Source organism: Psittacula echo (genome assembly GCF_963264785.1).
Source record: "Psittacula echo genome assembly, chromosome: 7".
Lineage (NCBI taxonomy): Eukaryota > Metazoa > Chordata > Aves > Psittaciformes > Psittacidae > Psittacula > Psittacula echo.
The window spans coordinates 45,819,555-46,106,748 of record NC_137740.1 but is presented as its reverse complement, the minus strand read 5'-3'; the positions used below and the strand labels follow the sequence as shown (position 1 = coordinate 46,106,748).

At 40.0% G+C, this 287,194-nt stretch overlaps 1 protein-coding gene across 1 annotated transcript; it reads left to right on the top strand.

Moving 5' to 3' along the window:
* Positions 1-44,187: 44,187 nt before the first annotated feature.
* NYAP2 (neuronal tyrosine-phosphorylated phosphoinositide-3-kinase adaptor 2) lies at positions 44,188-179,848 on the top strand (the record flags this gene model as incomplete). The annotated part of the gene is made up of 6 exons (XM_080623395.1): positions 44,188-44,399; positions 104,964-105,262; positions 126,227-127,321; positions 144,799-145,011; positions 153,623-153,726; positions 179,621-179,848. The coding sequence occupies exons 1-6, from the start codon at positions 44,194-44,196 to the stop codon at positions 179,846-179,848; spliced, it is 2,145 nt and encodes a 714-aa protein (XP_080479521.1). The 5' UTR covers positions 44,188-44,193.
* Between the last annotated feature and the right edge of the window lie 107,346 nt (positions 179,849-287,194).

Sequence of the window (287,194 nt, the reverse complement as noted above, 5' to 3'; positions counted from 1 at the left end):
TCAATACATAAAGCAAGTTGGTGGTATCACAGTGGTAATATTTCAGAAATCAAAGGGCATTTAATAATACTTGCTTCTTAAAAGTAGACCTCACAAGTTTTTACAATGGCACTTTTGCTCTTTTGCAGAGCAGGAAACAGAGCTAAAGGTGTAAAGTGGATTCCTGAAAGTATTTGACCAGGCCTGTAGTCAAACAAAGATGCACTATGCACAAACTGTGCTCCTACTGTTAACCACAGAAAAAAAGCCAGAGAAGAAGGGAATGAAAATTATCGTTATCAATTGTAAGGAAAGCATACAGGGAGAAAGTATGGTTAAGTTGCTGCAGACTAGAGCAGGTCAGAACACATTGTTCTTTTCAAGCCATGCTGTTCAGAAGGCTGTTGTGAAAGAGAAAAATTTTCACATATGACAGCCTTTTGGAGACTAGACGTAGGTTTTTAAGTTGCTTTTTGGCCTGATTCATTATGAAACACACAGTGTTCAATCTTCTATGTACCTACAAGTCAAAAAAGGTCTTGGCTAAACAGATTTTTTGAAACCATACCATTCAAAACAATATTTGACAGTTTCTGTTCTCATTTCAAAGAAAAAGAAATTGACTTTGAAAAAAGTGTAAAGTACTCTAAAGAAAACATAATTGTTATCCTTAGTCCTTTAGAAAACTAAGATCTTCAGACCTCTCTTCATGATTTTTTGGGTGCTTGATTCCCCCCAAGCGGCTTGAAAATACTACTCTGTTTACAACTATAAATCTGTCACCTTTCATAAGCACTAAATTCACTTTAAAAATAAATAATTATAAAGAATGCTGTCACAAGACAGGCAGCAATATGTCCCACATGTCATAAAATCTGATCAGCCAACTTTTAAGCAGCATGGACAAGCATGAGCCAAAATGCCTGATTAAAATATTCTACTGAAGTTCCACATCTCTTTCAGATACAAATTCCTCATCCCCAAGACCATTTCACAAAGAAAAAAGTATTTTTCTGAGAACCTGCCTTACAGCAAGAACACTGAATAGGATTCAGAGGAAGATATCTTGCACATTATGATGACCATGATATTTTTGTCCTTTTTTTTCTTTTCTTCAATAAAGTTACAGTTTAAGAAAATTAATTCCAAGTCTAATACAACAATTTATTCTGTCTGTATGGAACATGAGGGGATTCATTTTAGTCATATTTCCTCTAACAGGCCTTGCTGTATAAATAAATAACAACTTGAAACATTCCCCTTAAGTGCTTTATGATTATATGCTTGTAAAAGAAAGTTACATGAATATCCAGAATCTTCAGGTAACTTACTATGTGTCAAATGCTTTGACAAGCCTATTGCTCTTGTTGTCAGAGGAACAGTAAATTTACACTCTTTATAACTCCATTCAGAGAAACTCACACTTTATCAATAGCAAGGAAATAGACTTCCCCATTTCAAACCTCAAGTGAGAGCCGTGACCATTGCATCTCAGGCTGTCCAAAGTCCTTTGGATCAGCTATAACTCCTGTTGTCCACAGCAATAGGTTGGGAGGGGTCTGTTGTTGGGGGGGGGGGTTGGGCTGGTTTTTTGTTTGCTTGTTTGGTTTTGTTTTTGTTCTTGTTTTTGGTTTTTTTTGTGGGTGTTTTTGTTTGTTTCGTTTTTGGTTGGGTTTTTTTTTTGTTGATTGGTTGGGTTTGGTTTTTTTTTTGGGGGGGGGTATCACATAAACAACATACTATTCTTGGGGTTGCTGTTATGCTATAGTTGTCATTTATACCTAACCACTTCTGTTACAGCTGCCTAAAAAAAATAAATATGTGCTACAGAGCCAAAAAAACACCCCCAAATTTAAGATTAAATTAGTGTTCCACATTTTCAATTTCCCCAAGGAAGCAGGAAAAAGTAACAAGCTTGTTCCCTTTCATCCATGATTACCAAACCTTTCAATAGCATTTATTGCAGCTTCTGCATTTTTAAACACATTGAAATACTGAGTCCACAGTCCAGCCCACAATTACTTACAGAAAGCAGAGTTATATCTGAAGCAGAAAACAAGGCTAATTGCCATCTTAACCTCTGTGGAGAGGCCAGAGGCAAGTAGAAGTCTCAAAAAGAAGGTCAGAATCACCCATTATGCCACCAAAAAACCACAGTATAAAAATACAAAAAAGAACAGTTACTGTAACACCAGGCAGAGGGAACCATGAAAACAATTGCACAGCCCTAGCCTGTGTTCTTTTGTCAATGACTATCCTCAAATGGTCCCAAAAATTGAAACAGGAAAAATCCTTACGGGAATATAACACTCATTAAGCAACTCCACTTTCATTAGTGAGTGAAGGGCTGTCACAAGCGAAGTGTTCTTTGTATTCACTCTTGCAACACTCACCACCTGTTCATTTCCTCCTCCTTTAAGCCAGCTGAAAGCTTGGAGTCACTATAAAAACAGCAGCCTACTGGTATCACAGCCTGCAGCCATGCAACCTTGAGCTGTGACCCCACAAGCTGCAGAAGGATGAGGTTGAGTCACTACATGGGCAGGCCACAGAAAGGGGAGTGTCCCCACCACGCTACGCAGCACTCGATGCGCATCCTGCTGTCAATTCAGGCACCACAGAAGAGGTGCACAACAGCCAGGCCTTGGGTCTGGGTACCCATGAATGCTCCCAACTGCACCAACAGCAGACATTACCACCCCGTACCAAGGTATCACTGTTATCTGTCTAGTGCAGCCATTTCCAAGTGTGCATGCGAAGTCATGGCTAATGGGCACACACCAATGCACAGACTCCTCACAAACAGGACTTGGGTATTCCATAGTGTTCCCAGAGGGAAAACAACACAATGACTCGGCTGCCTAAGAACCCAGCTAGCTGCACACTGCTGAAGAACTGATTCTATGTGTCTTCCACCAATTGCTTTCCTGATTTCCCAGGACCTGCTCTGCACTGGCAAATACCTCTGCTTCCACATCCCATGTTTCCATGCTACTCCTCACACACAACACAGCCGTAGGCACACTGAATTGGGAAGAACTGTGTACGTGCCTGAAAGCTTCTCTATTTCCTTCAAATCATTTAGTTCAATGATAGACACAACTTCTCTGCAAAGCTTGTCTCCCTGATTCCCACACACACTTCCCGCTTCCTAGTGATGGCTCCGGCTGGATGTGGACCTGCTTGCAAACAAACACACAGCGACACTTACCAGGCCACACAGGGTCCCTTCCCTGCCAACTGTGCCCCGCAAACTACGCTAGCTACACCCTCTCGCCAGCCAAGGCTCTCGGCAGGAGCGGGATCACCAGGCCAAGGCAGGGCTTGGTGCATACCTGACTAGTGTTCCCGCAGACGGCAGCGGCTCCTTATCCAGTTTCTCCTAGATGAGGATCCACCCAAGAGGATGCCTGGGGAGGTGTCGAGCCCCCTCCCGGGGAAGGGCCGTGGCACTGCCACCTCGAGTCCTGCTATCGCGTATGCATCCGTCGCTGGTGGAGCGGTTCTGACTACCTCGGACCTGCCCGGCGTAGCTGCACCTCGCAGGGCGGGAGGGGCAAAGGCGCCTCCTGCTGGGATCACAGCTGCCGCACGGCGTTGAGCTCTGGTAGCTGAGAAGATGGTGACTGGACAGGAGCGGTGGGTAGCTGGTCGGTTGAGGCGCCGGGCTGGGGTACCGGTAGGGCCTAGGGGTGGTTGGAAAGGCTTGTTCGGCTCAAAACCCGAGGAGGTATGGTGGAAGAGGGACGGCCTGCGAGCACAGAGCAGGGCTGTTCAGCGTTACTTGGAGGTGCCAGGGGCAGATCCGGCGCGGAGTGGGCGCTGAGGGGACGTGGGTGTGTAGTTGGGTGTTCTTCAGTCTGTGTTAGAGTTGGCACGCTGTGTGATAGCTTTGCTGCATGGTAGCTTAGCTTGTGCTTCTCAGCGTACTCTGCTCTGTTTGATGTGTTGAGGAAAGCAGTATGTTTAGGGGAGGGGAGCGGGAGAGCCTCACAATTAAAAATCCCTGTGCCCAGCATAGCAGAACAGCCCTGGTGCTGAGAGAGCTTCATGCATGGAAGTGCCAGTGGTTGCTCCACTACAGGAAACACTTGCTGGTCCAAACTCCAACCTGCTTTTCTGGAATGTGGTTTTGATAGCTTTTAGGATCAAAAAAATGGGTTTAGACATCAGTAATTTCCTTGGGAGGAACTCCATCTTCTTTCAAGAGAAAAGATTTTGTGCTATATGAGCATTTAGGGATGTGCTGTCTTTATACTATCAACATTATCAGCTCTTTTGACTGTGTGCTGCTCTGCCCTTTACCTTTTTTTGCCATAGCACATTGTTGTTTCCTCTGCCTTTCAGTATGTCCCCTGACTGGCAAGCGGAAGTGCTGGAGGGTGGGCAGAAGGTGAAGGCTGAAGCATGGTACCCAGAGCTGAAGCTTTGCTCTGAGGAGTAGCCACTTCTCCTTGTCCAGCAGCAGGGCCTGGAATAAGGTGTTAGCAGCTTTGTGAAAGAGCTTCTCCGAAGGCTTTAGCTGTGGCTTTTGCAATTTGCTAGCTTCCAATTTGTGAACTTTCCTTGTGAGATTGCAGAAGAGGGGCCTGGACAACCTCACTATTTAGTGTTCTCCCTCCAGTGTCTTGAGTACAAGTGGAAAGCCTGTGATATTATTGCCCTTTCAGCTTGTTCTTGATACACACATCTCTGTTTTTGCCAGGAAACACATGATACCTGAAAAAAATAAAAAAAATCTTGTAAGGGTTATGTCTAGGGTTTTGGGGGCTTTTCCTCCTCTTCTTCTATTGTGATAGGTAGGAAAATGGTCTTCTATTGTCTACAAGTGGAATTTGCTTCATCCTGGCGATGAAACCAGATAATCAAGCTTAAAGGTGAGTTTGGACTAGAATTAGGGATTTGACCTTCTTTGAGAAAACCTGAGGGAAAATCACAGCACTACATTTCCTGCAGTGGAAGTAATTTCTCTATGTAAAGGTTTGTACAAGGGAGCATGTCTCCCAAGACTCTTACAAGCCAAACTTTTGCACTGTGTCCATATCTCTGACCATGGCTTGCCTGGGTAGGATCCAGGATAGCTATTCCTCTGCTCTAAATCAGCTAAGCACTTAAACAAACTGTTTCTAATATTGTATTTATCATATTGACTTGAGGCCTTCATGGGGATGCTTAGTGAAAACACTGCCAGTTTTCTACACTGTGCTTCTTTTTCAGTATTTCTGAACATCATGTTGTGTGTCTCTTGCCTCAGGTCTGTGAAGGACTCATTGTAAACACTGATTTTATGTCAATCTTTTTCTCTCTTTGATGCCCTGCCCTCCTTCTTTCCAATATTTCTTAAAGACTGTGCTGCTGTGTGCTATTGCATGTCTGCTGGCTGAAATATCAGGTAAACATTCATGAAAAGGGACCAGAAGTCCAGACTGGAGTAAAACACTGAATCAGTTTGATGTAGTTCATGCAGGTTTAATGAGAAAATTGTCCCTTCAATGCAAAAAGATAGAGCAGAAGTGTACCATCTGGAGGGTGACATGCTGGTGAGCATGCATTTGTGCATTACATTTAAATAAGAGCAGGAGGGAAATGCCAAAATGAACTATCCTAGGAGCAGCAGGGGGCTCAGTCCTCCCACCTCTCTAGATGTGGAGATCCCACTGGAATTTGATGAGGGAGCATCTTGGGGAGCAGAGCCTGACTCTGTGAATTCCTTTTTCCTGCCTTTTCTCTGATTTTACTACTTGGAAATGTCTGTTAGTGCTTTTCATGCTGTGTCATAGACTTAGTGTCTGATGTTTCATGTCAAGGCCAAATGCTCAGTCTTGGAAGGCTACCATAAAAAAACAGGTGTGAAAAGAAGGTGAAAACCCAGGGAAGGTGAGAATATAAGACGTGCTTTCTGTGTTTCAGCTGTGTTGTCTTTGTATTTCTGAATGCACCCATGCTGTTTCTTTAAATCTGTAGCAGGAGGTGGGCAATTTTAGTGTGGAAGCCAAAGGGACTTATATTTTGCAGTGAAAAAGAGGTAATCTGACTTCCCAGAGGAGGCAGTTTCAAAACTTTTGCTGTGAAAACTTAATGTCTATGATATACTTTCTGGAGCCAAGCACCAGGAACCTTCTCAATTGTTGTTGCTCTTGAATCAGTTGTAATTATGCCTCAAAAATAATGTAACATGGATAAGCCGGGAACTTTTCATTAGTGGAAGAATATAATGAGAAAAAGAGACTGGTTGGCAGTATTGTTCCATGGCTTTCCTGAATATTGAGTGACATGGTTTTGTCTGAGGTGTCCCTGCCCATGGCAGGGGGATTGGAACTAGATGATCCTAAGGTCCTTTCCAACCTTAACTATTCTATGATTCTATGATTAAATTTCATTAAAGAAGATATATGGATTTGTGCTTTCAGGGTCCAGTCCATGCCATCAGGGGAAAATTCTCCAGAATTAGTTTAAGATGGGGTTTTTTAATTACCTTTTTTTTTCCCCTGGCTCAGGAGGAATGCGGACAGGAATTAGGGAAGGACAGGGTCAGATGTGTGAGGTCTCAAATGAAAAGTGTAAACTGGCTGTATACGTCATAAATAGAAAAAATGGAAATGTATGCACTGAAACTGGAGTTACAAAGATGCGAATGGTGAGTTTGAATGGGCTCTGAAGAGAGCCTGAAATTCAGGTTGGAGTCTCAAGGACAGTCTTGGTAGTCAGAGTTCAACTTCTTTTTTTATTGAGGAGCTCCAACACAGTGGCTTAGGAGCAAACCTTTACTTTGTTAGGCTGCAGTCTGTTTCTGTCATTTTTCGTGTGGTGCTCTTACCATTGCCATAATTTCCTTGTTCCACAGCTCAGGTTGAGATGCATTAAAGATAAAGATGAAGAGCTGGAGTTAAGAATTGAAAACACCTTTGTTTCCTCAGAGACCACCCTTTAGAGGCTGATGAGGTTGGAGATGAAGGCAGGACATGGGCAGGACCTGTGAAACCAATACAGCTGTCAAGTGAAGTAGTAACAGTTAAGAGAATTAATTCCACTAGGTGAAATTGGTGGTTGTTCTTTCCAGTAAATTGCAAGTCATTCAAATGTTTTGGTAGTACAGCCAATTTTATTTTCAGCATATGTTGCATATTTCTTCTTCAGTTTGTATTTTCCCTTCATGTTTGTACTGAATGCAAATGAGAAAACTAGTGTTCATTCTGTAGGAACAAAATCATTCAACATATCTTCTAATTAATAAATGAATATTAACCTTAAATTATACGTTATGTGGATGTCATACTAATGCAGTGTGCTGTAAATTGGTAATATATAGATTTATCAGACTACACTGACCCTTACAAGCTATCTAGCCATGTCTATCAGTAGAAAATGAATAACAAATCATGTAAAAGGAACCCATTCTCAGAGTTCAAGTGCAGAATATACTATAAAGATATATAGTTGTGCCAGGAGAGGTTTAGATTAGGTATTAGGAAAAATTTCTTCACGGAAAGGGATATCAAGCATTGGACCAGGCTGCCCAGGGAAGTGGTTGAGTCACCATCCCTGGAGGCATTTAAGAGATGTGTCGATTTGGTGCTTAAGGACACAGTTCAGTGGTGGCCTTGGCAGTGTTAGGTTAGCAGTTGCACTTTATGCTCTTAAGGGTCTTTTCCAACCTAAATGATTCTATATATTTATAAAAATGCCTTGTATTGATTGTTTTTTTCTTTGTTTATATAATACTTCCTTTTAAACAAGTTTCAGGAATACAGGAATATAATATCATTAACACAGGCAATGTAAATGTTTTCTGTTGGACTCTTGTAGCTCTCTGAGTTTGTCAAATACTTGACCTTTGTAGTTGCACACTTATGCTTTTCCAACTGGCAGATAAACAGTGAAATGAAACTCAGGAATCCCTTGGTCACTGGAGTTTCTTCCTGGCTTTTTAAAGCCTGGAGGGGTGGAATGAATCTTTGCCCTGTGCTATTTTCATTCTTTGACTCTGCTTGTGAGTGAGCATCCTCAATGTTTTCATCTTTTCTTGTTTGAAGAGCTTGCCCGTCTTTTTCCTTCATCCATTGTGAGTTATCCTCCCTAAAGTCCGATGACTGGAAAGTTGGAAATTGCTAACAGACACCTAGCAGCTCACAGTAAAAAGTGCTGCATTCCAGATCTGCATTTTGAACTTTTTCATTTTTAGACAGATGTCATGGACTGACATATTTAGTTTTAGAACAGCCAAATATTCATTTCCCACTTCATTTACTCTGATGCTTCACTGGAACCTTTTCAAGCTTATACAATCTTCCCTGGTTTTTTGCTTCCCAGTTAGCCTCTTTGTTACCAGCTGTAGTTCCAGAACTCTGCTTTGGGACTTCTGAGGAAACATACAAGATGTTGTATCCTTGAAGGCTGCATGAACTGATAGGAAACAGGGTGGTGGTGTGAGCTCTATAAGCACTGGTTTTCCTCCAGAGATGTAAGAGACCCCTGTGTACTAGTTAACTTCTAAGAGCACAGGAAATAGCATTGTGTAATGTCTTTTTGTGTTTCCAAGTTACAGTACTGAGAGTTTGCTTGGCAGGTATAATTTTCTTAAATCTGGCACTGGAAATTACAGTTTCTTACAATGGAACAGATATAGCAAGAATAGCAAGTCAGTACGTTTCTACATACCTGTGTATGTTACTTTAAATTACATCTTGTTCAAAAGCCCTGTTTAAAGTAATATCAATGTGGTTTTGTTTTGGTCTTTTTTTGTTTGTTTGTTTGGTTTGTTTTGTTAGGTTTTCTTTTTGTTTGGTTGGATTTTTGTTAGGTGTGCACTGTTTTGCATTACACAGCTGGTAAGTTTAGGGAGGAAGCATTTTTGTCCTCATCAGAGACATCAGGTAGGTGTGGGAAGACAGCAGTCGTATTCTGCATAACATAGATGTATCACTTTTGAAATCATGTATGCAGGCATCCTACTTGCAGTGTGAAGGGAATATGCTCATTTCTAATGAATATGGCTTTAAGGCTGCAATTAAAACTGTGACTTGTGTTCATTTCTATTAACCGCTTCAGCTGTGCTGTTGTTCCTAATAGGCAATAATACTTAAAATGGCATTAGGAAATCTGCATTTGCAATTGTTTGCTTTAAAGTAAATTTTGCTTCATTGTAAGTGTCCAACGTGATTATTTGGGAGTCACTGGTGATAATAGAATGCTTAGAGCAGTTATGAAATATGAGCTACTCAGCTTTAAGGAACAGATGCATGGTGAGATAGTCAAATATTTTCCTGTTCTGACTAACTAAAGAAGTTCCATTTGGCAATACTAATCAAAGCAATTTAAAAGGATTTTAAAACCAAATGAACTTGGAAAAAAGCTGCTGAGAGAAGTTCATGTAAATTCTTTCATCTGTAAGGTTCAGAGTAACCTCTAGGTCAGTCACTTTGCAGTAATTTGCAGAAATATAAATGCCTTAATTAAGCAAGCTTTAAATAAAAAGAGAAGCTAGAAATCATTAGCTTTAATGTATTTATACTTCTGTGCTTTGCAGCAAGGGAAGAAAGTGTGTTAATCTCAAGTGTCCAAATCAGATTGCCACTATATCCTCAACATTCCTGTAGAAATCTTCACAAACTCATCTGCTTCATAACTGCTGCCACATGGTGTTAGCATGACTAGCTAACCTGATGGAGCAGATACTCTTATCTCAGGCAATTTAATCAATCCTTATCATTGTTATCAAATATAATGTTTTCAAGGGGCCAAATATTAGCCCGGATTATACACTGATAGGCAAGCAATTGCCTAATGGAATATATTGCATACATTTGGTAAGTGAAGGCAGTGATCCCAGCTGGGACCAAGATGTAACTCTTAGATTTTTCAGGTGAGTGCTTTGCCTGTTAAATGAAGCCACTATAAAATAGCACTACAAAGTATACAACTAGTTGCTATTTGCAACTTTTTTTACTTTACATGATAAATACTCAAGTACTGTTCTGCCTGATTTTTTGATGGCTAGATTATCTGAAATACCCTCCTTCCACTCGGTTTGCCTACCCCACAAAGTGGCAAATGTCTTGGGATAACTGTGGAGGATGTTTGAATCTATAGTATGAGCATAAATCTCGATATAAAAGTTCACAGGGCAGCAAGGCTCTGTGAACCAGATAACCAGGCTGCTATTCTCATGCTGCTTGTGAGAATATAAATGAACAGAGGTGTTGTGGGTAAATATGTTCTTGTAAAATAATCCTGCTCCCCGCCCCAAAGTTCGGAAACAGCATTTGCTACAGATAAAGGGATATATAACCAGCATGAGCTATTGGACACAAATGTCCACGGCCAACTGTGCTACATACTTTCAGTTGTTCATTGAAGTGCCATATTACAGGCAGCAAAGCAAATATTTGGACCTCTACTGTGCCCTTTCTGCAGTGAGGAGCCAGATCATCCTGGTTTATGGTCCTATTTGACTCCATGTAAGCTAACAATATCATCAGAAATGTGATAGACTGGGTCTTCTCCAAATCTGTAATGATGCTGCAGGGATGTATAACTCAGTAGCTACAGTGAAGCGTAAAATACATCCTTTCCTATTCTGCTCATATATGTCTAAATCACATTCCCTGATTTGAATATGCTTGAGATCCCTCCCAGTGTCCTTTTTTAAAAAAGACTCCTCAATCTTCCAAATTTCAACACCTGTGTCAGCAGTCAGGCTCAATTTGCTTGAGACCTAAATGTGACTCCAGGACAGTGACATATTTTTCTGTACTTAGGGAGGGAAAGCAGGAGGAGAAAGCTGGACTGCTTTGTGGCTTTGGTCAAAAGAAGCTGATGTTGTGTGCCAGCCAGGTGAGGTCCTGCGCCTTTTCTTGGTTAAATCTGTCACTTTTGATTTTCTATCTTGAAAGACCTCTCGCAACCGAGTTGAAAGAAGGTTTTCAGTGTAAGGTTTGAGCTCGCATCTCCCTTCTATGATACTTTCACCCCACTGCAGTTCATGTTCTTCCAGCCTCCACAGCAGCAGTATCAAGTGACTAGGTAGTGTGAGTGAGCCAAGTTTGTTCTCTTGATCTTGTACAATGATTCTGCTTCTCAATGAACAGAAAAAGCAAAGCCTGTTTTATGTTTGAGGCTTCTGAATTCAAACAGTATGTATCCAGAGTTGCGCCCTTCTGAAGACTAGAAAATAAATGCAGCATTTCCTTTCTGTGATTATCCAAGAATATGGTTTATATTCTGGATATAAAGTTGTGGCCTTATCATTTCATGTGTCCTCTCCGCTTAAGGTTCTGTTGGTAAAGAACTGAGACTAATTGATGCTTAATATCAATCGAATAGTAATAATGAAGGAAAAGTCATTACTAAGGCTGATGTGAATTAGTAGTAAAGCTATTGTGGCAACAGCTATTATTGTTGTTTACTCGGTTATCTGGACCACTGGCTTCTCATGTAAAGTGGGCTATTTGTATAAAAGATCTATTTACAAGAATGGTCATTTCCCACACAACATTAAAAGGAAAACAGTGAGCAATCATGACACATCTGCTAGAATCACCCAAGCTCACCCAGGTGATGGTGCATATAGGAAGAAAAAGGCAGATTAACGATCAAATACAGAATGAGGGAAAATTGGTGCTACTAAAAATACTCATTAGCAGACCACAAGCTGAACATAAAGCTTCGGTACCACGCCGCTGCTTGAAAAAGGCAAACATATTGCTCGTGAGTGAATGAATAGGACGGTCATATGCAAGACATTGTTATGGTCCTGGAAGTTAGTTCTCTTTTGGGAGGGGTGTTTTGAGAAAGATACAGACAAAAAAACTCCAGTCCTCTGTTTCATTGTTGTTCTGTTTTGGGTAACACAAGCTATGAGGAGAAGTTGAGGTGATTAATTTACAGCATGTGAAAGCTTGTTTTAAACAGAAAGATGACCTCTGTTATTCTGTGTCTCCCACTGTTAGCTGAATAAGAAGTTAGTTGTATTTTCAATCTGGAGTAGGCTTCACAAGGAGATGGTCTGTTCTCCATCATTTGAAACCCTGTAATAATACTTTAAAAGCACCTGCATGGGTTGGATTATGTATCCCTCTCTTGACCTGGAGAGGTCAAGGATGGCAATGGATGACATGGCTTTTCTAGACTTATTTTGTGTGACTTCTGTAGCATGTAGGATCTTTTAAAGGGATCTCAATGTTTAGCTGAATTGTTGGTGCAGGTTATTAAATCTTAGCTATAACTTTATTGAAATAGATTTCAAGATTAAGAACTGCCCTGGGATTTGTCTCTAAGAGTTGATCTTTTTTGACAAAAGTAGAAAGAACACAGTCCAGATTTTGCATTATCTCAACTTTGATTTCTGGCTTCATTGACTGAGCAGATGGGATCAGTCCCATCTCAGCATGCTGCAAGGAGAATAATGATGATTGTGACTCTCTGTTGAGGCACTCAGAATATTTCTCATTCAGAGCTTAAATTAGTTTCAAATTGTTTGTAAAGTTAGTGCATGTTATGCTTATGTGCAGCTGCAGGCATGTTGTTTGAATGAGCAAGAAGATTTGATCCTACATGTTTGTTGTTGTTACGGGTTTGGATTTTTTTTTTTCTCAATGTAGCAAATATGAACAGAATAAATCCTGTCCTGTTAAAATCTGGGAAGTACACGCACTGACTTCAGATGTACCAGGATTCCAAAGTTCCTTCCTCCCTTACTTGAATGCTAAAATCTTGAGAGTTTAATTTAGCCCAAGACATTGTTGATATGGTCTTCTCTGGTTTGTGGTTTTTGGGTTTGTTTTTGTTTGGTTGGTTGGGGTTTGTTTTTTTTTAAGCTGGGACAAATAAATAAATTAGCAGCATTTTTGGTACTGATGCCACAGTAGTTGCACTAATATTGTTGCTGTGAAGTATAAGATTTATTTATTAGGAGAAAAGCTACAGAAAGTAAAAATAAATTCTAGGAAGTGCTTTAACAGAAATAAGAGTTTGCTGATTTCAGCTTGATAACTGACATATAGAACTTTTGTTCTCTTTCTAAACAAAATTCTGCCATAATATCCAGAAACAATTTTCAGTAATAATTTTAGTTAAGGCTTTGCCAGCATGTAAACCTTGCCACAACTGGAAAAAATCAGTACCCAAAATGAAATGGAAATCAGAAGCACTGCAATAGCAAGAGATGATGTGTTGAGCATTCAAAATGCTGAGCTATTGTCAAAGTTCTAAAAAGCAGGTTGCCAGCAAATGAGCTGGTGTGCCAGGCTGCCGCCTAAGAGCACTGACAAAAGTAGCCTGCTGCTTGATTCAATTGGTGCAGCACAAAACTGGGTGGAGTACAGAAAGAGCAGGTTTTTGTCTGTCTGCAGAGCCTGGATGCTCACATCCTTTGTTGCATGGGGCTGTTAGCATGCTTTTGTACAGGATGGCGATGGAACTGGGGAAGGCCATGTGAGAGAATAGGAAGTGCCTGAGAGAAGTGATGCAGCTTCTGCTGCTCCATGGAGTAGAAGGAGGTGCTATGCATCCTTTGCAAGCATGTCTGAGTTGGATATTTTTACTCCTTGGAAATACAGTGCACTTCACAACCTTGTGAGTCAATAATTCAGTCTTTTACGAACCAGGGATCCAACTGAGCAAAATACTGGAGATTTTCCCTTGCCCCCCAATCCCTTGTAAATCATTAGAGCCTTAAAGGTTTTCTGAAACTCACATTAAACTAGACAAAAATAGTATTCATCTGGTTTTGCTTTGCTGCACTGTAGCTAATTTCAGTCCTTCCTAAACAATCTGTGTAAGGTGTGACTGTCTCTTTGCTTTGGGTTTCTGCAGCATCAAGCACAGTGCAGGCACTGTATGCAGTATCACACCTGGGATGGGATTGGAAAGCAAGTACTATGCATGTTTGTAAGCAGTGGTTTTCATTTCTTCATCCTAAATTTCATACACGCTTTGATATCTTATTAGTAACCTCTTTGCAAAGTTCTACATGGAAGAACTTACTGAAAGAATATTTCTATTTGTCTCTCACCTGATACCTTTTTGAGAGAAGAAGTACAGTCCTAGGGCTTAGATTGGTATGGGAGATCAGGTGCTAACAAGCCTTCCAGGTTCTTACAGTGGTGGAATTTGTAAGAGTTCATGAAATCTCTAGGTTTTGACAGTTCCACTTACACACTTCCTATGCATTTTTTCTATGGTGGTGTTTCCTACGCATTTCTAGGGTGGTGGCTAGTAAAATAGTAAGAAAGAACAATCTGCAGAGACAAAAAAAAAAAAAAAAAAAAAAAGACAACCCCCAAACCACCACCTCGTATCTGGTTTTCTAGTAAATGCAAAAACTGCCCAGAGCTTCTGTTGCTCTTGACCAGGACTGAATTTGAAGTAACAGCTTGGTTTTGAAAGCATTTCTATCTTATTACTTGTCCCTTGAGCTGTGCAGTTCTTCTGCCATCAGGGTTTCACAGAAGCAAACCTTCCAAAGCAAATAAATAAAATCCCAGCTGACAGGCTAATATAAATGGTATGAAACAGAAGGGTAAATGGGGAAGAGGAAAAAAAAAAAGAAAAAAGAAAAGGCTGATTTGACATAAACAAATTAGAGCTGTTGACAGTGTGGGTGATTTTGAGAAGTGCAGTTCCATTAAATTCACAGATACAAATCCTGACAAATAACAAGCCATGGTAATTTATATAAACAAGGAAAAGAAATAATGAGTGGATATGGAAATCTAACAGGAGTTTGGTTGCAATGCAGCACAAAACATGGTGGCAATACACGGAGGGAAAATTGAGAGCCCCTGCCAGGATGAGGCAGTGCTAATGTGCAGTGCCCTACTGGAGGTGGTCACAACACTGCCAGTGTGAGAAAAGCGGATGAATTACTGCACTTCTCTGCCTTTCACACTTACATAAAAAATAGAAAGCACATTTAATCAGCATGGTTAGATTGTAAAGTCACATGAAAACTGAGATCTCTTGGTGCTATGCTGTAGACTAATGTTTAGGTAGAGATCTCTCCAAAGCTAATTCAAGCTAGCAGATCCCCAGCACCTACAAGCAGTAGGTCTGTGGTTTGTTCATTGCCTGGGACTCCTTTTAATTCATCTGGCATTTTATCTGCTTTACACTGAAGTTTCCATGCAGATATGCATTGCTTGTTCAGTGTGAATGGTCAGTATTACATGCAACCTACTGTGTCCTGCCTGCAGGCACCTCACGAAGTTCATATCCCTCTGTTCTTATTTTAGAAGAAGCTTTTTTTCACATTTCATTGAAGGTTCTTAATGGGCAAACCTATTAAAAATTCAAAGCAGTGTATTTATTTAGATAAAAGCTGTTAATTATAAATGTCCAGCCATATGGCCATTAAGACTAACATTTAGGAGGATAAAGAGAAAATGAGTATTTTAGATAATAAAGAGCTGTTGTACAAAATAGAAACTTGCTTGATGTTACGTTTCATGTAGGTTTAATAATGGTGGTTGGTAGCTTGCAGTGGTTACACTAAAGAACTTGGTTTCCTTTTTTATTTTTAATGCCTTGCTATTGAAGAATGTCTATTTAGAAAAAAAAAAAGAAGTAAAAAAAGCCACAAAAGAAATGCCTCAAGGAAAGCCAGATGGCTGAATATTGGCATCTGAAATGAAAATAAAATATTCAGCCATACATATGTGCCTTAAATACACTTAGCTGTAGTCCTTTGTTTGTAAGCCAGACTCTCTTCTCTATTGCTTTTGCATTGGTAACTTTGAACTTGTTTTGCATATGTTCTAGTAGATCAAAGTTGAACAGAAATGCAGTCAAGGAAGTTTTAGTGCTTATTGGTTCTAGCCCCAAATCAACGATACAGGGTCAGGTTTTGGCCAGAATTGTACCCTGAAGTAGTGGAGGTTATTTTGGTCAGGAGAAGAAATGAATTTGTTTCTGTATTGGTACCTCAGTCTGGCAGCTGTGAATGTGGACAAGGATATTGTTAGCAACTTTTTGATCATGTTGCAGCATTTCCTGATAACACTGCTGTTGCTATATACTTTTGCTCACAATGAAAATCCATCAGTATGATGGACTACACTTCAGCTGTAGTGATGGTGTCCTTATTGCCTGAAACCATGTTATGCAAAATGAGCAGCAGTTCATGAAAGCATGCATGTAGATAAGTAGACACCACCAACAACTGAAAAACACATTGGAGACGTGAAAACTCAGTTTTTCTACATGAGCGCAGCCAACTCCTGGAGCAATCTACAGAATTCCCTGCAGGTATCTAGCATTTTTCATCTGATATATAAAAGGACAACTGATGTATTCTTACTGCATTGCCAACCTCCTGCTTTGGTGGAAAATTTTCCTCTTACTGTTTCTCTTACTTTCTTGTTTTAATAGTCAGGACACACGTTGAAGGCAGTGATTGGAGATGAGGGTCGCATCAATTACTGCCACCAAAAATGCCATTTTTGAAAATGTGTTCATCAGATATCCAATGTTGTGAATGGTGCCAAAACAGAGCCTGTCATTTTCTTTGTACTGTCTTGGTTCAGAAGGCCTTTGTTGGGAATGTGCATGGTGTATGTTTCTCCAAGTTGGGTGGGAAAGCTGAAAAGATTACAGTTTGTCCCAGTCAGACCTGTCTACTTTTTTCCTCTCCCTGTCTCAGTTTGGAGAGGAAGTTGAGAGCTCTATTCTTTGTGTCATCCTAGCCTGGACTTGATTTCTGAGTCAGTTTGCTACTGTCAGAAACTTGTTGCTCCTTCATGTCTTGAGATTAATAAGTGAGTTAAAGTACCAAACTCTTGGCATTTGAGATTCAAAATTTGGGAAGAAAACTATACAGTGTAAATTCAAACTGGCATGGGTTGCTGTTGTATGTCCCTCTGCAGTCTCTTTCAGGCTTTCTTACCATCCTCATCTTTTGGCCCATATGCTCAAGGCTGCTGTGAACTTTTGTGGCATGTGAGACATGTAAATAGCATTTTGGCAAGTCACTGTGTATCTAAGGAAGGCTGTGAGTGGGTGTAGCTCTATATACCTTGTTCCTGTTGGTGCAGAGAGCAAAGGAGGCATGAACAGAAATGAGATGTGGCGGGGGCTGGACTGGTGACTTCCATCAGGTCTTCACTGTCAGAGTTACTGCCTACAGCACTGTATTTTTAGAGCAGTTATATATTACAGCAATGCCAGATGCTGCTTTGGGTCTGAAGGAAGATTGGGAGAGTGAAAAACAGATTAAGGTTTATTGTAGAATTGCTAAATCTGTGTGAAGACATGCAAGATCTGGTTCTTGTTCTTCAGTAAAGGGATGATTCACAACTCTGAGAAAATATTACGAAAGAGGCCCATCTAACAGCTTTAAATATATGCTTCAAATAAAGGGTTATTAAAAATTGTTCTATTTTGAAATTAATTTTAAATCAGCAAAAAAGGAGTTTTCTCTAGCTCTTAGTTTTTAACCTGCTACTAGTTGTCTCATCCAGCAGTAGTAGCCAGCAGAGATTTCCTGAAGTATTCTGTAGTCACAAATACCACTTGCCCAGGAAATGGATGGGAAGGTCAGTGTTTAAGTTTATATCTGACACCTGAGTGACAGAAACACCTAGCACAAAGTCAAACAGCAGACCTAAGTCAAGTTGAAATATTAATAGCAGAATTCTACATGAATAGACACAAAATATTTAAGGAGAGTTCAAAGATTAGTATCCTTAATAACTGTGACTTAATTCAGCCACTGGTCATTTTGATCTATACAAGTTACTCAAAACCTGCAGCTGCAGAAGCTATGTACATATAAAAAATAAAATTAAAAGGACTGGATTCTGCTTCTTGGATGACAAAAGAAAACCTAAGCAAAAGATATTGCTAGAGATGTTACTACAGGTTAGGGAAACTACTATACATACTTGAAGTTCTGTAGATAATTAGAGTAGGTGCCCTCTAAGCAACACTACTCCAAATAATAACTCTTGTTTGTCCAAATAATTTGAAGCCCTTTGGGTGAAGGCAGTTATTTGCAGTTTTCTGCCCCACGGCTAAGGTCATTGTTCTGGGATGGCAAGTTACAGTTCTGAAGAGCTTCTCTTGAATCCAATAAAAGCAGCTGTCTGATCTGAGACAAACTTGAGGAAAGATGGACTCAGAGTAGATTAATTTCTGTAGGAATCTTTGTAGTCCAGATGTTAACAGTGATCATACTGCCCTTCATCATGAGTGCTTGTACTCTGCATGACTTGGAGCACAGTGTCTGTGCTAGTAGTCTCATGCTTTAATCTATCCCTTTTGATGTAACTGTTTCCCCAAGAGATCTTCTGGAAGAGTAGTTCTTCTTACCTAGTGGGTCACAAAAAAACCTGACCAAAACCAGCAGACAGACCTCACAGTATCACACAGTATCACAGTATGTTAGAGATTGGAAGGGACCTCAAAAGATCATCTAGTCCAATCCCCCTGCCAGAGCAGGAACACCTAGATAAGGTTACACAGGAATGTGTCCAGGCGGGTTTTGAATGTCTCCAGAGAAGGAGACTCCACAACCTCCCTGGGCAGCCTGTTCCAGTGTTCTGTCACCCTTACTGAGAAGAAGTTTCTTCTCAAGTTTAAGTGGAACCTCTTGTGTTCCAGTTTATACCCATTACCCCTTGTCTTATCATTGTTAGCCATTGAGAAGAGCCTGGCTCCATCCTCATGACACTCCCCCTTTATATATTTATATACACTAACAAGGTCCCCCCGCAGTCTCCTCTTCTCCAAACTATAGAGACCCAGCTCCCTCAGCCTTTCCTCATAAGGGAGATGCTCCACTCCCTTCATCATCTTAGTTGCCCTGCGCTGGACTCTCTCCAGCAGGTCCCTGTCCTTCTTGAACTGAGGGGCCCAGAACTGGACACAATATTCCAGATGCGGTCTCACCAGGGCAGAGTAGAGGGGAAGGAGGACCTCTCTCGACCTACTGACCACCCCCCTTCTAATACACCCCAGGATGCCATTGGCTTTCTTGGCCACAAGGGCACAGTGTTGGCTCATGGTCATCCTGCCATCCACTAGGACCCCCAGGTCCCTCTCCCCTACACTGCTCTCTAACAGGTCGTTCCCCAACCTATATTGGAACCTGGGGTTGTTCCTGCCCAGATGCAGGACTCTACACTTTCCCTTGTTATATTTCATCAAGTTTCTCCCTGCCCAACTCTCCAGCCTGTCCAGGTCCCGCTGGATGGCAGCACAGCCTTCTGGCGTGTCAGCCACTCCTCCCAGCTTAGTGTCATCAGCAAACTTGCTGACAGTACACTCAATTCCCTCATCTAAATCATTGATGAATATATTAAATAATACTGGTCCCAATACTGACCCTTGAGGCACTCCACTAGATACAGGCCTCCAACTGGACTCCGCCCCATAGACTACAACTCTCTGGCTTCTGTCCTTCAGCCAGTTCGCAGTCCATCTCACTACCTGATCATCCAGACCACACTTCCTCAATTTAGCTATGAGGATGCTGTGGGAGACTGTGTCAAATGCTTTGCTGAAGTCAAGGTAGACCACATCCACCGCTCTGCCATCATCCATCCACAATGTTATTTCCTCATAAAAGGCTAGGAGGTTGGTCAAGCACGACTTCCCCTTGGTAAAGCCATGTTGACTGCCTCTCATAACCCTCTTATCCTTGACATGCCTTAAGATGGCATCAAGGATAAGGTGTTCCATCACTTTCCCAGGGATGGAGGTGAGGCTGACCGGTCTATAGTTACCCGGGTCCTCCTTCTTGCCCTTTTTGAAGACTGGAATGACATTTGCTTTCCTCCAGTCCTCAGGCACCTCTCCCGTTTCCCAAGACTTGGTAAAGATGATGGAGAGTGGTCTAGCAATGACTTCCGACAGTTCCCTCAGCACCCGCGGGTGCATCCCATCTGGACCCATGGATTTATGGATGTCCAGATTGCTCAACTGGTCCCTAACCCATTCCTCATGGACTAAGGCAAACTGCTCCAGTGACCTGACTTCATCTGAGGTCTCAGGAGTACAGGGCTCTTCAGGACTGCCTCCGGCAGAGTAGACTGAGACAAAGAAGGCATTCAATAACTCTGCCATCTCAGTATCTTCTGTCACCAGGGCACCCATCCCATTCACCAGTGGGCCAACCTTGCCTCTGGTGTTAGTTTTATCAGCTATGTATTTGAAAAAGCTCTTTCTGTTGTCCTTGACCCCTCTGGCCAGATTTAATTCTAAGGAGGCCTTAGCCATCCTAGCTGCCTTCCTACATCTTCTAGCAGCAGCCTTATATTCCTCCCGAGTGGCCAGCCCCTCCTTCCATGACCTATAAACTCTCCTCTTCCACTTGAGCATACCCAGCAGTTCCTTATTCAGCCACGCAGGTCTCCTGGCCCTCTTCCTTGACTTCCTACATGTCGGGATGCTCAGCTCTTGAGCTTGGAATAAGCAATCCTTGAATGTCAACCAACTATCTTGGGCCCCTTTACCTTCAAGCAGCCTTGCCCATGGGATTTCCCCTAGCAATTGCTTGAAAAGGCCAAAGTTTGCCCTGCTAAAGTCCAGGGTTGCAATTCTACTTGCTATTGTACTGGTCCTACCACACAAGATCCTGAATTCCACCATCTCGTGGTCGCTGCAACCAAGGCAGCCCTCAACCTTTACTGCTTCGACCAGACCCTCCTTGTTAGTGAGGATGAGATCCAGCAGTGCTCCTCTCCTGGTTGGCTGATCCACCATTTGGATGAGGAAGTTATCATCCATACACTGGAGGAACCTCCTCACTTTCTTATTGGTAGCCTTTCTTTCTTACAAGCCTCTGTAATTTGTTCCACAGCAAGAGTGAGAAATCTCCAGGAAATTGGTGGCTGTTAGGATGTTGCCTCATTGCTCCTTCTGTTTTGGTTTACTGTACAGGTGAAGGAGAACCTCAAGAGGTTATCTACAAAATCAGCATTGGAGAGTCACATAGTTGTACTCCAATCCACACACTTTTGCTCCTCATGGAATATGCACTTAAGGCAATGGGTGGATCTCTGATGCCTGGGCAAGGTGATCAAAGCTAATCAGGAACAAAACTCTTAAGATGGAGCCCCCAGGATTTTGCACGAGACAAAATACTTTGCTTCATGCGAGAGTGCAGAGGGACATGTGTCTCACTCCTACTAGGATGCTTGCAAGCTGATTTTCATATGCCTGAATGCCTACAAGGGAGTCAAACATGTTATAATGGATGTTCAAATCATACATTACTGTGCAGAGGGAAGCAAGCTTAGTGGGAAATCCATAGCAGGGAAAGGATTTCTGTGCTCTTCAGGAAAGTCAACGCTATCATGATCCATACAAGTTGATTTGGGCCAGTGACTTTACACTGCTTACTGCACTTACAGGGCAGGTATGGTGGTAATTCCACATCAAATGCCCATGTCTGTATATCATCCCATGTATTGCTTTTTAGCTGGCTAATAGTACTACTTGAGTACACTGTAGTAATCAGTAGTAGAAAAAAAGAGTCTTTCTTGAGTTGACTGTTAGTATTTCTACATGAGTCCATCATGTAATTTTCAGTTAATTCCCACTGCTCATGTTTAATCTAGATGCAGAGGACTGGGGGTTATTGCTGTATTCCTCCATTTTTTCAGATCACTGTTGAGGAATCCTCTTATATTCTCATTTGTATTTGTAAAACCCTTCTACTTTAGCAGATGGAAATGTATTCGGTGACTCTATCTTATTAAATGTGAAAGTCAGTCTATTTCAAAGCATGTATCCCTTATTATTTGGAATGAGATCTTTGGAACCATAAAAATTCAGAGCCACACACAAAATCTGCGCTGGTTATGTTAACCTTTGTCATGCTGACCTTCATCAACTAGAGATCAGGAAATAGTCAAGTCTGTTTTCAGTCCTTTGTGTCACCTTCCCCATTAATTTGTTTTTACTTGTACAGCTTCAACATGTACTGTTTAAACAGGAAGCCCTTAGCTCATGTCTGTCTTTATTGCCTTTTTTTCTCCTCCCTTGAAGCTATTTGCAATTAAACCTCTGTAAAATATGAAGCATTGGAACAACTATCTTGGCAATGAAGAGGCATGAAACATGAATAATGAGAAGCCAAACTTAAGAAGCAGTAATGCCACTTTGATTCTGGAATGCCTATTCTGGCAGAGTTCACATCACCTTTTACTATTTCATATCCTATCTGTGAGACACAGGAATGAGTAAGAAAAAAAAATCAACTGAAGAACAGTCTTCAGATTTGTTTAAATTATGGAAATGAGGAACTTCAAAGCCTCTTTTGCTAAAGATGAAGTATCTATCAGATTGCTAGTGCACTTTAACTTAGAGATGTGTGGGGGTAAAGGAAGGAGAGGAGGACTCTTATGTATTTTTCTTGGATATGCACATTTTGAGCTGTGTATGAGTGTAGCTGACACGACATCATAAGCTGCTTTTTTTTAGGACTTCCCAGATATTGGCCTGGGACGATTCTGTGTTCATGAATAATGTACATTTGTGATAAATATAAAAGCAAAGTTCAGCGAGCAATAAGCATGAGATCACAGACATCTGAAGACTTCCCATGCAGCTTTCTTAGCTCTTGTATTATTTTTCTATGTGAGAAAAACATGTTAGAGCTATAAAACTTAGTGTACCTGTTTCTCTTCCTGTTCACATGAATTTTATAGGCATGTTTCTCCTTTGCTTTCAGTGAAATTTGCTGATAATTCTATCTACTAGGAGAAATTTGAGTCCTGTGTTGTTTGCCAACTTATAAAGGCTTACAAATTTTCCTCTGTTTTGTCTGGACAGCAATGATCCTAATTGCTATTTTGGGGGTGCTTCTATACATGGATATGTGGTGTTATTAGTTTTGTGCTATTTATTTACCCTTGTTTTTAACAATCTGGAAAGCAGGAATAAAAATCCTATTAAATATTGCGGAACGAGCAGGTTTGAATAGGTCAGTGTGAGCAGAGAAGCTTCAAGAGAGAAATGTGAAGGCATTAGGTCTAACGTTTCTACACTATGGCCAGTTGGGATATTCAGCAAAACTTTCTAGAGGAAAAAGTATCTACGGGTAGAATGTGAAGGACCAAATGGGAGAGGGTTGTATTATGCAGAGAAGAATGTGATTGATTGAAAAGTCCTCAGGGTGTTTGGAAGTTCCTCAGGATGTAGCACAGTGCTGATCAAGTGCACAAAGTGCTGCAACTCAATGTCATCCTCTTGTCTACCAGTTAAGCATGGCACGGGGACTTTATTTTTGACAGCATGCTGTGGGATTGAGGAGATAATCAGCACATAGTTTGATCCAAATGCTGTGTTTGCTCTGTATGGCTATATAGCAGTGAAGTTTTCTGATGGTCTGTGTAATAGAAGAGATGGGAGCTCTGAAACAGTCCCTTAAATTGTGTGGTAGTATGCATGGTAATTTGTTATGCACTCTAAATCTAGGTTTTCAGGGATCTGAGTTCCCTATAGCTTGCAACTATCCTGACAGGTTTCTACTGCAGTTTCCTATTGCCTCAAAAACTCTTCTGCTTATCAAACTGGTATTTTCCGGTTAAAAGAATACTTTGTCAGAAAAAGAGGTGTTCTGACATCTCTAAGCAACTCCTCAGAAGTATTCACAACAGCAGCCTGCCAAAGGACTTGTAGTGAGCTAAGTAAAGGACTAAGGTATTCAAAATTGAAAAGGAATTTAGATAATAAAATGAATCTGTGGTTGCTTTTCATTGAGTCTTTCTTTTTTTGGTGTGTGTAATCAATTTCTATGCTATGGAGCCTTTAAACAATACCAGCTCTTCACATTTCTGTATACTCCACTAGGGAAAGCTGGCTCCCTCTGTGTTATGTTATGTTATGTTGGAGACCTACAAGTAACTAGAAAAAAAAAAAAGAAAATACATCTACAAGCCTACTCTAGAGGGACTACAGCAGACCTCACGGAAACAGCCTTAATTCCTTGTAGTAGCACCTTGGGAAATGGGTTTGTAGTGGCAACTTTATTCTTGAAAAGCATGTAGTGTTGGTTTCCTGGAGAGATCTGCCCATTTGAATGAATGATGTAGATAGTGTTAGGTAATATAGATCTTTCTGCTGAGCCATGACTTTAACTGCCTTCAGTAATATACTGTGAAGACGTAAAGGAAAACTGCTCGCAGTGCTGCCCCTCTCACACACCTAGATAAAACTGTTTAATCCAGTTCTCAGTAAAGCTATGTCAGTGACAGTACTTCAAATTCAGTATACCCTGGACCAAGTTCTATTTGTCCAGATTACTCATTTTTCTAATAACTCTAAAGAAGATCATTTCCCCTTCCCTAAAGAGAGAGGCAAATGGTGAATATCTGAGAACAGATATGCAAGGTAGGGAGGAATGACATTGCCCAAGGAGGTTGTGAAAGAGAGAGGGGTTGTGCTGTTAACATTTTCCACTTTTATAAATAAAGCCAAAGGAAAATATCAAGTTCAGCACCCACTGCCCCCTTGTTTGCATAGCTTACAGTACAGCAGTGGCTTTTGAATTTTCTGTACTCAGGAAGGCTTTTTCTATTCTGGCTGCATGTTATAGTCTGAGTATAGTTTGAATATAGGAGACCTGTATAATGGAATGTTTTTAACAGCTATGCCATTGCTGCTTTTCTTGGGTTAGAATAGAGATAAAATCTACAGCATAAACCTTTTTTTTTTTCTTCGGAAGAGAACTCTAGCAAAACATAGCTTTGTTTAAATTTCTCTTTGTTCACTAGAAAGCCTTGAAATAGTACTGAGATTCTTCTGATAATGGAGGAAAAACTAGTCATTATATTCCTGCAAAATGTGCAAGGCTGAAATTTCCATTATGTAAAGCATGGTCTGAGTGCTGAACCAGAACTGATCTGTGTAGATCTGTAGGTAGAGGCCTGCAATGCCATCTGTTTTGAAAGGATTTGAATGTTTAGATAATAAAAGGACTAAATATTGCTAATTTTGGGGCTGTGCTGCGTATTTAATCATTGCTTTTAATCTCTTATTAGGCAAATATGGTTAATGGTACCTGAGAAAAGAAAAAAGCTCAGAAATGCGTGTAATTTCTGCCACTGCTCCACTGTCACCATCTTTATTTTAAGTGAAAGCTGTTCCTCGGACGTGGCTTTCCGCTGCTCAGGAGATTTTCCTGGCTTCCTGTGCATCGTGTAAGTTGGATCTGATTGCAATTTTAATTAAATGCTTTTTAATTTGGAAAATGTTGATTCATGGAAGCCAAAACACTTTGGGAAAATGTGCTGATCTGTAGTTTCTTTCATGAGGGTGACTGTCTGGCTTTCAAAAAAGATTCTATTTTGGATCTTAGAAACCAGAAATAAGTTTAGACAAACCACAAGTGTGCTTCATACGACTCCTTTTGATCCTCTTCCCCACGGATTACAGAAAGGATTAATTATTTAAGGTTAATATTTAGTCTTTGAAATGTCTTGTTGCTGTCTTTAGATGACAGGATCTATTTTGCCGTGGGGTCATCTGTTCTGTCTCAAGTCAATAAATACTCCAAATTGTGTTTTCCCAGACTCCTCTCCTTCTGAATCTATTAATTTCTTTTACAAGTTGCATATCAAAAAAAGTGGGAAAACTGAGTCAAGCATGCATTATAAACTCTGCATTCCATTTCCTGCCTCTTAGCATGCTCCTTCTGGGAATGCTGGCTGCCATGGTCAGGGTCACTTTCCACTAGTCTAGGCTGCTCAAAGCCCTGTTTATTGTCCTTTGACTTGTTCTCATAATAAGGTTGTGTTGCAGTTTCTTCATAGCTGGATATGTAACAGCAGTTGCATCAAATTTTTACTTTTAATGCCACTTGTGTTTTACGCATCCCACACTTGCAACAAAATGCCCTGATAGCAGAGGGAGAAAAGGCTCTATCTCATTCAGAGTTTATTGTTGGGTCTGTGCACTTCTTTTTACTTTTCTATTTTTCCTGCCCAGCTGTCCTCCTTCCCCAGCCTGTGTCTTAATTTTTTAGTCATTTTTTACTTTGAAATATTTACAGAAAATAGAAGTAACTGACCTTTAATGTGTAAACTCAAGGCAGAGAAGATTGTTCAGTGTATTTCTCACACTTACCCTGAAACATTAATTATTGAGATTATGTGTAATGTTGAGTATTTATGATTTTTAATTTTTTTTTCTTTTATTCCTATAGCTGGGAAAAAGGTAGTTGGTGTTTCAAGGCCGTTCACAGGCAGATAATTGTTTTATGCAAAGATGTAACTCTGGTTGTCCTTCAGTGGTGTCACATCTATTTTCCAGGAAACTGAGGGTATTCAGTTTTACAGGAGTTTCATATTGGAAAAAGTGAACTGTAACTTCCATTGCACTGTCGCTTATAAATTCCTGGATGGGATTAGTTTACTACATATTTGGAGCGGTTCAGATGATACAGAAAAACACTTTAATGTTGAAGATATGCCACAGATAATGGAAGTCTTAAATACAGATTGAGCAAAATTGATATTACAATGTACAAAAGGCCTGATCTTATAAGCTGTTCTGTCTGTTTCTGACTTAATGAACTGGAGTAGCCTCATGAATTCAGGGTACTGTAAATTCAACCAGTCTCCAAAACTAAAGACATGCTTGCAGGGCTGCCAAAAAGCAGTATTTCTAGCACTTATGTATGTGGGGGCATTGGTTTGTATGACTATAGATGAAGTATAAAAAGCATGTTTTTTCCAACCAGTATTTTATCAGCTGTAATATGTAATATGTGAGTCATTTTCAGTTGGTCTAACTAGAGTTCAGAAACAGTAATTGCAAACAAAAGCCAGTCATACTGTATTAAACACCTCTGGTAAGCAGAGTGCAGGTTTTGTTTCTAAAGGGTAGTCTGTGTAGAAGATGTATTTAATTAGTTTTCATTAGAGCAACAGATCCTCTGAGGGTTATAAACAAGCCAGGTAAACCTGGCGTAGCTGAATTGCTGTGTGCAAGCTCAGTGTTCAAAATGGTGCCCAGGTGCATGTATATACCCAACAATATAATTGTAAGTTTACTGAGAAATCTTGTGGTGAAAATAAGGGTTAAACTATAGTTTAGGATTCTGCCTGGAGAAGAAAAGGCTGAGTAGAGACCTCAGAGCAGCCTTTGAGTATCTGAAGGGGACCTACAAGGATGCTGGAGAGGGTCTCTTCATCAGGAACTGTAGTGATAGGACAAAGGGTAATGGGTTTCAACTTAAACAGAAGAAGTTAAGTTAGGTATAAGGAAGAAGTTCTTTACTGTGAGAGTGGTGAGGCACTGGAACAGGTTGCCCAAAGAAGTTGTGGATGCTTCATTTCTGGCATGTTCAACACCAGGCTGGATATGGCCTTGAGCAACCTGGTCTAGTGGGAGGTGTCCCTGCCATGGCAGGGGGTTGGGACTAGATGATCTTATGTTCCTTTCCGACACCAACCATTCTGTCATTCTATGTTGTACACCTTTCCCTTTTTCCGTCTGGGTATCGGTTGCAGACTTGTTATGCAACTCTCTGATATGCCAGCACTTTAACTAAGACTGGTTGGTGATGAACATACTATAAAATGCTTAAGTGTATTTTGAGAGTTGAAAGGACCAACATATGCAATATATATGAAGGTGGTATATTTGCAATGAATTTGACATACAGAAAAGAACATTACAGTAGTGTGGAGAATGTGGTTTGACCATAAGGAAGCCAGGGGATCATAAGCTATTAAGGCTGAAGCTTTGTCCTTACTTCACCCTGTCATTTCTAGATATTACAGTACATGGCACCAAATGTAATCCACTGTCTCATGTCTAGTGTGAAAAAAGAGGGTGGTATTATGTGTAGTGTATTGGGCAAGAGGAATCTGCTGTGAACTAAGCTTTACTCTACAATTTTCACAGTGTATATTCAGGACAGGTCTTTGCAATTACTTGGGGGGTTTTGGTACATGAAGTATTTGTAACACTGGAAAAAAAAAATAGCCTGAAAAATTATTCAGCATATTTGGAGTACAGAGTAATTAGAATGATACATTAGAAAACAGGTACTTAGGTGAATGTAATGGTTCCAGATTACAGAGAAATCTATATTTTGCCTCATTTGAGCTGTGTATATATATTGTGTAAATCCATAGAGGTATATTCAAGGTGATTAGCTAGGATTTAGTTCTGTGTGGGAGCAGGGGGAAAAGGTCTAATGGAAATGTTGACAGACCATTAACTAGAGTCTCACTAATGGGTGCTATAATAGATAGAGATATTTTTAATTGTAAAGGGGTTAATTGGTATTCCTCATTTGCATTCTTTTCTTCCTGAGTGGTGGCAATTTGGGCTCATCCACTGATAGGAAAGACTATTATATTGAAAGAATATAAAAGATCACAATATTTTCTCCAAGACAATAAGCAGGAGGGAAAGGCAGAAATATATTAACTGACATATGATGATTAGCCAGCTACAGCTGTGGGGAAAACAGGTTTTTCTGAGAGTTTATTTAGGGGAGTGCCTGCAGGAAATTATTGTTTCCATAGTAATTACAAGAATTTCTTTTTTTTTAATTGCTTTATAGCTGAGCATGGGAAAAATAGCTCACATTGGTCAAGGTGTTTACCATAACTCAAATGTTGCTGCAAGTGTCAACTCTTCTCTGCAGAGATGAGGATTTTCTGAATGTAAGACAGAAGCTACTGCTCTTTCTTTTTTTGCCTATACCCACGTACCTAAAATGTGTCCCTAAATTGATGGGAACAAATTTGACTTTTGTTCCCTGTCATCCTCATGGGAGCCTAGATAGTGTATGACCAGAGGAACTGGTTAGCTGATGTGAACCAAAGCTACCATATTACCTCTTGCCTTGTCACCAGCCTGTCAATAAGGTCTTCCCCTCATGCTTTTTAACCTTGTGTCATTGCATATGGTTTAAGCCAAGAGCAGCTAATGAGGGCTGGGAGAGCCTGGCCACATGCTGCCATGGCAAGCTGCTGGCAGTGACTTTGACTGCATGACAGCTAGTCTCCATTGTCTCTGCCCACAGCTATCCACGCTTGGATTGATCTCAGGGGCTGATGACCTCCTAATGCTGGCTTCCTATGGACCATAAGGAAGCTTAGAGTGTAGCCAGTACCTTACATAGTTACTGCCTCCCTAAGCATGACTTGCTGATTTAGATGATATGAACAGGACAAGATAACTAGCCTCCCTCACCGCTTAAAATCTCCCATATGAAGCCTTCCTCTTCCACCAAAGGTCACTGTTTCTTCAACTCTAGAGTTAATGATACAATCCTTGTTTCATTAAGAACAGCAAATGAAGAAATAAATACACATCCATGCCCTTATTTTCTTCTTTTCTGCTGTGGCCATCTATTCTTTGGCTTGAGGTAGTCTTCCTTGCATTTTTTTTCCATTGCCTACACTGTGCTGTGCATTCTTTCTCTAGGGGTCTAAGAGCTTTTTTGTCCAAACTTCAGTTGCCCTTCTGTCCTGAAGTGTGTAGCAACAAATACATCATGTAGATTTTTATTAAGTATTGAAAGCAAGCATATTTGAAAAATACATTATATAGTTGTGTTGTTTATAAAGCTCAAGTACATTTTACTGAACAAAGAGCATCCTTTAGTTTCTTTATAAGTTAATGTCTTAAAGAATTTAGACAACAACCACAGTTTATTCTTAAATGCCATCTGAATGTACACACAACCACATTATTTAATAGAGGAATTTTTTAGTCCTTAGTACAAATTACAATTTCTTCTTTGAGTCTTCTTAGTCTGTCCATATTTCCCATGCCTTTTAGTGGTCTAGATGCTTTTCTGGGTGAAAGTGAGCAACTCTGACTTTTGCCTTCTTTGCCCATTTCCTGACTAGATGGGACTGACTGACCTGTAGTGCTGGGAAAAAAAAAAAGAAATGCAGATTATATTAATGAGTGCAGATAGGACACTTCAAGTTTCAAGAAAGTTTCTCAACTCCCATTCCCACACCTCTTGCTCTAGACCTCATCATGGTCTGCTTTCATAGATCTTGTGCTCTTGGGGGCTTCCAGGCAATTTTTTGCAGAGGTCAGAAATGCCGTGGGGCTCACTGGAGGTCCTTGTTCACAGCTGAGTCTGCGTAGCTCAGATGAAAGCAAGAACTTGGCTGCTCCTGAATGAGACCCAACTGGCCTGCCTTCCATCTCCTGGGCTGTGCTGGGTCTCTGCTGCCCACTGATTGCATAGGCAGGGTGGTCCTCTCACAAATAATAACATCCATGTGGTGCCAAAATCCCAGGCTACTTCTCAGCTTGACCGGTTTCCCAATCTGTTTCACCACATGTCCAAGAGGCATTTGTGCCAGCACAGGGCCAGAGGAATAGCTGAGGGTGGGAAGAAAGCAGAGCTGCATTCTTGATTCTGTGTTTTTTTAGCTGCAGTGCTGGCTTACACAATTTGAAATGCTTGGAGGTCATCAAGTACTCTGGTAAAGCGCTTTGCAACTTACATACTTGGTCACATTTGCATACTGTGTACATACACTTCTCTGCCTGCCTTCAAGTACTGGAGTGGTTGCATGTGCTTGCCAGAGTAGTTGTGGAGTTTCTAGGGCAGGAAGGACTGCCTGTCAGCTTCCAACTGCCTGCGGGATTTTTGTTGCTCCTGCAGGCTTCAGCAGGCCAAGTCTCAGTGCAACAGCTTTGGCATGTGTGCTGCTTGGGCACTGAAGTCATTCAGATAGAAGCTTAAAGCACACCAGTAGTGTCTGTAGCATAAGGACTTTTCACTGTAGAAGTCACTGACCACTTTGGCAGGGGTACTATTCTCACGCTGTGAAGTGCCCTCTGCATTGTCTAGTGCAAGGAAGTGATTTGGGTGAAAAGAACACCCTCTTCTTTGTTTTTGTTGGATTCTCCCTCATTCCCACCCAAAATTGTTTCTGTTCTGGATCATTTCCATGACCCAGTTCCCTGCAAGGCCACACAAATGGAAATGAGAGCAGCGCAGGGGGGGTGACAAGCAAGCTTAAACTGGACTTGCCTTTATGCTCCATATGACAAAGCATGCTGCTTTCGGGCTAGAAAATTGAGGCTACTATAGCATAAACAGAGCATAGTATGAGATCAACCATACTGACACAGCTGGGTTTATCCTGGAATAATAAACCTACCTGCTGCTGCTGTATGAGCTAAACAGTAAAACACAGTTTTACTCATACAACTGCATCTGTGTTGGAGGATTTTGCCAGCATCCACTATGCTATTAATACAGATGTCTATATTTGGGACCTGACCATAGAAATGTATCTTTACCAGCTTTAATTGATTTTAGCTAGGAGCTAACTGGCTCCAGAAGAACTACATATAGCTTAACATTTCTGTTGAAAATGTACCATTTAGTAATTAATGGCTTTGGAAAGCAGCCAGAATCTTTCAATTTAATCCAGTTTAGGAAAAGAGAATCAATTGACTCTTTTTTGAATGGTAAATATTAAGAAATATTATGCAACAAATCATGGTTAAAAATAGCCCACTTGCACCAGCTGTCATGTAGAATAAATCACTTGCATCAGGACATGATCTTTGTGATTTGTGGTCTATGCAAATAAATGCAGGGTTTAGCTCCACGTTTTGTATTCAGGCAAAGTTCCCTGTGGACTTCAATGGGAATTTTGCCTAAGCAATAACAGCAAAATTGGTCCCATGTGAAAAAAATTGATCACTGGGGAAAATGAAAAGATTTTTCTTAAAAGGCACAGGTGGCAGTTAAACATTTAACTTTAACTGGCTTTTTACGTGATTGGGGACCCCTCTACTGTTGTACCTTTAGAAGAATCCTCCTCAGCCCTCTGAGGAGTGTGTGTGACGGCTGTGGATAGTCAGTTGCTGGGAGGGATAGAGACTGTGTACTGCAGGGAAGTGAAAGGGTGCTACAGAGGGATGTGAAATAACAGAAAGAAATGCCAAGGTGAAGCTATGAGAGCTTTCTTTACTTTTCCTGTAATAGGAGGAGTAAAGTTTTACTTCTCATGGTAGCACTGTGTGTGTGAGGAGGGAGAGGTGGGGGGCAAAAGGACCCAAATGTGGCTGAGAGGAGGAGTGACTGCACAACTTCCATGGTTTTAACAACACTTAAGCTTTAATATGGGTGTCTTTTCCCCTTATCTGGGGCATGGAAGGAAATAATTTAGGAAAATGGCCTCTAAGGCTCAATTTAGTACTTCAGCATATCATGTTGAAATAGATCCTTAGGTTTTCACTTTACTTACCATAATCATAAGTGGATAGTAAGAGCATGAAGAAACCAAATCTGAAAAAAGTTGCTTAAGGTCAAGGTTATGGTGATTATTGTGCTTGGTTTTGGATGTAATCTGCTTTCTATCCATTTAAGTTAACCTACTGCTGTTTTAAAATATTTATTAAGTCAGATTTAAATACAAATAAAAACCTAAGTAGCTTCTTTCACACATGAACAATTCGGTACTAAAGGCATGGCACAGTGATTGCTAAGACTTCGGATGCAGCGTAGGTAAGACTGACATAGAAAATTTCACTTGCCTTGCTTGTATGAGAATGATAGTGTCTATGAAGAAACGATTGATTTATCCTGAAATTAAGACAGTTAGCTTGGTCCTAACAATTGGGACTGATTATAACCAGATACCAGGTTTTGGAGTGAGAAAAAGCCAAATGTAGCTGCTGGAAAGGTCAAGGGATAGTAGCAAAGCCTAGGCTGATGAGACATGGGGCTAGAGATCAGACTGAGCACACAGGAGGCAGAAAAAAAGTAACTGAAGCTAAGGAGGCACGGTAAAGGAGAAATAAGCAAACCAAGTTTAACTTAGCTTAGCCAATGAACATGCTAATGAGCCAAAATCAGCATCTTGATGGCCTTGTATTTGGAAGTGGAAGTAAACTGCCAACCCCTAGCTTTTCCCCTATGATGAATCTGGCTTGGTAAGACTTTGGTTTTGGCAAAATCTGACTGACAGGTCTTACTCAGCATCTTCTCTCTTCCTATTCACTGGGAGGCAGAGTTTGAGTACAGCTGTGTAGGTTCATGCCACACTCCCCTTGGTTAGGTGTTAGGACTTTCCAGGTTTAAGTCCTCTGTTTCTGGTTTTAATTTCAGGAAGTTTAGCTCTTATGGAGTCTCCATTCATGGAACTCTTCATCTATGGCCTGAAGGTCAGATATAAAATTTGCCTTGGGACTTCCTTCTCAGGAGGAGCTGATGGGTGGTACATTTAAAGTTGTCATGGTTTAACCCCAGCTTGCAGTGAAGCCCCATGCAGCTGCTCACTCATTTCCCTCACAGGGGATGGTGGAGAAAATTAGAAGAGTAAAAGAAAACTCCTAGTTGAGACAAAGACAGTTTAATAAGTAAAGCAAAAGCCATGCACACAAGCAACACAAAACAAGGAATTCATGTACTACTTCCCATTGGCAGGCAGGCATTCAGCCATCTCCAGGAAAACAGGAGACAGTAACAGTAACTTGGGAAGACAAAATGTCGTAACTCCCAACATTGCCCTTCCTTCTTCTGCCTGCTTTTATTGCTGAACATGACATCAGCTGTCCCAGCTGTATCCCCTCCCAACTTACTGTGCACCTCAGGTCTTCTCACTGGTGGGACAGTACGAGAAGCAGAAAAGGCTGTTCTGCAATAACTAAAACATTCCCTGTATTATCAACAGTTTCTAGTACAAATCCAAAACACAGCCCCTGCTAGCTACTATGAAAAAAAGTTACACTATCCCAGCCAAAACCAGGACAAAAGTGAAGAAACCTGTCCTTTTTGACCCTCATAAATGTAAATAATTACATTAAGGTCCCTGCACCAAGTCAGGTGTTACCAGTTTCAGATCTGGAAACAGTAGATTTTGTTTTCTTGGAAAGCTTTCTGCTGTTCACCAAGGAAGCAGAAACTAAGTCAACAGCACTGAACTCTAATCCATTTGTCCTCAAGCTTCCCTTACTTAAGGGACTGGCAGACAGTCTTCGTGAATCACTAAGTGCTCAGTTAGCATCTTAAATGAATATTCCCTTCCTCTTGAAAGCCCTATGTCTCTCTGCTGCCTGCAGTCTTCAGGCTTTGCAAATCCACTTGTCTCTGAGCCTGAAAGGGCTTGACATTCCCTTGGCAAAGCAGCCTCCTGCAGAAGTCTGCCTTCTCCCCATTATATAGTGTATGCTTCCAGCCTATTTACAGCATGGCCAGGCAGAGGTTGTGGTATCCCACAACTATTCTAAGACTGAGTAGTTGCCAGTGTGCCTTTCCACAGCAGATTGTTCATCTTCTCTTTTCCCATTGTGCAAATGTCAACCACAGGTCAAGTGACATCTCTTCCTGTCTTTATGTGTATTTATATTATATATGTATGTGTAGGTGTGTACATACACATAAATAAAATGGCTTTATCTGTGTGCTGTGTAATGAAGCCTAGCACAAGTACATCTGCCAGACTTCTGTGTGGTTGTAACCTCTGGGAAGGATGTGGAGCAAAGGAGATGGGGACTGGAGATTGGCAGCTACTGTAAGAAATGAATGTTTCTCCATTACTAGCTGTCTGGAAACCAGGAAGCCAAATCTAGACCTCTGCCACAGCAGAACATAGGTAGTAAATTTGTGGAGGTGCATGTATTTGTTCCAATTAGGTCTCGTAAAATTAAGGAGTGAAAGCCAGTCATGGCTTTGTTATGGTTGTCATTAAACATGTTTAAAGATGATCATAGCCCTGTTCTGTAAGAAACTAGGAGGGGGGGGGAGAACCACAGCGCAGGTTTTCTGAGTTTTCATCCAGGTCTTCTGCCATCCATGCAGAAAGTCCCATGATTTATTCTGCAGGTGCTTTTTCCTGGGTTGCTGATATCTGCTGTGGAGGCAGATGAGAGATGTGTGTGCTTTAACCAGGAATTGAACTGCTAGCCTTGTAGAGGTTCTGATATTCCCACACGCCCTTCCCACAGTGCTACTGGAAGAAAAAATGGACATTTCTTTCCAGAGCTGATGGAGATAGGGATAGGTCCCTAGGAACATTGGTGCAAGAATGGTAAGATGTGGAATCTGCCAAAAGGTACAATAACATAAGTAGTCTGGAAGATGATTGCATTGGAGTGAGCTCAATTACGGGGATAAACCATGTGGTGAAGACATAGCCAAGTATTTCACACTCATGGATTTAAAATTAGTAGTCCTTTGAGTTACTCTGTAATGACTTTACAATGATACCTTTTGAAAGTAACACAGAAAGAAATCTGACTTGGCAATTTGTCTGGTTCTGGTGCATGGCTTGGGGCAGAGATAAGGAAGGTCTTTAATTCTGGAAGAGTATTGAAAAGAAGAGGGTGTTATGTGACAGGAATCTCCAGCTGATGAAAATCTAATTCCTCAATTACTGCACAGTCACAGCTGCTCTTAAGGTATCCTTCAAGAAAGTTAATCAGAAGCAGAGCTGTGGGCTAGCCTCTGGGCTGTCTTTGTAGCTCTTAAAGCATCCTTTTGAAATGGTCTCTTGGAGATGTTCTGTGCAAGATTAACTGCCCTTCACAAACCTTCACAGGCTTGCAAGAAGTGTGCTGGGATGTGCACTACTAGAGTAAGTGAGTGAGTTACTAGTGAATTTGAGAGAGACTTTTAGGAGCAGGTTTTTTTCAGGCTACGGTTCCAATGTTAGTATTGGTCACCATTGGAGGTCACCATGGTTTCCAGTGTGTCTAGGTGGCTATCCTGAGTGCTCTTGAATGGAAGGTAATTGGGATATTACAGTCAGGGGTAATAAATCTGCAGGAAGTTCTCCTGCATTATATAGGTGAGGTCTTGTTTCTGCACTAGCACTGCTTTGCATGTGTACTTGCATTACTTTGGAAGCATTTTATTCTAATTTCTGTTATTACTTTTAGAAATAAATTCAACTCTTACTGTAACATCAAAACCAGTATTTTATGCAAGAGAATAATATACCTGTAAGTTAAGAGGAAGAATGAAATGGCACTGAACAATGGGGTAACGCATTCTGTGCACACTCGGACCTCTCCCTGCTGACTGGCTTCTGCACAGGGAGCGAATGCTTTTGCTTTTTGTGTCCAGACTGCAGGTTTGGGGGAGAGAAAGCAAAACTGCACATGTTCTGTGAGGACAAACAACAATGCAGATTGATCCAGTTCAGAAAGAAAGGAATATTTTCTCCCAAACCATTACATTCACAAATCTGGATCAGCACAAGACTGCAGAGTTGCACCCTGAATGTTTTTCAGCCAAATGCTTCTTTCCAGGGTGTGGGTATCGATCTAAGTAAACCAGCATAAATGCTGCTCTGTCCAAGTAGCAGAGTTTTGTTCCCGAGCACTGGGAGCAGGTGGTGGGAGGTTGTTTTGATGAGGTTAGGAAGCTCCTCCCCTCTTTCCCCAAGCAGCAGCTCCCCTGCGTCAGCAGTAATTGTGTGCTTTGCACTGCTTTCAGTGAGGGTGAGTGCAAAAGATACATCAACATGAGGTATCAAACAGAGCTTTAGATGTTCCTTTTAAGTGGCCGCTCATTTCCTTGAGCCATAACATAGGCTAAAGATTAACTTACACATTCTTCGTGGAAGAACAGTTTCTTTTTGGGGAAGGGAGAAAGAGGGGGAAGGGCGTTGTTTCATATTCTTTCCTACCTATAGACTAAATGTGATGTACAGTGCTGTTCATGCAGATTTATTTATTTTTCTCCCCCCACTGGATTACGTGCTAATCAGTCTTCAGTGCAGTGGAGCTAAAAGAGAGATTGTTGCCTAGCTCTAGCTGGGCGGCTCTGCGAGCGCCCAAGTCCCCGGAGCCGAGGACCGACGCCACTGCCGCGCTCCGACTCCCGGCGCGGCCCCGCCGCCGCCCCGCCCGCCCTATGGGCCTGGCGCGGGGGAGCGGCCGCTGTCCGAGGTGCTAGGATGCTGGCTGCGCGGGGGGCCGGGGCAGCCCGACTGTTGCGGCGGGAGAAGAGCCCCACAGCCCTGCTGGCACGCGAAGGTAGGCTTGCTCTTTGTTTGAGAATCCCTGATTAATCAAAAGCAGCGTCAACTGACTAAGGCAGCTGGAGAGAGCAAGCCTGCCTGTAGTCACGGGGAGGGGGGGGGGAGAGAGACGATGCCACGAGCTAGACTGCCTCAGACCTTCTGTATCTAAGTGGCAATGAGAGAGCGTCTTTCCTGCTGCAAGAAGCCATTTGGATAGGATGCTTTCCATTCCTTATATTCCTTTCTTTTTGTCTCCACAGAACATATTCAAATGAGGCACCTTAGAAATCTCAGTGTTAGTGCATATGATGGTGCTGTAATCTTCTATGTTGTAAAGTGGGTAAAAATCATCCCGTTTCTCCTCTGCTGGACCTCAAAGCAGGGTGTTGTTTATACCCTCCCATTATCTGTACCCTCTCTTCTCTGAATGTGGATTTAAAGAAGCAAGCACCTGTCTTCTCTTGCCACTGCATTTTTTTAAAAAGCCAAACTTTCCATGCCATTTTAATCATATGTTAAGAAGATCTATAATGTAACACACTGACTTATAGTGATGTCGAATTCTACGATCTGGGCAATTTTACCAACAAGATTTAATGCACTTTAACTGAAGACAAAACTGAGCCTAACTGCAAATCTGTTTCTTATGGTGCTGAAATATCCCTTCCGACTGCACTGAGATAACCACAGGAAAGGGCTTTTACAGGCAAAAGTCACCTTTGATTATTGCACTTAGCAGTCCCCGTGGACTTAAATTTTGGTACGTACATATTTTAATACGTTATATAAGCATGCTAATTAGAATGAGAAAAAAATTACAAAATTAAATAATGAGTAGTCAGAATAGGTAATGATGAAGTTGCATGTATTTTTAGGAGGTATTAATCAAGCCATTGCTAAACTAAAAGCTGAAGTCCATTTGACTGGTTTTGTGTACTTCACAGGTTGATTGTGCGTGTAATAGAGACATTTTGCAGCTGAATTTTTTTGTTCGTAAAAAGCACGGTTAAATAATTAAAAACATTCTTTGCTATTTTCTGATGAATTAATTGCCCTAATTTCTAGCATCTATGTTAGTTACTTAGACACACTGCACAATTAATATTTTACAGCATCTTAATGTGATGCTGGTGGTAGTGAAATCTCCATTTCATTTTCTTAAGGAGGAGGAAGAAAAATACATCAGCAAGAAGCTTGTTCTTTCTTCCGAGTTCAAATGCACTCCTGTTTGCATACAGAATGTGTCTGTATATGTCTGTGTGTGGTTTTATTCTTGTTCATAAGTCTTCTGTGTAATATTGGGGTGATAAAATGTCATAATTGCACTTTAGGGCTGGCCATTCAGAATCTAGATTTGTTCTTGTCCAGCATTGTGTAGTTAGGAAGAAGCATTATTTTCCTCAGGGGATAGAAGTGATAAAAGTGTTGCTGTGTTGCAAAGTAAACAATGTCTCTTTACATTCTGGAGTCATAGAGGAGTCATTGTTAGCAAAGACCTTTCCCTTTTCAGAAGGCACTAGCAAGGGAGCCAAAATTTAAGGCTCAGGGTATTTTTTTTGCAGTTCTTAAAACTACATTGAGCATAACTGTCCCCTACGAAGGGTGAGACATCTGTAGAAATGAACTATTTCTTTAAACCCATGCAGTAGTATTCTCCTTCTTGAAGGAGCCACTTTTAACCTCTTTAAGTAAAGGGCTTAGCACTACTTAGCTTCAGTGATTTCACCCAGGTGCCAGAGCTCATGCTGTTCAGTATAATGAGGGCAAGGTATACAATCTGTAATCCCAGTCAAAATGCAAAGTATATTTTGTACTTCCAGATGAGTGTAGTGGTTAATTTTCTTTAAATATCTGAATAAAAAGTTGCCAAATGATATATAGTAGGAAACTTGCAGGCTATTTCAGAAGGTCTTTCCTCTTTGACATTAGAATTGAATGCATCACTGTGTGTGAATGCAGTAATGCCAGCTCATTGTTAAGAATGAGCAGGGAATGCAACTCTAAAAAGCATGTCCTAGAAATTTGTCTCATCACACTCAACTGTTCTGGTATTTCAAAGCTCAGTTGGTATAAAGCACAGTTATGATAAGAGACAGAGTTCTGACAAGTAGTCTGTAGTATATTTTTCCATCACTGATTTTTTTTTTTTTTTTTTTTTTTTTTTTGGTTGCAGTGAAAGTATTCTTTGTACACTCAGTACCATTAGATCCTTATTAGTGCTGCTGTGGGCAGCAGTTTGTGAAAACTGGATATGGCTGATCTGTCTACTTTGCTGTTATTGCCTTACAAGCAACTAAAATGCAACAGCTCAAACTCGAGGGTTGTGCAGAATCCACTGAATTTAGTGGAGGGAGTTGACAGGTAATGTGAAAGCAGATGTGCCTCAAAGAGAGGAAGCAGTATTTGGAAAGGAGATAGGCAGGACTGGAGAGGTGTGTAGACCTTTATAAATTAGGAATTGGACTCAAGACTTTGGGCAACCCCACTTGTGTGTTTCCAGGCTCCATTCTCCTATGTTAAAATTTAAAAAGGAAAAATAATATCCCTCTCTTTGGAAGAAGGCAATCAGTGCCTTTGTCATTACTTCAAAAAGCTCCTTCAGTTTAACGTCAGCATTGCCAATTTTCAATGCAGCACAGCTGCAGCTTATGGCTGTCAAGCATGCTGTAAAGCAACTGATATTTTGGGGATCCTCTTGTGAATAAGAGGGGGAACTGCATGTCTGAATATTAATGTATAGCACTGCTTTGATACTGTGATACTGGGTCGATTGCGCCTCATATTCTGAATTCAATATTTTTGCACGCTGATCGTATGAAAAGGAGGTGGGTTTGGGTTTGACCGAGAATGCTGTATGTTTGACATCAGAGCAAACAGTTGAATTAGAAGTAAGGTGTGCAACAGTCTTGTGAAGCACAGCGCATCACTCCCCATAGAAATTGTGTCTGAATTGATACAAAGATCTTGTATTTAGTTACGTAAATATTTCTAGGCAAACCAGTAAGGGGACTGCTTGTCCTTGCCAGTAAACCAGATGCATTGGCAGGGAAGAAAAGAAAAATCTTACTTTACTCCTCCCTTGCTGACAGCTGACTGCATGGCCACAACAGTGCGAGCTGTTCTGTGCTCCTTTGCCAGTGCCCCTCTGATCTGGGGGTACCTGGAGGGGGCCAGTGAGCAGGATTGGTTGTTTTGTGTTGTGTTTTTTCCTCTTCTCTGTGAGGTTTAACACAGTGTGAGTTTGACCTTTAAACAGCAACCTGAACATGTTGGAGAACTCCTTTGTGTCCTTGTACTCAGGTGAATTTCCAAAAACGTTCGCATTCAGTGAACACTTGCAACAAAGTTCCTCCCATCAGTTTCTGGTGATTTCTCAGTGTGTTGGCTTCAGTAGCTGAAATCCAGGGCTTTTCCTGCTCCCTGCTGTCTCCTACTGTTCCTTCATGATGAGGAGGGAAAGAGAAAGGAGTTGTCAGAATTTCCCAAACAGAGCAACTCCCAGCTCCAGTTTTCTAGGACAGCTTGGTTTCAGAGAACAAAATGCACTGAAAACAATGTGATTGCAAATACACTGGTGACTCTGTATGGCCTTGTTACCAGCTAACAAAATACCTGGCGGCAGCGTGCATGTTAGGGGGCCCAAAATGGTGGTGCCTCACCTACACTTTATATTACTTATTGCATTTGCATATTTTAAATCAAATATAAATGTGCTCAAACAGAAGCTTGTGCTTGTATCTGCCCTGGCAGATGGTTAGGAATTGCTCACTGCCTGATTTTACCAGTCAGCAGAACCTTTGATCAAAAGTTGGTCAGTGCTGTCCACACATTTTCCAAGGAGGGTGGCCAGCAAGGAATGCATGCGGCTCAATGGAGCACATGGATTGGTTATGGCCTATTGCAATCACAAAGTGCATTTAGTAAGGTGACATAGTATCTCTGAAGTGATGTTAATACCTTTAAATAAAATAGGTCATAGTGTGCTGTACAAGGAATACTAATACTGGAAAAATGTTTACAGTAATTAGGCTTTTTGACCCAGGTGTTTGCATTTTTATTCCCTATTTAAGCGTAGCATCCACAACTGTACAATATTAGTAAATGCAATGAGGCTGTAAAATACTATGCAGGCAAGAAATACAGGAGGTTTTAACTAGAAAATGCTTACTACTGGTATAGAGGCTTTTCAAAGTTAGTGCCATAAATGCTGATTCAAGGTTTTGAAATATCTGACAGTCCTTCAACCCCCTCTGGGAGTACTCCAAACTGAATTTGGTGTCACGAGCATCAGTCGTCACAGGAGCTAAGTAGCTACAGTTGCTCAGTTCTATTGCAGGATTGGACCCCTGTTAGGACAAAGAATATATCTTGATCTATTTACTGAATGTTGTGTAAATTGTTGTCATTCTGCATGACTTCAGTAAGAGAAAACATCAGTGATAAACCAGCATATAAAGTATCTTGTCAGTGCATGCAGCAGAATAAAGGCTATTATTATTCAATTATTATTCAATTTTTTGCAATTAGAATGACTTTATCCTCTCATATGAGAAATAACTATCGTAATGAAAGGAGATGCAGCATATCCGTAAGTGTCAGCTTATTTTTGACCTCAGAAAGGGAAAAAATGAGAAAAAAATATGAAGTATTGTCATCAAAGAGAGTGTGCAGCAGATCAAGTTCTATGTCTTGGGGAAAAATGAATCTGAACTGCATTTATTGAAACCCTGCTGAAGTTTTCTTCAGTATAAAATTTCATATTATATTTCAGAAGTAAAATATGGTCCTTGGAGAAATAATGGCAAAACTGCCATGAAGGTTGCTAGGGTGGGGTATCTCTGTTGTCCAGGTTTATCTGAATTTAATTCAACATGCAGAAACTAGGCTTTACTAGAAGTCAAAAATTGAAAATATAGTGAAATAGCCATCTACTGGGGAAATGTCCCAGACTTTAACATCAAAAAGCATATATAAATACCGTATGAAGAGTTTGGAGACAGTGAAGTTAGAGCTGTCGATGCTATTAGCATTGGTTTTAATCAGGTAGGCTTCGTGCTGTAGACAGAGACTCCCAGGAAAGGATTATGGTATCTGGACTTAACCTTTCTTAATCAGAGAAGTTAGGAATTATGTCTGCTGAAATATCAGTAACATTGATAGTGCCTGTTTAGCTCATTTTCAGCTTCACAATTCACTTTTTTTAGCTCATTTTCAGCTTCACAATTCACTCCTTTGCAGATATGGTGCCACTTATGGTAAATATATAGAATGGCTCAATACATATTGCAAACCAGTGGAGTTTCAGCTACTTCCATCATGAAAGCTGTATGAAATTGCATGCATGCACGCACATTGGACTGCTCTAAGACCTCATTCACTGGTTTTGCCCTTCAGGGATTATTAGGAAATACCTATACCCGTGCCTGAAAATACTTTTTAGATCAATTTAGTGACCCTGGTCATCAGCCTTACACTCATATTCAGGCTTAGTTGACAGAAAAGGATGTCTTCGAAGGTAGAAGAGGTGATAGGAGCAGACCTTTTGCATCCTCTGAATCTTCATTATTTTAACAGTCAGGTTACCACTGTACAGAAATAAATTTGATATGGAGAGCAAGGTAAAAAATATTGATGTGCTTTCTAAGTGTTAACTGCCTGAAACCACCTGCTTGCTGCCATTGTTGGTTCAGGTAATCAAGGGGGAAGAAAAATTTAAAAGGTGGAAAAATATTTATCTCCTTTTCCTCCTTGCGGATGGATGTAAAAGCATTTTGTTCTCATGTTCAGGGCTGTGTCTGAAGGGCCAGGGTGGATTGATAGAGTCTATAAGAGACTTTAATTTTTTTATTTTAATCATTGCCTGGCCTGATCAGAATTTTGCTTGTCTAACAGTGTAATAAAGATTAGAAATGTGGCAGTATACTAGGAAATAGAGGAAAAAATTTTCTCTCTGATTACACAGGGACTGTGCCCTAAAATCTGTGTGCAGACAGGATATTTATTGCCTATTCAGTAAGATCACTTCTAGTTGCAGTGCTGGCATGGTTCTCGGGCAGATTCCAAGAAGTCACATCATCCTTCTTCAGGGAAAGGAAGGATGCTCTAGTAGTGAAGAAGCTAAACCTACCTTTGAGAGTTGAGCTCAGCTGCCAGGTCACTCTGTTACGCTCTGCATTGACTCTTCATTTGTAAGATGAGGACCCCGCTCACAGGCCTGTGTGAGGATAATGTCACTTAGGATCGTATGTCTCAGGACCTTACAGTAATCAGTATTTAAAATAAGAAAATGGTACAATTCTGTTTTCTTAAAGTTCTATTTTACTTGTTTAATGAGTAGTCAGTGCAGTTGTACAGAATTTTGCTAGCTATGTTTCTTGAAATTATACCTCACATTTGGTCACCTGTCATATTTACCCATGTCTAGACACCAGAGTTCAATTCTCAGGGTGTCTGCTGCTGAGTGGAAAACCTTTGGGGCCTTTCTGAGAGCTTTTAGGCTGCCTGCCATGGAGCCAGGAGTGACCAAGGGATCTAAGTGTGTCTGTGCCCAAGCATCTGTCATACCTGTGGAAGAAATATAGAAGGCTGGAGAATTCAGGGCCGCTAGAGTTCTGAAGATCCCAGCTTAGCTGGAAATTCTCATCTGTTCTTTGAGCTTCAACAACTGTGTCGGGCAACAGATGACCAGTACATATGGGTTCCTATCTATATTACTAAGAAACACAGGGAACTGTTTCACAATATTTCTTTCTGGATTTTGAACCTGAAAAGATTTTTGCACTTTTCTGTTCCAAACCATGGAACAGTATTTTCCACCTGAACTTTAGAACATCCTGGATAATAGGGGTTTTGTCTAGTGATGTGCTCTGGTGCAGCTTTATCTAAACTGCAAAAAGGACTTGCTATCCTGGGATGTAAGCCTTTTTAGTCCATTTCAAACTGAGATCCAGGGAGACTGGTGTTGTTGTAACTGAAGGGTATTAAGAAAAGGCAAAGGGTGAGAGAAAACCTTTTTGTTTGGAATTTGAGCGATGTATATGGATGGATCTGCATCACTTGCAAAAAGGGACTTTCGGGTCTTATCTCTTTTGCCTCAAGTAATGTTGTTCTGTGTTCTGAATTGCTTTGCTTATTATCTTTAGCCAGGAGAAAGTCTAAAAAATTGTCTCTTACAGAGATGTTAATTGCAATTGACACAATTTCACCGTCATAAACCATAAGCTATTTTCCTACTGATTAAGGTATTCTGTGTTTTTCAACCTGCAGGAAACGTTGCATTCCTTTGTTCATTATCTCCTGCAAGATGATGAGTTCTAATCAGGAGGAGGTCACTTTGGGAGCTTTTCTCCAGTATATTGAAGATATGGGGATGAAGGCCTATGATGGCTTGGTTATACAGAATGCATCAGACATTGCTCGAGAGAATGATCGCATGAGGAATGAAACAAACCTGGCTTACTTGAAAGAAAAGAGTGAAAAACGCCGAAAACAAGAAGAAGCAATAAAACGGTAAATATTTTGATAAAAAGATGAGTGGTCTGGCAGAGTGAATGCACGGTGAAGGGCTTGCTCTCAGATATGGTAAATATGTGTAAACCTGTTGATTTCAAATCAGCTTGCTGGTAAAAGCAGCACAGAGCGTTGGCTCATGTTAGGCTACTAATTGTGCGTGCTTTACATGATACTGAATGGTTCTGCCTTCCTTAGTGGAAGGGAGTGTTCCCATCCAAATATATTCAGTTAGAGCATGTATGACATCCTCAGGAGCTGTGGTTCAAACAAACAAAAAGTTCTGGTGTTTGGAACAGGATATGTAAATCTAGTGGAAAACAGGTCCTCATCCACTTGGCGCTTCTAGAAGCTTTCAGCTGGACAGTTGTGTACTGTATGCCAAGATGAGCTCTTGCAAGGCAGGAACAGCCTCATAAGTCAAAATAGACTCTCCTTGAGTTGATGCTTCGAATTTAATAATTTTTCAAATTGCTGTCTGATGTTTAAAAAACAAACAAATAAATATCTGTTATTTATGCTTTCCTCGCCATTCTGCCTGCTCTGCAGTCAGTAAAAATACTGCAATCATTTAAAGGAAAATGGATCAAGCCCCTGATGGGCAGAACCCTATATATAATGGCTCTTCTTGAACAATTCCATTGATTTTAATTGACAGTTAATGAGAAGAGCACTCACATGACCTGGCTTCTTGTGCCAATGGATAGCAATGAAATCTCTGCAGCCTCTCAGAGAAGAAAAGAAGGTTGAATGGGATAGATATAAATATTTATTCTACACACATTTGCATATGTTAAAATTCATTTTCTTGAGGAGAGGTACAAATTGTGTAATACAGGTTAATCTTCCACCTGAATGCTAAACTTTTGTATGTTTATACATGGCTGGCTTGAGCACAAACTGATAAGAGGTCCTTTGATTTGTTTGACCCCAGCATGAATCTTCTGTATTTCAGTTTAAGGGATTAAATTTAATGCCTTGTCCGGGCTGCTGTAGATCCAGGTATAACAGACATGTTGTGCTGTAAATGTTCCAGCAACAGCTCTGTACTCTGGTAATTTTGATGGAATGTGAAAAGGAAAAAGAGCAGAACATAGTTTGTCACAGGAGGGAGAAGCAGCAACATAAAACAAAATTATGGCTGCTTTATGTTGCAGGAAGTAGATCTTTTTGGATTGTCACTAATTGGGCTGTGTGTGTAAGAATAATGTGAAATGCAGGTGACTAGTGAGAATGCAGTGTGTATTGTGGTACCTTCTGGCTATTTATTCTCTTGCCAGCTGAGCTTTTGGGTGATCTTTAGGGGGATTCAAACTATTGCAGTGTCAAAGGCATAGGTTGCTTGTAGCAGAAGCTATACTATGCATAGCTTCATGAGAGAAAATGTTTTTCCTTGCAGTAGATTAATGCAAGAGGGTTTGGGATTTCCTTTTTATTTGTGTTGGATACACATTAGGTTTCATTCTTGCCATCTTTATTTAGTGGTCATCTCTTTCTTTTGATTACTGATTAGCAACATAAACTGCAACATTTCCAAGAAGAAAAAGGTAGGGAGACCTACCTCAAAATATTTCTTAATATGAGAGAAAGGGAAGTTAAGTTCTAGTTGTATTAAGCAGAGCAAGTATGTGAATCTGTGTCATGTGTTAAGTGAGAGCATACAAAAGTGCTAGTCAACAAATTGCTGTTTTAAAGTAGTGAGATGAAGAGTACTTTCTCATCTTACATTGGTGGCTCTTAGTGAGGAAAAAAAATATATTTGCAAATACTTTGTATTTATTGAAACTTAACTATTTCATTAATTTACAACTGGATGAAAAATTACATTCCCCAGTCCTTGTGGTAATTTCCTCCTTTGATGATAAGCTGTGTTAAACTGTCAACGTATACAGATGTATTTGGAATACAGCCTTCAGAGTTGACAGCTAATTAGGCTGTGCTCTGGTTGACTTGTTTGCATGCACTTTTCTACGTGTGACCATAAAGGTCAGTAAGTGGCAGAACAGGTTTCTTGGGCATGAGAGAGTAAGTTGTGTGCCTATCTGGTTCCTGAAGCTTCTCTACCTAATCTGAATGGCAGTAACAGTATTTCCTTCCTTGTGGTTGGTTTGTATGGTTTTATTTATTGATCTTGGTAAAATGATTTGATGAAAAGCTCTGAATAAATGCAGATGATTTAGGGCTGAGCCAAACTGTGTAATTCTTGCTCATGCTAAACTGAGATCACTGAAAACAGAACTCTGGTGCTCACATTCAGTCAGAAGACACAAGGAAGATTACCAGCAATATAGTGAGTCTATCAGAGAAACAGCATGCTATGTGTGTGGATTGGAGGCATCAACATTTCTTGAATATAGTGCTCTGCTGTGGGAAACCGTGTTTATGGTGGTCCCCTCTACTCTCTCCCCACTTGGCTTTATCTCAGTAACATTGAGGAAGTAAATCATATCTGTTTGATAAAACAAAGTGGGAAAACCACCTTAGGAAATCCTGGAAAATGCTGTCTTCAAGTTTCTTTTTCCATCTGTTTGCTGTGTAAACTTGGAGAGGGAAAATGAGCTATTTGTGATCCGTACTTCATAAGGGAAACTAAAAGCAGTGGCAGACCAAGGGAGAGCATTGATTCAACTAAAGGAACCATGATGTCTGAAGTCACTTAGGCTAATGGCAGTTGTGTCTGCTCCCTGTAGTAACCTCCAGAGATTCATCCAATACCATGGTGTCTATTGAAACATAGCAGTCAGGAAAGGTAAAGTAGGATTATTGATTCCTTCTTTGTTCTGTACTATATTCCTTACATCTTTACCTTATTTTGGTGGGTATTTGTAGGATGCCTGATTCCTGATAGCGTGGCCTAGATAGCAAGTGGTGCACATGTGCAGTAGTAACAGTGCTACCAGTCTGGAGAATACTGACAGCTGAAAACAATCTCCTTAGCAACAAGGGAGTCATCCCCTGTGATTAACTGCAGGTAGATTTTGAGCAGGATAGGGGGTTTCAGCAAACACTCTCCTTTTGCTTATGGGAATCAAAATAAGACAGCTATAAGTCTTTGGCACCTACCGAAAATTACCTAATAGTCTGTTTATTTAATTTTTCAAGAAGCTATTCAATTTCAGTGTTCAGATGGTCTCTTTTATAAAAAGGCTGATCATGTATATTAACAACATAATAATGAGTAATTTATTATCTAATAAAGTGATGGTATTCACACACAACACTATTTGGAAGCAGCTGTTATTTACCTAAATCATCTCATAACCATGCTGAATGACTTGAAAGTTCATTGAAATGCATTAGTCTGAGCAGTTTGGAAACAAGATCTGACAAATGACCTAAAAAGAAAAGCTGTTTGATTGTACATTTTGCCTTCCTAAGGATAAGTTGCGTGTGTTCCTTCAGCAGCACTGATGTACCTTTCATGTGATTGCTGCCTCATCATGTGTGGTTCTGATAGGTTAATTGTGGGGAAAAAATGTATGGATCTATTGTGCATTGCAGGGGATAAACACATCATATTGGATTGAGGGGAGGAAAAAAGGCAACTAGTCTTTGTCTGATCTTGCTGGGCTGAGTCAGCTGATCTGATCTGAATTTCTGACCTAATTTTAGTGTGGTACTTAGCGATCATGCAGAGAAAATAAGGTTAATGTGCTGATCAGTAGCTGAGAGTAAGCCACAAAAAGTATGTTAGTATATATATTTTGGACCTAATTTTTAGACCTTTTTACTTCCATCTTTTATTTGTCTGGTCTCACTACTTGATCATTGTCTGTTTAGGGGGCTGTGTCCAGACCAAGAGAACATACTGGCATATTGCCCACAGAGCTTATAAATTGCAAATGCAGTTATGAAGCAGTATCATTTTCACTGGCAATAGAGTTGCAGTACTGTGAGATGTACATTTGCTATGATACAGTGTCTGCTGTAGGCAGCGTTTCTGGGAACAGAAGGTAGATTTGCCTCAGCTGTTACAGGTGCCAAGGAAAAGGTGAGTATTTTGAGTTTATGTCAGGCAGCTGTTAGAATGAGCAGTTGCTTTCTGACTCATCCTTAATTGAAATGTATATATTTAGATACTTTTTATCTGTTACACACAGTCTTGTGTGGATACTTCACCAGTGCTTTTTTTAATTGTATAAATACAAAATCTTGGTAAGAAACAACTAATGAACCCTACACCTCCTCTGAAGGCTGAGATGTTGCATTAATAGGGAGTGGCTGGGATTGTACACTTTGGTTAAGAGGTGTATGCTTTCAGAGTTCTGGCTTCTAGTCTTTGGATGTCATTCAAGCTGCTGTTTCTGTCAGGGAAGTTGTCATTTTGATTTGTAACTCTATGAAGATGTGACTGCTCTGGTGTAAAGTCAATGGTGTTAGTGGGCATGAATTTTTTTTTCTGCCAGATCGTGGACTTGGCCATCAAAATATTTATTTCTAGTTCTAATGATTTCCCTTACTTGTAGCTCATTCCCAGTACCTAAATGGCTCTGTGGAAAGCCTTGTTTCTACTTGTTGAAGGAAGTATCCAGACAGATGCTGTCAAGAGGAGGAGCTTTTAGGAGCATTCTCCTGAGCTAAAGCTAGCAGAAATGGGCCAGCCAGCCAGTGGGAGAGTTAAGCTCTTGTAATAAAGAAGGAATTGTAATGAACAGCTGTCATCCTAACCTCTCTTTTCTTTGGCAAATCAAATATTGAAGACTAACCCATCGGCAAATGTAAGATCCTATTTTTCTCTTTCCCTTTTGTTTATTTATTTAATTTTTAAGGTTGTGAAGGTAATCTAAATCAGATTTTATCTGTCTGTAGTTTTCTGTAATTCCTGTCCTTAGGTTCCTTCATGAACAAGACAAAAGTTGTATGTCCATCAGCTAACAGTTAAGTGTTATCAAGTTTGGGTGACAGCAAGCAAATAGAAAAAGATTTCTAGGCAGGGGATTGTTCACTGCTAAAATCTCTGTTTAGCTGAGAAAATGTGTCTAATGTTAGAGTATGTGGACATGCTGAGGAGTTTCTACCAAGAGATTTCAGCCAGAATAAAAAATAACCTAAGTAGAATAATTTCATTATGAACTTACTGTTTATAATAATGTCTCTAGATCAGAAAAATAGGTGAAAGAATGTTTCAAGTACTGTTTCTTCTTTTTCTGAACATTTGTCTGTAGTTGAGATTTTGCGTAGTGAACTACAGATTTCTAAATTTGCAGGAATATTTGTGCTTGCGAGATTATAATATGCTTACAGCCAGACCTCAAGAAAAAGGTGAAGGAAGTGCAATAAGTATTTTGGATCATGGCAAGGGGCTCAGTTGAAATACCTGCAAGCACAGTATTGAGATGTTACAAGATACAAGCTTGTGAACCTATTGTTACTGGCTCAGTGTGTCACTCTGGGCTTTTTGTTGGGGTGTTTTTGTGATTTTGTTTTTTTGCTTTTTGTCAAATCTGAGTTCACTCAGTGAATGTGATTTTTGGATATGAGGTCAGTGGTATGTGCTCCTTTAATCAAAGGGTATTTGTTACAAGGAAGTTTAACTGTGACACTGGTTGTTTTCTTTATCTTTCTCCTGGACGTGTTGCATACCCATTTCATCCTAGGTAAAATTAGTGCTGTGATACAGTCTTTTTAGTAGAAGTGGCTGGTGAGGTATGATAGAGACTAATCTTAGTATGATTTCAAAACCTTTTTCTCATGAAAATATCATAGGGTCTCTTCTAAAGTTGTGTTGATGTAGAAAGAGTAGCGTTGATGGCTTTTTTTCATCAAGAGTGAGTAAAATGGTTGTGCAGTCAATGACCTCCAAATGTATTTTTGTTGCATTTATAAGTAAACAGATGTGATGATCTAGCCAACAAATCCTCCCTTCCAAATGCTCATATCCATATGGCCGCCTGTATTATTGCCACACAAAGTAAACAACAGACACAATGCAAACTATATTATATTGCTGTTGCTGTTATTCTGAGAAGTTTTATTTCTGGACAGTCATGCAACAAATGTCATTTAAAATTTAACCATAGAGGTTGATAGCCTGCTTGGTAATCCTGGAATCCAAAGAAATAAAGCAGAAATCATTATCAGTTTGTTATTCTGGCATCTAAATCTTGATGTTATTTTCAGTAAGTTTTCCAGGTTCTTAAGGCTCCTGACTACAATTTCTACTTTTTTGGGGGGGAAATTATATGATCCCTTCCTTTTCATCATTCCACATATTTCTCAGATGTATACTAGCCCACTATGAAAGTGGGTGCATTTTTTCTCAGGATTCATTTGCCATATTTAAAAGCATAATCAGAGGTGTGGGATCACAGAGAGGCTGGAGGACTTCTGAAGGGGTTACAGACCCATTTTCTTCTACTTGTTAAAATCCAATGTGAGTGGCTCCATGCTATTGGTATTCACAGGCTGTGTGGCCACCTATGTAAATGGAACTGGCCTTGTGTCAATTCCATTCCTACAGGCTGGTGCCTCCTCGGCAGACTGAGTCCATTCCAGAGGAGGTCTGTTGTGCCACTGGGAGACAGTCCGTGGCATACCATTGCTGAAAGATGCTAGGGGGTGTATGGATCTTGACATCCGACTTTTAATCATTCGTTCCCAGAGGGGAGATTTAGATTAAACATTAGGAAAATCATATCATTCTTCAATATGTGGGTGGTGAGACACTGGAATGGGTTGTCCAGAGAATTTTTGGATGTCCCATCACCCTAGAAGTGTTCAAGGTCAGGTTGGATGAGGCCTTGAGCAACCTGGTCTAGTGGAAGGTGTCCCTGCCTGTGGCAGAGGAGTTGGAACTGGATGATCTTTAAGGTCCCTTCCAGCCCAAACCATTCTGTGATTCTACTTGTATTTCTATATTTTTTCTATTTTTTTTTCTCACTATATCTTTATTACTCTTTAACTATAGAATGTGGGATTGTAACCAGAAAGCCCCTCTTGTGAAGACAGAGATGCATATATTGCTGTGGGGAAGTAGATATTTTGCACAACCCTCTAGGGTTCTGGTGGTGCTGCTATCTCTAGTTAAAGGTTTGTATTTGTTTGGAAAGTATATTATGAGATTGCATAGAGGAGAGCAGAAATAAATAAACTGTTATTGTGAGGACTGAATAAAAATTAAAAAAGGACTGTGTAAAAAAAAGGAAGACTGTTTTTTCAAGCATGCCCAGATTGAGTATTTATAACTCATCTAGGATGGACTTCATTAATGGAGAAATACATTCATTAAAACAGCACAATTAATATGCCATGTAATGTTAATGTAAGGTCTAGCCCAGGACTGCTGGCAAAACTGATCTGTTCTGGTTCAAGGCTTCCAGTAACCAAAAAGCACTCCATGCTGAAGTTCACTGGCACCTGACAAATGTGGTAACTGCCTGTGACCTGAATGAAGAATTCATGTTACAACCTGAAGGACAGATACCTGTACAGAAGGCATGCTGAAAGTGGTCTCATCGCCCACAAGTAGCAAAATTGCAGCTAGTCACACTCCTATATGTGCACACATGCATGTTCTGCCACTTGCACTTTGGAAATTCTGCTCAAGTAATAAACACTGGGAACAAGCAGCACCAGTCTGAGAAGCCAGCAGAGCTAAAGGCCTGTGCTGGCGTTAGAATAGTACGAGTGAATCTTTCTGAGCCTTCAGGAAAACCCATTGTTTAACAATACCTGTTCATAAAGCTGAAGAAAAACAAATGTGTTCTTTGAGCGAAACAGCTCGGTGCGTTGATTTTTCTGGGGGCATAAATCATATCTGCTTTGGCTGATTTTAATAATAGTAAAGATTACTTTATGCCCCACCCAGCTGGCAGGCATTTGTTCCCTTTGCATGTTCTCCTTCTCAGCATCTTTCTGGCAGGCTGCGCATGCTCCTCTTTTTTGATTTATTTTCCTCCACAGGAAAGCATAAATATAGTATGGTGCTTGATTATTTAATTGGGATGTTTATTTTCTTAAAGAAGAGAGTCTGCTCCTGGCTATATCCCTGAAATCAGAGAGCTTCAGTACAGACCACCTCTGCAGCAGAAGCATCTGGTGATGGGCATCTTGTTGCCGAGTTACGCTACATCAGTGGCTAAAATTTGCATGGAAACAGGAATGTGCATGTGCACTGATTAGATTTTTATGCGATTGGATTAAGACGGGGAGTAAGGAGAGATTAGAAAAGAAATGGATTGCAGAGACGTTACTAGCTGTAGGTTTTATAGTTAATTTGAGATTCCTTTTATTTTTGCTCCTGGCTTTCCACTCTAATTTGATTTGTAATCCTAAGTGAAGTCAGTTTAAAAAAATATATATATAAAACCAAACAACCTCCCAACAAAACAAACAAAAAAGCCCCCACCGTGTGGTGTGTGTTCTCTGCAAAGGGGCCGTCATCAACAACACAGAGCCAGCAGCCATCTACTGTGTTGGAGCTGGTGTGGGGGTGACACAGCTCAGGCCCCAGGGAGCACTGCACTGCTGGGGGTTGGCAGTGTCGATGCTGCAGCTCCCCATAGGAGCTGATGGGAGTCTGTGAATGAGCAAAGGGAGCTGGTTTGGTCCCACAGAAAGCAGTCATTAGTGGAATTGCTTTTTATTTTATTTTTTATTGCACAGTACCCAAGGACCCTAAATGGAAATTAGATTCCTGCGAAACACTAACCCAGTGCGCGCACACAGCACAAAGGCAGCTCACAGTGTGAGTTGAAATTGTACCCAACAGGTGATTAAAGGGACAGCTGAAGAGTTAGGGGACTGCTCATTTCCTTCCCTATATTAGTATGGCAAAGAGTAAGCTGAAGTGTATCCCCACTGGTTGAGATGAATTACATCCAGCAGTACTCTCTGAAAGCTAGAGAGAAACAAACGCTTCCAATAGACTCTGGCGGATGCTTCTGGAACGTGTCAAGATTGAGAAGGCCACAGCCAGCTAAATCCCTGCCAACAAGCATGTTACTTGACAAAACTGTAACATTTTAAAAGATCAAAAATGAGAGTAACTGTAGGGTTTACCATAAATTAATAAGATTTATTGGAGTTTAATCTATTTCTCCTTTTGGTGGATTATATAGGGCGTATCTCACCAGTAGATCCTCTGCTAGCTGAGGGCACTTTAGTTATTAGTTGAGACCACATGTTAGGAGCCATTAAGTGAATTGCTTTGTACAGCCTTTCCCTGAATGCCAGGGCAAATGCAGTATTTCATACCCTTAGCTAATTTCATGCTGTAATTTAATTTCTGAAACATATTTTTAATTGAATCTTTAAAGACAAAAGGAAACTGCTGAGTCCTTTAGTATTGCAAAAGAGATTGTTTAAAAATGTAGCCCATCTAGAGAATAATCTCCCATAATTAAACATAAAGTTTGTTTTTCTTCTCTGCATGCAGCTATGGAGAAGCAAATGCCTGCTGTCTGCAGAAAGCTCAGGGCTGAAAGAGAGGTATTGAGGCACATGAGAAGTTATTTATCTTATGCTCAGCCTTGTAACTCTGACATGAGGCAGTACTGCAGCCCTCCATATCGTGCAAATCTGAATGAGTAAACAAAGAAAGGCTAATTAAAAAATTAGTCTGCTAACACCAAAATCACATTAGTAGGAGCTCTTGAGTAGTGACCTCATTTTTCTAATTTTTGGTAATGAGATGAACTTGAGAGAGATGTCAGCAATTTTGTCATAAATAAAACCAAGTAGCACAACAAAATCGGTTATTTGCATCTTGAAGCTGCAGCCAAGATTTTCGTGGTTTGATTTTGATATTCATCTTCTATAAGGAGAGAGATTCAAGGCAGTTTCACTAAAAAATCCATATAATCCATTATGCAATTTTGTTATGGGAGAAACATCTTGATTGGATCAGTAGCAATGCAGGTCTTCAATTTTATGGGCATCCGATTAAAAATAATAACAATCAACATTAAATGCACTCTCTAATGGAGAGGAAATCATGGAGCATCACTTTGTGTTTTAGTATTCTGATTCCTTTAAATCAGCAAGAGATTTGCAATGGAGATTTTTCCCTTTTATTGCTATTGGAGAAAAACCTATGATACACAGTAGAAGTGAAACGTGTATGGGGACATGAAGAATTTAAGTGGAATAAGAAGCATAAGGTTAAAAAAGAGAAGGATCTAAAATTAACCCATGAAGCCCCAGCACAGTATATTCTAATAAAGGGAAAGAACAAAAGCAACCTCTTGTTCTTTACGTGCTGGGAGAGCTCCACACTTCCAGATGCCCGGAGTTGGTAGTAATTACAGGCATGAATGGTGCCATAGGTTTTAATACCAGTGCCTTGTAAGTGATTAAAGAGTTTGGAAGTGGGAGTAGTGGTAGGGAAATCCATTTCGCTTTAGCTCAAATTTCATTTTTATTTGGTTTTCTTGCTGAAAGGAAGCACTGAGAGAATCAATTGTCTTTTCAGTGCAGGTTACCCCTTTTCAAGCACTTGTGCGAAACTCATGGAGACAAAGATCTAACTTTTAATAAAAGTTCCAGGTGTGTTGAATTGAATGAAACTGCCTGCATTTAGGTAACTGCTCAGAGGCTCGCGTGCTCACTTTGCATGGTTAGGAGCCTGGTAAATTTTTGCTCAAAGGTTGCTTGTTCAACAGTATCTGAAATTATTTCAGGGCTTGGATGTCTTTTCACTTACAGCGGTAGCACACGTGAAAATCACCTGAATGTGTAGTAAATGCTAAAGGTCAAGGTATGCTAAAGGTCTTTAGGCATTTAATGTTAGATCCTAGCACCACGGGGAGGTTCCTGAAAGCACAGGAGCGTTGGTGCCTTGCTGGAACTGACCTCAGCCAGGTAAAACGGTCCTATGGCTGTCTTTACAGAAACAGAATCATCTCCATAAACCTGGCTTTGGGTTGCAAGTAGGTCCAGCCATATTCCATCACTGAGTTAGGAATGACAACCCATATGATGCAGGTTTTCATCAGCTTGTTAAATTAGCACGCCACTTCATTTTGGTACCAGACGTTAGAACTCTGATGGTGGGTTTTCTACCTCAGTGTCAAGGACATCTTTCACAGGAATTTCACATGTTGACTATCAGCCTGTGGATTAGCACGTTAAAAAAAGCAATTAAGGAATTTTAGAGTTGGTTTGATATGGGTTTTGTTATTTCACTGAAACAGTTGTCCTCTTTCTGCCAGTTATACCTGTGTTTAGAGAGCTGAAGCAGAAATACGATTTTGTGTGTATTTAAATGGAAAAGATTACTGAAATTCATGTGCTGAAACATATGCCAAGTATGCAGCTGCTTTCAAAGGCTGAACTGATCATGTTTGTGTTGTGTGGCTATTGTTTTGAGATTAAAAAAATTTAGTCGGCATATCACAAATACCATTTGAGAGATAATTTAGAATATTTCAGCTTTACATCCAAACTGTTAGGCTAAGCAAAGTGCAGCTTCTTTTCCTAGGCAGTCATATTCCTGCGCATTGTTAATCTGAATTTGGCTATGTCTATGATGAAGCAGATCAAGAACTGCATATGTACTTGCCATGGCAACCTGTGTATCACATGACACACACGCTAGTTGAGCCAAGGAGCTTCATGGCTTATTAAACAGGCCCGCACAGACCCAGACACACACCATTTTGCCATGTGACTGCTCTGACCCTGGCAGCTTTTTAAAGGGGAACTGTATATGAGCATTGTAGCGTTTTCATCAGCATCAGCTTGCCTGAGTTCCTTCCTCTCCTCTTAGATGCTGTGCTGAGATTTTAAAAAATCATAGAATCATGGATTAATGTTGACAAAACTCTGCTTATAAGTGTTTGGGGTTTTTTTTTTTTTTTTTTTTTTTTTTCTGTCTGTCATTTTAGAAAACTCCATGTGGAAAGAAAAAGTAGTGGGTTTGGGGTTTTTGGGGTTTTTTTAATTAGACATTAAGGGGTTCTTTAGTGCAGTTGAGTGAATGATATTCTGCTTTTCTGGGCACAGTTTCTGCTCTCACCTCCTGTGGGCTTTTACTAGATCTTGGGAGAGAAAAAAAAAAAAAAAACCCAAACAAAAAACCAAACACAACCCTGGTTCATTCCAGTATCAACAAAGCATTCCCAAAACATTTGCCTGAAAACACCTTCGCTCCTTGCTGCTTAACACACTTCCTCTTAGACCTGATGATGATGATGACAATGATCTCTAGCTCCTCACCCAGCAAAATGTAGCCTGATACAAGCTTTTCCTAACTTGGTTTGTTTAAGAGAGGTTATTTATGGCACTTGATTGGCAAATCTGAGGGGCTGCAACCTGGACAGAATGAGTAGTGATGACTGAAGAGAAGTTAAGAGGTAGGTCTGGAGTTGAGCAAGTATGTCTGTCTGCACCTTACTGCCCCCAGAGGGAAGGGGAAAAGCAGAAATGCACTTTCGCCCCAATTCCATTTCTGAAGGGCAGGTGCAGTGTATGTTGCTCCTGTTGTCATCTCTGCTGCCCGCTGCCGCTGTTCTGTGCTCAGAGAGGAGCTGCTGGAAAACTGATTCCTTACTGAATCTTTTTCCCATTCTGTTTGCATTTCCTCTGTCGAATGCTTGACTGAAGTGGCATGGGTTTTCTTTATTATCTAGTTAGAACCTGAGGTTTTTGCAGCAAGAACATCATTTCAGCCCAGATATATCGCCAGGCGCCAGACTGAAATGGAGAAAAACACTCTGCACAGCAACAATATATTTTGGAAAGACTGCATTAGTCTTAATTAGTAAGTGCCCCAAAAAGCCCAGAAGTTATTTAGTCTCCTATGTCTGCTGTGTAGATACAATATACCAAGAGTTACAGAGAAACCAAATCCCAGATCCCTGTGTTGAAATGAATAGGGATTTATAGTGTTGCTTTTGAACTTAAGGAAAGCCTGTTTTCAATGTCCGTTTCCAGCCTGTCATTTTTATCTTCATTTCTGAAGTAATCAGTCAAGGTGTGAATACTTAAAATTAACACTATTCAGCTAACAGACTGCTGGTTCCTTGTGTTCTGTTTCAAATGAGTTTATTGTTTGGTTACCATTTTGGAGATGATCCACAGTAAGGGAACAATAACCTGCTTTGGGATTTAATTTGGAGAGGTACTTGTAGGTAAATTGACCATTAAACAGAGTAGCAGAATTATGTTTATTAGAGGCACAGATAAAAAATGTGCTCTCTTCTGAAGTGTGCATCCATGCTGCTCTGGTAGAGATTGTACAAAGATTCTAATGCAAAATCAGCATTTGAGTAAGAGACATTTTAAGATGGTGTGTACTAAAAAAATCTTTTGGCAGAATAAGGTATTTTAAGTTCCTGTTTTAGTTGTATTTTATGACAGTACTGATTGTTCAGCGTATTTAACTACTTTGTTCTTAATACCTTCTTTGATACTATTAAGAGGGAAAGAGAACTTAGACATAATTTCTTTCCTAGGAAGGCACTGAACAAAGACCCTGCCCACTCCACTGAAATGTGGTGAAGATTTTGACAACTGCTCCTGACAGTCTGCTGCTGCTGCCTTGTGCTCAGTCTGCAGGACTGGAGCAGTGGCAGCAATATTTCCCTTTTCATATAGAGGCAAAGAACCAGCTTTTCAGAATTCCTTCATGCCTACAAGTGGGATTACATTTTCAAAAATTATTACCAAAATTAAATATTTTTTGAAAATCCCTGGCCCAAACCTCTCTTATATTCCAGAATTTAAATTTTCGTTTCTTCACTTAAATATTGGGAGTTTTCCTGTCTAAAAGTTTGTATTTAAACCACAGGCTTCTATATTGTATTTATTTGTCGTTGTGGCTGTGGAAAAGGCTATTTAGGCTTATGACAAAATATTTTGACTAGCCTCTTCCTACTTGGTCATTTGTTTGTCCTCAGTATATGTTTATTGTGAATTGTCTTCCCAAGAGATTATAAACAAGATGGTAGCTTTCACTAGTTGATCTTTGCTGTCATTTAATGATGGGCCGATCCAAGAAGTTCTGCACAAACGGGGTTTGTCTAAAATTTGTGGAAAAAATGCCATTACCAGAATACATCAGAAAAAAAAAGCCCAATAACTTCATTGCAAGACAGTTAAGGTTGCTAAGAGACAGAATATAATTATCTGCCAATTTGTTTACCATTCCCAAACACTCAGAAGGGCAAGAGGTGTGGACTGCCCTGAATTCTATGCTATGTGCAAAATAAACTGAATGCATTTTGTTGTCACATGCAGTTTTAAGAAGGGCATATGAAAATGACACAAGACCTGTAAGTCTGACCTGTGTTTTTTTTCTAAATGTATAATGTCAATTATTTTCATTTCCCTCTCACTCCTGAAACCTACATGTATCACGTGTATTTCAACTGATAACACAGAAAATGTGAAAAAATTGAATGTATAAACATCCAATTTTTTAGGAAAAGACAGTTACACTTCCCTGAAAATGATACATTCTTACTTGAATAGTAGCAGTGTTCAGTGCTCCTGTATCATGATTCCGTTACTGATGTATGCTGATGTTAATTTAAACTTGACTGGCATGAATCACTGAATCATTTTATGTTTCTTTTTCTCAAAAGTTTTGCATTGTGCTTGCACTTTGAGATAAGTACTGCAATTTATTTTGGTGTAAACTAAGTTTGTGCCACAATGAAGTTTACATTTCTTTGTGTCACCGTAGCTATTATGTAGACAGTATAAGATTTATGCCATACTAAGCTATCTGTTTTCTTAGTTTTAAGGGTAGGCATCTAGTAAGTTTAGAACAGGCAGTAAAAAGAATGCTAACACCTTCCACTGCTTTTTCTTTAACAAAGATTCACTTTTAGGTAACGTGAAACACTGCCTGTAAAATTGAAGAACTCACCACAATACTGAAGGAATATGCACTTCTGACTAACCTAATAATAAGCTCAAATCTGCATTGGTGTTCAATTAGTAGCTCTGATGTGGTAGTGTTAAAGTATGTCCATACAGGTGTGTTACTCTTTTGTGGGATATGCTTTGGGAAGGCTGGGGTGGAGAGTTGTCCTGGAGTGTGATCTTTGGCCTCTGCACTTTGCCCCAGTGAGGGCTGTGAACCTTCCATTCACTGAAGTTCAGCAGGACAGACAAATGTAGATGTTTCCACCAAGCTTCAGCATAGCCAGACTGCAGGCCACTTCCCTAGAAAAATTGCTCTGGAACAACAACTGCCAAGCCCTGTTCTTGTAGATGCAGGTAAACTCTTGCCTCCTAGCTACATCTTTAGGGAAACATGACTGAGTTTTAGGGAGATGGTATCAGCCCCTCAGCATCACTGTAGCTCGTTCTCTGATCCTTGTGGCTAGAAAAGGAGTCTTGGTTAAGTTTTAATGAAACACATTGCTTGAAGACTTTATCAGAAACAAGCTAGCTGCAGGCACATTGGCCTCTCACAGATGATCATTCTTTTAACTTGCATCGGCAGCAATTGAACAGTGGAAGCTCGCCTTGGGTAGCAAAGGATTAAGTTCCAGATGTCCTCTTGATATGTGCTGATCACTCTGGAAAGCTGTCTCCTAGGCCACAGGAGCTCAACAAGGGCTTTCTGGTGGCTGCTTCTTTTCTTTTCAGGGTCTCAGTGATCCACTGTCTCCCATGTGTCACGTAGACAAAATTGCATGCTGCCTTAAGAAAAGGAGCTGAGTCTCCACCAGTAAAGTCTAGGAGGGCAAAGCTTTGTTGCTGGGTGATCTGTTTTAACTGCAATACCACTACCCATTGAGACACTACATGCTGTGTCTCAATGCAGAAAGCATATTTTTTGCATGTGTGATGAATGAATGATGTGTGTGATGAATTGTTTTCTACTCCACCCCAAACAGGTAGTCAGGGAAAAAATTGTCATTTAAATAGTATTTATTGACACATTTGAGCTTCTAGGTGCGCAATCGTCAAGATGAAAAAGAATCAAATCTGAAGCTTTACCCCTTTGTGCAGCAGTCTGACTTTCCTAGCTTTTTGTCTCTTTTTCATTTTTCAGAATCATTTTGGGCTGTTCTTTGAGAGCAAATGAAATGCAGTGACAGAAAGCAGAAAGGCAGGTTGGCTATTTTCAACCTTTTTTGCCCTTTCATGGAAATAAGAGGGAGGAAAAAGCTTTTTTTTTGAGTCCTTTTCCTTAATGGCAAGGTCATCAGAACTGCAGATTTATTGTAGACTTCATTTTATGAAGTGCTTTATAAAAGACTGAGATAAATACTGCAGCTGTGATGTTGATGCTCTGAATAAGGTGATGCTATGTGTACCTTGCTGTTTCTTTGGCATACAGCTTTTCCTACACAATTTCCAATTTTGCTGTGTGTAATCGCCAGCTCTCCACCTTCATGTTTCAATATGGAGATAATATAAGTCAAATCTAAAAAAGGAGCTAAATGTCTTTGATACTGAAATTCTTGGAATCACTGTTGCAGAAAGGTCTTTCCCTTGCATGTTTTCTGTTTCGAGATACTGGTGATAATCCTGCCTGTTCTAACTTTATTACGAAGTCATAGAATCATAGAACAGTTAGGGTTGGAAAGGACCTTAAGATCATCTAGTTCCAACCCCCCTGCCATGGGCACGGACACCTCACACTAAATCATGTCACCCAAGGCCTCATCCAACCTGGCCTTGAACACCGCCAAGGATGGAGCATTCACAACCTCCCTGGGCAACCCATTCCAGTGCCTCACCACCCTCTCAGTAAAGAATTTCTTCCTTATATCCAATCTAAACTTCCCCTGTTTAAGTTTGAACCCGTTACCCCTTGTCCTGGCACTACAGTCCCTAACAAAGAGTCCATCCCCAGCATCCTTGTAGGCCCCCTTCAGATACTGGAAGGCTGCTCTGAGGTCTCCACGCAGCCTTCTCTTCTCCAGGCTGAACAGCCCCAACTTTCTCAGCCTGTCTCCATATGGGAGGTGCTCCAGCCCCCTGATCATCCTCGTGGCCCTCCTCTGAACTTGTTCCAACAGTTCCATGTCCTTTTTATGTTGAGGACACCAGAACTGCACACAATACTCCAAGTGAGGTCTCACGAGAGCAGAGGGGCAGGATCACCTCCTTCGACCTGCTGGTCACGCTCCTCTTGATGCAGCCCAGGATACGGTTGGCTTTCTGGGCTGTGAGCGCACACTGAAGAAGCCGGCTCACGTTCATTTTCTCATCAACCAACACCCCCAAGTCCTTCTCTGCAGGGCTGCTCTGAATCTCTTCCCTGCCCAACCTGTAGCTGTGCCTGGGATTGCTCCGACCCAGGTGTAGGACCTTGTACTTGGCATGGTTAAACTTCATAAGGTTGGCATCAGCCCACCTCACAAGCGTGTCAAGGTCCCTCTGGATGGCATCCCTTCCCTCCGGCATATCAACCGAACCACACAGCTTGGTGTCATTGGCAAACTTGCTGAGGGCGCACTCAATCCCACTGTCCATGTCACCGACAAAGATGTTGAACAAGATCGGTCCCAACATCGATCCCTGAGGGACACCACTCGTTACCGGTCTCCAGCCGGACATCGAAGTCCAGCCATTTTAGTTCATACTTATTTGCAAAAGAGACCTTAACTACTTTATGGAATATATAGCTGGTTTTATTTATTTAAAGAATGTAAATAATTGTTCCATGCACATTAACAGTTAGTTTACAGATATTTGCGTTAACTGCAGTAGTCTGGTTTATGAGTTAATGCATAATATAAGTAGTGTTTTCTTCTAGCATGTACCCTAGTGCTGTACACAGTCATGCTGGAACTCCTACTTCAACATCAGTTCCATGTTTAAATGGCATATAGTACATCTGGCTTAGTTAAACAGTATTTTGCTATTACTCGTTGGTATAATTTAAACAAAAAAATCTTTCATCCTTCCATGTATTCATTCATACCATGGTATTTTGTATTAAGGCAATGGTGGGAAATTGGTGGAAAAAGCTGCCAGCATACCTGATGGCCTTTAACATGCTCAGCACATTTATTGTACTTTTTTGGTACTTAATTGTATGTGATTTCACAAAGTTGCACTAACCTGCCTTGAGCATTCCTATGGCTTGTGGAATAGCAACCAATGCACCTCTGCAGAGGTGCTTTCCTGAGCTCAAGCCTTCATGCACACTGAATCTGACACTCATTCTTGTAAGTACATGAAGTTCTGCTGGGCAAAGCAGCCACTGGCAGCTCAGTACTTGGATTTGCTGCTTATGCTGTAGCTGGTTTGTATATAGATAGTGTTGTGGTGCCTCCTGCTCCCGGAGCCAGCAAGGAGGGAGGCCGGGGGACTGCAGGAGGCTGAGGGGAAGCATTACAGGGGGGTGGCTTAGGTGGCAAGCTCTACAGCTCTCTCCTCTGTGCCAGCTGCAAGTCCTATCTGAGCACAAACCCAATGCACAAGATAGAGCTGTTTTTTTCAGTGCTATATAGTCAACCTTTTGCACCTCCATGCAACTGCTTGTAGCTCCAGAAGAGAGCTGCTGTCACCTGGCATTGGTCTGCAGCCCTTGAGGAAGGGGATTTGTACAAATAGGAACATAACTTCAGGAGCTTTTTTTGAATGCTTGTTAACTGTGTTCAGAACAAGCATTGTGAATAAGTTCAGATGTCTGTTGGAGGCTACTAGGTTCTACTTTATTTAACTAAGTAAAAATATTAGCTATAGGAGTTGTTTGGGGGTTTTGGGTTTTCTTTTGGGGTCTTTTTTGGTGGTTGGAACATAGCTCTGAGCACTTACATTAGTGTTGGTACACAGGCTGTACACAGTCATCTTCACTTTGTTTAACATGATGGCTCTCAGTGTATTAGCTTTTGAATACACTGAAGAATTCAGCTATCCAGGAAAAGAAACTCAGATGTGCTTATTGTCCTTATAAAGGACTGGTATTCAAAGAACGTTACTTTTGTTCAGATTCTGCTTTTTTATGCTTTGATGCCTGATTGAATGCTGAACATGAGAACATTAGTGAATCCAACTGGGGGCAGGTAAATACCTCATATGCTCACCTAATGGAGTGCTCACCTAGTAGTGGTGATGAGCAAAAATGCAAGTGCTGCTTTCTTTCCATCAGATCCATTTGGATTTTCTGGCTGGTGTAGATTTCAAAGTAATGGATTCGTGCCTTGATTTTTACAGTAACAATAGTGTTTCCCAAAAGTAATCAGAGAACTTGGGGAAGGTGGTTATGTTTCCCACTACTACAGTACAAGAAGGACACAGTATTTTAGTTCTTCAAAACACTTGAAACACTTATTATAGCATCTGAATTAGTCTACTGACTTCACAAGTCATAAGCTGAGCCAAATCCTGGAGCAGGAAATTGCAGGTGAAGGCAATTCCATTTTAATGCCAATACCTAAAAAAAGCCCCAGGCTGAACAAAATAGCAGATTCTCAGATTGAGCTCTGCTGCTTTGTCACAGTCCCTGCTGAAGACAATTTCAGGAAGCATTCCTATTAACATACCCACCCTGCTTCACTAACAGGCCTTAAAACTTGCCCAAACTCACCAGCTGCATGCCTGCATTGTTACTGATGGCTAGACCAGCCCTTTGCCCAAGTTTGGATTTGAAGACCATTTGCTATCCTCCTGTTGATAGAGGAGGAAAGATCAGGTTAGCGGTAACTGATGTACGCCTGTATATTGCAGTGCAAACGCAAGGTTGTGAAGACTGGCCTAATTTTTCTCTTCCTCTTAGTTTCTTTTTTGCCTGAAAAATCATTTCCATCAGAAGCTTCTGTTAGTGTATCTGCTGCTTGTTTATTAGGCCTGAAAAGTGGATTAGGCCCATGCATGTTCTTGTCAACTATGGTAGAAATATTGCATAATGGTGCTTTTTCCATTTCTAATTTGAACAGCACAGCAAGAACATGCTGATAGGAGCTGCATGCTTTGAAAGCTGCAGGTGGAGATTCCCACAACTTTCCCTTCTTATTGAACAGAGCTCAAGAATGCTGAAAAAAGGCTGGTTTGAAGAAGATGAGATCAAAGCAAGGCAAAGAAACACATAAGATAAATCATGCAGAAGTAAAATTTTTTCAAGTGTTCAGAATTCTTCTGGTCTAATATCAGGAAATGTAGGAAATAATCCAGGATCTATTGTTTTTCTGTGGTTTCCCACTCTAAAAATCATTAAGTAATAATTAAGTCTTCCATGAGAAATCTTTTCTGAACTCCACAGTCATCTTTTCCTCCTACAGAAGAATTGTGATCAATTGAAAAAGCGTTATGTACACTTTAAAAAATCTGTTTTGTAGGAAATTCTACATCTTACAAATCTTTTCTTTTCAACTGAAACCAAAATCAGAGTTGCTTGGTTTTGTTTTGGTTTTCCCTGTGAAATGAATTTAAAAAGCAAGGTCCATGCCTTTTTCTTTTGTTATATGTAATTTTAAAATACTGGAATTAAAGGTCACTTCATGTTGAAACGTCTACATGTTAAAAACTTCAAATGTCACCGCTGAATACTGATTCAGTGGATATGCTCACTTTTAAGTTGTTTTTCAACATAAAACACCATCAAAATTGGCATAGGCTGCAGAAAGTCTGCTTGCAGCAAAATACTTCATAATTTTCTCACATAAAATATCCTGTCAGAAGATCCCAGATAAGCTCTGGTATAAATGTGAGTTATACTTAGGAGATAAAAAATAAATCGAAAAGTACTGAAAACATTCATTCTGCCTGCTTAAAACAATCACCTGTATCTGTTCTCCCTGCAAGGTGGCACAGTTGTCAATCTGTCAGGTCCCTTTGATGCTTGTTTTGTCCAGTGGCTTTGCTGTGGTTCCTACACTGGTGACAGGAAGAAAATGTGACTGTAGGCTTTCAGTGAAGTGCATAAGTGGCCAGCGAGCAGTATTTTTTAGATTAACCCAGTACAAAAGTCTAGGGGCAGTAAAAGGGGTCCTGAATTAGTATACACCTATTAGACTAAGGTCACAGTCATGTGAAGGCCAGCAGTGGTTGATCCATGTTTATTTCAATATGTGGTTTATGAACTGTCAGCAATCCCAAGATGCCACTTGTTTCACAGCACTTGTTGTCAGCCTTGTGGAAGAACCTCCACTACCAGAGTCAGTGAAGCAGAAACAGGAGAACAAAGAAAGCCAGCAGAGAAACTGGAATTCTCAGCTGTTTTCCACTGAAAACAGAAGGAACAGGGTGGTCCGATATAAATGTGCTGTTGGTGATTTGCAGTCCCACAACCCGCCCTTTCCGTTTCCTGGTTTAGGAATTGGAAGTCCTTTCTCCCATACTCTGTAGCATATGGAAACCTTCTGTCAGCTTTCAGCAAAGATGAGAAGGTAAGGGCTCTACAAAATGACCACAGAAGGGTTATGTGTAAAGATTAATTTAAGTGTATTCTTCAATGTAATCTTTCTCTAGCAAATTGCAGTGCTAGCCTGTGCATTGAAGAGGTCCTTTCAATTTCATCTGGAGAACAGATTGAACTTTGTTTCACTTGAAACATAGAATTTTCTGTGATTTGCCTTTTTTCCTCACTGAAGACCAAGACTGGTAATATTACAGTTATTATTTGCATACTTGACTGTTTATTTTTCACATTTTTTTGGTCATGTAGATCAAACCAGGAGAGCAGGTATACCACACGAAGAAAATTGAGGTGCTTGTTTGCTAATCATAGCCATGTATAAGGTTTTACAGTACACAAGTCACTTTTTCATTTGTGAAGTTGGGTATCTCTTGGCTTTGCAAACCACAGCTGTGCTCATGAGCAGTCAGTGCTTGGATTCAGCCATTTTCAGTCTTAATTTTGCACTATATCCCAATGTAAATGCCTCCATCTATATGACCCAGGTGTTTCAAGTTGTAACAGAAGGTGTCTGGATGAGCAGAATTGCATGAATGTTTACTTATGGCTGTAACATACTGTTGGAATTTGCACATGCATGCCAGTCTCAGTGCAGTGCAGGCTTGCAAGAGCTTTTGGTTTAAAAGGTTGCAGTAGCTTTATGATAGCTAAGGTGAATGGAACTTGTTCAGAAGGGTGAGCATGAAATGACAGCTTGAGAAAGAAATACACTGCCTGCTATTTTTCTTTCCGTCTTCATGAAGTCAAAACCATTAATCATCAGTTTGAACTAGAACAAATTTTAGGTCATTTGCCTCCTCTGTGGTGTCTCCAATATGCAAAAATTCTCAGCTTCTTCACTGTGGTTAGGAGACCACAGGATATAAAGATACCTAATCTTGCCATTTTACCAGTGTGGTTTTTTAAACCTTGAGATATTTATCAGAACCAGTCAAGGACCAGTAGAAGCAATTTGATGAATAATTTGTTTGACAAGCAGTGGCAGAGTTCATTCAATGATTCATACTCTCAGATTGCCTCACCTAAAGCTTTGAAGTTGCTTTGCTTTCACTGCTATGGCCTCATTTGTCTCTCTGCAATAGTCCCTGCTGAAAGTGTTGCTAATCACTTTTTTCCACTCCTTCTTTCTCTGTGTGCATGGGAAACAGTGAAACATATTCTAATCTGAGCCTTTTTGAGCCTGTGGTGGCTATGGGTTTTACAGTAGGCACTCAGGCCTCACTCTCAGCCCACTCATTGAACACAGAAAGGGAAAATGAGATCCAGTTATGCATTCTTTCCAGAAAATATCTCTTGTAAGCTGATGAAGCGTTCAGGAGCAGATTGACATTAACCTTAAAAGTAGCCAGTTTTCTCCCACTGGAGTTTTAGAACCTCATTGCATAGATGACTAAAAATTTAGTTTTCACCTTAAAGCAAGTAGGTTTCTGGAGTAGAGATGTCTAGTCTCTGGCATATCTTTTTTTATGTGCATGTGTTTTTATGAAGTGCCTTAAAGCAAAGGAAAGAAAGTTGTCTGCTCAACGAGGTATGATCTGTGACCATTTTTCATAAGATGGAGTTTCCACTTCTTGTAACAGCTGTGTTGCTATTCATTTAGGTCCTTTATGCCTACTCATGGAGGAAACAGTTAAAACAGTTTAGTCCTTATCCTCTTCCTTGCAGACTGATGCTTTTGATATGCTTTTTGTTGCTTTTTAATGTGAATGTGTGATGGCTCTGTGGTCAGGTCATACAATACCCACACTGGAAAAAAACCCTGGGTGGTCAAAAACCCGCACAACTTTGTAATTATAATGAAAGCTTGTATGTCTGTTCTCCTAATAGCCTGAAGTGAACCATTTCCTGACCATGCTAATAATACATCCTATTACAATAACCATGCTTTAACCATGTGAGAATACTTGTTGACTTAGGATGGTAGTTGTAAACAAAGAGAACGAAGCACCTTTGCAGAATATGTTAGGTTTGCTTCCACTTCGAATTCATTGTATTTGTCCAGATGAGAAGCCAGAAATCAATTCCAATTGTTTCCAAAAATCTTTAATTGATACCTTCTCTGACTTTTCCCAAACCCACAATTTGTCTTGAAGCAGTAAGGGCTAACGTCAGATGTAATGCAGCTGCCTTTATTGACTGGACTAGCATTTGGGATTAACTCATTCCTGAACTTTATTTGAAATAAATCGTTGGGAAAATGCTATTTTTTTTTTCACCTCTGTATGGATTATTTGTAAGCCTGTTGCGTTTTGATGCTATTAGAGTAACAATGCTGATGTAGGGGTCCTGATTCAGCTCCTATTCATTATTCATTTGTACTTCAAATAAATAGTTCAGTACTTGCTGCTTACTATGAGCCATCAGGCTGCTGAGACTGTCAGAGACTGCAGTAAGCAAAACAAAAGGTCACGAGCACTCCAGGTCTTTTAGTAATACTGCAGCAATCCTTCCTTACAATTGCATAAGCAAGCAACAAACACAGTACAACCAAGTTGTCTTTCTCATCTTAGCAGTGCGTGATCATTAGTGGTTTTCCACTCCATGTGGAGTTGTTCCACCCCAAGGGAGATGAAATCCCACCTGAGAAGTTGTTTCTTCTTAAACTGATGCATATGCCAGCTGTTTCACGTCTCCTTTCTTTGATGGCGTGACAGGCTGTGAAGGAGCAACCAAGGTGGCTGCTGACATTGTGTGCAATGGCTAGCAGGCTCTCTGCATCCTGGCATTCACTCAGCAGATCCAGAGCATTAAATTAAGGCTGTAGGCCCTGCATACAATTTGACAGTAATGGTGTGTTAAACCCGCTGCTGTCTGTACATTAGAGAGTTTGCTCATAAGATCACAATGCTTTTTGAAAGGATGTTCCCTGATTCACCCTCAGCCAAGCTTTTCCTGGCTCTGTGGGGATGCTTGGGAAGAGAGGACACAGAGGAGTCTCATTCTGCCTGGTACTGCTATGAAAGGGCCAGAAATAAGCAGCACCTGAGATCTGGAGGGATTCAGTAATAGCACCTTCCATGTACCTCTGGCACCCAGGAGGAGTTGGGTCAAGAGGAGCAGCTTGTTTTTCTGATGTTTATGAACATGATGAAGATCTTGCTTCTTATAGCAGGAGTTTTACAGCTTTGTATAAACCTTTTGTGCCATCAAAGAGAACAGGCTAACTGGACTTTGGATCCAATCCAGTAGGACAGTTTCTGTGTACCAGTGCTACCTACCATGTGGAAGTCTTTTGTATTTTGTAAAATCACTTTCAGATTCCTCGGTTACACTGACTGTAAAGCAAAATCTTCAAGAAATGAGGCTATGTTGTAAACTGTCAACTTTGAGTTAATTTCCAAAGCATTTAAAAATACTTCAGAATTAAATATTTTAAATTTCTGGTCATGTTAATTCACTTGCTGTGGTGGTTTTAGTTATTCTTTCTCTCCCAGACTTGCAGAAAACTCACTCAAAAATAATTTTAAAGGCACTGTGATTGACAGGACTATTCCTAGTCGATAAAGTATCATGTGATAGGTAATTTCCACCCATATTCTCTTTGCAGACTGGGGATTAATAGGGTAGGTGCCAAACTGTCATGTTATAGCCTTTAGTAATTAAAATATAGGATGGCATTAGTACTGGTTCTGGATAATTACTTGGGTTTTGAGCAAAGTTTTGACAGACAATATTATGGAAGATCTCCAGGAATTTTGTTCAAAAAGCTCTTCTGCCACAGAAAGCAGAGATTATATTTTGCAGGTAGAGCTATTTGGAAACCAGTTGGTACCATTTAATGTAAGAGATGGTTGAGTGATTTGTGGAAAATAAGGTTATCTGACAAATTCAGCCCATATTTCAGTTCATAAATCATTCATAAGCTGATCATGACTTCCACAATGCATTCATTATTCATAAGTGCTCACTGAATAATTTGTGCAAACAAATTTCAGCCTATAGAGTACCCATGAGTTGTTTTGTTTTTCTTGGTGTGTGATCATGGTGTTCGGTTTTCTTTTCTTCCTGTGAAAACTTTTAAGTCAGAGGCTGGTAGATAACATTCCCAAAGCAAATGAAATACCTTTTCTGTATGAAACAAATGATATTTATGTTATGCTTTGCCATTGCTGCTTTTAACACACAAGCATTGGTGGGTCTGTAGCTGCTTATATTGTCAAGCAGAAACCCAAAAAATCATGGTTCAGTTGTGTCTATTCTGCTGAAGAATTGTAAGTCCGAACTCCCAGTGTCACCCAGTTCTGCACAGATTTTTCTCAGGAAATGTTTTATGCCAAACTGGCCGTCTCCTGTTCCGCTACCACTCCCAACAGAATTTTTTGCAGGGAAGTAGGGTACTGGGGAAGGGCGAAGAGATGAGAAGTAGGAGATGGTAACAGGGAGATAAATAATAATAAAAAAGATCTCCTGGAAATTATTATAGAATCATAGAGTGGTTTGTGGTGGAAGAGGCCTTAAAAATCATCTAGTTGCATCCCCCTGGGGCAGGGACACCTTCTACTACATCAGGCTGCTGAAAGCCCCATCAGACCTCTCCAGTAAGAGGGCTTGAGCTGATGTATAGGAATCCTCAGCTTCTTTTAAATAAGACAAGAGGTTAAAGTGGGGGGAGTGTCCTGTTGGAGAGACTCTTGTTTGATCTCCTCTGCTGTAAGCAGCATTCTATCAGGCAAAGCAGGGCTTTGAAGAGAATGGTTTTCTTCTGTCTCTGCCACTGTTAAGAAATACAACCTTAAAAAAAGTCATTAAACCTGTTTTCCTTTATTTCTCCCTCCTTTGCTTGCTTCCTATATTCAGATTATGAACTACTTACAGAGGGACTAGTGTCTAATTGTGGCCATGCTGTACATATGATGGGTGCATGGTGGCATGTGAGGGATTCTGGAGTCAGCAGCATTGGAATGCCCTGCCTATTTTCAGATCCTTTCAACATCTTCAGCAGTGGTGTGGTGTGTCCTCTGTACCTTCTGAGTAACGCTCCTTTAGGCTTTTTTCTTCATCTTAAGCTGAAAGCTGCTGGCTCAGAGGCCATTGATCATTTTAGGAGTCTTTGTTTTCTTCCCTTTATGTCTTGCCATGCTTGTTTTTAATAATGGAAAACCTCAAAATAAAATGGAGATACCATTCCTTAATTGAGGAATCTGAGACAGACTGAAGTTCAGAAGCCATTTAATTCCACTAGCCTGCAGGAAAAGAACTGGAAAGAAGTTTTCAGTTTTTCGTTAGGGAAAGTAGAAGACTTACAAAAAGGATTTCATAAAGTACTCCTTAAGCAGCCATTGAGATGCAAGTTTTGAGGCAACAGACCTTTTTATCAGTAGTTCAGGTTAACAGTCTGGTATATTTCAAAGTGAGCTGTTTCAGCTCTTTTATTGACAGAGGAAGTACAATGTGGTATAAAACTGCTAGTTACATCTGTATGTTTAATGTCCCAGGTTTTTTGTTATTGTGGGCATTAGATGTCTTGTGCAATGCTAAGTGATAAAGCAAACCCCATCTTTTTTGTATATACATATAGGTACACATGGTAGAATCCAGGAGTTTCTAGTATACATCATCTTTATTAAAAAAGTCACACACATCCTAATTATTCCTGTTTGGAAAGCTGTAAGTATTAAGGTTGTCTGATATTTGTACAACTATACCATCCAGAAGGGCTAAGGAAGATTAAAACCAGCCTCATACATCATACAAAAATGGCATTTCTGAAGGCCTGGGCACTGAGTACAGCTTGTGAGAAAATCTGAGGTGCTGACTATTTGAGATTGTATTTGAACACTAGAATTAAATCAGAGAGAAAGGATACAGCCCAGAATTCCCATGAGATGTGTGATGTTGTTCAAGTTGCATTCCTCAGCCAGTGTCTCTGTTTCTAGGTAGTATTTGTAATGTCGAGAGGAGAGTCTGGATAACTAGTTCAGGAGTTATCTGACCTATGGATGCCTTTGACCTATTAGGATGGAGTTTGGAGACTTTCAGCTACCCTGTGAAGGTGTAATTTTGTGATGATAATGCCTACTTGGTGTCAGACAGCATGTTGACCTGTTATCATTGCATCAAACAGCAAGTTTTGGAGGTTTGTTTAGAAATAGTTTCCTTATTTACACCCACTTCACTGGGAGGGAGAGTGGAAATGAGCATCCCCATTGCCATCATTGGACATTAGCCCAGTTTCCAAATTAAAAACATAATCCAATATGTGAGTTTAGTCACTAAATCCTGGTGTTTGGCCATTATTCGTAATTCCCTGGATCCAGACAGCTCTCAAAATTTGGGAAAATTTAACTGAAGATCTAGTTCTGGATTCAAATGTCACTGCCTATTAGGTGCTCTCTTAAGCTTTGCTAGTCTCTGAACCACAGAAACAAAGCTGTTTTCCAAATATGATGCAACCAGTTGTTCTGCTGGAGTTGGGTCAGATAGTTACAAGTAAAATTTCCTCACATCTAAAATTAAGCCTTCCAAGGTAGGGACAGAGCACGCTTGGAGCAGTATGTTTACTGAGAAGAAATTTGTGTCATGCTTACAAATAAAAGAGTTGTATTTAACCCAAACTGAATTAGTGTGGCTGAAGGACTTCTGAGCTGTGAAAGAAAAGGGGAGGCAGAACTTCTCAGGCCAGATTTGCTGCACCCTCACTGTAAGATGATGAATAAGGTACCATCTTTTGTAGTACTCATGTGCTTGAAACAAACAAAAAAACCCAAAACCAAGCATCTGTATTAAAAGGCTTATCTTTTACAAGCCCTTAGTTCACTTTCAGTACTTTTAATATGTACCACTAATAATGATTACAGTTGAAGAGATACCATTATGCCATAAGCCCTTTTATTGGTATCTAGGGAGCATTTGCAAGTACACAGAGATAGATGTAAGTTATTGCTGTGATAATCAAACCATATGTGTCATATGGCACATAGAAATGATATACTATTTAATAAAAAATATTGGTTTCTTTAATTAAGTAACATTTCATTTAAAAACACGTATAGGCATTTATTTTGTATATAAAATTAAATAAATATTTAAGATATAAATGTATAAGAAGGGAGAAAAAATCTGTAAGCAATAGCTAAAGATTACTTGATCAGATCCGGAGACCTCAAGAAAAGGTATCGCTTTTTATGTCCTGTCACATATTGTGCTTTAATGGTCATCTTTCCCTTCTCCCTCTGCTTTGCTGGGTACTAATCAGCTGTGTAATTTGATTTGTAACACTTTCATTGCTTTTACTCAATTTAGCCATCCTTATGTCCAAAAAATGAATTTTTTAATTGAGAAATTCATAGCTGGAGATTTATGATCCCTAATAAATAACAGAGACAATGGAATTAACTTCTTCTTCATGTTCTTGCTCTAGATTTTCTTTCTTTCCTAAAAGTTTGTTTTAAAGTTTATAGCTTGTTTTAATGTTTTTATTGTTTGCTTATTCAGAATACACATTTCTAAACGATTTAATGCCATCAGTGCACTCTGCTTTCCCTGTTCAAGAAGTTATCCTTCTAAAATGTATCCTTTTTTGTTTTGCCAGATTTGATCAGTTCGAGACACTTGCAGAATTTTCCTCCCCCCGACTACTAAGTATTTCCATAGCTGAAAACATAATTGTTCTGTAGCTAGCAGAAGGGTGTACCTACCTGTCCCAGGCCAGAATATCCTCTGTAAAACAAGAAATCCCTTGGGTCCTAATCCTGGAGATGGAACAAGGAATCACCGTGGGGCTAAATAGCAGATTCTAATTGTGCATAAGCTGAATAAAGTAAGAATTGGTTAATTGACACTGACGCAAAGAACTGCAGAAAACAACCTAGGGCTAGCTCCTGCTGCATCCAGTTGATGGAAGGATTCTCACCTGCTCAGAAACAGCATCAAGCTCCAACTAACTCTAGCATTTTAGCGGCTGTTTGTTTGGGGGTTTGTGATCTTCCTTTCTTTTCTCTACTCCTGAGAACCTAGCTGTCAAGAGACTAACCTGCTATTTAACCTAATGATGTATTTACATTTATTAATCAATTTTAATATATATCCTTCTCAATGCAACATTCTTCCCCCTTGTCTCCTCCCCCAGATGTAAAATGGCAGCATTCAAAGTGATGAGTATCTTTCTTCCTTTTTCACTTGAGAAAGTGGCACAGAAGTTAAAGCACTTCAAAGAGATTGTTATCTCTCCATAGCTGTTGTATAATTAAACAACGATCTCACCATACTGATGTACGTTCTTCTTGATCTTTAAGTAGGAAAACAAAAAGAAAAGGCATCTCTTAATGTTTGTCTCATCTAACAGATGAGCATTAGCTTTTCGCCTTTCTGCTGTAAACTGCCTTGGCTTTGCTGGAAAGAAACTGAATTAGGGCAAAAAGATTTTGCATGCTGCTGTAGGAAGCTACTAAATATAATCTCTCTACCAATTGATTAAATTGTGCAGATGTGTGATTAATGATAGCTTGGTCAAATGTGACCTTTTAAATATAGGACAGGTTGCGTGCAATGATTTGCAAGATTTAATGTGGAGTTTTAAGCTACAGACAAGTGGTATTCTTTGCTTGTCCCTTTTGCTCAGCATGTCTCAAATAGGTTTTAGCTGTAGCAAATTAGGTAGAGCTAGATGAAATGAGAGCCACCTCCAGCTGAATTATCCAACTTAAAACAGCTTTAGCATGCTATTTTTAGATTTAAATATTCCTGCTTCATGGCGGGAGATGCCAAAGTTAATCTGCTTATGAAGATTCAGACTTCTAATGTTTCCACATGGGGTCTGTTCAAGAAGAAAATAGATTTCCTGTTTTACTGTTTTAAACACATTTAACTTTGGATTTTTAATTTAGCTGGAGGAATCAAATTGCTATCTAGGACCACATTTTGGTATGGTAGATAAACCTTTACTGAGCCAAATTTTCAAGCATGCAAACTTGCGTAGTGCCACATACTTTGAAGCTACAGGATTTCTGCCATCAGCAGAGGAATTTGCTTCTCTGGAATCAGTTAGTGCGAATGGTAGGAGAGGGGACAAGATAACATTGCATCAGACACTCCTTATTTTCAGCTGTTTCCATAAAGAAAGCCTGATCAAAGGTGTTTAAAAATATCTTTCCTGTTGCTGCAAATGATGGTAGACTGACAGTATAGAACTATAAAAGGCAACTCAAATGAGACAGGTTGACAGCATTTTACTTGGTTTCAGACTCACTGCAGTATTGTTTAATGAAAGCATCTTGTAAAAGCTAGTTTACGTTTGAGCTCTAATTCATTTTTATATATAACATAATGATAACTATTAGTGTTGCTGATCTAAGGTAGAGGGCTGAATGTGCAAATAGCTTTTCTTCTAGTCTGGAACTAAATGTTACTGGCCTGGCTGAAATCCCAGCTGGCTGGTTAAAGAAATGTGTCAAGGGATCACAGAAATACAGACATCAGTGGTGCATTTGGAATTAAAACTTGCCTGCTTGATACCTTTGCTCTCCTTGAAGATTTTCAACACAGTGCAATCTGGATAACTTTTTTTAGCACAAAGAACCTGTCCAAGCAAGTGTCTGAAGCGTGGTTTTAGAGCATGAGTTTTCTCTAAGGAAAATACTTGTCTTTAAATGTTTTCAGGTCTAGTTAAGCCCACATACCTACGTTTCATGTCTGTGTGAGATGTAATTGCTAATGTTCACAAATGAGGAGCTGCCATGGCTGCTTTGTAAAACTGCAAGCAAGCAGAATCTGGAGGTCAGGCCCAGTCAGTTTTAATGACTGACTGCCTGACTGGTTCTTGTGAAAAAGGATGAAGCTCTGCTGCATTTGGAGCCTGCTTCAAATAAATATGTCTTCTCTTCAGAACTGGGGCTTGCAAGCTCTACTTCCCTTCAGGGATTAGACTGCTTTGTGGCAGCACTGCCAGGGGAGAAGGCTGCTGTAGGCCAGGAGAAGCTTGGGGAAAGGCTTTGCTTGAGGGAGGAACTACAGCCACAGGGCAGAGTTGCCTTTCCTTCACTCCCAGCCCATGATGTAGTTACCAAAAGCACAAGGCAGGGCTAGCAGCTTAGGGTAACAGCTACAGAAATAAGGAAGGAAGGGAGGGAGGAGAAGTAGTTGTAGCTGGCTGGGTAGCGGAGAACCAGTTCATTTCTTGGCTCCAGTCCTGCTGTGCCCCAGCCCTTCCCATTCTGCTGTTGTGCAGCAGATAGGTGTGGGTGTGATATAGTTGTCTTATCCCCCCTTTCCTTCTTCCCTCGAGGCAGTAGGACCTGCTCACTAATATGCCTGTGGCAGGAAGGATGGATCTTAGCTCATTATACTGTGGATCCAAGCACAAAGGAGAATGCTTCATTTCTTCTATTTGTGGGTTTGCTTGTTCTGGATGAATGGACTGAAATGATTCTTCCCGTGGAGAATGAGTGTATGGGAGGGACGTGTTTCTGTCTCCAGGCAATAGCTGCCTTGCTTCTGGAGTTGCTCTTTTGGCCTGATATTTCACCTTGTCCAGCTATCAGTGTAAGTCAGGGCATAGTTTCAGAGATTGAATTATACTACTGAAATGTTACTGATGTGTTAAACTGGTGTGAAATCAGTCTCGCTACTCATGTCAGCTCCCTGGGAGTAAGAAAGGTGCTGAATGCTTCCAGGAGTAAGGAAGGTGCTGAATGCTTCCATTCAACAGTATCCATCACTGCGTGCAAATCCAGTGCTTTAAGACTTCAGCAAGGACTTCACTGTTCTCAGATGGGGTACAGGGTGAGGTACATGAATCTCTGCTAGTGAACCAAAACCACAAGTCTCTTGCATCAGGTTTTGTCTACCACAGTTAAAATGGAGTTTATTCTCTGGGGTTATTACTGTCACTCGTTATTAAAGGTCTAATTAATGGTGTTGATTCTTTATTATTGATTTAGAATTAATTTCTTATTTCCCACTTCATGAATATTAGCTACGTAAAAATAAAGGCTTTAATTAATTGACTGAGTTAACTTTTCCAATACACATCAGTCCCACTCCTTCCCACACATGTATCTGGAAGGGCAGAATAAAAGTGACATATGGTAAAAGGAAGCAGAATATCTAAGCTCAGGTCATCAAAGTGGTAATAATAAAGGCTTCACCAAATGGAAAATGCCACAAGTCTACTCCAGACTGTCTTCAGCACTCAATTCATTTTTGTTATTTATAAATAAATAATCAACACTCAATTCATTTTTATTATTTATAGCATTATTTTTGGGGAAAAAGATTGGTATAAATTTAATTCATGGCATGGTTGATAAAATGTAAATAACTGAAACTGCTGAAGCTTTTCCTCTAATAAAATTATAGTTATCCCTGAAAGTAACTACACTAATAAATTTTCCTTTTCCCTCCTCATCATACTTAACAAAGCAGAGATCCTTAGTTGCCATAAGTCAGAGTCATTCCTTTAGTCTTGTGAAGTTTTGCTACCTGACTCCAGCTGAGAACCTGGCTCAAAGCAGGGCTGAGCCAAGGGAAGAGAAACATTGTCTACAACGTATGTGTGTATAGGATTGTCATGGGCTGAAATCAATGCTTTGTCTGTTACAGAGGAGCAAAATAGCACATTAAAATTATTTATACTCATTGAGATGTTTTATACACAGTAATAGAAATTTGGAGTAAAAAATATGGTTCTGTTTTGCAGTTGCTGCTAGTTACATATTAAACTGATTTTTATTAACATACTGAATACATGAAAGCTGTAATGCACCACTTCCCCTCAGTGTGTCTTAAGTACCTATCTGTTGCTTGTTGCTGTATCATCTCTTCACCTTCTGATCCACAGTGTACCCGATATCAACAGTGTGGTTGTAAAATGCAGCTAAAACCTAGATTTATCCCGTTTTAGTCCCGTCGCTTGAATCACCAGAGCTACGTTTGAACTGTCTGGACACTTGCTGTGGGATGACAAGAGCCTCCAAAAGGAGAAGGCTTTTGTAAATGATAATATAAATGATAGAGCCAGGCTGTTCAGGCATTGTGTGATGAAGCACACAGATGAATGGAAGTTTTCCAAATTTTGAATGGCCTGTGACTTCATGAGTGTACTCTCCTTCGCAGCCACCTTAGACTGGATGTTCTGTTCTTATTCTCTATGCATTTCTGATAGCATTTGTACCTATGGATCATTTCTTTCTTAAAATCACCTTGGGTAAAGTAATTGTTTTGTGCACAAGACTCATAAAAGTGCTTCAGGTTTCTCTGCTTACTACTGTCAATATATTTCTGGGTTTTGGATGTGAAGCCTCTCTCTCTTGGTTAATGTATTTCCAGGTCACTTCATCTACAGATTCTGCATTAAATATTGAGGCTTCTGCGTGCAACCTTTTCAGTTTTGCATGTGTACAGATTTTATACATGGCAATGCGTATTTTCAAGTGCAGTGATCCCATTTTTTTGGGTTAGTACGTGCAGATTTGGTGTACGTTTGCATTCATGCAGCAGGGATGTGATATTCTGATAGCTATTTACCCTGTACAGGAGCGTGGCAGGAGCCCTGGAGTGGAGCACAGTCCTGGAATTTGGCTCTGGTTTTGGATGCTGGGTTTTGCGAGTGCATAGCCATGCTCCCCCACAGGATATAGGGAGGGGCTCTCCCCTTTACTCACAGCAGCCACCCAGCCTCTGTAGTCCCTTTAAGGTCTAGAGAAAGGAAGCCACACAAGATATCACGTAATGATGCTCTTGTAGCTGCAGTCTCCCAGGTGTACATGGACAGCCATCCCTCTTCTTACCATTGTGGGAATGTATAGGCAAACTAGAAATTGGCCCTTGCATGTCCGATTGCAAGAAACCTGCTCTGGAGACTAATTACCCTGAGTCTGCCGGGTGGCTTGCTGATTCCCTGTAAATAGCACTTAGTCCAGTCTCAACCTGCTAAAATTGTATGACGGTTAACTTTTTTCCTCAAGTATTTCTTTTGACAGCACTATAAACAAAAGGACTTCTCTGCATCTTTCTTTGCTGAATTATTTATTTGAATGTAGATATGAATCATTCTTTATTGCGGAATACAGTGCAGTCAGGTCCTAGTACTAAAACATCAGTGCTAATAAGCTGGAAATAAAATTGTCAAAAATACTTGATTCTAATTAGGATCTTCTTAATGTTTATACACTGTGGATTTGATCTTCCTCCCAGTGACTGCATAAATCTGGGATGCTTTCATTGACTGTAGTAGAGTATTCAAGCAAATAAGATGATAACTTTATGGCTTGTTCTTAATGGTTATTATATGCTATTAGCTAAATAAGAAAGCTGTTCAAACTTTCAATTGTTTGATTAAGTAAAAACAGTCCACATGTTTCCTACTGCATATCTAAAGCATAGAAATTTTAGCAGTATGGAATTCAAAAAGTATAGGTCTGAAAAATAACTACATATGCTTATCTATTTTACATACAAACATGTGCAGATAATTTACTGATTCCTTTTCATATTGACTGGAATTGTTCAATTCATATGGCTAAAGCATTAGAGCTGATCTGCACAATGAGTGATACTGAGTCACACCTGTTAAAAGTTATTCAGATCCCCTGAGGTTTCCCCACATAGTTCATTTTACCATTCTTTTTCCCTTTGAAATCAATTATCTGTCTATCTTTTTAAGTGAAGCTCAGCTACTTCTTGATGTAATTCCTCAGCTGTTCCCCATCCATTTTCCCAATCTCCATGTTCATCAAAACACTCAATCCTGTAATATTGTGTCAGCTTCGTACTTCTGTCCCAGGAGTTTTGATGGTTAGGCCCAAATTCTACATTTAACCAGATGTGAAATGAGTTTGGATTATTGTTTTACTCTGTGTCTTCACAATTGAGATGAAGTTTAGATTTGTATCAAATCCTCATTGAACTTTGAAATAGGTCACATTTAGTGAACTTGTAGGATGTCATCCTCTGTAAGCAGGAACTTTTGAATCCTGAGTTGTCTCTTACTGGCTCCTGGCGATCTGACTGGGACTCCAGAGGCACTTGTGCAATTCCCTCAGTCCAGATTTTATATGCTGTATGCTAGTCTCTCTAAGGCCCATGCTCTGTGCTTTGTAAACATAAAGACAAAAAAAATACATATTCTTAATTTTTCTGAAATGAATGTGTACTTCAAAAATCATAACTGCTTTTTGTTAAGAGTTAAATTCAAATAGAATTATGTCAAAACAGCATGGTTACAAACTGTTTATTTTTGCAGCTACTCACTCAAGTAGAAGCTAGAGTAGAAGACTATTTTACAGCAAATAATTGACTTGTTATTTTTCTCCTTTATAAATTGCTTAAGAGAGCTTATGATTTCGTTCATATTTTATAAATTTGTTATAACTGGATAATTCTGTAGCTAATTCTTGAGCTGTTAAATAGTTCATAAACAATTTATTTTGAGGATTTTTTTTTATTCAGAATTTGGAGTTATCAGTAGCTGCTTTCCTTGGTTCATTACTAACTCTGGGTTCTCGCATTTTCATGGTCTATTGGATGAGTGTTGGATCCCCATCTGGGACCTTTAAAGGGCAATTCCAGTGGAACAGAAATAATAGTGACTTTAACTGGGCTAATTTAGCACTGTAGCATATAAGGTTTCTGGTATGAGCATGCCGCTTAGTATCTTGCTGTCTGGGAGTATTCTCTAATGTTTAGCTCTAAATTGAGCCAGGTCTCAACTGACCCCAGATCGGGGTGAACTACCTAAGACATTTACATAGGGATTTGCTTGCCCCAGGATCTCTTAGGTCAGGTAAGAATAGAAACTGCTTTGCTGTTTAGCTGAAGATTAAATTAGAAGGGTCTTCTGCTGAAATGGATAGTTTCTTTTCCATATAAGTTGTGAATGAATACGTAGATGAAACTGTTTTCTTGTGATGCCAGCCTCCTTTGCTGTCCTGAGGGAGCTTTATGGGGACGTAAGCCTGGTTCTGTCCTGCTGCAGCCCCATTAGCACAATCTGGAGAGGCCATCTAGGAAGTACATAGATGTATAGTGACACATACATTGGTGTTTGATGAAATATGATCCAATAAATGGAGAGATTGCACTTATCACCTGTCTGAGGAGGTTGAGCAGGAAACAGAGGAGATGCCTAGGAAACGGCTGTTCAGTGTGCTTTGGGTTGTACCTTATCTCATTCCAGAAACTCCAACTCACTCAATTCTGCTGCATTTAAGATACTGTCTCTGTGAATTACCTGAAAATCTCTTAAAGGCTCTGTCACTGTTCTTTCCCTTGAGATTAAAGACTAATCTTGGGTATTTGCCATCTAGGAATCTACCTAATTACCTGAGGTTATACGTTGGTCAGTAAGAGATACTTTATGAAGAACAGCGGAATTGTTCTAGTGTTTGAAAAGTCAGTAATTAGGCACATCATTCCCCACAAGACTGGTTTGAGGAGAAGTCCTGATCTCCTAGCAGGAAACTCCTATTTCATGAGATGAATTATCCCTTAAAGTGAATCATCTCTCCACCCCTGGGACTTCCCCACAAAGCAGATGGGCTTCATGAGGACTTTAGACTGGGCGGAAGACAAGCTCAAAGCATATATTGCTGTATCCAAGAAAAATGGTGGCTGTTCATAGATCTAAAGGTACAGTACAGACTTGCGAAAGGACAGTAGTCTTAATTTCTTCTCACATGATGTAAGTTTAAATTGGGTTTCTGGGTGTAGTTCAGTTATAAACATGTAATAAACTACTGAACTTTCCAAAAGTTTTTCCTGTAAAGTTATAAAATATGTAAAATGGTTCTTCACAATAATTTTTATCCAGTAGATCATACATGTTCAGTAAGAATTGTAAATCCTTCATTAGTGATAAAAAGAGTTATTTTGCTCCAGCAATTAAATCAATATTTAGGCAGGTTTAAGCTACTTACAGTTTTTCCAAGGCACTGGAATGGCTTGTTGTGCTTTAATCTATCCAAAAAAAATAAAACATCTAGAAAGTATCTTTAAGTACGTTGAAGAAATATTATAACACTTTGTTGACAAGGTAACCAGCTAAACAACATGAGGAAAAACTGAAAAGATGAGGATTACCTGACTTAGAAAAAAGAGTGAAGAACATTCTTCTAACATATTTCCATGACTCTTCTCTGAGATGAAACTGATGAATAAAAGGTTATAAGGGCTGTTGATTTTGATACTTTTTACACCATAACCTAGGACTGTTAATTCTACCATTGCACAATGTTAATACTAAGTGCTTTTTTTAATGTATTGTGCACAAAAGTATTTTATAAAAGGTTGGGAAAATAGACAGTTGCTTGATGGTTTCTGCTAAGTAATATTTTATATCATGTTTCTAGAAAGTAGTTTTCTCTTTAGAAGTTACTGAAACACAGCTTATCAAGCCTTAGTTCTATTTTTAAGCTATAGAAAGCTATGTTTAAAACATGGTTGTTATCCAAAAACTTTCCCTCTCAACACGGCGAGTATGTATAGCAAAAATGAATTGCTTTTAAGACTGAATTTCCTGAACCATCTTTCACACATTATAGAGGCATAAACACATACTAGTAGAAGTCTTGGCTTTGCAAATAATCTGTTTATGCATATAGGAATCTACAGGGTAAGATTCTTCATTTATTACATACGATGACCTACACAGAATTAGAGAAATTTCTTTATAGTGATTAAACAAATTACTTGGGAGAGAATGCAGATGTTAATTTTAACGTTTTGTTTAATACTTCTCTGAGCCTTCTATATTTACGTAAACTGGAACCTCGATTTTTGTTTGTATCATTGAAATACTCCCACTTCGTATTTATTCTCAGTAGTAATATCACACTCCTGTCCCATGTTTTTAGAGTGAAATAGAACATCCATTTCAATGATCAGACTTTTATTCCTACCACAGAAAACAATTATTTGTTTGACTTTGGCCACCTTGTAAACATCCTAGTGCGTAGGAATCAAGCAGACAAATGCCTAAGACATCTTCATTGATTTATGCACACAATGACATTTACAGTGTGTGGTTGCCCAAAGTAGCAACATACTACTTGATCTAAGCATGGGTATAAGTTCTCAGGCTCAGCCTCAAGAATAAACAAAATTGCAAAACTGAAATTCAAGGAAATGATTGTCGTGGTTTAAACCCTGTCATCAAGTTAGCCACGCAGTCCACTCCCCCCTCCACCCATTCTTCCCCCCCTCCCCCTGCTCCTGAAGGGACGGGGAGGAGAATAGAAAGAATGTAACTCCCATGGGTTGAGATAAGAACAGTTTAATAACTAAGGTATAACACAAATCACTACTGCTACCACCAATAATAATAATGATAAAGGAAATAACAAGGCAAGAGAATACAACACCTCACAACCCGTCGACCGATACCTCGCCCCCACCCAGCAGTGAGCCAGCCCTTCCGGGTAGCTCCCAGTTACATCCCAGGCATGACGTGCTGTGGTATGCAATACCTCTTTGGCTAGTTTGGGTCAGGTGTCCTGTCCCTGCTTCCTCCCGGCTTCCCCTCCTCCCTGGCAGAGCGTGAGACTCACAAAGTCTTTGGTCAGGCTAAATATTTGAGCAGTAACTAAAAACATCGGTGTTATCAGCACTTTTCCCAGGCCGAAAGTCAAAACCAGGGCGCTGGACCAGCTACTAAGAAGGAGAAAAATGATTGCTACTGCTGAACCCAGGACATGATCACAGACTGAGTCTTCTGAAGTAGTTTCAACTCATTTTATATGTTGTTCAACTTAAATAATCAGGTCATCTTTCTGTGTCAGACTGGCAGGTTTTGTTTTGGAAAGCTCCTTGCTGTAGATGAGAGTTTTGTGAGGGAATGAAAGTCACCACAAGAAAGTCAGCAGTTGAATGATAAGGTATCTAGCACACTGGCATGATTTCCCTACTCCAAACAAAGGGAAATTTTGACATATGCCATTGCTGTGGCAGCAATGAGAACCACATGAGAAGATCTAGATCCAAATTTTGGGTCTGTTTGTGAACTCAAGACTTTAATCAAGTTATGTGCAAAGGTGAGCCTATATCAAAATGCAGTAGGTAATTATATCTGATCCTGGCGTAAATGAAATGTGTTGCATGCTCCTGTACCATCAGTAGGCTTTACAAAATTCTTATATCTGAGTTGGACCTGAGCATCTACCCATATAGTGTCATTGGAATTTGGTTGTACTTACAGTCATTTTGGTGATGCTGGAGATACACAGAAGGCAAATGTGGCTTTATGCCTTTATTCAGAAGTGGAGTTAAGAGTAGAAGAGAGTTTGCTGTCTTCAGCAGATAGGTTTTATATCCAGTCCAGAGAGAGAACAAATGTCCTCCTATATGGACTATTGCCAGTTTGAATCCTGATGAAAGCATTAGTACCTTTGGATCTGGGCCCTGGAAATGGCTGATTTAATACAGTCTTTAACCATTTATCTTGGCAGCTGATGTTTTACCAGTGACACCATGTGTTTGTATACAGGGTTATCCAAAGAGAAGAGTAAATGGGATGAGGGGATGCCCATGACTTGTATAGGTCATGTTGTTATAGTAACGTATTCCCAGTGCCAAACTGGACAGCTACTTCCCCTAAAACCTATCTGTCATCAGCTTTTATTTCTATTTCCCTGCAGTGTATTTGGACTGTGGTTTAGGCTACACATTTTGTAAGTAGCAATTGGTAATTTCAAAACTTTTTACTGTCTCCACCAGACTTTAATTCCAAGGCTGGTGTGTTATAAGAGCTGAAAGCCATATCCAGTAGCACTTCTATGGACAACATCTTCCACAGGGAACATGTTGCCTTTTAAAAGACTACTTGGTTAACCTCTTAAGACTGTTATTTTGTGAAAGATAGAAGAGAACTGAATATGACTGTCACGTCTTGAGGTCTGACTTTTGACAGCTCTGCTTATCATTTCCAACCAAGGAATTACTGTTGCTTCTTTCTTTCTCAAAGAGATTCAAGTGAACTGGAAACAGGCTGAGGATGGACACTGCAGTGTCTTTCTTTGTATGGCTTTTCTTCACTGGCTATCATGAGGTTAAATGTGCTCTTGCTACCTATCTTGCTATCTCTATGTTTTAAGTCCTTCATGAATGACACCTATAACATGTTAGGCTGCTGGGAAGATATTGCAACCAAAGTACAGTCCCAAGAGTTCCCTCTGAGTTTACCAGATAAACCGTGCTAAATTTAATGGGCAACTGAAATCTTACTCGTGACTTTCACTGTAGCATATTTTCAGTTAAAGGGATCCCGTTGCAGGATATGCATCACAGCAAAGCATAGATTTTGCATTGCATTATTAGAAAGGATTGGACTAGCCCTATTTAAATATACTGTACTAGGGATGTTATTGTTAACTGTGCATTGACACAGTATATTGTGTGAGTGATGCAAGTTTTAATGGCTTTATACTCTCCGTCAACATGATGTATCATAATTGCTTTTTTGGACCAGTTACAAGCTGAGCATAAATATTTGGTATTAATGAATTCAGGTTTATTATGTGTAAGTGTATCTGCAGTGCAGCAAATATGCATCCATTCATGAAGCATCTTAGCATGCTCAGGGCAGGACTTCCGCCTTTCTTTCTCATCTTCCTCTTTTTCCTGCTTATCTGCTTCTGAAAGTCAAAATAACTTGCCTCTATTTTTCTCCAGTTGTTACTGGTCCCCTCAGCCTTGGCACTTCACCATGTATACTGGACCCACTCTGGCATTTCTGCCTGTCATTTCTTTTGTTATAAGCAAATTGCTCCAATAGCCAAATCCATTCACAAGTTGCTGGCCGAGGACTGTATCATATCGATAACATGAGGTATTTTATTCTATCCTTTTTGTATATATCTTGTATTTTACATATCATCGGACTTTTGTTTCTCCTGCCAGTGTGCTGGAGAACCTTGGAAACCAAGGTGGGAAAGAATGAGATGACACCTGTAGATGAGGTAAAAGCACATTCTGTCCCTGCTTCCCAAGTCTGAAGCCACACTGGAAAGCCTTTCTTGTGCTCTCAAGCCAAGGGGTTGGCCGCCTTCTGAGAGGATGGCCTTGTGGATTGTGTCAGAAGAGAGTGAGTTGGGGGATCTTCGTAGTACCAAAAGCTTCTTCCTGAATTAGTGATCCATGGTGGCTTGTGATGCACTCCTCTCTGAAGCCTCTGGAGATGCCTTATGGCATGCTGCACTACATTCAGACCAGTATTTGTGTGTAATTCAGAGATGAAATTCTAACCACATAGAGAAAAGGAGAAGCGTGACCCAGTGGTAGTTCTGGGTTTGAAACTGCAGTGTGGGAATTATGGGACATGGATTTGTGTTTTGCTCAGCTGTATGTTCTGCGTCATCTGCCAACCTTTGAAATGGGGCAATAGCAGTTATCCCACAGAGACAGATAAATGATTAGGAGATGCTCAAGCACTGTAAGCCTTTATAAAAGCCTATATAAAAGACAGCCTATATAAAAGCCTATATAAAAGACAGCTGTACAGATTGGACCCCACTTTCTTAGTGGGTCTTCTGAAGTCCTTGCCATCCTCCTGCCATGCAGCTCCATCTGTAGGCCTAGCACCATTTCGTCAAACTAAACTGATTATAGGTGTTTAGAGTCAAGGATAGCCCCTGCTTTCCTCAGTGCTCCTCATGCTCTCCTTTCCCCTTGTTCTTAGATTAGATCTACTGTCGTAAAATGTCAGAACAGGCATGCAGTTGTGGTGCTGCTGGACACTGGCACAGAAGTTCCCTCAGTGTATAACATGGAGTGCACAGGGTGATTGATGATCCTGCAGTACAGGGGGTATACGAAAAGGAAGAGAAAGGACTGAAAAGATGAGACTAAAATCAAAGGCTGAAGGAAATGAGAAAGAGAGCAGTGGATGTTTCTCTCCAGGAAGTCCTCATGAATCTTCAGGTTTCCTGCTGCCTTCCCACATTTTATAAATGGACTGAACAGATGACAGTTTATATTCCTAAACCTAACAAGATGCTGCTAGTCTTCTGTGAAATTGGTTTAATACCTAGTGATAAGCTAATGCTTAGCAGCAGTTTTCTTTCTCAAGACAGTATGACTCCTAAACACCTGGTTTTATTTGGTGGTTTCTGTAATAAGGCAGATGATCTTCTCATTAAGGCATCACTAGGGTGGAGACAAGCTCCCTCTGTACAGGCTTGCTGGTCTGACAAGATGCTTCTGAGCTGTTATGGCTTTTGAGGAGACAAGAACCTCCTGGGGGCCAAGGCTGACTGTAATGGTACTGCCTGCTGGACACCAACTCACTATTCCTGCCTCAGGAGACAGTGTAGGTAAAATAAATGCAGGAGAAGGAAGGAGTTGAGGCTACCTTGCTATGATGGGGGTAGATGGCCAGCACCTTAGTCTGTTTCTCTAAATCCTGAGGCTCTGTTGGCCTGTGGCTTTAAAGTTTGGTACCCAAAGAGAGCACATGGTTCTGCAACAGTCTGTTAATTGCTCTGTGTCTGAGGTGACCTGTCCTGTAGTTAATAATGTGCACATATTTCACAGAACTGCCCGGAAAGTGGTAGGCATTTTTGAAGATCAGGATGACTACAGTTCTAATGCCAGTAATAAAATTGCCATTTATATTAAAAGCCCCAGAGTGCTTAAAATTTAATTGGAAGTCGTAGATGAGACATTGCTTAATTTTCTGTTGTTTTTAATAATAGATTGGGGAAAACGTGCATGCTGTAAACCTTTTAGCTAGGATTATCTAAACTCTGAGGTTTATTTCTTTATTCTTTTTCTTTTTTTTTTTTCTTAAGTGTTAGTAAATAACTTTAATATGACTTTTAAAGAAAGTGGAGACAAGTAATAAGGCCTGTTTTGGATAGCTTGGAGGCTCAGCTGTTAACTGATCTTTGTCATGTAATCTCTTGTCATTTACTTAACATTGCTATCTTATATTAACTGCAATGGATAAGAACTCCACAATGATTCTGTAGGGAGCTCAGCCCCCAAATTGCACATAAAAACTCTTGTGTTGCTGAAACTTGCTGTAGGTTTAACTCACTGAGCTACTCAGTAGATTTTACTAGCAATATTAACTAAGAGCACATGTAAGCCTACTCTTGGAAAATTTTAACGTTGCTTTGGAGAATTCTGAAGTGGGTTTCCATTGCAAAAGAGTCGTCAGAACAAGCTTGTATTGCTAGTTGCCATATATCCCTGCTGTATGACTACAAAAGAAACTCTCCGAGTTGTTTTGCCCATTGACCTGCTAGGCACTTCAAACCCCAGTGGAGGCAAGCTTCTTTGAGGATCTAGAATTGCTTATTTTTTATTCAGCTTTCCAAGTATAAAGTTGAAACTGTACAGATGAATTTCCCTTTGCCTTAATAGAACAAGATTCAGAGTCTATTGAACACATCACTGCAAGCTCATCTTAATAATAATCTGAGTTTATAGACTCACTCAGCCTGAAAATAAATTGAAAGGTACTAGAATTAGTTTCTTGCAGAAATATTTTCTGCCACAGAAGTTCTAATGAGCAGGTAATGGACAGACTTGGCAAAGAGCAGAATACTAATAAAACACATTAGAAATGGAAGCTAACAAAAAAAAATTAAAAAAAGAGAAAATGCAGCCAAACAAGAAGGCTCAATAGTGGTAATTATTCCCAAAGAATACCAATGGAATTATTAAATTACATATTGGAGCATTGTCATTGGAAAGCGACACTCGTCAAGACTAAATCTTTCTGCATAAGGCGTAAATTGTATGTATGGGAGATATAAGAGTGTGTACAACTCTGTCTCCAAATAAAATTTTGGGGAGCTTGAACTTTGTTTTGTGGATGATTTAGTCCCAGTTTCATCTTGCACTTTGCAGTTAAAAGGCAGGACAGAGGAACAGCCCTCAGGTGACCAAGTGACAGGGGAGACTGGTCTGATTCGCACTCTTCTGATGAGCCACAACAAGCACAAGGTGCCACGGAGCATGGACTGCTCCTCTCCAGAGATAACCTTAGCCATTTGTCCAGCCATTCATAGAATCATAGAATCATAGAATAGTTAGGGTTGGAAAGAACCTTAAGATCATCTAGTTCCAACCCCCCTGCCATGGGCAGGGACACCCCACACTAAACCATGTCACCCAAGGCCTCATCCAACCTGGCCTTGAACACCGCCAAGGATGGAGCATTCACAACTTCCTTGGGCAACCCATTCCAGTGCCTCACCACCCTCACAGTAAAGAATTTCTTCCTTATATCCAATCTAAACTTCCCCTGTTTAAGTTTTAACCCATTACCCCTCATCCTGTTACTACAGTCCCTAACAAAGAGTCCATCCCCAGCATCCTTGTAGGCCCCCTTCAGATACTGGAAGGCTGCTCTGAGGTCTCCACGCAGCCTTCTCTTCTCCAGGCTGAACAGCCCCAACTTTCTCAGCCTGTCTCCATACGGGAGGTGCTCCAGCCCCCTGATCATCCTCGTGGCCCTCCTCTGGACTTGTTCCAACAGTTCCATGTCCTTTTTATGTTGAGGACACCAGAACTGCACACAATACTCCAAGTGAGGTCTCACGAGAGCAGAGGGGCAGGATCACCTCCTTCAACCTGCTGGTCACGCTCCTCTTGATGCAGCCCAGGATACGGTTGGCTTTCTGGGCTGCGAGTGCACACTGAAGAAGCCGGCTCACATTCATTTTCTCATCGACCAACACCCCCAAGTCCTTCTCTGCAGGGCTGCTCTGAATCTCTTCTCTGCCCAACCTGTAGCTGTGCCTGGGATTGCTCCGACCCAGGTGTAGGACCTTGCACTTGGCATGGTTAAACTTCATAAGGTTGGCATCAGCCCACCTCACAAGCGTGTCAAGGTCCCTCTGGATGGCGTCCCTTCCCTCTGGTGTATCAACCGAACCACACAGCTTGGTGTCATTGGCAAACTTGCTGAGGGCGCACTCAATCCCACTGTCCATGTCACCAACAAAGATGTTGAACAAGATCGGTCCCAACACCAATCCCTGAGGGACACCACTCGTTACTGGTCTCCAGCCGGACATCGAGCCATTGACCACAACTCTTTGTGTGCAGCCATCCAGCCAGTTCTTTATCCACCGAGTGGTCCACCCATCAAATTGATGTCTCTCCAATTTAGAGACAAGGATGTCATGTGGGACAGTGTCGAAGGCTTTGCACAAGTCCAGGTAGATGACGTCAACTGCTCTGCCCCTGTCCATCAGTTTCGTAGCCCCATCATAGAAGGCCACCAAATTGGTCAGGCAGGATTTCCCCTTAGTGAAGCCATGCTGGCTGTCACCAACCACCTCCTTGTTTTTCATGTGCCTTAGCATGCCTTCTAGGAGAATCTGCTCCAAGATTTTGCCAGGCACAGAGGTGAGACTGACTGGTCTGTAATTCCCCGGGTCATCTATTTTCCCCTTCTTGAAAATGGGGGTTATAGTTCCGTTTTTCCAGTTGTTGGGAACTTTACCTGACTGCCATGATTTTTCAAATACGATGGACAGTGGCTTAGCAACTTCATTCACCAGCTCCTTCAGGACCCGCGGATGGATTTTGTCAGGTCCCATGGGCTTGTGCACGTTCAGGTTTTTAAGATGGTCTCAAACCAGATCCTCTCCTACAGTGCGCCTAGGGTCTTCATTCTCACACTCCCTGCGTTCGCCTTCCAAGACTTGGGTGGTGCGGTCAGAGACTTTGCCAGTGAAGACTGAGGCAAAGAAGTCATTAAGAAGCTCAGCCTTCTCCAAATCCAGGGTAGCCAGTTCTCCTGATATCTTCTGAAGGGGGCCTACGTTGTCCCTAGTCTATCTTTTACTCGCTACATACCTATAGAATCCCTTCCTGTTATCCTTAACATCCCTAGCCAAGTTCAATTCTAACTGGGCCTTAGCTTTCCTCACCTGGTCCCTAGCTTCCCGGACAGCATCCCTGTATTCTTCCCAGGCCGCCTGTCCCTGCTTCCACCTTCTATAAGCCTCTTTTTTCCTTTGAATTTTCCTGAGCAGCTCCTTATCCATCCAAGGAGGTCTCCTGACCCTCCTGCTGCACTTCCTTCTAGTCGGGATGCAACACTCCTGAGCTTGGAGCAGGTGATCCTTGAATAACAACCAAGAGTCTTGGGCCCCCCTGCCCTCTAGGGCTGTATCCCACGGAACCTTACTAAGCAGGCTCCTGAAGAGGACAAAGTCTGCTCTCTTAAAGTCCAGGGCAGTGAGCTTGCTGCATGCTCTTCTCACTGTCCTGAGGATCTCGAATTCGACCATCTTGTGATCGCTGCATCCAAGGCTGCCCTGGAGCGTCACATTTCCAGCCAGCCCTTCCCTGTTGGTGAGCACGAGGTCAAGCATGGCACCTCTCCTTGTCGGCTCCTCTATTACTTGCAGAAGGAAGTTGTCTTCCACACAATTGAGGAACCTCCTGGATTGCTTGTGCTGGGCCGTACCTTCACTCCAACAGATGTTAGGGTGGTTGAAGTCTCCCATGAGAACAAGGGCCTGTGAGTGTGAGGCTGTTCCTATCTGCCTATAGAGCACTTCATCCACAGATTCCTCTTGATCAGGTGGTCTGTAACAGATCCCCACAGTAATGTCCCCCCTTGCTGTTCTCCCTTTAACCTTGACCCACAAACTCTCTGTTGACTGCTCACCCATCCCCAGACAGAGTTCCATACTCTCCAGCCTATCCCTAACATAAATAGCAACTTCCCTTCCCCGCCTGCCAGGCCTGTCTTTTCTAAAGAGCCTGTAACCTTCCATTCCAACACTCCAGTCGTAGGAGCCATCCCACCATGCTTCTGTGATGTCTACTATATCATACCCCCGTAGACGTGCACACATCCCTAATTCCTCTTGTTTGTTTCCCATGCTACGGGCGTTTGTATAGAGGCATCTGAGCCGAGCTCCAAATGAAGCCGGCTCATTGGCTGGAGCGGCTGGAATATCTCTGCATCGCTCCGAGCATTTATTGTAGGTGCTGGCAACTGACTGGGTGTGTTGGGGTGGAACGATGCCCCCCTCCCCCAACACATCTAGTTTAAAGCTTCCTTGATGAGCCTGGCAAGCCTCCTACCAAAACCACTCTTCCTCTTCTTTGCCAGATCAGCTCCACCAGCCCCCAGTAGACCTGGCCTACTAACTTGGGCCCCATGTTCAAGACACCCAAACCCCTATGACACCACCCTTTTAACCATTTATTAACCTGGCCAATCCTCCTAGCTTTTTTAAGGTCTCCCCCTGTATCCTGGAGAATTGACGAAAAGACAATCTGAGCTCCAGAGCCCCTAACCACCTCTCCCAGGGCTCTGTAGTCCTTCTTTATGTTCACCAGGCTACTGCTATCAACATCACTAGCACCCACATGGATCACCAGAAGTGGGTAATAGTCCGTGGGTCTCACTAGACCAGGCAGCCTCTCTGCAATATCCCTGATCCGTGCCTCAGGTAGGCAACACAGCTCCCTCGAGACCGGGTCAGGCCAACAGATGAGTGCCTCTGTCCCTTTCAAAGTAGAGTCCCCTACCACTATGACCCGTCTCGTTTTCCTGGCAGCACCAGTAGTGATCTTCCTTACCAGTGCAACTGCTGGTTGTTTCTGGTGCAAGTGCCCTTCCTTCTTAGCCCCCTGCAGGACAGCAAAGCAGTTCTGAGTGGGGACAACAGCCTTAGGAGGAAGCCCCTTGCTTTTAATTGTCCTCTTCCTCTTTTTTTTGTTGTTTTTTGTTGTTACTATTTCCCAGCTTCCTGGATTGACAGCCTCCTCCACTCCTCCATGAGCTTCAGGGAATGCCTGAGGCCCCTGCACAGTTTGGGCCTGGAGGAGGCAGTCCTGTTTCCTCTCAGCTTCCCTGATACCTTGCAACCTATTAACAGCATCCCGCAGCTCAGCCACCTGCTGCAGGAGGAATTCATATGCGCTGTAGTCGCACTGAGAGACTTGACTTGTAGGAAAAAAAGCTAACATATGTCAATTTCCATAGAAAGCTGAACTGTTTGTTGATACCCAGCTCTAACCTGACTAGGTCTTTGTCTAGTCCTGACAAAGCCTATAAAGGATTAGTGGGAAGGATCCAAGCCTTACTTTGACAAAGGGTGTGATGAGACTGTCTGCAATAATGGTACAGAGGGCACTGTGGAGTGTAGTCCTGCTCAGGTTTCTCAGTTTTGCAGTGGGTTTTCAAACTTGAGACATTATATTGAATTTGACCCTCTGGTTTCAAAAGCAAGATGCTATGGATTTGATCGGCTTGGATGTTTTCTTCATGCAAGCTGGCTTTTTTGATAGCTTCATGATTTACAATCAGACTCTTCCTAGCTGAAATAGGTAGTTGGTTCATATTCTGACAACCAATGTAAACCTTTTGTGAAGGTAATACTAATGTCTTTAAAATGGGATCTTTAACTGCTCTCATTGTACATTACTATTAATACAGGAATTCAGTCTTTCATTTCCTGGCTGTATTCTTATTTTGTTTAAGAAAAAAAATCATAGACTTTCTTTTTTCTTTTCAGTTCATCAGCCAAATTTAATGTTTATGTTATAAAAGTGAAAAATATAGGGAAACAATTGATTTCTAACTCTCATTCCTGTATTACTTGTGTGCGCAAGTGGAACGGTCTAGTAACAGACTTAGGGATATGTCTGGCTTTGGTTTTTCTAGTATACACCACTCAATTCTGCTCAAAGTGAGGAATAAAATTAGGGCTGTTCATTTTTCTATAATTTGAAGCAATCCTTTTTTCTCTTAGTCTGAAATTCAGGTTGTTTCCCAGTCCCATTGTGTTCACAATGTGAAGAAAACGTTCATCTGTTCAGTCCTAAAAAAAGAAAATTCAAATGCAGCTTTAACATGTCTCTTTGCTGATGTGGGCTTTCTCTGACGTGCACTGATTGCCTGTCATACTCTGTAAATCAAAGTTATACATCTACATGCCTCATGTTACAACTGCTAAAAGGATCTAGTTGTTTCTTTATTCAGCTTGGAGGGCGATAAACACAGATTAATAAGCATATGCAGAAATAACTCATATGTATTATGAAGATTATAATTTGCATTCATTTTTATCTGCATTTCAAGAATTATAGATGCTAGTGTTTATTAGACAAGCCAGTTTTGTCACTTTCATGGTAGGGACTCTCTCCCTGGTAGATGCTTAATTTTCCTTGACACCATTCTTTTGTGAGCCCTCTTGAAGTGGATCTGGGTCTTGAATAAAAGCTACCCTAAAGATTTTACTGGATATTACTGTGAAACATAAACTCCCTTTTAATATCTGAGGGTGGATTAAAAACTTCACCTTGGATCACTCAGAAGCATCTGCAAAACTCCATAGTTTTGATTCCCCAAGTTTTTTCTCTAGCGTCTCACAATCAGTCAGCAGGATTACAGAAGAGCCTTGGCTCTCATTTTAAGAGTATGTTGTTACTCATGGATATAAAGCAGAACTTGAAAACGTGACTGTGGGTAGCCATATAACTCAAAACCCCCAATGGAAAATATGCTGGTTTTACCCTTTACCTTCACATTTCTATAAAGCACTTGTTAGAGCTGCAGTAATGTAATTGGGCTGCTTCTATCTTTTCTTACCTCTAATCATCTGCTTTTGTTGTAAAGCAATGCATTCACAGGCTAAATAACTAGGTGCTGATAGGCTTTATTTAACAATTGTTATTTTTTACTTCTTACTGAGTAAAAAATAAGATACAAAGAGATTCTAGAGACCAGAATAATGAGTTAGTCATCACCAGAAACGTTAACATTTCTACATGCTATTCTAGGGAGCCTAGAAAACCATTTCCCAAGCAAATTCACAGAAGTGTGTGTGTGAAGTCCAGCGTGGTTCATCCTTCATAGAACTCCATAGCCCTTTACTGCATTTAGTGAGTGAGTGACAGTGCTTATTTAAAGGTAATGTTGCCGTGAGTTCTCTGTAGAAAGCCTGCCTGATCCAGTTCTATACATAATGGCCCCAAATGTTTGAGTCAAGGCTGCTTTGGTTTAAGGTTTTTATCATGAGACTATCTTGAAGGAATCTTTATTTTGGTTTAGCACTACAAAACTTGTAAGACTGGCATAAGCACTCCAATGAGCACACAGCAGCAGGCTTCTGTGTCCTGTGTGGGCACTGGGCAGCAGGGCAGGGAAAGGAGTATCATGTATTCTGGAGCAGAAACAACAGTATATCAAATTAAAAAAAAAGCGAAGTTGAATAGCCCTTGCTAAAGACACACGGGTATCCCTTTGTGCTGCATAGTTTGCAAAACAGCTGATTGGGGCTGAAATCCTTGGTGCATACATGCATACATACATGCAAGGTGTCTCTGCTGGCTTAAGTTGTTTTAAAGTAGACTGCTGCCTGCAATGTAGCATTGAGAGATGGAACCAGTTCATATTATGTTAGGATTATGGTTTCTGGATAGAAGACTTTTCAAAGGGGCTTTTCCCTCTCATGGAGGGAACTGAATCAGTATGTTCCCCACTTAATTTACCTTTATACCATTGAATGCAGGTTACAGGAATGCTTGCTCTTTGTTTCAGTGTTTTGAGTCCCTAAAATAATCCTCACACAGATTTTCACAGCTTGGAATACATACTGTTGCTTTAGAAAAATTTCGTTTCACTGCAGCTTCATAGCCTAGTAGTGATAATCCTTTGGACAGTGTAAGTGTATGTCACTAGAGGAGCATTTAAGTACTACCTTCTTTCAGTATCAGAGCTTGTTGGATATATTTTTTGTTCAACTATTTGGCAAAAAGCTACCCTTGCAAGAAAAAAAAAGAAAAATCTCAACACAGCAGTGACCAAAAAATAATAATTAGCTGCACATCCCATTTTTGCAAAAGTAATTCTGAAAGTGATGAAAATCAGCATGTGCTGATTTTAGGCAGCTTTGGCAGTTTATTGGCAACTCTTACTGCAGCCTGTTGTCTCTGGTGTTAAATTCCCATATACATAGAGACCTTTTAGCGGACTGCAAGAGTTGGTGTATCTGGTCCATTAGCTCTGTGCATGGATACACAGGAGAAAAGAAATTCTGTACTTTGCATTCAGATAATTCACCTCAATTTCGAAAGAGAACACTTGGGCATGCACTGAAATATATTGGAAGACACTAAGGATGGAGTTGGTTCGGAGCACTCTTGAGTGCATGTATGCATGAGACAAGCTATACGGTTGCTGGTAGCTTCTTTTAGTGTCCTAACTGAAATCACTAAGTCTTAACCACCTATATGCCCATTACACTTGCTTTTCACACACTCTGACAGGCAATATTAAATCAACTGTGTTTCTGAAAACTTAATGTCTTTTTTTATTTATTTCTCTGAACAAATAAGAAGCTTCTGACAGCCCTGGCTAAGAAACTGCCATCCATCAAGACAGGAAAGAGTTGGTTTATATCATTATTTCTAAATTTAGGTGTGAAGCTCATTAATATTCTGATGTGGCAATAACGGTCACTTTGCTATGGATAAAAAAGTGATATAAGCAGAGAGATTTTCCAAGCGACTTTGTATCTTAGTGAACAGGCCTCTCCAGGCTTTGACGCTGAGAGCTGTGATACTGATGTACAGGATTTCATGTAGTTTTATTTACCAGATTGAGACTGTTCAGAGAAGAAGGAAAGAGAGAGACCATTGCATACGTCCATATGGAGTGATTCTCTTTCCTGTTTCTGGGTTAATCACACCTGTGAAAAATGTTTCACTTAGTTTTTGGAGTCTTTGTTCATGTTGCAAGGCACAGACAGATATTCACGCTGTCCCATTAAATCACCAAGTGGCGATTGACAAATGAGCTGAAACTTTCTCTTCAGAAATCAGAAAAACCAGAGATGGTAACATGGATACTTACTAGCAGAAGGTTGGTAATGCTAGCTGTAAAGTTGAGGCAATGGACTTGAGCAGGGCTCTTCCAGTGCAAAAAAGGATCCTCTCATGAAGCTTTCTATGGGTTTCAACACCTGTAACAGCAAGGTGATGTATCCAGCAGAGTATTTATGTAGTTAGGGTGGGTAAGCTGCACTAAGTTAAATGTTTTTGTTTCCTGTGCAAAGACCAGTTCAGCACACAGAGACATTATAAGTGGGGAAAAATACCCAAGTCAGCCTTGTGCTGTTCTTTAGGAACTTGGCTGTACATTCCCCCGACTAGATGACCTTTGAAGGTTCCTTCCAACACAAACTATTCTGTGATTCTGTGAGTGATTCTGTGAGTTTTGTCTTGTGCTGAGATGTCTGGAAGCAAAATTGCCCTGTATGAACATGACAGATCTGGATGTTGAGCTTCCAAAAGACAAATCTTTGCACAACACTGTCCTGTCAGTGGAGCCTGTGTCCATATCACATCCCTACTGTGACTATGGTATGGAGACCTCCTCCCAGGCTCTGTACACCAGACGGTGCCTCTCCCTTTCTTACCAACTCACATAGCATTTATAAAAGAAAACAGAGAGCCAAGGCAGCCTAGGGACTATATTTTGAATGGAGAGTTATGAATGACAGTGGTATCAGAAGAATTATGTCAATGTCTGAAGCTTCAGGGCTAGTTGAACAAAAGAAATCTCTATGTTTTGCCATGCCAAAGTGAAATTTATAAGTTTTCCTCCCAGACAAAATGTTTTTCCTGTTCACTGCCAGGTCAGGATCAAACTCCTTTCTAGAACTGGAGGCCATAGGAAGCACTTATTTAAAACCTTAATTTCCTTATATTTGAGCTTGGATTTTAAATGGAAACTAGAGTCATGTTTGCTCAAGGGACTCAGAGGAGCATCTGTACAATCACTGTTTGAAATAAGCCTGAATCTGGAAAGGTTAGACACTGTAATATCTCGGCAGGCTCAGTGTACTTGGTTTACAAATCACTGTTCTTAGAGTGTTGGCACATTTCATTAATTTGTCCAGGTTTAAAATTTTCCCAGCATCTGATCCACAGAAAGGGTTTTTTACGTTTTGCGTATTTTCCTTCCATTACAACTCCTCGACTCAAAGCCAAAGAAACATTTTCTTACAAAATCCCACCAAACTGATTTTATATGTTAATTTATTCCCATACCTCATTGAAATATTTACTTAGCCACAGCTGCTCAGGCAGAGTGGAGTCTGCGCCATGTGGCTTTCTGCTGAATGTGACAAAAACACAGCCTTGTTCTTGCTCCTCCCATTTTTGACAGGATGCAAACCCCCACTCCATTAACATGAACATGCATTTGCACTCAGTTTAAACTTTGCATATGGCTGACGTCTAATTCTAGGTGACTCTGAACATATGAGCTTTCATTTACTGGATTTTAGCTGTGTATTTCCCATGCAAAATTAAAAATATCTGTAGTCATATAAAACCAGAGCACTTTTCACTCCTGCCTGTTAAGCGTCTTCTCTATTCACAACTTACAAACCTTTCCATATGCATCAGTTAGCCACCAGTCACACACAGGGCTGGAGCACTGGAGACCCGCTGCCCCATATACAGTAGCAACGGTTGGTCCTCTGAGGAAAGCAACATCAGGCCATTGTGGCTGTTCAGCCCAACATGCCCATTCTAAGTCCCTGGTTAAGGAGGCAGCCTACTAAAGGCAGAAGGATTGACACTGGAGATAAGAAATAGCACCTGCACTTCTGTTCAGATTCATGAAATACAGCTTTGTTCAACTCTCAGTGGATCAGAAGGTCCTTACTCCTCCATTACTCCTAACAAGCTGTCTAGGTTTGTTAGATTTGTTATAAAACAAGCGTACATAGTTTTTATTTGTTGGTGTTTCTCATAAAGTTTCAGGTTTGGTTTGATTTTGATTTCCGCCCCCCCCCCCCAAGCCCCAGCTACTGTTAGCATTTTCAATCTTTTGCATTATGAAAATGGTTGGCTGTGAAGCATCACAGATCATAATTTGAGGTTAGGCTATCTGGCATCTTATGGAAAACCTGCTGTGGACAGTCTTGGTTAGTTTTGCTTTCATCATGCATTGTGTACTGCATAGGAATTACAGCTGTGTTTTTGGTTGCTTACCAGGGACTCATTCTTACAGTGCAGCCATAGCACTTGGTGGTTCAGTTTGATCTGGAAAATCATCAGCACACAAGATTCAGTCCTTTCGTGGATGGCAGAGCCAGACTCTTGACAGCAGCACAGTGCTGTTAGGGGTCTATTCCACATGCAGGTTGGCTTGAAGAAATGATTTCCTAGAAATAATCTAGTGTCAGACTATGTGGGCACACCCGATCAAGTGGTATTGCTTAGAACACAGGCACAACCGACAGCCAAATTCTGCAAGGCTTCCTAGTTATTCCAGTGTAACAATGCAGGTACACAAAGAAGGAGTGTCAGCTCATTGCGTGTTTGCAGGATCAAACCCTGGGCCTGGGGGTTTGACAGGGGTGGTAAAAGAATAAGTATTATTTTATAGCACTGATGTTATTCTGTGTCCTGAGAGGCCTGGGTGACTTAAGCAGCACCTGATCTCCTACGTCAAAAGCAGAGACATATTACAGATGTAAGATGTTTGATGTGCACAGGCATGTCAGTTGCTCACTTTAGATAGTCCTCCAGGTGCACAAAATGACTCTAAATTTAACCTTTGTCATGATTCGTTTACACTTGAGCCTGTATCTAAAAGGATGGTAGTATGATCCTCTGGATCTTGATGTAAGATTGTGAGTCATTTGGAGTCTGTCAGAATACAGAGAGGGACCTCTGAAGTGTGATTGAAAAAAAGAAAAAGAAAGAATTGGGTTTTATGTTTAATTTCTATAATGAAAATGGCATGGATTTTTGTAAAACCATACTTACAGTGCAGTTTCTGAATCCATGATTGTGATCCTGCCTTTCTTTCTTCAGTATTACATTTCATGGTCTGCTGTAATCATGTTTAGGGGGATAAAAATAGTGTATCTTCTGTTTTTTGGCATCCAACCTCTAATTTACAAATATAATTTATGTTAATCTTGAAAGTGCTTCTCAGATACAAAGTAAAATGTGTCATCCTTAGTATATGTGTGTATAATTTATTCTGATGGGGAATAGACATTTCAAAGCCATTTCAGCGCTTTATACTCAGAACATTTGATATGAGCGGAAGAGTGGGGTGTTCATTGCTGTATGAGTAAGGAAGTGGTTAAAATAACAGTAGCTATTCTTGTAACCCAAAAAAGGTAGATGCACCAAGGGATGCACTGCTGTTTGCTCAGTCAAGCCAGCTCATAGACAATCCCTGAGCAAAGTATTTTTATTCCTTTTGTATTTTTGAGGATGATTAGTCATTTTTATGATGGGCTTATAAAAATCTTGCTACAGCATTACAATTAATTTTTTGTGACTTATCTTCAGTCTCTGACTCAGACAGCTTCCCTGATGGATTAGATGCTTGTCATGGTAGGGTAGCACTGCATGGGCTTGCAGCTCCCCAGAGGGAAGAGGCCTGGACATTCATATGCATTGTTTGCCTTGTAACTCAGTTCTCCCCTGTTCTGCAGAGGAGCTTGAAGAGACTCTCAGCTCAGTTTCTGCCAGCTAACAAATCAGTATCTGTGACTGAGTCTTCCTCACAAGAAGAGTGAGCGTCTGCTATTGAAATGGCTTCTCTTGATTGTCTTTAGCATCACCCCTGAGAGTACATTTGTCACCAGCAGGGTACATCCCCTTTTCTCCTGCTTAGGAGATCAAGTCTTATAATCAGGTGTAGTTCCCCTTTGGAACTTGTGGATAAAAAGTCAAAAAATCTCATGTAGAGGAACACTGGAAGAAAAATAGAAACTATACAAAGATGAGGAGAACTAACAAGTGGTTCTTGGTGCCTGAGGCATGAAACTAATCCTTTTTAAGTCTGAACTGATAAGAGAATTTCTGGATGAATATCAAGAACCAAGGGTGGATAGATAGCTGGGAAGAAAATGTAGCTCTGGGGTATTCTGACTTTATGGGGCTTAGATATTCCTAAGAATTCTCCTACTCCTTAGAACTACAATGAGGGATTTAATATTCCACATTGTCTGCAGTTAAAGCAGTAACACCAAGTAAAACAAAAGTTTTCACACAACTATGATTTCTTTTTTTTTTTTTCCCCAGGAATTACTTCAGTTTCTCCCTGGTCCAAGTAATGAAACTTCACAGAAAATTAAAACTGTACTTGCAGTGCAAAGTAGTAACAGTGCAAACAAAAAAGACCACACTGATTGAGGCAGGCAGTCTCTAGATACTTTTTCTTCACCATGTGTTCTTCAGCAGTGTGATGAGAACTTCTTGTTCTTAATTTTCTAACTTGACAACTTGAAAATATATTCCTAGTCAATAAGAACATTATGAGTTATGGCAAAGCAATGTGAAAATGACCTGGCCCGTGCTTTGTCCATTTACAGTATTTTGTGAGTGTATTTTTAGTGGTCTGTCTTCTCCTATAACTTCCTTTCTTGTGATGAGTAATAAAATGAATAATATACAAACATTGCCCTTTGTAGTTCTTCAAACACATAAAAATTTCAGTTATTCCATGCTGTAGTTTGGTCAGTGCTCCAGTGTCTACTTGCTAGAACAGAGCAGGCAGAGCACAATAAACTGAGCTGTAATGTGTCCAGGACCATGATGATGGCAGCTTATTTGCAGGTAGTCTGATTCCACAGTATGGAACAGCAAGGTTGGAATGGTTTAGTTAGCCAAATTCTGACCTCAGAAATCTCAACTGACAGATAATACCTGTATAGGAGGTATAACAAGACTTGTCAGGTCCATCATTTGAAGCTCTTCTACCTATTTTAGAAATGAAAACTGAAATCTGCTATTACTGTTTTGAGGCAGATCCAAATGCTTTGGTATTTGCTATAATGATTCAGTTCCAGTACTGTGTGGAGGAGGGAGAGGGATGAGAACAGTGCACCCTAGGAGGGATAATGTAATCTGGCAGCACTCAATGATCTCCATCAAACTTGTTAAGTAGGCTTTGGAGAAGTCCCATAACTTGTTCTTGAAAGAAGAGCTGCTTCAGAACACTCTTCTTAAGGGTGTCTGGAGCTAGCCTCACTGCACTGCACTTTCTTCTACCCACTGCAGCATCAGTCACTAGACCTAGGTAAATGCCAAAATGCATTTTCAGCATAAAGTCGGGTTTGCTGTAAGTGTGTAACGCAAGTGATTGTATGTTTAATTTTTTTATTATATAATTCATGTCTCTTGTTGCAGACAAATGACTTGCCTTTTTAACGGTTATTTGAACGCTGTACATAATTCTTTGTCAGAGAAGCAGTTGAACCTGGCCAAGTTCAAATTGAAACTTCCCAGAGGAATAATCCAAATCTGAATTTCCATATATATTAATAAACTGTGTAATACTTGCAGCAACTCACATAATACAGTTTTGAAATGAGATAGAACTCATTATCAGTACAATGAGAAGCACAGGCTCTTTGCTGTCAGAAATAATGGAGTGAGAGCTACACAATTATTTGCCCTCGCTGCTTCTGGAGTCATTTATGCAGCAAGGTGTGTGTAAATCTTTCTCTGCCTGTTGTGCTGTAGTGGGCCATATACCAGCCTCAGCCAACTCCTGTAGTTGCAAGCAGGAAGATTATATAAACAAATCATTTCTGTCTAGTTTCATGGTGTAACATCAGCAGTACTGTGCATTGCAAAGCTGTGTTCCACAGGTCTGAATGGAGCATTGGCATGCTGCTGCCTGAGAGTAGGGGATGCCATGTTTGAAATCTGCCATCCAGCTTTTGTATTTGTTCTCTGGGTATGAGCCTGGAATGACTTCTTTCTCTGTGCGCCACGGTGGATTTCAGTCTCTGTTACCGAGATGTGAACTTGGCACTGCACCTGATGTTGCACTTGCACTTGCTAGTCAAGCTCTGCTAGGTAACACCCACTGCCCAATGCTCAAGAATCACTACCAGCATAAGTCCCAAACATAAGCTTTTTTGTGATCCTGACTGATGACCTTGGCCCAGGACCAAGAATTAGAGGTTAGGCTTCTTCACCTTGTGTTTTACAGTGCCTAACCATCAGCTGAAGGTTGGCTCCTACACTCAAAGAGAAATGCACTGTCTTTTACACATGGCTGAAAAGAGGGAAATGGTGCCCTGCTGGTTTTATCTAGTAGCTGAGCAGAGAATATAGAAAAGCAAGACCAGATCTACTTCAGCATGAAGCAGAATAGCAAGTTCTGTTCCCATATATACCTGCAACCTCTCTTTGACCTGGATATAGGCTGTTTATTCTGGAGTATGCATAGGAAGCAGGTGAGATAGGGTTTCATCTGTGATGTTGAAAGGAGTTCAGTAAAGAATGAGAAAAATATGGGAAGGGAAGGAAAAAGGACACAGTTCTGTTGTTTAATGAGATATGTGTGTTAGACACTGAACTTATATTTTGAAAGTTCTTATTTCTGGAATACAGGATGCAGCAGTTTGGCAAAAAAACACACTTCATATAAATGCAGCTCTATATTCTTAGGAACAGGGTGAAACCTATCATCTCAGTGGATTTTGTGCGAGTCCATCCATAATGGAATCTGCCTTACAGTGTGTGGTTTCAACACCTTCATGCAGTAGTGAAGTAAATGCACTAATTAAATAGTATAACTCGATGAGAACTTTAATGTCAGAGACATGGCAAACTGAAATTCTGCTTGCTAAATGTGACTTGTCCTATGGACTTAAGGAAGGAAGCAGACTCCCCACCTGCATTCTTCAGCATGTTTGGATAGTAATCTTCTCTAAATAAGGTGACAGGCCCTTTTTGTAGTCCAGCATCAAAGGATTATATTATTTTCAGAACAATTTATGCAAGATTAGTGGAGACATAGTTAATCATTTAAATTAGCTACAGGTTTTTTATTAATCTTCAAAATAATGAGTTCTACCTTTTGATCTTTATGTCTGCAAATCCCTCTGGAATTGATGCCAATTAGAATTCAGTAATAACTTGGTTATGAACATGGACCAGTATGGGCGTATGTGTGACATGTGTGTGCGCAGGTGTGTGGTGTGTACATGTGCAAGGGTGGCACATGTTCAGTTAGACCTGTTCACTTGTTACTGTTTTGGAAAGTGGATCTATCCACTCATGGAAAATAAATAAAAATGCAAGGACAGTAGTAAGCAAAAAAGATTCTGCTTTATTATGCAGTTGTGCATTGCATGGTGCTTTTAGGGCAATTAGATACAGCTTGTGTATTACCTACAGTGAAGATAGGGGACAGTATCAGGGCATGAAGTGACCTTACTTTTCACATGAACCATTGAGGAATGTTTATGTCTTTTAAAGAAGGAAATGTGTTCCAGAAGCAAATAAACTGCACGAGCCCAAGGCAACACTGAATAGGAAACTTACAGATGAGCAGACTGACCCTGCTTAGAGCTTCACTCTATGTGAAGGAGAAACAGGAGGTAATTAGGGCTTTCCAGGACTTTACAGTTCTCATACTGACATTTCTACATGCTCACAGCGGCACATACCATTTCAAACCTCCATGCAAACAGGCCTGTGTTGAGTTGTGTGTGTTGCCTAGGTTTTTTGTGTAGTCAGTGAATTGCGTTAATTGAACTGTGCTATGGGTTTGCAGTAAAAGCATCAGTAAAAGCTGTGATTCAGAACAACTGATAAGCATGCATGACTATAGCAGGGATAATACCTTATCCTCAGTCCTGCCATCCATGGTACAATGTAGTACTTGGTATGATAGCACTTTTTTCAGCTGAGCTTTCCTTCTTCTCTGTGTTCCTGAATGTTTAGGGGTTATTTTCTTCGTGGCGTCCCGCAGCCCATTGCCTCTGCATCTCCTATACTTGCATCTTACTAGTCTCATGCTGCTCATGTTGCAGCTTCAAGTGGATTTGATGAGATGTAAATACTCAGTTTCCTATATACAGATAATTTTTTGAGCATTTCTTTCTCTTATCATTCTTTAACCTGAAGGGAAAAGATTGACTGGGCCCCAAGAGCCTTGTTTCCAAGGTACATGAATGTCTGTAGTTAAAGATGAGTGCAAGGGAGTGTGGATCAATACACTATGTTGCATTTCTAAAGCAGTATTATTCTTTGCCCTACTTGTGGTCTCTTGTCTTCCTGAAAACTGAATTCTGACTTCTGATGTTTGAATATTTTTCTGTAGACAATTTCTAGTCATAAAGCTATGAAACCTGAACAAAAGCTTTTCTCAATTTTTTCTTGTAAAACTCTGAGTGAGTGCATAGCGGTGTATGTACATTTCAATTCTTGCCAACCTACGCTGAGAAATAGAGTGCTTTATTCTAGTAGCCATCTTCTTTCAAGAAAAAAAAAGAGCATTGCTGGTTTCCAAACTCAAAAGTACAATCTCAGAAGCTGAACTGAGACTGTGGTTCCAGGTACAGTTCAGGCAAAGGTGGATCATTTACTTATGTGTGTATTTTTTCTTACAGCATAGGTGGAGAAGTAGCAAGAGGAAATGAAGGAAGCTACGTGGGGAAACATTTCCGCATGGGATTTATGACAATGCCTGCTCCTCAGGACAGACTGCCACATCCTTGCTCCAGTGGCTTTACAGTGAGATCCCAGTCTCTTCATTCTGTTGGAGGAACTGATGATGAAAGTAGCAGCTCTCGTAAGCAGCCGCCTCCAAAACCTAAGCGAGACCCCAACACCAAACTGAGCACCTCATCTGAAACAGTCAACACCGGAACAACAAGTAAAAGTGGGAAACTACCGGACAGGACTGAAGGTAAATGCTATAATTCTTTGGAAAAAAGGTTTATGGTGACACGGTGTTAAGATTATCCAGTTGATAATCTTGTATTTTAAGGATTAACTGTAGTTTCCCTCTCTGCGTAACAATTCCAGCACAGATATCCCAGATCACTATGCTCTACATTTTGGACCCGTGGGTAATTCCCAACCATTGACATTTCTCACAGAACTGTACCACTTATATTTCCTGGTTATATACTGGAGAATGAGTTGAATTTTTTCAAAATGAAAGGCAAAAGAGATTGCTATCAGGTAGCAATGTTACCTGCACACCAGCTAAAGGACCACTCACTATGTCACTAGCACTGTGCAAACCACAGTCCTGGACAGGGTCCTCCTCAGCAAAGAACTGAAGAACACAAATGATAAAATACTGAAAGTTGCATGGCCCTGAAACTCTACAGCAAGTAGATATTACCCGACAGTAAAAATTGTACCTGAGATGATATAATGTATTGCCTAAGCTTCTGTTTGCATGTGGGCCTACATTTTCTCTTCACAGCTACACTGCAGCCCAGTTACATTCTCATTCCTCCTAGTTCCATTGCAGCCAATGCAACATTCAGAAGAAAATAAAAAAATGTGTTGAACAAGGGTATAACTTCCTTACTCTGAACTACTAAAGAAGAGCTAACACTGTAGGGATCTTCTTCTTCCTTTCTTCCATGCTGGAAGTCCATTTTGTGCAGCAGTAGGACCCGCTGTACTCCCTGCTAGGAGAGATCAGGATGACTGTGATTCACAGTGTGAACTGTAAGAAGGAACCCTTATGGACAAATGGTTTTGATCAGTGCTGGTCTTTCCTACTGCTGTGTTACATATCAGTTTTGACATCCCATGCACTATGTTGTGCTCCTAGTGTGTGTCCCTTTTGCTTCTTCTTGTGGCCAGAAATACTTGTTAGCTGCATTCAAGTTACAACCCCTTTTAAGCAAATCTGATTTTGAAAAGTCATCGGTGATAACAAAGATGCAAAGCAAAGTGTAATTCAACTGATGGCGCATATGTCTATGACTGCAAGCTTGAGCACAAACGCTGAACAAACTGTAGATATATTTATGCTGTTGGTGGTGGTTATTTTGCATATGACATTTACCCTTACTTCCACAGCTTGTCCTCCACCGTGACCATTACATCAACTCCACTGAACAGACTAACATGACAAAAGAATTGAGTAACTGCCCTTAATAAAAGCAGTTTACCACAATTTTACTGGACCAAAGGCTTCACAGCAACCATTCAGATTTGTGCCACAGACAGATTTAAAAGCTCATATCAGAAAGTTTCAAGTCCTTTATTTAATATAGAAGGAGAATTACATGGCACAGACTTCTTGGTCTGATGTGCTCTGAGGTGAAAGATAGGAGCTTTTAAGTTTCTTAAAAGTTCTTTTGAAAAATATTATTTAAAAATGTTTTTATAATTCTTTAATATATTAGCACTCTTTCTTCCTGAGTCTGCACAACCAGAATTATGAAGGTTAAATGAAGTTTGTATTGCAGACAGGGCAGTAAAATAGGCTCTAACATTTTCTGACTTGTGTAATGAATATTTCTACAAGTGTGCATTGAGTCGCAGAGTATATTTTGCTCCTTGGTATAGCTGACCTTCACATTATCTCTAGGATAATTAGGAATGAGGTTTGTTTTATATCCACCCCCCTAGCCCTTTTCCTCATTTATTGAGAAGCAAGAGTCTTTGAAAGCCTTAAAGTAGCAATAATAATAATGATAGCGATAACTGAAATACATTCAAATATTCCACAGATCTCACAGAAATTATGGCAGACTCCTTAAGTAGTCATGTAGTTAGGTAGAGCCATGTTCTTAAGAAACTGGATCTTCTTCACCATTATTATTATGGAAGATTGTGAAGATTTTGCTTCCTTTCCCTCGTTTTCTCCTGCCATCTGAAATTTGACACTAAGGACATAGTATGTAGTCATGTCCCTTCTGACAGATTCCAAAATCTGTAATTGATTGACATTTCTGTTTCCAAGGCCTGCTTTCTGTTTTTCTGCTTCCAGTCTGTACAGGTTGAGCTTGATCTATTGCATCACATGATGGTTACAAGTGGCATGCGTGGTGCTGTAGCAGGTTCACTTTGTATAATCTCTATGACGATAGCATTACTACACCATAATACTAAGTATTGCAGAGCACCTCATCTTTGTTACTGTAATCAGGGTCTGAATATTCATAGCAAGATCTCTGGAAAGAACTGGTTAATGGTTAATACTCCACTAGCAGAAAAGGTAGTACCTAAGTGTTGCCTTCAAGTGTGACTAAATGCCTTCATGGAATATTGAGAATCACTATGATACTTAATATATGCCATGTATTATATTCATTCTGCAGGTTTACATGTAGTACTGCAATGGGTACTTTTAAACTATCATGAAGAAGTTCCTGGAGATTTTGAAGTGACATAACCCATTAACTATTATTTTCATGTGTTCAGAATGCCTGCCCTGTTTGTATGTGTCTGGTTTTATACATGCCAGACTTACAGGAGTTTCTCCAGAGTATGGTACATAGAAAGTAAGATCAGATTGTAGGGGGGTAAACTAAGCAGTCACATTTTAAAGTCTGAGGTATACTCAAGGTGGTGTTTGAATGAACAAACTAAAATGCTTTGCTGTCACCAGGAAAGGCTTTGTTATTGCCTGTGCCCTCCAAGGTAACAAGTTTGTTGTGATGAGAGTTTTCAGTCATCATCTGGCTAGCATAGGAAAGTTTGTATAAAACCTGTGGTCATACATTGATGAGGGCATCTAAAGATGAGCAGAACCAGATGAAAGTTAATTATCTGCAGTATTTATTTCATACAAATATTAAACCAGCTTTGTCCCAGAATAGGAAATTATTACTGTTGCTCTACAGTTAATTCCCAGCAAATAAAGTATCTGAAATTGTGTGTAGCTCGAAGAAACCTGTGAAGGTCTGATTCTGCAAATCATTTTTTTTTATCTGTGCAAGTAGTAAAGTTTTCCCATATCTAGTAGTTCTCATTCTAGTAGCAGTCTTTGAATTCAAGAGGCTGTAAACCTGTATCTTGCCAATTTCAGGTAAGATAGTCCATAGGATACAATACTCATGTTCTCCTAGGAAGGTCTTTGGAATGTCAAGTCCAAGAACACAGAGTCTTAACTTGGTCATTATTGTTGATACTGTACCCAAATATTTGTATATGCATGCATCTCATACATTTGTATGTATTTGTGGTATTTGCAGGCTGAATGGCTACAGCTTTTTCCAGGAGCTGTGGAAAACAATGATAAAACCCCCTATTGTTTCTCTACCAACTATTGTGGAATAGCGACAAAGGAGTTGTCACAAAATTGTTCCTAGCTCGTTTTTTTATGGCAATGCAGAATAATTCAGACTATGATTTCTATTGTCTGACCCTGTGGCTACTTTGAAAAGGAATTTGCTACATTTCCTAGGCAACCAGGGACAGCCTCACCACTCATTTTTATTAAACATGTTTACTTTTTGCTTTTTGATAACTATCCAGTTTATACAAACAAAACCAATTACTGATGGTAACTTTCATTCTTTTTCTGATCATGGTGAAGTCCAAATATTGAATCCATCTCATCTTCTTTCAAGTCACGATGACATGCATTAACCCTGTCACATTGTGCAGCAGTGTGGTAACACTTTGGTTAGTGTATTCCACCCCAGTCTACCTTGGCTTTGCCTGAAAGAACACTCTTCAGCCTGGAGGAGCTCTCCTTAACTTGAGTTTAATTTCATTGCTGTATTTTCACACTTTCATGTCCCTTCTTATGCTTCGGTATTCTTTTTGACTCTTCTGGCTACCTCTCATATGCACCCACTGAACACCTTCCCTCCAGTGCATTTCTCCCCAGTGACAGATTTCTAGAAAGTTGTTTTTACAAAGGTGGGTTGTCTTTTCTGCAGAGTTTTCAAACTGTGATAGGAATAGCAAACAAATGGAGCTGTGCCCCATATATCACACATTGAAAGTGAGAAGTGAACTGAAAGGGTCAGTTTAAATAACATTTCACCATGGAAGGCCTGTCTAATCTTGATCCCAAAATGGGTTTTATTGAGAAAATGCAGGAGTTTAATCTATGTGCTTTCAGTGCCCAATCTTACAGAAAAAAGAATTAATAAAACAGGGTAATTGGTGAATGTAACCAGCCTCAAGCAGTGGTTTTTGTATGAACTCTGCTGATCCACCAGAAAGGTTTACTGATCCACTGCAGTGCAATCATAAATGAATAGGTATCAGTGAATTGCATTGTGAAAGTTAACTTTTTGTTAAAATTCTGCTTAGTAAAATGGGTGATGACTACATTATACAAGCATATAATGCATATAAATAATGAAAATGCAAGTTTTATGTGCATGCAAGTACGTGCAAATATGTGCATACAAATGCAAATTAAGACTCAGAGTAGCATTTTCAAGATGTTGCACAGGGTTGTTGCTCTGCTCCTGCCAGAGCTCACAGGAAGTTTAGGTCTAAGGCATGAAAATGCTTGCAGGGATCCCCACCTCTTGAAACCCACTGAGTTTGTTCAGTGTTTTCTTCCAAGTTTCATGTGTGGAAAAAGCTACCCTTCTTGTCTCTTTCTAAGCCCATGCAGTGGAAGCCTTTCTGTCTTGCTCAGCAGTCTCTAAAGGAGGGAAACTTGTAAGGAAAATATTCCTCTGGAAAAGAGCAATTACAATAAATATAACTGGGGTTGCAGTCCAGCTGGTGTCATAAATCTATTTTTCTGTCAGCTAAACTGGAGACTGCATTGTAAACTTGAACTTCAATACTGTCATTGAACAGAACTTGCTGGTTTTGCATGATGCTGGTTTCCTTTTATTTCCTGCCTTACTGAATAGTGTATTTAACCTGAACTTTAAAATAGTGTCCTCTGCAGTAACTATGTCATGTCCTTCCTTGTAGCCAGATCTGATTCCCGTGTCTTTTCATCCATGCCTGCTAAAGGAAGAAATATCACTAATGAGCCCTATTCAGACCTTAGAAGCGTAAAGGAACTGAAAGATGAGTTATGGTGGGTATAGCTATGGGCAGTTTTAGATGCTACTGCTTCTGGGCTATCTGCTTGGCCTCCTGCCAGGTGTGACAACCCAGTGCTGACGTAGCAGAATGCAGTATTTTAGGAATGTTTTTTTTGAGACATGGATGCTCCTGCACAACCCTACTGCTAGGCAGGAGCTGTGGCATGGGAGTGGGACAGGGAGGTCTGGTAAGAAGCATCTTTCAGTAGGTTTAGTCAGAGCCCTGCACTGCAATCATGAGACTTAGGCAGATGCTCTTGGAACATGTTCTGTCTTGGTGAGGGTCAGTCATCACTGTGGCCTGCAATGCTGCTGCAGTGCCAGGATATGGGTCTGAGGACAGAGAAGGGCAGGTTGCATGGCAGAACAGAATGTCCCCTGTATGTCACTGTGCCTGAGAGGCCTGAGTGCTTGCATGTTGTGCTCTGTACGGTTTTTAGCTCATTTTTCTTTTTTCCTGCAGTCTGCTCTGTATTTTAAGCACAACATTTTGACCCATGAAAAGCTGCAGCTAGTGTTCACGTTAGCTATATAGGTATAATGCAAGCTGGTATTCAGCAATGCATAAAGCAATGTCTGTTTTCATTTATATACCTTAATCTGATTTATCCATTATTTTTTGTACACTGTAATGTATGTCTTGCAAACTGCAAGGCTTGAGAGGGCTTAACTTGAAACTGTGGACACTGGTAGAAGGCAGCTGGCAATGATGGAGGGAAAAGTCAAAGCCAGCATCAGAAAACACAATACCCTGTTGTCAGTAGAGTGAGGTGGAACTGGCTCTTAACTACTCTTCAAAGGACTACTCTGTGTGGCCAGGTGTCACAGAGATGGATATATATGATGCTTCAGCAGCACTAGAGCACTGCAGTCTCTACTAGACACCTAGCACTTCTTCCCTTTGTTCAGCCCTGAATCTCAGAAGCCTCCTTGCTGCCAAAGTGGCTAAAAGACTGGAGGGCAGTGCTGGCCTGACTTGGCTGTGGGACTATGCCCAGCAATGCTTCTGCTCTGTGTTTGGCCCGTTTGGTTGCTGAAGCAGCTTATTTCCACTGACCCACACTCGAGCAGGAAAGACATGGCAAAGATTTCAATCTATTCTCTAGCAATAGCTTAGAGATTTTTCAAAGGCTTTGCTTTTTGGAGGGAAGGGGGAGTAGTTTTTCAGTGTTTTGGGGTTTTGTTTTCTTTGCTTTTGCTGAGATTTCAGTTTGCCCCTCCCTGCAGCAAGTCAGTTTTAAGATTGCAGCTCCCAGAGCTGGTTACTTTCCTGTGCATACCACCTCCTTCATCTTTTCAGGCCTGCTTTCTGCTCCCTCAGATAAGGCAGGACAAGGAGGAAGGAACAAATGAAAGCAGCAGTTCTTATAGCTGTTATAATAGCTTTCTGTGCAGAGCAATGAGCACAATGTGATTTTTTGAGGGATTTATAAACAAGTTTTGAAGTCACACAGGGAGTATGTTCTTACCCTCAAGGCACATATGCATACTCATTAACGTTAATGGAAGCTGCGAGCACTGAACAGAAAATAGACCATGCAGCGGTAAAAGACATGAAGATCTAGTTACTCATCTGGGAATTGTGTTGTGCCCAAGACTTGGCAGTTGGTACTTTAACTATGTTGTGCTAGTTTATCCTGTGTACTTAGTGTCTTTTTTTCTTTCTTTTCAACAAATTTGCTTTATATATTCCTCATCTCTCTTTTCACATTACAGTGTTGCTCATTTGCTGAGAGATGCTGCACCTATGTAAAAAAGCACAAAATTAAATGTGCAGCCCCCCTGCAGTACAGATATCTCTCTTCTTTCAAGTGATGGAAGCTGGGATGTTCTTGATAATGGAAAAGCCTTAATAATGTGAGTTCAGGGAGTGTGTGCTGATTCACCAGAATGACTGCAAATACATCCAGTCCAGGAGGAGGCTGCCTCCCCTAAACTAAGGCTAGTAAACTCTGCTGAACACTTGATTCCTGCTGAGTGTGTGGGCTTTTCTGCACTGTGTACCTTGGTTTTCTAGGGCTGAGGAGAATTTATAAGCATGGTTGCAATGGCAGGCCCAGACTATGCTTGTGAATTCACACCATTCTGCCCTGGAATTAGCAAACCACCTAGGAGCTCAAAACAGTGTTGGATATAACACAGACATGCTGAGTGGGAGGCTTTCTCCAGGCTGTTGCCACCCTGAAGTCTGCTGACTGTACAGAGTCACTGTAATCTCTGGAAACACCAACAAGGCAAGGAAATGTGAGCCACTTACTCATGCAGTCAACTGGGATCTAGGACAGAGTGTTAGTGCAGGTTTCACATTGAAAATCGCAAGGATGCTTTTATAACCAACCCAGCCCTGGAAGTACTTCAGCTGTGCCCTTGAGGTGCCTGAATCCATAATCTTTGCCAGAATGACCACAATGAAGAGAAAGTCTCTGAAGAAAGCTATCATGTGGGTGCTTTTGTCCACTTCATGGTTAATTTGCAACATCAGTAGACAGCCCCTTTGTAACTGGAAGGTTATAGTGTCAATAAATCCACCCATTATCATCAAGTCACTCTATGTTAAGCCTGGAATGCTATGAGAAAAAGACTGTAAGTCATCGTATTTGTGACTATTTCATTTTTTATTTTGTTTATACCTCAGGGAATCATAATACTCGGCCTTCTCAGCATTTCCACCTGTGAGCTGAAATACTATGAAACACTAGATTCTTGCATTATTTTGCATCACTGAATGGCTCTGAAATCAGGGCCAGGAGAAGAGGGGTGGAGAAATCCGGGTAATTCACTTGCCTCATTTTGACAGCCTTTCAGAATCTGTTAAGTAAAAGAAATGCCTGTGAAACTACAAAAATACCAGTTTTGGAATACTTGTAGTACACTTCTATGTTCTATACTGTCTTTGTCATTGTCTGTTGAAGACATTGCAGACAAATGAGTAAGGGCTTGAGGAATCAGACTGGAATCCTAAAGTCCCTGTTTACTCTCAGAGCTAGTATGTGATAATAGAGATGTCTGGCAAAACGAATTTGGAATTAAAGAAAAAAATACAAAACAGCTGCACTTTTAATTCTACAACAAATACATTGGATTTCCACCTCTTTATCTTACCTTATTTTTAACTGATGCCCTTATTCTGTTCTCACTTAAACAGCCAAATGAGCCAAATCTTTATGGAGGGAAGCACAACTGAGCTCTCAAAGCCTTTCCTGCCAAGAGGTTGATACTGAGAGGGTGGGAGGGCAATCACCCTGCACTCACATTGGCTTTACTGGGAACGCACGGTGCTTAGCAGAATCATGTCCCAAGAGATTTAAGTCTAGCTCCAGGTGAGATGCTGTCATGGCTATCCTCTGTTTCGTTGGTAATTTCTTTCTGATGACTGTTTGAATATAGTGGTCTTGGTTGGTGAACTGGTTTGCTGCTTTCATCTCTTCCACTTGGCTTAATGCTGGATGACATCAAGCAACATATGCCTGACATGCTGCAGTTGTGTTTGGCACTTCACACTTTCCAATCCGTACGTGTTCAAACAGTGCTGTGTTGGGATAACGTGCACAGCAGTGACAGCTCAACAGAGCACAACTTCCTTTTTGCAACATTGTCAGCTTGCCTGGAGGTCATGGTGTACCAGCCTGGGCTCTTCATAGATGCACAAGGAAAAAGAAAAACCAAGCACTTGCAATTTTTTATGCTAATTTTAGTGGCCATAACTTTGAACTGCTGGCATGTTGAACAAGAAGCACATCCCCCATAGTCCAGACTGGTTTGCAGCTGGCTGCTGGTTTAGGGGGAGGCTTTGTGGTGGGAAGTAAAAAGCTGAAGCATGGTGTACTTGACATCATCAAGAGGCATAGCTTACTATCCATTTCCAGTGCAGTGGTATAATATTTGCCAGAGGTTCCATCATTTCTCCAAGATAAAAATGAGTAATACTCTGCCTTCAAATTCACAACCAGCTTGTATGTAACAGTTGAATAACTCTAGCTTCTCTTATGCTTAGTAGTAAAAAAGAAAAGTGGTAGTGCAAGTACAGCCCTCTCTGAGCATAGAGGGAACAATGTAACCTTTAGGTTGGTGGCACTTCCTGGGATGAAATAGATTCCTGGCATTTTCCTCTCCATGCATGACTTCAAGGGGAGCTCTCTCCCCTTTCCTTTTGGTAGAATACCAATGGGTGGCTATAAACCTTGCCTTAGGGTCAGTGTGGTGGTGCCAAAATGTCTCCTCAACTGGGAAAGTTTTAATGGGGGTGTGTTTCTGCTTGTGACAATGGAAGTCTCTTACTACTTGGACTTCACTGAATGAGACAGTAAGTAGCCCTTTGATTAAACAAACAAACAAACAAACACAACAAACCCAAAGAAAGCAAACATAAGAATGTGCACCAAGCACAAATATGAACTTTTACCACTGCTGTGGATTAAAAATCTTGATAATATGTCTGGTGTGTTTATTTTCTTACGTGTGAGATTTTGCAGACGAAAGCATGGAAGCTCAAGGTATTCTGTGGTTCTGAATTATTTGTTATTTTCTGTTAAGGATGAGATAATTTTTATAGCTGTTGTTGGATAAGTATCTGTAGAGACTATATGCTGTAAGATACACATCCTGCGAATATGTGCTTGCATGTCAGTAAATGTTACGCCAAATGGAGACTTGTGTGGTGTAAATGGAGGAACAAGGCTCTTCACAGCTCTGCCACTGGTTTGAATGGCCTTGAGTATTTCACCTGGTTCTTGGAGTCCCAGATTCCTCCTCTGTAAAATAGAGATAGTGACAAAGGCTTTGTTTCGTGATGCAGTTTGCAGCCAACTTGTGATCAGAGTATTTCTGCTCACAGTGAGAACTTGGGCTAATGGGACACGTGTGAGTGCTTTCATGAACAGTGCTGTAGAAAGAGGCTTTTGAGCAGAGAAGGAAATACATGAAAGACTGTCCTTGCTTAATGTGAAATTCCACACATTTGGCAGTGTTTCATTTGTGAACTCAGGGCAGTCACTTGAAAATGAGGACTTCGAACGGCTTCTTAACATAGGAACTGGTCAATTTCCTTTTCTCAGCCTCCTGTTGATATCACTGATGCTGCAGTAAACAAATAAGGGTGGAAGAATCTAGACTATGGTTATGGTCCAGCTCTATGAAATGCTGAATGCCATCGGTTTACAGCACAGACTGTCCCAGGAGGTGGTAGGTAACAACCACCCATCAGAGCTTAGTGTGTTCTGTGCTGTCCCTTACCAGAGGCTATGCCTCAGTATTATGGATGAATTCCTGCAAAAAGCTTTGCTTCTGAGCAACAGCAGAATGAAGCGGGCTATAAACACTGGGTTATAGCAATAGCTTCTGGTTTTGTATGGTCCTGCAACTGGTCAAAGCATGAGTGCATCCGCATGCCCTAGTGACAGAAGGAGTAGATGCTAGTTCAGTCATTGTGGGAAACTTCAACAGCTGCAAGATAGGATAAAAAGGAACATTTCTTGCAGTGAAAAGTTGCTTGGCAAAGGAATTGATAAGATATGTTATCTGAGAAAGCTGACTGGGATAGCATTTTCAGCAGTCACTGTCTTTTCAGTGGCAAAACCAGCACTGGCTTGTCCCTACACCCATGTCATTCTGTTCTGCACTTAGCTGAACCATTAAGGCTGGTTTAGGGGCTGTGCTGTAAGGTTGGATGGGTCCAAATTATAAGTAAATGGGAAGGAGAAGGGAAAAATGGAAGGGAAGGAGAATAGGGGGAAGAGGAGTGCTGTGTATGTGCTCATGGCAAACACAGTGGGGGAGACACAGAGAGAAATAATAGCAAAGTTCATGCATGTAAAGAGTTTTTGGAAGCAAATGGTGGTCTTGTCTCTTTCGCCACTCATACTCAGGTGGCTGATGCCTGCTTCTTCCGTTAGATATTCTCCAAGATCTTTTTGCCTGTGATACTGTTTTTGCTTCAATTGCCTTTCATTTACCTCAGCTTTCCAAACATTTTTGCTAGAGAGCTCCACATCTTGTCATTGCTCCATCTTCTGTCTTCTGCTTCCTGGTCTTCTTTTTTTACAGGGTGCTAATTTTTGATCAGTTCTCTTTATTGTTCCCACTAGTTCTGCCTGTAAGTTGAACTGAACAGATTCTGCAGTCATGGATGAGGTAGGAACAGCTTCTGGCAGCAATGTCTCTGTTCATTTCTGCGCCCTATCTTTGTCTTTTTATTCTCCATCTCATCTCTCAGGTGGCACAATGATGTTAAGCCTGGAATTTGAAACAGGAGAGGGCTCTCTTGAAGCTTTTTTGGAACTGCGTACAGCACTTTCAAAGTGGTACTGTACACTGCAACTGTGCCAGGTGAATTTATGGTGATTAGGCACAGCTGCAGGACTTTTGTAGATCAACACCATTACAGGCTCTACTAGTTTCACTAGACCACTCTGCAAACAAATGCAAGATGCAATGATAGATGCCAGGCGCACAGAGAAGCTCTGAATGGGAGTCAGCTGATGATGTGTGGCTTGTCTGTAATTTTGCCAACATTTTCTTTAGAGTTGAGTTATAGAGAGGAGTCACCCCTATGGAGATGGTAGTAAAATGACTAGCTGTGAGACTCTCTTCTTAAAGCCAGTTGCACTGAGTGTTTTGGTAAAGCTCAGCCTCTGACCAGAGATCTGTTACATCTCCTGGCACTGCTGCCTGCGTGTGAGCTGCTCTGACGATGCTCTGTCCACTTCAGCTATCATCATAATCACCCAAAAGAAGCTCAGTGACAACTGTCAGGAGCTGCTTCTGCCAGGGTCACCTGGTGTCCTTACTGTAGAGGCAAGACTGCCCCTTTAGATGAACTCTTGTTCATTGGGCTCATTTGCTTTCTCAATGCTCCTGCTGTGGTGACTCATTTGACCCCTTCCATCAAGCGCTTTGTTTTGAAATGTGAGCTCCATGGTGGAAAGACCATGTGTCATTCAGCTGCAGCAAGAGGCTTTTTATGCAACAGCCTCAAGGAAAAGAATTGCACAAAGCCCACAGAACTTCTGGGGGAGAGGATGTTAGTGAGATCTGTTGGCTCCTTGTCACTAGTGGGAGATGCTGAGGAAGTGCAGCAGCATTTGTGGGGCTGCTGTGCTTGTGGGATGCTTGGACACTACATTTCATGTTGGAGTCACCAGGCGGTCAGTATTCTGCACAATACCACCTCAGTAAGTCTGCCAGCTTTATGTAATGGGCTGCAATTATTTTAGAAGCTTGGCAAACAAATAGCTATTTATGTAAAGAAAGAATGGATCTGACCTACTTTTTGTAAGTAGATGATAGGCATTACTCTGGATCTGAAAAATGAAGAGTCTCATATCTTTGGACAAATTACTCAAGTCTTTGCATATAGTCATTCCTAGTGTTCTGGACAAGATATTCATGAAACAAAGCAACAATTAAATCAAGTGAGCAAACACGGACTGTTTTTCTAGACAAGTGAAGTAGGTGAGCTAAAGTTATGGTTTCATTAAGCATTTGCTCTTTGTCTAGCTTGATTTCCTTCATTTCCATTTTCCCTGTAAATCATTTCGGACTCCACAATCTGGGTGCAGATACTGGACTTAGAAATCACCCAGAGTCAGGAACTCTTGCAGAGATCAGCTTCGTTCACTGTCTTTGTGAGCACTGGGTCAGGAAGCCTCTGTACCATACCTTCTCCAGGAAGTTTATGAAAATCCAGTGAATTATTTCCCACATCATCTCCCTCAGCCACGATAGCTAGTAATCAGTTGTTGTGTTGTTCCTGCATTTGGAATCTGAATCTGCATTTGCATCTGAATGCATAGGAATTGCATTCAGACTGGAGTATACCTTTGTTTATGTGAATATTGCCAAAGCGTACTACAGAGGTCGTCAGTGTCCTTTGGGCAGCAGTTAATATATGAATAAGCGACTCAGCCCTCAAAGGCTTGTTGGTATCACAGGGGTGTCCACTACATCCCAAGCTCATATGACGTAGATATCTAAGGTGTATGTTAGTGGGACTTAGCTCTTTTCACATGCCTAGAGGCATCTCTTTCTGAGCAGAAGAGAGATCTTTTCTTTCTGCAGGTCAACAAAAATGCCCCTGCACTTGCAGTCATCATGTGGCACAGCCTGTAGAAGCTGTCAGACAAAATGCAGAGCCTCACCATCTTCTACATGATGTTTGGGTAGCCACGGAGAGGGGGCAGATAGCACAGGATGACAGCTATAGGAGAACCGAGCTATAGTAGCTGTATCACAGCCAAGATGGGGGTGGCGGGGGCTGATGTTGTCCATCATTCTCAGTGTGAAATGCAGTCGGTGGGCAGCTGAAAGAATAGAGCAGTAACAGTTAATTTACAGTAAAACAGTGAAAGCTGGTCAGGTTTCATCTCCAGGGTGACAAACAAGATGCCATAAGTGTTGCTTTAAAACTGAAGGGCTCTACTCACATTGGTGATCTATGGCTGTTTTTCTGTACTCTGTTGTGCCCATGTTTAACTCTTCAGTGCTTCGATTCTGTGTAGGTTCTCCACTAGAGCTACCAACAAACAAGCACATACGCTTGCAAGTTAATTTCTCTACAATCATGATTCAGTAGTTCTATTTGCACACTCTTCATGTAATTCATCTAATGATGCTTGCAGTTGATAAATTCCTGTGCCAATTGCCTTTCTATTTCTAGAATTCCTTCAGATTAGCTACAGTTACAGAACTTTTTATTGCTGCTATTGCACTGGCTGCAAAATCTGTTGCACGTATGCAGACTGCAGGCCATCTGAAACAGAGCAAACCAATACCTCAGCAATATTGGTTGCATGTGTGGGCAGTGTGAGGATCCTTTACTCAGATTCCCACTTCCCCAGTCATCCTCCCACTTCTCCCTCCTCAGAGCCTCCTTCCACTGGAACTGCTGTAACTTACACCCATGTAATACCATAGAGCCTGGCCCCTTGCATATGGGCATATTAGTTCAAAGATTTTTTTCAAAATGGATACTCAGAAACCATTGAAACCTAAAAGAAGTTACTGTGAGGTTTTTTGTTTGCCTCCATTTGCACCCAGTTCATCAGTTTTCCAGTAAAAGGATGATTCAAATTGATTTTTCTTTTGTGACTTATCCAAAATCTTGCTTTTTCTGCCTTTCCAGGGCTCTGCCAATTGCCAATTGACAATAACTTTTAGCTTCAGTGAATAGTACAGAAAGGCTTGATTGCAAATAATTTGTAATTATTTCCCAAACTGTCTTTTTCTTGCCTATTCAATTTTATCTGGAAAAAATCAGGGACATCATTCTTCAAAAGAACTAGGATGCGAAATTCAAGCTACACGAAAGCATGAAAATGGTCATTTGGAAGGACACTCGCTCACTTTGTAATTTTCTGGAAGCTTTTGGAGACCTTTTCACTGTGGGAAAGGATAATAAGGAGAGCTTGGTGTGTCAGGTGGATGCACAGAGAAGTGGAGGGCTGTGGAAGAGAAAACCTGGAAGTCAGTCTGCTCTGGAGTGTGGAAGTTTGGAGAGGGACTCTCTCCAGCATGCTGATACTTCAGTGTGTTTGAAATGCCCTGGAATCCCTGGGTCTGCCCTCATCTTGCTAATGCAGGTAAAAGGACCTACATCCCTTGCCATGCTGGGGAGAGGCTCTGGCATCAGGGCAGTCAAGTGTAGTAGGGTGGCTTTTGTGAGTCCCAGGCAGGTATGGCTTCCTTGCCATATGCATCATGTAAGGATCCCATAGTGTTGTGGCTGAGATTTTGGTGTTGTGGCCTATATACACAGCCCTACACAGAACTGAACTGCAGGGCCCAATTCTGCTGTCTGTTATGCTGGTGTTTAAATCTGGAATATCACTACTGAAACCACTAGGTTTCCACCACTTTGAATTAAATCAAAAATCAATCATTTTAAAAGCTGAAAGAAGTTGTAAGCCAAAATAAAGGGACTTGAATCCTTTTGAAGAAGTCTCCTTAATCATAGCCTTGAGACATCCAAGTAACACAGCAGTATTATTTTATAACACTGTCTTTTAGTCCTTTCATTTTCAGTATAGTTTTGTCCTCTTTAAATGTCTAAATAATTTCCAGTAAAAGCTAATAAGTCCAAGAGGCGGAAGAAATATGTACGGCATGAAATCATTGTGCTGAAACCACCTATTGCTTGCAAAGCTGTTTGAATGAATCAGATGGTTCTTTTATACCTTCCATGTTCTTTCCTTCTTTGCTTTTTTTCTACTAGCATCTTTCAGAAAAGGAAGAGGTAACCTGCAGAGAAGGGACTTGTGTCTGTGAGGACAATGCTATTTTGGAACCCATTTTTTTCTATGACAGAGATAAGTTCTCTGATGTTACTTCAACATAGGGGTGATATTTCTGTAGTCATTTGCTAAGATGTATCTTTGTGTGTGTCTGTGTGTTTTATGGCTGTTCGCAGAGTAGGAACTTTCGCCTTCAGAAAAATTCCTTAGGGGAGAAACTATGTGTGCTCAACATTGCATGTCTCCAAAAGATACATTTAAATTTGCTTTTTCTACTGTTGCTTTCCAGGGATGGGAACCACTGTGCACGGATTGATAGAAACAAATAAATTAAACTAAATCCTTGCATAAAATACATTACAGCCTAAAATAACAACAGGTAGATGGTGAAAAGTGGCATTAAGGGGTAAAATGACAGGCAAGGCCCTGTGGCCTGTGACAAAGAGATGAATTAAACTCAGGTCTCCTGAGTGATGATCTTTTTGCACAGTTCAGAGGACTGTGCCTTTTTCAGTTCAGTTTCACTAGGAATTTGCAAACTTCATCCACAGAGATAATGAAATCCAACCCAATATAAGCACTAGTGCACAAATGCACTTAAGATCATGTGTAACTTGGAACTAGCAGTTAATTTCATTAAAGCCAGTGGGATTACTCATAGTCTTGAACTTACACATACACATATAGGTTCTGTGCTACCCTACAGCTGGATTTTTTCTGTTGAATTATGTGATGTAAATCAGAATCCGTGCTTATTTGACTCAGTATCCAGCATGTTCAGGCTTTAATTAAAGAAATTCTATTTCCTTTCACTCCTGGAGGCTCTTTTTGATAGAGGTATCCCTCAAAATACAGCAAGATTAATTCCTTCTGCATTTAAAGTAGAATTTCAAAAATTTTTAGGTCCCAAATCAGTTCATCATTTAGAAAGAAATGGTGTGCTATAGTCTCTTGCCGAAATTGAAAGGGAGGAATTTTCCTGTTCCGTGTGCTTTTATTCTGTTAGTTACAGTGAGCAGCACAAGAAATCGGCTTGGTCTCTCAGCTGCAAAAGCTGGTAAACACCCAGAGGACAATAGAAAATGATGAAATTAATTTTAGGTTTTAGACATTTTCACTCATTCCTTATAGAGTGAGCAAATAATAAAAACCAATCTGGTAACACGTTTCCATATTTCAGTCTCTCCTTAAAGAGCAAGAAAATACTTCAAAGGATAAGATGACCAGAAGCATTCTGTATTTCCAAAATTAACTATGAAAGGCAGATTATCTGGGCATGTCTGAAAGCTATGCATGACCTTTGCGCTACAAATATCTCATTTCAAAAATGTCATCTTCTGCTTATTCAGTAGGGCTTCCATAAGGCTATTTTAAGCACTGTGCTTCTTGCTTCTAGATGAGAACTGAAGTTATTGCAGCCTTCATGTTTTGTTTCACTTGCAGTTCATTAGAGCTAGATAATTGCTTGGTAGTAAGACGCTATTAAACATGGAGAGCTCCTGACCAAGCAGCGTAAACTCCATGAAGCTCAGTTTTGTTTGCAAGGATCATTGTGCCTCCAGTTTATCAGCTGTAGTTGTTTGAGAAGTTCTTATGCAAAAAAGGAGGCACTAGCATAACACCCCAAGCTCTGGCAGCCCCTGTGAGGGCAGGGGCATATGTGGCAGTTGCTGAGCTGTCTTCCTCTGGTCACCTCCAGTCTGCTCGAGCTCCTCAGAGACCTGGCGGTCACTTGCATTTGTGTGTGTCTGTAATAGAAGCACTCACAAAGCTTTGTGGTGCATGGCTGCTAAAGGGAACTTCTATCTGGCAGGGAGAGAAATAGTCCTCACTTTGATTTCTTCAATTTAGCTTTGGATGAGGCCCCATGTGCTCTGATGTAAGAGTGGCAGTCTTAGGGGACTTAGTTCCTGGGGACAGTTGCACCAAGGACATAGTAATCCATGATGAAAAGTGTTTAATTACTCCACGTTTAGGGCGACGTACGGCAATATGTGTATCACCAATATGTCAGCATGGTTTGCTTTTCATAGGTGTTTATGTTCCCAGCAGGCACCAATTGCTTTTTCTGCCTTATAAATGTCAAATACTTACAGCAATCTTGCCTGTTCCTCTCTAGAGATTGCTAAATAATCTCCTTTCATTGGCTATGGGATCTTGCCAGAGCTTCTGCATTCATGCACATTTATTCCTGCCAAATGTTGGTAACACAGGAACTGTACAAATACTCCCTGCTCCTTTCATTAGCTTTGCACAGCTCTGTTTGCAGGATTCCTGGGATTTTTTTTCTCTTTTATTCAGGGCTGAAGCAGTAGTTCATGGTCTGTATTCCATTATCAGGTGTGCCATAGAGTTCAGCACTTGCTATGGAGCTGTGTTACAGAGTAGAAATCTGTGTTAAATAAATATGATCAGTGTCTTGCATCATAGCCTTCTCAAAGCCAATTCAGTTTGCCTCCTCAGTGTCCCAGTGAGTAGATGTCCCAGTAGGTGCTGAACAATTCCTCTGTTCCCAGTCACAATAAAAAGATCCCTTTGTTATTTACCCTATCTATTTACCTGTGTATTTTCTCTAGGAGGTCTTATAGGACCGAATGTTCTTGCTCTGTGTAGCATATAAAGGTACCTCTATACCTTTAAAGGGTTTTTAAAATATTTAAAGCTTTTACTTTTTAATTTTAGTCTCAATAGTCTGGTTTGTCAAGGACGAAGAAAGATCTCAGTAATGTACCACCACCTGGAAATAAATGCTTTAATAAAATAAACTGTGGCAGAAGAAAAAATGCTTAAATAGAAAATGGAAAGTAAATCTTTCACCTTGTCATATTTTACCTATGTATCATACAGCTAGACTAGGTTATTTGACCTTTTTGTTGATAATGTCACCAAGATATTTTAGGCTGATGCTACATATCATGCAATGGCAGATAAGAATGCTGTGTGTGTCACAGCTGTACTTAATTTCAACCCATGCAAAAATATTACACAAAACTAGATGACAGAATGTCAATCATTTTTCCATTACATTTCTCGTTTCCTTTTCTGTATGTAGTAACTCGTGAATGCTGTGTATGCAAACCCCAAGGGCAGGATACGTCCACCTAAGGAAGGATGTAGACCATGTGGCAGAACCTCATTAGTTGGATAAAAACTGTGAAAATGGAAGGAAGGAAGAAGAATATATGACGAGGTTTAGGTATTTGTTTGAAAACACAGTGCTCTTAACCACTTCTAGCTATTTTTAGATAAAAAATATCAGTTAACACTAGCCTGGAATGACCTCCAGCACAATAGCATCTTTTGATTTACTTTGTTCGTCACTAACATCTCTCCAGATGTAAGAATGGGGATATGGCTGTGAGACAGAGCATATTCTCAATGTGACAAATGTAGCACAGAGATGTAGAAGACAGTGTAAGAAACAGGCTTCTGAGGATGGCTGAGGAGCAGGAAACATTTGTATCTCAGGTAACCATTAAGGTGCACAGGGAACTGAACACTGTGAGAAGCATCTGCGTACAAAATACACAACTTTGAAAAGCAGCAGAGTCTGTAATCCTTTAACCAGTCTAAAGTAGGTCCTGGGAAACATGTTCAGAAATGATCAAGCAGTTTGTGCCAGTCTCATTGACTGTCTCTTCATTTTAATGACACCAATCTGAAGAAGATTGCTTTTGCCAGGGTTGTAAATCAGATTAACAGAGGTGTGGAGAGAGGATTGAGATCAAGTTTATGTCAGTAGAACATACATGAACATAATATATGAATAACAGACTAAACAGAAAGAAAATAGTGATTTAGCTGGAAGCATGGCAAGAAAACTATGCTAGTATTTTGAAATACATAGGAGTAATATTTTTTGCAAAGCCCAAATGATTCTGGTAGCCTACATCTCATTCCCAAAAGTCTATCCTAATACATTCAAGAAAATTAATTTGGGTTAATTAAAAAGACAAATTTAAAGTGCAATAGGATATATCCGCGTAGAGAAAAACTATCAAGCTACCAAACACTCTTATCTGTGGTAGCTTTTGCATGTCCCTAGCCTGCTGCAAAGTGGAACACATTAACTGGAACCATTGTGAAAGCCTAATATAATTTTTTGAGGTTGGGTTTTTTTTTGAAATCTGACAAGATTTCTTTTTCATTTTGCTTTGTTGTACCTTAGTTATATGTTAAGCTTAAACAAATGCTGTTGTCAAAGAGTGGTCTCATTATTTTATGTATGTGCATATATTCACAGCGCCTTATTCCTAAATAAAACTGGAATCTTGTTTAACATCTGCTTTACTGCTGTTCCTTGTAAGAACTGAAGAGAGGTTATTTAGCAAATCAAAGCAGAAGTATGACAAAGTGATAAGACTAGGTTTGAATCCTCCTCTGGTACTGACCAAATCACATTAGTAAGATGCTGTAATGCAGGCATCTTACAGCCCTGAGCCAGCATCCTTGCAGACTGTCAAAAGAGTGTCTTTCAGCTGGCAGTGCTGCTGGCTTTAGTAGTATGTCTGAGCCTGTCTCTAAAAGAGAGGTTTTAACTCCATGGGCACTGCCTGCTTTGTTTAACATTAGAAATTTGCTGCTGTTTTCTGATGGGTCAGCAGAAGATGTCTGGAAATTTCTCTGAGCACTGAGTTTGCAGTGACAGATCTGTAGCAGTGAATTGCAAGGAGCAGCAATGTTTTGAAAGACAGGAAATCTGACATTCTAGTTATAGATTATTTTTTTAAATCGTAAAACTTACCAATGAGGTATCAGGGGTTTCAATGTAAGGACTATTTACCCTATAGGAATATAAATTAGATTTAGTGTATGTGGTAAATTTTGTTTCTAAGTTTGTTGAGTCTGCTTAGAATAAAAACTGACTTCACCCAAACATTTAATGAAGCATTTTTCATTAGGGCATAATTTCTAAGAAACCTTTGACCTCTCATTTCAAATGAATTTCATCACAGTGTTTTGATTTATAATTTCAAAGACAAAATGGTCTATTGTTTCTGGAAGTAACCTGCTTGGGAAGGATCTGAATCTGTGAGATACTATGTTCCCCCTTAACTTCACTGAAGTCTCATTAATTCATAGGATAGAGTCCAGATAAATGAGTAGAATTACCCCAGCAGCAAATTCTGCAATATTTGTATGTATTCCTTCTCAGCCAGTGCTGAGAGAATTGTGCTTTATGTTAGAAGTTACTATAAATAAAAAAATCTTGTTTCATCCCTGTGTCACTGCGGTGTGATTCCAGTATGAATGTCCAGGATCTTAACTGTTCCCTGGCAGCCATAAGGAGTTCATTTAAATACTTAGTTTTATGTCTTTGGCAACTCTATGGGACTTCAAAATCCCACAGTGATATTTGAAAAGCCTAATATTTAAACATGGAAAGTCCCTTGTCCAAAGAGTTTGGAGAGAACAGATGTCTCTGAAGAAGGGAAGTGCTCACTAGCTACTTACTACTGGAGCATCAGAGCACTCTGGGGGAAGATGAGGAGTGTTTTGAATAGGGTGTTATTTCTATAGTGTTCTGCTGGTATCATACCAGAGGAAACCGGCAACAGGCTGCTCCCAGGAAATCTGCTCTAAAATTATGACACTGTAATAAAGATCCTGTGGTTGACAAAGCGTGTTACATATTTCTGAAAAATTTGTATTGTGCTCTGTTTTCAGTGTCAGCCAAACCAAGACCTCACAGTGATGAGTACACAAAGAAGATTCCACCTCCTAAGCCGAAACGAAATCCAAATACTCAGTTAAGCACATCTTTTGATGAAACGTATATCAAAAAGCATGGCCCTATGAAGACACTTACTAGGGATGCCTCTTTGTCTCAGGTCAGCAGTCCTGCCCCAGACACTGAGGAAGAAGAGCCTGTTTATATTGAAATGGTCGGGAATATTCTCAGAGACTTCAAAAAAGACGAGGATGACCAAAGCGAAGCAGTCTATGAGGAGATGAAATACCCTATATTTGATGATGTAGGCCAAGATTCAAAATGTCAATGTGAATATGATCATCACACTTGTTCTTCTCAGTGTGCTACTCCCACAGTGCCTGACCTAGATTTCACCAAGTCTTCAGTGCCATCAACTCCCAAGGGCTTGCTTTGTGATATACCCCCACCATTTCCAAATCTGCTTTCTCACAGACCTCCACTGCTGGTGTTCCCACCAGCACCAGTGCAGTGTTCCCCAAATTCTGATGAGTCTCCTCTAACTCCACTAGAGGTCACAAAACTTCCCGTTTTAGAAAATGTGTCTTACATCAAACAACAAGCTGGAGCTTCTCCGTCTTCACTGCCATCTCATACACCAGGCCATCAAAAACTGGAGAAAGACCAGACAGTATCTCATGGAACTAGCACCCCTGGGCACACTTCCTCACCTCCTCATCCTTCTACCTTATACAGAACACAGTCTCCACATGGTTATCCTAAAAGTCACTCTGCCTCACCTTCTCCTGTCAGTATGGGTAGATCTCTTACCCCCTTAAGCCTCAAAAGACCTCCACCTTATGACTCTGTACATTCAGGAAGTCTCTCAAGAAGCTCTCCATCAGTGCCTCATTCTACAGCCAGAAACACATTGCAAGAAGGAGGAAAGATGGTAAATGCCTCGGTCAGTACCTACGGGTCATCATCTCAGAGTGGTTCCCGTTCTCGGACACCCACCAGTCCTCTGGAGGAACTAACCAGTCTCTTTACCTCAGGACGAAGTCTCCTGAGGAAATCCTCCAGTGGAAGAAGATCTAAGGAACCTGCAGAAAGTAAGTTCTTGATGTAATTTTTCGTTTTTCTTCCTTGTATAATAATCACTTTCACTATATTTTACTAAATCAAAGTCTTGCAAAGATTAAATACCTTGGAAGTCTGAATTCCTTGTATAAATTTCTTGTAACAGGAAGAAAAGTGATTATTGATAAAATTGTTTTAGTTTTATATTGTTATATTTTTAAGACTTCGGAGTGTGCGTACTGCACTACAGAAGTATAATTCATGGCTTGGTCTTAGACAAAGAGTTTTCATTACCTTTTCCACAGTTTTAAGGGTCCTGTGTGAGTTGGGATCTTCCAACCATGTCACAGGTCCTTCCTTTCCAGATGGATGCTAAGACAGAAATAACCAAACAGTAGTTGGTTTTTGGCAAAAATCCATTGATTGCCCTTAACTTGGCCAGTGATCACAGTATGTATGACGGCAACCAGAGGTACCAGCTTAAACCAGTTCTCTCTTTCCCACTGCGTCCTTCCATACTGTGTTACAGAGTATTGCTTTCAGCTGTGATAGAGTGACTCCTTGGGAAGGCCATACTCTGAATTGATCTGAAAACCAACATGACCTATAACACATTACACATACTCAGAGAAAAGCACGGCAGGAAGTTGTGCAGGAAATCCATAAGCCAATATTGACTTTTCATATGCTGTATCATAAAACCATTGTCCCACATGCATTCAGGTTTACACAACGTACACTTATTTCTGAGCTAGTGAACTGTGGAAACTCCTAATGAAATTGGCAGGAGTCACAGGTGTGAGTGAAAGCAGAACCTGGCACCAGTATTTCTGTTGCAAAAACCTTCCCATTCAGTGGTGCCAAAGACAAGTCTTGTAGTGGAAGCCAGCTGTAACACCTTTTGTCAGAGTGCAAAGTAGGCTCAGGACACTTTGTCTCCAACTTTGGTAAAGTCAGTTTATGACTTTGAATTCCTGCCTAATGGAAAAGCTCTCTTTGGAGAACAGCTGAACTTACGTTAGTGTAAGTGCTATATTATACCTATTTGGCAGCTGTAACATACTAAATATGAGGTGATAAACTACACTGGTTTATACCTGATAAAGGAAGACATTCTGGTTTCCAGGCTACTGTATTGCTAAGGCAGGGAAGTGAATTCTGCACTGCCTTTCTGGTTGTGTTTGTTCTGCTCTATTATATTGCTCGTTGCAGTGTGGTCACATCACTTCGGGGCACACTTGTGGGGGCTTTTACAGTAATACAAATGCAATAATGCCAGATTTGTGTGCTGGATGGAATCAAGTTTGTACCTAAAAGGCAAGATGATTCTTGTAATTGGGAACAGTTACGAGGGATATGATGTGACATTTATAAGTAATTGCAGTGAAGTGGTAGGGGGAGATTTCGGCAAAGTGCAAACATATTGAACATTATTAAACATACTTCTTATAAGTGAGCAGAGCTCTCTTGTAAACCCCATGTTACACCAGATCTACCTGGTGAGCTTCATAAATGGGACTGTTTTATGCTCACCAATGTAGGCAGAAGTACTAAGTTTGGAATTTACAGAAATTCCTGAAGCGAATGTGGCAAGTCCTGGGAAATTTCATCAAATTCTGCAGCTGTTTCATACCTACCTCCAGAAAGATATTCTCTCCATTCCACTTGACTGAAATTGAATGCAGACCTTCCAAGGGACTTTTCACTGATAAATTTAAAATAAATCTTGCCCTGCAGATGTGTACCAAGAACAGTTTTCTGCTTGGCCTCTCGAGAAGCATTCTGCTGGCTCCTTAGGAGTTAGAAATGTTCTCCTTATTGGTCACAAATGATAAAATCAGAGATATGAAATAGAAACTGTGTTCATTTACTTTAGGGACAAAACATTCATGTTATAAATAGACACCAGTGGTGAAAAGACTCTGGAGTGCAGCTGTGTTGTGTAAATGAACAGACTGCCCATCTAATCCGATTGTAATTTGTCTGGTATTTACAGTATGACTTAATCCCGTGGGATTACTACACAGAGCAGGAACCAGGTTTGTGTTCAGATATTACAGGGGAAGAAGACACTGTAAGATTACAGAAAACACAGATCTAGCATTTTATGTCTTGCAATTCCACATTAAAACGGTCCACCATAAATCATCTGAACTGTGGGATTTGAATGTAGAATCTGACCAAACTGTCAGATTTACATGCTCTGATAATACATAGTGGTAGATAGTGTAGACTGGACATAATCATACAATCTGTTAAAGAAATCCTCCTGCAAATTGTGCTGGAAGCCTAAGGCACTCATACAGTTCTTGATTATTTTTTTTTAAGCTATGAGAGAGCAAATACTTAGCATAGGACCAACTGGGACTGCCATGGTTTTATAGTTGTCACTTCAGGGTAATTTGCTCTCAGCATACAGAAAGATTTCCAGAATCTAGAGAATAATAAACATAAAAGAAAAAAAGAAGTTATATGACTCTTACAAAATCATGCTGGGAAATTAAGAATATTGGCTTCTAAAATATAAAATCATTCTGAGCACATCTCAAGCAACTTTCTCCTTGAATCCTCCAAGCCCCAGCCCCCTGTGACTTGTCTGAAGCTCTCACTGCCATATGCTAGTAAAAAAAAAAAAAAATAACACAATACTGCATTTTATATTCAGCTGAGTGTATTTAGAAAATATTGCAGCAGTTACAGAAAAAATTCTCTTTCATCTTTATTGTTATTACTGCAACAGACTTCGTGAAAATTTGGCATCCGAGTCCATACGCAGAATGCATTTGCTGTCTTTTAATTTGTGGCATATTTGAATAGGTTTCTTTTTGAGTAGGGGGACTGCACAAACCTGATTTCCAGTCAACAAACAAAGCCATCCTTTGTATCCTGCCTTTATTATTTTCTTAATTCTTATGCCTTTTTTTTTTTTTTTTAATCCTCCTCCATTTTATTCCGATAGAGTTCACTGGAATTGCATGAGTGGGAAATTGGGATATATCAGTGATGCTAAGGAGACTGTCACCTCAGGGCCACATTTTCTGAGGATATGAGTTCTGTTAAAGCCCCAGACATGTTGCTGAATGCACTCAGCATCCACTGGCTGCAGCTGTGATGTGCATATCTGGATTTTCTAAACATCTCACTGTGCTGGGTTCTTCTAAAAATCCTCTTGTGTGCTGTTAGCATCTTAAATATGGATTATAGCACAATTATGAAGGTGGGGAGAAAAGAACAAAGAAAAATAAATTGTAAGACCAAACCAGAAATTAAAACAATGGTGGAAAATGAGCACAAAGAAACACAGAAAGATGGGGAAACCTACGGAAAACTGAAGAAAGATGTAGAGCATGAAAAATGTGAAAGAACAGAAAAGATAAATGTTATTAATTGTCATTGCCTGTTCTTTAACCCTTCCTGCTTTTGTGTGGGATAACATGGTAGTGTGCCCTAACAGTTGTCAGGCTCCTGTGAAATGCAACATCAGTCCTCAGAGGGTAGAGGAAAACTATGTAAAGGTACCAACCTGGTGTCCTTGGGCTGCTGCAGCGTGTCGTTTTCTTGTACAGTTGGAAGGTGTTTAAGTATGACCACTCAATCCAGCTGTGCTGAATGACACATTCCCTTTGCTTTTAGCATTTGCACTGAGTGTCTGTGTTACCCATGTCCTTCAGTAAAAAGGGAATTATGGAGGGAGAAAGAGAGAAAATGGTCTTCAGATTTTCTGGAGCTGTATTTGCTCCCTGTCTTTTCTGCACCATAGAAACATGTTGTACTCTGTGAAAATATAGAACTGTAGTCATGTGCCAATGGGCATACCCACATCCTAAAAAGCAAAGCAGAAGCTGCTGTTGTACATCTGAACTGCACTCACTTGAAGGCAGTACATTTTTAATGAGTGAAATGGTCCTGCAAACCCTTGCCAGGACCAGCCCTTTCTGTTTGTGTATTGGTTATTTCCATTTGTTAAGGCTTCAGTTTACGTATAATTTCCTGGGAATTTCATGCCTGTTGTGAGCAAGTGCTGCAAATAGTAATCCTAGTGAACTCCACATATAGTAGTTACCTGTGGTGTGTGCTCTAACTCTGTGTACGAGGTGTGAGATCAGGACATGCCATGCACAGCAGCTCATTGCTCTTTTCCTTGGCTGCTCTGCAGGGCTTCGTAGTTGCTTTGGCTTTTGCCTCTTCCCCTTCTAGTCACATGTAGGGAGGAAATTTGTGAACGTGCTACTGTGAAAATTCAGTTAAAGTGATTGGAAATTGGGATAATTATTAACATCTCCTGTTCCTGGCTGGTACCCACTGCATGAGGAATTTAAAATATGTTATTATAAGCTGTCATGTAATGTTGGGAGGAGTGCATAAGTGGCTCGACTTGTTAAAAAGGAGCTCTTACTTATTTCAGGCAGCTGAGATCCTCCCATGAAGAAATTGTGTAGTTAAGAGTGGAAATTTTTACCTTTTTTTATAATGCAGTTGCTTTCCAGGGCACTAGAAAGCAGCTTTGCATTCCCTGTTAGATAGCACTGTATGTTGGAAAAGAGAGTTTGAGAAATGAGTCAAATGCAAATTCACCCCACATAGATCTCTTCAGTTGTTTAACCCCCACCTCTGTGCATTAAATGCAGAATGAGGGACATAGGGCAGGATTTCAGTTTATGTATTTCTCATGGGGTTAGGATGAAGCATGCTGGCTTAAGGAATGTGGAGTTGGTATGCCATTGAACTGTGCATACCTCCTCATTTGGATACCTGCTCAGTCTCTGGTATTCTGAAGAGGAAGGGCTTCTTGGCAAGACTAGGCCAGCCGTAAAAACTATTACAGCTACTCTCTACATACCATTGTTCAACTACTGCATAGCTGAGAGTCAGTATCAGAGACTGAAATTTGAAAGCCTATGTCATTTCTAACCTCTAGGTTAGTATATTTTCTGTATTTTTATGTAAAACGATGTCAGCTTCTAATTTTCCATCCCTTTTCTGCATTGTAGCAATTGGTTGCGTGCAGTATCACTGCTACGTTCAGTCTAATGAGACAGTTACAGTGTTACAGAAACAATGCTCCATTACTGAAGTTACTCCTGAACCTTTGAGCCAGAGGTGTATTGGTTTCTCTGCCACAGGTGAAGCAGCTGTTTCACTAGAAGTTAGCTTTTCTAGTCTGATGACCCATGATACATATGAGATTAGACAAAGCGATCACAGCAGTCACATCTTGTTTGACAGACCTGAAAGCAAATCTGAAAGAAAAGACTTAGAGAAGGGAGCAAGGGGAAGTGCCAGAGGAAAAGGCATAGAATCATGGAATCATAGAGGGTAAGAGAACACCAGCTTTGAAAATAATTACACTTGTTCATTACTGGAAGGATATGGTCTTACCACAGTTAATGGCATTTTGTTAAAGCCTGAAGACTCTGTCCTTGCCTGTCAATTGCTATCTGTCGAGATAGAAGCAAGCTGAGGAGTTGCAGCATCAGAAGCGCTTTCTTCAAGTGTTCACTTGTGAGTGCATATTCAGGGCAAGAGCTGTGTATACCTGCATGCACAAAGGTCATGAGCTGCCTGGTCTGCTGGTGTCAGTTAGGGCTCTCAAACTCTGCCCTTCACTAAGGGATGTGCTTGTTGGGGTGAGTGTGCAATGTTGAGAGACAGAACTGAAAATGACTGAAGTGTAAACATGGGGATGAGCAGATGTGGTCAGCATCCTTAAGGAACCAATCTTTTGGGGTAAAACAAGATTCATTTTGCAGTTGAGTGATCTTGAGAGCTCTTTCAGCCATACCTGTTGTCCTTCACTAGTAATCCTTAGATCCCCTAGTGAAAAGAAGTGGGCACTGGACTAAATATTTTGATCCAGAGCAGCTAGTCTGGCCAGATGGGGCCTCTTTCTTAAGAAGACGTGCTCCACAATTAACAATCACAGCAAATAACTGGAAAGAAAAGTCATAATGTGACAGTAAGGTCATTCAGCTAAGCACACAAAAGGCAGGAAACCAACATTTCACCTCAAAGTGGGAAGGAGTGAACTAAGAAGCAAAGATACAAAGAAGAAATGTGTGAGAGCACGCACAGCAGCTCAATGGCAGCTTGCAAGTCCCTGGGTGCTAATCCCCTGCTGTAGTTAAGCCATCGCTGCCCCATTTTGCATTGCATGCAAGTAATACAGGTCTTTCTCAGCACCAGAGATAATGTCAGGTTTGAGAACTTGTTTTGAATGGATAAATCAGTAGGTACCTGCTCTTATTGAAACGTACACCATGTTGTTTGTTGTCTTGCTGCTTTCACACAAAAGCAAATATGTCTATTTTAAGGGCATTTAGTTGTTCAAGTTACTAATGGGTGGGATGTCCCCTCCATTTTTAAGATGAAGAAATGTCTTTGTTACATTTCTGTTAAAATAGAAAACACGTGTATTGAGATGATTTGCAGTGGTTTTGCTAATTGGTAGCATGACATTGTCTCCTCTTCTAATTTGGCAATTTAAGCTCATCAGAAAATCAGGTCCTCCTGGGACTGTGACTGTATACAGAAGCATTGAAGAAGACATAATTTCATAAATAATTGCTCAGGTTTTTCTGGAAACAGCTGCTGTTTCAGATTGATGTATATGGATTTATTTATTCCTTCTGTTTATATTACTTGACTGCTTGATAGAATTTCTGGTTAGCAATTTAATAAGTGTTTCGGTTTTTTGAAGAAAAAATAAACTTATAATGGGTAAAAAAGAGAAATTAATAGAAGAAAAGGTATTTGCTTTTTGTTAGATTTCAAGTATAAGACTGTTTCAGGTAAAGGACTGAAAAAAACCATTTTTCTCTTTAGGTTTAATGTACAGAAAGATGTGAGTTATCTGAAAGTTGTTAAAACTAATAGGGAAAAAATGGCTTAGATTGATTTACCTATTTCAGTGTGTTGTGAATATGTAACACGTGCTGCACTTAAGGACGTGGATAATGATAATAGGTTCTGAGTTTTAAGTGGCATTGATTTTTTTTTTCTCCCCCCAAAAGAGCTTTCTAAGCCAGAGAAATATCTTGACCTTTAGGCCAAATCCTCAGTACTTATAAATCACTGCCTTTTATTTGAAATCGGGAGAGCTACTCCAGTTTACACCATCTGTGTCTCTGGCTTCAAGAAAATAAATGTGTCCTTTGTGACTAGAACAGCTTGTATTCAGAATGGTGTAGTCATACAGCAGGATGGTAAATCAGAGAGTTTATTGTCTTTTTGTTTCAAACGGGACCACACAATTTATGACCAATTTATGGGTGCTCAGTAATAGTGGTAAGAAATACTTAATGTGGTGACGTTTTCCATAAGCATATATTACCTTCCATGAAACTGGTAAATACAATTTCTAACAGTTTCTCACTGTGTTTTTTAGGGAAGGTGATATCAGTGTAGGGCATCAGGGTCCTCCTTTTGTGAAAGAACTAAGGAAAAATAAAGATAGAGGAAAGGAATCGAACTATTTTGACTTAAAGGAATGGTGCAGTTTTATTTATGTAGCCTCTACTCAGGAAGCTGGAGCATTATTTTCGTTATTTCAATAATGATTTCATAATTTTCATTATTTGGAAATAATATAGGGCCTCTTCCTGGAGGAAATGCGAGGCATTACCTTTGATTTACAGGACTTTTGTAGAGTATCTTTCTGAAATCGTATCGTGTTGCAGCAATTGGAGAGTTAGCAGTTTTAAGCAGGAATTGCATTTCAGATATGAAAGATACCCATGCATGTTAGCTTTATGAAAAGAAGCATGCTTATGAGAGTTCAGATCAAACCCATGGCTGGGGTGCATCTTTTGGTGGGTCCCATTGGCTAGCTGCCTGAAGCAATAACTTTCAGGGTGGGATCAAGTTGTTCTCCTGCCTTTGGCTTTGGCAGTACAGGGCTCCTTTTTCAAGGCAGCTGTTAGATCTTTCAGAACTTGTTTTGATAACCAAACACTGGACCCTGAATTGTATTTTTTCAAAGTTAAGAATTCAGATTTCCTTTGCATTAGGTTTCAAGTGCATTTTTGTTAAATCCTAAAACTAGAGACCATTAGTGGCAATGCCTACATGTATTGTTTATTTTTAAGGAGCATGATGTTCTTTGAACCAGATTTGATATGTTATGCAGGTAAGAATATACTTAAGTCTATTTGCTTAAACTAAATCATAAGGGAAGGAGATCACAGTGTTGCTTAGGAAGAATAACCAAAGTCCCTGAGACTGCACAACCACAACCAAGACAAGGACCATGCACTTTAGGAAGGTAAAATACCGTGCATGTTTCAAAGAGAGCAGAACATAACAGTTTGCCCAAAATTTATGATGAGTGAAAAAACAGTTTTGCAAACAAAAATCTGCTATTTTTTTCCCCAGAAACTGGAATATCTACGTCACAGCCAGAGGAGTTGCTCAAGTCTTTTACATGCCAGCTTATGATCTGAAACCTGGTTTTATGATCTTTTGAGTTGCTGTCATTGCATCTTTACAGAAGATAGAGTTTAATTAAATACCTTATCTGTACTTACAGTGACACAGCTCTAGCTGTAGAAGCTGTGTGATTTTAGAAGAAGATGGTGGCAATTTTGGCGGAAATAAAGGAAAGAACAAGGTTTCTTCCTTCAGTTCTAATATCCTCCAATACTTCCAACTTCTATTTCTCCTCTTAATATTTCTTAAAATGCCTTTACCTTACTGATCTGTGTAAAAATGGCTGATAATTTTTTGGGCTGAGTGGTTTATATATCCATTTTTAAGAAATATATGTTTTTTTGGTATGTCTGACTTGATTCCTGGCAGACTGAACCTAATTCTTAAACCCTGTCATTAAAGGCCCAATCCAAAGGTCCTTGAAGTATAAGATAAGATATAGTTCAGGGGATTGCATTATAAATGATGGCAAGAGAGGTCTTCTTGTCTTAGGTTGCTGTTCCTTGCAAAACAACTCTGCAAACCAAGGCACTTAGGTATCCAGAATGTAGCTGTGAATAATATGAAGGCTAAGAAAAAGTAATGGATGGATGTATAATATACTACACACTCCTGTCATTGTGTTATCTAACCTACCCATAATATTCTGACAAAAAGTTTTGGACTCTTAACTCAGAAAAGGTGGATATGCTACTCCTTAAGTTTTCTCTGGACCTTTCAGAAGTCTAGCAGTAACAAGAGAAATCAAAGTAAGAAATAGCTGTATTTATGTTATATGTGTAATACTGTTTCAAATATTGAGCCATCAAATTGTAGGGGTGTACAAACATCTAGGTATAGGTAAGGTGAGAAGTACAGGAACATTGAGGAAATAATTGTCAGGATAATAATGCATATTAAAAAATCAGGTTCATTTACATTCAATTTGATGTGAAGGTTGAGGTTACTTTTACTCCTCTGAACAGAATTATCCATCCCTAATAATTATTTTTTTGTTAAAACAGTAACATGCAATTAGTACTTTATCTGGCATTTAAGAATGCATAAGGGGAACTATTGTTCTTCTAACTACTCATCTGAAAAAGAGAAGCTGCGTGCTTAATTTTGCTGGAGATGGAAATTACAGTATTTTTGCGTGTGACTTCAATTCATGACTCAAAAAGTGCCTTCTTCCAGGAAATATATAGCTATTCTACTGCTTGGACAGTGTTTACGTAATGCATGTTTAATTTATATGTGCTGTAACACATACAGGGACACTTGTGCCAGCCATGCTAGCTGCTCTGCATGCTTGTGAAAGCAGACTAATGTCTTACAGGCACAGGCATCAGCCAGAGCTGTATGAGGCCATCTGCAATTCTACTTATTTCCTCTGGATCTGAAGTCTGTGCTGTCATGGCTTAACAGTTGCTTAGCTATCACGAGGAAAACCAGTTCACAAAATGAAACCTGTAATAAGAAAGTGAGGAAGGCCTAAAATGATTGACTCTGTTAAAAGGCATTGAAAGACATTATGACAAACAGGTTTCATTCTATAATTGGGAGAAACCTTAAGCATTAACTTGTCCCAGCTTGGCACAGGCTGCATAGAAAGGCCTGTAAGCTTGTGCCTGGCTTTGTAACACTGAGTACAAAATTGAGGTAGGGCCAATTAAGACAATTTCAAGATTCCCTTTTACTGGTAAGGTATTGTGGTAGGACAGCTGTACAAACAGAACACTTGTTCTAATAATGAAAGGCACATTTTCTCATTATTAATGGAGTCAATAAAGAGAAAAGCATTAGTTAAAATGTTTTTCATAAAGGTAGTTAAAGTAGTAAAAAATTTAATTTCACTCCAACTTTCTAATTGATTTTTTAATATGAAAATAGGGAAGTGAGGGTTTCTCTCCCCAGTTTTCACAACCGGTGTCCCTGCATTTTTCTGAGTAACCACAGATTCTCATCTACTACTGAATCTGGATGAAGGCACACACTTTAGAAGAAATGAAAGTGGTAAAACAATGGAAAACCCTTGCATTCAAACTGCTATTATAGTTCAAAGGCTGGGTTGGGGTTTTTTTGACCAAAAAAATGTTGACAAGTTTAATGTAGTCAGCACTTCTATGAAAGACTGATAGTTTTGAAGTAAAGCTTTGAAACTTAAGGTCATGAACTTTCTACAAAAACATTTTTCTGAAAGTGTCTGTATATTTTAGCTTTTTTGGCTCATCCTTGTCTTCTGATTTCTTGCCATACTGTGCTAGGACAAGCACAGTGCCCCTTAAACCATCATTTCCTCATGCAAACATGAAGGCTGTATATTTAAGAGCCCAAATAACAGAATGAGCATGCAGTGAAATGAACAGGGTTGGGAAAGAAAGCAGTTAAGTAAGAGTGGGCACCATCCTCTCTTCAAATCACTGGTGCACAGAGGGAACACAGAGGGCTTCTACTGAGGCTCTCCTAAGCATAAATCACCAATTTGCAACATTGCCAGCTCTGAAAGGAGAAGAAAAATACGCAGTGAATATCAGAGAATAAAGTCTTCTGCTTAATTATGTAATTGTGACTGGCCAGAGGTAAATAGCAAACCTATTAATAGAGTGCCAAAAGAACATCCCTTCCAAGAATGCTGGTTGATTTCATGGTGAGAGTCCCAGGACATTGCTTTTTATTTGCTTTGGTAATACATCTGTACAATGTGTATCTTCCAGATGTGGCCTCTTCAGTCAAAGGATCAGGCTGTGAGGTGATCTGCAGCAGAATAGGCACACTTGAAAGATCAAGCACAGGATTGGAAAAAATCATTAAGAAGTAATGATGGCCCTGTTGGAAACAGAATGTATTATATTCTCATCCCTTCTATAATATATGCCAAAATATAATTTTCTTGGATCAAGTGGATCTTCTTATGTAAGACTAAAACTAGGTTTTCCTTTATTTATGTCAATATACAAGAGAATTTCCTCTTACTCTAGGACATCAAACAATGTTAACTATGTCTTACCATGTAGAATTTTTTAAACTTCATCTTTTAAGTGACTGATAATGCCAGCTGAATTTTATTGAAATTTAAAGAAGTCTACCTTAGTCTAGACTAGTCTTTTTTCTTCCAACCAGATTATAGCACTCATAATTTTCATAGAATCATAGAATAGTTAGGGTTGGAAAGGACCTTAAGATCATCTAGTTCCAACTCCCCTGCCATGGGCAGGGACACCCCACACATTTTTAATTGAATATCTTTATTCTAAAGCTCTGGGTGATCTTTTGTTAGTCTTCAATTGATTGCATTGTGAACTCTTTCGTTTCTTATATTGTTCTCCTAATCAGGATTGCTGCCTTAGCAGGTTTGGGATAGCCACAGGAAACCAACCAAATGCATTTCTTCAGCAGTCCCTCTTTTCCCTCCCTTTGCTGTCTGTAGCAGGCAGATGTGATCTCCACTGAATTCCACCATATAAAGCAAAACAAACCCTACACTACACACCGAAACATGTGCTCAGTGAACACTGAGAAGCATTTCAGCCATGTCTCCTTAAATGTTAGATGGTTTGTGAGATTCTGTCAGGTTTTCTATTGATTTTTCATGGAACTAGGTCAGAGCTGCTCTTAATTGAACAAGCTGGCTGCTGCAACTCTCACTTAACTGTAAAAAAGGGGTATTAAAAATTGATATGCAAAGCAAACTTCTGCTTAATTAGCAAGCAGATGAGCTCAGAATAGACAAACCACCATAGTTAATAAAGATGAGGAAACAGCTTTCACCGGCAGTATAATAAACTCCTATTTTCTGGGAAAAGTGGGTTAAGTACTGAGCATTATCCATGTTTCTTGCATGTAGTATTAATAGACTATTAGTTTTGTTTGGGAGAGGTTGGGATAAATTTACAGCTGTGCTGATCAGACAAACCACCATACAACAAGAAAACCATTAAAAGGCAGCTCTGATTTTTAAATGTGTAATAAAGGTAAATAAAAAGCCCAGATGTGCAGAAAGAAGAAACTGTGGGATTCCATCAAGAGCTTAGTGTTGCTGTACATCCAATGTTCATGGAAGTGATCAATCTGCAATAGACGGGCGCATGCTGCTCTCACGCTGGCAGTAGTATAGGGGAAACTGATGGAGCTGTGCCTGGCCCACAGTTAGACCAGGGGTAGACCCAGCTCACTGAGCAGGGCTGCTGCCAGCCCAGCAGTCTGCCCCCATGTAAGAGGGTAGGAGGTGAAGGCTGCCTCTAGTAGCTCTGATCTTCACGCACACACGTGCTGGCTGCAGTCTAATCCCATGTCTCCGCCCTTCCTAATGGCCAAGTGTTCCATTGGGGATGCTCTATGCTCCTGCTTCTTCAGCCAGTTCCATGGCCACCTTGCAGCCATACAAAGTGCGGTCTGACATGTCAGGACTGGAGATCAGGAGTCCTGATTCCCATCTAAACCCCATCCCAAGTGAATTACTTTGCTTTACACCTGTATGCATATGCTGAATTTTAGACTCTGTGAGTAGTACCATTTAATTCCCACAGTATGCAAGTTCTGCCTAGAGTGATGTATTATTTATTTAGGTTTATTACAAACACACAGAAAAAAGAGTAAATGAATAATGCATGAATGATTAGTTTATACATTTCAGCTCACAGCTGAGAGAGATGGCAGAGAGCGACCCTCATTTTAAGTTCCTTAAGACAATTGCTTTCCTTTCTTCCCCCAAAAACCTCAAGCTGTAACAAAGGTTCTGCTGTTTATCACTTTAGTATTACACTAAGAAGCCACCAGGACCTGAAATTCATTTGTGCTTAAAAGCAGAGTGGCAGACTGTAGCTTTTTAGGTACAATGTTTTCCATAGCTGTATTTTTCAGTTTGCCTTGGTCCAAGTTATAGCTGCAGACTCAGTCTGCTTCCCACTTTCTTTAGTATGTATGATTTTTCCCCTACCACAGCTCATGTGCCAGCCTTGCCCTGTGTGCAGCTATTAGGGGAACCTTCGATAGAGGGGAAATTGTACATGTCAATTATTTGTAAAATATGTTCAATCAGTTCAGAATTTAGCCACCACCTTATTCTTGAAATGGAAAACCTGAGGTTCAGTTGAAATAAATAAGAAAAATACATGTCTTTGAATACTGAAATACAATGACACCTGGAAGTGCTTGAAATATTTGAACGCTTTTATGGCAGTTCAATCAACTGTATCCATAAATATTTAAAGCAGTGAATTATTTCTTGAAATTTACATTTTTATGTACTGTTTTGGCTTACGAATTATTGAACAATAAAGATGTTTTCCATAATAATTTCAGCTTTCAAAATACAGCACTTGACTGTGAAAAGATTTGCCTGTGGCCATCATGTGATTGAGGCTGCTCCCAGTGTAACACTGAGCTTCAGTATCTCCTAACTCCAAATTAAGGTTTTTAACAGCATGAGGTAACTTAGATGCCATCTGTGTTTCCACACTTCTCAAATAAAAAATAAATAAAAAAGCTGTGCAGCAGCTACTGCTACCTTTCAGCAGAATAAATATATGGCTGGTTAGAGTTCATGTATCAGTATGGGATCAGCGTGGGTAAAGTGGCCACTTAAATCCTCCTGTAGCTTCTAGAAAAGGTTACACTGTTTAAAATATAGTGGTTTGATTTTCAGTCAATGAGGTGGTCACCACCCCATAGGTAACTGTAGCTGGCAGGTACAGAAAGCGTGTTCTGCTTTCTGCCAATGCCTCGTGCCTGACTGCAGGAGCAAAAATCTGGAGCAATGAATGTGCTTTGATGAGACACAATAATTGGTGCCACTGAGCTTGTTCCTTGGAGCTGCATTTGCTGCAGGGAGTAGTTGACAATATGAAAATATGCAAGTGACTGGGATGGTCAGCAAAAGGTCCCAGTAATGTGCTGTGACCTGGGAAAGGAGCATTCTGAATTTCCAGAGCTGTCATGGACACATTAGAACTGAGCTACTTTTTCAGTCAAGCAACAACTAGCACAGTGATTTATTATTTTTAATTAAATTCAAGTATGATTCCCATTGTCATTTATTAAGGAAATTGAAATTATTCTAAAGTCCTCCCCAAAATATTTGAGCAAAAGTGAGGCTTTTTTTGTTTTACATTTTTTATGTATTCACAAGTGAGCAGGAAAGTAATATCACAGAAAACTATCCAGAACACTGACATGTTGTTTTTCTGACTGTGTATCAATGTTGCTGATAGTGATCACCAAATAATAATGACTCAGGCTCTGTGATGGGTTGCATTACATTGTAATCTGATCCAATCTGCTTTTCATTTTTAAGATATATTACTTTTCAGATAAACTGAGAACTGAAAATCCCCCAAGAAAGGATAGTGGAATGTAAATTTACGAAGTCTAGACATCCAGCTGAAAACTGATTTTCTACACCTTATAAAGAAGTAGACTATAAGCCAAATCTTTATTTAGTCTGAATATTTCCATAGTTTCCAGCTGGTTGCAGAGAACTGCTGTACTTTGATTCAGCTGATAATAGAACTAAGGATGCACAAATCATTTTTATCAGGCAACAAGTACAAATGCTTCTCTGTTAAGTAAACTGAAGTGGATGAATCTTTAACTCCATACTCAAGCAGAGTGTTTCCACTGCAGTGAAGGGCTGACTGCATGAGTGTGTGAAATTTCAAGGGGTGGTGTTCAAGTAGTGTCAATGAGGCACACACAGAGAAGGGTTTCACTGAGGTAATCCCAGCATTTCCAGTAGCAGCTGAATGACATAGTAAATTAAATCTATTGAATGATGCATTAAGTTGGTGGGTCACTTACAGGGCCCGATTCTGACTGTTTTAAAGCGTGTTCTATTATTTTGGCTTTCTCTTGTTTTGCCGGAGAGGAAAAGTTGCAATCTAGACAGCATCCTGTATTGGTGGGAAAGAAGATTGTGTGCATTTCCAGAGAGTTTTGAAACTCTGTTCATATCTTTCCCATTCCCAGATAAGTACTATTTAAAGAAGTGAATGTTACTGGTGTAAAGAAAAAAACAGAGATATTTGTATGTAGCTGTTATGGGGAAAAGTACATTATTATTTTTGATAGATCAGTGCTAAGAAAAAAGGTAAGAGAATTTTTGTTGATAACTGAAACAATTCAAATGCGGTTGTAATTTGGCTTCTACATCTCTATACATGTGTTATATGCGTACAGACTGTTAACTCAACCTTGGACCCTGCTGGGGTTACCAACTAGAAAAGGCAGTTTGGATTTTCGTTGCAGTGTCTTTTTGCACACATTGCAGTAGGTAAGTGACCTAGAAGTTGAAGGAAGAGGTTTGATTTTTGAAGGCCTGTGTCACATAAAATGTCACTGAATCCTGTTTATGAGATGTGCTAAACTGGGGTTGTTTCACTGTTTTCTGTGGAGTGATACTACTGTGTCTATTAAAAAAAAAAATTCTGACAGGTATGATATTCTCAACATTAATTTTTACTGTTATTTGATAGCAGTTCATGAAATACACTAATGGTTACATATTGCACTGCATATCCAGTTGGATGTTTTTACATGTTTCCTGTATGATGTTTCATAAAGGAAACTTCAAGCTGCCTGTGCTGTTGCTCATGAAGTTCATCTGCAGACTGGAATGTCAAAGAACTCAAAACAATATGAGATTTTGTTACAGTTGTGCACAGGTGGGGTCTCTACCATACCACGTAGATAGATACCTAATATGATGTCTTCCTCTGTTTGCTGTAGCAAGGGTGAGCAGTGTATGGGGTTTTGAGCCACAGACAAGTTAAAGTGGTTTGAATATGATTCTTTTTCTGGGACTGTATCATCTGAGGAGCAACCAATAGTCCCAGTGTCTGGCCATGGGGATAACTGGGAAAGGAAGTAGCTGGTGGGGCAAATTTTGTATTTCATTTCCAGAAGTCCTACAGAGCCAGGCCACTGCCATTCTACATAAGTTCCCTGGGAAGCGCTTGACATCTCCAGCCTGCAAATGGCTTCTGGTGATTTTCCTTTGCTTGGCTCTCTCAAATCTTGTAGTGGCCCCTGTAGCCACAAAAAGATAGGTCCCAAGGGAAGATTGTCCATCTCTATCAAATGTGAATTCCAAGACTGTAGAGACATACAGATATTAAGGTACATCTGGGGTTTGATTTATAAACCTGAATGGCGGGAACTGAGAGTATTACATAAGGGTGTCTTTGGGCTTAAATACAAGGGATAAATTTCCAAACTCAGAGGGACTTTTGGGGCTGTTTTTGTTAAAAGGAGGCAAACAGTTTAACAAGCTTTGAATAACTGACTAGCACAGTAATTAGCTGTTACAACTGAAAGCAATCTAATGTTTCTTCTGTATCTAGTTTTTCATGTGAATTTTTAAGAGCTACAGAAGGAAAAGATCAGGGATGAATTGTTTCTCCATGCATTGCTCAACCTGCAAGAAAAGAAACTAGGGTCTCAAGAAAAGAACAGAAGATCACCAGCCATGAAGAAAGCAGACAGCACTACTTCACTTGAAAAATCATTCAATTGTGTTTTGAATTTCTCCTTCTTGTATTGGCTCATGGTGTTGCAAGCAGAAAGTCATTTTCTGATTCCAAGGATTTTCCAACCAAATGAAATTTTATTCTGCAGGTTATGGTGCTGGGCACACCCAAAATATTAACACTGGACAGTTCTGTGGATTGTGTGCTTCTTATTAGAGCTTATGAGGAGTACAGCTATGTTGCTTGCACAGTACTGCTTTAGGAGAGAGCTTCTTTAAAAAGTGCCTGAAGAAGAACTTGTTCCCAGTGAAATGACAGCTGAAAAGGATTCAGTTGTTTCCATAAATTGTTAATATAAGCATAATTTGGTAGGATACAATTTTTTAAAGTGTTTTCCTGACATAGAGAAGTTGTAACAGAAAAATAATGTTTTATCCATTTGCTGCTTTATGGTTTTGATAACTAAAAAGTATCTTAAAACCTACATAAACTATAGGGTTTACACCTAGACAGTGAAATTGTGTTATAAATTGCCTTTAAAAGATATATAATTGGTATATATGGAATATTGAGCAAAAGATTGTTACATGATGTAATTAACAGACACTCTATAACCAAATGTGCACTTGTGTATTTTGTAGAACCGCTGGATGAGCTGAAGATCAGAAGTCACAGCACTGAACCACTACCAAAGCTGGAAAACAAAGAGAGGGGAGGCCATCACGGGACAGCTTCCTCTAGGGAGCCAGGGAAAGCTCAGGAATGGGATGGAACGCCAGGCCCACCTGTAGTGTCCAGCAGGCTTGGGAGATCCTCTGTCAGCCCAACCATGTTGGCTGGAAGTAACAGCTCAGGTACGTCAAGTAGCAGAGCAGGGAAGATCTCATGAATCTCCTTGTGAGCTGAAGAATCTCTAGATATACACTGAAGTAGGTAAGCATGCAAATTCCTTAGACTTCCAAGGATACTCCAGAATCTGCCCTGCCCATTGTCTGCTGCACTAAAAGGTATTGTGCTGTTTGCTTGTGCTCTGACTGGAACAAGATTGGGATGGTGGCAGGTAACATGAGCTTGTTAACGTGCCGCTCATCATTTTAAAAGAAGTAAGGAATTCCACTTGACTTTGAAAAGGGACTCTATGGCAAAGACACCCACAGGATGCCATCTCAGAGAGTTCATAAATTCAGATATCACATACAGTAAGAAAAACACACTGTAGAAACAAGGCTGTCTTACTGATATGCACAGTGAGTGGATACAGTCAACCTTTCCTTTATGTTTGTAAACAATTTCTAGAAACGTGACTATGGATTTCAGAAGTCTCAAATTCATACCTTCAGAAATCCTATGAATTCATCCATTTTATTGATCAAATTTTATATATATAAAATAGTGAATTGCTGTAAACCCGGAAAGTAATACAGCATTGTTTATAAATTGACTAAGACAAGCACATACATGAATGATACAGATCAGATACGCATAGCTCTAGCATAAGTATTGCATTGGGGTTTTTTGAGATTTGACATTTCTCTTAAAGAAGTAACTTCATTGTTTGTTGTTTAGATTCTGAAAAATAGCCATTTTAGAAACAGTTGGCATACATCGTACTGAAGCCTTATTATGGTCAATGTTCAGTAAGCGTAAAACCACTAATGAGCCACTCAAACAAGAAATTATTTCTGCACGAGAGATCTGCTGGGCAGTCAGTGGCAGAGATGAGTCTTCACAGTGCTGAGCGAGCAGACATGCTCGCCCCTCATGCAGGGAAATGCTTTCCTCTATGACAATGGGACTCATATTTTCTCTGTATTGCTGGGAATGACACCTGAAACTCAGTATATAGCTTGAACAGGCTTTGCTGATGTGATGTATCATTTGCAGTAATCGGATAGTCCAGCTTTTCTTGCTCCAAATCCCCCAGACAGTTCTTCCTGGGGCAGCAGAAGTTACTTTTCTGCAGATCTCATGACTCTAGCACAGATTATTTGGGTGTTACTGCCTTTGACTTGCTTCTCTGTTCTCACAAAGCGTCCTGGTAAGTAGAAATTTTCCAGATTAGCTCATAGCTTTATTAAAAAAATCTGTTCCCAGTGTATTAGAGCGTCATCTGTGCTAATGCAGGTAAAAGGGTGGGTTTAAACGTACCACATCAAAGTACCGGGACATCTGATAATCAGACCAAAGGTGTGTACCAGTGTTTTCAGTTCTGCAAAATAACAGTTTGGAACAGAGTAGAAGAGAATGAAAATTAAAGAGAAAGTTCTTAGCAAAATGTAGTACTTCTATCCAACCTTCATGCATCAGTTTTATTTCAAAGAGTTGGTTGATCTCCAAAAGCAGACAAAGTATGTTGGCCTTAATCTTCATTTGACATCAGCAAACTGTAATAGTTGTTGAATCATGCCTTGATTTAGTTAACTGTGACTTTGTCTTACATAGCTAGGACTATCAAAGAAAAATCATGGAATTATTTTATTGGCTGAATTTTGACTCCTTTTTATGATTAAAATCTGAAAGCTGATTTTGATTTCTCTTTCCCCACAGTTTTTATGACATTTCATTTGATGAATCTTGCCTCTCATCTGCCATGAATATTTGTCCCTCTATGTCTCTAGCTGTTGCCTGAGCAACATGTTTTACCTTTAATCAGTGGGATGCTGTGTTCAAAATTCTGTACACAGTTCTTCTCAACGAATTTGTACATGAATGTAACAGTTCATTCTTCTCAATTAAATTAGAACTGTAACAGAATGCAAAAAGAGAAATTTAATACATCTGTATGGATACAAATGCTTTCTGGAGTCAAGGGAATGGAGTAATTCTGTGCTAGGAATTTAGAACTTAGGTTTACCAGAGGACTAAATAAAATCAGGGCAATCCTCAGTACAGTTGTCATTGCTGTTGCTCTCTTTCTAACATCATAGATAAGAGAAAAAAAAGCCACTTTTCTTGTGTGGTCATGCCTTGAAACAGCAGTTTGCGGCCTACCTCCTTGTTCACACTGGTACAGGCCTTTATGAGGGCCGTGTTGGAATAATTTAAAGAAAATAGGGTTAAATTGCTGTGCTGTAAAACTGAAAGGATGTGGAATGACTTTTCATGTGTGCACAACAGGCAGCTCTGCTGCAAGCACAGATTAACTAGTAAGTGGAACGGTCTGAGTGAATACCTGACTGAGATTACTGATTTTTTGTGGGTTCTGCACCTGCTGGTAAGATCAGATGGGAAATGAGCCACGTCTAAACAGAATCTTGAGCTCTCTGGTTATTTTGTTCATATGAGCCTGGCCTGTCAGGTGCACATGGGTATTACTAACGCCTGATTGTTCTCTCGTCTGTCATATAATTTGTCAAGGTCACTTTCTGTTTCCTGGCATCCTATCATTTCTTACGGAAAGCAGTGTAAGTGGTTTGGGGGCATTTTGGCATTTAGGAAAGTCAGTGCAAGTGCAGAAAACAGCCAGACGAGATCTGTGAAACAGAAGGCTGTGATAACTTCACTCCAGGAGCTCCGAAGAGTATTTTCTGGAATGTTGCGGCTTTTTTTCCTAACCGCAACCATGAAGCATTTTGCATTGCCATCTGCTGCTAGAGACAGGCACTGCGCTGCCTGTTAAATCTTACTCTACTCTTGTGGTGTCCTGTTTTTGAATCACCATCAGCTTGTCACTCAGCCAGCCCATTAGTATTCTAGATGAAAACATTGTATATAATCAGGAAGGGAGTAAATGCTCACCCTACACTGGAATTACTGGCTAGCATTGTGGATTTGCAAAAGTAATGGATAGTTAAGTTCAAGCTCTTTGGGAATGGAGCGATGCAAAGCCCAAGGTGCAAGAGGAATACATTGGTACAAAAAAGGGAGTAGCACTGAAGTACCAGTTCTTGCTAGCTAGGGCTGCTTCACTTGAAGAGGACTGAGTACTCCTATGAACCCCTAAATTTTCTCCTCACAGGCAATATCAGAGTATCACTGTGCTATTGAATCTTCAAGGATTCTTCAAGTGAAGGCAACTTAATGCTTGGAGGTACATGTTCCTGGGCAGCCTGCCCAACAAGGTCCAGCCCAGGGTGCAATGCTTCCAGACCTTGCCTGTGTTGGTCATTCATGTTCTCTACACACAAGCAGCTCCTGTCACCTAACATAAAATGAGTAGTAATACTGGGAGCTGTATACTAAGGGCATCAAGCCAGTGCAGTGTTAGCCAAGTGTATGGTCTCCAGGGTGTAGGATCACACAGTCACAGAGCCTGACTGTAGAAGTGCACACTGCTCTCTGCAGCAGTGGCATTACACCTAGTTGGAATAATACACAATTGTCCTATTGATCCAGAGCCCCGAGAATGATGGTAGTCCATGCCAGAAGCTTCAGAGAAAAGTAGCAGTAAATTTTAAGGAAAAAACACTGCCAGTAGGACATTGTTATTCCTTACTTCGTTGCCTCAGTCATTGACATAGACCTGAGATATGACAATTCACAACAAATCTTAATTTAAAACATACCCTGTCTAATATGGAAGTGGTTTTTTATCACTAACTGACTTGGCTTTGAGACCTGCTAGCTTTTGACCTATGAATATCTATCAATATTGAGTTCTACGGGTTCAGTGCTCCCTTTGTGGAAACAGTTCTGTTTGACATGCTTCTGTGCTATGTCATGCTCCATGGCTTCTGCAGGTGAAGTCCTAAATACTTTTAAGAGACAGACTACTATGTAGTTTATTCCACCTTAAGGTTTCAGAATTCCATTTCAGCTTACTCATCTCTTTTTAGGAAACCAACATGGCCAGGCCAGCATGCTGATAATAAGTGTGATTATTTTTTCCAGTATGCATGTTTTCTTTTTCTTCTTTTTGTTTTTCCTTTCTTTTTGCATGTGATTACTCTCAGCCTGTCACATTGCCTTGTTTAATTCAAAATGTGCTTCTTGGCAGCTGTAGCAAATAAGCAATATTTCTCTTTTCATGTGCAAAGAAGAGACTGTGACAGGATAAGAAGCTTCTCCAATGTAAGTGACAGCCAGAGTATTTTTTTGAATTAAGATTAGGATAGGCAGAATGAAGCCTTCCTTGGATGAATAAAAGAACTCTTCCTGTTAAGATCCAAAAATAAAAATCATGCAGAGCTGTTGTATTTCTGGAGAATATAGAAACCCATAACACATTGATATAAAACTGATCAGAAATATTTCCATGAAATCCTGTTGCATTTCAGCGCTGTGCATCATTGAGGAAAATCCAACAACACCCCTGCCGCAAACCCAACCAGCCAAGCCTATATATCCTTAGTTACAATGACAGCGCTTGCACTTTTAGAAGACAGGGTCATTTATGTGGGTTCTTAAATACATAATTAAGTACAAAATTTTAAGGCAATCCTATTTGTGATTGGAAAGCCTGTATTTCTGTGTTTGATAGTCTCTCCTAAAATTCTCATAGCTAATGCTCTCCTTCGGGGCTGTTTGCTTGCTTATGTCCATGTGTAATCCCGCTGGCATTGTCAGGACTCAGCTTGAACCTGGGAGTCCAGTATAGGTGGTCCCATTGCAGGTGACCACATGTGCGGGTTTATTTCATACTGAGGTGGCTGTGGTCCCAAGCACTAGCATTGTTGGGAGTATTGTGGCTGCTGTGAGTGATATAACTGCTATTGCCTACTAACATTACACTGCATCTGCACGTGGCTCCTGTAGGTGGTTTGGGCACTTGGTGAGGGATGAGTCATTTGAAGCTGTGCAAAATAATACCCCCAAAGTTTCATCAGTTAGATGTAGCCACTGAATCTTATGAACATTTTTGTGCAGAACAGAACTAAATATGTTATGCAGCTTTCTAGCTACCCTGAACAATCTGCTGAATTTAAACCTCATGCTGTCCATTGATTGCAACTGGCATCTCTAATGGCTACTCAAGTGCACTGCATCCCCTGGCCCCAGTCCAGTAAAGCACTTAGACGTATGCCTATGAGTTCCCTCCCTTGGCAGCAGGCTGTTAGCCCTTGTCAGCCTTTGAGTGGCTTATAGCAGTGTCAAAAGGCCCCTAGCTGTGGATGCAGACAGGGCCTGTGTTTGGAGTGGAGTCTCTGGAACCCTCTTTATGCAGGTTTGATTTAGAATCAGAGGATCCACCTGCACAGTGAAGTGATGGGTTGCTGTGCTAACTGTCAGTACGCAGATAGATGTATTTTAGCTTGCGTTGTCATGGGCTCTGAGCTGATGGGTCCCCCTCAGAGGACAGATTCTACAGAGCCTCCCCTATGTGCTTATGAGGCTAGCTGATAAAACTCAGCTCCACACCATGTATTACTGTCACAAATGGGACTTAGCAAGAAGTCTTAAGACTACTCATTTCAGATGTTAAGACTGAGCTGTCTTAATATCATCGACATGAGATAAACGTGAATTAAACACTAGAAACCATCCCTGAGATTTGCTGGCAGTTGTTGTTCCTCCTTCAAGATTCTCAGCGGTAAATAGGAAACCCCATTTTCATTCCAGAACCAGAACTGATGTCAATATGCAGGCCTTGGAGACAAGCTGAAATGACCATTTAAAACATGAAAATTCAGAGGTAAAGATACTGAAAATGCCTGGATGGTGGACACAAAAGACCTCTTACTACTTTTTAGATAGCCCAACGCAGAAGTTATTATTTGCAGTGATCATTATTATTTTGAAGTGATCAAAATCCAGTTAGCCTCAGTACAGTGAATAAGATGTCCACAGCTGAAAAATAACATGCTGCAGAATGCAGAGCAGTAAGCTGCACATTGCTTATGCATCAGACTATTTATGGGTATTTTTTTCCCCACAGTAGTATGCAGCATGAAGGTGTTACTCAAAGCATTAATTACAGGAGAATAGAGTATTTATTTGGTCTAAAAATATTCCCACTGAGACTAATGGAATGGCTATTAAAAAACAAAACAAAACAAAACAAAAAAAACCTATCTCCCTTTCACTGCATAACTCACCTAAACTTGAAAAAAGCTACATGGAGCTGTCTCTGGAGCCTCTTTTGGTGAGGATCACCATGGAAATCGCAATAGTTTCCTTAATACTGTAACATATATTACAGGGAGATAAAGGAACTAATACTTCATTTGTGTGTGATAGGTTCTATTTCTTTGATGCCTGATGAAAGGAGTCTCTTTGGCAAAGAAATGGTAATGTCTTGTTGTTGCACATATATCCAAATTGGAAATTATGACACTTCTCTCTGCTTTCCCAAAGCAAATAAAACAATTCAGAAGCAATGGCAGACACTGTCTTGGAGTATTTTACATGCTCGGTGTCATATTGTGCTTATCACAGCAATAACAGTCTCTTTAGCAGTAGGGACAAACAACCAAAAAAAACCCAAGTTCTTATCCTCTCTACAACCCCAACAAAATTCCAGGAAGGAACAGACATGAGGTCCATTATTGTATCTATATTACTGAAATAAACATTCAGAGATCTGGCACACAGACAGTGTAAAATCAGAACAAAACCAAGTCTAATCAAACCTTCAGAATAACTGCCCAAGTCCAAAGGAAAAAAAAAGCAAAGCAACAGATTATGTACAAAATGCGAGGTTATGGGGGAGATCAGTCTGCTCCTTTCTGCCTGCTTATTGCCGTGTTGACTCATGGTGTGTTTACAGACTGACTAGGAATGAGCGAATTGAATAATGCATTCGTCAAACAGCATAAATATTTTTGCTGCTCAGCCAGCTGGATGTTAACCAACCTATTAATATTTAGTTGATGAATATTCACCCATACAGATGCTTTCACTGGTCTAAGTGCTCCAGCTTAAGTGGATAGCTCTTCTCCATATCCTATTGAATTCTGAAACATCCTGGGAAAATAAGCATTTAAGGTTACAATGAAAAAGGATCAGTGAGATTGAAAGAATACATTTCAGCATGTTGCTGGTAGGTGGTGTAACGTGCCAGCTGCCCTCAAGTTTCCAAGATGTGCCAAATGACCTTAAGTACGTGTTAGTGATGGACATCTTATTCCTTTCAGACAATGGCCCAACCAGTGGCTAGTGATGATACTAGAAAGCCACATAGGAAATAGAGATATTAGTATAAAACAAACACAGACTAAGCAGCAGTGTAAATGGGGCATGAGAAAATACATTTTGGAGACACAAGCAAAAGTTACATGAGAAAATGTGCTTCAAAAGCAAACTTACTGAATCAGGATTGCACAAGAATAGGTCCTTCCTCACGTCTTGAAAACATAAGATTGCACAGGAGGAATTCTTTAAACCCACTGCAAGGAGGCATGGTATTATTATATTTACTTGTTATTCATGGTAAGGCAGTACTATCAGTGCTAAAATTGAGAGCCTATTATTATACAAAGTATGTCTGCTGAGTGCAAATGTCCTTGTTCTTGGTGTTTGCCCACTAAATAGAAAAGACAAGGGCAGGGTTGGGAGGCTTATAAAACATGTGGAGAATGAACACATTCATCTGAGCCAGAAGTCGTGGGTTGAGACATGTTCCCTTGGCCATTAACAGGAAATGTGGGGACAAATATTTTTCTTGAGCAGAAACAGGCAAACCCATTTCTCAGGAAAAAACAATTTCTTCTAGACAAGATATGGGGTGTTGAACGGTAGAGTAGCACACTGGTGTCAGCATGGGTCAGATACAAAAACCTTCATTCAGGACTCCCGAGCTATACGGTCACCTTCCTGTTGGTATGTTAACAGCAGAAACCTGACCAGGGAGCCTTCTGAGAAATGGGTCCATGTACAATAGCAGAAGGAAAATGAAATAACTGTATTAATTTCTCTCTGGAAGGGAGCTTTCTCTCAAGACAACCTACACTTTTGTAATCACCTTGATTCTGAGGAACTGACTTCAGAATTTGCCACTGTTGATGTTCTGATTTCTCTCCTTTCTCCCTACTTTATGTCTTTCAATTCACTGCCATTACCATTAGATTTCCAAGTATTTTTTGAGTCTTTCCAAACCCCCAAGTGCAACGGTATCCTCACCACTTTTATACATTCCCTCCTTCATCTTCTGGCATTTCATGCTTTCCCTCAGCATGATCAGTCTTCAGGCTACCATCTTCCTCAGCTCTGGGATGGAGAGATGAGACCAGAAGTTGCTGTAATACCTTTAATCATTTATGAGGACTAGAAAAAGGAGGAGTCGGGGGGAAGCACCAAGAAGACTTCCTTTTTATGCTTCCTCTCTGTCTGGTGCTTTATGCTTTATACTTAAGCTTCAGAGATGGTAGAAGAGAGAAAAGAGGCCAGGACATGGAATGGGTTTTGTCTTAACCCTGTTCTTTCTGATCCCAACAACTGTTCATGATTCAGCCAAATAACCAAGACTTAAACTAGAAACCAAGCCTGGAGTCTGTTCCAAAGGGAGCCTGGGCCCACCCTGTTTCGGTTTACTGCAGCAGTAACCCGCCTCCTGTTCACTGGTGTATTTTCTTCTCTCTTCCTTCGCAGAGCCGAAAGCAAGTTGCAGATTAGGTCGATCTGCATCCACATCAGGTGTACCTCCTCCATCCGTTACTCCGCTCAGGCAAGCCAGTGATCTTCAGCAGAGCCAGGTACCATCGTTAGCCAATCGTGAATGACTTCATGTGCTGCAACATGCCAAATGTTTCTCACCTCTGTGTCTGTCATTTGTTACAGTAAATGATTTTTTTGGGTTTTGTCTTTGTTTTCTGTGCGTGTGCGTGCATCTGTGTGTGCGCATCTCTCATCGGCAATGAAATTCCACTGGCCACAGCCAGTCGAAGTTTCTTTGCTCTTAATTCTCTGTATCCTTTTCTGTCTTCATTCTGTAATATAATTGTAGTAAAATTGTACTGTATGAATTGGCTGGGGTTTTAATTTTTTCATGTTTTCTGTATGTTTTTACCGTCTTTAAAATTTATCAAACTTTGATAAATTTAATCTATGTTTTTTATGTAAATTTCTTTTAAATGTCTAAAGCACTTGCACCAATGTTTGTCAATGACTTGTACATACCTGACTTCTGCCCAGTTGTACTTTAATATTTGTGCCAGTCTCACATTTGTTTTGAGCTTAATGCATGATTGTATTACACTGTGATTTATCACTGTCCTGAAAACTGCTCTTACAGCAAGTTATTTTGTTTAGTTAAGGCAGCTAGACTCCCTCCATCTATAGGCCATATAATGCTTTTATAGGACTATTAAATAGTCCACAGTAGTTATATTTATTGTGTATTGTTAGGAATCAAAAACCAAATTAAAGGAGTAATGTCTCCTTGTATCTTAAACAGAGGTACTTTTTTTCCCTCATCAAAAACAAAAATGCCACATAGACCCTTGGGAAAGAAATGAAAGTGTTTGGGTTTGGCAAATTTCTCCAATAGTGAGAAAATGGAAAAGAAATAAAGACATGGGAAACCTATACTTACCTTTATTTTATATGCTAATACTGATATTGTATCATTTTGCTGCGCAGACCTGTATTATTAGTTTGACAGAACTAACTGCTGAGAGTAGCAATTGAGAGAAGAGGTTTCACTTAAACATAATGTGAATGCCTTCTGTCAAGCTCAAAGCACTCCAGTATTGTATCACTTCTGTGTACATGTGCAAGTACGAGCCTACACATCACTGTGTATGAGTATGCACAGAGATAGACATATATGTATATATGTATGCATACATATATGTATGCATACACACAAACACCCTTATTTAGATGGAAAATTTTCGATTGGCTTTCAGGGAGTTAGATCCTAAAATCCTATTGAATTTCAGTGAGATTTGAGTGTAGTTACTTCTTGAGGCTTGCTTTGCAATAATCACATACTTAAGTTGTTTTTAGCTTGGGGAGTTGCTTCTAGGAGGTCTTGACTAAAGTAGAGACCAGAAGAGTAATGTTGATATACTCAACCCAGACAGCCAGCTACTGTTAGGAAGGTTATATTTGGGTAGCCTAGTCCATACAGGTTAAAATTCTTTCACCTGCAAAACTGATGCTATTGTATTACTTCTGAGCCCTGCTGGACACAATGCTTAGCAGAACCTTCCATGTTTTTAAAGCATATTTTACAGAAGAAAATCAAATCCATAATGGAGATTCAAAATGACAGCCTATTTAAACACCATGTCAGGTGTTCCTTTTAAGGAAGAAATTAGGGTAATTGTGCTTGGCAAAGGTTTTTAGTATCCCAGTGTTCATGTGGTATATGATTTTTGATTAAATGAGTCTTACAGCAGACATAATGCTTTGCTGGTTACTTAGTGGCAAAGGCACGTAGGGTGTTTTGAAGGGATTTCAGTCTCCCAGTTTATATTAAGAACTAAACAATAAGCCTTGAAAGCAGAAGCTGATGTGATAGAAGAGATAATGAGGCTTTTAGAAGCTGCAGCCAGGCTTCACTGAAACTGTGGAGGAAAAATCCACCTCACTTCATACCCAAGAAAGGAACAAAGATAAGAGGAATTTTCAAGGGACTGTAGAGGGTGATCTTGTTAATTCAATAATGTATGGTATGGACATGGCTTCATGAAAAACAAGAAAAACTGGTAAAAGCTTTTTCTCCCTGTAAGTCTTTCCCTCAAGCTGTCAATCTCTTACTGTCCATCTATTAAGTTGTCATTTATTACAATGGCATAATTTTTTAAAGGTGTGGATTTGACCCTGATTCCAGTGAAATGACAAAAGTCTTATTATCTCCATGGCAGATACAAACATTACTTTGATTATGTTCTTTATACACCTCTTCTATCCTAATGTCCAAATAATCTATGACAGGTGAAATGTGTTTGGAAATGACTGGGTTGTTAGCCAGTCTGAATCTGACAGACTGGGGCATACAGGGTATTTATTTCCATGTGCTGTGGCTATTGATAGTATTGATACTGGCTTCCTTAACCACATCATAATCAGCAGTTAGACTTTGCAAAAGATTGAGAGGACACATCCTGTTGTCTTCCTGTTTGATGATGAGCTGGGCACAGCTAACATTCATACAGCGATACAAGAGCTGGGAAAAGGCAGATTACTATTAATCAGTTTCTTAAATCTTCATGGATCCCAAACTGATGTTTTACAAAATGTTTAACTTGTGGAAAAGAAATCCCATTTACAATTGAGCTCCCAAGGCCTGTTGTTTTTTGGTACAGAATCATTCAAGGAAGTGGTGAGGATGCTTGGCAATTACAAATAGGTCTGATCTAAGGAAACATGTGTTGTAATTCCAATCAAATATCAGCTAATTATGTATCTAGTGACATTTAACTCCCCTATGCTTTATTTTCTTGTTTGTTTATTGGTGTAGGAATTGTGAGGATTAACTCATTAATCCTCACAGAACATATTAGTGGTGTGTTGATGATAAGCATTATAGTGGTCACCTATAAATAGAAAGAAAGAACTTACAAGCAGAGGTTATTTATGTGGCTGGTCTCTGATAGAGAACACTTTAAAGTTCTAAAGTGTAGCAGCAGCCACCAGTTACCAACAGACTGAGCCAGACAGAGAGTGTGCCAATCTATGCTTAGTTCTGGTAAATGGTGAGAGCATTTTGAAAGAGCTGGTTACAGGAAGTAACCTTGGATGAAGCTGTGAATTGACTCAATTTAAACTGAAAGGTAAACAGAAGTTTATCTGGGAACTGAAGTTACTGATTGTGTAAGTACAAAGTTTAAGAAATGAAGAAGGTAGCAGAGAAAGTCAAGTGTGGAGCTTGGAAATGTAATATAGCAGATGCATAGGATATATTTGAGCTACAGAAGTGTCATATAGCTGTATTCCCTAAATATGTATCTTAATACAAATGTCCTAAAGAGAGGAGTGTAAGTAGCAGAGAAATTTTTTAGGTATCACAGAATGTAATGCCTCGTAAAGACAGAAAGGAAGAAGGAAACTTTAAAAGGGAAGGAGCAGGCTGTTCCCATGTGCCAAAAGATGAGCAAGTGGGGAAGACAGGTCTGGCTAAACAGAGACAGCTTTGGCTGGAACTCGGGGAAAAAAAGGAGAGTTTATGACCTTTGGGAGAAGGGGCAGGCAGCTCAGGAAGACTACATGTATGTCATGAGCTTATGCAGGGAGAAAATTAGGACTAAAGCCCAATTAGAACATAATCCAGCTACTGCTGTAAAGGAGAATAAAAAATGTTTCTATAAATACATTAGCAACTAAAGGGGAGGGTTAAGGAGAATCTCCATCCTGTATTGGATGAGGGGGGAAACACAGTGACAAAGGATAAGGAAAAAGATTATACTTGATGCCTTCTTTACCTTAGTCTTTAATGGTAAGAGCAGTTATTTTCTGGGTACCCAGCCCTCTGATTTGGATGATGGGAGCAGATTGAAGCACCCGTAATCCAAAGGGAAATGGTCAGTGGCCTGCTACGCCACGTGGACACACACAAGTCTATGGGGCTGGGTGAGATCCACCCAAAGGTACTGAGGGAGCTGGTGGAAGTGCTCACTGAGCCACTTTCCATCATTTATTGGCAGTCCTGGCTAACCAGAGAGATTCCAGTTGACTGGAAGTTAGGAAATGTGATACCCATCTACAGGAAGAGCCAGCAGAAGGATCTGGGGAGCTACAGGCCTGTCAGCCTGACCTTAGTGCTGGGGAATGTTATGGAGCAGATCATCTTGAATGCTGTCATGTGTCACATACAGGACAAACAGGTGATCAGGCCCAGTCAGCATGGGTTTATGAAAGGCAGGCCCTGCTTGACTAACCTGATATCCTTCTATGACAAGGAGACCTGCTTAGTGGATGAGGGGAAGGCTGTGGATGTTATCTGCCTAGATTTAGTGAAGCCTTTTACACGTTTCCCACAGCATTTTCCTGGAGAAACTGGCTGCTCATGGCTTGGATGGGAATACACTGGATAAAAAACTGTCTGGATGGCTGAGCCCAGAGAGTGATGAGGAATGCAGTTAAATCCAGCTAGTCGCCAGTCACAAGTGGTGTTCCCCTGTCAATGTGGTGATTGACATGGTTTAGTAGTGGAGTTGACAGTGCTAGGTTGGACTTGATGATCTTAAGGGTCTTTTCCTATCTAAATGAGTCTATGGTTCTGTGATTCCATAAACCTTCTCCAATATTAGCAGAGAGCTTGCAGGGAATGGAAGAATGTTCTTGAAAGTTAGAGGTAAGAAATGTGTGAATAGCATTAGAAATAGTGAAAGTGCAGTCTGAATTTGGCCTTTTATGGAAATAAAAACAAGTACCAGTCATTTGTAGCCATCCATGTGGACAGAGAACAGTAGAAATTAGCCACCATAGGAGGTTTAGAAAGTAGACTAAATATGGTCCAAGGATGGCCCAATAAATATCACCCATGCTGCTGGAGCCTCTGCACTGGCAGCTGAGACTTCTGCAGCACGCGTTGTCAGGTGTTCCACCCTGCAGTGGTCAAGGCTCAGTCATAACAGGCAACAGGGAACAAAATTGTTCACTTATGTAAAGCAAGCAGGATTTGGAGTCACAGGTATGACTGTGATCCAGTGATCTTTACCTGCGTCCTGGCATTCTCCAGATCTTCACCTCAGGGTAACAAAAGATTATGCTTTATCAATGGACTCAAAACCCTCTGTTGCATAAAGGGTGCATGGGCACATGTCTGTCACAAAAGAAGAAAACTTATCAAGCAGCCTGCATGGTGGATATCCCAGTGCTGAAGAGCAGAGCATCTCGCATCCATGGTTTTATTGTACATAACATCACCCCTAGGTCACTGCCAGGCTTCTCCGAAACAGTCTTCAGCACACCAAAACCCCACTGGTTTCCATTTTAACATAAAGGAGCCAATATAACTACGATTTTTTGCTGCAAACGAATTTTGCAAAGTGAACTTTGTTTTCATGAAGATGCAGGTAGCTGCTGGAAAAACACATGTATTAAGCTGCACAGCAGCACAGCAGCACATGTTTATAATGAAGATCCACGATCTGACAGGAAGTACATGCTTTGGAAACAAAACTCCTGATAGTTACAGTGTGATATTTGACCTTTTCTGCAAAGCAGAGACTATTTTCAATGAGATTTCCACAAAACTAAGTACTTTATCTGCAAATGTGCAGCCTCTCTTCATGCTGCTTGTTAGTTACTGGCTTTTTGGTGGGAAGACAGCACTGTTCTTTACTGTTGCTTCCTTAAGGTATGCCGTCTTAATTCTGAAGGTTGCATGCCTCTTAAGATCTGGTGTCTTCTGGTGGGGAGGACCAGGCAGGAATATCTAGATCCAGTTTTAGTAAGGAAAGAAGATTTCAACTTTACAGCGATGATCAAAGTGAAATCCGGAAGCCATGCTGAGATTAGAAGGAATAACTCAAAGGAGGCAATGAAGATACATGGACAGCTATGAAATAAGGATTTTCAAGTTGCATTGAAGGAATGAAGAAAAAGCTAGAAAATACATCAGAATCAGCACTGATCGGTTATGTGCCTTAGTTTTTTAGTTCATTACTTGCCTGGTGAGACCCCAGTGAGCTGAGATTGCATTTTAATTCTCCCATCCAACCCCATCAGTGAACATGACACAGAAGGCCCAGCTGTGGATGAGCTATTACCTTCCAAAATTGAGGAGAGCTTTCATTTATTTTATGATTTATCTGAATATAATATAGCAAAGGCGAAAGGCCTCCCATTCAAGCATGGATTTGACCATATACTTGTTTTCTTGTACCAGCTGAAGCGAATGCATTTGAATGAATTTGAGTATGTACCTTGATAGGCAAGAATTTTAGATACAAGTTGGCTCTTTAAATTTGTTTTTAGGTAGCTAATTAATGAAACGGAGTCATAGAAGGAGCAACTGTATTTTTCAGCAGCGATCTATCCTACCTACCTCTGAGATGTCTAAATCAGGGGTATAATACAGGTTCCCTGTGGGCTGTACGAAGAGAAGCGCTTGCAGAAGGGATTCACTGAGCTGAGCCCTCAGTGTCCATATACAGCTGCTGCATGTCTGTTACCTCAGATAACCTGGTAATTTATCCTCCTAATTTAACCAGCTCTGTCAGTCGTGGGAAGCTAGCAGGGATCATTCCTGCTCTGTGTGTGCTACAGGCTCCTGAACGTTTACCACTTAACAGATAACGGCCATTAAAATTTCTGTTGCTAGGGATAGACATTTATAGCTTTTCAGACTTAATCCACGGTGCTGAGTGGGAGTGCTGTTAGGAAGCAGCTGTACTGATGGCATGGCTGGGTCCTCCTGGCAGTTAATCTTTGAAATTACTTGCTTTTGGCATCTTCATGCCAGGCTTTGAAGTCTGACTTGTGAGCAGTGCCCAGGGGAGAGCAGGCACCTGAAGTGGTGTTGCGGTGGGCGGGCTGGTGCTTGTGCTTGGTGTTTGACCACAGTAAGGGAGCTGGTTTAAGGGAATGGAAATCCAGGCTTTACAGAGTCATAGAATCATAGAATCATCAATTGGTTTGGGTTGGAAGGGACCTTAAGGGTCATCTGGTTCCACCTCCCTGCCACAGGTGGGGACACCTTCCACTAGACCAGGCTGCAGTCCTGAAAGCGGGAGACCAGGATTTTTTAAGCATATTTTTCTAATGTATTAACGTAGGTAAAGAAGTAGAAGACACACTTTCTACTTTAAATATGCAGCTGGAAGGGGCTTTGTCACTGTATTTATTTCCAGTTGGTCTGAGATAGGTGTAATGTGCACTGGTTTGTGTTCTGCAGAAACATGAGAAAATGCCCTCTTCATTGTTTGAGTCTGTGCCGGAGAAGTCCTGGACAAAAGTGCACTTTAACAGCTGTTCACAGTGAACAGTTTGGAAAGTCCAGAGCATTGGAAAAGCTTTATTTTCCTCAGCGCTGGGAACTCGAGGCAGTGTGCCCGCCCGGGGCAGCGGAGGTGGGGAAGCGGTGGGACGCCTCGGGCAGCTCGGTTCTGCGCGCTGTCTGCCCCACCGCGCTGCTCCGGGCGGGAGGCTGCAGCTCGGGGAGGGGGATCCCGCTCCGCCCTCAACGCCCCGCCCCGCCCGCGGCCCGGCCCCCCTCCGCCTAACTCCTCTCCGTTCTGCGAGCCCGTGGCGCCGCCTGGCGGTCGCATCCCGCAGTGCACCACCCGCTGGTGGGGAAGCGGCACCAGCCGAGCGGAGCGGGAGGGTTTCCCCGAGAAAACCCTCGAGGAGGGAGAGAGGGCGCAGTCTCCCTGCCCGGTTTGCGGGGCTCCTGCTTTGCACTGGCAGTGACAAAGGGAAGGGCTAATCCTGTTCAGACCCTGTAGGAACTGCACCCGAATTTTCTAAAAGGTTATTTATTTATTTTAAGAATCACATACTCTTAGAATGGTTCAGAAAGGACCTTAAAATCATCTATTTCCAACGCCCCTGCCTGTGTGGTTTATTTTTTTCCTTTCCCTGCTGGCTGGAATTTTGAGTGTGCATCAAATAATGGCAGGACCTTGTGCAGGAATTGTTGGAAGCTGGTACTCTCATGCTGCCACTCCAGCCCCATTCACAGTACAAGCCTGGTGCTTGGCATCAGGAGGGAGGGAAGGAGGAGGCCTGCACCAGCCCTACCTGCTAAATCCCAAATCCTTCCACAGAACAGCTTAGAGAAAGTTTTGTTTAAGACTCGATATTTAGGTGCTAACTGACATGCAGTTAAAACACACATTTTATCATGGGGGAGGGAAAAGGAAATCTAGGATTAAAACTGATGTGAGACCTTATCTTCAGGGCAGCTATTATTTAATTTTGTGCTCCAGCTGAAAAATCCTGAACACATTCCAATTGTTCTATTTCGAAACAAAAGAATGATGGAAGGGAAATACAACAAAGAAAAAGCTGAGCTATATTTAGCCACTCTCCACATGCATTCCTAGGGCAATACACTGTAGTTTAAGTGCAGTGGGGAACTTACAAAACTTCAGAGGAATAATTTAGGCTTGAATTTTGACGAGTACTGAGTACTTTGCAGCAGCGCAGCTGAGTATTTGTCTCATGCCTAAGTTCACAAATAACTCTGTTCTGGGTCAACTAAATATCCTAAGTCCGGCTCTTGGTGCCTCTAGCCTTACGTGTGTATGCAAAGAATATTATAGTCCTTGTAAGCATTGTATTTGCTCTGTAATTACTGAATGCAAGAAGGGTACATTGTTACTATTGTGGCTATAATTATTTTTGAAAGCACATAGACAAAGTATATTTCCCCAATGAATTGGCATCTTCATGCTTTAATTGGCAAATGTGCATCCAAAAACACATGGGCACTATGCTACTCTGTGAGTGTAAACAAAGCATTTGTGCTCTTCTGTTCTTTTCAGCTTAAAGTTGCTGTTTTCCCCAGCAATAGTGTACCAGAGTTCAAAGCAGCCAGTAAACACCTTGCAGTTGTTGGGCATCATAGCAGGGCTGGGCTCCTGGCAGCTGCATTTAATGTTCCATACCTGATCACAGCAGCCTTTTTCAAATGCCCATTATATGGGAGAAAAACAGCCATTGCAGGTAGATGGAAAACTCTGTGGACTGATGTACTCTTTCATCCTGTTTGAATACTAGGGAAATGGTAACAACGACGAGAAAATGGTGCTACTATGAGAATCCATATCTGCTACATGGCATAAACCTGTGTCATCGCTCAATACTGTTAATCTTTGCCAGATGCTCTGCTTGACAAATCACAACTGGAAACTAGCATCAAACTCCAGTGACTGTGCTTTTGTGGTTCTAGTAATGCAGAAGGATTTGCAATGAAAAAAACAACTTCTGTTGTACTTGCCTTATGAGCCAAAGGCAAGAAAAGATCCCCCTGTGCTGCTGGTTAAAAACCTCAGAGGGGATGCAGTTCCAAATTCCTATTCAAGAGGCATAGCCAGTGACACTTTGGTATGACTTTCTCTCTCCCTCTTTTTTCCTCTAAAAAGTTTTGAAAGTCTATTTTGTAGAATACAAATACAAATACAAATACAAATACAAATACAAATATGGATGTAGAATAGCAAAACATATGAAACAATTCATGGCTTGGTGGCCAATCATTTTCTTCTCTCTGTGTGTAAATGCCAAGTGTTCTCCTTCAGCTGCAATGCCTCTGAGATCTCTCTGCTCCTGGAGCCAAGATTATGGTTGTTCCTTTTTGATACTTGATCTTTTTCTTCATTCAAAATAAATGTCCACAGCGCCAGAATAGTGCCATGCCACCCCCTCTGTAATCAGAGTCCCATGGGATTTTGGTCTGGACTTTCTGTACACTATTTATTGCTTTGGACAGTGGCCTCTATTTTTGCCTGTGAAGCTATTCTCTTAAAGGGACTTAATTACTCTTTATGTTTAACCATCACCTTTAATAAGGCTTGGGATGGTCACTGGATCCAAAACCTGCTTGATGTTGACCACTAGGATCTACTGCAATAATGTTTGTGAGGGAGTCTAAGAGTTGGAGTCATAAATAAGGTCCTGTGTTCATAGACAGTGTGTGTCCAAAGACTGTCCTTACCCCAAGGATTTGTAAGCTCGGTTAATAGATGAGAAAGTAAGCAGTCACAGATGGGAGTAGATTGGCAAGAATGTGACTGTCAGATATTGCTTAGACTTCGGTTTGTGTGAAATTAGAAAGTGCAGAAACTATTTGGGGTGCAATCTACTGTATCTTTGACAGGGATTTTAGTCAGGTTTATATGCCACTACTACAGTGAAATGTATTTGAATGTCTAAAACAGGAAAGCCAGGGAAATTTTACTAGGAGCATTTTAAAAATGATGTCTCTCACAGATGGCTCTCATGTGGAGAAGCCTTTAGTGTCTGTGTAGGTGAAAACAAGTGAATGTAGACATAGACTGGATTTTGTGGTTTTGCAAATAGATGGGAGGAGGAAACTCCTCTGGGTCCTATCTGGGAGGAAAGGCTATGGGGTACAGAGAGAAACCCCCAGCACAATCACTTCAGTGATGAGACATGGGACAGAATTTACCTTGAGATGATATCTGGATTTTATGGGCATCTGGCCTGAGTGCATTTGAAAAGCCATAGGATTTTGCCTTCTTGTTCGGGCTGAATGCTCATGAAAGTCACAGATGAGTCATCTCACTGACTGCCACCACCGAGAAAGAGGTGCCGGGGTGCGACCTGTGCCCTGAGGTGCCGCACAACCTCCTGGGGTGTTTGCACTGCTGAAGATCTAAGATGGGTTTTCAAAGTACGCTTTTGTGCCTTTATGAAGTGCAGCAGAGCCCCATGCCCACGAGAGGGAGTGGTTGGATTACTTTACACAGGGTTGTTTTTCAATCAGCAAGGACAAATCTCTTGCACACGAGAAGGCAAAATTCTGCTGTCGTCAGCCCAGCTAAATACACTGTCAACAATTTGGATGAGAGCAACAAGAATTTTAATGCTTTAGGGAAGGCTCCACATTGCATTGTGTTGAGTTTCAGCTTGTATCTGGTCTTACATAATCAGTACATGGGTCCAGAGCAGTGCAAATTGTTTCTAAATATACAAACTGCAAATAGAGATTGCTCCTTAAAAAAAGAAGGGAAGGAAATGCAAACCTCGAAGTGGATGGAATTGCTACATCCATCATCCCTCACCTCCAAGGCACACCTGACTGATCAGCATGAGAAGGAAATGTGTCAAAGCTGTCTTCTGTTGGCAGAGAGCCCTTCTGTTGCTGTCCCAACATCTTTTCTTCATCATTCAGCTGGGCTGATCATGCAGCAGAAGCAGGTCACTGCATTGCTGAGTCTTACACTGCCAGCACTCTGATTTAAGAGCATGAGAGAATGCATGCTTGGCAGCCCTCACACCAAAAAAGTGGCCTCTGATCCATCACATGGGGAGGATATGCAGAGGTGGATCTGAGCATGCGCTGCTCTTGCGGTAGATCCCAAGGCTCAAGCATGGCTTTGGTGACTCTGCTTCTCCATACTGCTCGATAGCATGGGGTTTAGGCACAAAAGAGACGTGTCAGGGAGAAACAGTGAGGGGTGAAAGCAGGTGAGCCATAGGAAAAGTAATGCTACAGAGAGGGTATCAGACATGGGAACAGAGTGACCTGTCTCTGAGCACCAGACCTAGAGTCTGTCCTCATACCTTTCCTTACCCTCAAGTGCTGGGCTCGCTGCTACTATTTCAGCTGTGATGGAACAGAGTGGGAGGAAGAATATTCCATTACCTTACTCTGATCTCTTCTTGTTCTTGCACGGTCTTTGTAAGCTTGCCAGCAGAGTACAGAAAGAGACCAGTTTCCTCACAGAAGATGTTGAAACCTTTCAAATTCAGCAATATTCTGATAAAGACTGGAGTACAACATTTATGAGGGGTTTTACTTGCCACTCAACATTTTTTTACTGTCTTTACCTAATTGTTTCTCAGATTGTGAGTGACAATTTCTTTAGGAGGCATAGGACAGGAATGAGAAGATCTCATCTGCAGGGTCTGTGGTTGCAGGGTGTTGTTATGTTGTACCTGGTTTTGATAGTGTTGGGGCAAAGTACTGAAAAAGCAGTTTTACCTCAGAAGAGAACCTTATGGGGAAAGGTGGCACAGCTGATGCAGCACAATGCAGGTGGTTGCTCCCTGGAAGGTGAGGTGCCTCCACAGCCCTGGAAGTTGTTCAGAAGTTGGTGAGAACTGTGTGCCTTTGGAGCCAGAGGGTTCAGATATGCAGCAACAGCCAAGCTTGGCCTTTGACCCAGACCTTTCTTTTGAGAGTCACGCACAGGTATGTAGGATGTAACATGGCATACACAGAAACTAATAACTAATATTTCCAGTAAAATATTTTTGCAAGTTGATGAGATGGGAAGGTACATGCCTTGGAAATCTTATGTCATCACTGAACAAGTGTTCCTAAGCTGTAACTCTTGCAGCTCATAAAACACTGAATCAGTGAGATCACTGTCCTGTCCTGCCTACAACAAGAAACTAAAAATGATGCAGATGTTCTTCAACTCATTATTAGCTGCTCTTACAGCATTGACCATGTTTATGCAAAAAATAAGTAACAACTTGCAGTAATAATAAACAAACATATAGTGTAATTTATGTGAGATGGTTTCATTCCAAACATCAGTAAGTTGCCTACAGAGGAATTTGATTTTGTAGCATTCCTTCCTCTTCAGGGAATCTCTCTTTAAGGTGTTTGTCATAAATTTACTTATTCTCTTCTAAAACTTGTAAATTCACTTCAAAACTTGTTCTGAGACTTTTGTGTGCAAACAATTAGTTTAGTCATGTTAAGAAGGATGCAGTACCAGAACAATAGCGATTGCTAAGTTTATTTCAAATGGTCTTGCAACCACTATTGAAGACATTGTGCCTTCGTTAAAAAAAAACTAAAAAAACCGCAACCCACAAGCATGCAATTTCCTTCCCTCCCCCCTCCCACCCCCTTTTCTGTGTGTATTTATGTTTAACTCAGGGCAAGAATTTTATAATATTTAAAGGAAAAAATAGAAATAAAAATGGCATGAATTCATGGAAGCATGGGTTTATATATAGGCATTCTCTGTAAATGAACCAAACATTCTGTACTCTAGGTAGAACAACCTTTCTAGTCTGCTCATATGCATTTCTGTCCCCTCCATGTGCCCCCACTTGTCTTACCTCTTTTGTATATGAACTGAATGTATCGTACCAGGTTTCTGTTGGAACTGTGTGTGCCTGATGCATAAAGCATGGCACAGAACAGCAAGGTTTTCCCCACCATCTGCATTACGTTACAAGCCATTCAAGCTTTGTTCTCATGGTTGTCACCATTCCACCAGACTCTTTTGATGTTTGTATAGCCTTATACAGTATATTGCACTTACTGTACCTGTATAGTATCTTGTCTGTATACTGTATGCACATAAATATGTATATTCACCCATGTATGTATGTATAGTATGTTTATATATCTCTGTATATGTACGTGTGTTTGTTCATAGTCTCTCACTAGAAATGTGTGGCTATTCATAAACATTATGTGTATGCCAATTATAAAAAGGTATGAATGCCAGCACCCACTTTTGATAACCTACTTTTATTCCCATTTTGTCTTGTTAAACAATGAAAATAAAAATGTCATGTATTTTAAATGAGAACTTTAAAAGATTATTATTTTTACTAATGTTAAGGTTTCCAGTTCTTCAGAATGATGATTTGAACAGATCCACAATTGCAAAGATACTCATGTTTCTTGTGACAGTTTTCTGTGGTTGAAAGGTTGAAAAATGTTTGGGAACAGCCCTCACTCCATAGTTTTGGTTCTATGCGTCTTATGCTGGTCAAGCTCCTAGGTGTAGAAATGCCTTTAACCAGCTGGACTCCCATGCTGCAAATCCTGACTCTGTTCACATGTGGGACTTGCAATAAATCAAGGGTGAGATATGTCTATAATGTCTTGCAAGTATAAATACTGGAATTAAAAGGGCCTTAGGCTGGAAAGAAAAGTTTCTCTGGTGCAGGTGAGCCTTAGGAAAGGATGGAAATACCATACTTCATAAGTCAATTTTATGGGAACACTGTGAACACTATTTGTCAGAACTCTTATGCTTTGCATTCCACAGGAACGTATAATTGCCAATTGATTGGGCATTTATTAAAACAGTCATTTTGCAGTCCTCTGTAAAATTATTCTTAATCAGCACACAGCTTGTATGTAGGCCTTGAGGCAGCAAAGCACTGGCTTATCTTAAATAGCAAAATATCCCTGTAAATCAAGGGGATGACTGATACATATTTTTCAGTTGAACATGTTTGTTATTCAGTGAGTTGGAGCTTCAATGATAATCGTGTGTTTCTCTATGAGACCTGTGAGTGATAAATTTGCTTCCTTTACAGTTAGTATTATCATTGTGCTAACTTGTCCAGCTGGACCGGTGTCCGTGTGTAGTAAGTTACTGCAGCAGAGTGGCAGCAGCTACTCAGGAAAATCTCAGAAGACAGATCTTCATGCAGGAAATACTAAGGAACTTGTAGGATGACAGAGCCGCTGCTAGGAAGAGCCTTCACCCCAACTAAGATCGCATAATAGAAAATCCCCTTCAATGTTTAAAGATACAGAGTTAAATTTTGACCTCATTCGTGTCAACAGCAAATTCCCAGTTTACTTGTAAGCTATAACTGGAATGTCCAAGGAATGCTTTTCCTCAACAAAACATAGGATGGGAAAAGGACACATTCCACTAATGGACCTCGGTGTTTATGAGCCTGATCTCAAGCCTTTGCAAGTCAGTGGCAACAAGTGGGCACTTGGGTTTTGTTGGCCCATCTCTTTTTTTGAAGTCTGCAGAAGCACATGTACTATCTGGGGTTTATAATCACAATTGTATAATTCACAATAAGAAAGAATAAAAATGAGAAAAGACAGAGCAATATGCATTTTTTAATTTAATATTGGTCAGATCATGGCTCTCACTTGATTTTTGTGCCAGATGTTAAAACACAAAGAGAGCTCTTTTGTTGGTTGACAATTTGTTTGCTTACATTAAGATGATGTGTGTATATAGGTTAACATGGAGCTTAACACTTTTTTCACTATGTATTGTCATTAGCTGTTCCTTGTAAGATGGGTAGTTAAATTTCCTCCTTGCTCTAGAGATCTAAGTCAGGTTTGCCCACTCACTCCCTGTGGGGGAGTCTGCAAGCAAAGCCCTGTTTCAGCAGACCTGTGTTTGTGGTTTAGTGTGTTGCAGTCTTTTCAATGGGTTAATGCCAATTCAGTGTCACAGACTGTATCAGCCAATGCCATCCTTTTGGAATTGCCTTCTAAACAGAAAAGCAGAAACAAGGTGCAAGGGACTGCTGCACCCAGCGAATGCCATTTTCTCAAACTCGTGGTTGTCAGTGTTAGTTTCTTTCCTGTATCTCAGCTATTCAGTGTGTCAGGAAATTCAGCTTCTCTATATTAGATTTGGGTACTATATTGTTTAGCAATTCCGGATATAAATGAAATTGCATGATGTTGCTGTGAGGGTAGATCAGATGTGGTATCTCATACTAAGGCAGGCTCTTACATGTTTGGATTACTTAAAAACTCCCAGTACAGTTTCTACCTCTAGTAACTGTTAATTAAGCTGCATTTTAATTCGGAGTTAGAAATTAATCATAAATGCAGATCTCTGTCAATCGTGAGTTTATGCACCTTTAAAAAGAAAGTTGTGACCACCTACAATAATATGATCATCTCCATGAATTCAGTGTTGTTTTCAGTCATGTTTTGCTAAATGTCCCCCCACATAATCAGTAGAATAATTAATTAAATCTAAGAAAGTTCTCACTGAATGAATTTTACCATCAGAAAAGGAGAAGTGTAAGAGTATATTTCAAAATTTCTCAAAGCAACTTCACAGTCTGTACCAGAGATGTTTATGTATTTAGACCACCTAATACAAAACAAGTGGAAACAAAGGCATTGGTCATTTCAGTGATGAACTTGGTAGTTTTATCCTTTTTAATATTAAAATTATTTTTGTGACCATTTCATTGAAAATGCTAGAGAAATACAGGCTCAGGGGCTTTGCTGGCAAAGTAGTGTGGTGAGGTTCTTCAGCCATCCCAGCAATAAAGGTTCATTAAATCTTGAATTCTAATACTAACTTCAATAGAAAGGATGCTGAAGCTCATGTGTGTGTTTTTAGCTTGGGAAAAATGAGGTCGAATAAAACTGGAAAACTAATGGAATTTGTGGTGTCCCCACATCACATTTTTGTGATTTTAGGAATGGCCTCAATGTCCACTTTCTCACAGTTCTTAGTTCTTCCAAAATCTTTGTCTTGGTTCTACTTGTTTTCATTCTTGCATATTCAGTTTCTGGGTCCTTCCTGGCCTCTGGTGGGTGACCACAAGCAATATCTAGACCATGCATCCTGCTGCCTTCAGCTGTCTTGTAAATGTGAGCTTTTTCAGTCTGCAGGGGTTGGATTTGGAGGAGGAAAGGATCTTGCCCACAAGCAGCTCTTAGTGTTCCATACATCTCTTAACTTAAAGGGGGGCAGGCTGTTCATCTCAGTATAGGATATGAGATCTGTCAGGTTTTCAAACCTACCATGATTTGGAGTAAAAAGCATTAATCACAGGTGTGTTGTACTGTGGATGTGGTTGCTCTGTCATTGGCAGGGCCAGCTGTAGTGGTCATTGAGGTCACTGGCACAAACTATCCTGCTGTTTTAAGCCTGATTCATGAGCAGTTAAGGCACACAAGCAACAGAGCAGAACCTCCAGCAAGCAGAAGAGGTGGAGAGAAAGGGTTAGTAACCGCTCAAGAAAATCTAGGACATTAGAGCATTGCCCTGCAGGTGCTGTACTGCAAAATACAGTACAAAATACAGGAGATCTCTGCATCACTGAACTCCAAAAGAGTATTCTGTCCTTTGTCCCTCCTGTGATTGACCTAATATAATATTGAATTTTCTATTCTATTTTACAGTAAATTACAGGATGTATCATGGTGGGTTGCCTGAGTTCTGCATTTATTGCTTAGCAAAGGCATAGATTAAGCTTTGATTTTTCATGAGTGATCTCACTAGGAATGCACTTTGTGATGATCACTGTGTAAATGAGATGCATGAGACAACTTTACACCATGTACCTAATATGAGTTACTTTACAGGCTCTTATTTCAAGTGTGCTAGCACTTCCAGGACGTGTTAACTAACAGTTGATCAAGCGGTACATTTCAGACAAGTTGATGTTAAAAAAATAAAAGCTTAGATGAGTAAAATACATGTTTCCAAATAAGATAATAATCCAAGGTCAGGAAGATCTATAGCGAGACTGATTGCCAGTATGAAAATGGAAATCAGGATGGTGAATTTATCATTTAAAGTTTGCATTATTGATAGCATCAGAAATAGTCCAGGGGTTACTTTAAAACTCAGGCATAGGAGTATATACAGGGTTTGTTCTGTATAAAGTAACTGTGACATTTAGCAATTGGAAGCAATGAATCATGAAACTACAGGTCTGGAATCAAAGGCACTGAAGATTTACTAACAATTTGCTAATATAATTTTAGGAGAATTATGAATTGCTCATAATCTTGCATCTTCAAGAATTCCTGGAGTTGCAAAGATTCTTGTCAGTTGTTTGTAAGTAATGTAGTAAGTCCTCTAGTGAGGCCTGTGTTTGAAAAAGGTGTCCAGAGTTTTCTTACAATACTGCATCATCTTACTACGTTAAGTGGTAGAGCAGCTTTTACAGGGACTCTTTTTCATTTTTTTCCTATAGTATGTAAGAAGACATATTTCCAGAAGTTTAGAAATTTAGAATAATGTAAATCAAAACATTAAACATAGCAATTCAAATGTTACGATAGCCCTAAAATGCAATGTATATACAGGTTCAGAAGTTGGATTAGCAAGTGTCAGTGAATTTTTTTAATGTTAAACATACAGGGTAAGATTACAAATTGCTCCTTCCCACTCAACTATTTTGTCAAAATTAAGAACAATGTGCTGGAGGAATTCTTTCCTGAGTGCTTAAAGGGAAAACGAGATGTTACTTATGGCCTTTGCAATGAAGAATTTGTGAAAGGCCAGAAAGGGTAGTTTGTGAGTGCTTAGCACCTTGCGTGTGCTTGTGATGCAAGTACGTGAATGCACAAGATCATTCTAATGCAGTTGCTGGCACCATGGGACACCTTCTAGAGAGCACCTCAGGCACTTCTAGGGAATAATTTGCAGTTGCGTTATCCAGTGTCCCCAGGGAGCATTACCATGCACCGCGAATTGCATGGATGGTGTCTGCTTTCACAGCTCACGTTGCACATCCTGCGTGTTCCTGAACGTACAGTTCCTGTTAATCACTTTTGTATTAATAATCAATTGTTGTTTTGAATTTACCAGTAACAGGAGAACGGGTTAGCAGTACAAAGCTACATGAATGACTGTCACGTTTCTCATGAGCCAAATTACGCTCTTTCATGTCAATATTATTCCAGAGTACCTCTGTCACAGAGCAAGAAACGACTGCAGATTTAGCCTGTAGTTCTACCCTCACCGACTTTTGCAGCCATTGAAGGTAACAACATTCAACTGCAGTGCAATGGTTATAGCTGACAGTTAGCAAAAGAAATGTTGTCCAGCATAATTTTCCAAGAGCTCTTCTGAAGGGTTTTTAATTCGTTTGAGAGGGTTTTTTTACTGTTTGTTTCAACAAACTGTAGTCAAATTCCTGAACCCATGAAGTCAGCCGATACTTTCCTGTTGGCTTCAAATGGGTGAGAATCTCACTGCTCAGATTTTATGAAACCTCATTCTGGCTCAACTCCAGCCTTGGACTACTCCCATTTTGGGAACGTGTGCTAAAGAGGACCTCCATGTCAAGCTAAGAGTATCAGATAGCAGATCGCGAAGTAACTGTTGCTACTTAACGTAGCCCTCCACTACTTGCACCCCCGGCACATGACCGCCTTCTAGGAGTGGGATTTCCCACCCTCCTGAGTGGAATTACCCAGCCCGATGGCTGGGACTCATCTGCACCAGAGAAAGTGCCATCACGAGTTTCAGTGGCAAACAGAGTTTGGAAACTTCTGTCTGAGAACAGGCAAGAGGAAGGGAGTACCTTTTCTCCCAGAGGATGGTAAGTGGTTTTCAGAAAGCCTTTCTTCTTCACTTGCTGTAGCCTGCTAAAACAAACCAGCATGCTTGGCTCTGCTGAATGATGTGTAGCACTGCACACAGATTGCACTGTTAGAGATCGCTTTATTTACAGATCCAGGAGACATTTCTAATTATTTCCTCCAAATGTTGCTGATATTTTTTATTCCACTATATTTTGTGTTGATTTCAGATCACTTTGTTATAGCCTCACATCAGCTGTTAGGCTTTCGTTCTATCAGATATGCAGTTATCACAAAGAAAAGGGTATTTGTAGATGACATCCCTGATCACGTATGTGTGATGTGATTTTCCTTGTCCTTCCTGTAAATGAAGAGTCAGACCCTCTACCCATCTGGCAGGAGAAGGAGATGCTCACAAGGGCAGGAAGAGAACATCCTCTTCCTCAGCCCATAAACTCTGCAATTTCAGCACAGTAAGTGGGAGCTTATAGTACTAGGAAAATATTATTAGGAAGCAACACTGAACTGTGGGGCTCTCTTACTGCCCAGAGCTTCTGATTTCACCTCAAACAAATCGGCAGCATTGAAAATAGGCAAACCAAGAACTTACCAGCCAAGATGTCATGAGCAGAAAGATGTGAATGGGATGTGGTGTTGTCTGAAGCCCTTATGTAAATCATAGTGGAAAATATATTTTTATGTCATTAAGAGTTTATATAGCACAAACAGACCCCCCTTACAGAATTGTCCAGAGATCGAAATACCACATGGTAAATTTAAATGCTAGAAAAGCTTCTTCAAAAATTAATGAAAATGAGCAGCATTTTTTAGCTTTGTGACTAGTAATAGAACTGCCTACAATATTTCAAATATTTCTCCTTTACAGCATTTTTATCCCCACATATTTTCACATTCACTCATGTGAAAAATTACAGTGCACCTTTCAGTGATCGGGTTCCTGAAATGCCCCTCAGCACTGGGAATTAGCATGCCTTACCTAGGCTTCACCCTTGTGGCCTGACTTTGGAGGAGCAGAATCACTCCAGAATCTCATCCCAGCAGAGGCAGGAGCTCAGAGCACCTGCCTGCCCAATGCATGGGACTCATGATTGAGGTTTCGGAGGGCTCAGTTTGAGACCAGGGGATATGAGTGAGACTTACGCAGCACATACCTCTGACCTCATGTCCTGTTCTTTAAGAACAATTGAACTGTAGATGTTCTGCCTGTCAAACTTCTGCTCCAAGAGAGTTATGTGATCTAGGTTAGAGCATTATCTATCTATGTATTTATGTAAATATTTATGTCACACTTGAACAGGTAAAACTTACCACACCTAAGAAAGAGAGTCCCAGGCCAGCACTGAGGATTTTTCACCCTATATTTTCAGTCCAGCCCCCAGATTTTTCTTTTCACACTCCTCATGTTTTTCATTTGGAAAGACTGTGCTACGTGGGATCATTTGGTTTGTATATAACTTACAGGTATTGCTGTATGTTTTTCAGTAGCATACATGTGTTCAGTACACAGACCTGCTTATGCACTGTAGTGATGCACTTTGCCTGGTGGTGCTATCATGAAAGTCCATTTTCTGAAGGGCCAGAAAGTTTGCCTCATATTGTGAATATTCACCACCAAAAAGATTGTTTCCTACCCCTGGTGACCACAGCTAGCAGGTGTACAGTAGCTGTATCTGTCAGTAGCTGCTTAATGGTATTACTGGAGAGTATTTTTGTGTCTCTTTTTCCGTCTGTAACTATTACTCTCTTTGCCAGACCAAACTATCTTGCTTAGTGAAGAACAGGGAAAGAACTATGTTAATTTACATTATTTTTCTTTAAACACCCGTATTTTGAGCAATTTTGTGAATTAGCTGGTGTAGGCTGCCATGGCTCTAGTGCGGGTTGGAGCTGCACCGGCATTGTTCTACAGGCAGCGCTGGGAGTGCCCAGGGCCAGGGCAGAGCCTGTACAGAAGACAGAAATAATCTGCTGTGACACCAGGGGGTTTCTGGCAGCATGAGTCATTGACTGTTCCCCAAAGCCTGTTTTGAGTTTTCCTTGGGATTCTGAGCTTTTTCCAGTAAATTCAGATGGATACAGTATGTACTGACCTCTAAAAACGGTTGAACTGTAGATATTCTGTCAAACCTCTGCTCCAAGAGAATTCTGTGATCTGGCTTAGAGACACTATCTGCCTGTTACCTATTTGTAAACCGTCAGGACTGCTGCTTATCTTTCTGGAGTAACTCAAGTCCTGTTAGGTAAGAGGAAATTAAGGCAAACCCACAGCTACTGGAGGCAGCTACACACAAAAATATACCGGTTGCACTTTGCAGAGAAGGGAGATAGTTTGTCTAGTTTGTTGCTCAGATCTTCACAAAGCATTAAAGCACTCACCAGAAGTGATCTTTTTTTTACTTAGAAAGGTTTTCTTAGACAAAACATTTTCCACTGTTTGGAAACAAAGTTGTTGTTTTTTCTTAGTTCTAAGATGGTTTTGTAATATTACTTCTTGTCCCACAGCACTGCAAACACAGAACCTGAGAGTATGTAACAGATCTTAAGAAAATTCACTTCTGATGGTTTTGGAATAAAAATGCTAGAAAAATAATGGCAGATAATAAAAATAAGGTGGCAGCATAGATTGGTTTCTTCTAAGGCCTTCAAGAAAGCTGGTGATTAAAACTGTATAGGGGAATTCAGTTTTGCGTAGTGGAAGAAGTTTCTTACCTCCTAAGTTTGGGTCAAGCATTTGCTTTAAAGAAGATTTAAAAAAAACCAAACAACAAGCCCTAGAGAATAATGAATAATCAAAGGGTTTATGTGTTTACCAGGACCTCGTAAGACATCCTCATTTACATTTGTGCTCAGTACCATTCAGGTGAGAGAATTTATCCAACCACTCTACGTTCCTGTACGGTTTCTACGCATGAAGTTATCACACAGCTTTTGCTGCATGCTTAGGAGCGAGGGTTTGAGCTTACCTCCAGCACCTCCCAGTGAATGTTCAAACTTCCGGGCCTTTTTCTGGTGTTTTCCTTCACTTTCTTGCTCTGCCCGGTTTTGAAGGAAAAACAAACAAACAAGCAAACAAAATTTTCCTCATGCCCCAGATAATTTAATGAGTAAAAATTCCATCAAAACAAAAATTGATGTACAATCAGCAAATTTGATAATTCAGAGGAGATTATGTGACACAGTACCCGATACACATCCTGGAATCTCTGGGCGATCCCTCCATACCATCCTAACATTAGCTGCTGGCTCTTTCTTTCCTTTTCAGAAAGAACAGGCTTTGAGCCAAGACTTTTTGGTCAAAACCAGCTTTGCTTCTCCTACACTGTGTCTCCTCGGCTGTTACCTCCAGTGCTGGTGCATTTTGTGCCTGTCTGCCTACCATCCACATCTGCAGCCAAGCTCTGAAATGCTGCAGTACTGTTCCACATGTTCTGTGGGAACTTCTTTCAGGAACAGAAGAGCTGTATAGCTGTATAATGTTATGAATGCTCTACTTTTTTCCATAAATTAAGTCATCATTTTTTGTGCCTCTCACACTGAACAAATCCCTTGTTATGATATAGCAGGGATATTAACAACCTCGTGCATGACCAGAAGAACAGGCTGAAGCCAGAAAGGAGAGAAAATATGAAAAAAAATAACAATGAAACTAAGTGTGAGCACCATCAGTTTAGTCACAAGAAGGATTAGGCCTAAATCCACAGTGTTAAACACATTAGCTTTAAACACCTCGGTAGCCCTACTAATGAAGTCATTGAGGGTTACTGATGTGATTAAACAGCTGGTTGACTGCTGCCTCATGAGCCTTAGCACCTGTAATTTGTCTAGGACACACTGAGAATTTAGTTAAGATTTTTTGGGATTTTGTTTTAGGAACATGGTTATTGTCACCTCTGTAGTTCATTCATCTACAAGCTGGTGATTTCCTCTTACGTCTGTCTTGCACCTTGAAGAGGCGTGCACCCTTGTTCAGTATATTTTTATTTTGTTGCACATTAACACTTGAACTGGGCAAAACCATCCAGTAAAATCCTTCAACATTTGTTCTCACTTCTCAGCAAATTTTCCCCAAGCCTTTCAACATCATGTGTGTTCACTTAGTCTGTTTTAGCAAATGACTTCTCACATACCAGTTCTGCACGTTCATGCTGCACATACCATTACCTGAATGCAGTTACAGCAGAGGAATGTACCATGTGGACAGTACACCTAAGAAGATGCTGATGTGACAGACTTAATCAAAACCAAAAATAACATTAAAAAAATAACAAGTGGTCTTGAAAATCAGTGACTGGCAAAGTAAAAACCCACAAACTTTCCATAATAATTGAATCACTAACTGCAACACAATGTGGTGGCCAGTATAAAAAAAGGCTTTCGGAGCTGCCTCCACTTGGGTTTATTTTAGGGGCTGTTTTGCAGGGGATGGCGGAGTGTCTGTGTAACTGATACATTCTGCAACACTATTTCTATCTTTGGGAGGTTGCAACTGGTATTTTAGAGTTTAGCATGTCAAAAATCCCATCAAGGAGATTAGCTACCATAAGACGCTGTGTTAGCAATGGCACTGAGTGTAGTACAGGAGCAAGAGTGAGGTGATGTGGATGTAACACCCTCAGGGTGACTGTCGTATGTGCTGCGTGGTGCTTGTGATGCATGGTGACAAGCAGAAAGTGTACTGTAAGGATTTGCTACTGGCACATACTCTGTTTACTTACATGATGAGTTATGAAAGAGAAGGTATTTCCCAATGCCTAGAAGAGAAACCTATATTCAAGCATCATTGTCATCAAGTCTAGCCCAGAAGCTGGTGTGCAGCTGTGTGTTGTGAATATTTTGTGTAGTGAATTGTGTGCGGACTGTGTCCCTGTCCTGCCCCACATAGGAGGACCCAGCCAAAATGAAGACACTGCTGCGTAAGTACTAACCTGTCACTGATGAGTAGAGTGGCAGGGAATCTACTTCAGGCAGAGCCTCATCCTTAGACCTGTGAAGTCAAGCCAGGGGTGGGGAGGAGTATCTCTGGTTCAGTCAGTGAGTTTTGGACCAGGCCTAGGCACCCAAGGAGAGAAAGTCTTGCAGCCATGGCAGATGACATGCCTCGTACCTGCCTGCACCACAGTAAAAGTTAGATAGCTCCTGAAATGAAAAATAAGGATGCGATTATGAAGAGCAGGCACAGCAGGCTTCCAGAAGACTTTTAGCTCAGGCCTTCACAAGGACATGTTACCAATACATTACCTGTTTATTTCTAAATCATAGAATTACAGAATCACAGAATCATAGAATCACAGAATGGTTGGGGTTGGAAGGGACCTTAAAGATCATCTAGTTCCAACCCAACTGCCATAGGCAGGGACACCTTCCACCAGAGCAGGTTGCTTAAAGCCCATTAAATTCCTAAGAGTATTCAAGAACAAAATTCATATTGTGGTTTAAACTTGTTTTACTCAAAGTACTAACGTATAAGGTAAGATGGTTTTGCTTCAGTATAAAGAAAGTAATTTTATCTGAAATTCATTTGTCCTGTGGCACCCCTTAAAATGTTTTTTACAGAGATACTTGAAAAAAAATGCATATGTCTGTGTTCTGTTTATTTTTCTGTTTGAGTACATAATTTATTGTCATTTTTTCTGATGGGCTTGCTCACGTTTATTCCTATTACTTTGCTTCCTGCTATGAATCTGAACATGTCCTCTATCTATTTATCAATAAATTCTGAATAAGCTTCAAGCTGACCACAAAAACTACCAAAATCAATGAAAGATTCTATACTGGCTTCTAAGAAAACCAGTCCCCAGTTCTAAGAACCTGGTGTGTGTCCATGCTTGGCATTCTAAGATTTGTGAACGAAAGGCATATGCATTAGTAAATGTACTCAAACACTCTTAATAAACATACATTTCCTTCCTGAATCACAAAATGCTGCCAAAGTATTACATGTGCATTTTCGTGACAAGATCAGTGATGTACTTGGACAGCCCCTGCGAATGTGTGGTGTGCGTTTACTTACACATAAATCCTTAATTTATGACTAATGTGGAAAATAAATGTTGAGAGACTCAAGACATCACTTCAAATTTGCAAAGTAAGTGTTGAAAGGAAGTTTTCTGATTTGCAGGTACATAGTGTGGCGTCCAAACACAAAGAGCCCTTTCAGGATAGTTTAGTATTATTAGCAGTTTCGGTTCAAATCAAAAGCCTTTGAAGGCACACACATTTTCAGTCATGTGAGCGCCCCAATGAACTCAAATGAAGCCACATTCTTAGGCTTCAGCAGGGCTGTGACATGTACTTACACATAAATACTCACATGTACTTACAACTAAACATATTCTAACCTCCTTTTTTGGATCAGGATCATGTTTTCAAGTATTCTAGATGCAAGAAAACAGGGTGTTTCTAAACTTTGGGTGACTTCTAGTTAATGAAATATCACCACGGAATAAGATAGGCTAATCCGTATAATTTGCATGGAGTTCATTAAATCATTTTAAAAAAATTAAACAGAGTTATATTTAGCTTGATACTCAGAAGTGTTAACACCATACTTTTAATGTGACAGATTGGATTTGGAAAGCAATATAAAACACGGGTCTCAGCATATAGAATTTTTTATTTCCACAACTTAAGGACATTGTTAAGATCCATGTGCCTTTTTAAGATCTATTCCATCATTTAACATCCAACCAGTGCTAGTTAGCTTTCAGTGCCCCGGAGAAGTTAAAAAGGGGACCTTTTATTACCCGTTTTTTTCATAAAGTAGAAGTTAGAAATGAAGACTGACTTTGTTTCTGTTGTTGGCATAAAGATTTTTTTGTTCATCAAGCAACTTAGTGTTTTCAATAAGAGTAATGTTAACTTTGCAAAAAAGGCAATGTATTTAGTTTATGACCAAATAGTTATTTGTATGCTTGCTTTCTTCTTTTATTCCCCCTTATTTTCTTTCTCACCCCTTCCCTCCCACCCTGTAGGTGACGTGTATGCAGTGGTTGCAAGGGGACCATACAATGCTGGATATGATTGAGAAAAAACGTTGTCTCTGCAAAGAAATTAAAGCTCGGCAGAAATCAGAAAAAGGACTCTGCAAACAGGACAGCATGCCTATTTTGCCGAGTTGGAAAAAGAATACTGGGACCAAGAAATACAGCCCACCTCCTTATTCCAAACAACAAACTGTTTTCTGGGACACTGCAATTTGACAGGCGTGTGGAGGATGTGTGCTCCACTGTATTGCACCATGCACAGGTAGCCTGCTTTCTTAATAAGGCAAAGGCTCTAACCTAAGACTTACCTGCAGGTGGTGAACTTCCTAGCAAAAGCACCGATACAGTGCTCACCTGTCAATCAAGAGAGAGATTTAAGTTTCCAACTGGATTAAGGCATACATATTTATCTGGGATTTTTTTGGATCCAGATGATATCAAAATGTAAATATTTCACCAATGTATTGAAACCGCCCAAACTGATACACTGTTTAAATATATATATAAATTTAAAAATTTATGAAGAATTTTACTATATAATGTTACTGTTATACTGTTTTATTACCTATTTTCTATCTGGTATTCTAATGTCCTCCCCCCCTCCCGCCGCCACTATTTTATTTCTCTTACCTGCCTAGATTTGGCCTCTCTCTGTACAAAAGCATGTGGTTGTGCGTTTTGTTGAACAGGACAATGTACAAAACAACTCGGTGCTAGGGCTGTAGAAGTTACCTAGAGTCGTACTTGTTAGAAGTCCTTAGCTTTAGGGATGGAGGGCTGGACAAAGGAGAGAGTTTTCGTGGGAAACAGCAAAACTGCAGACAATGCAAATAAAAGTGCTTAATGTGGATGCCCAAGTTGCATTTAAAATACTAATTATTCTGCATCAGTTTTCCCATAAAGTTAACCCGATGAATTGCCACTGGCTTTATGTGAATCTGTTACTAAAATTATTTGGCCAAGAAATGAAATTTTCTGAGAAAAGCCTGCAACGTAAACTCTTCCTTCATTGTATTCAGCTGACTAGCAGAGACCAGGGTTCACTGTGACTAAGCATCGTACAGCCCATGACAGAGAGATCCAGTCGCTTGGCAAATTAAGGCAGTGGCGCTGCAGCCACGGTTCCTGTGCACATTTGTCTTTGGTCCAGAAAATAAAGGCAACACTATCTGTTTATATATGTATTATTTTCAAATCCAGCAACACATCCTTACTTTAAACTGTGTCAGATTTCCTTATGTTATTTATAAAGGCTGGAATTCAGACCCCTTGAAAGCCAGTAGGGAAATCCCTCTTGATTTCATGTGGTTTTGAAGCAGAGGCCCATGTAACACTTTCTCCTGGTTATGCCGTTTCTTCTTCCTGGCTGCTTCTGTAATTGGCTTGCAATCCTGTATTATGTTACACCCATTTTAACAGAATGTCATGACCAAAGAATTATGACCTCCTGGTTTTAACGGGAGAAAGAGATGGCTTATACTGATTATGAGGGTAAAATCCATGTGGTGAAATATCTTCCAAAAGGATCTGTTGAGAATGAGGAAAACTTGAACTTCTGTGGAGTAGGAGAAAACAAATCTATGTCATATATTTTGTATATTTAAATTTTTATCTGTGTGTCTGAAGTTCAGTAGCACAAAAGTCCCTCTTTAAAACAATCATATTAGTACTATATTCGCCAAGAAGAAAAGGTGTGTTGTTTGAAACTTCTTGTTATATTGGCTTTTCTTTGAAATTATATTGACAGCATTGCCACAGCTGTTATTGCTGATCAAAAAAACCAAAAATAACAAATTTTAGAAGGTTTTTGTAATCTATATTGCTAAAGTTTGAGTTTGAATAATGCGTTATCAGTAGTAGTTTCTTTTCAGCCTCTGAAATAAATTTTTTAAATATTTTATAAGTAATTAACTAATGTATATTTTGATGTCCAAACTGAGATTTCTGTAAAAGATAAAGTGTGTGTTTATATGTGTGTATGTATATTAGCATTATTGTATATGTATATATGCATATGTGTACACACATATATATATGCATGTATCTCTCTATATATACTCATAGATGTGTGCATACGTATATACCTACATACATTAAATATTGGTGTGTGTTATGAATATGCAGTGGCTGGAATGGGTACGCAATTGAAATGCAGATTTAAAGGGCCCTTCACAGCCAGAATAACAGAAGACATGAAAAACCCAGAGGCTGTGAAGGAATCTTTGAATACATGTTACATCCAAAAGACACCAACTGTATATTCTGCTTATTCTCTTTTTTCCTTAAAGAAAGAAAATGGCAGAAGAAAAACTCCAGAGATCTCGCAAAGTTCCAGAATCTACTGGAAAGAAGACGACTTGTTGGTCGTGAGAAATCTCTTGAGATAACAGGTTCATTATTCAGAAAGTGTTTCTGCTTTTGTCTTCCTTGTTATGTGGCAAGAGAAGAATTTTTCATAACCGTGTGTGAAGTACTTAGCTCAACCCTTTCCCCCAACTGCACTAAGTCTCTGGTGACAAAACGAAAGCCAGTGTTCCATCAGTCTTGATGCTCCTTCTCTGCACTGGTCTCTTCCTGGAGCAGTTACTCTAGAAACCCTACTACCGAAGCATCGATTTTGCAGTCCAGACCCGTGGATACACACGGGTTCTGCGGTGCCAGGCCCTTTGGGGGAAGGCAAAGGTTAGTGTAAACAGTTACATGTTTTTAGAGTGTTTGCTCATATTGTGTCCTTACCATAACAATATATAATAGGAATAATGATCAGGGAATTGCAGCATTCTTGTCCTAAGCAGACTTGCTTGTACACTTTGCCCACCCTAAAAGCACTCCTTGTATTGCTTTTAGTGCTCAAAACTGTTTATATAGTCCTTCCTAAATAACTGCCCGTGTGCTTCCAGATCTCCATTGTATCCCATGGAAACAATGGGGTTTTGTTTTAAAGTGCGACAGTACATGAAAAAAAAACTCAGCACTTACCTTCAAAGCACTTTAGAAATGTGAACTAAACTTCACTCTTGAGAGAATCATTTTACAGAGGAGGGAAGTGAGGCTCAGGTGGAGTAGTTTCCAAAGGTCATGGACAGGTCCATGCCACCCTCTTGTCCCCTGACTCCTGGCCCACCCCATTGCTCGAGTAAAAGGTGCATCCTACTGCTGAGAGCATGCCATCAAAACGCTGTTAAACATTTTCTACATCACGTATTGTCTCAGCAGTTTCTGTGTCACAGGGTGAATGGCAGTTCTTAGTTACGGTCATTAAAGCTGTAGTCTGTATAAATATGCAATCTGTATATACATACAGATCACATATATACACACACTTACGAAGACTGTATATATGAAATTGTTTGGTATGCACTTATTTTGCTTTAAACTCCTGAAGTTAAACATTATAGTGTAGCAATTTGTGTAAAGTGCACTGTGATTTCAAGAAAGCACAGTAAAGTCACAGGTCTTGTTATTCTTGCACTAAAAATGTGTTTACGTATATTAGCCAATGTATGTCTACTTTATTGCTCCTTTTGACAAATTAAAGCAAATGGTATAAAATGGTATGGGGTTTTTTGGTTTGGGTTGTTTATTTTTAAGTGGACAATGGCACTATGTTTTTAAATGACAGGGTTTTTAAATAAAATGAAATCATTCTGTGTTCATTCCAATGTAATACATTTACCAATATCTTGAAATTGAATGTCATGTTGCTTTTTTTCATATTTCATTAGAAATTGTCAGGTATGTGCCTGAGATTGTGTAGGAGTAAGGAGTAGCTAGAGGCTAACTGTAATCATATATTATTAGCCATTTCTATATGCACAGTATAAATACATATTAATTTTCTTTTCATTTTTGTACTTGATTTTTTTAGGTAAGATGTAATTAAATGTACTTTGATACTTCTGAAGTAATAAGATGTTGTTTGAAGATCAATTCTGCTTTCTTTAGTGCATTGACAATATTTTACAATAATTTAGTGCTTATTTATTTGTGCTCCGGTGTAATTATAATAAAAAGCAATAGTTTAAAATATTAGACTGTTCCTTTTCATTTAATGGTTTTGGTTTAGAGCCAGGTTACTCACTAGGGATTAGCCAGAGATTCCTGGGAAGAAAAGTCGAGTCATAGATGTATATTTTAATGTTTCCTAGGCACATTTTTAATCGCATCATTTGTGTGAGGAAATGAATTAATTCCTTTAGTAGGTTAGTATTTGCAAGTCATGGCTGGTTGCATCTAATGCCACGAGTGCCATCCTCAGCTAAATCCTTAGGATAAGATTTCTCTAAAGAGCAGACAATTTTTTCTGTAAGTACCTTTCACAGGTTGGAATGAAAGATGCTCACTTTGAAGACGTCCCTGCAGAGATCTCTGTTTGCAGAACATCCACAAACGGGAGAGGGACCCATCATGCTCTCAAAAAAGCTCTAAAAAACCCTTGCTTAAAAGTCAGCTTAGTCTTCCTGTTTCCTGGTGGAAGCTTTACTTCCATTGGGATGTCAAACCCAGTCCTTGCAGAGGAATTCCACACTAGGAGGAGGGGACAAGACAGGGGCTGTTGGGGAAGAAAAGGAAGTGTACAACCTTGCAAGTGATACTGATCTTCTCATGCTCAATTTTTAAACATGTTGTTATTTTTGTTGAAGTTCTGTAGCCTGGACTCTGTGATTGAGATCCTCCCTCTTATTTTTTTTTAAGAAGACATTTTGTAACTTAGAAAGGTTTCCAAGAGCAAGTAAGCAAGTAGACAATAAAGAACCCAGTATGACAGACATGTTCTTGCTATAGCACTGAAACCAAATTTCTCTCCCTTCATGGAAAAAGCTGCCTTTAATAAGCAAAATAGTACCACCCATGGTTGTATAGATCTGTGCACAGAAGTGAACCACTGGGAATCTTTCGGTGGTCTTCTTCAGGAGCTAGTCTGAATCAGGCTGCAGATGACCCAAAAAGTGCTTTCCAGGTGCTTCCCTGCCCCTGTGCTTTCCTCAAGGCACAGTTTCTCTCTCCTCAGCAGCAACCCCATTGCCAGGTCCCATGTAACAGTTGAAAAGCTTCGCCACCTCTTTATGCTTCACTTCTTCCCCCCAGCCCCCCGGCATGGATGTTCAGAGTGACTTGTCCTCCAAGGCAAACTCCTGCCTTTCCTCCCAGGCTCCATGTTTCACATGAAAATCCTGCGAGGATGACTACAAATTAACCGAACAAAGTTTTACAAGGATTTCTCCAGACCTTAAAGAGGAAAAGAGAAGCTGTCAGATTAATAGTCAGTGTTGTCTGTACTCTTCTGTGGGACAGCTCATGAAGTCCTGTGTCCTAGCACATTTCCAGGATGACTTCCAGCACCCGCCTCACTCACTCCCCATGCCATGCCTAACCACTGCTGGAGACAACGGCACCTGAACCAGAGAATGAATGAAAGGGAGGATTGCCAAATGCAGCAAGGAGCATAAATTTGGGGTAAGTTTGGATTTTTCCCTATTTGAAATGTGTATTTGCTTTCTTTGCCACTGCAGAAACACTAAGTTCCATTGTTCCATTCCAGAAGAGGTTTAAATTGAAAGAAGACAAAACCATAAAAAGCAATGGTTGAGTTTTATACTTGTGTTTGCTCTAACTTTATTTCAAAGTGGAAAGATGCCTGCAGTGCTCTTTCTTGGGTCTCTGCTCCTTTTGCATTTTAAAAGCCATCACAATAACATTGGCTGGAGTTACTGCTGGTTCTCTGCCGCAGTCACTCAGAGTGACCTTAGCTGGTGCCAGAGTGGCTGCAGAGCAATTAAAGCACACAAGGGCCTGTCTTGCTTGGGAACAAGTAACCAGCCCTGAGAAAAGCAGAGAGGTCAAGCAGCCGTTAGAGGAGAGATGGGCCAGCATCCCTCAGATCTATGGCCAGTGCTGACAGAGCTGGAAAGGGAGATGCAGGAAACCATATAAAATTGACAGAAACAAAAAACAACCGAAAAGAAACACTGCTCGAAAGCAAGGCTGAGCACATTTGGGATTTATTTCCTCACCCTGCCAACATCTCTTTTACGGTGCAGTTTTGCCTTTAAAGCAAAATTACACACCTGTCACCTTTCAATTGAGATTTCTGGCACCAGAGCGGGTGGTGGGTTTAGCATTATCCCCACCTGTGGCATATTTTCATTTTCCCTTTCCCCCTTCTCTCTTTCTGTCTCAATCCTTTCTTCCATGTTGTGTTTTGGGAAAATATGTTTGTAGGTACAATGGGAATTCTCCTGCTGTCTTTTGTTCTTGTTAATGTTGTGCTCTCCCTATCTTATTCTCAGCTGGCTCTCACCCTCACCAAAGAGAGCAGGCACCACCATGGATTTAATTTTAACTGATAGCATTTATCAATGCTATTCTCGGTGTATGCACAAGTTTCATGGAGAGATTCAGAACAAAGAAATGACATGGGACGAGGAGTTTGTTAGTGAATGCCAGGGAGCCCCTGAGGCAGCAAGGCCAGGCTGCGGTGCCCTGCAGTGAGCTGGGTGGTCTCAATGTTCTCCAGGTGGGGTCCATGTCCCAGTCAAGGCACGGCAGCAGCTTGGACGCACTGGCCCCTGCTCGCTCTTGGGCTTTCCCGCCACTTTTGCAGGTGGCTCCTCCCTCAGCATCTGGCTCTACCTGAGGGAGCTGTACCCGACACGTCACAGCTGCGCTGCCCAGCCATCACAGGCAGCCTCGCTCAGCGTTCTGCATCTGAGAGGTCTCGCCATTCCTTTGGAGAGCGTCCTGGCATGGTGGAGGTGGGCAGAAAGTGGCAGAGCTCGCTGAGGTGAGGCAGCAGATCTCTGATCTCCAGCTGGTGAGACCAGCACTTCACCAGGTCACAGCCTGGACAGTCCAGTGCTTGGCACGTGCTGAGCTCTGCGCGCTGCTCCAGTGCCACCTCTTGCTCAGGTGAACCTTTGAGCTGACAGGCTCCATATTGGGTCAGTCACACCTGCTGTGACCTCCATCCCATGCTCTCAGTTCAGAAGAGCACAGCAGCATGGTGGTGCCCCATGGCTGGCCAGGGTGGCATCAGGCAGAGCGCTGCGGATCATCTCAAGGGGACATCATGGGGACACGGCTCTGCAGCACACGACACCCACTGGAAGGTAATCTCTGAACAGGGTTGTGGTAACCACTGTGCCCCCACATAAAGGCTTCTCTTTGGGAAGGCAATGGGAAGCTGAGGGAGAGGAGCCTGCACTTCCTCAGCAATCATTCTTAATTGAATGTCTCTGGGCCTTCTCTCTATGACCTTATACTTTGTTTAGACATTAACACCTCTGCAAAGTGGGTGTTAAATGGTGCTGTTAGTGTCTGTAAGGTTTTTACGTTCACTTGAGGAGTGTAAATGATTCTACAAGGTGCAGGGCAGTGGAAAATCAGCTTTCCCACTGGCTCCAGCTGGCTAGGGAAATTCAAAATAACTCCTGTGGAATCCAGTTCCCACCAAAGAGCTCTTTTCTTTCCCAGGTTCTTCAGTGTTTAGGGTTCTTTTTCCCCCCTGTTCTTGTAAACACAGCAACTGAATCTCTAGTGTGTTTACTTTCCAGTTTAAAGAGGCTGAGATGTCCCTGGCTGAGCAGGCAGAGGCATTCACTTTCTGCCTGGCTTGTAAGTCCATTAGTATTTGAAAGTTTTGTCACAATTTCTGCTAAAGTATGTGTCCCATCCAAGAAGTCTGAAACCAGCACTTTCTTTTCCTGGCTGTTACCCTGTGCGTGAGGTGTGGTGACACAAGTTGTTTATGGAGTAAGCTGACAGGAAGAGTTATTCCCTGTGGTATGTATTTGACTGGCCAGGCACTGCCTGGCTTGTTGTGTAGTAGGGCAGTAGTAGGGCATCCCTCCCTCCAGGAGCAATGGTGGCGCTCCAGTGTCCGCTGCAGGTGGCTGTGGTGATCTGGAGTGTGTTGGTACATGCTGTCCCATTGGGAACTAAGGGACTGAGGAGTGCAGCCACGATCACCTCTCCACGCAGAACTGTGTTGCAATTAATTCATGGCAGGCTGCAAGGCTGTGTCTTCAGGTCTGTACCATCATCCCCTGGATGCTGGCTTCTCAGGTAAGCAAGAGCTGATGCTGTTCTAGACTGACATGAAGATCAAGAGGTTTCAGAACGGTATAGACCTAAGTCTTCTCTTGTGTGTCTTCCAAACACTTTAAGCAATTAAAGCAGGAACAAAAACTATAGACTGACTCAGAAGTGTGAGTGCACCAAGGGAAAAATGTTTGGTCCTCCCAGTGTACGGTGTTACTCTGCTGTTATAACCACATAAAATATGGGAATGTTGCTTCATCCTCTGAACTGTTTCAATTACAATGTCCACCCTCACCACCAGTAAGACTTCCCTGCTGTGCTTTGGCCATCTCTCTCCCTGGTCATGCTGACAGAGCATCTGGCCTAACTTCTTAAAAGGTTTCTAATCTGGTTGTAACACAGAGTAAGAGAGGAAATTTCCAGACTGAGATCCAACCTGTTCAGGGTACTCAAGGTTGCAAGTGATGCCATCAGTCTCAGCAAAAACTGGACTTGGGCAGCAGCAGTCAGCCGGGGAAAACCTGCAGTACTGTACACGGAGGCAAAGGATTAAAAATCAGCACCAGAAGGAAAATTTTAGCTCTTGAAAACCACATGCATCTTGCAGCACTTTTTTGGGTTTTCAGCACTACTGTGAGGAGTAGAAAAGTAGGGGCCTTTGGAGGAAACCCCAGCCTAGCATCTGAACTGAACTCTAGGTCAGGGACTGCCCTACCACTGTGTATGCACTTCTGTGAGCATGTGTGTGTCTTTATGTGACCAGGATATCACAGTAAGTCCTTCAGAAACAGGTACTGCATGGAGTTACCACAGTCAATGCTAGAATGATCTTGGCAACAGTTGTGGCAGGAATTTAGTGCTATGAACTAACAAGAAACTGTGAATTTGACCAGTTATCATGTTCTTTTGCTGGTATTCCATTTATCCTAGGAAGCTCCCCTCTGTTTCATCACTTACGTCTACTTTTGTAGACACAAAGAGAAGTACAAATCTCCAGTACACTGTCAAAATTAATACTCTGAATGTACATCTAAGGTATGCTGAAAACCCTTCATAATAACATTTTTTGAAACAAATTAAGTAATACTTCACGCTGTATTTTTTTTTTTTTTTTTTTTTTTTTTTTTCCAGGAAGTTTCAGATTCCCTTACTTTCTATCTGGTTCAGGAATTCAGTCACACGTGGTATTTTGAGACTTGGTACCAAAAAGAAATTTCAAATTTTGAGAAGCTTTAATCCAAATGAGCATAATCTAGCCATAATCTACTATTCAGGAACACAGAAAAGCAAATTTGAGCTCAGGCTTTCTGTACTGCCGTAAGAAAGGTTTCTTACTGCCTATTTCATTTCCACAGAAATACTATTGCTTATGTTAACAAACTTCTACCCCATATAAATCACTTTTCAGTCCTCTCTCTGAGAAAGAATGAATATGTAGTGCTTTTTTGCTAAGGTTTTTCTTTCTCTGTATGTCCAAAAGATAAATGAATGCTTTGTCAAGTAAGGTTAGTGGGTGTAGGGTAGGGAACGATTGTTTAGTGTCTTGGTATGGTGAAATATAGCACTTAATGCACCTAGTCTGCTAGTTCAAGGCATGTCTTAGGAAAGTTTTATACTGTTTCCATGGCAAAATAATAGAAAATCAGACAAAATGCTGACTTGGGATTTTTGCTTGTGACAAAGGGTCCTCTGTCCTTCAAACTGCATCTCCACTGAAGAGCACTAGATAACACAACTGAGAAGAATAATTAACGGTACGTTTGCTGCTGTGCTAGCACAGAGAAATACCCTTTTATATTTACCCTGGATTGAGAACATTTTATACACCTTTGATTTATCTTTGCGTAGAATTATTGGCTGCCTGATATTGTCAAACGTAAATCAGAGCCTTAATGAAAGCCTAGTGTCAACCTGTCCCACTGTATTTCAGGAAACATTTTAAACTTTGGAGATCTTAGCCTCGAGTACTCCGTTACCTCTTCTCCCTCTTTTTAAATCTAGTTCCAGTTTCTACAATGTGCACCTTATAGATGCTTTCTGTGTTCCTGCTGGCTTGGGAAAAGCTAATTGGCTTCCACAAACAGAGATAGTTTGCTCTGCTGTGGGTTTTAGTATTTTGTTTGTTTGTTTGTTTCATGTGTTTAAGTCTTGTGATATGTTTATTCTGACACTCTCCTATTAACCTTTGAAATAAGGAATAAATTATTTGCCATGACAAGGAACAGACATACCATATATATAGTAATCTATAAACGTATATCTTAAAAACAAAATGGATACCTGATTGCAAGTGCTTCTGAACAGAAAATGGAGTCATCTGCCTTTTTGGTGCTCAGGTCTTTTACATTAGCAGATCTCATACTATGTTGCAACAGCACCGCCTTGGAATCCTGATTTGAAGATGTCATTTACTTTGCCATAGATTTAGGAACTTATTTACGTAGGCATGTGAGTAACTTTCCTCCAGAGAGTACAACATTACCTTCAGAGGAGGAAAGAAAAGTCATTACATGCTCTTGCAGAATCCAGACAGCAGTATATACTTTAGTTTAACAAATTATAATTATTTTAAAAGGAAATAGTTTTCAGTGTCACATTTATCATGAGCTATTTAATTGATGTGATTCTGTAATGGAATGTGAAACTTTAAGATATAGCCTTCTTTTAAATACTCTTGTGAGGGGCATTAAGTGCTAGTGTGTCTAATTAATGCTTTAAATATTCTTTCCTATCAGTTTAATCTTTATCTATCTCTGTGCTGCCTTGTTACCTAATATTAACTGCTCTTTGAAATTGATAGTTTCTAGTCTTTTCAACCGTTGATTGTTCTTTCATGGCTGAACATTTTAAAATAACACTATTGATTTTTCTTGTATTACAGCCCTCTTCATAACTCCTACCTAAAGAGTGTCATTGTGGCTAAGAACATGTGGAGACACTTACCAGTGCTGAATTTACAATAAATAAAAAAATCTATGTTTAGTGCAAAATTCATCCAAGTATCAGGACCTTAAAGCGGTCAGTTCTATGACTCTATCTTAAAACAGTACTTTGGTTTATTTTGTTTAAAAAATGGCAAAAATGTTACTCACAAATATGGAATAGTGTGACGCAGAGCTTAGAATTTGCTAACTGGAATATAGTGGGTTTCCACAAGCCTTTCATTTACTGATTTTCTACAGTTCCATGGGATCAGAGTAGGACTAGAGAATAATTTCTGTTCTCCCTTCTACTTCAAAAAAGCCCTCATACTCACAGGACTAACCCCTGTTGGTAAGTGTGCCTCATGTGCCTCCTTCATGCTGTCCATCATCTGTTTTAGCTTTTCCATGGTCATCTGATCTGATCTGGCTGCGAAGTGGCTGAATGGCTGCACCCAGAGGGTGATGTTGAATAACTCCTTTCAAACTGGCAACCTGTCACTAGTGGGATCCTCAGGGATCGATATTGCGCCCAATGCTGTTTACTGTCTTCATAAGTGATCTAGAAATGAGATCAAGTGTACCCAGATGAATTTTGCCAATGATACCAAACTGAGTGGAGAAGTGGACATTTCGGAAGGGAGAGCCACCTTGCAAAAAGACCTGGATATGCTGCAGGGGTGAGCTAAGAAGAACCTTATGAAATTCAACAAGGACAACAATCCAAGAGTGCAGCACAGGCTGGGATCCATCCAGCTGGGGAGCAGCTCGGTGGAAAGGTACCTGGGGGATCCTGGTATACAACAAGCTCAATATGAGTGAACAGTGTGCAGCTGCAGCAAAGAAAGCGAAGAGGGTGCTGGGCTACACCAAGAAGGGCATCCTCAGAAGAGATAAAGGTGTCTTTATCCCACTCTTCTCAGCGCTTGTCAGGCCACATCTGGAATACTGTGTTCAGTTTCAGTCTCCACTGTATCTACAAAAATTATGTGGACAGGCTGGAGAAGGTCCAGAGAAGGGCCACAAAGATGATCAAAGGACTGTGAAGCCATATGAGGAAAGGCTGAGAGAACTGGGTTTGTTCAGCCTTGAGAAAAGAATGCTCAGGGGAGACCTGATAATCATGTTCCAGTATGTAAAGGGTGACTACACAGAATATGGAGATTCCCTTTTTACAAGGACTCGCATGGAAAAGATTAGGGGTAATTGGTAGAGTTACACCTGGGGAGATTTGAACTGGACACAACAGGAAAATTTTTCACAATGAGAACAATCAGCCATTGGAATAATCTCCCAGCAAAGTGGTGTATTCCTCAGTGTTGGACACTGTAAAGATTCGGCTGGACAGGATGTTGGGTCATCTTGCCTAGACTTACGCTTTTGCCAAGAAAGGTTGGACCAGATGATCCTTGAGGTACTTTTCAACCTGGTATTCTATGTTCTATGTCTGAAACAAGAAACTTTGCAATCATTACAGCCTGCTATTATAAAAAATGCCTTGTGACCATAAAAAAAAAATTATCTCTGTCATTAGCATTTCATAAAGCAAAAAGTATTTCATATCTTCCTAGCCTTGTAGCTTGCACAGTGAAAAGGACACCTGCATAGCTATTTAATAGAATCATAGTATAGTTAGGGTCGGAAATGACCTTAAGATCATCTAGTTCCAACCCCTCTACCATGGACAGGGACACCTCACACTAAACCATGTCACCCAAGGCTCTGTCCAACCTGGCCTTGAACACCTCCAGCGATGGAGCATTCACAACTTCCTCAGGCAACCCATTCCAGTGCCTCACCACCCTCACAGTAAAGAATTTCTTCCTTATAACCAATCTAAACTTCCCCTGTTTAAGTTTTAACCCATTACCCCTCATCCTGTTACTACAGTCCCTAACAAAGAGTCCATCCCCAGCATCCCTATAACACCCGTTCAGATACTGGAAGGCTGCTATGAGGTCTCCACGCAGCCTTCTCTTCTCCAGGCTGAACAGCCCCAACTTTCTCAGCCTATCTTCATATGAGAGGTACTCCAGTCCCCTGATCATCCTCATGGCCCTCCTTTGGACTTGTTCCAACAGTTCCATGTCCTTTTTATGTTGAGGACACCAGAACTGTATACAATACTCCAAGTGAGGTCTCACAAGAGCAGAGGGGTAGGAGTAGGGGGATAGGATCACCTCCTTCGACCTGCTGGTCACACTCCTTTTGATGCAGCCCAGGATACGGTTGGCTTTCTGGGTTGCGAGTGCACACTGCCTGCTTATGTTCATTTTCTCATCGACCGACACCCCCAAGTCCTTCTCTGCAGGGCTGCTCTGAATCTCTTCTCTGCCCAACCTGTAGCTGTGCCTGGGATTGCTCCAACGCAGGTGTAGGACCTTGCACTTGGCATGGTTAAACTTCATAAGGTTGGCATCAGCCCACCTCACAAGCGTGTCAAGGTCCCTCTGGATGGCATCCCTTCCCTCTGGCGTATCAACTGAACCACACAGCTTGGTGTCATTGGCAAACTTGCTGAGGGCACACTCAATCCCACTGTCCATGTCACCGACAAAGATGTTGAACAAGACCGGTCCCAACACCGATCCCTGAGGGACACCACTCGTTACTGGTCTCCAGCAGGACATCGAGCCATTGACCACAACTCTTTGTGTGCAGCCATCCAGCCAGTTCTTTATCCACCGAGTGGTCCACCCATCAAATTGATGTCTCTCCAATTTAGAGACAAGAATGTCATGTGGGACAGTGTCAAACACTTTGCACAAGTCCAGGTAGATGACATCAACTGCTCTACCCCTTCCATCAGTTTCGTAGCCCCATCATAGAAGGCCACCAAATTGGTCAGGCAGGATTTCCCCTTAGTGAAGCCATTTGAATATCAACCAACAGTCTTGGGCCCTCCTGCCCTCTAGGGCTATATCCCATGCAACCTTACTAAGCAGGTTTCTGAAGAGGCCAAAATCTGCCCTCATGAGGTCCAAGGCAGTGAGCTTGTTGCACGCTCTTCTCACTGTCCTGAGGATCTTGAACTTGATTGTCTCATGATCGCTACAACCAAGGCTGCCCTGGAGCATCACATTTTCAACGAGCCCTTCCCTGTTGGTGAGCACGAGGTCAAGCATGGCACCTCTCCTTGTCGGCTCCTCTATTACTTGCAGAAGGAAATTGTCTTCCACACAATCGAGGAACCTCCTGGATTGCTTGTGCCGGGCTGTACCGTTCCTCCAACAGATATCAGGGTAGTTAAAGTCCCTCATGAAGACAACGCTTGGAAGCGTGAGGCTGTTCCTATCTGTCTATAGAGTGCTTCATCCACAGAGTCCTCTTGATCAGGAGGTCTATAACAGATCCCGACAGTTATGTCTCCCATCGCTGTTCTCCCTTTAACCCTGACCCACAAACTTTCTGTTGACTGCTCACCTGTCTCCAGACAGAGTTCCATACTCTCCAGCCTATCCCTAACATAAATAGCAACTCCCCCTCCCTGTTTGCCAGGCCTGTCTTTTATAAAGAGCCTGTAACCTTCCATTCCAACACTCCAGTCATAGGAGTCATCCCACCATGTTTCTGTGATACCTATAATACCACATCCCCATAGACATGCACACATCTCTAATTCCTCTAGTTTGTTCCCCATGCTATGGATGTTTGTATAGAGGCATCTGAGCCAAGCTCCAAATGAAGCTGGCTCATTGGCTGGAGCGGCTGGAATATCTCTACATCGCTCCGAGCATTTATTATAGGTGCTGGCAACAGACTGGGTGTGTTGGAATGGAATGATGCCCCCCTCATGTCAGATGATTATACCTACCATACTTATTGAAGCAAATGATCCTTTGAAAATACAGATGGTTTACAAGCAGAGAGGTGCTCACAATAGTCTAGAAGAAACAGACCGCCAAGTGTTTACAGTGGATAGAGAAATGATACCATCTCTTGCACTTCTGGTGGCCCAGAGCGCTTGCCATGTTCTTGGAGGTGACTGTCAGGCTTGCAGAGTAATCACTGGTGGCTGTGCACGAAAGGAGTCTCACATCTGCTCCAGGCCAGCAGGATTAGGAGTAGAATGACAAACCGTCAGGCACATTGCTTGTACTTTTTGTGGTCTGATATTGCTGTACCACTCAGCCCTAGCTTTAAGAAAATATCAATTGTATTGCTTTCCATTTTCACTGGTGGAACAGGGACAATTTTAACTACAGACAGAATGCCATGTGGCTAAGAAAAATTCTGTATATTATAAGTGTTAGGACATACCAAGAAGATAAATGCAAAGAATAGGAAGTACAATTTATCAGAAAATTCATCCCAGAAGTCTTTTGTCTAGGTATCTTTTTCTTCTTTTTTTTTTTTTTTTTTTTTTTTTAATAGGAAAATAATGATAAAAATCTGGGGTTTGCTTAAAATATGAAGCAATTTTTGAATGCTGGAGTGTCCTATGATTTATTTTGCAAGTGGAATTGAAATGCATTTTTAACATTATGTAGGTTTTATATATTCATAAAAAAATCAACAATTTTGTGTTGTTCACGAGGTTTGGGACTTGGGAGTAGGCAAGACTAGAAACCTTATTTGTTTTGGAATCAAGTTTCAACATGACTGTATGTTCTGCTAAGCAAAAAAGTATGATAGGAATTCAGGGTGGCAAAGCATGACATACTGACACATAAACACCAGGTCAGTGGCCACAGTGTTGTCTTTCAGAAGAGCTGTCTGTGAGCTTAGTGTCAGTGGATAACTTGAATATTAAAAAAACCTCTAAAACTAGCCCTCAGAATCATGAAAAGTGGTTGTCTCTGCAAGCACGCAAAATGTTAGGACTCTAGAAACCAGTGCAAAAACAAATACTATGCGTCATGGCCTGTTCTGTAAGATAGAATGTCTTTCTATGCCAAGAGAGAGAGCTGATTTCAGTTGCCCAAGCTGATTTCAGTTAGCTCTTTGCGTTGTATTATTTCTACGTTTCAGCTCAGGATGTGTTTCTGACTCTAATTTTATGGTGTCTAGAAGACAGACGATTAATACAGACACCTGACTCATCCAGATATCATGCTGTGATGAAGAGTCTGATTAAAGTCTCTGCCCATATAGTAACTGAGATCTCTGTAGATTAGATAGTGCACCGAAAAGAAATTTGTACATAAATATTTCCATGTGTTAGAAACGTTGAAAATATTTGCATGAAAAGAAGAAGGTTTTTCCTTATATGTCAAAAATATTGAGAGATTTTTGTTGGTTTCATTCTGGAGAAGATTCTATCAAGTGCACTGAGAGGAATCATCTAAGTGAGCACATTACTTTAAAAGCCATACATCTATAGACAAAATTGCTGTCATTTCCTAAATAGCTGTTATTGTATCCCAGCTGGCAATGGCCCTTGGCTAGTATTCCTGGTTATGTCTGTATGTATGTGCATGGCGTCAGAGCCCTGTGGACATGTTTTCTTTACTGGCCCTGATCAGGCTTCCCTGGGGCCTGCACCCCTGCCCCACACACCTGCCCATGGGCCCAGGAGCCCCATTTAAGCTCAGCTCAGGAGACTGGTCCCTTCCTGAGCAATAGATCCTAAGATCCTAAGAGCAATAGATCCAAAAGATCCTAAGCAGTGATCTTCAGCTCTGCAACAGCCTTGTCCTGTTGATCTGGACCCCAGCCCTGAGGCTGATGTCCTACCTGGCCTGGCCTTGGACTTGCCTTGCACCTGCAGAAATGCCTGGTGACCTGAGGTGTTGGCTGCCACCCAGCCTACCCTGCTTTCACTAATCTCATCATTGGGAATTTTATTTTTCAGGAATATCTAGAAAAAGACAAAATTAGGTAGAAGAAAAGTTACTGCAGCAATTTGAATGACTGTAGAAGACATTGAAGACATAGAAGATGTAGACATAGACATAGAAGATAAGGCATCGAAAAATTTTTAGCCTGACCAAAAAAAATGTGCAGAATAGGCTACTGAAGAAAGACTGAATATGCTCTAGTGGAAGAAATGAAACTAAAAGGGAGAAAATAAACATTTACCAGTGTTATAATTAATGCAGTTAAATCACACCATGAAACCAGCCAAAGACACTGTTATAATTTAAAGCTGACACAAAGAAACTTGGCATAATTAGTAAAAAACCAAATCCCTCAGGAATTAACTGAGTAAATGGGGTAGGATTTTCAGGTGTTTTGAGCACCTGCATCACCTATATTGATGCCTGGCTCTTATGAAACAGCTCTCAAGATTATAATGAATGAAGTCATCAAGGTATGTTGTGGATACAAATATTTTTACTCGGAAAACAATGTACAGTTTGAGGATTTTTTTTATGTTTTTGAAAACTTTGTCTAGTACTAGTGTTGGTACAGAAGATGATTAGACTGGCTCATGTCCCGTGCTGTTAGCACCTTGCATGAAACATGAGCCCTGGATCTTGGGTCCCATCTATGGATCTTTTCCCCATAAGATGTTCTTCATTAGCTTCAGAAAGTTGGAAATGGTCCTGGGAGTTGTTGGGGTTTGTATCAACCATTAAAATCAAAATGTTTCTGTAAGGTTGTCCTGTAGTATATGAGCTCCTCTGGTTTATCGATTATTTGCAAGGCATTGTCGAGCACTTCCCTTGTGTGCACACATCAGAGAGAAACATTAGAAGTAGTGGTCATCACATCAGGTGATGTATGGCTCATCAGTCCACAGACTAAGCACCACAGAGAAAATATTGTCATGAAATCTTATCTCTGTGGAAATTACTCATTGCATCATTTGAGCAAGTTGTCTTTAAACCTTTTTCCACACAGTTGTTGTCCAAACTAACAAAGTATCATGGAAGACAAATATCAGTTACACTAAAAGCCTCCTGAGCTTGGTCTGTATTCTCTCCTTTTATTTTTCTCCTGGCTGGGTGAACCTCTGGCGCTTCTTTGTGAAGAATTGAACATTTAACTTTATTTCAACAGCATGCAGTGCAGTTTCGATCATGAAGAGGGCTCCTGGTCAGATCAACTTAGGGCAGGTTACTGAAGCAGGCTTGGAAACAACTGTTGTCCCTGGGCTACTAACATCACATCATATTCCTGCATACTTGTGACAGCAATGGCAGGAGAGGAATTGTACTCTATATGAAGTTGCAGGCATCGAGCCAGAGGATGCATGTGTACAACAAGGCTAGATCAACTGTGAGGTGCTTTGCTGATAGTGGGTGGATGCTCATGAAGCCTTCCATAGTAATCTTTGAAATACCCAGGGTTTAATTTTGGTGTCAGGCTGCTTGTTTCTGCTGAGAACAGTTTACGGCAGAGTTGTGTGTTTACAGAGAACTGTTAGGCTGCCCTTTAAAGTGTTTAAATAATATTGTATCAACATGGTGCAGACTGATATGTATCTTAGCAACTGTGTCAAGTTCACGATGGGCTAAAAATCCAAATGGGAATCAAACAATCTGGAGCTTTAAAGCTTAGAAAGCTGAGAATAAGGAGAAAATTACAAGGTTATTCTGGGCCTAACTGATGCTCTCCTTCAGCTTCACACTCTGCTAATTGTAGGTTAACAAGTACCCTGAAACTATAATTAAAACAAAAGATACAAACTATATCTCCACAAATGAAATCCATAAAAATGGTGTTTCAAGGCAAGAAAGAAATTGAAATCACAGAAGTGCAATTCAAATTTGAAAGGTGGTAAAGTCTATAATGAATAGTCATCAGTCAGTTCTTAAGTCTGGAAAACTCTGTATTTGAATACAAGGTTGAATGACATATGTTTACCCCAAGTGCTATGTGAGCAATAATAGAGGTGCAGCTCCCTCTGTAAGCTTAAGCAAATATACATCAGCTATGGTGTTGTTACAAAAAGACATGTAGCTCTGAGCTGTGCAGAAACCAGAACCATAGAGAGTTGGCAGGCCTCCTGCTCACAGGTTAAATAGGTCATAAATTGTCCCAGAGCTAGCAACAGTCACTTGGCATCGCATTTTGATGATCTACATTCACAGTCACCCTATTTATTATGTGACTATTTTGGATCATTCTTGAGCACACTGTGTGAACAATTCTTCTTGACTTCAAGAGGCTGAATTGGTACAGTCCGCAGTACCTGGTACAGGTCTGCAATGTCGCTTACATATAGGGAATGAAGGTTCCTCCATAAAGAACTTTACAGCTTTCAAAATGTGTCATGCAGGAGTTGTTCAAATTTCCCAGGTACTCATTTATACAAAGATATATCACTCAACTAATGGTTTGTATTAAGCTGATATTTAATGGCCTTATTAGTTAAGGCTGTTAAGTACCCTGGGGATAATTATAAGTCTGAGAGTTTCTAGGTATCAGGACTTTAACTTATCAGGTGTCTCTGCCAGATTTCTTACAAGGCAGGATTGTGCTTACTTTGTTCATCTTTTTCTCTCCGAATAACAGCTTTTAGTAGTTTTCATTGATACCTACAAGAATGGCAAATTTTTTATACAAGGAATAGTGTGTATAGTGCTCGCAAAAGATCACAGATACATAAAATATCTTACTAAACAAGTGATGCCGTATCTCAGCTTCAGAGTAATTCATAAGGCCATCTGCACTTTTACAAAGCTTCCTAGTTTAGGGTACACTTTCTAGAGGTGTTTATGACACAACAGAATCATAGTTTCCAAGCAAAACACATAGCAAATGGGGTGTAGGGTAGATTATTACATGGTAACTATACTGTGGCATAAGGAAACTAAGATATTTTGCATTTTTGTGTTCATCACCTAGAAAGAGATGACCCATAATGCAGTACTTGCAACTAATCACAAATATTTTTCTGACTGAATCTTTAAAAGTACATTTGTCTACAGAAGTGAAGCTGATATGTTTTCATGTCATGGATTTTATGGAATATTTTCAATATAGCTCCTAAAAAAATATGCATTTCAGTGTATGATATTGAGGACTTCTTGAAGATCTGAATTACTCTAGATGAGCAACTGGAATACTGGAATATTGGAAAAAGCAGCTAAATGGGAATGATCAGTAACTCCAACTGTCAGAAAGAAAGCTTATTTTTAAGAGTTCTTGCTCTGGAAGAGATTCATTTTTATAAAAAATGTAAAGTATGAAGAACTAAATAGAAAGACAGTGATTTTTTAAGAAATGATAATCTGTTACTAGCAAATATTACAAGAAATATTTACTGTGAAATCAATTTTATTGGATGGTAAAATCATATGGGTTTCCTCCATTGTGCCAATTCTCTGGAATGAAATGCTTTTTTCATGAAATAACTTTTTTTTTTTTTTTTCATGGGAAAATTATGTTTTTACAGGAAAGAAAATACTTTACCCTTGGGAAAACTTTGCCTGAAGACAGAAAAATGAAGCTGAGAAGCTTTTTTACTTTGAATAACATACTGGGAAATGAAGATGCTGAGTACTCTGCAGCCTCACTGCCTTTTCAGCAGCCAGCCAAAGAAGGCAATATATCTCTGTGAGCTTGGCTTCTCTCTGTTAGCCTAGGCTGTTCATGTCAATTTTATTCCAGTGAAATTACCAAGGTTTTTTCCAGCAGGCAGGAGGAAGAGAAATTCATGATGGTTCTTCGAAAACAGTTCTATTTCCCAGAATTAGCTATGAGAACTGTAATCTCCAGTGGAGCTTAACAAACAATATTAAATTCTGAGAACTGTCTAGTGAAAATTCTTTTGCTAGCTGATCCCTGTTGGTTTTGTTTGTTTGGTTTAGTTTTTTTCCATCTGTTCTCCCCTTCTTATCTTTCCTTCTGGGTTTATCTTCCCTTTCTTTCTGTCATCTTTCTCATTATGCATCACCCCCTACTTCTCTTTCCATAGAAATTTCCTTCTTGGGGGTGAGGGACAAGGAGTTTGTTGTATTCAATCCCATTTCTTCCTGATAAAACTTCATGATATCTAAAGATACTTTTAAGATATAACAGAAGAAAAGAACAAGACAATGACACCAGTATTCCTTCTGGCACGGTAAAAAAACATTAAATGAAATGGCACAGCCTAAGTGTTTACACTAAGGCTAATTATAACACCAACACACATTGTCTTAATACTAGTGTTCTCCTTCCCCTGAATGGCAAGGCAGTAATATGAACACAATTTTATGAAAGGTGTATTTCTTCTTTACCTAAAATATTGTAGTTTATGTCCTTGGTGCTTTTTTTGTTCTTCTTGATTTGCTCCCTATTCTGGAATTAATAGTGTTGATTCCTTTGAATTTATATTTACCTAATACTTTCCAGATAACTAGCAAGTCCTTGGGCCTCAAATGAGAGCAGATCACACTTTGCTTGAGAAATTCAGGAAGAATTATGGCACACATACTTTTGTCTAATCCTGCCTGCACTCTTGCTCAGCAGGTATACATTTGCTCTAAGTCTGTCTGCAATTTTAAATGGAATTTTTTTGTTATTGCTGGTAAAATAATGATTTCATGAGTATATTGCTGTTTCACCAGAATTTCTCTGTATTTTGTAAGAGAAACTTTTCCCATAAGAATAAATTAACCCCTTCTATTTCCAGCAAGGCTGTGTGAGAGAAAAATCTAAATTAATGTAGCTGGTAATCCTTTCTTCTGCTCTTAGATACTTCTAAAAGTTGCAATTTTTTGTAACCCATGATACACTAAAATGACTTCAAGGGCTTCAATGAAATACTAGTTCTCATTTCAACATTTGTGTTTGAGCATAGATCACAGTTCTGAAAGCTTTTGTATCTTGCCCCTCAGTTACACTTTTGACACTTCAGCTACTGCATAGAACTAAGTTATTCTATTACAGAAGAATGTGTTTATTTATATTTTCTAATTAGTCTCCTTAAACAAAATAGCTTTTTTGTGTCCATTTATACATACTTTTTTAGACTAAGTACTTTATGTATATTTTTTTAGACTAATGGCAATTTATATGACTGTTCTTCTCCCAGATGTAGCTTAACATTTAGCTTCCATCTTCTGATTGGAATCATGTTGCAATGTTCTCATTTGTTTTGAGATTAGCTATGGTTACAATACTTGGCTTCAGCTTTTTGAACACTTTGGAGTTAAATGGCACTTAAATCCAAGATTAATCATGTTGGTTTTTGTCATTAGAGAAAGAGTTCCATCTGCTGAATTTAAAATGACTTCAGGTTGAGTAATTTCAAATATTAACAGCAAGGCATTTAAGCTTGAGCTTGCTTAAATTCTCTCTATTGTTTGAAATCAAACATCTTCTACCTCCTTTATACTTGCTGTCAAATCACAATGTAATATTTAGAGATTGTTTTGTCCAATTCCATTAGTTGCAAAGGTATAACAAAATGACATTCTACTTTTTCATTCAGCACCTGGAAATCTTTCATTTAAACCTGCCAAAATATATAGTTTGTCATTCTTCCTGAAACATTTCGCATGCAGGCAAACATGCAACACAGTTCTGTTCTCTTGTTGGTTACTACTTTGTCCATGCCTGGTTATTGGACAGCCTGTGCTTCAGTTATGGGAAGTATGTAAACCTCTCACACTAGCAACACTCAGTTTAGTGCTTCAAAACAGAAATTACAATAGGAACGCTCCCTGATTTCATGGAGACCAAGATGTGACTAAATATTGTTCTTATCTCTATCACTCATCTTTAGGTTGTGGACAAAAATCACTGAGCTCTTCACTCTGAGAAGCACTGCAAGCACAAAAGAAGCCATGCTGGAGCTGGTGAGCCTCTAGAGGCAAGGATTAGCTATCATGATTAATGATCAGAAAAGCTAGCTCTTATTTATTTACTTTATACGGGCTTATGAGAAAATAACCCTCTTGATTTTAGTTGTTGAGTGGAAGTTGGATTTGAAGGTTCCTGCCAAGCAGTTATTTTACAGTGCATTTTGTATAAAGTTTCTCTGAAAATAGTAAAATCTGCCTGAAGCAAATTTCTATAAGCCTTGGTTATGTATTCGTTGGGAAAGATTTCCAAGTGTTCTTGCAGAAACTGAAAAACTTCATCTTTCATTAAGTCTATGACCAATCAGTTTCTTCTCTGAAAGTATCTGTTGAAGGAAGTATTTCAGGAAAGAGAAAATATGTGGTACAATACCACTACCTTTTCCTCCTCAATATTAACTTCTCTTCATGTTGTTCTCTCATTCAGTTAGGAAGTTTTAAGTCCCTGCAGTGAGAAATATCCATGACTAGAAGCGTTCCCTCTATTTTTTATGTTTCCCTCAGCATGATTTTTTGTCCTTTATATCCTAGTTTCAGACTTGTTATTTCTCCTTTTCTTTCTCTCCCACATACTAAAGAATTAAAAAAGGAGGGGTAGTAGCTGAATTCCTGAGAGTAGAGATTTCAAGAGTGCATTTGATTTGTATAGTGCAGAGTACTTTCATCTCCAGTTAAAAGGAATAATGAATGAAAGTGTTTTAAACACAAGTTCAGTCACCAAATGATTTAATTTTACCTATGCTATTGTGGTTTAAAATTTTCATAAGCACTGCATCTAATGGAAATTCTCATCTGAAGGACTAGGAACTGAGTCTGCTACTGCTAAACCAGGACACAAAGGTATTATATATCAGCACCAAAAAAAATAATTAAGGTTACAAGATCTAAGGTTGCTCAACAAAGAAGCATTTTAAGAAAAATGCATAGCTACATAATGATTTTAAAATTAGTAATCAGTTTTGTCTGCCTTCTCAAAGTGGATAGATAGTCTTTTATGAGTTTCATCCACATCAGAAAGCAGCTTATATCACCTTTGTTTTCTAAAAGCAAGTTTTTGCTCATGCTTGCAGTCCCATCAAAGTCCCGCCACTTTTCTTCAGCTCATAATCTATGACTGAAAAGGTGTGATTGCACCTTTTTTTTCTCCTCCAACCTTAATGAGAAAATACATATCAGCCCACTAGAGTATGCTCTTTGTTTTTTTGTTTCTGTCATTCCCAGCTGTCCCGGGTTTCATGGGTGAAGGCTGTTGATGTGTTAAGAACATTTGTAAATAAGCATAGATTACAACAAGTTTTGGCAGATTTGCTATCATTCATGCACATTCCTTGTTTTGGTGATTGCTGTTGTGTTTTGATTTTCTTTTTTAATAAGGAAGTAGGAAATATGTTGGATGTGTGCACACCTGCTACACGCCACAAGCATGTGTGGGACAGTTAGTATGTGTGGAAATGCCTTCCTGCCATGGGAGTAACAAGCAGAATTTCCAGTTTTAGGCTGACTACTGAAAAACCTAAATTAGGTCTGACTAAGGAGCCTTTCCTCTCTGGGAATAGAAGCTCAAAGAAAGGAATCACCAGAGGGAATAAGCCTCATTCCAAAGATTTAATCATCCTGTTTCTGGAGATTTCAGCTTGTTTGTCAGAAGCAAACATGAGCATTTAGGTGATTTAGAATAAAGGGGCAATTATTAGCAATTGATTGGATTATATTTACTTCTTGATTAAAAAAAAAAAAAAGTGACAAAATAATGGTTTTAACAAATCTTTTTTTTTTCTAAATCATTTCCAGAAACCTCAATATTAAAATCAAACTCTGCTAGCTCAAATGTGCTCAAAATCTCTATTTGGAAGCATCTAACTGTTGCTAGTTCACAAGACCATGTTTTGTCAAAGCAATGCAGCCCCAGTTTCTGGAATGGAAACACAAGAGAATATTCATAAATAAATTACCCTTAACCTCCATTAAGCATTTAGTAACTTAAGTCTCAGGTTCATAGGGGTATTTAAAGAGAGAACTTATACTTGCCCAGTTCTCTAAGGGAAAATGAAACAAATGGGAGTTATGTGTCTATCAAGAAGTTCTGGATCTGGGCCTAGGTGAAAAAGGCTTAGCTTAATTTCCCTGAGAGCTCTGCTTTTCCGTACCCCATACCAATTACAAGATCATATTTTTAGTGATCATATGTGGAAATTTGGCACCATGCCATTGTTTATTACTGAAGTTTAGCACTGACCAGTGAAAGTAAATGCAAGTCATGTTGCCATTGAGACTGTGTTTATAGAGTGTAAAACTGAATTTTAATTTCTCGTTTGGTTTTGCTCAGGCCTGATCATGCAAGGTGCTTGGTGGGTCATAGGAGAATTTGCTTCCTAAGAGTCTTCCAGATCACTGTAAATCTAATGCTCATTAAAATGGGATATAGCCGGGAATATAAAAAATACAAATGGAAGTTATGAAAGTGAGATAGGTATCAAGTTTATTTCCTTTTGATAATGATGCTAATGAAATTCAGCTGTGGTTAACAAAAACTAGGGGATATTTTCTTATCGTCATTTCAGAATCTTCAGCAACAGATAGCCTGACCCACAGAATTCAGCTCTAGCTGGCAAAACAGAATCAGTATCTTGACTCCAGTAATCCAAGGATGACTGAAAAATTGCCTTAGGAGGGCAGGGGAAAGTTCGCTGATCCGGAAATTTTTCCAGGCAGACTAAAACTAGTGTGGTCCCTTCCATGCTACACTTCACATTGCTGTTTATGGATGGCTAGGGTACAACTGCTACCACCAGCAGCAAAATTACTGTCTTTAGAGGCTGAATGGTTCTTAACTGATCCCAGACTCAGATGTATAGTCGTTTGTGTATATATACGTGATTGTGATAGGTGTTTGTTTAAAGACTGTGAAGAACAACCTTTGTTTACCCTTCCTCTTAGCAGTTTTGCTAAACATGCTCTACAAAAGTGGAGCTACAAAGTCAGTATCTAAATATCTTGGAAATGATGGCACTGTAGATGTTTGCTTCAGCTGTTGGATTAACTCATTTTAGATAGATTAAATATTAGGATAGATCTGATTTTATAGTCAAATTTTCATAGAAGCTGGGTGAAGATAATGGATACAGTACTGAAATATAGTCAAAGTAAGTTTTCTAGCAACTGAAGTCTGCATTGGATGCCTAACAGTTTGCTTCTTATTGTATTAGAACTGATTGATCCCAGAGTACAGATGTAATCCTGAGCTCTGGAGGTTAGTTGCATACCAATATTATGCTGGCATCATATCAGGAAAATAATTAACACTTCTTTCTATTTTTTTTTTTTTTTTTCTCAGTAGTCTTTTCCTGGGTTTGAAATGATCCATCTGCTATAGCTTTAATTTCTATTGCTTTGTGGTTTATCTGAAAAAAATACGATTTTTGCATTGTTATGTACCTCCTGGCTCACAGGAACGAAATTCAGTATGACCCACAAGAAAGAAAATATATAGTTAGGTTTTGCCCTGACAAGTCTTTACTATAGATATTACTATTCGGTTCCTTAGAAATAATATTAGTGAATATTTCTTCTTGTGCTATACTTACCTTTTATCAAGTTTGGGTTCTTATTATAAACTACTATCCTTATATGTGCTGTTAATGGATTGTTTTGAATGGTACTGGAGGGAAGAGAGAAAGATTGGTCCCAATATTATTTTTTTTTCCCTAGGTACATCTAAATATTTCTAAATTTATAGAAATTAAGCATTGGCAATTTTAGGTTTTGAGTGATTTTACATTCACAGAATCCTCAGGATTAAAAAGATGCTAACTAAAAATGCTGCAATAAGAGAACTGTATTGTTATACACTCAAAAATTGCAAAATGGTAACATTAAGGTTTTGTGCCTAACTTTAAATGTGTTGCCTTTTTATTTTCATGAATATACAATCTTTAGATTCTAATAATAAACAGTGGTTAGTACTGCTATTATATCTTACAAGTCCGTATCTGACAGCATAAAGCATACATCTAAACTAGAAAACAGTCATTCTATCCTGGTTTTGTTGGGGTTTTGTTGTTGTTGTTGGGTTGCTGTTTGGGGTTTTTTGGTTTTGGGTTGTTTTTTTTTTTTAATAATATGTCATTTTCCTGTTTCATCTTGAATAGTGTAAAAATTTTTAAAATCCTAGGTAAAATCCTGAGAGTGACAGTGGAGCCCTTCCCTGGCAAGTTTGGTTATCTGGAAGTGAGGACATCCCCTGGTTCTTACCTCTCAGCTGTTGATCAATGCGTACATCATGGACTTAAAAAATCTCAGACAACATGTTTTTGCAATCAGCTGTGTACTTCAGGATAAAAAAAGGTGTTGTTAGAAATATACTGAGGAATGATCTTTTAGAATTGTCAATGTTGTATGTGGTACCTGCAATTACAACCGCAGCATTTGCAAAGGTGAGTCACAAAATGTCCAACATAATCATGCACTTGGAAATGACAATACCTGTGAAAAAGGGTTGGTAATAGATTCCATATAATAAAATTTACTTCATCTTCTTTTTCTTATGCTATCAAAGAATCCATAGAGTTATGTTGCGATAAAGCTTGGGCTTTGTGTGTGATAAAGCTTAGGCTTTTTGTGTTCAGAGGTGACAGATGTTAAAGGCATTATCAGTATTCTGGGCCAGACCTTCTGGTTATATTTTCTATCTCTTGTATGGTTCAAGGGGCAATTATGGAGTGAAAAATTTCTTTAAGTCACTTCTGCACTATTTTGTTCCAGGGAAAGATGCTGTGTTTAAATTACGTTTTAACCCTGACCATTAAATTATATTTTAACCCTGTGTTCCAGCACAGGGTCATGGGCTTGTTTCCTTTTCTGTGGCTACATGCATGTTAGCTGCCAGGAGTCCCTTGGAAAGCACTTAAATCCACCTGCTTAGAGCAGCTTTACTTAACCACAAAATGTCTACCCATACTCACTGTAAGATCTCACTAGGCAGTGAGAACGAGCTACAAAATAAATAAACTTGGCTTGATCTTTTACACAGACTGTATCTAACTCCTTTTACTGAGCACAGAAGAGAACGAAGTCACTTAAAATCAGTGAAAACAAGACTCCCAAGTGAAATGAAATAGAATTGGGATACATCTTGCACATTACAAAATACACTTTTTACTATGCATCCTTGGGGGAATGCAGTAAATATGTTAAATTTAATGTGGAGGGTTTGGGTTTTTTTATGAGCTGAGAGCATAGTCTGCTGGATTTTTTTGGCTCTGATGATTTAAGACTGTATTGTATCTGAACTTCCACTTTCAACAATATCAGCTATTATTACTCCAGGGATATGAAAGCCAAAGAACAGTTTTTATCATAAGGTTGTTTTAAGTAAATATTTGTTTTGATGCTGTTTTCTTTTGCCTGACTAATCTCACCAACTGCTTAGTATGTTCTCAGATGATAAACCATTTGGTGCCATATAGTTAATGAGGGGGATGCTGAGGTCTGGGACAGAACACGTTCAGTGACTGCTAAAGATTTTATTGCTGAGGAGGGAGAAATCATTATTCATGACAAAAAATTCGGGTCTTAATTCATGGATGGCACATGCAGTGAAAATCTCGCAAGTTTACAGGGGCATACTTGCTACATCCCTCATGTTCAGAGCTGGCATATTTATAGTATGTGGTGACAGAAGCAAGAGGACTAACAGGCCTAATGGATTTGCAATCCAGCATGGGATGTCCATGCAGCATTGATGAGTAGAAATGAAAGATAATGAAAAGTGATCTTGTTATAGTGAGCTTATTTAGTAGACTTTCTCTCTCTCCCCTTTCTCTAACGCATTTCAGACTGTCCTTCAACCTTGTCTCTCTTTTCTCCCAGTCCTGAGTCTCTTGCATCTGTTCGTTCTTCCCTTATGAATGATCAGTCAGTCAAATGGATAATCTGCTGTAGACAGATCATAATCTCTCAATGAAGTGAGAAGCTGAGATGTGTGAGAAGCAACCTATTGTCTAGAATACCCTCTAGTCAAAATGTGAAAAAGGCTAACAACTGCTGAAATATACTTTGCTGCATTTGCTACTACTGTGTTTAGACACTCCTTGCATGCATTTTCTTGGCTAGACCCTAGCTTCCAAGGAACTTCCTGTATGGATTTGAGCTGTGGGTATATACATGGTCTCCTTCCATGGGATGGCTCTGCAGAAGCCAAAGCATCTCCAATCACTCTCCAAACAGTGTGGTGGGAGCAGGCTTTCTCAAGGATAAGTCAACTGTGTCAAAGTAGAATGACTCAGCCATAGTTTTAACCACTAAGGATTGTGTAGCAGCATTCTTTTCAGACAAGAAAAATAGTAGAGAGTAAATCAGATGAGTTTTTAAACCACATAGCAGAATGAAAGTGGTGGTTATGATACAAGCTGTTTTATCATCCTAGCAATTTTCCAGTGGTCTCAACTATAATTTTAGTAAATTCAGCTGTGGTGTTTAGTAAAAAAAAGAGATTTTGGGTTGGTTTGGGTTTTTGGTTTGGCTTTTTTAGTTTTTGACTGAGTTTTCACATACTGTAAAAGGTCAGGAATGAATGGGTAAGGTTGATTCATTTCTCTCAGAGCTCTACCTGCCTCTTTAAAAGCTATATTTTGTTGCTACTTTGGCCTGAAGTTGGCAATTTATCTGTAACAATCTGTATCTTGTGGTCTAAATCAGCCTTATTTCAACATACAGAGGCAGGATTGGCATCTTTGAACTAGAGACATAAAAAGTAGCAAGGTTTTTCTTTTATAATCCCAAAGCATAGTTTTTACAAGTCTTCTAATTGTGGTGAACATAATGGCCATCCTCCCTTCAAAGTACTCTTACAGGGATCACATCCTTTTATTTCTGGCTGGGAAATGAGAGGGGTGGCCTGGCAGGGAGCAGCTTTGCTGGAACTCACCCATCCCTGCCAGCAGTGACTCCCAGATATTAGTAAGATCATTTGTGAAGCCATGATAGTCTAAGAGTATAAAGGAGGCAAGATCGGCAGGCAGAGTTAATAGTTTTTATTAGACTGATATTCTTGGATAAAAGACAAGCTTTCAGGCACTCAGCCTGTCTTCATGTCTGAAATGGTGTTCTGCACAGCCTGCCATGGGCTGATGAGCTCAGTGCCTTCAAGCTACTCCGCTTTTTTCCAGTGTTTTTTCTGTTCTTTTAATCAAGGCTATTACTTCTTCCTAAAATGCTCACTCGACTATCAGAAAGTAGTGAACCTTCAGCAGGTGGCAGGAGATAAACTAGTCAATTACTTCATCACAAACACAGGTGGAACAAGTCATGTAAGTTCAGTAAGGTGGGCCATAACGAAATGGATGTGTATGTGTGTGTGTATTGCTATCCACCTGAGTATGTCCAGGACTTATTTCTCACTCTATGTTCTGCCTATGGCAATGGCCCTGCAGGGTGGGAATTCAAAGAACGAGGTCATTAGGCAATATGGACCTAGAGAGGTTTGCTAACATAATTCTTAGCTGCCTGCATACTTTTTACACATTCTTTCCCCTACCTTGACACTGGACATAGTTTTACAGCAGGTCCTTTACTCAATAACTTGTGTAATTATACTGTAGCTGAACAATGATGAAGTGTTACATGAATAATGACTACAGCATCCTTCTCTTAAAGCTCCTAATAGTTTAATCAACACCTATTAGAAAAAACAATATACATATTGCCATGACTTCTTAACTTCTGCATATGAATATATGAATATCAAATCCATAGTATACTCGACAAGTGCAGATGATATTATTTTTATTACCTGTTCTTATGCTAAACTTTTTTCCCATATGATGTTTTTTCTGAACAACAAAATATAATGAAATTAACTTGAATTGCTAATGTCTCTAATTTGGCTTTGCAGTGAACGTGTATTGGCCACACCAGTATGGTATGATCAGCCTAGTTCAGCCACTCCTCACTCTGGTATATAACCCTTGCAAGGTGAGAATAAAGTTTCTTGGAAGGTATTAGTTTCCTGGGTTCTTGTTTGTGCTTGTTAAAAGGCCTCACACTAATTATCAAATGAGTAATGCAATCCTGTTGAATTACAGTATATGCACCTGTAAAATGTTCTGCCAGATAAAACAGATTCTCTCAAGCATAACTAAATGTATCAATGTCAGTCAGCTTTCTCTGTGATAGAGTGGAAAGCTTTACATCATGTGAAACATTCATTTAAGTGCATCCACAGCTTGTCACTAAATTAACCACACCCAGGCATAATAAAAGTGCCAGTCTCAGCACCTGTCTCTCTCTTGAAACTTGGAGCTGGTCTTATTAAGGGTAATGAGGTTCAGCTGTTCTGGCAGTGTTAGCTTCACCCAGTCACGTGCTGAGAAGCTTTATGAGTGCATGTGGTTACTTTTGGCTTAGTGTGAGAGTGTAGCCCATGTGGATGCTTTGGAGGTGAGGAGGTCTGTGAAAGAAGCCTAGAAAAGGGTTGCAGAAGTGTTTCTTTCTAATGTGGTAAATTAGAAATTTCCTTCTGTGTTGTTAAGACAGCTTCTTTCCCCTTTTAGGCAAGGCAGCAGAAATGGACTGAGAACCAAGTCATTTTTTCCAGAGTAAGAGGGACTTGCCACAGAGTACCTGCAACACTGAGAGTGAAGGTAAGTCAGAGATCCTTTAAAGTGGTTTACTTCAAACACTCAAGATTGCTATCTAGAAAACCAGTATTATGTATAAATGTACTTTGGACTTAGTGTTCACTGGGGACATATGCCTTCATCCTCTTGGTGTCTTTCTCTTAGAATATCAGTAATACATGAAGCCTTGTAGGGAAACTGTTTCTATCCTTGTTGCCTGCACTTCTCAGAAGGGCCCAGCCTATTTTTATTTTTTCTTTCTGGTTGTCTCGGGTTTAGCTTGGCTTAAGTCATTCGGTACTTGGTTCTGGATGCAAAGGACTCTGAAGCCATATGTCTTCAGTTAATATGTGTCCATTTAACAATACATATCACAAATTTAACAGACAATTCGGGAAATTCATGTGCTTGAAAGAAAGGCAGGGGGCAGTTGTGGTGGAAAACAAACTGTTTCTATGAATATTCTGGTAGTCCTTCAACAATAAGAGTATCTCTAAAACCTTAAACTTATGTGTCTATTTAACAATATATATCACAAATTTAACAGAAGATTCAGGAAATTCCTGTGTTTGAAAGAAGTGGGGTTAAGTAGTGGCAAAAAAGCCCTTGATCTATAGAATATTCTCATAGTCTTTCTAAAATAGGATCATCTCTAAAACCTTAAGCTTATGTGTTATTAACAGTAATAAGCTCTGAAAAGTAAAATCTATAATTGAACTGGGCTCACCTGGGGCAGTGTTTGAATGATGGTGTGCCAGTGAGGTCTTTCAGTCTGCCACCTTAGTGAAAGTAGGGGAATGAAGATCTGTGTAGCAGCAAAGATGTGAGGGTTATTGGTGTGTTAAAAACTATAGAAGCACCTGAGAATAGTCTCATAAGAATTAAGGCTTCTCCCCCAGAAATGTGGCAGGATCAACAGCTGATGAGTGCAGTCCACTTCCAGTCACAAGAACAAGATTGTACTTATATGTTTCGCCCTTTTATTTTAAAATATGTACGGAGGTAGCCAAATATTGGGCTTGACATGAGCACTTTCCTTTTTTTGGTGCCTGAATGAAGAATAGGTAATGTGAATGTTAAGCCAAGCTCAAAACTACAGCAGAGAAATGAACCATATAACAAAGATAATACAAATAAGATCTCTAACAGCTATATCATTGGCTGGTAAACACAGCTCCTAGTGCTATGCTGACCTCCACAGTAACTTTCTGCTTATGTTTCTTTACCTGTAACAGAGAAGGCCAGAACAGAGGAGGAAGATTAGATCTCTTTTGTACCAGTGTGTTACAGTTCCACCTGTATGTCTAAAGGGGTTGCCAATAGCACTGTTAAAATGGTATTTCAGAAAGGCAGAGGCACATGCTAGAGCAAGGCTTTTACCTGTGTATTTTCCAGTCCCCTGTACACAAGGATAATCTTCAGCAGATAGCCAAATTTTGCTGAGCTGTGCAATGGATTAAATATGAAGAAAAGCCTTGCCAACTCTGGTGCCTTAGGTATGTGTTTCATTAAACATATTATCTTCACAATGTGTTTAGCTTCTGATTGCTAATGCTAATAATTAAGTCACCCAGATTTTTAATAAGAGCCTTGAACTTAGCTTCCCTGTATCATGATCTAGTATTGTTTCAGCCTTAGAACTGAAATCCCCTAACCTCATTAGCTCTGGTATTTGTCTTATCACTAAAAGAAGTAACCATCCTGGGTGGCCGTGAATTTGATATTATGTTAAGCCTGTAAAGTAGAAAATAAGAAAACATGACTCAATGCATATTAAGAGTTTGGATAGCCAAAGCATGAAGAAAAATATGTTGCATCTCTGTGAATATAAATTTGATTTGTCCTCAGAGATTCTCTAGTTCTGTTGGTTTGGGGGTTTTTTTTGAATGCAATACAGTCACCTTGGATCCTGAAGTTGAAGTTACAAAATGTAAAGATGAAGAAGAGCCCAGTGTCAAACAGTTGTTGTTAATCAGACAGCAGGAAACTTCTATAAACTTTGAGTTGAATTTTTCTCTTGGCTTGTGTGAGACACCTCCTGTGTCCATGAGGGACAGGTACAACTAATTTTTCAGCTGAGCATCACACTCTTTAGCAGGTATAGTAATTGTTTTGGCTTATGCGAAGAGCTGATGCACAGCCCAGACAAAGCTTTCTGCACGTTCAGTCCTCTCCATAAAAAATTATAGCTAATCCAGCTGGCATAAATAGACACACATGTATGTGTACATAAATAAGTGCATGTATATGCATGCGCACTGCACAATCAGTTAAAGAGAAATCATTAAGATACCCAACAGAACCAGAGGGAAGAAAAAAATGGAAAGTAGGGTACACAAATCTGTGGGGAGTTGAGAAGTGACTGTTTGCTTCAGTTTCCTGGGAGACATCTTGACATAGAAACAGAGAAGATCCTGGCTCAAGCTAAGGAATGGATTAGTAGGTGCTGTTTTGGAGTGCTTTTTCCCAAGCGTAAACTTTCAGAATTTTGGGGCTTATTTAACTGTCTGACACTTCTGAATAACATCAAGTAGAACTAATTACTTGTTTATATTTACTCATTTTCTAACAATACAGGCCTCACTGGCAAGCAACTTCTTCCCTCTCAAAACTGACTTTGTTAGTGTGGGTAAAAATATCAGAAGTTTGTGGTTTTGTTGTTAGGGGGATTTTTTTACATTCTGGGAACTGAAATGCAGCCTAAAGCTAAAAATGACACACCCATATATGAAGTTTAGATAAAATCGTGCATTCTAAATATACTTGAAGTTGGTCTTACTTCTGGTAAGGTTAGTTACAAGCAATCCTTGTATTTGATAACAAACTGAATCCTGGCTTCAGTTGTGTCCAGTATTAGTCTTGGTGTCAGTATCATATAATCCTTATATAGTAAAAGTGAAATAAACTGTACTGAGTTGTGAAAGAAACGAAGACAATTATACTGATACTGAAAAAAATAAGGCTTCACCATAGATGAGGGCAGTAGGCTAAGCAGTAACTATTAATGCTGGATGATTTCAAATCCAGGATCAGGTATTTTTCTTCCTGTCAGTGGGAATTACATACCAAGATATCTATACACATCTTTAATTGCTTCTCTGTTTTTAATTGCTGTTCTAAAGCTATTCTACTGAAATAATATGTCCTAGTTTTATGAAGACACAAGGTTGTGATGGTTTGTTCACTAAGCAAGAGTGTCTGTGTAGTAAGTAAGAAACAGCTGTCTTAGTGGTGTAGAATTAATGTGGCCCCTTTGGGTGTGAAATTTTAGAAAGAATATATTAAAAATAAGTGCAGAGAACTACAAAATTAATTAGAGTATGAGGACATGCTGTATGTTCAAAGGTGTCTACTTTCTACTTGGTCTATTATCTTCTCCAAGTGAAGGTTAAGATGTGACTTGTAGTCAAATTCCTTTGTAGGGAAAAATAACAGGTAGTTTTTACATTCAGCTGGAAAAGGTATAAAGAAATTCAATGGCAAAAAGTGGTGCTATGTAAATTCACAGTAGAGATAAGGCAGTTTCTTATTGGTAAGTGTTATTCATCACTGAAACAACTTACTAGACAATGGTTTCACCTCCACTTAGAGTATTTAAGGTACGACTGAAGATCTTTCTAAAAGAGATGCTATAACACAAACAGAAATTATGGTCTTGAAGCATAAGTTATTGGGTGAGGTTCACTGGCCTGTGTTATGCAGGAGGTCAGACTATACTATCATAATGGTCCCTTTTGGCCTTACTACCTACGACTAAGTAACTGCCCGCAGGATTATGCGGAGGTATAAATCTGTCTTGGATGAATATCCCTACTGAGCTTGATGAATTGTGTATATACGCTTTATGGATCAGGCTAATGAAATAGCATCCATGAGTACTTGACCAGCACTGTGTGTGAGGAAAAAAAGTAGTCTTGTGGATTTTTCTAAAGGCCTCCTGTAATCAATCGCAGCTCCTTAGAAAGGCAATGGTAGGTAAATATCTCCTATTGTCAGCCTAGTTTGTTTAATTCACTGAATTATCTAGTGAAATCCTAGTGAGGTGGCTGGCATGTTTACAGCTATCTGCTAAATTATTGAGGGATGATGGAATATGAAAGACAACTTATGATATCAGTAAAAATGCCAGATGTTATATGCTAGCAAATGTAATGAATTAACTGACATTGGTTACAATTGACTGTTAGTGTAAGAGACCAGATTTGCAGATACTTTAATAATGGGTAATGCATAAATACCCTTACTGAAATCAACTGGGCTATTCTTGTTGTCTGGTAACTTCCAGGAGCCTTGTTTCTTATGCTATCTAAATAACTAAAAGACCAGATTTTATATAAGCTTCTTCAGATTTACATCCCTGTGCTGTATGCTTAACTGCCTATCTCTTCAGAGTCCCTACACATGTACACAAAAATTTCCAGTACTAGTGGTGATGCTTCTGAAATCAGAGCTCAGCTGCATTTGTATTCCAATGTAAATAAGGAGTACAAGGAATGCTGCCTCTTGATGCATGATAGATTTCAGCAGCTGAAGTCACAGAGGTCTTTTAAGTGAAAGAATTGTTGGCTTTGACTGTGACTACTTTATTTGAAAAGGATCTCAAAGGACATCATGTTCTCTTCAAGGTCATACTGACCCAAAAAGTCTAGATGAGTTGCAGAAAAAAACTATTGTGCTCCTGTAAAGACTTCTTAAAGGAGCATGCCAGGTTTGATGTCATGGAATTCAAAACAAAATCTGACTCATATTAACTGCAATTAAAATGTTATTTGTGTCAGCTAAGTACATAATGCCCTTAAAAGATCATTATCCTGAGATATGTCAAGGTTGAACTGTCTCTACAGCAAAATCTGAGAGTGTATTTTAAAACTTGTAAGATCCCACTGAAAATGCATTAAATCCTAGTAATCCAATGTATCCTGATTGTCAAATTCCACTTAAAGTATTTATCAAAAAATATTATAGTCTATCCAGCAGGAGCGGTATGCTCTGGTTTATTTTGTGACTTTGTATTTGACAGCTACATGTAGGATGGTCATACAGCCTGCAGAGAACAGTCCTCTAAGGGTGGATTTAAACAAACTTCCTAAGAAAGCTGGTGTGGCTCCAGCAGTCTATCCTCAGCAGGGTGACATTAGTGAGTGCTGTGCACCCTGTAGGATTTGGTCCTTTTTCTCTGTGGTGCCTGCAAGATGGAACCCATTGTTGGGCAGTGGAGGGGGCAGGTTACCTGTGAAAGTGGAGACAGCAGCAGTTGCCATTCCTAATGGCATGCTGTGAGTCATTCTGCTGTATCATTCATGTAGCAGGTACAGTCTTTGGTACCTGAGGGCATGGCTGGGGACAACCAAGGTTCAGAAGTAGGCAGGGCTTGTTTTGTGGCTTTAGGATAGCCTTGGCTGCTGGACATGTGCACTGCCTGGATGAGTTCCTGCCAACGCTCGCATGGTGCTCAGCATTTCACTGACAATTGCATCATTCTTGTGGGTACTCAAGGGTATCACAGTATCACAGTATGTTAGAGATTGGAAGGGACCTCAAAAGATCATCTAGTCCAATCCCCCTGCAAGAGCAGGAACACCTAGATAAGGTTACATAGGAATGTGTCCAGGCGGGGTTTGAATGTCTCCAGAGAAGGAGACTCCACAACCTCCCTGGGCAGCCTGTTCCAGTGTTCTGTCACCCTCACTGAGAAGAAGTTTCTTCTCAAGTTTAAGTGGAACCTCTTGTGTTCCAGTTTATACCCATTACCCCTTGTCCTATCATTGTTTGCCACTGAGAAGAGCCTGGCTCCATCCTCATGACACTCCCCCTTTATATATTTATATACACTAATAAGGTCCCCCCGCAGTCTCCTCTTCTCCAAACTATAGAGACCCAGCTCCCTCAGCCTTTCCTCATAAGGGAGATGCTCCACTCCCTTAATCATCTTAGTCGCCCTGCGCTGGACTTTCTCCAGCAGGTCCCTGTCCTTCTTGAACTGAGGGGCCCAGAACTGGACACAATATTCCAGATGCGGTCTCACCAGGGCAGAGTAGAGGGGAAGGAGGACCTCTCTCGACCTACTGACCACCCCCCTTCTAATACACCCTAGGATGCCATTGGCCTTCTTGGCCACAAGGGCACAGTGTTGGCTCATGGTCATCCTGCCATCCACTAGGACCCCCAGGTCCCTCTCCCCTACACTACTCTCTAACAGGTCGTTCCCCAACCTATATTGGAACCTGGGGTTGTTCCTGCCCAGATGCAGGACTCTACACTTTCCCTTGTTATATTTCATCAAGTTACTCCCTGCCCAACTCTCCAGCCTGTCCAGGTCCTGCTGGATGGCAGCACAGCCTTCTGGTGTGTCAGCCACTCCTCCCAGCTTAGTGTCATCAGCAAACTTGCTGACAGTACACTCAATTCCCTCATCTAAATCATTGATGAATATATTAAATAATACTGGTCCCAGTACTGACCCTTGAGGCACTCCACTAGATACAGGCCTCCAACTAGACTCTGCCCCATAGACTACAACTCTCTGGCTTCTCTCCTTCAGCCAGTTTGCTGAAGTCCACCTCACTACCTGATCATCCAGACCACACTTCCTCAATTTAGCTATGAGGATGCTGTGGGAGACTGTGTCAAATGCTTTGCTGAAGTCAAGGTAGACTACGTCCACCGCTCTGCCATCATCCATCCACAATGTTATTTCCTCATAAAAGGCTATGAGGTTGGTCAAGCATGACTTCCCCTTGGTAAAGCCATGTTGAATGCCCCTCATAACCCTCTTATCCTTGACATGCCTTAAGATGGCATCAAGGATAAGGTGTTCCATCACTTTCCCAGGGATGGAGGTGAGGCTGACCGGTCTATAGTACCCGGGTCCTCCTTCTTGCCCTTTTTGAAGACTGGAGTGACATTTGCTTTCCTCCAGTCCTCAGTCACCTCACCCGTTTCCCAAGACTTGGTAAAGATGATGGAGAGTGGTCTAGCAATGACTTCTGCCAGTTCCCTCAGCACCTGCGGGTGCATCCCATCTGGACCCATGGATTTATGGATGTCCAGATTGCTCAACTGGTCCCTAACCCATTCCTCATCAACTAAGGCAAACTGCTCCAGTGACCTGACTTCATCTGAGGTCTCAGGGGTACAGGGCTTTTCAGGACTGCCTCCGGCAGAGTAGACAGAGACAAAGAAGGCATTCAATAACTCTGCCATCTCTGTATCTTCTGTCACCAGGGCACCCATCCCGTTCACCAGTGGGCCAACCTTGCCTCTGGTGTTAGTTTTATCAGCTATGTATTTGAAAAAGCTCTTTCTGTTGTCCTTGACCCCTCTGGCCAGATTTAATTCTAAGGAGGCCTTAGCCATCCTAGCTGCCTTCCTACATCCTCTAGCAGCAGCCTTATATTCCTCCCGAGTGGCCAGCCCCTCCTTCCGTGACCTATAAACTCTCCTCTTCCACTTGAGCATACCCAGCAGTTCCTTATTTAGCCACGCAGGTCTCCTGGCCCTCTTCCTTGACTTCCTACGTGTCGGGATGCTCAGCTCTTGAGCTTGGAATAAGCAATTCTTGAATGCCAACCAACTATCTTGGGCCCCTTTACCTTCAAGCAGCCTTGCCCATGGGATTTACCCTAGCAATTGCTTGAAAAGGCCAAAGTTTGCCCTGCTGAAGTCCAGGGTTGCAATTCTACTTGCTATTGTACTGGTCCTACCACACAAGATCCTGAATTCCACCATCTCGTGGTCGCTGCAACCAAGGCAGCCCTCAACCTTTACTGCTTCGACCAGACCCTTCTTGTTAGTGAGGATGAGATCCAGCAGTGCTCCTCTCCTGGTTGGCTCATCCACCATTTGGATGAGGAAGTTATCATCCATACACTGGAGGAACCTCCTGGACTGTGGCTGGGTTGCTGAGTAGTCCTTCCAGCAAACATCAGGGAAGTTAAAATCCCCCACGACAACCACAGCCTGTGACTGTGAGGCCGCTCTCAGCTGCTTGTAGAAGGCCTCGTCAACTTCCTCACCCTGATCTGGTGGCCTGTAACAGACACCCACAACAGTATCACCCCTGCCAGCCTGCCCCTTAATTCTCACCCACAGACTCTCAACTCGCTCATCCCCTGTCCCTGGACAGAACTCAGTACATTGCAGCTGCTCTCGCACATAAAGAGCAACCCCACCACCCCGCCTGGCTGGCCTGTCTTTCCTGAAAAGGACATAGCCCTCCATGACTATATTCCAGTCATGCGAGCTGTCCCACCACGTCTCTGTAATTGCCACCAGATCATAATCTCCTGACTTAACACAGGTCTCCAACTCCTCCTGCTTATTTTCCATGCTGCACGCATTGGTGTACAGGCATTTCAAGGAGGGAGCTGAGCTCACCGATTTCACCCTAGGATTATAGGAGGCCTCCCAGTCTTCATCAATTCTAGAGTGCTGCCCCACTGGGGCAAGCCCACCTACAACCCCATCCCCCTTCGAATCTAGTTTAAAGCTCTCCAAATGAGCCCTGTTAATTCATACCCCAGCATCCTTTTGCCTCTGTGAGATAAACCTTTCCCATGTGCCATTGTCCGGACTGGAGCCTTATAAAACCAGCTGTTATCAAAGAACCCAAAGCCCTGCCTAAAGCACCAGTCTCGTAGCCAATTGTTTATGGACTGAATTTTCCCATTCAGTCCCACATCATCACCGGAAGATGGAAGAACTGAGGAGAAGATCACTTGAGCCCCAGACTCTTTCACCATCCGCCCCAAGGCCCTGTAGTCTTTCTTCATCCCCCTCAGACTGTGGGAAGCAGCTTTCCCCCACCTGTCTGGAAGACCAGCAGCGGGTAGTAGTCTGTCGGGTGCACCAGGCTGGGGAGCGCCTTGGTGATATCCCTGATCCGGGCTCCAGGCAGACTACACACTTCCCTATGATGAGGGTCAACTCTGCATATCGGGCCCTCTGTTCCTCTCAGAAGGGAATCGCCTACAACAATGACTTTTCTTTCTTTCTTGTCAGAGGCAGTCTTGAGGCGTGAAGTCGACCGCCTTTTCCTATGTGACCTTGTAGTCAGGGTGTGTTTGAGCCATTCTTGTCTTGACTGTTGCAGGTGTGAATAGCCCCTAACATGGTTCCCTTTGTTACCTGGCTTGGTTTTATAAACAAAGGTATTATTTAGTCCTAAAAAAATCCTGGTTCTTCAGGCTGATCTGTAATCCTGAGCTCATATCCATCAAAGCTGAGATCAATTTATATCACAATTCTGAGTGCATTCCTAGCACACTTTTCTTTATTTTCCTCCAAGAAATGCTGTGAAATTGTCTGTAACTAATTTAAAAGTTATAATTGCATTGCTAGATGGTATTCAAAAGTTCTTGAAAAGCTTAGGAAGAAAGACCAATTCCTGCAGGCCTGGCCAGGGCTTTTTATTGAAAAACATAGTGTATTCTTGGACTGGACTGTCACAGGTTCATTTGTTTCATGATGGAATGTGGCATTTGAGAATGGAGTCCAGTTCTGCAGAAACTAAGACAGGGGAGGTTCAGGCTGGACATGAGGTAAAAATTCTTTACAGTGAGGGTGCTAAAATACTGGCACAGGCTGCCCAGAGAACTGGTGGATTCACCATTCCTGGAGACATTCAAGACCAGGCTGGATGTGGGTCTGGGTAACCTGATAGCGTTGAAGATGCCTCTGCTCACTGCAGGGGGTTGGACAAGACCTTCGAAAGTCCCTTCCAACCCAAACCGTTCTATGATTCTATGAACATACAGGTGGCTGTATGTTCTTATAATACTTTCTTGGCACTCAAAATTTTCAATGAAAACTTAAATAATGCATAGTCTCTTTACTATTTTCTTCTAAAATCCCGGTTAAACATTGCAAGAATTGTAACAAAGGATTGAAATTGTATTTGAAAAGATGGCTAATGTGGTTTTAATCTTTTAATGTAACTAAATTGTTACCTGCAGATAGTGACAAGTGTTCAGAAATGCAAACCAGATTGAGGCAAACAAAGCATCATTGTGGAATTTGAGGTAATAGAATGACATTCGGCATGAATGAGCTATTTCTAGAAAAAAGCAATTATTCAGCTTCTCTTTTTCTAATAACTTTTTATTAAACTCATAGATGGAAAAAATCTTTGCACAGTATATAATAATTCTCAGAAGAGATTATATCACAAGTGTATTTAATAATGCTTATTGTTACATTGTGCATTTCGAAGACAAATGGTACTTTGTAACGAGTTTCCACAACACCTAGTGCAGCAAGACAGGGCAAGTTTGCAATGTTGAAGTAAATGAAGACGAAAGACATTATTAAAGAAAAAATTACTTGATCAGTGAGTGTATGATTCTTTGTACCACACTTAATTATGTTCGTGATCGCTTCCTTCAGTGTTTTATGAAGGGATGTGGCGAGGAGGAGGAACAGTTACATTTTCTCTTCCAAAACTTATTTTGAGTGGGTAATCATACTACCTCTTGTCACTGTCAAACTGCTGCTGTAGTGGGGCTCAGTGTTCACTTTCAAGAAGTAAAGCCAAATGCATGGGTTGGTTTAGCATCTTTGAAGATAAAGCTCCTGACAAACTGAGGACTGAAATGTAGTGCAATCTAGTTGAAGAAACAATCTGCAGAAACACAGACTTACAGCCACTGAATCCAAGAGCAGCATATCAGTTTTATCTCTGCAGAAGGAAGATCAGGCAGCTAGTCTTTAGATGTAGAAGGTTAATTTTACATTACTGTGGTTATGCAGAAACTTGGTGAGAATAAGATAAAGGTTTGAGCTGCCAATTTAAACAGAGCAGACATCCAAAAGATGTCATTGTTACTCTGAGTTATTTACTACTTCTTAAAAATAGTTCAACACTGTTTGCTTGATGACTGAGAAGGAATGTTCTCACTCAGCATCCATACCCATGTGTGCAATTCATTTCTAGATTAATGCTTGGAGGAATAAATCTTCTCATTTGAAATCTTCAGTGTAAAGTAAGCTCAAGTCATGATAAAAATTTTCGTATTTGGCAAATATTTTGATGTTGAGTCAGTGTCGCATAACTGGGCAGTAGGAAAAAAAAAAAGTGTTGCCCACATCTACTTTTTTTCAGCTCAAACTTTTTTCAAGAGTGAAACTTGTGGCATTCCTATACACCTGGATAACTAGGCTGCATTGTGCCATGAGAACATTGTTTGGATAGTTACAGCTCATGAAGCTTTTAGGGAGGTGATAATGACAAACTGTTTGTAAAGAACTTCACCAGACTGCAGGTTCATGCTGAAGACATGATAAACGCAAGGATCACAGTCTTTCTCAAGTATGTATTTATGTATTTCTTCAAATGTATATTTTTTCATGTATATAAGTGATAATTTTGTTTCTTTTTCTAAACTCAGCTATGTAATCTGATTAGGCACTTTTTCGAAAGCTAGCTATGTGCATCTTTATACTTCAAAATACCAAAGCCTTGCTTGGATGAGTTGGTTTCCTTGGTTTTTCTCTTCAAAAATGCTGAAGTCCTGGTTGAAAATAGGATACAGGTATAATGCTGGAATTATCTGCAAATTCTACTTGTGACACTTAATGGGGTTTTTTATTTATTTGCATAATCAGTGGTTTTAAAACTAAGTTTCTTAACAGGTGGAGAGTGTTGGCTTCTTTCTTTGTCCAAACAGGACGTTGTGTGTCTGTATGTCCCATAAATTGTGTTTTCCAGCTCTGATATCCCCCTATTTAATAGTTAGCAATTTTAATTTCTAGTAGAACATCTCCTGGCAGTTTCTTAGTCTCCTAATTATTCTTTCAATGAATTTGAGGCTTGTATGAGTATACGCTATGACTAGAAAAGCTATTGCTATGGAAAGCTCTAAGGAAAAGAGGTGAAGGGGGTAACGGATGTAATTTCAAAGGAAAACTTTTGACTATGTAGGATGTGGTGTAAATCTTGCCTGAAAACCAGGAACTGATCATCTGGGAGGTGCCATATGACCTTCTCATGTCAAGTTCCCATTTCTGAGTTTACTATGATGTGGGAGGCAATTTCCCTGCAAAATGGAGGCAAATAGTATCCATCCCTAAACCAGATGACACTGCAGCCACCTAAAAATAACTTTACAATCTTTGGATGAAATCTGAATACTATCAATGTGTACAAATGGTGAAGTGCAGGTTTGTTTCATGGAAAAAAAGGAAAGAAAAAAAAAAGGCAATAAGTTTTCCATTAAAAATTATTTATTTTGCTGAACATAAGAAAATTGTAGTGCAAATTACTATAAAAATATTATACACACTTTATCAGGCTTAAATAACAACTTTTATCTTCCATTGCATGCTTACCTATCAAAGATTAATTTTAAAGCTTTTACGTCTAATTAATTGAAATTGTTTAATGTGATAGTGTTTACTATGACATTACCTGCTGCAGTAGAATCATTGAAACAGTGTATGCCAGATTTTCCCCAGGTTCTTTGGTGTCATTTCTATCAGCCGAAGCCTTTTAGCCCTTAAACCTATCCACTATGAGAATGGAAATACTTCCTTTCTTGCAACAGTTCACCATATCTGCCCTTCAGCATCTTTTTGTAAGGTTAAATAATTCCAAACGGAGAATTCCACTCACTCTTTCCTCATATGCTGTGTTTTCCAGGCCTTGATTATTTCTCATTGTTTTCCTCTGCTCTTTGTAATTGGCCTAGATAATTCCTATTAACCAGACTTGGTGGCTACAGTGAAGTTAGTCCTTCCCCTGTGGCACCTGTATGATCAATAGAGCAAAAGGACTTTTCTATGTAATTCATGCTTATAACCTGTTGTAACTCCCTGGGTCTTTTCTATAGATTAGCTACTTGTACAGTTGTTATCCTTCAATGATTAAGACATTAGTCCTATAGCATTACTTGGTTTTGCTTAAGAAGAATACTTAGTCTTGTTCATCTTAGTTGAACGAGAATTAGTTGCATTAGTCACTTATTGACTTATATCTATGATTTTACCTCTGTTTGTTAAAAATTCAAATTAAATTTGACTATCCAACTTCCAATACAGTGAGTAGTACCAGAGCCAGTATGGACTCTTGCAGATTTCTGCTTTGATATATACTTCTTTCCTGACAGTGAGCGACTGACAGCTGTTCTCTGGATATGATTTTCCAACCGCCTTCAAAATCCGTACTAAATTCAGGGTATGATATCTACTGCTTCTTCTCTGTCCACAGCACCTGTTATCTAATACAAATCATGTCAAATCAATCCAGTTTCCCCCCTTCTGTTATAGGGTTATGTCCAATGTGGATGTGTCAATTGTCATATATTATCTTCTAAGTTTTTCTAAAAGGTCCAAGTTTTGCTGAATATTGAAGCTAGGCAAGCTGGTATATTTTTTTTCAGAATCCTGTCTTTGTTAAAACATCTGATATAACTGAGTACAACTGCAATAGCATTAATTTTAGAAAGCATCTGGAAGTTTTACAGCTAATGATATGAATCCTTAGAGAGAGTGGAGGAAGTTTTTGACAGCAGCATTCATTTACTATGACTGTCTTATTGTAAGTCCTTACTGTAAGGACAAAGTGCTCCTCTCAGCCACTTCCCATGTATAACTTTATGCAAGGGCCTAAACTTGCTGGCACCAATAGGAGAGTTCAACTTTTCTCTGAAGAAGCAATTGTTAGCTACAACTTAGGAGGTGTGAAGCAAAGCCTAAGTAATAGTTTAACGTGAGTCAGTAAAAGTTGTTTACAACATGGTAGGTTTTGATAATGCCTACAAGAAATTTTTAATTGCACAAATAAATCGTTCCATCTCAGACTTTGTTTAGGGCTTTCTTCTTCCCTAACCCTTAGTTTAGTAAAAATGATCCAGAATGCTAAAACACAAATTAAAACCCTATCAGTTTTCTGGATGAGTTGCTGTCAGTTTCTAAAATAAAGTGCAAATCAATGACACAAATTGAAATTAGAGTATAAATGTTGTCTCCTCTGTCAAAGTAAAAATACTTTATTAGATTCAAAATATTGAATTCCATGAACAGCTGTAGCATATGTTGTATACAGACAGGATGACTGTGAATGTTTGTCTAAAAGTTTTCCATGTGTTTATATAGAGTGAGGTTATAGAAGTGCCTGGAAATATGTTATAGAGCTGTAAGAGGAGAACCTAATAACATCATCTAAATGCTCCTACACTTGGCAAACAGGTATTGTACTATAGATTAAATTTGCTAGAAAGCTTATACAAATCATGTAATTTTCTTCTTAAATGAAGTGATTTTAAAAGTTATACTGATGTGTGAGAACAACTGGATTCTGTTCAGCTACTGAGTATTGTATCAAATAATCTGTTTCATGCTAAGTTTAAAAACATCAAATCTAGCAGTAAAGGTGCTGCTGGTTATATACATATGTCTGTTAAAAACTGCCTCAGTAAAATGGCTTAGACCATTTAAGAGAAATGAAATGGATGTTGTCCAAAAAAACCAAAGATATGACAGGCTGTGGGTGAACAGCTACAGCCAATTCCACTGCTTGGATATGCTTGTGACTTCCGATCATGCACATTAGGGAACAGAATTTGGGCCAAATTGTAAGTATTTAACTAGAAAACTGGATGTATAGAGGTATGAAAATAACAAAAGAACAGCTGGCAAACACATTCTGTAAAATATATTGAGAATGAAGACAACACACTTGAACAAAACTCCTGAATTCCGCATTCATTTCCAAGGCTGTTTTTTTTAAAGGAAGTCTGAGCACAAAGGAAAAATAACAAGCCTTTAGGAGGAGGGTGATGTCATCACTGCAATTCAGCTACATCAGTATAGCTGATTCAAATAGCAAGCTTCCAGGATGTAAAGTGCACTGTAAGAACAGGCCTACAGGACAGGAAGAAATCGGAAATGGAAACCAGAAGTCTGATATGTAAATGGATTGCACAGACTACTTACTGTAATAGAAGGCAGTCACTGCTTAACTGTAGTAAAATACAGTAGGATTATTACAAATTATTTTAGATCTTGAGGGTAGGATGAAAAAGAAGTTAGTTGAAAGTTGCATATCAACAATGATTGTAGGAGAGGTCAATTATCCTGACAATACTAAAAAGGGAAGAAAAGCCGAGGAGTGAAAAGGATTAGTGAGAAGATGCCCTGTTTTTTCTCAGCTTGTGAGGCTACATAAACCATTTATTTTTGGTCACTTTCATAGAGAATTTAATAGTCAGTGCTTTAGGACAAAATGGAAGACTGTTACTTATGATTGGCCTCCTTGTGTTCAAAAACCTTCTGAAAATCAGAGTGGATCTATGTTTTGATAGTTCTTTCCATGCTTTTAACCAAGAAGGCAAAATAGCCCCAAGGAAATGTGAAGAAATTGACTATTGCTGACTCAGTACAAAGCAAGGTTTGTGAAGAGCAGTAGCATCTCTTATTAGACCAACCTATTCAGTGTACAGGGATGTCCTATTCTAAGCAATCTGCAAAGTGAGGTTATTCTATTGGTCCACTGCACCTGCATCCAGTGAACTCGAACATGTCACAATGAATCTGCCCTAAAGCTTAGCAGCAACTTTTTAAGTGAAAGGAAATTCCACTTGCCTGACTTTTTGCACTTTTCCACTTTATTTTCCTGCTTTGGCACACAGTGCTAGAGATACGGCCTCACAGATAACTTGTCTTGGTGTCCACATGTCTTATGCAAGAGGTTAAGTGTGTCCAAAAAATGTCTAGACAGCACCTGATCACGTCAGCCTTCTGCTGACAGTCATTGACTACTTGGGAATAAAACATGCTATTGTGTTTATGCATAGGACAGGTCCTGTATTTGTAATTTGTCTGCTGGAAGACTAGTGCTAGATACCTGTAAAAGCCATTCCTTGTCCTAGTAGCATTTATCCCTTCACTATCTTCAAAGTTAATTCCTAGGGAAAGTGGTTCACTAGTATTTCTTTCTGTCACATTCCACTACCTTGCAGCTTAACCAGGAGATGGGTTTGTACATCATGAAGGATGTGTGGCATTCACTGAACTCCTTGCTGTTGGTAAGCAAAAAGGGTGAATGTTGAATGTATCCTCTGGTTGTTCTAGGGGAGAAAAATCACATATGTGCTTAGGAATGCTCCAAGTGGACAGCTGAATTGGATTTCTCCTGCCACACAGAGGCACATAACAGAACTTCTGAGTGTTCTGTGCTCCCCCTCTACCCCAAGAATCTGGCTCTCTTAGACTCTTGAAAGAAACTTCATAGTATTCACAAAGCTTTTTTTTTGCAAGCAGTTTTCTTACCGTCTTCTTGAAGCTATTAAGTTATGCATTTTCTGAAATCATTATTTGAAGATGATATGGTGGTAGTTTTTATTTTTAATATGCAACAGTTGAACAATTTTGTGGAGGAAAGGTGCATAACCATTAAAATGACTAGATCAAAGAGAGAAATTAATATGCAGTAAGGATAGTAGTAGTAATGGTAGGGTTTTTAAATACTGTATGATAATTTTTTCATTATGGGCCACAGACTTTTGAAGCTTTTCTATAATGTGACAGTGTAATTGAAGAGGTTAAGGGGACTTGCCTGAATGAGGAGAAAATTCAAGTTACTGAATGTTAAAAACAGGTGAAATATTCCACGAATCTGCTTTATTGAGTAATTTTAAAATAAGTGTGGATGTTCAAAACTTATAACACCTACTTTGTATGTTCTTTTGACCTGGCTGAATACAGAACAGCCCTACTGGATTAGGTTAATGGTCCCTCTGAACTAATAAGTTGCCTTTGACAGCAGCCAGCAGCACAGTTTGAGGCAAGGAATATAAAGTAGGGCAAACATATAAAGATCCTTGGTGTAGACTACTACAATTTGTTGGCAATCTATAGTCTTACGGCTAAGGCTTCATTTGCACCAATGTTTTTAATGGCCCTTAGAGGTTTTTTTCTATGAGCTTGTATAAATGATGTAGAAGGTAATGCTCATTTGTTTCTCTCTTGGCATTAAATGCTTCCAATGGTATTGTTTTGCAGCTTTAGCCTCATTGCATGAAAAAGGTGCTTCCTTTGTTGTGGTTTTTTTGTTTTTTTTTTTTTTTTTTCCTGAGTTTACCACTCAATATTTTCATGGCTAACTCCTGGTAGATGGCGGCAAACCTTAACCACCCCTTCGATATTTGAGTCCCACTATGTCCATGGCACTCTTACTGTTGTTCCACCAGAGTCCTAAATTGCTTAATCTCTCTTGACATGGAAACTGTTATGGATTTCTCAGATAATCCTCATTGCTCTTTTCTAATCTTTTCCTCTCTTCTAAGGTCAGGTGACAGTAACTACACAAAGTACCAGCAGTGACTGAACCATAGATTAGCATAGCAATGCAAAAGCATTTTCTGTTTAGGTTCATTACACTTCTAATTGTGCTTTCACATCCTTCTGTCTTCTTGAGTGCTGCTGAGCATCAGACTGCATTTTCCACACAACTATCTGCATCAAATCCAATGTAATTTTCATGTTATAGCTAATTAAGCAATGATGAATTACAATGTACTTAGGGTTATTTTCCTTGCATATGCAGTTTTGCTTTGAATTTCACTTGTGACTTTATTGCTTATTTGAGATAATGTATTCTTCTGCATTTTTTTTCAGTTATTTTGTAGAGTAACTTTTCTCACTATTGAACATTCTTTTTTTTTTTTTTTTTTTTTTCCTGAGAATATATTGCACAGATCTTCTGGTAGTTCTGTTTCCTTCAGAGCCGTTATTGCTTCTTTCAGTTTCAGGAATACTGTGAGATAATGCCTTGATATGTCACTTGCTCAATACCATCTTCAGATAGATTTTGATGATAGGATGTCCCTGTGAAAAGCATTCTCAGATCTTGGATATTACATGAGTGTTTGAACTACTCTTTCATTATTATTTCAACCACTTGGACATATGCCAAAGGTTAGGGCTTCTGTTCTGGATATTTTTGGGTCATGTCTCAAGCTTTCCTGAAAACTAGTGTCCCACTGCTGCCTCTGGATTTAAGCGACAGGTGAGAACCAACAGGGTGTTGATGGTGTACCATCAGTATTATTGAAGTATTGAATCTTATCTCAGTAATTTAATTCAGCATAAAGGAAATAAGCACTTAAGCTTATTTTGCAAGATAGAATGCAATGGGAGAAAACTAGAAGTATGTGGGATTTCCAGCCTCTTACCTCACTTATGTGAACCCTTTCCATTCACTGGTGGGCTTTGCTACAGATTTTGCATGCTGGTATTCATACAAGCTGAAGTGCAGAACATTAAAGACCTCCTCAAAGCTGTACAGGATGATGTTGGCTATCTGAGAACCAGTATGTTGTGCAGACAGCAGAAGCAAGCAGTGCATCAGCAAGCCTTGATGTTCAGAGTAGGAACAAACTGGAAGAATGGAGACATGGAGTCTAGTAACAGCTTTATTGGTATGGGAATAGTTTTTTCTACAAGTCACCTGAATAGGAATGTTCATGCTTTCAGACAACACATGTATTTTAGTTTCTTGCTTATAGAACTTAAAGCATAGGTCTTAAAATATAGAACTTGCTTATAGAACTTAAAACACGAGGGCTTTTTTAAATCTCAGGAACATGATTTATCTCATCCTCAGATTTTTTTAGCATTTTCACATTCAAAGTTGCTCATGCTCACCCTTCAAGTAACTCTTACTCTGGTTCACTAAGAAATCTCTCTGCTTTATTTCTTTCTTGACACAAGTTTTCAAATGTTGAAGTCTTACAGGCAAACTCAGATGTCACTTCAAAGCGCTGTAAAAAGGATCACTAAAATGATCACTACATTTTACCACTCTGTTAAATATTCAGTAGCAGAATAATACTTCCTCTGTGAGCGCCTGGAATTTAAATTGTTGCTCTTAGGATGTAAGTGAATTTTCGGCACATGGAGTTCCATTTTATATTTGTTACTGCCATGAAAAGTGAAATTAGAAAGTCTCTACCTTCATTAAGCTACAATTTCTTTAATTTGCCTGTCAGCACATATACCTGCATTGTATCAGCCAGTGTCAATTTTTCATGGTTTCTACAAACAGTTTAACCAATTAACTTAATTGGCAAATAATGTCTCACCTGTGTTAGTGTTTTCTTGTAACTGTCTTGTATCTTATACCATTTGGTAGCGCAAAGTTAATGAGACTCCTAATGAGAGTCATCTTAATATGACTTGTGAAGGTGGAAACTTAGCAGCATCTGGGTTTTTCATCCTAGATTTTGTAGTGGAAAAAAATTGCTTTGAGCTATGGCTTTTTGGCAAGACAGGGTGCCTCCCTAATACAGATGTAACTCAATCTGAACTGGGGGGGGAAGCTGCATTTGTAATTTCAGGTTAGGTGATGGCTCTTTCCTGTCAAGCTGACACAGGAGTGTTGTAGGACTGGCTGCAGATAGCAGCTTCTGACATGCGTGGGACAAACAGGCCCTCCCTTCTTTGCTGGTCTCTGTTTTCTGAGCCACTAACACTTGCCAGGAGGTTGAAGGCTGGGGGCATGCAGTTCCCTCAGTCGCAATAAGAGTGGTGCAGCAGTCAGCCTTTCCAAAGACTGAGCCACAACAGTGCCCTGGGCACGTGCTGGTCTTCTCCTGAGAAAGTTTTTGTGCAGAGCACAAAATGTTGCTTGTGAAATAAACCGACTTTGGGTTTGGGATGTCCCTATGCACACACCCGCCCTGCCCCACCCCACCCCACCCCCCCACCCCCAGTTAAATTCTCCCCTCTCAGGTTAAGATCTGTGCACTGTAAAACTTAAAAGGCCATGGCACTGCATGTCTAGTCAGAGTTCACGGTATAGAGTGGAAGTTTAGCTATTGGGTTTCTGTGGAAAACCTGCTTAGAGATGTGAAAAAGTAGAAAGAAATTTCTAGGAGGGGGAATATATCTTTTATTTTTTTCTTATTTTATTAAATCTGATTCTGTGATTAAAAACATTTGTAGTTGAGAAATGGAGGGAGAGATACTTTCCTCTGTTTTGTTTTTTTTGTTGTTGTTGTTTTTTTTCTTTTTTTTTTTTTTTTCCTGTTAGGTTAGCCCTATTGGAAGTGAAAGTCTATGTACCAGGGGACTTTTTGCATATTGTTTTAAGGGAGTAAGTTGATCTACTTGAATTTGGCCATCAAAATGGCTGCAAATATCTTGAGATTTAGGAAAAAGGAGGGTGGGGAAAAAAAAGCCTTAACAAAGAGCAGAGCTGTGACATACATCGAGCTTTTCTGGAGAAGTGATGCTGCATGGTGGATCCAAGCTTCCAGAAAAGCTGAAGAACACCAGCTGCCTTATGTTAACTTTACTTCCCAGGTGCCCAACTTTAAAGGTGCTGAGACTTGCACTGCCTGTAGCTTAGTTACCTGTTAAATCTGTTTCACTGCAATCTCTGTGGGTGTTTGTTGTATTGCACCAGGTTCTTTAGCAAGATATTTACCCTAGTAACAAAGATTTATTGTTTTATCTGTACAGCCATGCAAGTACTAGAAAACTGCTTGCAACAGCTCTTGCTGACTGGTAGTATTGATGCTGCTTTTCTCAGAAGTTTTGAGTAATCCAAAGCAGGAGCAGAAACAATGTAATCGTATGTATTCAGTACACTTAGAAAAAGAAACAAAGGTATAGGTAACAGATGGGTTTTGTTTGCAAGCTACTTGAGGAGCTATAAATAGGAAGCATACAAAAAATAAGCCTCTCTAGAAGAGTTTAAAATAATGACAGAAATCACTGAAAGACAATGTGATATGCTTTGATAGTTAATAATAAAAGATAGTATGATATCTCCAATATATAAGGTACAAGCTGAAATCTGCTTTGTGAGGTTGATATTTGAGAGGTAAATAATTTTCAATTAAAAGAAAGCTTGAGCCAGCTTTGTCTCAGTTGAGGTCTATTGTTGAGCATTCAACTGGAGAGAAAGTACACAAAGCCCTTTTCTTCCTCTTCCATCCTCAGACTGTAAAGGACTAAAATAATCTCCCCTATGGTAATATGTAGAGAACAGGAAGCTGTTGGTATTTTTCTTACTTCCCCTTCTTGATGTCCCAGGGGAAAGCATGCTCTTTACAGAAATAAGGCTCTTCAGTTCTGACAGATCCTCTCCTGCCTCTCTCCTGAACACTTAAGCTCCTGTGAGCCATATTTGGTCCCATAATGAATTCAAAGGTAAAATCAAAGTACATCAGGCATAATGTTTCCTTTAATGTACTTAGAAACACCTATTTCATGTGATGTAGCCAGCATCCCTACTCTTGCTTTATGCTTCTGCAAGTCAGAATTGTGCATTTTAAATTTTAAAAAATTTAGATTTACCTAAGCTGTACAAGTTAAGACGATAAGTGAAAATTCCTTCCTGCCTGGGATTCTGGGAAACCCAAAGTGTTCTTCAGTATGCAGATTGTTGAATAACTATATTATAGTACTTTCATTTATATATCTATATGTATATCAGTGTATATATATACATTTATCAGTATTTCAGAGAAAACCCTATAGATAATCAGCAGCAATATTTACAGTTGCATAGTCCTTTTTCTGTTTTGGCCATATTACTGTCATTTGGCTAGCAAACAGTCTACATTTAAAAATTCGTTCTAGTTCAGCCCATGTGTGCATGTGTACAGTTCTCAGTCAGCAGCTGGTTGTGACTTATTCAAGTTCAAAGTGAGTTTCGATGTTAAGATGAAAATACTGCCTGCAAAATAGAAGAATTAACCTGCCACCTAGGTCATTTATTTCTATGTCTGTTCTATTTTGAAAAATATTTTGGAGCATTGTCTTAGTCTTAGAAGTCAGTGATTTTTTGTACTGCTTAATGTACACTTTGTATACAAATTATTTGGGCTAAATACTGTTTGTCTTATTGGTGTCAACCTAAGCTGCTATTTGGACCATCTAGAACCTATAAACACTCCCTTTTGAATTAATTGGGTGCAGCTGAAGGTACAACTTGATCCAGTGATGGGCATGCTGCAGATGTGCAATGTCACACGAATGAAAGTTTATGTACACACAGATGTAAGGTACTTCCATATTGTTTGTACCTAACACTATGCCCTGATTTTCTGAATAAAGTCCCCAGCTCTATGTAGACATCAGCTACAAGTTCAAAGCAGCAATGATTGCTTTGAAAGTAGCACTTGTCGTATGAAAACTGTATGATAGGTCTGCTCTTGAATGTTACAAACATTCAGGGCAACACCCAAAGGAAATAGTATGAGCTTAAGACAGTGGGCAAGCTACCCTAGAGTATGTGGGCAGAAACCATATTGTGGTGAAAGATTAACCTTCTTTACAGTGGCTGTATTTGTCATCAGAAGGGGAAAAAACTAAACAATGATAAGTGAAAGATTTTACTTCAGGCAGAATCACACTTCTACAAACATTATCCTGTGCTACCTGGATGACATTTAGGTACTTACAAATAGTTGCATGATTGAAGGCTAATTTTATACTAAAAAAATCCCAAGTTTTCTGGAAGCCCACTACAAACATAATGACTGGAAATATAATTTTATAAGTAAATTAATTGATATTCTATCTAGAATTCAGATTCGTTTTACCTGTAGCATGATGTGCCAAGAAAATGTTGAATTGAAGAAAACATAGCCTGAAGTGATGTAAAAGATCTTGTCCCCACTTGCATAGGTCAGGCAGCAAGACCCTAGTTAAACGGTTGTTTTAACTGCACAAGTACAAATCCCATGTATTTCAACAGGAAAAGCAGAACTTGGTTTTGTGTTCTTCAGTGAAGATAGAGAGTCAAAACCTACTGTGAGAGAAAGCCAAAACCAGGGTTTTTTTGTTTGGATATTTGTTTTGTTGGGGTTTTTTGGTGTGGTTTTTTTGTTTGTTGGTGGGTAGGGGAGTTAATTGGAATAATGCAACCTCAAATGCCCAGAAGTATGGCCATGTATTTCTGTGTAAAATGCTTTCACCACACAGTAATGGTAAAGGTCTGAAAACCAATAAAAAATTAACTTGAGAATAAAGTAAAAAAAGGCATCTCACAACCACAATTTGTTCATTGCCAAATTGTCCTGAGGCACATGATGTAAAAATCATGTGTGAGTCTGTTGGTAGGAGCTTAGATTCTTCTGCATTCATATGTAGTGCAATACAGTTCCATGGCAAAATTTATCTTTGGATTTTTAGCTTATTAGCACTCAGCATTTATATGTGTGAGACCACAGTGTTCAGTCCTACCAATGGTAGAGAGGTCAAGGTGTTCTACAAAAGGAGCTGTGTTTAAAGCAGGCTAAACCTATGGCTAACACAAGAAGCAAACTAGAGCTGAAGACCCATTAGATACCTGGTGTCTGAGGGTGGGAAATGAGGAGGCAGCTGGACCAGTTTCAGAAATGTACCAGCACCTCCTTCCTGCAAAATATCCTGCTTCATGGCTGGCTGATAAACGTGTGGAAAAAAAAGAATTGTTATTGACAAATGAATGTGAACAGTCAAAAGCTCATCTTGAGTCAATTTCAGTTATAAGTCTCTTTCCTACACAAGCATGTATAACATCACAGCTCCACAGAGGCCCTTTGCTTTGGGCAAGGGAGCAGAATCCAGCTCTCTTTTGTACCACAGCTTCTGTCAGCTTGTCACGCTCCCCTGGGACAGGGCCTGTGGTGAGATCAAATCAGGCAAAAGAATAATAAGTAAAGAGGATAAGCTATTGATAGGATAAACCTTCCTCCCAATCTGCAGCCCTGGGATGCCCCACTCTCCCCCACTCTCCCCTTGTGCAAAGAATTTAATACTTGTATGCTTCTTAGAGTTGGCACACTGTCATGCCACTTCAGGTGTCATGCCTGATTGTTAGCTGTCATATACTTCTGTAATAAAGCAAACAACCACAATTACTAAGCACTTAAGCTAAGAAAAATCTAATTTGAAAATAGTAACGAACAAAAGCTGGTTTTGGCAGGTTACTTAGGTATGTGCGTAGATCCAAAACTTTTGATTTTGCAGAACTTTTCTTCAAATGATAATATTTATGGCATATGAAGTTTGATTGTTCAAGGCAACAAGGGTCCACTCTGACTATCTATGCCAGCCTCTTACATAAGGCACAACACAGCTTTACAAAAATAACTGCAACTTCTCTCGCCTGCAGTTCAGACTGCACATTTAATAGTAATAGTAATAACTGACTGCACAGTAATAGTGTGGAACCCTGACCCCACTGAAATCTTTAGAAATAACATTTTATAGTCTTTACCTTCATAAAGTCAGAGCTTTTTTGGAGAGGTTTAGGGAACTCAACAGAAGTTAAGGCATTGAAAGCTCCTGGCTCTTTGAAACTTTAATCTTCCAGTCTCACATGTGGGCTATACATGATTATTTCATTCATTTAATGGTTCCTGTAATAATTTCCCTGTAGAAAAATTATCATATTTTCCAATAGAAAAAATCAAGTTGCATTTTGTATTTTTATGAGCTCTTATAAAAGAGCCTTCACCTGTCAGATGCTTTCACTGAGTACAAGGCATTGGAAGTACTGACCAAGCTGCCTTACAAATCTTGGGTTGTCCTCTCGGAAATCACAGCACCAAGGCACCATGCAAGGCTGCTGCAACTTTTCTCATGCTTTTCTAAGAAAAGCTGTCTATCACTTCTGTTCTATATGATACAAAGCCCTAAGTATAGTCTAAACCAAGAAGTAACTGCATGGTTCATAAAACAAGTGAGAATGAAGAACCATCAGGGTATAAGGCAAAAAAGAAGTAAAGATATGCAAGAAACTTGGTTGTATCTAGTAATTTAAGGTTCTGGAATTCACTTAAACTGAAGTAAATTTGCTAAAGTGTACCCATGGCTCCCCATTAGTGTGTTATGACAGATATAAAACCCCTGAGTATCTTCTCTCTGTACCCATGAGTACTGAATGTCTCCTTGATCAACTATTGTAGTTCCATTAAAACATTTTAACTTCACTGGTGAGGAATCTTGATTGCATGGTGTCTTTCTACAGCTATCAAATCACTGAGATCTTACCTGTTTCAAGGTTATAATATGTCACAGTGAATAAGGGAAGTGTTAAATACCAATAGTTGCAATAGGCATAAATTAGGTCTGAGAAACAGTGATGCTCTGCTGGTAAAACTGAGTTGTTATATAGAATTTTCCTAATAAGTCTGGGTGATCAAGTCATGGTATCAGCAACATCTCACTTAAAGGCAGGCAATAACTTTATTAAAATAATATGATTTACAGTTATTCTCCAATTACTGTAATCACAATTTTTCTTCCCAGAGTAAGATAAACTCTAACTTTAAATCTTTTTTATGGTAAACTTTTATATTTATAAATATTTTTTATACTTTCTCTTGCTTTTCCTGCCATCTGTTCAGAAATAGCTGTTCCACTTCATAAAGCAATATTGCTTCAAAGTACCAGTTTATTGTATATAATCTGCTAAGAAAACCAATTGTTTTACAATAGCACCTATGCTTTTATCATATAGGGAAAACACCTTTATAGTTATTAAAGATATGATTCTTGTTGAGACTGGCAACTGCTTTGTTTGTCAGAAGTAGAGGAAAGAAGAGATGTGACATCACGATGCAACTGGAGATAATGCAAAAATATCCTGACTGCAATGCAGGCTTCAAGGTTATGTGGGGGTGTATGTGTGTACATGTGAACATGCGTGTGCAAAGTTGTTAATTTATGCATACAATAAGCTGAAGCCAGTGGAAGTTGTCAACACCAGGCAGTGTCCTCAGGAAACTGTGCCATGGCAAATAAAATAAAAAAAAAAATAAATAAAGGTGAAATTGTTTTGTTTTACTAAAGATTTTTCATTCTTTAATTGTCACTGAGCTCTCCATGTATATGTCTCATTTTTATTGAATTGTGCTCAGTAAGACAGGATGGTTCTGAGATGGTTCTGAGAATGCAGTTGTACTAGAACTACAGTATATTTTGAAACAATTGACGAATGACTGTGTAAGCACAACTATTGGGTACAATTCAGAATAAATCATTCATCTGTAGAATGTAGTCTATTCAGAAAAATGTGTGTTGCAATTTTCCGGTGTAAAATAGGCTTTTTAGTGACCCATTAGTTTCTATGAGTTTAAATGGACACTTCTCCAACTGTGTTTTTCTAATAAAATTATAAGTATAGCCTAAAAGAAGCCGTTTGCCTGGACACAGGTTATTGGATCTTTAAATGTGAGGGATGCATAGCAGAAAATAACTGACGGACTTTTCTGCTGTAGGGTAGTTGTAATTGCTGTGGGTCTTTTACAGTTCTACTCTATCTAAAAATGAATAGGCTAAAATTTTTCTGGGCATTGAATTAATAAATTACGTGGGTTCTCTAGCACAGTGAGTTTGGCCCAAGAAGAATGACAACCACATACTTACCTTGGTGTTAGCCTAACACAAAAGCTACAGAAAATCATGGCTATAAATTGCAAATACTCTCCTAAGACTGTCTTTATTTATTACTAGAACACAGCTGATAACTGGCTACTATGTTTATATAAAAAGCATCCAAAAATAACATTTAGAAACAAAATTCTCACTTTACCATGGAAAGACTGAGATGCAAATGTGAGAATATTTTAATATAGTACATCCCTGACTGCCCAAAAATCAGTTACAAGGAAGAGAGGATCAGCTTTTGCAGTACCTTACTAGTCAAGGTGTTTTTCAAATAGCCTTCCAGTTGTTCCTGCAGGTAGGATATTTGAGGACCTGGTAGTGTAACAGAAGGACTGGTGTTAGACCACTGCTTGCACGTGTTGAGGCAACTCCTCTGCTCACTTGTGCAGCCATTGGCATGGTCTATCTTTTAGTTAAAATACAAAACCAAAACCCAAACAAAACCCCCCAAACACCCATAAAAACCCCAAACCCATGAAACAAACAAAGCCCAAATCAAAACAAAAAACCTTAACAACTAAAACAAGCAATCCCCTCCCCATACCCACCTGAAAGAAAAACCAAAACAAAGAAAAGCCAACCAAAAAAACCCCAACCCTCCCAAAAAAAAGACAAAACAAAAAAAAACCAATCCCCCTAGAAAAAATAACCCAAGACAAAAACAAACAAACCAACCCCCAAAAAAACCCACCTAAACCTGAATGAGGTAAATCTTCAATCTTAAGTGTAGAACGGCAAAGCAGCAGCAAAATTCATCTGCTCCATGTGTTGCAGGACTAAAGAAATCTGGTGTCCTACATCTGTTTCCTGCATGGATTATGGATGTGTAATTGGGAGTGAACTCAGTTTGTCACAGCCTTCACTGGGCACTCATGGGCTCTCTCTCTGCCACCCATCTCCTTATTTTTACTGATTTCATAGAAAGTTAGTGGCTTTGGGTGCTCTTTTGAAATTGTCCAGGGGAGTACAAGATTACTGAGGGAGACTGACATGCTTACACACACAGCATGATTGCATAAATCCCTTTCCTATAGGAAACCAAAATAAAAACCTACTTTCCTAACAGTCTGTATAGAACAAACCCCAGGGCCACTGAAGTCTGGTAGAAGTCTTACAATTTGTTTTCAGTGGGATCCAGATTTCGTCACAATACTTTATTCTTACTTGGAGTTATGTACTTTGGTATTGTTAGATGTGTAAGACATTTAATACTGTAACAGTAGCTACCTCAAAGCTGAATTAATTTCTTTTGTGAAATCAGTGCCTTTTCTTAGGCCCACAAAGGCAGTATTAGAGATGCTCAGACAGACCCTGAATTGTCCACTGCTGGCTCACAATATGGACCACAATATATAGCAGAAGAGGGAGCCTCAAGGAGTAAGAGGGACCTGTGTTTAGATGTAGTTGGTGTCTCTATCACAGAACACTTTAGGTTGAAAGGGACCTTCAAAGGTCATAAAGTCCAACCCCCCTTTCAAAGAGCAAGACAAGATTGCCCAGAACCACATCCTGCCTGGCTTTGAATGTCTCCAGGGATGGCACATCTGCCACCTCTCTGGGCAACCTGTGCTAGTATTTTACTATCCTCATTGAAAAAAAATTTTCTTTCCTCTCATCCAACCTATTCAGGACAAATATTTGAACTGTGCAATGCTAAATAAGAAACTGTGTTGCGTACTGATGTATATTGTGGCTTAGAAATTAAAAATAGTGGAAGCAGCAGCAGTATTGATTTTAGGTACTTTGAACAAAGGAAAACAGCCAGCGTAGTTTGGGACATTTGGCTATCAAGAATGCAGGTTGGAGAGGATATGCAATGGAGGACCTCAGGCAGGCTTGCAGCTTTCTTTAACAGCAGTGTGGAGGCCAGGCAGGCTACTCTGGGGACCTAGCTGGCACTAGATGGTGGTTGTCAGACAAACGGGTAACCACTAATGATTCTTACTTTTGCATACAGAGGTCTGAATAATATATTTGCAGCTCTCTTTGCTCTTAGCCAATTCAAGAGTAAAGGAAAGAATTTGCAGCATAAAAGAGAAATGTAAAGACAATCTTGTGATATATTATTTTAATTTGCTCAGGAATTATAGCCTTCTTTTATTCAGACAAAAGCTTGGAACAAATAAAATTTACTCTCTTATTGTATATGGAAAGGAAAAGGTCTTCTCTCTTTCAAGAGAATTTGAGTGAGAATCAAGAGCTCTCCTTTCTGTCTGAAATTTGAATGTTGAGACAGTCTGAATTTAAGCATTTTAATTGAGGGCTATTGATAGCTTACTCGGCTTTGCATGCCATTTCTGTGTTTGAAACTCTAAGTTTAACCTGTTTATCCCCCATAGAAATACAGATGAGGTGTCCTTCTCCTTCATTCACTTCAGTTAAAGTGCCTCCCCAAAAGACTTGTGAGAAGATTGTGGCAAGCTTGAAGGGTCACCGCAGGGCGGTGATGAATACCCCTCACACTCAATGGCTTTGCATAGAAACTTGCAGAAGTAGTCCTATAGTTGATTTTAATGAAAATAGAACCAGTTCCTCCCGGATGTAGCTGTTGACTGTCAGCAGGCTTAGCATCAGTAGAAACCTTGGCAATGCTTTATTCCAGTTATGAGTGGAAAATCTCCCTTGTTATGCTTGGCCTGTTTGTCTCAAATGGAGAGTAAGAGAGAATGAATGACACATAGCTGATACACAGCATTAAGATGTAGTGAACATGTACCATGGCAAAGAGGAAGGAAACCCTCAGAGCCTGAAAAACTCTTCCAGTTCTGAAAAACATTAGAGTAGTGAGCATAGCAAGTCCCAGAAGTGGTTTTTAGCTGGCCGTTGAGTTCATGTTTCAGTGTGGCTGTCCTTCTGGAGCTCTGTGTCTCCACCACAACTGCTGAGTCTCAGCCACCCTGTAGTTCTCCTCCAGGTCAGATTTCATGGATGCCATGGGATGCTGGGTACTTTCATCAGTGGCTTTTCAGAGCCTGCCAGTTCCGTTGTGGGTATTTATCACAGTGCTGCTGCAGACAGTATGCACCATGTTAGCTTTGGCTTTGCTTGTGTCCTGGGTACGAATTACAGTCATCATGTCATGTCTAGGTCTGCTTGTGTTTCCATCATGGCCTTTTGCACTGTGGCACTTTTGCCAGAGTCCTTTGCTTTGACTCAGCCTCAAGTCAAGCTTTAGTCAGCCTTCTGCCTTTCTGCTCTAGCAGCTCCCTGAAAGCATCTACATCGTGACATATTTTACTGTGGTGAGGCTGAGTACGTGTCTTTGGCAAGCATAGTCATACCTAAGAACTATGCATAGATTCATGAAGAAACCCAGATACATGTGTCTAAGAGCAGATGTATAAACTTGATACATTGATGTCTGTAGGGCCACTGATAATCAAGCAGAAAGTGCATCTAGCCAAGGATGCCTTGATATTGCTGTCTCTACTGTGTTGAGGCAACTTAGTACAGAGTGAGTTGCTAAGTAAAGTAGTGGCAGCAGAGCAGCTTGAGCCACATGAACTCTGTAGGGAACGGGCTTCCCACACAATGGATTCATATCTGCTCTAAGGAGGGATGCTTAGTGTAGCCTGAGGTACTAAATCACGTTGAGCACCAGTGTGATGTACGCACCAGCTACTTTAATTCAAGCTAACCACAGTTAAAGTGGTTCAACAACCTAACGTAGACATGGCCTAAAGCAGTGCAATAAAATTCCTTTCTTTTCCAGGCCATTTGGGGTTGTGTTGGCAGGTAATATAGTCCTGGAGGTGGAAAAATTACTGTATTACCAACAGAAATTGGGAGGGGAAGTCAGTTGACAATTTTGCTAGCACTTCTACTGCAGAATAAGCAATTACTACACAATTCTCTGATTCTGGAAAAATCAAAGTCTGGACACAAGGCCTCAATCCCAGAAATATGCCATCCCTAAGAGTAAAGAATTTCTTTTTTATTAGCGTGTGAGATGTTTTTTCATCATCTGTTTTGCAAACGGTTATTCAGACCTACAGAGTGAAGCCTGTGTCCCTTGTTTCTCACTATATACCTTCTTTTCCAACATATTTCAGCACTATCTACATTTGGGAAAAATAACAATATATTTCAGCACTATGTATTTATAGTTTCATAAGACTTCTAAGTGGAACTTTAATAACATTTTTTATTTTATGGTATCGGTTTCACAAAGTCTTCTGCAGGTTTGTACTTTTAGTTGTTTGCGCAGTTCCCTGTTGAGTTTGATATCAGGGTAGCTTGTCATTATAATGAACCAATTAAATGATTGCTATTAATGTTTATATAATGCAAGAGGGAAAAGGCATTTCTCAGCCTGGGCCATAGAGGACTAGGGATGTAGATGGTTCTGGTGTGACAGCTGAAGACTCCCTGTTTTGCCAAGATGGATCAAACATTGCTAGGTTTTGGTAACCTTACAGGGTGTATAGGACATTTATTCTCCTCACTAAGAACTCCCAGATACTTGTGATTATCATAAAAATGAAGATTTTGGCCTAGGAAAAATAATATGTGTCCTACAAATTTGTGATATATCATTTCTAGGGAAACAGAGTGCCTTTTGTAACTTATTTTCACACTTTAAGATTAAACTGAGGATACCACAGCTGATACTTTCATATGAGTGTAATAACCATGTCTTGCCTGTATAATCTTCCATGTTATCAACTAACTCTATGTCTAGCAGACTCCAGTGTTTATCCATAAGTTTTCATTTTATCTAGTTCAGTTATCTTTGAAAGCCTGCACACTAGGAAGTCAAGCAGAATACCTGTTCTGAAGTGGTTCCTGAAGCATTGATCTAACTCAGTGCATTGAGTTATCCATGCCAAAAAGGCTCTGGTCTAATGCACCTCTAATGCAACTTCTGTGGAAATGGAGCCAGAGAACAATCTCTCATAAAGATATGCAAAATGTTGACATTGGAAGTGTAGCATGCAAGTCCCACTAGCTTTCTTTAGAGGCTTGAAAGCCTTGTCCGGCAGAATAGTTCACCATCCTTTCAAAAAACTAAGGGCAATTTGAATAATACAACTAGTCATTTTAATGAAATTTAACTTTGGTTTCTTAAAAGTGAGATTTTTAAATCAAGGAAGGGAGCAGGGAACAACCACAGTCACCTGAAGTGGTGTGTATGGACTGTCATTCCTACAAAGTTAAAGTGCATTCTGGGGTGAGATATGAGGGCATGTTTTTTTTCAGCTGTGCAGTAGGAAATTACAAGCCTTTCTATATATGTGACAAGAATCAACTGTCACTTCAGTCAGGAAATACTGTGAGAAATAGCATAATAATCCCAACACAAACCCAAGAATTGAGCTGATGACTGTCTAGCAGTTACACCACTTCCATTGATTCATCGCTATAAAACCTTCTGTGATCACGTAAGCTGATCTGCTGTTCACATTTGCCACCTGAAGTGTTTCCTATTAAGTGGTTTCCATAATAAAAAACAGTCATTGAAGTGATTTCTTAAGAGTCTGGGGATAAAAACCACTGATAATTACAGTATTTGAGGTTACTTACCAGTGCCTTGCTTCCTTTCAAATGGTATAAAGTTTGTACTGTCTAAGTATGTGCATAAATAGTGCAGCTTGTGAACTTAGGAAAGCTAAACTCCTTCCTTCTTATTTATATTTGCTATTCACTGTCAGATTCACATAAAAAACAAGTCCTCTAGGCTAGAAGAGAAACAAAACAAAATGATTGAAACAATTAACAAGCACCCAAAAGCAAGAGGACAAAAGTCCTGTCAGATTCAGAGAACTGATGGAGAGAAATGATTTAATTCTTTGTATGCTGTCCTTTAGACTCTGCACTGAGCCCAGTGTGGTAATACATCCTGACATAGTAAACACAGTAGTGTCTATAATATGGCAAAAATCATCTTCTGCCAGTGGTCTGTGTTAGTTAAAGGGAGAGGTTGCTTCAAGCTGCCTTATGACCTTTCCCTTGCTCTTTGGGACAGTAGTGAACTGCTTTGGTTTTGGATATTATTGCAAACAACAGGAACTCCCAGTACGAATCCTGAGGTAGGAGCGATCTGCTAGAAGTTGGAGGCAGTTGGTGGTGCTTCAGTATAAATCTTAATTACAGGTGTGGGATGAATAAGGTTGAATGGAAAATATAAGCCAAATCATGGATATATTTCATTTTATACCATGTAAGACGTACGTCACTTGTATTACAGAATTAAGTGGGTGTATGTAGGCTTACTGATGATTAAGACCTTACCTCTGACCTAAAGATTAGCTGTAGTACAGTTTTCTTGCACATTTACCTGTATGCTAATATAAATTAGACAAGCAAGTTCATCAGGCAGTATTTATAGATTATTCTCCTGGAGTTCACCATCAGCATGGCATTGAGTATGACCCCTCAGAGCTTTCTTGCAGGTTTTAAAATTCCTTTCTGTATTTTCACATTCAGACTGTCCAGTCTTAGTGTTTCACTGGTTTAGCAATTCTGCAGGTTGCTCTTGAATCGTTTTTATAAGACTATCCACCAGGAAGAAGCATCCAAACAAAACTGCAGTTGGAGGCAGTTTCCCATGTGAGACAGTCAACCTGCAGATTAGCTGCACTCTCCTGGTACACTGCAGCTTGCTATTCACATTAGATATTCTCTATGATAAAGGATGTTGCCTTCAGGAGAGAGACATCTCTAGCCATTTAACAAGTCAGAGTAACTTAGGCAACCTTGCATCTGAATTGCTAGAGCCACAGGTGCCAGCTAGCTATGTCAAAAGAGAAAGCAGTGTACTTCTGTGATTTGGGTGCCCAGCCTGGCCCTGAAGCACTTCCCTGTTACCCAGGGGAATGTTAACCGGCTGGGTTGCAAAATCCTGGACCTGCCATGCTTACTAAAGAGCTTCACCCCAGGAGACTGTTGTTCCTAGCTAGGTGATATATGAATAACATCAGGATTTTACTGCCTGCTGTTTTCACAGGACCTTAAGTACTGCGCAGTTTTAAAGAAAGGTTATGACTTGCAGCCAATGAAATGATGTGAACCTCTTCTTTTATGTAGGTGATCAAATTTTAAAATAGGTACATTCAGGCAAGTGACTACTGCAGCTAAGTGTTTTCTTGCTTGACAAATGTGTGTGGCTTTGAAATGAGATCTCTGAATTTCAATGACAAAGGGTGCTTGCTGTTTAGTTTTAATTGTTGCTTCTGACCAGCCAAGTAATGAGAGAACTAAGGGTTGATTTGGTTTTGTCTTTTTTGTGGTGTTTTTTTTTTTTTTTTTTTTTTTTTTTTTGTTCCTCCACTCATCTAAGGATGTTCTGGTTGAAGTTCAGGTGAAGACTTGTTTTCCTTGACTTACTGGGAGTGTACATGAACAATTACTATTGCTTGTCCTATTTGCTGATGAACTGTAAGAGAGCAGAACAAGCAGTTTTCAGAGTTGTTGAGTTGAAACAGGAAGCAGACTATATGGGAGCTTTTTTCCCCTGCAGACTGAGCATTTGCACTTGGAAGTGAAACACACCATAAGCATTGAACCCCATATTACCAGAATTTTACTCTGTTTCACAGCTGCAGTGTTGAATGTAGCTGTAGGTGATCTGATTTTAGCTACATTTACATAGTCACTCATTCCTGACTCATCCGCTAAAATCAACAGACTTTACTATAAGTTAAATTCAAATCAGTGCCAAAGAGATCAGACTCAGGCCCTATGATTTCTACATACCTCTACAGAGTCTGTCTGAGCCCATTTTTGTGTGGATTTTCACCTCATAACTTTCTATAGGACCACATAAATGTAATTCAGTGAAAAACTGGCACCATGTTTCCTGAAATTCAGTCTGTGCACTCAGTTTCTGGGTGGATAGGCACATATTCAAATTCTTTTTCTAAAAATTACATGTAATTCATCATGGAAACAGAAGACCTCTCTTTTTCCCCACTGGTATTTATGATCCTTTGACCCTTCTACATGGAATGTGAGTTTCCCTTGATGTCACTACTGAAAAACTTTCCTTCCCCACACTGGTATGCACATTTTACATCTTTCAAAAAAACAGCTAGATGCGTTAGCAAAACTGAAAAAGACATTCTTTTTCTTTTTTTACTAGAATTACTATGTTGGTTGATTCTTCATAGTGTTTGATTCTCACTTAGGAGATGAAAACTGGATCACCTCAGTTCTACTGATGATGAAATATGCTTGCATTTCCATGGCCCTATGGCTAACAAAAGTTTAGTTACATATTTATTTATCAGGCTTTTATCATTAGAGTAACACATTCATAGTGATTCTAACACAAAAAAAGATGTTGCTCCATAAGGCAAAAATAGCGTAGCACAGCTCTGCACAATAAAACAAATACATTTATTTCAACCAGCATAATATGTATTTGTAAGCAATTGTTACAGTGTCACAAACAAACATCACTAAGCAGCTGATTACTTGCATGTTATTATTTCCATAGATTAAATGAGAGTATACCCAGTGTAATGTATTTTGTTTCCCCTAATTTTACTAGGTGAATGCAAGGTCCTAACAGAACTTTTGTGCTGTGGGAAGCCAAATAATTTTGCTTTTGTCTAGCACCATACATTTTCCACAACTGCTCTCCCTTTGTTGTTGTTGCAAGTGCAAAGTTGCACCTGCTTGCCTATTTCCCTGACAGATTATGGTGTTTTGTTTTGTTTTCCTCGAACTTGTTAGTGTGACAGCAGAGCCCTTTGCACTAAATGTTGCCCTTCTTGGTGGGTGCAAGAAGGGAATGTTCAGTGGCAGAATCTCCCTCTGTCCCTGAGGAAAGCAGGCACTGCTGCTGGCTCCCCAGGCTGGCAGTCAGCACACAGGTCTGGGAATTGTTCCAGTGTGGTAAAACTGTTCGGACTGCTCTGGGTGGCAAAAAGCAACCCACAAAGAAAACGGGCCATCAGCAAGTGTAGTTAATCTGATGGGGATGCAAATTTGTAAAAAGCTGTGATGTTCCACAAAGAGAGATGCTGAAGTTTGCTGAAAGCAAACGAAAAAAAAACCAAAAAACAAAAAACCACAAACACACAAAACAACAACAAAAAAACCCAAAACAAAACAAAAAAACCCAAACACACAAACCTGAGATAGTCACATCCTGTGATGAGTATGTGACTGAAAAAAATAGACAAGCAAATTTGGTAGTCTGTGTTATTGGCAAAATAAAGTGGAACAGGGCTTCACAGGATCTGACTGCACCTTCCTGCAGCAAGTCTGCATTGTGGGTGCAGACAGTTTCACTAAGGAAAAAAATCTGTTTACACCTTGCTGATGTGAAGTGGTGCCATCTGCTGTGACCTTCCAGCTTGTTAACAATACGGAGTTCTTGCATTGCCTACAGAGTCCAGAAATTTTGCTAGATTTCACATTGAGGCATACATCCACAGTTTTTGGTGACTGCTCTCTAAAGCTTTCCAGGGGTTTGGGCACTGGCAGAAATTCAAGGAAGGAAGGTTGTTCTGTGTGGTTTATGGAACTGATGTATCTTAGGAGTCTTGGGATCATGTTTTGGCTATATGAGAAAAGATGCATATATTCCAGTTGCATATTTTGCTCTTGAAACATTTTTGTCACATTGATAGCCTCACAAAATAAGAAGTTTGGAGACAGAAAGGCTGCAGTTCTGTTGTTTTGACTCTTTAAGCTGCACGCAGCCTGTTTCTGTGGTCCTGGTTCAGTTACCTAGGAAACAGCTGTAGGATGGAATTTATTTATTCTGTCTGAATAAGTGTCTGAGATATATACACGAGGATTATCTTGCTTGTATCTGTGGAAAATCAATGAATGCTTATATTAGGCTAATATCGGGTATCTTCAACTACATGAGGACAATTACTGGCACAATTTAAATGGTTAACAAAAATCCTCTGTAATTCCCAAAAAAGAAGAGTGAAAGAAGAACTGTACAAATATATTATCAAGCTTTTATGATCCTGGGTCAGGGAGGAAAGCCACAAGAGACCACATCTGTCTGAAGCAAGAGGGGACAGAAGTCCAACTGGCCCCTTCCACAGAAGATAGTGGTGTGCATCTGGAACATGCTGCAAGCCAGGTGGAGGGCTGCCCACTGCTCACCAAAGCCAGATGTACAGAGAGAAACAGACATGGGATCAGATCTCCTTGTCCAAATCACGCCCCAGTAGCCAAGATAGTGAGTTTGTGAACTTAGCCCTGTCTCTAGGAGCCCCTGTAAAACACCAGCTCTTGCAGAAGTTCAGGCAGAAATCCATGTGTTCTTGTATTCTGACTTTGTTACCTGTTAGTAGCACAGGGTAATGACCCACTCACGGGCTGATGTGCAGGCAGCTGCCCATCTTTCACCTTTGTGAATCCTTAACACCCAGCATTGTGTCATGCCACGTGAAAAGCCTGTGTTTCCAGGCTAGGAGACGCTGATTCATTTTGCTCCCAGTGGGACCCGTTGCTCTGTTGGCCCCATGCCCTTATCTGTTTAATTTATTTTTTTTGACAAGAACACAATGTTTTCCGGGATTGGCTATCCTGACATGCCCTGTGAACTTCAGGAAGGGTGAGAAGATCACTAACCTGTTCCTTATCCCCATCCTTTCTTGCTTTCCCAAAACTCCCAAACATGATGATCTCCATGTGGATAATCTTTACCCTTGGCATCACGCAACAGTACTCATGTGCAGTGTGTGTCCAGCCTGATATGCTGATGTAGGTTTTATGTTTTATACTACAGAGAAAAGCTAAATGGTAGACAGATTACACCTGAGACTTTGCACAGATTTTTTTAAATGGCCATTCAGGCATTGTTAGTAGTCCAGGAAGGGCTCTTGAAGCTCCCAAGGGTAAATGCATCTGTAGCAGAGATGTCCACATGTGAGCTCGGAATAATGCCACTAAGTGAGGCTTTTCACTTCTGTTTCCCATTGTGATCACTGTAATTGGTATGAAGGCAAAGCATCTGTGTCTACTTTTAGTAGCTGGGGTAGCTATGGCTGCACTGGACACCAGCAATTTCTAAATCAGGGTAGTCTCAGCTGGATTTGGGACTTCTGAGTCCTTGGGGCTGAAGCTACACCTTCTACTTTAGAGCCTTGGCAGCCCTACTGTCATTGTACCCTATAATCAGCTGCAACTGCTGGGCCTACATAAGAGATCAGGTTTTTGGCTGCATTACTTTAGCCAGCATGTTGAGAAAAAAGTCTTGTATTTCAGTAGGGTTCAGTTAGACGTCACAGGGAAATTTCATATAAATAGAAATGTTTTCAAAGTCATTTAGCAATTTGAATAGTAAATAAGCCTTTGGTGGCTATCCACTCTAAACTCTGCCACAGGGTGTACCAGGTGTATGGCTACTCTAAGATCACCTCAGCTGTGTTTCAAAGTGGTGACATTTATCCTCCTTTCATAAGCTGTGCTACTGCTTAAGTGCAAAGAAGACTGCTTGTTCTGCTCTGATTTATGTACTGTGTAGTTCTGATTTTTAATAGGATTAAGCAAGAGGGAAGTAAAGGCAAAATGTGGCCATTCATAGTATTTACTGTGTGTGTATCTTTATTGTAGTGTTTTGGTATTTCATCCAAAGATCATAAAGTGCTTTACGAAGACAGTAAAATTATGAGCCATACTTTATGGGTGGTGAAACTAATTCTGGCTAGGAGAATTTCTCAGTGTTGTACAGGGTCAAGAGCAGGAAGAGATTCCCAGGTTTTTTAAGTCTACGTTCTTTCTTTTAATTGGTATATTATTTATTTTAATTAACATGGGCTTTTCTTGATACTACATTAGCATAAAGCAATCCAAACAACTCTTAGAAATCATTTTAGAAGCAGAGGAAGCTGTTAAACTCATAGTGTGAGCATACAGGAAATTAAAGCATGTAAGAAGTTTATGAATTTAACAGATGGCACTCTCTCAGCTCTTCGTACATATGATATGAATATTTTAGAATCTTTATTTGAGAGGAATTCATTGCACCACTAGTGTGGAGTATTCTTAAGAAAATCTTGGTTTTGCCTCTAGATGGCTCACCTGGAACTGCCGTTGCAAAAATGTTATTCAAAAAGGAATTCCTACAATTTGTTCTCATGCTATAATGGCTTGCTTTTCCAGCAGCAATGGAGAGTCTATCATGTAAAAGTATTATATCTGTGTAAAAACATTCTGTCAAATTGTTTTGTCTTTTGTAGGAGAAAGACTAACAGATGGATTAGGGACAGACTAGACTTATGAGTAAAATAACTTCCTATTAGTCATTATCATGAGTCATAGCCTAAAATATCTTAGAGAGGACTGTCTTTCTGGTTATAATAAACACTTTCCAGGTGCAGTCCTTGCCATGGTGTAGGTGATATGTTAGGCAGTGATCACATTGTCATCTGTCTACTATATTTCAGTCCTGTAAATAAGAAATGGTGTTTTTCTTGTGGAACTAGGATGCAGACTACTGTGTGTAGTCCTAAGACTTCAAGTTATGTAAAAATAATTATGAATAATCTGTAGCAATTAGAAAATACAAAAGCATTTTGGGAAAGAGCTAACAAGTTTTACTTCTCTTACTAAGCATATGATTCATACAGATTCGTAAAAGTCTGCATTAAAGTATATATTTCTTATTATGTCCATAATAACTCACAGAGAAATGAAAAAGGGCAGCTGGTGGCTGAGAACACAATAAAGCCCATTCAGATTCCATGAGCAAAATTCAGAAAAGGCTGTCAGTGTGCTGAAGCTCACAGGTTTTGTGTTGTGAGAACTGCAGTGTTTAGGGGAGTCCCATCATAGCCTGCAGATACTGTGAATTTGATTTAGAGAGCTCGGGTGACACAAACCAATACAAGCAACACAGAAATGAGCATCTTCTTCTTGGGGTTTTCACTGGAGTGTGAAAGAGCTTCTCAATATTTTCATTTTATAGGCTGTGCATTGGGTTTTTTTTTTTTTTTTTTTAATGGTTTCTTTAGGGTGAGATAAAAATCATCAGGAAAACCACTTGCATCACACCATTTTTGACTGTAATGGAGACTGTATTTATCCTTCATCTGACCAACAGGAGCAGCCCCTTTTATTTTTGGCGGCGCCCCATACCATTCCCTCTTTCACATTCCACCTTTGTTCTGCGGGAGGAACTCCCCTTGACGTCGATATGTATTCCACACACCAGGCGAGTGCAGAGCCTGCAATCGACAACCTCTGCACTGCAGCTTGGGGAGAATATTTCTCCAGATCGCTCCTTGCATTTTAATAATCCTGAGAAAGTAGAAATATCTGTTTTCTGAAATGGAGGGAGAAATAAAGGAATAAAAGAAGTGTCAGGTACCAAAATAAAGATTAAGCTAATTTGATTTTTTTTTTTTTTTTAATTCTACTATTTAGTCACACCAGCATCTGAGAGGTACATTAAATGTTAGGAATGTGGCCTCAGATTGCACAGATGAGATGGAAAGATTTGCCAGTGAAAAACTGGGACATACAAAGATGCCCAGACTTATAGTGAGCTGGGAACAAGATTGAAATGTCTTATGATGTCTTTCTTGCATCTCTGGTGCATGATTTTGGGGGAGAATTTTGTTAATATCTAGTCAAACAAAAAAAAAAAAAAATTATTCCAAAATTCAACAGAACAATATTCCTCACTGAAACCTGGCTCCATCTCAGCCAAACTGATTATTTGTTGTGAGATAGTACTAAAAAGATCATCTCCAAAACTAAGTCTTAAGAAGAAGTTGTGCCTAAATAGCTATCACAGACTTTGATAGAAACAATATGAGTTTCTCAGGGTGGTCCTCGTGACTTTGTGCCTATGTTGTACCTCCTGGTCAGAAATCTTTCCCTGCATATACAGAAATCTCACTTTCTTTTCTCAGATTCTGACTGCTGATTTCCTCTACTTGTTGACATTCACCTCAAAAAAAACTTCCCTCTACCTCAGCAAAGGGACATTACACAGTTTTCCTCCCATGCACACATTTCAATCAATCCATAATATGAAAGACAGTAGATTTTTGTACCTCCCAAATAAGATGCTCAGAAACATCACCCTGAAGTGGCTCTGCTGTTGTGTTTTTGGGTTTTTTCTTTTCTGGTGGCCATTCCGCTAAAATGCGAACTGCAGAGCCTACTCAGTCTTTGTGATCTCTTCTAGGTGCTCAAGTCTATAAATTTTAGTGAGACTGAGCTAAACTCTGACTAGAAGAGCAATGTGTTTAGGAGAGGTCATTATCAGTGGAAATTCTATCTGTTCCCCCATTTTTCCAGCACACATTAAATCTGAAATCAATCTAACCCTGCTGCTCCTTGAAGAATTTGTCACAGTTCCAGCACTACTAGCACACCCAGCTCAAGGAAAGACCAGAACTACATTAACACAGAAACCAAATATGTGCTGTTGGGTTGTTGTGTGGAAGGGAAGGTTCCTTTAGGTCAAGGGCAAAAGCAACAGCTGAGCAGAGATGTGGCTGCCTGCGCTGTCGCTACTGTGACATTTATATGTACATAAAACTTCAGTTTCCAGGAGTTTGCAGTCACAAACATTCCTCTGACACCAAAACAAATAATCAGAAATAAATAACTTGTAAAGCTGTTGATAATAAAGCCAGAGAATGGCCATTCATAGAAATATGCACTACATCACTCCTCCTGCTGCCTGGTGATTCATCATCATTTCCCTTCTCTTGCCTTTTATTCTTTTCATTATCTTTACTGAGGGATTCCTTAAACACTTCCCACCTAATTGTAGATATGTTTTTGTTTGAAATGATAGATCCTGGAAAAAGCCGTTTTGAATAGGAGTGTTTCCTATAAGTAGGTCAGCAACCTTTGCTGACAAGATACTTTGCTTTCTAAAGCACTTAATGCTGCTTAACAAAAAAAGAAAGGAAGAAAAAAGAAAGAAAAGATACCCATTTGTTGACCTTTGTCTGGTGCTGGGCAAAGTTTCTTTCTGACCAGCTCAAGAGACATTAAACCAGTGATGTATAGAACTATATTTATACTCTGAATAAATAGACTAAAAATATCCCTTCAAATAGGGTAAGCTGTAATTTTAAGTTGTAGCACTTCTAAAGAGCTTTCACTGATATCAGACACTCCCAGGCTCCAAGCAGTATGGCACTGCATTTTAATCAAATAACTGTGAAATCATTGCCACAAAATTGCAACCAAAATGTTTGTGTAATGTTATGTAGCTACGGAAACAAACTTGGGCTTCTAGAATTACCTTATTAACTAGTTCACAGCAATGGGCTCATTGCTGGGTTTTGGCAGAGTTGTGTGTTAGGCTGTGCAATTTCTCTCCTCACCCCAAAGAGGTGTAAACCCCATGTAGATTCAAGACTGGGCAGGCACAAAGTGATATTGGGGCCTTATTAACTTTAGATTGGTTAAGGACAGAGCAAGTTCTTACTTTACTATTAGCAGCTGGGAATGGTAAATCAACAGTTCTTGAATGCATGCAAATGCCACATGATGTTTATAATGGTATTTCCCAATTATTTTATTATATAATCTTTACTTTCAGACACACTTCATTTCAGTTCTAGCTATTCAGGTTGCAAGTAAAGATGCAACTTTTTGGTCACTATGTATTATGCACAACAGAAAGCATGACACTGAAGTTACTAGACTTTAAAAAAATATATATTTACATTTAAGGTCTATTTACAGAGCCTTACTGGTATCCTTCCCTACTAAGCTCCATTTAGGCTTTGTCAGGAACTACTGATATCTAGGATTAGGAGGTCTTTCCACCCTTCTCTTTCTGCTCCACCCCCTCAAATTTTTGGTAACAAAACACCAAAAATATTTGTGTGGACTGCACTGTCCTGCCTTACAGTCTCCCTAAAACAGGACAGTTTAGTACAGAGTATTCATTTGCTCTGTGGAATAAAGCCAGCAAATATTAAATTATATTAATTTTCTGCTGGTGATAACACAGGGCTGTATTTTAGATTTTTATGTACCTATAAGCAGTTATCAAAACATAAATATTCTATAATTCATGCTGGAGACACGTTTCAATATTATTATATTTTCTCTTTTTAATCAGACATAAAATGTCATCAGTATCTATTGAAATCTTCCTGTATGGAGGTGAAAGGCAGAAGAAAATTGCATGTTAGTGAGAGAATAATTTTGCTGGTGTTTATTTAATAAATCTGTATTTGGGATGAAAAATATCCAGGCTCTAGAGTGGTGGCTGTGGCCGTGCTCCTATGGGCACACAGGGAGGGGCAGCAAGGTCCCAGCTTTGCCTGGCTGGCTCCCAGGGGAACTTGTCTAGACCCAGAGCTGGAGGGGCCTGGCAGCTTTCAGTGATCAGGGACTGCTTCTTGTTACTAAGCTTCCAAGAGAAGCACCAAGCATGGGTAACTTTCTGGTCACGGAACAAGCTATGAAACACAAAGCACAATCCTCAGGTTTATTTTTGGTCTTCTGTTTAAATTCCCTTTTGGAGGCTGTCTCTTACTTGCACAGGTTGTGGACGTAGCTGGTCGAACTCTATTTATGACCAACTCACTTCATGATACAACCTTGCTAAGTCATCTGCATTCAGCAGACAGAGATAGTAACATGCAGACTTGCTATCAGATACAGTTATTCAGGTAAATGAGGTACCTTAGGGTCAGCATGCTCCACTCATCACTCCTGTCTTCAGAGGTCTGTGTTCATATCATCTCTTAGTGGCCTTAAGCAAATATCACAGAAAAAGTGCTCGGTTATACAGTATTTCCTGTCTCAAGTGAGTAGGATGTAGTACAGAAACTTTGTCTCTCTTGCAGCAACATGAACAGCAAACATCAGAGAAAGCCTCTGGAAAGCAGAGCACAGCTGGGGAGCTCTGTGGAAAGCAAGCTCCTGCAGAAGCTCTGCAGATGGAAAGGCAGGAGAAGCCTTTTGCAGAGCATCACAAAGTGATCCTACAAACTATTAGATGCAGCCCTAACAATTGCACTATGAACTCACATTGTGGTTATCGATCAGATACTGCAGTACTTGTTCCTCTACACCTGCCAATTAGGAATGAGTGAATCCAACACGGGGGGGACCAAGGCAAGCCTGGTCTGGGATAGGGGTCATGACATGTATTCCATGCCCAGCTCTGCTGGCCCTCTTAGCCAGGCTAGAGACCTGTCAGGAAGTTGGGTGTAGTGCAAGGGTGTTGCCGTCTGTCCACAGGCAGCTGGGAACCACGTAGTGACAGCTGAAAGCAGAAGTCAAGGCAGCAACTTCAACAAGACCTAAGATGGCCATTGCCTAGCCAGCAGTAAGAATTAACCACAGTTAAATCTGGAAGAAACTAAACATTTGCTCTTGGGAGGGAGTCAGTAAAGCCCAAAATGCACATTGCTCTGAATCAAATATAAGGGCTCTCAGCACAGAGCACTGTGCTGAGAGCTTTACTGATACCAAAGTCCAGCAGTGCTGATAAAGGCCCATCAGCTTCAGCATACTTTGAATATTAATGTGCTCTAAATATAAAAGTTTGCCTCTTTCATTTTAGACATGAAAATCCAAGAAGTGGGTCATGATCCAGAAATAGTATGAGAAAAAGGAGTTGTTCATAATAGAAAGGACTTGTGTTTAAGGTCTTCACAAACTAGTATTGACCAGTCATGAAACTACACAAAAATGTACAAGCATGCCAAATTCATATGGAAAACATGAGCACTTTGACATTAATGTAACTGTTTTGCAAAACTGAAGTTAAGCATTAATGCCAAATCAAAGCGTTCAAATTCTGAGTCAGGTTTCCAAAAACTAGGAAATTGGCTTACAGTTGTCTTTCTTTATCAGTTGTCTTTCTTTATTTCTTTCTTTTCCTTTTTTTTTTTTTTTTTTTTTTTTTTTTTTGTTAACATAAAGATTGTAGAGGTTCTTGTCTTCTGATTACGGAGTCTAAAATTCAGATTTGCAAGCTTTCTCTGCAGTCATGAGAACCAGAAGCTTACCTTTTCAAACGTGTGATTTGAGATTCTCATAATAAATACAGGATTCTAGACCTTAAAGAAAACATGAAATATTGTCAGGTTTATGATAAAATCATAGGAGCTGGCAGTGCTGTGTAAGCCTGTGTTTTCTCAGCTTTCCTATGAACACGAATTACAGGATATTCCTAAGGTTTTCCTGGAAAGGAGATTTGTGCCAGGAGAATGCTGTGCCATTTACAATGGTAATATTCAGACTGGTTGTTAGCTTCAAATTTGGTTGTTAGTCTCAAATAAAATACTTTGATTTTTTTGGGGAGATTTGAACATCTACAATTGCCATTGACTTTAGACAGGGTTTTGATCATTGGTGCCACTAAAAATCACACTCAGACCAACTTTTTGTTTTAATAACAACTTTCGAATAACTGTACTGAACCAGACCAGAAGTCTTTAGCCCCTTTTGTATTTCTGGCAGTAGTCAATAACCTCACTGAGACTGAACAGGGCAGGCACACTTCAGAGGTGAATTCTTCCACCCTTCAGAAACAAGCAGATCGGGAACTTCCTGAGCCACAAGTATTACCAAGGCATTTTACAGACCTTGATGGATTGTTCTTATACCAGAATTCTTGTAAACCTTAAGTGTCTTGTATTACACACTGTGGGACTAGTACACTGAGTAGGCAAAAAGGTGACATGTCTCTATCGCAGAAGGCATGTTAAGATACACAGGTTCCTCTGCTAACTCTCCTGGAGCTATGTGGTGGAGATCACATAAGCAAATAGTAATTTTTCACACATGGATTGGATTCTCTGTAGACCAGAAGATGATTAGAGTTGTGACATATTCTGCATGGCTTTTAAAATCACATCTGTACCTTCAGCAGTCACACTAATCTTTCTTCCCACGTGTGCTTTCTATTATACTGGCATCTCAAAATGCTTACCAGATGCAATCACAGTATGTACCAAAGGAAAGAAAAGAATTACCTGGCAAATTCTGTAAGAGAGGAACAAAAGCAATTCTCTGTTGACTTACCAACCCCAAAATTCTGAAAACAGGTGTCATAAAGTAGAACTAGGTCACTCCTTTCTAATGAAATAGTTGAGTTGTTGGTGTTGTCATCTATTTCACCAATTAGAAAAACTCAGAGAAATTGGAGATAAGCAGCAGCTACCTCTCCCTAGAACTGTTTGCATATCGTCTGCCAGTTTGATGAGCCTTTTCAGAAAGAGTCCCTGTGAATATCCAACATTTCTGTGAGAAACTTGACTTCCAGTTTTCATCAGTGTCTGTGAACGTAAAGGAGGGGCCTGAGCGTTTAACAGAATCTGGTAGCATTTTATTCATGACAGAAGGTAAGGGTGTGTAATATAGACAGACAGGATGTGTAATATAGACTCCCAATGTAGTCACTCTGGGACATTTGATCACGTTATTCCCAGTGTGCCTTTATCATTTTGTTGTAAAGGCTGGACTTCTTTTATGTGGAGGTGACAGAAATGGTTGCTTGCAAAGAAAGCTGTATTGCTTAGGACTAGACCTCAGAGAAGTCATGAATTTGCATGATAAAGGTGCAAATTTGCAGCTTCTTTCAGCATTTCTTTGCAATAGGATTGCTGTTTCTTTTCCTAGGTTGTTGAAACTACAAAGTTAGCTAAGCTATTACCCTCCCTTTATACCTGCCACATGGTGATTATCTCTCTCGAAATACTTGTATAAAGAAAATCTTCAAATGATGTTGCACATAGATACTTTTTGCTGTAGGTTTAGGAAACATCCTGCAGCTCTTTTCTGAGACCGATATATTTTTAGTATCACATGCTGTTTTCAGCAGCCACCACCACCACGCTTCACCTAGCAAAATGTAATTACCTAATCTGTGAATCCTGTATAGGATAGCAGGCAGACACTGTGAAGACACTTATTTCTTGTACTGCACAGTATCCAAGTTACAAGTACAAACAGAAAATGTCGCCAGAGAAGATGTTTGTCTAGTGTCTCAGCTATCTACATAGGTTACATGAGATTATTTTGGGTTCTTTCTTGCATTTATGTACCCATGCTACCTCCTTTGGTGTGAAACATTAATCTTGGCTGTTATTCTTAGCCTCAAATTATATAGTTTATATGCTTAAAATCTGGAAAACACATTGAATATATGGTTACAGGCAAGCTGCTGGTTGTTAATTCCAGACTAAACCTACACCAGAGAGCACCCCTGTGGGTCAGTATCCATGATTCATACCCACAAGTCCTGGATTGCACTGCTGAACAGCTGTAAATTGGAAGTTGTTTAAACCGTTCATGCCATCTGAGGTAAAATGTTCAGCCCAAGAGACATGGAACGGGGGAACCTTCTTATTCTCTAATGGATGAGGTACAGTACTACATAGTGATGTGTACATCAGCTTTGAGGACTTGTAGTGATTCTGGAGTTTGTGGTTTATTAAGTATTGCCAAAGAAAATGCCTGAAGTGTTGTTTATCTGCCATAAATTATTTCAAATTCTTCTACTAGTGCTGTATTAATGTTTCATGTAATATTTTTATATAAGTATTACACTTATTGCTAGTAGCTTGAATAGAAAAAATGCATTTAAAAATTCTGTAACTCTTACAAAGGTTTCTTTCAGGAATTTATTTAATTGTTTTATTTTAAGTGTTAGCTATAGATATATTTAAGTATGACTTAGATGTCTCTAAAATATTTAGTATCAAAGTCTGCTACTAAAATTATTCAATGCAGTGGCCAGTAACAATTTTTTTATAGCATTTGTTTCTCCCCATCAGGCCTCTGTGAAAAAAAGAAACAAAGCACGGGGAGAAATTCCCAGTTCTAGTGGTTTCACAGAAAAAGTGAAATAAAACATAAAACAACAGAAGAACAATGAATTATTTATTAAAAAGAAAATTGAATTTTTGGTTCCTGCAGTTTCCAGCAGATAAGATAGAAAATGGTATCATTCTCAAAAGAAAAAGAAGCTGATGTCTACTAACAACCAACTTTTTCTTTCAATATTGACTCCTACCTTTAGGCACACATCCTCTAAACACTTAGTGTGGTTTTAACTTCAAGCATAAAACCCATCACAAAATGTCTCTAATGGGATTATTCACATGCTTACAGTTGGGAACACAAATATGTCTCCAGGGCCAAGGCACCTTCTGAAAAAGAGAATTCTAGGTCTTAAATCAAGACTATATTTCCTTTTGTATGGCTGAGGCAATCAGTGCTAGATTGCTGTTCTGGAGAAGCAGTCTATAGAGTTTTTTCCAGCATCACTCAAATTTGCTTGTTCTGTGGTCCTTCATTAATATTATCATGTGATAAGAGTGGTGCACATGAATGTCAGTAAGAAAAAGGCACAGCCATGAAAATTAGCTTTGATTGTAGCTCTGTACTGCACAAAAAGCACATCCATCTCAGTGCATAAGAGATCAGTAACTTAAACATTGTCCAAAAGCATTTCTAAATACTATTTTTGAGTTTGTGCCTGTTGGGTGGTTAATAGTCTGAGAGGTGTAAATCAGCACAAATGTTACTTCCAGTGCGAAATACTTAGTCTCTTGGTCATGACTGCTTTGAGGCTACCCACTAGTGAGTGCAACCATTGACAAGTTAAAAACAGAGTGAATTGAAAAGGGAAGCTTTACTTTTCCTTTGAGAGCCAGTCATTTGGGCAGTTTGGGAGCAAAACAGATATTGGGGTTCTAATGACGAGATCCCAAAGCTTAGTTTTAAGATCTCCAGGCACCATCACACATGAAGAGGTTCTTAACGTTTCCACAGTTCCTGAGTTTCTATACAGTGTCTAGTGTCTTTCAGCACAATTCCTGCTTTTGAAGGGCAAAAAGTAAAGATACCTTAGCAGCTAATGTTGTCAATAGAAACCAGGCACAATCTTCCCTCGTGGGTGAGAGGAACTCGCAATACTGTCTGTTGGTTTACATTTTATGCTAAGTTGCAAAAGTTAGAAAGTTAGAGTGACAGTGATATCAGGCCACCAATATGATCTAAGGAATATTTTTATTTGTCAGTCATAGCTCACTTCAAGAAATCACCATCAAACAAGGGAAAGCAGAAATTACCACTGCTTTTTTAGTGGAGAGCACTGGCTTGTAAACTCATACATGAAAGGCATCTATATTGCTTCCTTCTGGTTGTGCAGAGCAGCTCCCTGCCTGGCAACCTGCATCCTGTCAGAGATGCCTGCACTCCCACACTTGCTGTGGGAGAGCCTGGTAGTCAGGCATTGGGTTTGGTCCCTTTGGGGAGGGGACGAGGGAACCTGAAGAGCAATTTGGTGATGGTGTTCACATATTTTGCTGAGGCCCTTTACATATAAGGGGTGGTTTTGTTTTGTTTTGTTTTGTTTTTTTATTATTCCCTTTTTCTTACATGCCTTAAGCACAGTAGAAAATGTGTGCTCTGGGAAAAAATTCCACAGGACTGAAAGAGCTCTCATTATATTGCAGCTGGAATGAAAGAAATTTCTTACCTCTTGCCCATTTCAAATGGGTCAAAGGTCTCTGAGTATTTTACTTTCAGTCATAGCAATACAAATGATATTTCTCAGATCATTGATCAAATAAGAATAATAGTTTGGGTCGCTTTTTGCCATTTATCACATAACATTTGATTATTCACTACCTGTAACTACATTTGGGACAAAAACGTTATTTTGGAATTTAGATAAGGGTTGCATATATTATACACACCCACTGGGATTTGACACAACGTGTACAGAATAATATTTAATATTCTATGATGGGACTGGTCAGTCTGTTTAGGAAAGAACAGAGAACAACAAACTGAGTGCATATTTTCCTATTATTTTCATGAAGGTTTCTATTTAAGCACTAGATTTCTTTCCTTTTGTATTTCTTCTAAATTATTCTCCAAATCAAAAGCTTCATTACTCTGATAAGTGTGTTTTTCCACCTGAGGAAGGTTTTTCCTCTTTCAGTCTGTGTTTTATGTGGTTGTTTGTTATGGAGACCTACACAATGACTTTAATGAATACAAAGTACTCTCTAGGAAATGAGAGACCACAAGAAGCTCCAGCATTATTAAACTGAATTACAGACAAGAGCTAAAGGAGACAAATAAGTATTTTGCTATTATAAAGCTTCACTTTTTATAGCTATGATGATTGAAAACATTTACAAAGCATGCATGGTAGAGTGGTGGCAGAGGAAGGAGGCTGAGGAAAGTCCTCTAGTGCTCTGCATGGCAGCAGACTTCTGCTGCACATTGAAAAATGGGTTGGGAGCTGAAAACCAGAGCTGCTGTCCTAGTGTGTCTAGAAAGCCACTTAGAGACAGCTGGCTTGCAGGGATCCCCTGACAAGCAGCCCCTGCTTGAGGCTGAGGAGGAAGCAGCCATTCAAACACTGAGCAAGAAATGCAGTTCCCCTCTGATGTGAAGATGTTATGTTAAACTCAGAGAGAAATTGAATGTTGGTCACTAAGGAGAAGTGCACAGGTCCACAGGGACACCTTACAGATAGATAAGTAACTTCTACTTTAAATACACAATTGCCTCCTTCTCTATCTATTTATTTTTCAAGAGCTCTTACTTAGCTATTGAATATTAATAGCTGTGATGATTTCTATTGAAGTAATTTGAAAAAGTCATCAACCTTTCTGTAAGAAGTTGCTTGTCTGATTTCCAACATCCTCCTAATCAAGTTTTCCTTTCCTGTTACTTAAAAAATATCTAGATAAATCATGCAGTTCATCCAAAATTACTGTGACAGAGCACACATGTATCATCCTTCCTCATCTGTCTGTCTTTCTGCCAGGATTGTATATGAACACCTTACTCATAAATTTGAGGGGCAGCAGTGAAATCCTGACTTCGGTTGATGTAGTTTTTGGCTCATGTCCCTTTGTGGGAGATTAGCCTTCTGCTTAGGTTTGGGACATATATTTAACCGTTATGGTTTGCAGCTGGCATAATCATTTAGAGCAACAGAATACTGAGTAACTTTCAAGATAATCTTTAAAAAAACACAAAGCTTTTCTGTGAACTAGACCCTACTTTTGTCTTTAAGGTTGCATAGCTCAAGAAGAAAGATGTCTTCCAAGAAATGTCATGTAACAATGAAAAAAGGTTTATTTCAGCCCTCTTCCCCTCTGCAAAAACATGGGCAATGGCCTATATATGTGCTGAGCATACACTCGAATTCTTCATACAAAGAAATCAAATGCCTATTTGTAAAAGGATGTGTGCATTTTGCTAACTGCATGTAAACCATCTGTCCTGTTTGTGCAGAGTTCAATTGCATGTTGGAACTGTATATCTACATTGCTTATGAATTTATACAGGCAGACCCTTAATGGGAATTGAATGGCTGGATAAGATTTTTTGGGTGAGTTTTTCAAAACTGTTTAGCATTGGCTTAACTTTGCTTCAGTTGACAGAAATCCAGGAATTCATTATTGACTTACAGGAGACCAAATGAAGCTTGTGATGAATGCTTTGGAAAACACTTTTTTTTTTTCCTTGGTCATCAGCATATTCAAATTGTGATCCGAAGCCAACTAGGAGCCTAAAGTGTGTTGAATGATGTGGATATGTGCATGGGTCGGGTCTGGACTCTCCACTTGTGTGGATCAAACTGCATGATTGGCTACACAAGTTTTTCTTCTCATCTGTTAATGATCCTACTCCCAGTTCCTTTCAAGCTCACTTCCTGGTGAAGGAGCAATCACTGGCATGAAGTCTAGGCAAACCTACAAAAGCATGGATTCATTAGGGGAGGAGTTGAAGCTAAATGGGTTTTATTGCCTCATTAGCAGTGGTGTAATACCTACTTCTGGAAAAAACCCTCTACACATCTATTTACTCTCACCCAAGATCTACAGCCTAGTCAGGGGGTATGCAGGAGATTTCTGAGTTGCAGAAATCTCACACACAGGTTTTAAAGAGCTGCAGAAAGCAAATCCTCCTGCTTCCTGCATAGCTGCCTTTGCCCTGGAATTTGCGGGTCCCTATCTAAATGATTACAAAGCTCTGGCCGTAATTGAACACTGGCTTATGCCCACAGTCATATACTTTAGAAGACGTACACCTAAATACTTTTTTGATTATAATGAGCTTGATATAAATAGTAGTTGTTGTAGTACTGGTAGTTAACCAACAGTGAGGAAAAGCAATCTGTGTTGGTTGCTTATGACACAAGAGGTGGCCCATAAAACAAACTATTAAGATATAGTTCTTGCTGTGAAAATGTTTGGGTGCTCTCTGACTAGAGAATGAAGCACAAGAAGGAATGAAAAGCACTTTGTGTTTAAATGCAAGCACAATTGTCACTACCTATCGGCCTCACAAGTTATGGCATCTGTCTGTTTTCAGGTTAATTCGTAAAAGAGAGTTGGCTTAGCAGTTTGATCTGAAGGATCTACAATGTATTAGGGCTGTCAACATTGCTAAATATCAGAATTAGAATGAAATAACTTAGTTTCCTTAAATTAATGAAGTCCCATGAGGGATTTGTTATTTTAAAAGTCCTCCTTTTTATCCGAATTTTTGTTTTCTCTTCTGGTTTTGCTGCTTTAAAAAGGGTGAAGAAAGAGGTGAGAAAGAGGGCAGGACAGGTCCCATTCAAGTAGGTGCTCTGCTGGTCAATGTAAATTGGAATTTGTGTCAAGGTCATGGGAAAGGTCATTGACCTAATTTGTTTTCCTGTTCTCAGCAGAGCGCTTCATGTGCTCCAGAAAGAGCAGAGGAAAAAGTTCAGCTATTATGGGCACTTCCCTAGCACTGTAAATAAATTGCTCAGTGTCGTCTACCAAATCAATGTGCAGAAAATATCTCCTTTTCTACAGCTATGAATATAACAAGCCCTCAGATATCACTGCAGTCATTACCATTAATCCCTCACAAGCAATATGATGCATGGAAAGATTATAGTTCCATAATGAAGCTTGGTACAACAAAATGCCTGTTTATCAACTTACTTTCTCAGTACATAATTCATGTCTGGATATGACTTGATCCGGGTAAAGTGGGTATACTCATACAGGGCAACACTATGAGAACATCAATTAATTCTAGAGGAATTTGCTGGTGTTTGGACTGAGGAAGAGAGGGAACAACTCAAGGATCTCCTAAAATTCTTTAGAATTTGTACATGTGCCTATTGTAAATCTAGCCTGATATAAACAAAAGTGTCTCAGTCTAGAACTTGGTATTTATTCACATTAAAGTTCTGTTGCATGCAGAAGCTTAAAAGAAAGCTTAGTACTGATAGCCTGTCAGACACTCAAGGCCACACTGTATTGACTTACCACACTCCCAAGCCTGAATTGCATTAGTGAGGTAAAAAGTAACAAAATGCCCAAATCTTCCAGTACTCAGGTTGTAGGCAACATTGCTGCCTGCTTCTGAATTAGGCTTATCATTTTCCCAGCACATTCTTCCCCAGGAAGGAGTTTGGATTTAGCACCATACTGCATCCATACATCCCCTGACACACGCGAAGATGGGAGAATGGTAGATCACTTAAAGCATAAAGCCACCTTTCTGAGCTTTAGAGCAGATTCTGGCAACTTTTTAGTGCTGGTTGGCTAGGCTGTGATTTTCCTTCCCAGTTCAAGGACTGAACCTACCACTAGAAAGCCAGTGGGAGCTATGAGATGCTGCTCCTCAATGGGTTTGCAGCACTCACTGCTGCATAAGGAGGGAGCTGCGCACTCACACCAGCTCGGCATCCCCGTCTGAAGATGCCCAGTTCCCAGCCTTGCCACATGTCACCTGTGACAGATGTTGCTGACCTCTGCCAGAGCCCTCAGCTCCCAGGGCATCTGCCTTTCCTTCTTGCCCTTGCACAGCAGCAACACCTAATCTCATTCCCAAGGAGAAAGCTTCAGAAGCAGGATTTGCCCTGGGAGGCACAGAAGGTTTAGTTTAAATATACAATGAAAGAAAAGCTAGCAGCATTTTTTCTAGTGTTTAGTCTTTAGAAAAAAGGTTTTGCTGCCTGCTAATGCACTGATCTGTCTCTGTTCTGGGTTTTGCTTTTTCGGTTTGGTTTTCAGGTTTTTTTTGTTTTGTTGTTGTTTGGTTTTGGTTTTTGTTTTTGTTTGATTTGGTTTGTTTGTTTTTGTTTTCTTTTGGTTTTTGTAATCTACATTAAATTTATTCAGCTTAATGTGTTTGTTAAACCAGACTTAGCAAAGAAACTTAGCAAGGGCTTGGCTAAAAATGCAACACTTTCAGTTCAATAAAGTCTTGACTACACTGGGGCAACAAGCATAGTTGTTCATTTCTGTATGCTCAGACATTTCAAGATCTTTCTTTTTCCCTTTCGGCTGGTGTTTTTTCATTCAGTTAGATGTATCTTTACAGATTTATTGTCTGAGGACCATCAATCACAGCACTGTATAAAGTTTGATTTAAACATCTTTAAATAAACATGCATAGAAGCATTGGTTTTTAAAGTTGGTCATTTCCATAGATATCAGAAAGTTGACTGAGAAACCATTAGCATCAAATAACCTTTCTTTAGTGCACTCATTAAGTCTTCAGTTCCTTTAATTGTATCTATTATATTAGCATGTGAATGTGTGGCTGTGCCCTTCATTTCATTACGAACTTCTTGGTAACTCTGAAAATGCTTTTTATTTTGTTGTTGCTTTTGGAAGGAAAACAGTAAGCTAAAAAAAAAAAAGAAAAGGTTTGAAATGGAGTAAAATGTCTCCTGACATTGAGGGACTGCGTCAAATCCTGCATGCAGTTTGCTATTAGTTTTCCAAAAGTTGTAGTTACTAGGGTGTTCCTGGAGTTTTAGGTACCGTTGAACTGGATTGAGCTGAAACTATTCAAGATGGCAAGTATTTGCTCTTGAAACGTGTGGCTAAAGGCAATGAAGCTCCCGAGGGACAGTTCTACTATCAGTCCTGGAAGACCTGGGAGTCAGGCTTAGGGGTGCCAGCTCTGAAAGGGCTGGGTAACTTTTGGAACTGCCCATGTTGGGGAAGATTCCCCTTGTTCACCAGGCTGATCCCTTGGCAGGGATCACTTGGTAGCCCATACAGAAGAGGGCCCAGGGTGCATAGAGGAAACAGCACCTTCCACCACAGAGTGGGTCACAGACCTAGGAATATTAGCTAGCAGTTAAAGGCAGTTCTTTGGCACCTCAGGCTAATTAGAAATGTAGTGTATTGAATTTGTTGTTAGGTACCCCGGCTTTTGCCACTTTAAGGGCATGCTTTTTTCTAGTATCAGTATCGCTCACAGTCTGTTTCTCAAATCTGGGGTTGTTTGCCATCTGTGAGGTTACATATTTACGTAGATTAAGTAGCCCACTGACACACTGCATCCATTTCTATTGTGCTAGTTTATAAATTCACATGGTTACAACATTCTCTAATTCAGTGTTAAAAATAAAATCTTTAGACACAGACATTAGTAATGTTTACTCCCGCCTCCCCAAGTGTGGCAAGTAACTATTAGTAGCATTAGTATTCTACTAGCAAACATTTCCCAGAGATTGAAATTCACTTATATTAGAACTGACTGAAAAAGGTAATACATGCATTAAATATTAATATGATTTTCTCATGAAAATATTCAGAGGACACGTCAGAATTGTCATTTAGCTTTCCCTTCTGTTTGTGGACTGTGATCATAATTTTCTTCCATTCATTCCTTATTTAATGAATTGATTATGAATATTTGAAAGTCAAGCTGTGCTGCTCAGTTGTTATTCATCAGAGAAGTCACACAGTCCTTCTTACATATTCAAGCATTTAGGAAGCAAATCCTCATATAAACCAGTTTAAAATTTTGTTTCTGCAAATTCTGTGATGCAGCTTTGCATCTTCTGTTTTAAAAACAGTTGAACACAAATGACTTCTTAAAGTGATAGGCATTGTGCATTTGAATATGAATTCAGCAACACAGATTCTACCAGATGCAAATGTCCATGTGCAGTAAGACAGTAACAATAATGCATATCTTCCAAAGCGGCTGCTTGTGTTTTAATGTTGAATTATACTCTTGCTTTTTAGCAAATTTAGGGAGAGTTTAATCTTAAATAACTGTAGCACCTCCAAAGGTCTACTCATTTCAATGTTTCTTGGACATCTCTGAATGTATCGGACTCTTTGCAGTGAGTACTGAGGCAGTACAGCCAGCCAGCTTAGACGTGCCATTTCTGCTGGCTGATGCTGGGCAAAATGAATGGAGCTGAGCAGTATAAGTCAGATGTTGTGCTGGTTGGTTGTTGCATCCCTTGCAATCCATAAGTGAAGCCAGTTATGAAAAGTACTGCTTGACATAATTATCAGCACCTGCTTCTCTGGTTTTCTTTTTTGTTTGGCTGGTTGGTTTTTTGTAATTGGAGTTCTTGGTTTATTTTTATATTTATTAACTGAGGTTTTCAAGTTCAAATGAATCCATTTCTGTGTACTCTCTAATTTAATTCTGTGTGGTACTAAACACTGCTTATTGCAGTTTTTCAGACTATTCCAGCCTCATTATCTGAAAGTATTGGAATGACTTGCAAAATTTGAACCCATGGAAAAAACAAGTGTGCTGCTTTTTTTTTTTTTTCCCTTTTAAAAAAATCTAAACTTGCTGTATATTCAAACTGAGCAACAGGGCTTTTGACTTGACTAAGCATCTCCAAATTCAAGATATTTTAAAGTCTTGTAGAGCCTCTCATGAACACTGGAAGGAGTAGAAAATAATATTTAATCAATGTTGAAAGAGATATAATGTGATGGAAGCTCTACAAGATCTCAGAATATTATTGCATGAGGTTGTCAAGCACTATTATCTTCAGGAGCACTTGAAACATTCATGTGTTTAGGCAATTGATAATTCTGGAGTGCCTCCCAAAATAATACTGGATTTTTCATTTAAGGCTTTTCAAAGCAGCACAAAGCACTTGCTCCCAGAACATCCAACATCTGTAAGGCAATTTAGGCTAACAACCCAAAAATGGGAGCACCACTAGCTGATATTAAAAAATGTAGATCTTAGCTACATTGCAAAGAATCTGATGAATTGTAGCACAGCACATACCAAGATGCCAAGCACTGATCTTTTTTTTTTTTTTTTAGAACAGATGTAGCCTCATGCTGTTGAATCTTCATTTCAAATAAACGCATGAGAAATGCGTACCATTTAGCACACTCCTTCAGAGAAGTAACTCCAAGGGCAAGTTAAAATAACTAGCATTATTTCTCTGAACGTTATCAAAAATAAATTCATACTGCATATCTTTGTCTATATCTCAGTACAGTACAACACATTTGTAGGGCCTCCCTTCTTGTTTTGCTCAGAGAATATGCAGTTAAATGCTTTAATTTGCACTGTGGGCAATTGCAATGACTGTCCACCTGCAGATCAGGGATTCTCTATGCTGTACAAACAAGGCACAAGGACATGCTGTCTAAATGAGATGAAGCAGATAAACACTGTGTTTGAGCTTCATAGTACTGTTCCTTTGAATAATTATTTCATTTTCTGTACAGCATTGGAATCTGCAACTTCGCTCTAACAGTAACACCAAACTGAAAATGTGACAAGGACTTTACAGACATTAGCAAGATGTATCCTGGGTCCTGAAGGGCTTTCAGCTTCTCTAGCTGATTTAGCAGCTTCAGGATAAGCATTGAAAGAAAGACAGCCAGCCTGTCATCTATCCTGATCACCACCCTAATTTGTTGAACTCTGGTTTTTGATTCATTCCTTTTGTATTTAATTCTATTAATCTTCATTGTCATTTTCTTCACTGATTTTGATGCCTTTTTTTAAAGGCAAGCCAATACTGAAGGGCTGGCCTGCTGGTGAACTAGGTGATAACTCCTCCAGAAATAATGATTTGCATGAGTTGCAGAAACTGCATGGAAGTTCTTTTCAGAAATATGAAAATGTTTAAAAGGGTCCATCTTTCAGGTTTTTCCATTAAAAAAAAAAAAAAAAAAAAGCCTGTGCCTTTCAGCATTAGACAGCCAAACTGTAACGTTTAATCTGATAAATTCCAGCCTCTGTTTTTTGCAGAGCTAAGAGAGACACTGGCTTTTGCAGAATTTACCAACTATTCACAAGTGTTAATGTTTGCAAAGTTGCTAGGTTGGGCTATGCATGTGCACAGCTATTTGGAGAGAGATAGGGCATTTTTTTTTAAAGTTGTCTTTATGTCTGCTGTGATATTATTAGATGCTCTATGGGTGGATTCTCGCTTGTCTAAGGCTATTCCATTCCAAAGATCTTATGTGTTGTTCTTAAGATACTACCGTCCTTGGAATAAGGAGATGACAGCAGACCATTGTTTTCCTGAATTAAACATACAGTAATGTATCTCAGCTCTCTGTAATCCTCTTTTCCTTTACAACTCTGATTTCTGAGGGCATTTTTTGTAATTTAAGCCTGCTTAATAAAATTGGCCAGAGAACAACAGTTCCATTCTATGATAACTTTAAAGGTCTCAAATTCCTTTTGTTCCACCCTGGAACATGCAAGATATGGTCTTTGGAAAATATCACAAAATGGAACTGTTGCATTTGTCTACTTTAAATTGGGAAAAAAGTTCAAATTTTTTGAGTTGCCTTTGTTTTCCCCTTTTCTCTCTCTGGTTGGAAGTGATCTGTGCCACAGGAATATTCACATTTAAAACTTGTTGAATCTGTACTACTTTAGAAATTTTTATGCTTTGGCAATACAGACTAATCCATAGAAATATACTTAAGTCAGAAATTTCTAGCCATGTCTTTTGTACCAGTATTGAGGAAGGTCTGGATATGGGGAAGGACTGCTGATATTTGATGATCTGTCTGCCGAGTGTGATCTCTCTCTCGATCTCTCTCTTTCTCTGATTTATTCATCAATTTTTACTGCAAAGTCATCTTACCTTGGGTGATTATATCACCACTTAGATCACTTAAGGCAGCCCAGGAATCATCAGGAAGAGCCTTTCCCTTGAAGTTAACTAGGAAAGTTAACCTATTCATTTGTCTTGGTATATGCTAGTGCATATATATATATATATATACACACACACATATATATATAAAAAATTCTCACCAGATTAGAAATGAGATAAAAAAACTTCTCAGAACCCACAATATTCTGTGATTTGTCTCCTGTTTCCTGCCTGAATGTGGGTTCTCCAGGCCACATATTTGGTTGTTTTGCTTGTGCAGACTCCTGGCTCTGGGGGGCGGAATGTGCACTCCCAGAGGGCACCTGGCTGCTGCTGGCTTTGTGATACCATCAGAGCTGCTGGAGTAGGTGTCCCCCTCTAGCTCTTGCAGCCCCCAGGTTTTCTGCTCCTAAAGCTGAGCACACCTTGCTCCTTCCAATTCATCAGATGTCTCCCAGTCACCCCTCACCAGCAAAAATGGCTAACCAGACCCTTGTTAGCTTGCAGAAGAGATATGTACCGCTGCTATCTGCCATTCCCACCCCAAGCAGCAGTCCCAGGACTCAGACTGACAGGGGAGCCAAAGGGTCGACACATTAGCACAGTTGTTCTATGTGCTCAGATATGACACTGCCTTTCCCTTAGCCAGCATCTTCATTCTGACCTTTCTATTGCTGGCACATCTTGTGGGCCAAAAGTAGCTCCCTGGACAGGTGGTTTAAATGCTACTAACAACTTGTTTCTCCACGTGTGGTTGTGAGGCTTTTGTTTGCATGTTTGCCTAGAGCTAATTTTAGAAGAGGTTGGAAAGGCAACTTCTAAAATAAATCTGAATGTATTTACTGGGCATGGCAAATTTCCATACATCTATATGAGGAGGTGCTGGAGTTTTGCAGCACTTCCCTAGGACATGTAAGCTCTGCCTTAAAGTGGTGACATGTATAAATAAATGTGTACTCATAAAACTGCATTGAAGCTTACTGATACACCAAAGATTTACATGGCAGCTTACTGTGTGTCTGTCCTGGTGGTTGTAATTCTTGCATAATTTCTGCCAGTCACCTGACCTCAGTGTTCTAGTCTTGCTTGAAAAGGGGTGAGGACTTGGTCTCATTGACGTCAATGCTAAAACCTCCTTTAAGTTCACCAAGAGATTTTCTTGTCCCTTTTATGTAGCTCTAAATGAGGGGTTTGTATATGTGCCTTCAGCAAAACAGGCTTTTGTATTTCTAAAGAGAGCTGTGTTGCAAAGGCTGCACAATGAGAGACGCTACCCACTGTAAATTATACAAAGGGATTAAAAGCAATGGCACAGAGGCTTCTGAAGAGAGGCAAAGGGTGAGGGCTGTTGTGCTGAAATTTGTAGCATGTATGGGGTTCAGCCCAGGGCTTGATCACACAGCTTTCTCCCTGCTTGTGTGAATGATGTTCACCAGCAGCAGGAGTGTCTCATTGGGTCTTTGCTAAGGTCACTTATTTCGGATAATGTAGTTAATGCAACTCTGATGGTTTCCTAAGAGATCCTAGATGGCATATTTATTGATCGATATTAATTATGCAACTTGACAAACCCAAATGCACAGAGAATAATGCAGCTAGAAGCCACTTTTCTGGTGCAGGGTCTTCAGCTGCAACAAATGTCTTTTGTTTTCAGCTGCAAACACTGGTCTTCCCACTAGGCCCTGTTGTTGCTTGTAGGGCAGCATGTTTTAGGCAAGACAATGGATTAGGAAAATATTCCTGTGGTAAACAGGTATGTAATTGAGGACCCTACCTTAGAGACTTGAGAAGAAGGTAACAAATGAGAGCTGCAGGAAGCATCAGCATAAATAACTAACATCTTTCTTATTTATCACTGGGCTATTCCTACATGGTGTCAATAAGAAGTAGTCTAAATTACCTAGAAAGTGCAACAGATGAAGAATTTACTATGCATTCATTAGTAAAAAAGAAAAGATGGCACTGAACTATCTGGTGAGAGAAAAAATTATATCTGTGATTCCTCCTTACAAGAAATGGCTTTGCACTGTGATATATTTCAGGAGGGTATTTACCTTTGTCTTGTGTTCCAATTTAGATTACAAAGAGAGAGAAAAAAGCAAATATTCAAGCACAGGTGATGTCTTTGTGGCAGAACCCAGTCCTATAGAAATACTGGGAAGATGCGACCAAGTTAGAAATGTTTATTCCCACACTTCATGTTATTGGAGTTTCTCCAATATCGCTAGAAGAATCTAAAAGTAGGTGACAAGTATGGTTTAATATGTAGACTATGCTGTTGATGCAGAGATGTGTTTTCCTTAGACATGTTATTTAACAAAGTTTGCAAGCAACTGCATTATGGAAATACTGTGACTGAATTGCTGTGGATACTCACTGTGTGTTCATTGCTTTGTCTTCAGATTTCTATGAGCAATTTAGCTGCAAGACCTTTTAAGCTTGACAGAATAAAAGCCATTACTTTGAGGCAATGCCAAAGGGAACTGTGGAGTCCTAAAATTTTGTAACAATGGAATTCAGCTCAGAGGCAAATACGTGTGGAAGTGCACATGCTTTGTAGTTTGCACCAGGTCCTATCTGAAGAGGTTTACTGCAAGAGACAACAAAGTTCACAGCAGCAGGATGTCAAGGTTGTCTATCACATATACAGGCAAATGAGCACTGATTTTCTTTTTATGCCTTTAATATTAGCTACAATACAAGCAGTCATGAAATAATCTTAAATAGATTCTGCTGAGGGATTTCCCTAATGCAGAGTCTATGCCCCATGCACACACTTTGTCAGTGCAGCCAGTATTTGCAAAAATCTCAGTCTGACTCCAAAGGAAAGACCTTTGCAGGGAAGAGCTGGAGAGGCAATAGCGTCTCAGGGCCTGTCTACATGGCCATAGCCAGAAGCTGCTCAGGATTCACTGCCTAGTCTTGAGTGACTGGATAATATCAGGTCTAAAGGTGTTCTTCAGTTAAGCTTACAGTAAGTCTCATATCTTACAGGGTGTCTAGCGGTTTCCTTAAGAGAACTGCTGCTGAAGGGCCAAATTTTTTTCAGCTATGGATTTTTATCCCAATCTTGACAGATAAAACCTCATGGTTAAGGGCTTACTAGCTGCATGTTTAAAAATTGTTTCTGGGAACTTTTAATGGATGTCATTGTTCTCCAGAACTGTTAAAACCAACTCTGTAGACTACAAAACAGTTCTGCATTGCCTAAGGCTTGAGGTAGTCACCACAGGTATGTACTTGGGCTAGCTGGGAGAAGAAACACAGCTCACAGAAGCAGTCAATGCTATAAAGGATTGCCTCCTGATACTTAACAGAATATAAAATACAAGAATATAAATAGCTAGATTTTAGCTATCAGTAGTATGTGAGGATGATTGCTCAACTGATTATGAAATGCCATAACTTCTTAACCTCATGAATTGCTTCACAAAGACTCTGTGGCATTGGTGGGGGAATGCTGTTTTTAGAAAATCATTTTGCCGAGTATTTTTGTAGAATGTGTGTTAAAAGCCAAAATATTGACAAGTGTCACTGGAGTGAGGCAGAGTACCAGAAAAAAGTGCAGGAAATAATTACTTCGAAGATGATGGTAAATCTGTTTGGGCCAATTTGCTTTTTATTTATACTAGTAAATTTAGGGGTTAACTCATATCAATGCTGCTATTAGAATTATAAAGACAGAAAACTAATGGGAGAGAAATGAATTATAAAGACAGAAAACTAATGGGAGAGAAATGAATTATAAAGACAGAAAACTAATGGGAGAGAAATGAACTGATTAAAGTTGTTATGCCTGCTCTTCCTGATGCAGGAAGGTAAAAAGACAACAAGTTTTCCAGAACAAAAATAGAAATATAAAATTATGATATAAATTAAAATCCAGAGAAGATTGGCCAGAAAAATGCTAGGCTTAAATGAGCATTAAAAGAGCACCAGCTTGTTCCTGGGGATCTCGTGCCATTTATTGCATGGTTTTCTAATGAAAGGTGCCAGACTCACTCTTCTTACTGTATAACAACGCACCAAGGGGCTCTGGATGAAATATAGGATGATACTAGGGTGTCTCAGAAGCAGAGGCAAAGCCAAATAATGCCATCTGGTAGCCAGGTTTTAGTGAGTAAATGCAAAAGCTGGTGGAAGGTTACGACAAGCACACCAAAGCTTAATAATGCAAGGACATTAATCCTTTCTCCCCTGCCTGATTACCCCAGCAGAAAGTCTGCTGGCATGCTTGTACAGCATTTTGCATGTTTTCAGCATTACTCAAATAATAAATTAACAAAAAAATAGAAAAAAAAATCTATTACTTCAAACTCTGTCTTCCCAAGATACAATCTATCAGACTATTTATATCATTTGTGATTTGTATTTACTGCACATGCAGATTTTGCTCTGATTTTGCAAACCACTGTGTGTTTGCCTTATATTAGGTTTTAGATATTTTCATACTACTACTAGATACAACAGCTCTTATCCTGCCTTCCCTGTTGTTCTTGCATGGAACAACTACACCTGGCTAGTTGCATTTTAATGGTTGTCATTACGAATTTATCAATCACTACATTCAGACCAAACGTTGCCTTCTGTGTTATGGTCTAGCACTAAGTCCATTTATTAATAAAAGGCAATGAACTGATTAGATAAGTGCATTTTCCTAGTGTGTCGTACATTTTGTCATCTTGACTCATTGCTTTCTAAGGGTGAGGTTATAATATAGATGGTTTGGCTTTCATCATGTCTGTGTGCTGTGAATTAATTTTATGCTAGCAAGCTGAACTCTGAAGCAAAAAAGAGGAAAAGAAAGTGTCTTCTCTGAGAAGGAATAGATGTATAACCAGGTACAGATGGCATAAACACGTGTGGTTTTCCTCATGGTCACTTGGAGCTTCTCACTCCTCATGTCTACAGGATTATCAAAAAGTTCTACTAAGTCTTTGCACTCTAAGCCAGCGGAAAGGGATTCATACTTGCGCATCCATACTCCCAGGAAATGCTAACCAAGTAGTTTGAATTCCAGGATTCCCTATCATGCCCTTTGCTGGGTCACTCCCATCACCAAAGGTTCATCACAGCTTCAAGATCAGGGTGAAAATAGTTTGTGCAGATGCTTATCATATTTTAAGGGCATTGCTTTGTACTTGACATAAAGGGTCAGGACAGGGTTTCCTTCCAAAGACACTGCGAAAGAACAAGATCTGTTTGACTCTGATGCAAATAGTACAGAATATTGTCTGTGATAAAGGATTTAACTGTCTTGCTCCAAGCCATCCATGCCACCCAGGGCTGACCCTGAGCATATGGTACCTGTACTGCTATAGAGAGCCTGCTGTCCCTGCATTCAAGCCCATCTTGCTTCCTATGCACTGGCCACATGCCACTTGCCAAGCTGCCTCTCTTCTCTCAGCTGCCATTTGGCTGACAAGTGCTGTCTCAGAGCTGCCCAAAGTGCACAGCACAACAGGCAGAGACTAACCTGAGCTGAAAGGCAGGTGATCCTCCCAGAGACAGCTCATCCTCCAGGGATGGAGAGTCATGGTGATCTGGTCTGTGATTTGGGAAGAATAAAAGCCAGCTTTAATTTGTCCTGGGAATGAAAAAAAACCAAACCAACAAAACCCATGCTGTGGGTTGAAGATCTGTTTTGGCCTCTGTTAATTAGCAGCTAAAATGCAGATGGAAACCTAAATCCATAGTGGTTGGCTTTGAAACTGGCTGTGACCCATGCCAGGGAGAGCTCTGCCTGGGGAGACGCCTGCATGTTGCTCTCCATCAAAGGCTGCTAGACCACCTTCATTAACGGCTGCTGGAGAAAGAGACTAAGCCCTCAGGGGAACAACTACATTCCCAAGATTTACCTCTCTGGAGCATGAACCCAGCATACACAAGAAATGCAGATCCCTAGCAGAGACATGACTGCACTTTTTTTAAAGGATCAAACTGTCCTTGCCCTAATGAACTCTTTGGTAGCTGTGGAGGTGTGAATGCTGGTGGATGGCTTGTGAGATCATGTAAGGGAGAACTGGGAGACAGGTCATGAACTGGTCAATGTACATAGGTGGTGCCTATCTATAATAAGCTTATTACCCTCACCTCTGCAGCCTGTAGAGCCTGTTATTTATATTAAATAAAAATAACTCTCAGTATCCACAGAGAAATGAATGTAGGCAATGGAATAGTGATGTGCATACTAGGATAGCCATATGCCCTTTAAATGTCCCATGTCCCTTCTGGCTTACCAGGTAATGCCCTTATGAATACTTGTAATTAATGGTAAGAACTGAGCTGAATACTTCCTAGTGACTTTTTTTTTTTTTTTTTTTTTTTTTTTTAGCTATAACTTGTTTTTTTAAAAAAGGAAAGGCGGATGTACCTGCCTGGAATATATGTACTTGACTTAAGAATACACAGCAGGCACAGCAAGCCAGGCAGTACCCATCCCAAGGGCTCGGGGTCTGATTTTCACATGTGGCTGTAAGCTGGCCCTTGCTTTGGCCACTCACCCTGAGGGTTCAGAGGGTTTGGTGGGTTTCAGGACTTGTGCTGCTCTGCTCACAGGGTTCATGCATGGCAGGTTGGGAAGTTCACCACCCTGAGTTAAATTCTGTGTTCGGAGGTAAGACACTGGGAAAAGGGAACTCAGGAATATGAAACTCTAGCAATTTTTAACAAAATATGTCCTTTCAGCCAGCAGCAAACTGAGCCAATGTCCATGGCCCAGTGCTTGTTAATTCAGTCCTCTGGGTTCAGTGAGCACAAAATAACTTTTTTCTGCTTCAGTCTGCCAACTTTATTTAAAGCAACCAATACCCTTCCAGCTTCTTGCAAGTCATAGGTGTTGTTGGTTGAGAAGTCACTGGAAATGAGAACATCTTCAGTGTTTTTTATCGTGGGAAAAAAATTTACAGAGAAGTTCCCAAGCAAGGCCAGTTTTGGACCTTGCAACTAATGGGGCTAGAACATGATCCACCTTTAGGGTAGCTACCCCAGTTGCCATTAAAAGACCAAGGGAAATAAAGTTGAAAACTCAGTTTGTTCACATGGAGCAGTGAGCTGAAGGCTGAATACAAGCTCAGATGTTGAAGGCTGAGAAGCCTAAGGCAAGCTTTGGTTTCAAAAAGCTTATGTTAGATTTCAGGAGGTGATACCATAGTGTTAGACTTGGAAATCATGGAACACTGAACAGAACAGTAACCTCTCTCAGGAAACATACATCATCAAATATTTCTGGCATTTTTATTGATAACCTGTCAATACAAATGAGCTTATTCTGGAGTGTCTTAAGGTACTCAGTAGGTGCTGACTTTGTTGTGTTCTAGAGGAACTTGCTGTTCTGAGGCATGGAGAAGGATGTTGCATATTACTATCATTCTCATAAAGGAAAAATATTGTGATATTTTCAACCAACCTACATATTTCCGTATTTGGGAAGAGTTGCTGGAAAGGCAATATCAAGCTATGAAAAGCCTCACATTTTCTGCCAGAATAGTGGAGTGACTCCTGCGTGCATAAATTTCCTTAGCACATATTTTTTAATCCATGTTGCACAATATATGCGAATCTGCACAGCTAGGATGTTCTTCATCCCATCTATACTTGCATACTTTCCACACTAACTAATGTTCAAACCAGGAGTGCTCCTGCAGTGGCCTCTTTGTTAGTAAGCTCTGCAGTGTAATACCCTGCAGATTCACAAAGATAAGTACAGCTTTCACCCTCTGTTATCCCTTTGGGCCTTTATCCAGCTTGCCATGTCCTTTTGTTGCCTGTTTCATCTGACTGTCTTAAACAAGTGTGACAGAGATTCCTGACGTTATTGCCCAGTGCCCTGGTCATATGTTGCTTTGAAAACACTGAAGCAGAAATTGGGTGGCTGAGGTGCCTTTAGCTCAGAGAAACTCCGGAGCCCTCCAGTAAAATATTGCAGTGAAATCTGAGGTGATGGGTGGAAAAAGGCAGCAAGGCTGGCAAGGGAAGAAATACACTATTTGTCATTTTAAACACGTCTTGGTTCATAATGGGAATTTGGGTGGGAAGCACAGCTGGGAGGACAGAGAGAGAGAGAGACTTATTTTTATTATGAAAATATGTGCTAATTGTGGCTCTAAGCAGGGGATGAAGGGTGGGACAATATATGATGCAAAAGTCACCTGCAGTGGAGGTGGGGAAGGAAGAGAAAAAGGCCAAAGGATACTACATTTTTCATATCTATTAATTGAAAATGTACCTATTTCTTTAGTGACTGACCACCAGCTAGGCAGGCAGCCTCAGATCACTGAGTAACTAAGATTCAGCACTGTTTCTGTTTCTGGCAGTAGCTTTTATGGCTTAGTTCTAACACCTATTATTTAGACTTGGGTGAACAATTGTTTTTAGGTAGAATGAAATGTTTCAGTTGACCCAAAACTGACATTTGCTTTCATTCAGTCCTCTAAAAAACATATTCTTTCCCTTTCAGGCATCAATTTGTATTATGTTTGTGTTTGTTTAAAGCCAAGTAGTGGAAATGCAGAGCCATGATTGATACATGCAAGAAATCAGAAAAAGTTCTCTTTCTTATCAATGAAAAATTTAGGAATGTCCACATCACTCTCCTGTGTTGTAAGAGAACTCTCTGAGCCTTTACTTTCAGAGAAACTTTTAACCCCCAGGCTATGGTTGATTCTGAGTAGCAGGGTATCTGGCCATTTGTATTAAATGCCTGGCTATGTATGGGTATTGATGCTGATCAGGCACCCAGTTATTCCACAAGTTGGGTAAATGTCCAAATGCTTTTTCTCAATGGCTACAGTATAGCTCCTTCCCAGACAGAATAGCTTCATCAGGACAACACCACAGCATGGCGTTAATTGATCTCAAACTATCTGGCACATAGTTCAGGCAGCAACTTGGAGAGCATTCTTTGAATTAATAGACTAATTGAAGCTGGTCTGAGGTTTTTTGAGCCTTAATTTGTTTTTATTAATACCCAGAACATACATGTGGATCACTAACACAATGTTATCTGGAAGCCTCAGATATGATCTTGTTGAGGCTTCTACCTCAAGTGCCAGGAGACAAATCTTGTTCTGTAGTAAACCATATAAACTCTACTGGGCCCAGTACCTCTTCTGAAATAGTAAAAGAAGCTCCACTGCTTTTAATTGTCATGCCAGTTCCCTCTTAACCTAAATGGTTCAGCCCTGCTCCTCTGGAAATGGCTCCTGGGCCAGGGACCCTCAAGAGGAAATACAGCAGGATTGATTTTTTTCATTTTGTTTCTTTTAAATCTTTTGGACAGCTTAAAAAGAAAAGCTCATATTTCCCATTCTGCTTTCACCTTTGAAAATCCTGCTGTGAGCCTAACTACATTACTTAGGTGTTATCTACTCCCAAAACAATTATTTATGTAGCAAAGTGCTGAATGAGGAAAAGGCACATTAAGGAACAGATGAAAAGTAAAATTTGGGTTGCTACTCTCAGTTCCAAGAACCAAGAAGGAATTTTGGTGAGGTATGCAAGAAGGAAAGGAAAAAAGTTATGGATATGCAGAGACATTCTGAGCCCAAGTTTTCCTGACTCTAATACTCAAAGAAGTTCTCATTTTTCTGGTGCTTTATGTGAATTATCAGTAACCACGACTTGACTGTTCTATTCTGCTTACCCAGTAAGCTCACTTTAAGAGCCTCTGATGAGACTGGTAACATTACATAAAAATCAAACACTTTTCCAGCTCTTTTGACAGTGTATGTCATGTAAACACAGACAAAATATTTTTCCTAGGCACCACAAAAAAATTCTGCTAATTTTTTGTCCTTCACACCCAAAAGTTGGCCAGGAGGTGCTCTTGAGAAGAGCTTAACAGTGAGCTTCATTGAGCTCTGCAGTGAAAAAAAGGTCCTAAGGGACCATGCATGAAGCAATATAGAGGGTGAGTCAATTAGAAAATCATCTGTGTCATGTGATGCAGGAAATTCTGTGGCTGGTATATATACTACAGTTTTCCCATAAATAGAAGTGAGGGAATTGTTGTTCTAAAACTTGAATGTGTAGCTAATTTGAGTGTGATCTCACAGAGGGCTGTTGCGGAGTTTCTACTTGTTATTATTTGGTGATTAAGCATAGCTTGTACATCTGAAACTCTTTGTCTATTCATTCCACTTTTAGACTTGCAGCAGCAGATGCCATACCAATTCACAACAGAAGATGATTCAAGCAGAGAATTCTCTCTAGTTTGGGGATTTGCTAAGGCTTTCTCAGCCCTTAAAATTCTGCTCATTAATTCCCTGACTGCTGTCATATATCTTGTATTTTGATAACTCACTCATTAGCCCAGACGTGCATCCGCTGGCAGATCTCAGGGCCCATCTTCTAAATAACAGACAGAAAGCAATAAAATATCTGGCTTCTTTGCTGGAAATTTAAGCCTAATACATCCATACTTCGCTTTTCACTGCCCAGAACAACAACAAAAAAGTTTGATGCCTGGATCTCCTAGGCTCAGTTCTTTTTTTTCCTTTCATTTCACTTAATGAGAGTTACTGTTTTTCCAGTGAATGCAGAATCATTAATCATACATTGTACCTTCAAGCAAAATCCACAGACACTTTTCTTATTCTAAAGGAAATCCCTTCGTCCTCCTCTGAAGTCCCGTATTTCACAAAAGGTTTCCCACTACTCGGAGACCAACTCATGACTGCATATCTGTGTCTTCAAAGGCCATGGACTCAACAAAATAAAAAATGAGACTTCCACCAGCTGTTTAAGTTAAAAGTGATGTAACTGTTGAGATTTGTGCTTTCATACACACAAACAAGATAGCAATGGTCAGGAAGGATTTTTTCATAAGTACCAGATTATTTGATGTACTTAAATAAGAATTTTTAGTTAAGAAAAGATATGCAAAAATATTTTCCAACATGATTAAAAGTTTCATTTTTGGTGTATAATCTGTAGCAGGTATACATAAACTGGTAGGAATTTATGAGGTTATTTAATTTTGAATTGTAATACTTGTATGATGAGAATATGATTAACTGGGAATAGCATCAGTAAAGGCCAGCTCTTTTGAAGTATTGGAGAGCAAGTGCTATCCTGTATGTCTACGACTTTGCAATCAGAATTTCAGCAGCAAAACTGCACAATCTGTTTGTGGAATCTTGGCATAACAATGAGCTTATTTTTCTCTCATCTATTCAGAGAGTAAAAAAAAAAATAGGATTCCATAAGTCCTTATGTCCCTAAAAATCTTCCTAAATCTCAAAGTCATTGTGCAAAAGGGATGATTTAAACGGGGCAGACAGTGAGCAAGGCCTGCATTGTCAGGCCGCAAGTGAACAAGTTATTTGTGCACTATCAGTTATATGCTACTGTCAGATTTTTCATTCCTTGTGAAAAGAGCATGATTTGATTTGGATAGCTGGACTAGGCCGCAGCCATATTATTTTTTCCACTGATGTTAATGTATGTAGCTAAATGATTGCTATAGCACAAAGATTTTTAATGATGATGAGGCTTAGAATGAAATTATATGAATTATTACTCAAAAAGTGCTGAGGGTGGCTTTTGAGGGCTTACAAAACAGGTATCAAGTGGTGTTGATGTACACACATCACAGTGATCCACTTGGAAATCCAAGTCTTGATAATAAAAGTTCATCATTTACCCTTTTAGGTCAAGTGGAAGTACTGCTGAAAGAAATGGGGAACAATCTATTTTCTCAATAGAAATTATATGACCCTCCTGCCTTTTTAAGTCTTCTGTGTCTCAGACTGTATGATTGACAAAAGAATGACAGCTGCATCCTTTCTAATTTCTTACCAGAATGCAGCTAAAGCTATACAGAAGGACAAACAGCCAGGGTTGAGGGGAGCTGGGAAGGGAGAGAGTTTGCATGGGTCAGGAAAACAAGCAGTATAAAAGCTTTCTGAAAACATCTAACTAAAATATAATTACTAAACCAGCTTTGAATGGAGGGAGTTAAATTACTGAGTGTGGCTATGATCATTCTCCTAGTTTAAATTACTCCATCATAAATGAAATTAAATATGACCTGGACTCTGGTAATTAACTGCCCTACTCACAGGTGATCACAATATGTGCCATGTAAGATCCCTGCAAAAGCAAAATTTATGCACCTACAAATGACATGTGTGCATATTAAAACCATTTTTGCAGTTTACAAGAATAGCAAAGTCCTTTGATAGCTAACCAAGAAAATTATAGTGGGGGGTGGGGGCGTGGGGGGGGGAAATTCTGCATTCATTTAGAAGTAATGATTTAGACAACATTTCTCTTGAATTAGTTCATTTTAAAAGAGAACAAAGGGTTTGTCCTGCTGGGTAGCTTTTCAGCAGGGATGCCCTGCCTGCCTTACTTCAGATCTGCAACATTATGTGCTTTCAATTAGTGGCAGCACTTGCACAACTAGTAACACAGACATTTTGGCATGAAATCTGACTCCAAGGCGGTGAAGGGTACTTAAGATCTACTCAGGGATGGGTGGAGGAATGCAGTACATTTGAAACAGTGTTGATCATTTGTCATAATGGTGTCACTTCTAAAAACCTCACTGCATTTTCATAGGTTTGGCTTTTAATTTATTCTTTGCTTCCATGTTTAGAATTTACTTTCCATTTATCTAAGGTCCTTATTTCCTGTCTCTTTTGTCACCTGGCTACTTATTAAGCCTACAGGTAAGTTTTCTTCAGGCTTTTAGGGCAGCCAAGTGTCCTAGCTAAATATGCTCAAAATACTGCAGTACTTAAAATGCTCAACATTTAGAGTCCTCTTCATCTTTGAAGTCCTTTGCAAACACTTGTTACAACAGAACAATCCAGCATTGTCAGGGACTGAATCGTTCAGTCCATTGTCCCCTTAATATTATGAAGCAATTATTAAAATACCCTTTTAAGGCAAATGTTAATTCCTTTAATTTTGCAGTCAGGAAAAGCTGACTTCTGTTGCTATTTCACACCAATGTAAGGGCCTCTTGTAATACATCTGCTGTAGAAAAAAGCCTGTGCATGATTCAATGAAGTTTCCCAGGCCTACTTATCCTAGATATCTTGATAGGCAGGTGACATTTTGATGAGCAAAATAACAAATGTCACTGCTGTGGTGACAGACATAGACAATATTCCAAATATCCACTGAAAAAAGAAGTGTTTAATATAGGAATGAAAGAGGCAACTGCTTGACAGGATTTGAACATGCATGACTATAATAGTTTTAGCAATGAAGTCAATAATTTGTCTCGCTATCACATCTATCATAGTGTTAAAGTAATTTTTACCAAGACTTTCATATATGCTACTCTAGTATGTTGATTGTCAACAGTGCCATTGAAAAGATACTACAGCAGATATGAGGACTTTTTTTTTTTCCCAAGAGTTGCATTCTTCATCTCAGCTAAAGGACTTAGATTTGTTTGGGTGGTGCCGAAGGTTGGAAAGCAGAAAGGACCTTCCACATTGTCATCATGTTTTGTTAGCCTATTGCTGGTCAATGAGACCTTATAAAAAAATCTTGCTTTAAAATCCCCACAAATTTGACAATGTTTCAATACTTGTGGATGCTCTCCAGCTGAAACAAAATTTAGGAGTTGCAAATGGAAATGGAGTGAAAGTGTGGAAAATGCCACTCATGTCGAATCCTGCAGTATTCATCTGCTGAGTTATTCATGTGTCTGATCAACAGCATTTGTTTTTATCAGTGCCTAACTCAACCTTGCTTGCACTGCCACTTAGTCTCATTTTCACTTGCTCTAGAAGCAGCAACCTGAACTAAGGAGCGGAGAAGGGAGCAAAAGCATGGGATGTGGTTAGATGTTCTCTTTCTGATCACTAAAAGAATCATAAAAGAAATGATCATAAAAAAGAAATGATCATAAAAGAAATGAGCCTATGAAGAAGCAGGCCACTGTGATCAAACCGTATGCAGTGTAGTTCAGTGATTTTGAGCTAGAATACCAAATTTCCCATGCACTTCTTAAAAGTCTCTGCAATGGGTGCATCTTATTTAGGTAACAGTCTGTCTTTTTACATGACAGGTAATCCACAATGGTCCACAACCATACAAGCAGGTTTTTCTCAATTTCATTCAGACTGTTTAACAGCTTTATTGCAATTCTGGAAATAAAGACGATCACATTTCACTGACTTAAGAGAGTAGGTTTACTGCACTGTGCCAGTTTCCTCCATCCTGATGGGCCTTTTTCATGTTTGTGATTAATGCATGTATTAATGCTAATAAAACACTTACGGAGTTTCCCAGATGTCGACGTGGCCTCTTAATCCTTCCCTGTTCTGCTGGGGATAATAATTTTTACAACATGAGATCACTTGCACCAGTAAAGTGCATTTTAACACCTTTTGCTGTTATCTATGTGAACTGATGATCCTAACAGAATCCCAACAGTATATTTAAACGTTTATTTCTTAGGTTAATCAGGCTAAAAGACAATTAACAAAGTTTTCCAAAGGGGGCCTTCTTTACATTAAAAAGAAAAAATAAATAAATAGATGCTACTAGAATTGGTCATCACCAGAAATTTTGCTCATTGAGAAAAGAAAGGCAGCAACACTACAAAAGGAAAGGGTGTTTTTGTCTAGGGGACAGCATGGCATACAAGGGGAAAAAAAAAGAAAGAAATATTTTCTGAACAAAGAAGTCAGGCCAGTCCCCCTATTTTTTTGATCTTTAATCCCTTCTCTCCCAAGTAGAATGGCAAAGGAGACCTTCTCTCTTTCTGATAAATAGCTAGCAAAGGAAGGCATTCAATGCTATGTCCCTTTGATCAGCACAAATCTGTCAGCTCCTGCAGTTTTTTTTTCTAGCTGCTCTTGTTCCTGGTTAAAAGTGGAAGTAATAACCCCTGAAAGAAATACCCTAGGTGTCCTGCAAATCATCAATCCTATTTTTTTCCTTGTTGTTTTTCAGTGGCCCACCCTCCTGGCCTGAGCAGCCTCCTTACTAACATCGCTCTTCCTCTTTCCACTCTTTTTCCAGAATACCAGTTTCATTTGATACACAATTCAGTGTGCCAGTCTGACCTACTGGGACCTTGCTGTCTGAGACTCTACCACTCTGCAGACAGGGGAAACCTTCTTTCTAGCAGTAAACAATGTTTACTTCCATACATTTGTCTTCCTATAACAGAATTAAAAAATACTTCATAGACACAGCAAGCAGATTTTAGGAAATTACCTTTAAATAATTTATAATGCAGCCCTTACTTTAAAAGCAGCACAATGCAAACAACAAATAAAACACTATGGGTTGTGCTTGACCGAATGCCTGAGATCCCGTTTTGCTCCAGTCTTCAGGCTGTTGCAGTTCAGACGACATCATTGCATCTCCACAGTAAACAGTTTGTAAATATTGCTGCTTTCATTCGGGTCATTCCATGCATTTTAAAGCAGACTCCTTGTTTACTGCTCGGGTTATCTGCAGTCTGCATTTCTTCTCCTCACAGTGTGAGCACCTGATCCATAGTTTGCAAATATTATGCAGTGGAAATAATTCACAAAGGCAAACAATTACAATTGAGTGTAGAACATGAAACTGGCTGGTAATGGGAGAGCAGGGCAGAGGCTCTGGTGTTTGTGTGTGTGTGTGTGTGTATAAAGGGTTGTGGGGGGAGGAATGGGAGAGTGAGGAAAAGCGACCATATAAAAGATCATTATTCCTAGACAATATCATATCCTTAGTGATGTGTAATGATGTTTAAATACCTTTGCCATTTCCCCCTGGTGATGGCTGCAGTGGGTGTGCTCTGTGTGCCTGTAGAGATATGTTTTTCACAAATCGGGATGGAGTGAATGCTGTTCGTTGTTCTGGCTGCAAAATGTCAAACTGCAGTGGAAAGAAATACAGCATTGCAGTGGTGGTGCACTGAGGCCCCCGGTAGGAAAGCAGGAGCTATTAAGTGGAAAATTCCTGCAGAGGACGTGTTTCCATTTCTAATGCGAAGAAAGAGGGTGTTGTTTGAGGCTGGCAGGTCTGCGGAAAATACAGAAAACACAGGGAAGATGAGAAAATGACCTCATTGAACTCTGAGAACTTCAGCAAACAAACAGCTTCAGCCAACACGCCACATTCTTGCAGTGCTTCTGCCCAAACAACAAATTGACTTGTAAGTTATATAATCACTCACAAGCCCCTTGCCTTATGTATGTGTGAGGAGGGAGAAGGGGTCTTTCCCTGCAGGAAAAGCTGAGGAGGAGGGGCATAAGCAGTAAACCTTACAGCATTAGGAAGGGCTATATGGGGGTGAGCTGCCTGTCCCCCTACCCCACAACCTTGCCACCCCAAACAGAGTACTCATATGAGGTTCAGGTTTAATTGTGCTCTGAATACCAACAATATGATAGCACTAGTTGTTTGTTATAGTATGAACTATTTCAGTACAGCATAAATTTTCTGTTTCAAAGGATCCTGAATGCCTGCAGGGAAGGTACTAGGTTTTGTGATCAGAGGGTGGCCTCTGTAAAAGTTGGTGGGGGTTTTAGCTGAGGGATGGTTAAAACTCCATTCTTTGAGCCTAACTGGGGGGGCTAAGGGGAGCATGTTTAGGGTCTTGGTTTTCCCCTATAGAGGCCCCCTGCTGTGTTGCCTTGGACAGCCTGAGTTACCATTTTATATCAACTGAACAAATCCTAGTGTAAAAATGCAGGGGCTGACCAAAGGCCGTGGGTTCTGTGGCTGCTATTGTTGTACATAGTTATGGCCTGACAGAAAAGGAAAACGTATGCCAGCATCCCCAGCCTCTGCCTGTGCTGAAAGGTTTGATATGTTACACTGAGGCAAGCATTCATACATTTCCAATAACTAATTAATTGAGCATGGTAGAAGGAAAGTTATTAATTGGCAGAACAGCAGATAAACGGTAATTTGTAGTTTACAATGATATTACTTACAAATCAGAAAAGGGTTTTTCTGTCAACTTATAGTGTATTTGTTGTGGGAGCATGTTCTCTGCCATCCTGTAATTCCAATGTGAGCTTTTAATGGATAGGGCTTTTTTTTTTTTTTTTCTTGTTTACATTGTTAATATCCTGTTGTCTTCCAGTTGCAGATGATTTATGCACAACCAAAACCTGCTTTAGCATCCAGCATTTTGCATGGACTTTGCCTGTGATAGGCATGTTAGTTTTGACGGTCATTGCAACTTTTAAAACTGCTTTGCGCTCTAAGGACAGGTGTAACTGTAAGCAGATAAAGTGATTTGAATGTTAGGTTTTGAATCATATGCATAAGAACAGAAAAGGTTCACATAGTCACAAACTGCAGATGTTCAGGTTTTATGTAAGCTGCTGTTTATATGTAGTGGTTTGATCCACTTTGGATTAGGGACCACTAGCCATGAATGCCTTGAGGTATAATTCAGAAAACCCCAGCGGCCATAAGGAGTTGACTAGGTTTAGTGCTCAGCTGCCCTCACCAAAACATTTTAGAGCAAGATAAAGTGAACTAAAGATGGGTGCTGAGGAGAAAATAAGACTATCCCAAACTTGATCCAAAAATGCAACCCTTGCTTCTTGCAGGTTTGCAAACTGTGATTAAATTACTATTTCTTTTTTTTTCCAGTTTGAGATTTTCCTGAATATCTGGAACACAAGGCAAAAAAAGACAGGATTGCATAGAAGTACATACTACAAAAATCTGTACATGCAAGACTTTCAGCATTATTGTGTAGGTATAGTTTACATTATTTGGACAAAGATTGAGAAAGGTAGCTAAAGATTGGGTCTTGTGGGTAGATCAAACTGAAATTCTCTCACAGCTGTTAAGTATTGCTTTTCAAGGCTCCACTTTCCACTAATTTCAGGTACGGAGGAGATATTTTTGTAGTAATACAAAGAGGAAATAAATCTGATCTGTGTAGCTAAGATCTGAAAACTAATCTGGCCAGAATCCAACGCTGTTCCAGTTTAACCCTAAATGCCTGCACCCTCTGCAGGACAATGCCAAAAGACATTCTGGAGCTCCACAGCGTTGTGTTATTCCCTTTCTGGGAATGTTTAACCAGAGCAAACTATATAGTGCAGCATTTCTGCATGATGCCATGGATTCTGTTTCTCTTTTCCTTGTGCTGTGTAACTAAGGGGCACTGTAAGGGGCGCATAACTTACGGACGAGAACAACTTTCTTCTCCACACTCTGACAGGAAA